Source organism: Eulemur rufifrons, chromosome 7 (assembly GCF_041146395.1).
Source record: "Eulemur rufifrons isolate Redbay chromosome 7, OSU_ERuf_1, whole genome shotgun sequence".
NCBI classification, from domain to species: domain Eukaryota; kingdom Metazoa; phylum Chordata; class Mammalia; order Primates; family Lemuridae; genus Eulemur; species Eulemur rufifrons.
The window spans coordinates 156,087,517-156,375,874 of record NC_090989.1 but is presented as its reverse complement, the minus strand read 5'-3'; the positions used below and the strand labels follow the sequence as shown (position 1 = coordinate 156,375,874).

Below are 288,358 nucleotides of genomic sequence, written 5' to 3'. Positions count from 1 at the left end.
TTACAAAGTTATCCAACCATCACTGCTATCTGATTCCAGAACATTTCATCACTCCCAAAATAATCCCCATCCTCATCAGCAGTCAATCCTCATTATTGCCTTCCTCAGTCTCTGGGGACCACCAATCTACTTTCTGTCTCTGCAGATTTGCCTATTGGAGTACCATAAGGCCGTGGAAAAAGATTTTTAAAGTGCTGAGTGGAAAAAAAAAAACTGTCAACCTAGAATTCTATATCTATTGAAAATATTCATCAAGAATGAAGGGAAAATAAAGACACTGTCAATGAAGGAAAATGAAAAGAATTCATCTCCAGTAGACCTACCTACACATGCTAATGTAAATTCTTCAGGCAGAAGGGAAATCTGGAACTTTAGACATGAAGGAAGAGCATCAGAAATGAGAAATATCTGGGTAAACATAATAATCAAATTCCTTAAAATATATATGACTGTTGAAAGCAAAAATTATAACGTTGTTTGGCAGGGCTTTCATTGTATGCTGAAAAACACAGATAGGGAGCTTTTGTGCTGAGCATTTTATGTGAATTATTTCATTTAATCTAGGCAAGAAAAGAATTCTACAGTGCAAGGAAGTTGATAAATGGAGTCATTGTACACATCCATCTGACAGTGGGTCTATTGGATATGTGGACCTAAGCCTGGGGTCATTTCTTCAGTCCCTGAGTTCATTGTCAGGACAGACATATTTAGCTGCTTGCAGAACTCTTATATGGATTCCTTAGCCCTTTGAGTTAGAGTCATCATGATAGGAAGCCCCTCAAGCCACCACTCCTTTATAGAAATAATAAATCAGAAACAATACCACCTCCTGGGAAGAAAGGGAGAAAAGTCTTAAATGGCGTGAGGGTGCTGCTAGTCCACTTCCTGTCCTCGTCTAGTTCACCAGTATGGCCCTGAAAAACACTAGAAGGATCATGGCAAGTATTTGTAGATTAGTGTAAACTTAAACAAGTTTTAGTTCCAATCAGAGCCACTATGCTAGATGTTATATTTTTAATTGAACTGAATTCTTTGAAATTCATATCAATAAGGAGAATCAAAATCAGTTCAAGTTCACCTGGCAAGGACAGTAGTATACATTCATGGTCCAGCACCGGGCCTCTTGCTCCAGGTCTACCTATCACAATATAATCCAAAGGGACTTTGATCATCTGGATATGCTGCAGAACATCACGCTAGTTCTCAATATGTTAATCAGAACTGGTGAGTAGTAAGTGGCGAGTCCTCTATCAAGTATACCAGATGGTGGGAAACTTCTACAAAGATTTAGAGCCTTGCCACATTAGTGAAGGTTTCAGGGATCCTGTAGCTTAGTGTATGTTGGAACATTCCTTCAAGGTAAAGAACAAATTGTTGCACCTTGTACTTCCTACAACTAGAGGCACAGTGCTGGTAGGTCTCTTTGATCTCTGGAGACAGAATACACCACACTTGGGAATACTCTCTGGCCTATTTTTTGCCTGACTTCGAAGCAGCCAGTTTTGAGTGCAGCCCTGAGCGAGAAAGAGGGAATCGCAGCAATTTCAGGCTATGGTATAAGCAGCCTGCAGCTTGGACCATATCAGCCAGTAGAACCCATGTGCTAGAGGGAATATGTGAGGATGCTGTGTGAAGTCTCTGGAAAACTCTCATTGAAGAGATGCAGTTCTAAAGTAACGCCAAGCCATATTCAGCAGAGGTCTATTTCCCATTCAGAAAGGAGCTCCTGGTGCTACTGAGCCCCATAAGAGGCTGAAAACCCTATCATGCACCATCAAGTGATTATGTGGTTGGCGATGTACATTGTGAGCTGGGTTTAGTCAGATCCACCAAGTCATAGGCTGAGCAAGTACAGTGGCAACCACTATTAAGACGAAAATGGTATAATCAGTACTAGATCAAGATAGTCTGCGGCATCGACTCCTTTCACTCAGCTCCCTACGTCCTCGTGAGGATGTATGTCCTTATAAACAGAAGATGAACAGGGGACACAATCTCAAGCTTGGTTCATGAATAGGTCAGTTTGGTCATTGACACAAGCCAAGAAGGGACACAGTCACACTCCAGCTCTACTCAGGAGTGGTCCTGAAAGACAGCGCTAAGGACTTCCCTAATGGCAGAGCGTCAGACAGTACACTGGGTCACCAATTTGCCCTGGACTGATGTGTCAGTCAGGATGCATTATAAGATAGAAATCACACAAGCTACTGTGAAAAGGAGAATTTAATGAAAGGGCTGTTAACTAGGGATGAAACTGTTAACTAGGTAACTGAAATGGCAAAAAGAGACACTAAAGGTGTCACAGAATTGGCAATTGCAGGAAGCAGCTATCACCCTGCTATGGTTTGGATATTTGATCCCTCCAAATTTCATGTTGAAAGGTGATCCCCAGTTTGGAGGTGGGGCATCACGGGAGGTGTTTGGGTCATGGAGGCAGATCCCTCATTCATAGCTTGGTGCTGACTGTCCTAGTGATTGTGAGTAAGTTCTTGCTCCGTTAGGCAACCCCCCAGAGCTGATTGTTAAAAAGAGCCTGTCACCTCCTTCCACTCTCTCTTGCTTCCACGCTCGCCATGTGGTCTCTGCGTGCAGGTGCCCCTTCACCTTCCACCAAGTGGGAGCAGCCCTCGCCACGAGCAGAGGCCATGCTTCATGCACAGCCTGCAGAACCATGAGCCAAATAAACCTCTTTTCTTTATAAATTAGCTAGCCTTAGGTATTCCTTTATAGCCACACAAATGGATGGCAAAGAGAAGGGGTAAGAGTTATTAAAACTTAGAAGCATGGAGGAGGGGACCCAAAGAGCTGCAACCCAGACCTGTGAGGTGGACGTTGCTTTCAGTGGGTGTGAGTAACAGCTCAGAAGAGGGGCCCTTTGGGACTAAGGTCCAGTCTTCCAAGGAGGGGATCCAGTCATCTGGTGCTGGTTTCTCTATGGGGGTCTAAAGAGGCTGGGTCTGAAAGTGTGGGAAAAACTGAAACCTGGAATCAACTGCTGCTCCTGGAAGGAACTGTCCCTGCTGGGTGAAGAAGCAGTACTTTGGATGCTCATGGGACTAGGAAGCAGAAAGGAAAGATCAAGTCCCTTCCTCTTGTTCTAGCCTTGCAGGCTCCCTCTCGCCCAGTTCTGTTCAACAGAATGGTAATGCAAGCCACATATGCACGTCACGTATGTCGTTTTAACTTTTCTAGTAGCCACATTAGCAAAGGAAAAAGAAACAAGTGAAATTAATTTTAATAGTGTATTTTATTTAGACCAATATATCCAAATTATTATCTTAACATCTATTCTGTACAAAAAAGAATTTAAATAGTTTAGATTTTTTTGTGCTAAGTCTTCAGAATCCATCATATATTTTAAACTTACAGAATACCTCAATTCCACCTGGCTACATTTCAATTACTCAGTAAGCCACATGTGGCTAGTGGCTAGCGTATTGGATGGTAGAGCTCCAGCCCCCTTATTGGCTAAGTCTATATGGCTGGCAAAGCAGAAATGTGGTTTGCAGAGTCCCAACCCCAGCATCACATAGCAGGGTGTGGATGAATGGGTTTGGAGCTGAGACATAACACCCAATAATTGACTGTTGCAGGTTGGGTTTCCCTGGCAGATGACGCTGGGATAGACACCAAATACAGGAAGTTTATTAGGAAAGATTCTCAGGATCAATCCTTATGTGGGAAGGAAGCCACTAGGTGTGTGTCATAGCACTGTCCAAGATTCTAAGAGTTATCTTAGTTGTGTTTCGGCACTATCTGAATTACATTGGACCCCTCCACCCTGGAGGGAGCAACAATGTGTTCTTTCTGGAATAGACAGATATTGTTGGAATGGGTTTATCTTTGCTGATTTTAGTATCTTGGCCAGCACTATTACCAAAAAGCACAGAGGGTCTGATTTACTGACATAGGATACATATAAAACAGCCTTGGATCAAAGGACCCATGTTCTAAGAAAAGAAATGTGACAATAGGCACAAGAGCACATTGGATCCACGTGGTCCTACCCATATATTATAATTAAAAAGCTCTGACCTAAAAGAATGTAGGAATGGCTTCTTGAAGGCATAGCTAAGTTACTAGCTGAGGGACGACACCCTGGGAACTTGAGATGTACTTCAATGTGAGGCATATACTTTGAACTAATAGACATTATATTGGTCTATGTCCTTGTATTATGCACTTGTATTCTATGTCCTAGGATACAAGGATCTGGGAAATAAGGGGTAGAAGTAGGAGTGGACTTACCTTTTTTCTCACTGACATACATGGGAATTTGTACTTCCCATAACCACAATTTTATGTTCTGTGGGATTAGAGGTCCTAATTCAGGCATAAGGATAGAGCAAGTGTCCTACCAAACTTAAAACTATGGTTACAGAGGTTCTCAGTCTAATAGGAGTTACTGTATTGGCCAGGGTAATTGATCCCGAGTATCGTGAGATAGGACTATTACTACTTAATGGAAGTAGGAAGGGATATACCTGTAATTCAGATTTGCCAATGAGCTTCCTGATACTTTATGCCCAGTGATGAGACAATGCCCAAACAGCAGATATGTCCTGGCATGACGAAGAGAGACGAAGGTCTGGATTAGTCTACCAGGCAAGCAACCTGGACAAGACAGACCACTTGGCTGAGAGTGAGAAGGATTTAGGAAGGTTGTTAGAGGAGGTTGATGATTAATATCAATTACAGCCTGTAGATCAAGAGAAGTGGGGGAAATAGCTTGTTCTAATAATTGTCCTGTAGTAAACTTTATTTATTGTGCTGGCCACTACCTGGCAGATAAGACAGAGTGGACTTACTAAGTGGACTTACTATGGGATCCATAGTGGAACTATGCATCTGGGTGGGGCGAAGTGTGCACTGTGGCAGAAGCTGTTGGCGTATTGCTCACTTCTACTCAGCATTCGTCTTTGGCTCTGAGGACTGCCTGCTGAGGAGGCCTGAGGGCCCTTTCCTGCCCATAAGAGAACAATCAACCCATTCATAAAGAAAAATGGAATTTCAGAGAAGGAGTCGGGAAATAAATATCCTAGTTTACTCTGCCCTCATATGCAATAACTCAGTGTGGGATACACTGTCCCAGAATTACCAGAAAGTTGAGCTCCATTTCCCACATCAGCACCTTGCTGTATAATGTACTTTTTGTTGGCTTCTTTCCCTTTTCTAGTTTTCTGCCCCATTGCCTCACCCCCCTGTTTTTCTTCCTCACTACTACAACGTTTGCTGTGATCATCTCTCAAATAAACTACTCCCACTGAGTTCTCATTTCATATTCTGCTTCTAGTGGAACCCAAAGTAAGGTAAGCATTTTAAAAAATAATTAATTATGTTAATGGCATTAGAAATTAAGATTTTTCAGCCGGGCGCGGTGGCTCATGCCTGTAATCCTAGCACTCTGGGAGGCCGAGGTGGGCGGATTGTTTGAGCTCAGGAGTTTGAGACCAGCCTGAGCAAGAGCGAGACCCCGTCTCTACTAAAAATAGAAAGAAATTATATGGACAGCTAAAAATATATATAGAAAAAAAATTAGCCGGGCATGGTGGCGCATGCCTGTAGTCCCAGCTACTCGGGAGGCTGAGGCAGTAGGATTGCTTGAGCTCAGGAGTTTGAGGTTGCTGTGAGCTAGGCTGACGCCATGGCACTCATTCTAGCTTGGGCAACAGAGTGAGACTCTGTCTCAAAAAAAAAGAAATTAAGATTTTTCAATGTAGAAGAAAGAAAAATATAAAATAAGGTAAGTAAAAAATCTGTAATCTTGAATTTGATTTGGAAATTTTAGTATAGACTCATTATGTGTATTTTATTTTATTTTATTTTTTTTGAGACAGAGTCTCACTTTGTTGCCCAGGCTACAGTGCCATGGCATCAGCCTAGCTCACAGCAACCTCAAACTCTTGGGCTCAAGCAATCCTCCTGCCTCAGCCTCCCAAGTAGCTGGGACTACAGGCATGCGCCACCAGGCCTGGCTAATCTTTTCTGTATATATTTTTAGTTGTCCATATAATTTCTTTCTATTTTTAGTAGAGATGGGGTCTCACTCTTGCCCAGGCTGGTCTCAAACTCCTGAGCTCAAACAATCCACCCGCCTTGGCTCCCAGAGTGCTAGGATTACAGGCGTGAGCCACCGTGCCCAGCCTGTATATTGTATTTTAAAAAACACATTTCCTAACTCTGTCTCCTGAAAAGGTCTAGAAATAATGACCAACTCTAGAATCACAAGAACAAGATACCCAGGTTGTAGTTTGTAAACATCATTTGCTACTAAAAGCAGTCAGAGGTCCTTGGAGAAGTGGCTGATTTCAGGTCTAGTGAAGAAACCGTATGAAATGAGCCTGGAACATCTCGTCATACCAGAAAGAAAACACGACCGACTACTTAGATTATGTCAAAAGCACACAGAAGCCAACTTGAAGGGGCTCTCATAGGCCCAAACTTGGATAATTTAAGATTCTAAAGGATAATATTATCAATGGAATAAAACTAATCAACCATGTTAGAATCCAGAATTTCATATAATACCAAAAAACAAACAATAAAAGAAACTTCATTAGCCACTTTGAATGCAAGAGAAACAGTTCAATGATCTGAAAACAGGTAAATAAAGGGCAAGAATTAAGATTTTGCCTTGCCTTTTCTGTACAAAGTATATTTGAGGGCAACAAAAGGTCTTCTAATAAATGAAGAAAAAAGTGAAAAAAATAGAATATCACCATTTAAATCTGGATGGAGCCAAATCATGGGGTAGCATATCTGAAAGGTAATTTGTGATGAATTTACAATTGTTGAAGCTGGCTGACAGATATTTATGGATTCATTATTCTTTTACATATATTTCTGTATAAGGGGAGATTTCCCACTATTATAAAAAAGGCTTTAAAAAGAATATCATGATTGTAGCTTCAATTAACGGAAGAATAGCTTGATGAGATCAACCCTCCCATAGATAGCAACATAAAATCTGGACAAAATGCTTTTATAAAAAAATAACTATTTAAAGGCTGGGCACAGTTGCTCATGCCTATAATCCCAACACTTTGAGAGGCTGAGGCAGGAGAATTGCTTAAGTCCAGTTCAAGACCAGCCTGGGCAGCAAAGCAAGACTCCATCTATACAAAAAATAGAAAAAATTAGCCAGGCATGGTGGTGCTTACCTGTGGTCCTAGCTACTTGGGAGGCTGAGGTGGGAGGATCATTCAAGCTCAGAAATTCAAGGCTGCAGTGAGTTATGATTGCGCCACTGCACTCCAGTCTGGGTGACAGAGGGAGACTCTATCTCTAAAAAATCCCAAACCAAATCAAAACAAAACTACTTGAAGGTACCAGAGAGTGACCTAAAGCAGGTAGAAACTGGAGGAAAGTTGAGGCTTGAAACATGTAAACTGCACCAGGTGAGATTTGAATATTTGTATCTTTTTTCTCTGGCAACACTCCAAAGGCACAGTCTTACTGGCTGGAGGTTTCAGAAGACAGAGAAGTCAGATATGGAAGAGTGGTTGACAAATGGGAGGGGGTGAGGGTAAATCCAGAAAGGAGGGAGCTTCAGAGAGGACAAGCCCCACACCTGCATGTAAGCTCTGCCCAACTACATGCTTGATCATTGAACCATAAGGGCGGGGCGGAGACTCCAGAGGACCCAGAAAAAAGATGAGATGGTTTTTCAAAGAACTTAGCAGAGATTTCAACTGGTGGCCACTGCATGAGAGACAGAAATTAGAGTCAGAATTCAGAATAATTAAAAACCTGATAGAAAATATATCAACATTCTTTGGCACAAAACCTAACAGAAACATAGCTAAATCTAGAGTCTCAAAAATGTATCACTTATAATGTTCACTACATAAATAAAAAATTACTAGACATATTAAAACCCAGGAAAATATGACCCATGGTCAAGAAAAAAAAAAGTAGTCATTAGAAACTAACCCCAAGATAACAAATATTTAGAATTAGTAGATGAGGACTTTAAAGCAGCCATTATAAATAGGCTTAAGGACATAAAGAAAATTTTGTCATAATGAAGGAACAAATGGGGAATCTCACTGGTGGAATTAAAACTATAAAAAATTATAGAATTAAAAAGTACAGTAACTGAAATGAAATGAAAACTTCACTGGATGGGCTTATCAATAGATGGAAGACAATAGAAAAACAATCAGTGTGTGTGAACATAGATCAATAAAAATTATCCAGTCTGAAAAATAGGGAGAAAAATAGCTGCAAAGAAATGAACAAAACATCAGTGCCCTTTGGAACAATATCAAGTGATCTAACATATATGTAATTAAACTCCAAGAAGAAAAGTAGAGAGAGAACAAAGTAGATAAAGTTTTGAAGAAATGACTAAAATAACCCTAAATTTAGCAAAAACCAAAGCAACACAAAACAAAAAACCCCAACCAGATTACAGAAGCAAGAATGTCCATGAAATACTATTTTATCTATCAATTAAGAAAAAGAATGTCCACAAATCACAAGATAAATACAAGAAGCCTACATCTAGGACATTGTATTAAAATTGTCAAATATCAAATAAAAAGAGAAAATCATCTGAAAAAGGAACACATTGCATACAGGGAAACTACGATACAAAGATGGCTGACTTTTAATGAGAAATAAATGGTAAAATACACCATGTTTGTGGATTGGGAAGCTCAACATAGTATTAATAAATATGTCACTTCTCTCCAAAGTGATGGATTTAATTTAGTATCAATCAAAATCTCAGGAGGATTTTTTTTGTAGATATAGACAAGACAATTCTAAGATTTATATGGATGAGCAAAGGAACTAAAGCAAGTTTGAAAAAGAAGAACAAAGTTGATGAAATCACACTACCCAATTTTAAGACTGTATTTATTTATTTATTTATATTTTTCTTTTAAACATCTTGGCTTCTTTGAAACACTGTATTTTAAAAGCATTGATGATATGGCAAGATGGAAAGGGGACAGACATGCAGACACAGAGAGTCACAACTTCCCGGAGCAGAGACCCATGAGCAGAAGCCTCTGCGGGAAGCAGTGCCCGCGTAGGAACACCTGTGCTGTAACTGACAAGTTGCTGGAGGCCCAGTGTGGACAAGCCTGATGGGTAAAAACTCCAGGGATACCCAGTCATGGGAACCTCACACTTTTGTGAGTTTTACTCTCAGGAGCTCTACCATGTCCTCACAGTGAAGATATCAGAGAAAACTCCCCTGTGTCAAAGATACAGACTAGCAAATCAGTGGAACAGAATAGATAGTACAGATATAGACCCACACAAATATAGCTGATGTTTGATAAAAATTCAAAACCATTAAATGATGAAAAGATAGCCCTTCAACAAACATTGTGTTGGAATGATGGTTATCGACATGCAAAAGACATATATATATATATATATATATAAAATGTAAAGGTAAAACTATAAAACTTTTAGGTTAAAATAGGAAAAAATCTTTGTGATTTAGTTAGATGAAGAGTTCTTAGAAATGACAACATAAGCACAATTCATAAAAGAAAAATCGATAAATTGGATTTCATCAAAATAAAAAATTTTGCCCTGCTAAAGACACTGTCAAGAGAATGAAGATACAAATTATAGACTAGGAGAAGATATTTGCAAACCACACACCTGAGAAAGGAGTTATATGGAGAATGTATAAAGAACTCTGAAAATTCAATAATATGAAAACAAACAATCCAATTAAAAATGGGCAGGGTACTGAGCATACATTTTACCAAGAATGACAAGTAAGCACATGAAAAGTTGTTAGACTTCACTAGCTTTCAGGAAAATGCAAATTAAAGCCACGATGAGATACCACTACGCAGGTGTTAGAATGACTAAAAGTACTGATTACACCGAGGGATGGAAAGGATGCAGACAAACTGGTTATCTCACACACTGCTTGTGGAAGTGCAATAGTATAGCCACTTTGGAAAACAGTTTGGCAGTTTCTTATAAAGTTACCCGTGCATTTACCATATGACCTATGTATATGTAATACACTCCTGTGTATTTACCCTAGATAAATAAAATCCTGTGTATGAACCCTTATTTTCACACAAGTACATGTACTTGAATTTTCATAGCAGCTTTTTGTGTGTGTGATAGCCAAATATTGGAAAAAACCCAAGTTATCTCGAACAAATGAATGATAAACAAAGTGTGGTACATTCATCCGTACAATGGAATACTACTTCATTTTTTTTACATTCCTATCATCAATAGATGAGACAGCCAGTTTGTCCACATCCTCACCAGAATTTGGTGTTGTCACTATTTTTTTTTTGAGACAGAGTCTCACTTTGTTGCCCAGGCTACAGTGCCATGGCATCAGCCTAGCTCACAGCAACCTCAAACTCCTGGGCTCAAGCAATCCTCCTGCCTCAGCCTCCCAAGTAGCTGGGGCTACAGGCATGCACCACCATGCCTGGCTAATTTTTTCTATATATTTTTAGCTTTCCAGATCATTTCTTTCTATTTTTTAGGAGAGACGAGGTCTCGCTCTTGCTCAGGCTGGTCTCAAACTCCTGACCTCGAGTGATCCTCCCGCCTCGGCCTCCCAGAGTGCTAGGATTACAGACCTGAGCCACCGTGCCTGGCCACTATTTTTTTTAATTTAGCCGTTCTGATTAGGTGTGTAGTGATATTTTATTGTGGTTTTAATTTGCATTTCTCTAATTGCTAATGATGTTGGACATCTTTCTATGTGCCTATCTGCCATCTGTACATTCTCTTCAATAAATGTTTCTTGGTGTCTTTTGCTAATTTAAAAAATTAGACTGCTTGGTTTTTATGGTTGAGTTTTGATGGTTCTTTGTATATTCTGGGTACTGGTCCTTTCTCAAATATGTGGTTCACAAATATCTCCTCCCATTCTTCAGCTTGTCTTTTCATCTCCTTAGCAAAGTCTTTCACAGGGCAAAAGTTTTTATAATTTTAATGGGGTCCAATTTATCAACCGTTCCTTCTACGGATCGTGCTTTTGATGCCAAGCCTAAGATTATTTACCTACTTCTAGATCCCCAAAATTTTCTCCTATGTTTTCTCTAGAAGTTTTATAGTTTTGTTTTACATTTAAGTCTGTGATCCATTTTGAGTTAAAGAGAAACATCTAGAGAAATTTGTCCACTAGAGATTTATGGTCCTGCATATAAATCAAAACCATACAAGATGATAATTTTTTTTAAGACAAGTTTAGAATTTAGGTGCAAGGATGAAGTAGGTCGAGGTTCATCCAAAGGTGGAGATGGTCTTTGGAGGTAAAATTGTAAGAGATTGCTCACTGGACAAAGGAATCTAAGCTGGGGACAAGGGATGAAAGTGTGATGGTGTGATTGGCAGTTAAATATGGGTAAGGTCAATCTCTGAGAAGTCCTAATGAGGACTGAAGAAACATTTGGATCAGTGTGGAAGAATCAGTAGCTCTACAGCAGGGGTCGACAAGCTTTTTCCGTTTAAGTAGGTATATCGGGCTTGATGTCCATACAGTCTCTGTTGTGTAACCACTTGGCTGCAGACTACAGCTTTCCGACCTTTGACCTAGAGGATAGAAGGCTACACACACACAAAATATCAGAGACCAGGGTGGTTAAAATGAACATTGTTACTTGTGGTCAGTGATGAGTGGTGACAACGACTAGGGCAATGCTACCCAAAGGGTGGTCTGTGGACCAGAACCAGTACATGAGCTGTTTGTTACCAGTGAGATAAACACGGAGACTGAGAATAAGCATGTAGAAACTTTTATAGCAAATAATAGTAATATTACGTGTGTTCTAGTAATTAAAAATAAGGCTTATATTCTGTATGACTTTTCCATATATTTTTCTCATAGTTCATTTTTATTGCTTTACATAAGAACTGGTGTGCGATGAATTAGACATGTTTAAAGGGTGGTCCTTCCCCACAGACAGCTTGGGAAGCAGTGGTCTCAGGTGCAATCCAAGGGGGTGACTGAGATGGGACGGAAGTCAAAATCGCTGGGGGTGAGAGCCAAGGGGTTCGGGAGCGTCGTCCAGCCAATGTTGAAGTCATTAGGGAGCAGGTGACAGCAAGTGGGAGCCCTACTTGTGTTCAGCACCCTGGGGAAGCAGCTGCTGATGAGGGAGGTGGGAGATGGAGCTGAAATGCCCATTTCTCAAAGGGGCATCACCTGCTGTTAAATAAAACCTTTGGTGGCCACTGGTTTGCACGGAGCTCCTGCACTAAGCCCCTCAGACCTACCCACAGTGGAGTCACTCACGATGAAGTTCCACATCACAAAGTGGAAACTAAGTTGTTTACCTGGCCTTCCGACATGGCAGGAGAGGGAGAGGTAACAGCCATGTTCCCAAAGAGGCCAGAATTCCCTAGCATCATAAGGAAGCCTCCTCTGCTCTAAGTTTTACATGAAAAGTAACTTTGAAACAACCAATCTGTTTTTTGTTCTGTTTCTGCTTTCCTCAGCCCTTTTCTGTGTATAAAACCGACCTCCTCTGCTCAGCCCATCACAACACTCGTGCTGTTTCATAGAACAAGGAGTGGCCCAATTCTAAAATCAGAGATAAAAGCCAATTAATATCTTTAAGCTAAACTTGTTACAATTTTGTCTTTTGGCACTGCCTATCAGCATCCAAGTTAGCATGAGTCTTGCGGAACCTTGTGCCCATCATCACTAGGGCCTCCTCTGCCTTCGTGCCTGACTTGTGTCTGGGGTTTTGCTGAAGAGAGACCCGATGTGTGCAAGCCCCAACTGCCCCCTGATGGCAGCCTGACAGCGCATGGCCTCAGATGCAACTCTCAGGTGAGGCGGTGCCCAGCGACTTCGGAAGTGTGAAGCCCAACCCCTCCCAATTCTAAGTTCAGGAGACAGGAATGATGTCAGGGCTGTGCAGTGGGACATCTGGCTCTGCATATAATGAGGACAGCCTTGGGCTGCAATTTCTGATTTGGATGTAAAGTCGGTAGCATATGGCCATTGGCAGTCCAAACAGGGGCCATAGGCACTGTGGGGCAGTGGGGGAGGTGCCTGCACTGAGGTCTTTCCCCAGGGAGAGAAGAAGGAGCAGGGCTTGAATCCCTGGGGTGCCTGTGGGCGTCGGATCATTGAGACTCACGAAACCTGGCGAGACATTTATTGGGGCAGCGGAGCCCGTTCTCCATGCTGCAGGCCTTTCAGACTGATAGGATTTCAATGTGAAACTCTGGCTGCTTGGAAATGACTCTATATTGTACCTCTAAAAAGTCATCGGTCTGGAAGGCAAGGGGGTTCTCTGGGCCCTGGAACAGGCAGAGAGTGTTGCAAATTTGGCAATAACATTGACGACACTGCCACATGCGCACCCAGGACTGGAGCTTGACCGCTGCCTCCTCCTGGACTGCATAGATCCTCAACAAGGCCTGGCGCCGCTTCTGTATCTGCCGCTGCATGACCGTCCTCCACCAGCACTGAATCATCCAGGCCCTGAGGGCAGCCACCAGCAGGGTCCTCCGCACCAGGTTTCCACGCCACCAGGCCTGGATCTTCCTAGCCGCCTGGACCCTTTTCTTGTGACGCAGTTTCTCAAGCAACTAATCAAGCAAAGCAGAAGGCTCCCAGTGAGTTTGTCACCATCAAACACACGTGGCTCTCTGAACAATCTGCGCTTCCCCTGGTGGTTCTGAGGACCCAGGAGACCTGGGTGGGGTTTGGCCTCTTCTTTAGTCTTGTCCATGGCTATGGGCACTTCTGCTCACCCTCAGACTCACAGTGTCCCCTGTCTATAAAATGGGGAAATGCCAGCCCTGCGGACTTCACGGGTTCATGGAACCAGGGGAAACACTTTCTGATCCAGAAGACCCAACATGGGCTTGAGGACCCAGGGGATGCCCATGAGGACGAAGCTGGCATCGATGGCCTGCGTCTTGGTCCAAATTCAAGCCCATGATGCCACCTCCTGCTGCCTCGGGAAATGCCACAGCCTTTGGGGTCTTCCCCTCCCCTCCCTCCTGTTGACTTCCCCTACCACCTCTCAGGCCCTCCACGTCCTTCTGCGCCTGGCTGACTGTGGCCGCTTTGTGTTTCCCACCTCGGGAGCCCCACCTCCCACGCGGCCTGTCACAGGCTGCGTCCTCCCGCTCCTGTCTATCTCCTGCTTAACGCAGTTCACCCAGGACACGAGGGGATTTGGGGCACAGGAGAGCAATGCTGCACCAACTCCTGTGGGACCATAGAAGGGGCCTCCACTTCCAGGGACCCAGGGATAGGAGAGTCACTGGTCTGTGGTTCTCTCACACTCCTGGCCCACCTACCTTCCGCCGCCTCTCTCTCTCCAGTGCATCTAAGTCTGGGCCAGACTTCTGCAATCAGAATGTGGGGTGGGGGATCATGAGTGAGGACCAGCCTCTGTGCAAAGTCCCCACCGCCCTGGCTCCCCATTTTTTGCCTGGGTCCTGTGAAGTCATCTGGTGCTTCCCTCTGCCACGGGACCCCTCCCCACCCCAGGGGGAGTGTGTCTGCTGAGTCTTACACAACATTTACAGCCCATGGTTTGGGGCAGTGGTTCAGGTGTTCACACCCCCTCTCGCTGCTCCTCTAGCCTTGGCAGGGGCAGGAGGGGTGGAGAAGGAGAGGGAGATAGCCATGATGTCACAAGGGCAACTGTGACCCAGGGATGAACCAGAGTCCACAGTGGAACCACAGCCCAATGAATCTGTCCTGCCACAAGGATGACCTCTGGTCTGGCCCAGAGCCACTGACAGAGCAGATGGCGCTGGGCAGAGGGGGGCACAAGGGTCTTTCCACCACACTGGCTCAGGCTGGCTCCAGGGCCGTCTTGCCTGCTCTGCCAGGAGCCCTTCCTCAGTGGGTGGCAGAGGCTTTCTTTCAGTGGGGCTCGGAGTGGGCAGGGAGGGTGAGCAGAAGGGCCGAGGAAGGGTCTGCATGGAGGCACCTCAGCCAGTGGCTGCTCCCTCCCTCCTGCAGCTGTGCCCCTTCCTCTTGTGGCTGCTGGGTGGTGCTTGGCTTACCACCCTCTGCTCCTTACAACAAGCCTGTCCATCCTTTGTCTGAAACCACAAGGGCTGGAGGGCATTTCCTGGCATAGCTGGTAGTGTAGAGATACAGCCCCCTCCCCAGTGCAGGCTCCTGGTGGCGGCAGTGGCCATGTGAGTCAGTCGGTCATTCAGGCTGGCTCCCAAACCCAGCAGTCTTGGCCGTCCCGCTGCCATTTCTCACCATACTTCACAGCCAGCACCCGACCTCTTCCTTTCAAGCATCATCTAGTAATATCAGCTGCCACCTGGAAGGACAGGGTGTAGCTTGCTGCCCGCTCCAGACGATCCCACCTTTCTCCCTCATCTTCCCATTGAGGTTGTTTGTAACACAGGTCAGACCATGATGCGGCGTTTGCATCATCCTGACTATGTGAGCGCTACTGTCGGGCCCATCACGGAGCACTCTGATCCCCTCTCCTTTCCCATACGACGTCATAAAAGCACTTTTCGTTATGAGAATGTTGAGGTATATGCACAATTGACAGAACAGATAATGACCCCATGGTACCCAGGGCCCAGCAAGTCCTGTGTTCTTCTGTCTTCTCCATCCGTGAATTAATCTCCTCCATGATTGTCTACAGCAAACGACACTGTGCCCAGCAGCTTCCTGCCATCTCTGTGCAGCTGTGGGAGGCATCCTCCAGGCCATATGTGCTGGGGTGGCCTTGCTGAGTCCTGGGACACGTGGCTACTCCATGTCACTAAACCCTGACAGCTTCCTCTTCACCGTGGCAGCACCATTCTAACCTCTGTCCCTCACTGGAAATGTTTGCTGAGCTTAAAGGTGAAAAGTGCTGCCTTCCTGTTTCAATTTGCATTTCTGTGATGAGGGACTTGGGCAGAGTGTGACCCTGCAGGGTGAGTACCTGGGCTCTGGTCCTGGCCCCGTTGCTTTCTGGCCGTGTGGACCTGGGCATGTCTTTAGCCTCTTTGTGCCTACTTCCTCCCAGGTAAAGTGGAGACAGCAACATCATCCCTCCTTCCTCTTTGTGGGAATTCATTTAGGTGAAGTCCTTTGAATGGCACCCGGTCCCAGGATCTGCTCAGTATCGCATACTGACCACTGGGTGCCTCTTTGTTAAATTGCCCGATTCTGCCTTTGGCCTAATTTCCGTTGCATCCCTATCATTCCCTTGCATGACTTCCTTGGATAACCCTCTGTCGGATAAAAATTTTGGAAATATCCTTTCCTGGACTGTCATCTACTTGTTATTTTCTCATGGTTGCCTTTCATTGCACAGATATTTTTAATTTTGGCATGATCAAATCCATCTCTCTCCCCTTTGCAGTTCTGGTTTTGTGATTTTGTACATAAGTGCTTTTCCATCCAGGATCATATGTTTTCTATTAGACTCTGGTTTACCTTTTACATGGAGGTGTTTTAATATTTATTTTTTATGTTTTTATAAGAGAACTTTAGGTACATCATTTAAAAAATGTATTCTACAAAGCTGATAATTAAAAAAGAAAAAATAACAACCAGCATCCTCCGGCCTTATTCCTCCTTGACAGATTCCCCCATCTCTGAGACAACCACTTTTAACTCTTTTATGTATTTCTCTACAACATGCTACATTGAAAATTCTTAACTTTCACTTTTAGGTATTATTTATTGACTTCTTTGCTTGAAGATGAAGACTTACCTTCTCCTATCCTTCTGCTCGCCTCTCAGTATGATTATAGCACTATTTATTTTGGTTGAATAGGTATTCAGTGCTTATGTCATTGTGATTGTATATACTGTCCATGGCTTAGCAGCATAATATTAATATATTGCTAGGACATATCTTTTCATGAACTTCCTCTTTGTTCTTTCTGGAGCTATTGATTGCCTTGTTTTCTCTTTCTTTTTGCCTCTTTTTTGTTTACTTTAATAGAGTTGGGGGTGCTAGCTGAATTCCATTACATGCATATGTTGTATAGTGGTGAAGTCTGGGCTTTTAGTGTACGCATCACTCGAATAGTGTATATTGTACCCAATAGATAATTTTTCATCCATCACCCCCTCCCAGCCTCTCCCATTTTAAGTTTCCAGGGTCCATTATATCATCCTGTGTGTACTTGCGTAGCCACAGCTTAGCTCCCACTTATAAGTGAGAACACTCAGCATTTATTTTTCTGTTCCTGAGTTATTTCACCCAGGAAAATGGCCTCCAGTTCCATCCATGTTGCTACAAAAGACATTATTTCATTCTTTCTTATGGCTGAGTAGTACCACATGGTGTGTGTGCATATTTATGTACACACACCACATTTCCTTTATCTCCTCATTGGTTGACAGGTACTTAGGTTGTTTCAGTAAGTTTACGATTGTGGATTGTGCTGTAATAGACATACGAGTGCAGGTATCTTTTTGATATGATGATCTTTTTTGCTTCAAGTAGATGTCCAGTAGTGGGATTGCAGGATCCAATAGTAGATGGTAGATCTACTTTTAGTTCTTTGAGAAATCTCCATACTGATTTCCATAGAGGTTGTACTAATTTACATTCCCACCAACAGTGTATGAGCATTCCCTTTTCACCACATCTGTGCCAACATCTGTTGTTTTTCGACTTTTTAATAATGGCCATTCTAATTGGAGTAAGATGATATCTCATTGTGGTTTTAATTTGCCTTTGTCTGGTGATTAGTGATGTTGAACATTTTTTTTCACATATTTGTTGGCCATTTGTTTTTCTTCTTTTGAAAAATGCCTGTTCATGTCATTTGCCCACTTTTTTTATTTCAGGAAATTATGGGGATACAAACATTTTGGTTTCATGTTATGACTTTGCCACATACCAACCATGATTTGAGACGTGCCCTTTCCTCCCTACAATGCTCACTGCGTCCATTAGTTGTAAGTTTGCCCACCCCCAAACCCCATTTGCCCACTTTTTAATGGGGTTGTTTGTTTTTTTCTTGCTGAATTGTCTGAGTTCCTTATAAATTCTGGATATTAGTCCTTTGTCAGTAACAAAGTTTGCAAATATTTTCTCCTATTCTGTAGGTTGTCTATTTACTCTTTTGATTATTTCTTTTGCTGTGTGGAAGATTTTTAGTTTAATTAAGTCCCATTTGTTTATTTTTGTTTTTATTGCATTTGCTTTTGGGGTCCTAGTCATAAATTCTTTGCTTAGGCCAATATCCAGAAGAGTTTTCCCCAGGTGTTCTTCTAGGATTGATTTTTATGGTTTTAGGTTTTACATTTAAGTCTTTAATCCATCTTGAGTTAATTTTTATATATGATGAGAGATTGGGATCCAGTTTCATTCTTCTGCATGAGGTTCTCCAATTTTCCCAGCACCATTTATTGAATAGGGTATCCTTTCCCAGTGTATGTTTTTGTCTGATTTGTCAAACATCAGTTGGTTGAAGGTATTTGGTCTTATTTCTGGGTTCTCTATTCTGTTCCATTGGTCATTGTGTCTACTTTTATACAGTACCATTCTGTTTGGGTTGCACTGTAGTGTAATTTGAAGTCTGGTAATATAATGCCTCCAGATGTATTCTTTTTGCTTAGGATTGCTTTGGCTATTTGCACTCTTTTTTGGTTCCTTATGAATTTTAGGATTTTTATTCTAATTCTATGAAAAATGACATTGGTATTTTGATTAAAATTGCATTGAATCTGTACATTACTTTGGACAGTATGGACATTTTAACAATATCGATTCTTCTAATCCATGAGCATGGGATGTTTTTCCATTTGTTTGTGTCATCTATGATTTCTTTCATCACTGTTTTGTCATTCTCCTTGTAGAAATCTTTCACCTCTTTGGTAAAGTTTATTCCGAGGTATTTTATGTATGTATGTATGTATGTATGTATATATTGCAGTTATTTTAAATGGGATAGAGTTGTTGATTTGATTCTCAGTTTGGTAATGTTATTAGTGTGTAGAAATGCTATTGATTTGTATATGTCGATTTCATAACCTGAGATTTTACTGAGTTCATTTATCAATTTGAGGAGTCTTTTGGAGGTGTCTTTAGGGTTTCCTAGGTATAAGATCATATCATCAGCAAAGAGGGATAATTTGACTTCTTCTTTTCCAATTTGGATGCCCATTATTTCTTTCTCTTGCCTGATTGCTCTGGCTAGGACTTCCAATACTAGCCAGACTTCCAATACTAGCCAGGACTTCCAATACTAGCCAGGACTTCCAATACTATATTGAATAGAAGTGGTGAAAGTGGGCATCCTTGTCTTATTCTAGTTCTCAGGGGGAATGCTTTCAACTTTTCCTCATTCAGTATAATGTTGGCTGTGGGTTTGTCATATATGGCTGCTATTATTTTGAGGCATGTTCCTTTTATGCTGAGTATTTTTAGGATTTTTATTGTGAACAGATGCTGAATTTTATTGAATGCTTTTTCTGCATCTATTGAGATGATCATATGGTTTTTGTTTTTAATTCTGTTTATGTGGTGAATCACATTTATTGACTTGCATATGTTGAACCATCCTTGCATCCCTGGGATGAAACCCACTACATCATGGTGAATTATTCTTTTGATGTGCTGTTGGATTCAGTTTGCTAGTATTTTGTTGAGGATTTTTGCATCTATGTTCATCAGAGATATTGGTCTATAGTTTTCTTTTTCTTTGTTGCACCCTATCCTGGCTTTGGTATCAGGGTGATACTGGCTTCATAGAATGAGTTAGGGAGGATTCCCTCCTTCACAATCTTTTGGAACAGTATCAGTAGTACTGGCACCTGTTCTTCTTTGTACATTTGGTAGAATTTGGCTATCAATCCACCTGGTGCTTGTCTTTGTTTTGTTGAAAGATTTTTTTTTCTTACTGATTCAATCTCACTACTCATTGGTCTGTTCAGGCTTTCTATTTCTTCTTGGGTTCAGACTTGGGAGGTTGTATGTTTCTAGGAATTTATCCATTTCCTGTGGGTTTTCTTCTTGTGGGTGTAAATATGTTCATAGTATTCTCAGATGATCTTTTGTATGTCCATAGGATCAGCAGTAATGTCTCCTTTTACATTCCTGATTGAGCTTATTTGAATTCTCTCCCTACTTTTCTTGATTAATATAACTAGTGGTGTATCAATTTTGTTGATCTTTTCAAATAACCAAGTTTTCATTTAATTGATCCTTTGTATTGGTGTTTTTTTAGTTTCAATTTCCTTTAGTTTGGCTTTGATCTTTGTTATTTCTTTTCTTCTACTAGCTTTGGGTTTGGTTTGTTCTTGTTTTTCTGGTTCCTTGAGGTGAGATATTAGGTTGCTAATTTGTAATCTTTCTCTCTTTTTGATGTAGTCATTTAGTGTTTTAAACTTTCCTCTTAGCACTGCCTTTACTGTATCCCAGAGATTTCTTTTTTTTTTTTTTTTTTTTTTTTTTTTGTTGAGACAGAGTCTCACTTTGTTGCCCAGGCTAGAGTGAGTGCCGTGGCGTCAGCTTAGCTCACAGCAACCTCAAACTCCTGGGCTCAAGCGATCCTACTGCCTCAGCCTCCCGAGTAGCTGGGACTACAGGCATGCGCCACTATGCCCGGCTAATTTTTTCTGTATAGATTTTTTAGGTGTCCATATAATGTCTTTCTATTTTTAGTAGAGACGGGGTCTCGCTCAGGCTGGTCTCGAACTCCTGACCTTGAGCAATCCACCCGCCTCGGCCTCCCAGAGTGCTAGGATTACAGGCGTGAGCCACCGCGCCCGGCCTAGAGATTTCTTTTAAATTTCAGAATATTACAGGGGTACAAATGTTTTGGTTACATGGATTACTTTTGTCAAAGTTAAAAGTCAAAGTTAAAAGTGTGTCCATCACCCAGATAGTGTAGGTTGTACCCGTTAGGTGTGATTTCACCCATCCCCTCTTCCCCCACCCTCTTGCTTGATTTCTGTGCATTCTCAATTGTGTTACTGTTTTATAAGTCCTGTGAGTTTTATACTTTCAAGTATTTTTATACTGGCATGTATTGACTTTTCATTTTAATGTTTAGAATTCCTTTTAGCATTTCTTGTAGGGCTGGTCCAGTGGTGACAAATTCCCTTAGCATTTGCTTGCCTGGGCAAGATTTTATTTTTCCTTCATTTATGAAACTTAGTTTTGTAGAATACATAATTCTTGAATGGCAGTTATTCTGTTTAAGAAGGCTAAAAGTAGGACCCAAATCCCTTCTAGCTTGTAATGTTTCCACTGAGAAGTCTGCTATTAGTTTGCTGGGATTTTCTTCATAAGTTATTTGAAGCTTTTGTCCCACTGCTCTTAGGATTTTTCCCTTCACATTGACTTTAGATAAACTGATAATGATATGCCTTGGTGAAGTCCTTTTTGCAATGAATCTCCCAGGAATTCATCAAGTTTGTATCTGGATGTCTAAATCACTAGCAATACCATGGAAGTTTTCCTCAATTATTCCCTGAAACAGGTTTTCTAAACTTTTTGCTTTTTCTTCTTTTCCTTCAGGAATACCTATGATTCATAGGTTTGTAAATTTTACATAATCCCATATTTCTTGAAGAATCTGTTCATGTCTTTTAATTCTTTTTTCTTTATTTGTGTGTGACTGGGTTAATTCAAAAGCCTTGTCTTTCTTAAAGCTCTAAAATTTTTTCTTCTGCTTGGTCTAGTCAGTGTATTGTTAACATTTTCTATTATATTTTGTAATTTTCTAAATGAGTCTTTCATTTCTAGAAGTTCTGTTATTTTTCTTTTAATCTCTTTCTTTTTAGTATATTTTTCATTCATGTCCTGAATTAGTTTTTTGGTTTCTTTGTGTTGGTTTTCAACTTTCTCTTGGATCTCATTGAGATTACTTATAATCCAAATTTTGAATTCTTTATCTGTCATTTCACAATTTTCCTTTTGGTAGGGATCCATTGCTGGAGAGCTAGTGTGATCCTTTGGGGGTGCTGAAGCAGTTCGTTTTTTCATACTGCCAGAGTTCTTATGCTGGTTCCTTCTCATCTGGAGAAACCGTCATTTCTTATTTTAGAATTTACTTTCCTTTAGATGGGACTTTTTTTGGTTTTTATTTTATTTTATTTTATTTCTCCCTTTACAGGGTGTGAGTATGTTGTGTATTGTGTTTGGTTGTTTGGCTTTAATTTTGGGTGCTTTCAGGGGATCAAGGCTCTGTATGAGTTCCCTGGTTATAGATAGCCTTTGTGTGGTGACTTTCTCAGAGGCTGATTGTAGAGATGTACTGGGTATATGGGTAGGCTCGCTACCTTCTGCAGTACTGGAATTTTGGAGGTTTCGGGAAGCTTGTCTCATTTTCCAGCACTATGCCTTTCTGACAGCACATATTGCATTGTGTTGTGCTTTTCAACCTCCGAGGCTAATAGGTAGTACTTACAGGCAAGAGCCAGTGGTAGCAGAAGCCAGTGGGTAGATGTTGGAACTTTGTTTACCATGAGGGGTTGGTTCTCTGTTGTGTCAGGCAATGGACTAGTCTGTGGTAGGAAAGTGATCCACTTCCCTGTCGTGCCCCTGTCCTGAGGCTTGTGGCTGTCAGTTCAGTCAAGCCCTGCCATCTATCTCCAGTCCACAGTGTTGCTGAGAACTGTGGAAAATGCCTTTCCTACAGCTCTCTGCATAAATGGTTTCAGAGCAGCACTACTTCTCTCAGACCCAAACAGTAGCTTTTGCAGCTAGCCCTGGCCTGTTTGCCTCCGTGGAGAACGCTGCAGTTCTGTGTAGAGAGGGAGAGGTGCCCTGCCTAGCAGCACGTGCAGGTGAGTACCTGCTGCGGTGCTGCTGGCAACTGGGGAAGGCCAGACCTCAGACCCCTAGGGAGTGTTCAGGTGCCAGCCACAGCAGACTAGGTTACTGATCCCCAGGCCCCAGGCCCCTAGATGGCATGCTTGAGTCCTGGGGGTACCAGACTGAGACCAGGCTGGTGAACTTGTCCTCAGGCCTCCCTGGGATCAGGTGCTGGCTGTGACAGGGAGTAGTGTGGTGATCTCCTGGTCAGCAGACTGCTCAGGCAGGGGAGGGGCAGGTGCACTGCAAGACCAGCACCAGGCAGAGTGGGCCCCTCTTGGCTGGATTAGCAGAGGCATGAGGCTGTGGGTGCGCAGGCCACTCATACCTCCCTCCCTCAGCAGTGGCAATTGTCTCTGTCCTTCAAAGGCACAAAAGTGCCCAGGTTCCTAGCTCCTCCCTGGCCCTGTGGCAATGACAGTGTCTGTGGAGGCAGCTCAAACAGTTGGGGGCTGGGCTCCCAGAATGTCTGTGGGCTGCATTGCTCAAACAGGGAAGGGGCAGATGTGCCACAGACTTGCCTCCAGGGAGGGTGGGTTCCTCTCAGTAGAGGCAGAAAATTGCCTGTCCTCCTCAGCTCCCTTGATGGCCCTGCAGCTGTGGCTTTGGCAGCAGTAGTGTGTAGGTGTTAGCCCCAGAGCAAGACAGAGACCTCTGGGGGCTGGGCTCTCTGAATGGCTCAGGGCTCAAAAGCTTGTGTGGCTTCACCAATTTTGAGCCATGCTCTTGCGTACTCTCTAGGTAGCTCCCTGCCTTTGCCTTAGTCTGAAGGCCCACGAGGGCCTAGAGGGTCCTCCTCTAGCTAGGATTTTAAAAATCCCTGGCAGGAGTGTGGAAACCCAGGAATCTCTCACTGATGCTTTCCCTGCATCAGGGAGCATCTCCCATCTTCCCGCTGATCCCTGCTGAGCAGGGTGTCTGGCTTTGCTCTTCTCTGCCTTCCTGGTGCCTGCTGCTTCCCTGTTGGAGCTCAGTATTCTCTCTTAGACTATCTATTCACAGCTTGAACATCTAGCTACTCACTGATTTCAATCCCTCTCCATGGGAGAGGAGGCACATGCTAATTGCATCTAGCCAGCCTTCTTGAACCCTGCCTTGTTTTCTACTAATTTATCCCCTAACTTTCCACCAAAACTCAGGTATTCAGTCAGTCCTGATTTTTTCATGGAGCACTCAGCCTTTCTCTCCAGTCTGGATTACCTCCTCTCCGGGCCTGCTCCCTGGTCACCCTCCTGGAGTATCCTCTCGACAAGATCCTGAGAATTTCCTTCCCCTCCCCGCTGTGAGAACCCCCTACTTACTGGATCTCACGTGTACCAGGCAAGGTTTAATCTGGGATGCAGAGCTAGTCTGGGGGCGATGGGATAGACACTCATTATAGGAATTAGACTTCACACAATTGTGCGAGCAGCTGGGAAAAAGAAAGTCTGGAAGAAAGTGATGAAGGAGCAGAGAAATCACGAAGCAACCCTCCTGGAGCCCTCTTGGGTGGATAAGGTGGCGTGTGTAGGGAACCTGAGAATCAGAGATGTTCAGCTGCCAATGTGCGACTATGACATGGAAGGTCATGGCAAGGTCTAGGAAAGCTGCTCCCTCTCTGGTTCATGGTCAAGCATCACGCAGTAGGCCAGGGACTGCTGTTGGTCAGCGAGGCAAGGAGAAGAGCTGGGTGCAGGGAGTGCAAGAAAAAGCAAGAAGCGTCTGGACATCTCTGTGTCTTTCTGACCCCATATCTGAATGCAGAAAGACCACCTGCTTCACTACTGCTCCCCTGTCTCATGCAAGCTCCCATGTGGCAACTTGAACCCAAAAGCATCAGAGAGGGGGATTCTGAGAAACGTTACATATTTTTCTCTTAAGATTCTGGTTTCCATTTTACATCTCGTCTTCACCAAGTGACGGGAACACAATCCTGCACACTGTGTCTCCATCTGTCTTGGATGTAGTCACTCATTTTCACAAAGCACACCTTTTCGAGTCCCAGTCACAGCTTCCAAAGAAAGGATGCATGAATATAAATTTGTAGAGATTCCCATGTCTGAAAATGACTTTATTCTATCCCCAATCCTGATTGGTAATTTTGCTGAGTATAGCATTCTAGAATTATGTACGTTTCCCTCAGAATTTTGAGGCCTTTTTACACTGTTAGAAGTCATTTTTAAAAAACTCCTGTACGATTATCTGTTAGAAGTCTTATGCCACTCTGATTCCTATGTTTGTAGGGAGTGACCTATTTCTTCCTCTCTGGGAGCTTTTAGAATCTTCACTTTATCCCTGATATTCCGAAATTATAGGATGATATACCTAGAGGTGAGTTTTGGTTTTCTAACCAGTCATTGTGTTGGATACTTGACTAGCTTTTAAAATAGTTTAAAAATTCATATCAATCAACTCTGGGAAACTTTGTTGTATTAGCTTTTTTTGATAATTTCTACCCCTTATTATTATTATTATTTAGTTTTCTAACTTTTAAAAATCCTATTAGTCAGATCACAGACTGATCCTCTAAGTTTCTAATATTTTCTACATTATCTTCCATTGCTTTTTTCTTTCTGTTCTACTTTTGGGAAAATTTGCTCTATATTTTAAAGAGTCTTTTGACCCTTTGAACATTCTTTTATAGCACACTATTTGTGTTTCATTCATTTATCCTCCCCTATGGGTGTAAGAATATTATAGCTGTAAGAATATATAGTGTTAGGCTGGGCGGGTGGCTCACACCTGTAATCCTAGCACTCTGGGAGGCTGAGGCGGGCAGATCGTTTGAGCTCAGGAGTTCGAGACCAGCAAGAGCAAGACCCCGTCTCTACTAAAAAAAATGAATGAAATTAGGTGGAAAACTAAAAATATATAGAAAAAATTAGCTGGGCATGGTGGCGCATGCCTGTAGTCTCAGCTACTCGGGAGGCTGAGGCAGGAGGATTGCTTGAGTCCAGGAGTTTGAGGTTGCTGTGAGCTAGGCTGATGCCACGGCACTCTAGCCTGGGCAACAGAGTGAGACTCTGTCTCAAAAAAAAAAAAATAAATAAAAAATAAAAAATATATATATATATATATATATATACATATAGTGTAAGAATATAGAGTTATAGCTGTTAGGCTGTTAGTAGGTTTTTTAAACCTTTCTCTTCTGTCCCCATATTTTTTCTTTTAAGCCTTTTTCTTCTGCTTTTGTTTTTAGCTCAATCTTTCATTTTAGAAGCTTTATATAAATATTAGTGATCCTTGGTTGTCTCTCAGTATGTAAGATTGGGACACTAAAAAGTCAAAGGCGGCCGGGCGCGGTGGCTCACGCCTGTAATCCTAGCACTCTGGGAGGCCAAGGCGGGAGGATTGCTTTAGCTCAGGAGTTCAAGACTAGCCTGAGCAAAAGCGAGACCCCGTCTCTACTATAAATAGAAATAAATTAGCCAAACAACTAAAAATAGAAAAAATTAGCCGGGCATGGTGGTGCATGCCTGTAGTCCCAGCTACCTGGGAGGCTGAGGCAGGAGGATTGCTTAAGCCCAGGAGTTTGAGGTTGCTGTGAGCTAGGCTGACGACACTGCACTCTAGCCCAGGCAACAGAGTGAGACTCTGTCTCAAAAAACAAACAAGCAAACAAAAAGTCAAAGGCAAACCCAGCATGCATGGGTGGGGCATATTGTCTGGTGCCATTCAGTACAGGGTCATAAGGCAGAGAGAACGCTGGGTATTGTTTCAGTGGGGGAATACAAACATCTGTATTCATTAGTTTTTTCCTTTGGAGCTTGTGGTAGATGGCATTATTGGCCTGATATGCCTAACTTTTGCTATGGAACCTTGCAATATCTCCTTCTAAGAGAGAAACTTCCTGTGCCTTGAGTGTGCCTATATGGCTTGCTGTGGTCAATACAATGAGATGCTATGATGGTATGCAAGCTCTGGGCTTGGCTTTGAGAGGTTTGCCCATTTATGTTTGCCCTATTGCACTTCTGCCACTACTAAGACTAGAACATGCCCAGGGAGCCTGCTGGTAGGAACAGAATGAGAGCCATGTGGAGCAGAGCTTGCCCGGCCAAGCCACCCGGCTGCATGCTTCCTGTTGCATGCCACTGAGGCTTGTAGTTGTTTGTTCTACGGCATTAGTGCGGCAATCATTGCCTAATGCCCCAGAGCCAGATGCCCCAGAGAAGAATCCCAGAACCTCGAGTCAGGGAAGAGAATGAAACCTTCAGGGAGCTGAGTGGGCACAGAGGGCTACAGGCCTCCCTATTCAGCCTGCACACTTTCGCCTGTTTCTCTGTTTTTAGTATGATGCTTCACCTCTGCCTTCAGCTGTGCCTGAATCCTCCGAGTCCAGATGCTCTCTGGTTCAACTTATCCTGGAAATAAACCTGTCTTCTGCCAGGGTCAGGGAGGGACTGTAGCCTGGTTGTATGCATGAAGGAGGAGAATGGGGTGAACCAATCAATTTTTAAATTAGTGTTTATTCCTCACCTTAGATTCTTACCAGTTGGTGTCTCCAGTCCACAGCATGTTATTATTATCATTTGGTGATGCATTTTAACGTGACTGAGCATGTGCCCAGTCTCAGTCTCTTCTTTTTTCAATATCAACTAATTTTGGACATTTATTCTGCAATATGATTTTTTGCATCAGGTTGTAAAGTTCCATATGTCTTGATGATATTTTGTTTGGAATTGATGTTAATTTTATTTTATTGGAATGTGACATTAACAAATTAATGTAGAGATAATTGACAACCTTACGATGTTAAGACATTCTATCAATGAATAGAGCATATCTCTCCTTTTTTTAGGGCTTCTTTTGTGTCTTTCTGAGATGAGGGCAAAGTGGCACATGGAACCTCGAGGAAATGCCCTCAAAGAGAAGCATGCCTTGCTCCTTCTCCTTCTTCCTTGCTGCTGCCTGGATTGTCAATGTCATTATTAAATTTGACACACATTTTTGCATCATTGAGTGACCTTGTGAATGGAGGCAATACCTAGCATAGTAATAAGTGAGGGGAGCCAGGATTCTCACTCTGTGGAGTGTCATGCCAGGCCTGGACCACCTATGTCTGAACTTACATGGGAAAGAGAAATGCACTTCCCCTTGGTTGAAACCACTGTTACTTTGGTTGTGCTACCATTCACAGACTCCTGAATCCTGATATAGGTATGCTCCTACCCCAGTGGTTCTTCAAGTGGGGAACCCCAGAAAAGAAGCCATAGCATCATCTGGAAACTTGCTGGAAACGCACATTCTGGGACCCTGATATACTGAATCAGAAGTGATTCAGTATACCCTGATATACTAAATCAATCTGCTTTAACAAGCCCTCCATGTGATTGTGGGTGTACTGAAATTTGAGAAGAGCTGCTCTTCCTGTTTCTCTCTTAGTTACCACACCCACAGTAGGGCCTCTCCATGGGGAGATCACCCACTTTCCTTAGGGGGCTGAGGCCAGAGGTTATCCTGGAAGTGAAGGCGGTATGTTTTGCATAAGGAGTGGAGGGCAAGAGTAGGCCCCAACCAGTTCGCCTGTTCCTAATGCAGCTGTTTCATGAATGTCCATCACTCCCTCCTGCTGACTTGTTCAACTGGGTCATTATAAAATTTCAGATTTGGCCAATAGGTGACCATGCACGTTCTAGTCACCCTCTGGACATTCTGATTCCAGATGATTAGCTAATTTATTCATTAAACCACAGTACTCTCTCTTTTTATTGCTCAGAATTACAGTAATGTTCTGGTTTTCTGTGCATATTCAATGAGAGAATTCTACATAGATTGTCAAGAATTCCTTAGGCACAACTTTTGCCAAGTTTCTGACTCAAAAACCAATTTTTGAAAAGCTCTTCTTCAAAACTTGTTCACAGATTATTAAACATTTTTTTAGTGTTTATTAATCAGTAGAGATATTGTACTCTTTTGTAATCTGTCTTGACAAACTGACTTGCATGAAAATGGGGGCTTTTTTGACTCACAGAACTAAGATTTCCCATAGGGGACCTAGACTAGCTTCAGGTATGGTGAGAACTTAGTCTCTCTCTTTCCCCCCTTGGCACTACCTCCCCCTGTTGGCTCCATTCTCAGCAAGGCTTGCTACTTGCTGTCCCCCAGCAGCTCTGGTTACAGCATCCCTAGAGTTAGCAAACCCAGGAGTTCCAACATACACTACCAGAGCTCAGTCTTATCGGCCTGGTTTGAGTCTGCGCTCACCCCGGAACCAAGCCTATGACCATGTGTACAAAGCGTTCTGATGCTCCCCTGTGCTCTCGCACGTCCCGGCCTGGGCCTCACTCGGTCGTGCCTGCGCCACCCAGGAGCAACCAGGTCGGTGCCTTCTCTGAGGCTTCTCCATTCCATCTTTGTGGGGCTACCGGGGAGAAGGGGTGATCAGAGTTCAGAAGAGCAAAGCGATATCTGAGGGTTGGCAGGTTAAATATCAATAATCTATAGCAGCAATTTACAGATCCAGAAAAATCCAGTGAGTCAGAGAAAGGTACAAGGAGACATGACATTAGAAGAGAAGTGGGGACAAAGAGGAACACATGGAGGGAGAAAGATCTGAGGAACAGAAAGATGATTGGAGTGAACGGCAACAGTGTGAGAGGTAAGCGGAGACAGAGACAGAGAGACAAAGGCCAACAGAGAAAGAGAGTAGCATGCACACGTGAGGTGGAGGGACAATAGACCCTGCTGCCGCCATGCCGTACACGCACACACACACACACACACACACACACAGACACATACAGAAACACTGCTCGAGGGAAAGAACTCAGAGAGGCTGAGAAAACATGTCTGTTGGGTTGGAGTGACCTGGGTGGTTGGTTGAGAGAATCGTTCAGGGACGGTGGGGCAGTGGTTTCTAGAGTAGAATTTAAGCCACTCTGAAGCCACAAATCTAAGTAAGACCTGGATAGAACTGTGTATTCATTCATTACACAAATATTTACTGAAACAACAGGAAGACAGCCATAGCCCAATTAAAATTATTTCAAGGGACTTGAATAGACATTTGTCCAAAGAAGACATTCAAATGGCCAAGAAGCATATCAAGATGCTCAACCATCATTAGTCATTAGGGAAATGCAAATCAAAACCACAATGAAATACCACTTGGCACTCACTAGGATGGCTATAATTTAGGAAAATCAGAAAATAACAAGTTGTTGGCAAGGATGTAGAAAAATTGGAACCCTGGTACATTGCTGGTGGAAATGTCAAGTGGTGGATCTGCTAAATATTCCTAGCAGCATGAAGCACAATAGTCAAAGGTGCAAACATCCAAATGTCCATCCATGGATGAATGGATAAACAAAGTGTGGTGTATCCATGCACTGGGATATTATTCAGCTATAAAAAGTAATGAAGTACTGATGCATGCTACAATGTGGATAAACGATGGAAACATCATGTTCAGTGAAAGAAGCCAGACACCAAATATTGCATGATTTCATTTACAGTCATAGAATGCATGGAGACAGAGGCAGATTAAGTGCTGCCAGGAGTTGGGCAAGGGGCTGATGGGGAAGTTTTGTTTAATGGGTACAGGATTTTCTTTTAGGGTGGTAGAAATGTTTTAGAACTTGATAGAAGTGGTGGTTCATGATTGGATTAGTAAACTGTGGTATATGTATACCATGAAATATTACTCAGCTATAAGGAATGATGAAGATACGACATCTCTATGGTTCTCCTGGAGAGAGTTGGAACCCATTATATTAAGTGAAGTATCCCAAGAATGGAAAAACAAGCATCACATGTACTCACCAGAAAATTGGTTTCCCTGATCATCACCTAAATACAAATCTGGGAATGACACCAATTGGACATCAGACTGAGGTGGGGGGTGGGGGAGGGGATGGGGGTATGCCTACACAATGAGTGCATTGCGCACCGTTTGGGGAGTGGTAACACTTGAAGGTGCTGACTCGGGAAAGGGGGGGTGGGGAAAAAATATGAAACTGTTGTTTTTAACTTGCACTGTTCACTTAATAATTTATCATGAATATTTCCCATATTATTTCATATCATTGTACAAGAAATAATGTATACATTATGAGGACATACTGTATCTAACAAGAAAAAAAAAAAGAAGTGGTGGTTGATTAACGTTGTGAATGTTACTCTATAGTTACTCTCAGTTAAATGATTAATCTTATGTGGTTAATCTAAAAATGGTTAGTCTCATGTTACGTGAATTTCTCTTCAATCTTACACACACACACACACACACACACACAACACGTTTTTTGTTCCTTTAGGTGGTGGTCAGTCAGGTGTGGCCTCAAGAGGAGACACAGGAGAACTCAAGAAAACAAAGTTTATTATACTCACAGGACCTGCAGAGGGGGTCACCATATGCCACACAGAGTCACAAGGAAAGCTCCCGGTACTGGTCAGATGGCAGAAGACAGGAGCAAGGGGAGAGCGTAGGTCACAGTGTTTATTGGAGTTTCCATGGGAAAGGCAAAGCAGGGCAGGGTGGACCATTTAGAATTGTCTAGTTTAATAATTCGGCGGGTTCCAAACTACAGAGGTGGGCCCTAGTTGTCTTCTGGGACCTGCCCAGGGATACTTGAGGCAAAAGAATACCACGTCCTGGGGTGTAAGGGCCAGATGAAGTAGGTCTCACTCCGGATTGGGTAGTTTGCATATCTGCACGTGTACAGGTTGAGTATCCCCAGTCCAAGAATTCCAAATCCAAAATGCTCCAAAATCCAAAGTGTTTTGAGCACTGACACAAAGCTAAAAGGAAATGCTCACTGGAGCATCTCAGATTTCAAATTTTCAGGTTAGGGATCCTGAACTGGTCAGTATGATGCAAATATTCCAAAATCCAAAAAAGTCTGAAATCTGAAAGATTTCTGCTCTCAAGCATCTTCGATAAGACACTTGACCTGTACATATTGAGAGAGAGAGACAGAGACCCAGTGTGTGCCAGGACCTAGAAGAGTCAGGAGCTGGAGGAGGAAGCATCTGCACAGAGACAAAGCCGCATGACGTGAGAGCTCCACCTGGAGGAAGACAAGCCCAGGAGAGCCGGCAGCAAGTGCGAAGTTCTGAGATGCGAACATGTCTGGGGTATTTGCTCAATAGCGGAGTGGCCAGGGAGGATGTTGAGAGGGCGAGATGGCCAGGACCAGGCCAGGCAGGGTTATGTGACCACAGGGAGGACTTTGACCTTGTTCTAAATTCAGTGGGAAGACATTGGAGCATTAAGAGCAAAGGAGGGCACAGCCCTCCATGGTGCACACCCCTAGGGGGCGCCATTTACATAGACCAGACCATCAATGAGTTTCCCTGGAGCTGGCCGCCTTGGCGACCCTGCAACCCCAGCCCTCCCACCTGTGGCAGATGTTGCTGATCAGTCACAGGTCCTGTCCTCCAGTGTGGGGCTGCCAGACCCTTCTCCCCACAAGACCCCAGACAACGCTGGCTGAGTCCCCAGAGCTGACTTGTGAGATGCCAGGTGTCTGCCATGGTTTTCCCTGACTCTGCTGAGACAAAGACCTCCTGAACTTGAGATCTAGTGACACATAGTTGGAGCAGACCTGGTCAATTCTTTATTGGGAAGGGGATGCAGTCTTTAATCTGACAAATCTGTGATCCCAGGAAGATGTTAAGCTCAAGGTTCAGCTTGCTTGTTGCGAGCTCATAGGTGCCATGCAAAAAGCCACGGGACTGGCATGTGTGCCAGCGCCAACAGAGCTGGATGAAGCGGACAGCACTGAGCAAGCGACGGTAACGCTGGCGAGTGCACCACATGCGGACCCAGGACTGAAGCTTGATGGCTGCCCTTATTTGCCATGTCTGGAAGTCATGCAATTCCTGCTTCTTCATCTCCAGCATCTTGGCCAGCACCTGCCGCCACCAGCACTGAATGATCCAAGCTCTGAAGGCCGCGTGCAGCAGCGTGCGGCGCACCAGCGTGCCCCGCCACCAGGCCTGGATCTTTATTGCTGTCTTTACTTTGTCAGCAGGCACCTTCATTAGGGGAGGAGGAAAGGTTGCAAGAAAAGAAAGAACACTAGGTACACATTCCCTGCACATCTCAGCCCCAGCGTGTGAGAGGAAGGGACCCTAATTCACTAACAACGGTGGCCCCTTCCTCTAAAGTTCAGTAGCCCTGGGCAGGGCAACAGCTGGACCCAGGAGAACTGGTAGTTTCTCACTCCTGCCACCTGTAGGTTAATAGACATGGACACCTCACCTTGACCTCTGAGTCTCACTGTCCCCATCTGCAAAATGGGGGTACACCTGCCCTAGCTCACTCACTTATTTTTTCATGGACCTGGTTGGCCAGTTTAGAGAAAGAACACTGTGATCTAGGGGTCAAAGGGTTACCGTGTTCCACTTGGGCCCAACCACCTACCTGGGATCCATGACCTGTCCCTTCAGACCCCTCCCACCTGTTGGAGATCAGTCACAGGTCCTGTCCTCCAGTGTGGGGCTGCCAGACCCTTCTCCCCACAGGACCGCAGACAACGCTGGCTGAGTCCCCAGAGCTGACTTGTGAGATGCCAGGTGTCTGCTACCATTTTCTCTGACCCTTTGCTGGCCCTGCCCTCTCCCCGCTGACTCCAGCTCAAATTGACAAGGTGCTTTCTCCCCTCCTGTCACATCATAGTATTCAACGTTTCCCTGCTCCACTCAGTTTGGGGTCTTTCTTATCTATTTCTCACTTTCACTTCTTTTGGTTCTCACAACTTAAACTATTGTTAACACATACATACGCGTGCACAGGTGCACATACACACATGATCCCACACAATTCGAGACTTGTGGTTCCCTTTACCTGGCCATGCCTTTTCCAAACACCCTCACCACGCTACTCTCCAACTTTGCATGGTCTGGATCCCCTATTCAAGGTTCTCTTCTACAACTAAAGTCTCTGTGTCTCGGCCACCCAGTTTTCTCGGCAGAAATGGGAAATGGGAAAAGATAGCCCAGGATGAGTCAATCTCTATTCACTGCAGCTATGAACAGGGCAACCACTTGTGTTTGCCCTATTCGCTTGGGTTTATGAAGGTTGTTCCTGAGTAGTAACTAATAGTACCACCTTTCACTCACCAGTGTGTCCTGTTCTGGGCAATAAATTGCACGATCATCCCATGGTGTGAGCAACAGAGCACATAATCATCACTGCTGGGTGACGTGGATCAGAGAGGTTGCAGGTCAGGGGTCTTTCCCAAGCTGAGGGCCTGTTCTAACTTACCTTTGATTTCAGTAGGAGAAGAGATTCTCGTACTTTTTTTTCCTCGTATTGTTTCACTTTGATTTTATCATCTATTACAACTTTTTTCAACTTCTGTAATCAGAGGTTAAAGGGGAGAGATATGGGTAGGTTGTTCTTTGTACAACTCTGCTATTTCTTGCTTTGGGTGGTGGTTACTGGGAAATATAGAATTGCAAAAACTCATCAAACCAAGCACTTAATGAAACCACAAAGAATGAGCTGGGTATGGTGGTACATGCCTGTGGTCCCAGGTCCCAGCTACTAGGGAGGCTGAGGCAGGAGGATCATTTGAGCCCAGGAGTTCTGGGCTACAGTGCGCTATGTTGATTGGGTGACCTCACTAAGTTCTGCATCAATACGGTGACCTGCCAGTAGCAGGGGACCACCAGGTTGCCTAAGAAGGGGTAAACTGACCCAGGTCAGACATGGAGTAGGTCACAAAGAATGAGTGTGTTCTCTCTGTACGTGGAAGAGTACAAGTGAAATAAATTGAAGAACACTGTGGCCTGTATCTGTATTTATATGCATGTGTTATGACTTTATGAAAGAGGGGATTAGGAAGATATGCACAATAAAAATTAAGCAATGATTATCTTTGATGAGGATAGTGGGATTGGGGGGACAGGGTAAACTGGTCACCGTGGCTGCATCCCCTGTGCCTGGCCTGTCTGCAGGTCACCCAGCTATAGGCCTCCTGGGAGAGCGGGACACATGTAGGCCAGGAAACCCTTAAGGTCTCACCTCAGCCTAATGTCTGTGACTGCTCTCCTGGCAGTCAGGAGATGGGTCGGGGTGGCCACTGCAGAAGCAGGGCCCCACCTGTGCCTGCTCCTGGCCGTGAAAACCCACCTAGTGCGACAAGGTCCATGCTGAGCAGAAGGGCCTCTGGCCAAGGCCCAAGGGGTCAGCGTGAGGCCCTGGGCCCCGCAGAGCTTCTCCCCAGGGCTCACTGGGGTGCACTGCCATGTGTAGGGGGAGTATGGGGCAGGTGGGGCGGGCTCTGGGGGACACAGGGAAGAGGAGGAGGCCATTTAGGGCTGGGGGTCTCAGTATGAAGTTAGTGGGACGAGGGGCAGTGGGGAGGCAGGAATGAGGTGGAGGACGGGGTATGGTGGGGACAACACGTGGGACGGGAGGGCGCAGGAAGCGTGTGTCTGAAGGGGAAGGTGTTGGACAATACCAAACGCCAGCCTCGCATCTCTGGAGGTCCTTCTCAGTTCGGATCATGGCCCAGTAAGTTTTACTGTAGTGTTACTTTTCAATTCCTTCAAGCAGAAACTTAAAAAATATTTGGATCAGCTTTTCCAGTTCTCTTCAGCAAAAAGGTCCCTTCCAATTACTTAGCACATTAGTACTAGAAGTCGGAGCCCCTCCATGCTGTGTCTTTCCCCATTGCTTTATTTGCGACTTTCTGTCTCCCATTGTTCACAAAATACAGGTGTTTCTCCTTTGATCCAGCAAGAAAGTCTCTGTACTGTAACAGGTACTGCTACAAACTCACATTTCTTTTGACTTCTGACATACCCGGACTTAACAGCCACATTGTTTCATGGTTTCCATCTGTCACCTTTTTGTTTTTTTCATTTTCCCTTTCGTTGACTTTGGTTGAATTGGTTGAGAACTGTTTGGAATTTTATTCCTTTTACTATTTTAGAAGTGGAGGCAGCCTGCTGGTTGCCTAGCCGCATCCACTTTCCTCATTTTCCTAACTAGTGAGACCGTGATTATTGGGGGAAGCAACACGCCCAGATTAGCGAGGGGGAAAAGCCGCCCTGTGTCAGCCTTCTTTGCAGCTAGGGGTGGTCATGTGACACTCCCTGGCCAGGGAGAGGGCAGCAGCAGTCTCGGGGTGGTCTTCTGGGAAAGCTTTGTGGGAGGCTGCCTCGGGCTAGGATGCCACCTTGCCCTTTGCCTTAAAAAGGGTGTGACATCTGGCACCCTGGTAGCCATCCTGACAACAGGGGGACAAGGGTCCAGTCACAAGCGTGGGAAAATGGGGTGATAGAAGAAGCCTGGACACCAGGCCCAGGTTGCCCACATCTAGGATAAAAATAATCCTCTGATTTGTTTGAGCCACTGTTGTCTAGGTTTCTATAATATCATAGCAACCAAATACAATTCCTAATTGCTATCAAAATTATACACCTTATTGTTCTCTTTCTAATGCACTTCAATGTCAATATATATTGTATTTTATAATTTGCTATTAGCACCTGCAGCAAATCATTACCTATTGCCTTGCCCTAAATCAAGCAAGAAGTTTACCCCAGTTCCTTTCCCTCCACCCACTCCTCCCACAATCTCACATATTGTTATCATCTTGAAGTGGATTTCTCCACTGATATTAAATTTTTTACAGCCAAATCGTTTTTAGACTTAAGAATAAACTTTTCTGGCTCTTCTGCTCGCTGCTGCTTCCCATGTGCTTCTCTCTTCGTCTCTCACCGTCATGTAGCTCATTGCCCAGTAAGTATCCTGGGCAGTGTAGTAAGCTTTCTGGTCTTTGCATGTAAGAACTGGTGTTTATTTGCCCTTACACTTGGATAACATTTGGGGTGACTTATAATTCTGTGCTTAAAAAGATTCCGTCAGACAGTTGGGGGTGTGGCTCCCTCTCTCTTTGCACCCCATGTTGCTGCTGAGAAAGCTGAAGTCAACCCAACTTACTCCTTGGTCAGTAAACAGTAGGTCTTATTTCCTCTTGAAAGGTGTCAGTATTTTATCTGTAGCAGCTGAGACTGTGCCACACGTTTTGGGTTCCATCTGTTTTCAATCATCTCGGTGCAATTGGTCGACTGCCTTAAACTGGGATTCTTTCTAAAGATTCTCCTAAAAACTGTCTCCTCAATGCTGAGAACCCTCTCATCAGTGCTCTGAACCTCCCTTCCCTCCACTCTCTGTACTCTCAGGAGCACACAGCCAACCAGCACTGGAACTTCTGGGTCTTCCTCCTCTGTGGGGTGGGCTCTCAGGGGTGGGATGTCAGTGGGTGGCTTTCTGGGCAGGGGCCTTGCTGTCCCTGGCACCAGGCCCTGCCTCGCCTCCCCAGGCCAGTCACGGATCCCCCTGGCCACAGGCCCTCCCTGGCCGGCTGCACGGCTCTGCTGGGGAGTCAGCGGCTGCTCCTCTGTGTGTTCCCACCCGCCCTCCTCTCCCAGGTCCAGCTACCGGCAAGGTGGAGGGGCCGCATGGCCACTCTTGCACCTGCCTAAGGCCTTGTTAGAGCTTTAATTTATTTTCTTCCAGTCTTTTCACCTATGCCTTCTGCTGTTAGGGATTCCACATGATTTCAGTCCACTGAAGGCCCCACCCCTATATTTTAGATACTACTAGAGATTTTTCAAATTAATGTATTTCTTTTCTGTTATTCCTGTGCATTGTCAGTGGGAGAGGGAGGCCTAAGCATGAGCCTGTGCTCCAACATTTTCATTGCTATTTTGAGTTTTCAGCGTGGTTATGTTTTCTTGATGTTTGAAGTGAAAACACAGAAGCAGATTTTAGCCAGTGTCTGAGAATTTCCTTCTGCAAATGGTTTGTTTCTATTTTTTAATTAGAAATTCAGTTTTCTCTTGTCCTTGCCTTCATTTTTCCCCCTTTGCTCCCTGAATCATTCAGCCTGAAAGGCATTAGGCTGGGCAGTGCAACGCAGGTACAGCCGGGGAAAGAGCCATCACGGCCCAGAGCCAGGTGAGGATCCCAAGGGGGAGGAAGCGTTGGCACAGGAGGGACGCCCAGCACGGGCCTGGCAGTGGGAGGAGGAGTCCACACAGGCACAAGGTCTTACTGGTAATGGCATCCAGCGGGACGAGGAGGGCAGCCTTGGTGGCAGAGGAAGTCAGAACCCGTGCACAATGAGGAGGATGTCCACACAGAGGATGTCCTGACAGTTTGTGTCAGCTCAGGTTGGATGAAGGGGGCCTTTCCAGGGATCAGCAGACCGATGAGGACACCAGAGTCCACGCGGCTGTGAGGAGTGAGTGCACACATACGGGCTGCCTGGCACGGAGTGTTAATCCCGAGAGGGGGAGAAAGGCATCCAAGTGGGACAGGGCCTGGCACGGTGATGACAGGGCCTGAGCAGGCGAGGCAGGGCACCTCCGTAGAGGGGCATGTGACGGGGTGTGGGAGCCGAGCAGGGTGAGGAGGGGGTGTGCGTGGCAGCGCTGATGGCAGACTGGTTACACAAAGGGGAGATTGATCAAGTAAGGAATTTCATTTTGCATGATGAGAGTCGGGTGTCTCACTCTCAGAAATAGAAATTGGAAATATGGAAAGGTTAAAACTGAAATGAACCCCTTGATTTGGTTTTGGCATCGACAGTATCAGTGTGAAATCATATATTTTAGTAGATACAGAAATAACTATAGGCATAAATGTGTGTGTTTGTGCCATATATATACATAAACATTTATTACACACATGTATTTCAGTGGCTCTGTCCACTGCAGGGGCCTGTAAGCCGCAGTATCTCAATACCAATGAGCACACCTGGTGTCAGAATTTGGCTTCTAAATACTGTTTCCCTCTAAAGGAAGGATGGAGAAATGGCTAATTGCTGGCCCGGGGCAGGAAAGTACAAGGTAAACCTGGAATACAATTTTGTGCCAGAAAATAAGCAAGTGTTCAAAGAATGAGGACAGCATGTCAGAAGAACACAGAAGCCAGGGTGAAGAGGCTCTTGCTGGTCAAATCTGGGACGATTGGAGCATCTAAAGAAATCAAGATATTAATGTTTTACAACCCACTGAATAAAGTGGGAAACAAAGAGTCCACACTGATATAAATAAATAAATGAATAAATTGAAAGTTTGATGAGGTTAAAGATATTTAAATAATTTCAAAGTATATGCTCACCAAAGACTTATTTACAAAAAGAAAACGGGTAATCCTATAGTGGAGAAGTCTGAAAAAAACCAACTTAATCAAGTGATCAAAGTGAACAGCACGACTGAGGTTACAAACTGAAATCATGCACCACCTGAAGGGATGCTGTCAGAACACAGTGTCACTTCCATGCTCTTCCTGCCACACGTGGGACCTAAATAACACATTTCTAATCCATGTATCAAGGAAGACGTCTCAAGTAGAAATGTTAAAAATACAAGGAACTGACTGATAACGAATACACAACATATTAAAATTTAGGGGAGGCTGCTAAAGCAGTGCTAAGAGTGCTAATATAGCCCTGAAAGCTTATATGAAAAAAGGAATATCCTCAAATCAATTATCTAAGCTCTCATGTTAAGAACCTAGAGCAAGAAGAGCAAAATAAACCCAGAGTAAGTGGAATGAATAATAAAAATAAGAACAGAAATCAATAAAATTGAAAACAGGAGAACAATAGAATCAATGAAACAAAGAGCTAGGAAAAGATCAATAAAATTGACCATCCTTTCAGGAAGAGTGATTGAGAAAAAAAGAATACACACAGTACCAATATTAGGAATAAAACACTACAGACCATGCAGACATCAAAAAGATAATAAGGGAATACCATAAATAGCTCTACACATATAAATTTGACAAACTAGATAAAATGGACCAATTCCTCAAAAAACACACACTACCACAATTCATCTAATCTGAAACAGATAATTTGAATAGTCCTATAACTATGAAGGAAATTAAGTTTATAATTTAAAAACTCCCTTTGAAAAGAAACCTCCATGTCCAATTGGTTTCACTAGAGAATTTTACCAGAGTTTAAAGAATAAAACGAATTTATGCAATCTCTTCTAGAAAATAGAAGTGTAGGTAACATTTCCCAATTCATTTAATGAAACCAGAATTATCCTGATATCAAAACCAGACAAATAACTACAAAAAAAGAAAACGACAGACCATTATTTCTCATGAATATAGATGCAAAAATCCCTAACAATGGATTAGTAAAATAATTTATCAATGTATAAGGAGAATTTTACATGATCAAATAAGGTTTATTCTAGGCTCGTTCAACATTCAAAAATCAATTGATATAATACACTGTATTAACAGGCTAAAGAAAAAAATTACATGATCATATCAATTGATGCAGAAAAAGTATTTGATCAAATTGAACACTCATTTATCATAAAAACTCTCAGTAAAATAGTAATAGAGGAGAACTTCCTCAACTTGATAAAGAACAGCTATAAAAACCCTACAGCTAACATTATACTTAACAGTGAAATGTTGAATGCTTTCACACTATTGAGGAACAATGCAAAGATGTCAATTCTCGGCAGTCTTATTTAACATAGTGCTGGAAGTTATAGCCAATGCACTAAGTCAGGAAAAGTAAATAAAAGGCATACAGATCATAAAGTAAGAAAGAAAACTGTCCCTTTTTTCAGAGGACATGTTTACGTAGAAAATCCTAAGGAGTATAAAAGAAGAAAACATCATCCTAGAACTAAAAAATGAGTTCATCAAATTGGCAGATACATGGCAAAAAGAAAAATCAGTTGTATTTCTATCCTGTTTATAAGGACTAATAAGCCAAAAAATTTAAAAATCAGTTATATTTCTATATACTAGCAAGGAACATGTCATCCCCAAAATTAAACACACACACACACTAGCTTTCATAAATGAAATACTTAGTTGTAAATCTAACAAAGCACACACAGAGCTTGTATAGTAAATACTATAAAACACTGCCTTAAAAAGCCAGAGATCTAAATAAATGGAGAGCCATATCATGCTCATGGATTGGAAAACCCAGCATAGTAAACATGTCACTTCCCCCCAAATGTTAAAACTTTCCATCTTTACAGCTGCCTACTCAACCTTCTTTGAAACCACCCCAGCAGGAGGGTTGGGGGCCCTCACTGTAGCCTGGGGATGGTGGAATTGTAGGCTCCCCACTCTGCCTTGGCTGGCGTGAGAGAGGGTAGCACCACAGATTTATCTGTGTTGACTGGCTGGAATGGAGCTCTTATTGTCCAGTAAATTTATCTTGTGAGTATGCCCTGTTTCTAGTGTTTGGCTACAGTGGGCTTATTTTGGTGTGTGTGTGGAGAGGGGCGTTGTCTTTGTCCATTGTTGTTTCCAGCTTGCCAGCTTCTTTAGCTCCAAGTTGGTTACCAGTTGCATAAGTACAAAGATTGAGAATAAGCATGTAGAAACCGGAAAATTGAAATAGTAATACTATGTGTGTTCAAATAATGAAGAATAAGGTTTATATTTTGTATAACTTTCCCTTATAGTTTTCTCATAATTCATTTTTTTTGTTTTACATAAGAACTGGTCTGTGATGGCTTAGGCATTTTTAAAGAGTTGTCCTTCCCCACAGAAAGCTTGGGAAGCAATGGTCTGGAGTGCAATGGTAGGAGTGGGTGACTGAGATGGGACGGAAGTCAAAATGACTGGGGATGAGAGCCAAGGGGTCTGGGAGCATCATCCGGTCAATGTTGAAGTCACTGAAATGGTGCCATACATAAGGAGGAGGTGACAGCAGTGGGGGACCTATTTGCGTTCGATACCCTGGAGAAGCAGGTGCTGAGGATGGGGCATGGAGGAAGAGCTGAAGATCCTTAGATCATGATATCAGGCATTTCCCAAAAGGGTATCACCTGCCCGTGAGCATCCAAGCTGGCAAGAGTCATGCAGAACCTTGTGCCCATCAGCACTAGGGCCTCCTGTGCTTTCTCTGGACTGCCCTGCTCCCAGGAGAGGGGGCCACGTGCCTGACTTCTGTCTGGGGTTTTGCTGAAGAGAAACCCGATGTGTGCAAGCCCCGACTGCCCCCTGATGGCAGCCTGACAGCGCATGGCCTCAGATGCAACTCTCAGGTGAGGCGGTGCCCAGCGACTTTGGAAGTGGGAAGCCCAACCCCTCCCAATTCTAAGTTCAGGAGACAGGAATGATGTCAGGGCTGTGCAGTGGGACATCTGGCTCTGCATATAATGAGGACAGCCTTGGGCTGCAATTTCTGATTTGGCTGTAAAGTCGGTAGCATATGGCCATTGGCAGTCCAAACAGGGGCCATAGGCACTGTGGGGCAGTGGGGGAGGTGCCTGCACTGAGGTCTTTCCCCAGGGAGAGAAGAAGGAGCAGGGCCTGACTCCTTGGGGTCCATGTGGTTGTTGGAATCACTGAGACTCACAAAACCCTCAACATTCATGGGGAGTGGAGCCCGTTCTCCATGCTGCAGGCCTTTCAGACTGACAGGATTTCACTTGTGGGACTCTGGCTGCTTTGAAGTGACTCCGTGTTGTACCTGTAAAAAGCCATCAGTCTGGAAGGCAAAGCTGCTCTCTGGGACCTGGAACATGCACAGAGCACTGTATATTTGGTCGTAACATTTACTGGTTCTCTGAGCAATCTGCACTTCCCCTGGTGGTTCTGAGGACCCAGGAGACCTGGGTGGGGTTTGGCCTCTTCTTTAGTCTTGTCCATGGCTATGGGCACTTCTGCTCACCCTCAGACTCACAGTGTCCCCTGTCTATAAAATGGGGAAATGCCAGCCCTGTGAACCTCATGGGTTCACGGAACCAGGGGAAACACTTTCTGATCCAGAAGACCCAACATGGGCTTGAGGAACTAGGGGATGCCTGTGAGGACGAAGCTAGCATTGATGGCCTGCGTCTTGGTCCAAATTCAAGCCCATGATGCCACCTCCTGCTGCCTCGGGAAATGCCACAGCCTTTGGGGTCTTCCCCTCCCCTCCCTCCTGTTGACTTCCCCTACTACCTCTCAGGCCCTCCAAGTCCTTCTGCGCCTGGCTGACCGTGGCCGCTTTGCGTTTCCCACCGCGGGAGCCCCACCTCCCACTCGGCCTGTCACAGGCTGCGTCCTCCCGCTCCTGTCTACCTCCTGCTTAACACAGTTCACCCAGGACACGAGGGGATTTAGGGCACAGGAGAGCAACGCTGCACCAACTCCAGTGGGACCATAGAAGGAGCCTCCACTTCCAGGGACCCAGGGATCGGAGGGTCAAAAGTCTGTGGTTCTCTCACACTCCTGGGCCACCTACCTTCTGCTTGTCTTTCTCCAGTGCGTCTGGGCCAGATTTCTGCAATCAGAATGTGGGGTGGGGGATCATAGGTGAGGACCAGCCTCTGTGCAAAGTCCCCACCGCTGGCTCCCCATTTTTTTCCTGGGTCCTGTGAAGTCATCTGGTGCTTCCCTCTGCCAGGGGACCCCTCCCTACCCGGGGGGAGTGTGTCTGCTGAGTCTTATACCACATAGACAGCCCATGGAGGAGGCTGAGGCAGGAGGATCATTTGAGCCCAGGAGTTCTGGGCTACAGTGCGCTATGTTGATTGGGTGTCCTCATTAAGTTCTGCATCAATATGGTGACCTGCCAGTAGCAGGGGACCACCAGGTTGCCTAAGAAGGGGTAAACCGACCCAGGTCAGACATGGAGTAGGTCACAAAGAATGAGTGTGTTCTCTCTGTACGTGGAAGAGTACAAGTGAAATAAATTGAAGAACACTGTGGCCTGTATCTGTATTTATATGCATGTGTTATAAAGGCTTTATGAAAGAGGGGATTAGGAAGATACGCACGATAAAAATTAAGCAATGATTATCTTTGATGAGGATAGTGGGATTGGGGGGACAGGGTAAACTGGTCACCGTGGCTGCATCCCCTGTGCCTGGCCTGTCTGCAGGTCACCCAGCTATAGGCCTCCTGGGAGAGCGGGACACATGTAGGCCAGGAAACCCTTAAGGTCTCACCTCAGCCTAATGTCTGTGACTGCTCTCCTGGCAGTCAGGAGATGGGTCGGGGTGGCCACTGCAGAAGCAGGGCCCCACCTGTGCCTGCTCCTGGCCGTGAAAACACACCTAGTGCGACAAGGTCCATGCTGAGCAGAAGGGCCTCTGGCCAAGGCCCAAGGGGTCAGCGTGAGGCCCTGGGCCCCGCAGAGCTTCTCCCCAGGGCTCACTGGGGTGCACTGCCATGTGTAGGGGGAGTATGGGGCAGGTGGGGCGGGCTCTGGGGGACACAGGGAAGAGGAGGAGGCCATTTAGGGCTGGGGGTCTCAGTATGAAGTTAGTGGGACGAGGGGCAGTGGGGAGGCAGGAATGAGGTGGAGGACGGGGTATGGTGGGGACAACACGTGGGACGGGAGGGCGCAGGAAGCGTGTGTCTGAAGGGGAAGGTGTTGGACAATACCAAACGCCAGCCTCGCATCTCTGGAGGTCCTTCTCAGTTCGGATCATGGCCCAGTAAGTTTTACTGTAGTGTTACTTTTCAATTCCTTCAAGCAGAAACTTAAAAAAATATTTGGATCAGCTTTTCCAGTTCTCTTCAGCAAAAAGGTCCCCTCCAATTACTTAGCACATTAGTACTAGAAGTGGGAGCCCCTCCATGCTGTGTCTTTCCCCATTGCTTTATTTGCAACTTCCTGTCTCCCTTTGTTCACAAAATGCAGGTGTTTCTCCTTTGATCCAGCAAGAAAGTCTCTGTACTGTAACAGGTACTGCTACAAACTCACATTTCTTTTGACTTCTGACATACCCGGACTTAACGGCCATATTGTTTCATGGTTTCCATCTGTCACCTTTTTTTGTTTTTTTCATTTTCCCTTTCGTTGACTTTGGTTGAATTGGTTGAGAATTGTTTGGCATTTTATTCCTTTTACTATTTTAGAAGTGGAGGCAGCCTGCTGGTTGCCTAGCCGCATCCACTTTCCTCATTTTCCTAACTAGTGAGACCGTGATTATTGGGGGAAGCAACACGCCCAGATTAGTGAGGGGGAAAAGCCGCCCTGTGTCAGCCTTCTTTGCAGCTAGGGGTCGTCATGTGATACTCCCTGGCCAGGGAGAGAGCAGCAGCAGTCACGGGGTGGTCTTCTGGGAAAGCTTTGTGGGAGGCTGCCTCGGGCTAGGATGCCTCCTTGCCCTTTGCCTTAAAAAGGGTGTGACATCTGGCACCCTGGTTGCCATCCTGACAACAGGGGGACAAGGGTCCAGTCACGAGCGTGGGAAAACGGGGTGATAGAAGAAGCCTGGACACCAGGCCCAGGTTGCCCACATCTAGGATAAAAATAATCCTCTGATTTGTTTGAGCCACTGTTGTCTAGGTTTCTATAATATCATAGCAACCAAATACAATTCCTAATTGCTATCAAAATTATACACCTTATTGTTCTCTTTCTAATGCACTTCAATGTCAATATATATTGTATTTTATAATTTGCTATTAACACCTGCAGCAAATCATTACCTATTGCCTTGCCCTAAATCAAGCAAGAAGTTTACCCCGGTTCCTTTCCCTCCACCCACTCCTCCCACAATCTCACATATTGTTATCATCTTGAAGTGGATTTCTCCACTGATATTAAATTTTTTACAGCCAAATCGTTTTTAGACTTAAGAATAAACTTTTCTGGCTCTTCTGCTCGCTGCTGCTTCCCATGTGCTTCTCTCTTCGTCTCTCACCGTCATGTAGCTCATTGCCCAGTAAGTATCCTGGGCAGTGTAGTAAGCTTTCTGGTCTTTGCATGTAAGAACTGGTGTTTATTTGCCCTTACACTTGGATAACATTTGGGGTGACTTATAATTCTGTGCTTAAAAAGATTCCGTCAGACAGTTGGGGGTGTGGCTCCCTCTCTCTTTGCACCCCATGTTGCTGCTGAGAAAGCTGAAGTCAACCCAACTTACTCCTTGGTCAGTAAACAGTAGGTCTTATTTCCTCTTGAAAGGTGTCGGTATTTTATCTGTAGCAGCTGAGACTGTGCCACACGTTTTGGGTTCCATCTGTTTTCAATCATCTCGGTGCAATTGGTCGACTGCCTTAAACTGGGATTCTTTCTAAAGATTCTCCTAAAAACTGTCTCCTCAATGCTGAGAACCCTCTCATCAGTGCTCTGAACCTCCCTTCCCTCCACTCTCTGTACTCTCAGGAGCACACAGCCAACCAGCACTGGAACTTCTGGGTCTTCCTCCTCTGTGGGGTGGGCTCTCAGGGGTGGGATGTCAGTGGGTGGCTTTCTGGGCAGGGGCCTTGCTGTCCCTGGCACCAGGCCCTGCCTCGCCTCCCCAGGCCAGTCACGGATCCCCCTGGCCACAGGCCCTCCCTGGCCGGCTGCACGGCTCTGCTGGGGAGTCAGCGGCTGCTCCTCTGTGTGTTCCCCCCCACCCTCCTCTCCCAGGTCCAGCTACAGGCAAGGTGGAGGGGCCGCATGGCCACTCTTGCACCTGCCTAAGGCCTTGTTAGAGCTTTAATTTATTTTCTTCCAGTCTTTTCACCTATGCTTTCTCCTGTTAGGGATTCCACATGATTTCAGTCAACTGAAGGCCCCGCCCCTATATTTTAGATGCTACTAGAGATTTTTCAAATTAATGTATTTCTTTTCTGTTATTCCTGTGCATTGTCAGTGGGAGAGGGAGGCCTAAGCATGAGCCTGGTGCTCCAACATTTTCATCGCTATTTTGAGTTTTCAGCGTGGTTATGTTTTCTTGATGTTTGAAGTGAAAACACAGAAGCAGATTTTAGCCAGCGTCTGAGAATTTCCTTCTACAAATGGTTTGTTTCTATTTTTTTTTATTTCATCTTATTGTTATGGGGGATACAGAATTGCAGGTTACATACGTTGCCCATGTACCGCCTTTCCCCCCAAGTCAGAGCTCCAGGCATGTCTGTTCCCCAGGTAGTGCGCGTTGCACCCTGTTTCTATTTTTTAATTAGAAATTCAGTTTTCTCTTGTCCTTGTCTTCATTTTTTCCCCTTTGCTCCCTGAATCATTCAGCCTGAAAGGCATTAGGCTGGGCAGTGCAACGCAGGTACAGCCGGGGAAAGAGCCATCACGGCCCAGAGCCAGGTGAGGATCCCAAGGGGGAGGAAGCGTTGGCATGGGAGGGACGCCCAGCACGGGCCTGGCAGTGGGAGGAGGAGTCCACACAGGCACAAGGTCTTACTGGTAATGGCATCCAGCGGGACGAGGAGGGCAGCCTTGGTGGCAGAGGAAGTCAGAACCCGTGCACAATGAGGAGGATGTCCACACAGAGGATGTCCTGACAGTTTGTGTCAGCTCAGGTTGGATGAAGGGGGCCTTTCCAGGGATCAGCAGACCGATGAGGACACCAGAGTCCACGCGGCTGTGAGGAGTGAGTGCACACATACGGGCTGCCTGGCACGGAGTGTTAATCCCGAGAGGGGGAGAAAGGCATCCAAGTGGGACAGGGCCTGGCACGGTGATGACAGGGCCTGAGCAGGCGAGGCAGGGCACCTCCGTAGAGGGGCATGTGACGGGGTGTGGGAGCCGAGCAGGGTGAGGAGGGGGTGTGCGTGGCAGCGCTGATGGCAGACTGGTTACACAAAGGGGAGATTGATCAAGTAAGGAATTTCATTTTGCATGATGAGAGTCGGGTGTCTCACTCTCAGAAATAGAAATTGGAAATATGGAAAGGTTAAAACTGAAATGAACCCCTTGATTTGGTTTTGGCATCGACAGTATCAGTGTGAAATCATATATTTTAGTAGATACAGAAATAACTATAGGCATAAATGTGTGTGTTTGTGCCGTATATATACATAAACATTTATTACACACATGTATTTCAGTGGCTCTGTCCACTGCAGGGGCCTGTAAGCCGCAGTATCTCAATACCAATGAGCACACCTGGTGTCAGAATTTGGCTTCTAAATACTGTTTCCCTCTAAAGGAAGGATGGAGAAATGGCTAATTGCTGGCCCGGGGCAGGAAAGTACAAGGTAAACCTGGAATACAATTTTGTGCCAGAAAATAAGCAAGTGTTCAAAGAATGAGGACAGCATGTCAGAAGAACACAGAAGCCAGGGTGAAGAGGCTCTTGCTGGTCAAATCTGGGACGATTGGAGCATCTAAAGAAATCAAGATATTAATGTTTTACAACCCACTGAATAAAGTGGGAAACAAAGAGTCCACACTGATATAAATAAATAAATGAATAAATTGAAAGTTTGATGAGGTTAAAGATATTTAAATAATTTCAAAGTATATGCTCACCAAAGACTTATTTACAAAAAGAAAACGGGTAATCCTATAGTGGAGAAGTCTGAAAAAAACCAACTTAATCAAGTGATCAAAGTGAACAGCACGACTGAGGTTACAAACTGAAATCATGCACCACCTGAAGGGATGCTGTCAGAACACAGTGTCACTTCCATGCTCTTCCTGCCACACGTGGGACCTAAATAACACATTTCTAATCCATGTATCAAGGAAGACGTCTCAAGTAGAAATGTTAAAAATACAAGGAACAGGCCGGGCGCGGTGGCTCACGCCTGTAATCCTAGCACTCTGGGAGGCCGAGGCGGGTGGATCGCTCGAGGTCAGGAGTTCGAGACCAGCCTGAGCAAGAGCGAGACCCCGTCTCTACTAAAAATAGAAAGACATTATATGGACAACTAAAAATCTATATAGAAAAAATTAGCCGGGCATAGTGGCGCATGCCTGTAGTCCCAGCTACTCGGGAGGCTGAGGCAGTAGGGTCGCTTAAGCCGAGGAGTCTGAGGTTGCTTTGAGCTAAGCTGACGCCACGGCACTCACTCTAGCCTGGGCAACAAAGTGAGACTCTGTCTCAACAAAAAAAAAAATTAAAAAAAAAAAAAAAAATACAAGGAACTGACTGATAACGAATACACAACATATTAAAATTTAGGGGAGGCTGCTAAAGCAGTGCTAAGAGTGCTAATATAGCCCTGAAAGCTTATATGAAAAAAGGAATATCCTCAAATCAATTATCTAAGCTCTCATGTTAAGAACCTAGAGCAAGAAGAGCAAAATAAACCCAGAGTAAGTGGAATGAATAATAAAAATAAGAACAGAAATCAATAAAATTGAAAACAGGAGAACAATAGAATCAATGAAACAAAGAGCTAGGAAAAGATCAATAAAATTGACCATCCTTTCAGGAAGAGTGATTGAGAAAAAAAGAATACACACAGTACCAATATTAGGAATAAAACACTACAGACCATGCAGACATCAAAAAGATAATAAGGGAATACCATAAATAGCTCTACACATATAAATTTGACAAACTAGATAAAATGGACCAATTCCTCAAAAAACACACACTACCACAATTCATCTAATCTGAAACAGATAATTTGAATAGTCCTATAACTATGAGGGAAATTAAGTTTATAATTTAAAAACTCCCTTTGAAAAGAAACCTCCATGTCCAATTGGTTTCACTAGAGAATTTTACCAGAGTTTAAAGAATAAAACGAATTTATGCAATCTCTTCTAGAAAATAGAAGTGTAGGTAACATTTCCCAATTCATTTAATGAAACCAGAATTATCCTGATATCAAAACCAGACAAATAACTACAAAAAAAGAAAACGACAGACCATTATTTCTCATGAATATAGATGCAAAAATCCCTAACAATGGATTAGTAAAATAATTTATCAATGTATAAAGAGAATTTTACATGATCAAATAAGGTTTATTCTAGGCTCGTTCAACATTCAAAAATCAATTGATATAATACACTGTATTAACAGGCTAAAGAAAAAAATTACATGATCATATCAATTGATGCAGAAAAAGTATTTGATCAAATTGAACACTCATTTATCATAAAAACTCTCAGTAAAATAGTAATAGAGGAGAACTTCCTCAACTTGATAAAGAACAGCTATAAAAACCCTACAGCTAACATTATACTTAACAGTGAAATGTTGAATGCTTTCACACTATTGAGGAACAATGCAAAGATGTCAATTCTCGGCAGTCTTATTTAACATAGTGCTGGAAGTTATAGCCAATGCACTAAGTCAAGAAAAGTAAATAAAAGGCATACAGATCATAAAGTAAGAAAGAAAACTGTCCCTTTTTTCAGATGACATGTTTACGTAGAAAATCCTAAGGAATATAAAAGAAGAAAACATCATCCTAGAACTAAAAAATGAGTTCATCAAATTGGCAGATACATGGCAAGAAGAAAAATCAGTTGTATTTCTATCCTGTTTATAAGGACTAATAAGCCAAAAAATTTAAAAATCAGTTATATTTCTATATACTAGCAAGGAACATGTCATCCCCAAAATTAAACACACACACACACTAGCTTTCATAAATGAAATACTTAGTTGTAAATCTAACAAAGCACACACAGAGCTTGTATAGTAAATACTATAAAACACTGCCTTAAAAAGCCAGAGATCTAAATAAATGGAGAGCCATATCATGCTCATGGATTGGAAAACCCAGCATAGTAAACATGTCACTTCCCCCCAAATGTTAAAACTTTCCATCTTTACAGCTGCCTACTCAACCTTCTTTGAAACCACCCCAGCAGGAGGGTTGGGGGCCCTCACTGTAGCCTGGGGATGGTGGAATTGTAGGCTCCCCACTCTGCCTTGGCTGGCGTGAGAGAGGGTAGCACCACAGATTTATCTATGTTGACTGGCTGGAATGGAGCTCTTATTGTCCAGTAAATTTATCTTGTGAGTATGCCCTGTTTCTAGTGTTTGGCTACAGTGGGCTTATTTTGGTGTGTGTGTGGAGAGGGGCGTTGTCTTTGTCCATTGTTGTTTCCAGCTTGCCAGCTTCTTTAGCTCCAAGTTGGTTACCAGTTGCATAAGTACAAAGATTGAGAATAAGCATGTAGAAACCGGAAAATTGAAATAGTAATACTATGTGTGTTCAAATAATGAAGAATAAGGTTTATATTTTGTATAACTTTCCCTTATAGTTTTCTCATAATTCATTTTTTTTGTTTTACATAAGAACTGGTCTGTGATGGCTTAGGCATTTTTAAAGAGTTGTCCTTCCCCACAGAAAGCTTGGGAAGCAATGGTCTGGAGTGCAATGGTAGGAGTGGGTGACTGAGATGGGACGGAAGTCAAAATGACTGGGGATGAGAGCCAAGGGGTCTGGGAGCATCATCCGGTCAATGTTGAAGTCACTGAAATGGTGCCATACATAAGGAGGAGGTGACAGCAGTGGGGGACCTATTTGCGTTCGATACCCTGGAGAAGCAGGTGCTGAGGATGGGGCATGGAGGAAGAGCTGAAGATCCTTAGATCATGATATCAGGCATTTCCCAAAAGGGTATCACCTGCCCGTGAGCATCCAAGCTGGCATGAGTCATGCAGAACCTTGTGCCCATCAGCACTAGGGCCTCCTGTGCTTTCTCTGGACTGCCCTGCTCCCAGGAGAGGGGGCCACGTGCCTGACTTCTGTCTGGGGTTTTGCTGAAGAGAAACCCGATGTGTGCAAGCCCCGACTGCCCCCTGATGGCAGCCTGACAGCGCATGGCCTCAGATGCAACTCTCAGGTGAGGCGGTGCCCAGCGACTTCGGAAGTGTGAAGCCCAACCCCTCCCAATTCTAAGTTCAGGAGACAGGAATGATGTCAGGGCTGTGCAGTGGGACATCTGGCTCTGCATATAATGAGGACAGCCTTGGGCTGCAATTTCTGATTTGGCTGTAAAGTCGGTAGCATATGGCCATTGGCAGTCCAAACAGGGGCCATAGGCACTGTGGGGCAGTGGGGGAGGTGCCTGCACTGAGGTCTTTCCCCAGGGAGAGAAGGAGGAGCAGGGCCTGACTCCTTGGGGTCCATGTGGTTGTTGGAATCACTGAGACTCACAAAACCCTCAACATTCATGGGGAGTGGAGCCCGTTCTCCATGCTGCAGGCCTTTCAGACTGACAGGATTTCACTTGTGGGACTCTGGCTGCTTTGAAGTGACTCCGTGTTGTACCTGTAAAAAGCCATCAGTCTGGAAGGCAAAGCTGCTCTCTGGGACCTGGAACATGCACGGAGCACTGTATATTTGGTCGTAACATTTACTGGTTCTCTGAGCAATCTGCACTTCCCCTGGTGGTTCTGAGGACCCAGGAGACCTGGGTGGGGTTTGGCCTCTTCTTTAGTCTTGTCCATGGCTATGGGCACTTCTGCTCACCCTCAGACTCACAGTGTCCCCTGTCTATAAAATGGGGAAATGCCAGCCCTGCGGACTTCTCGGGTTCATGGAACCAGGGGAAACACTTTCTGATCCAGAAGACCCAACATGGGCTTGAGGAACTAGGGGATGCCTGTGAGGACGAAGCTAGCATTGATGGCCTGCGTCTTGGTCCAAATTCAAGCCCATGATGCCACCTCCTGCTGCCTCGGGAAATGCCACAGCCTTTGGGGTCTTCCCCTCCCCTCCCTCCTGTTGACTTCCCCTACTACCTCTCAGGCCCTCCAAGTCCTTCTGCGCCTGGCTGACCGTGGCCGCTTTGCGTTTCCCACCGCGGGAGCCCCACCTCCCACTCGGCCTGTCACAGGCTGCGTCCTCCCGCTCCTGTCTACCTCCTGCTTAACACAGTTCACCCAGGACACGAGGGGATTTAGGGCACAGGAGAGCAACGCTGCACCAACTCCAGTGGGACCATAGAAGGAGCCTCCACTTCCAGGGACCCAGGGATCGGAGGGTCAAAAGTCTGTGGTTCTCTCACACTCCTGGGCCACCTACCTTCTGCTTGTCTTTCTCCAGTGCGTCTGGGCCAGATTTCTGCAATCAGAATGTGGGGTGGGGGATCATAGGTGAGGACCAGCCTCTGTGCAAAGTCCCCACTGCTGGCTCCCCATTTTTTTCCTGGGTCCTGTGAAGTCATCTGGTGCTTCCCTCTGCCAGGGGACCCCTCCCTACCCGGGGGGAGTGTGTCTGCTGAGTCTTATACCACATAGACAACCCATGGAGGAGGCTGAGGCAGGAGGATCATTTGAGCCCAGGAGTTCTGGGCTACAGTGCGCTATGTTGATTGGGTGTCCTCATTAAGTTCTGCATCAATATGGTGACCTGCCAGTAGCAGGGGACCACCAGGTTGCCTAAGAAGGGGTAAACCGACCCAGGTCAGACATGGAGTAGGTCACAAAGAATGAGTGTGTTCTCTCTGTACGTGGAAGAGTACAAGTGAAATAAATTGAAGAACACTGTGGCCTGTATCTGTATTTATATGCATGTGTTATAAAGGCTTTATGAAAGAGGGGATTAGGAAGATACGCACGATAAAAATTAAGCAATGATTATCTTTGATGAGGATAGTGGGATTGGGGGGACAGGGTAAACTGGTCACCGTGGCTGCATCCCCTGTGCCTGGCCTGTCTGCAGGTCACCCAGCTATAGGCCTCCTGGGAGAGCGGGACACATGTAGGCCAGGAAACCCTTAAGGTCTCACCTCAGCCTAATGTCTGTGACTGCTCTCCTGGCAGTCAGGAGATGGGTCGGGGTGGCCACTGCAGAAGCAGGGCCCCACCTGTGCCTGCTCCTGGCCGTGAAAACCCACCTAGTGCGACAAGGTCCATGCTGAGCAGAAGGGCCTCTGGCCAAGGCCCAAGGGGTCAGCGTGAGGCCCTGGGCCCCGCAGAGCTTCTCCCCAGGGCTCACTGGGGTGCACTGCCATGTGTAGGGGGAGTATGGGGCAGGTGGGGCGGGCTCTGGGGGACACAGGGAAGAGGAGGAGGCCATTTAGGGCTGGGGGTCTCAGTATGAAGTTAGTGGGACGAGGGGCAGTGGGGAGGCAGGAATGAGGTGGAGGACGGGGTATGGTGGGGACAACACGTGGGACGGGAGGGCGCAGGAAGCGTGTGTCTGAAGGGGAAGGTGTTGCACAATACCAAACGCCAGCCTCGCATCTCTGGAGGTCCTTCTCAGTTCGGATCATGGCCCAGTAAGTTTTACTGTAGTGTTACTTTTCAATTCCTTCAAGCAGAAACTTAAAAAAATATTTGGATCAGCTTTTCCAGTTCTCTTCAGCAAAAAGGTCCCCTCCAATTACTTAGCACATTAGTACTAGAAGTCGGAGCCCCTCCATGCTGTGTCTTTCCCCATTGCTTTATTTGCAACTTCCTGTCTCCCTTTGTTCACAAAATGCAGGTGTTTCTCCTTTGATCCAGCAAGAAAGTCTCTGTACTGTAACAGGTACTGCTACAAACTCACATTTCTTTTGACTTCTGACATACCCGGACTTAACGGCCATATTGTTTCATGGTTTCCATCTGTCACCTTTTTTTGTTTTTTTCATTTTCCCTTTCGTTGACTTTGGTTGAATTGGTTGAGAATTGTTTGGCATTTTATTCCTTTTACTATTTTAGAAGTGGAGGCAGCCTGCTGGTTGCCTAGCCGCATCCACTTTCCTCATTTTCCTAACTAGTGAGACCGTGATTATTGGGGGAAGCAACACGCCCAGATTAGTGAGGGGGAAAAGCCGCCCTGTGTCAGCCTTCTTTGCAGCTAGGGGTCGTCATGTGATACTCCCTGGCCAGGGAGAGAGCAGCAGCAGTCACGGGGTGGTCTTCTGGGAAAGCTTTGTGGGAGGCTGCCTCGGGCTAGGATGCCTCCTTGCCCTTTGCCTTAAAAAGGGTGTGACATCTGGCACCCTGGTTGCCATCCTGACAACAGGGGGACAAGGGTCCAGTCACGAGCGTGGGAAAATGGGGTGATAGAAGAAGCCTGGACACCAGGCCCAGGTTGCCCACATCTAGGATAAAAATAATCCTCTGATTTGTTTGAGCCACTGTTGTCTAGGTTTCTATAATATCATAGCAACCAAATACAATTCCTAATTGCTATCAAAATTATACACCTTATTGTTCTCCTTCTAATGCACTTCAATGTCAATATATATTGTATTTTATAATTTGCTATTAACACCTGCAGCAAATCATTACCTATTGCCTTGCCCTAAATCAAGCAAGAAGTTTACCCCGGTTCCTTTCCCTCCACCCACTCCTCCCACAATCTCACATATTGTTATCATCTTGACGTTGATTTCTCCACTGATATTAAATTTTTTACAGCCAAATCATTTTTAGACTTAAGAATAAACTTTTCTGGCTCTTCTGCTCGCTGCTGCTTCCCATGTGCTTCTCTCTTCGTCTCTCACCGTCATGTAGCTCATTGCCCAGTAAGTATCCTGGGCAGTGTAGTAAGCTTTCTGGTCTTTGCATGTAAGAACTGGTGTTTATTTGCCCTTACACTTGGATAACATTTGGGGTGACTTATAATTCTGTGCTTAAAAAGATTCCGTCAGACAGTTGGGGGTGTGGCTCCCTCTCTCTTTGCACCCCATGTTGCTGCTGAGAAAGCTGAAGTCAACCCAACTTACTCCTTGGTCAGTAAACAGTAGGTCTTATTTCCTCTTGAAAGGTGTCGGTATTTTATCTGTAGCAGCTGAGACTGTGCCACACGTTTTGGGTTCCATCTGTTTTCAATCATCTCGGTGCAATTGGTCGACTGCCTTAAACTGGGATTCTTTCTAAAGATTCTCCTAAAAACTGTCTCCTCGGTGCTGAGAACCCTCTCATCAGTGCTCTGAACCTCCCTTCCCTCCACTCTCTGTACTCTCAGGAGCACACAGCCAACCAGCACTGGAACTTCTGGGTCTTCCTCCTCTGTGGGGTGGGCTCTCAGGGGTGGGATGTCAGTGGGTGGCTTTCTGGGCAGGGGCCTTGCTGTCCCTGGCACCAGGCCCTGCCTCGCCTCCCCAGGCCAGTCACGGATCCCCCTGGCCACAGGCCCTCCCTGGCCGGCTGCACGGCTCTGCTGGGGAGTCAGCGGCTGCTCCTCTGTGTGTTCCCACCCGCCCTCCTCTCCCAGGTCCAGCTACAGGCAAGGTGGAGGGGCCGCATGGCCACTCTTGCACCTGCCTAAGGCCTTGTTAGAGCTTTAATTTATTTTCTTCCAGTCTTTTCACCTATGCTTTCTCCTGTTAGGGATTCCACATGATTTCAGTCAACTGAAGGCCCCGCCCCTATATTTTAGATGCTACTAGAGATTTTTCAAATTAATGTGTTTCTTTTCTGTTATTCCTGTGCATTGTCAGTGGGAGAGGGAGGCCTAAGCATGAGCCTGGTGCTCCAACATTTTCATCGCTATTTTGAGTTTTCAGCGTGGTTATGTTTTCTTGATGTTTGAAGTGAAAACACAGAAGCAGATTTTAGCCAGCGTCTGAGAATTTCCTTCTACAAATGGTTTGTTTCTATTTTTTTTTTATTTCATCTTATTGTTATGGGGGATACAGAATTGCAGGTTACATACGTTGCCCATGTACCGCCTTTCCCCCCAAGTCAGAGCTCCAGGCGTGTCTGTTCCCCAGGTAGTGCGCGTTGCACCCTGTTTCTATTTTTTAATTAGAAATTCAGTTTTCTCTTGTCCTTGTCTTCATTTTTTCCCCTTTGCTCCCTGAATCATTCAGCCTGAAAGGCATTAGGCTGGGCAGTGCAACGCAGGTACAGCCGGGGAAAGAGCCATCACGGCCCAGAGCCAGGTGAGGATCCCAAGGGGGAGGAAGCGTTGGCATGGGAGGGACGCCCAGCACGGGCCTGGCAGTGGGAGGAGGAGTCCACACAGGCACAAGGTCTTACTGGTAATGGCATCCAGCGGGACGAGGAGGGCAGCCTTGGTGGCAGAGGAAGTCAGAACCCGTGCACAATGAGGAGGATGTCCACACAGAGGATGTCCTGACAGTTTGTGTCAGCTCAGGTTGGATGAAGGGGGCCTTTCCAGGGATCAGCAGACCGATGAGGACACCAGAGTCCACGCGGCTGTGAGGAGTGAGTGCACACATACGGGCTGCCTGGCACGGAGTGTTAATCCTGAGAGGGGGAGAAAGGCATCCAAGTGGGACAGGGCCTGGCACGGTGATGACAGGGCCTGAGCAGGCGAGGCAGGGCACCTCCGTAGAGGGGCATGTGACGGGGTGTGGGAGCCGAGCAGGGTGAGGAGGGGGTGTGCGTGGCAGCGCTGATGGCAGACTGGTTACACAAAGGGGAGATTGATCAAGTAAGGAATTTCATTTTGCATGATGAGAGTCGGGTGTCTCACTCTCAGAAATAGAAATTGGAAATATGGAAAGGTTAAAACTGAAATGAACCCCTTGATTTGGTTTTGGCATCGACAGTATCAGTGTGAAATCATATATTTTAGTAGATACAGAAATAACTATAGGCATAAATGTGTGTGTTTGTGCCGTATATATACATAAACATTTATTACACACATGTATTTCAGTGGCTCTGTCCACTGCAGGGGCCTGTAAGCCGCAGTATCTCAATACCAATGAGCACACCTGGTGTCAGAATTTGGCTTCTAAATACTGTTTCCCTCTAAAGGAAGGATGGAGAAATGGCTAATTGCTGGCCCGGGGCAGGAAAGTACAAGGTAAACCTGGAATACAATTTTGTGCCAGAAAATAAGCAAGTGTTCAAAGAATGAGGACAGCATGTCAGAAGAACACAGAAGCCAGGGTGAAGAGGCTCTTGGTGGTCAAATCTGGGACGATTGGAGCATCTAAAGAAATCAAGATATTAATGTTTTACAACCCACTGAATAAAGTGGGAAACAAAGAGTCCACACTGATATAAATAAATAAATGAATAAATTGAAAGTTTGATGAGGTTAAAGATATTTAAATAATTTCAAAGTATATGCTCACCAAAGACTTATTTACAAAAAGAAAACGGGTAATCCTATAGTGGAGAAGTCTGAAAAAAACCAACTTAATCAAGTGATCAAAGTGAACAGCACGACTGAGGTTACAAACTGAAATCATGCACCACCTGAAGGGATGCTGTCAGAACACAGTGTCACTTCCATGCTCTTCCTGCCACACGTGGGACCTAAATAACACATTTCTAATACATGTATCAAGGAAGACGTCTCAAGTAGAAATGTTAAAAATACAAGGAACTGACTGATAACGAATACACAACATATTAAAATTTAGGGGAGGCTGCTAAAGCAGTGCTAAGAGTGCTAATATAGCCCTGAAAGCTTATATGAAAAAAGGAATGTCCTCAAATCAATTATCTAAGCTCTCATGTTAAGAACCTAGAGCAAGAAGAGCAAAATAAACCCAGAGTAAGTGGAATGAATAATAAAAATAAGAACAGAAATCAATAAAATTGAAAACAGGAGAACAATAGAATCAATGAAACAAAGAGCTAGGAAAAGATCAATAAAATTGACCATCCTTTCAGGAAGAGTGATTGAGAAAAAAAGAATACACACAGTACCAATATTAGGAATAAAACACTACAGACCATGCAGACATCAAAAAGATAATAAGGGATGGGCCGGGCGCGGTGGCTCACGCCTGTAATCCTAGCACTCTGGGAGGCCGAGGTGGGCGGATCGTTTGAGCTCAGGAGTTCGAGACCAGGCTGAGCAAGAGCGAGACCCCATCTCTACTAAAAATAGAAAGAAATTATATGGACAGCTAAAAATATATATAGAAAAAATTAGCCGGGCATGGTGGCGCATGCCTGTAGTCCCAGCTACTCGGGAGGCTGAGACAGGATCCCTTGAGCTCAGGAGTTTGAGGTTGCTGTGAGCTAGGCTGACGCCACGGCACTCACTCTAGCCTGGGCAACAGAGAGAGACTCTGTCTCAAAAAAAAAAAAAAAAAAAAAAAAAAAGATAATAAGGGAATACCATAAATAGCTCTACACATATAAATTTGACAAACTAGATAAAATGGACCAATTCCTCAAAAAACACACACTACCACAATTCATCTAATCTGAAACAGATAATTTGAATAGTCCTATAACTATGAAGGAAATTAAGTTTATAATTTAAAAACTCCCTTTGAAAAGAAACCTCCATGTCCAATTGGTTTCACTAGAGAATTTTACCAGAGTTTAAAGAATAAAACGAATTTATGCAATCTCTTCTAGAAAATAGAAGTGTAGGTAACATTTCCCAATTCATTTAATGAAACCAGAATTATCCTGATATCAAAACCAGACAAATAACTACAAAAAAAGAAAACGACAGACCATTATTTCTCATGAATATAGATGCAAAAATCCCTAACAATGGATTAGTAAAATAATTTATCAATGTATAAAGAGAATTTTACATGATCAAATAAGGTTTATTCTAGGCTCGTTCAACATTCAAAAATCAATTGATATAATACACTGTATTAACAGGCTAAAGAAAACATTACATGATCATATCAATTGGTGCAGAAAAAGTATTTGATCAAATTGAACACTCATTTATCATAAAAACTCTCAGTAAAATAGTAATAGAGGAGAACTTCCTCAACTTGATAAAGAACAGCTATAAAAACCCTACAGCTAACATTATACTTAACAGTGAAATGTTGAATGCTTTCACACTATTGAGGAACAATGCAAAGATGTCAATTCTCGGCAGTCTTATTTAACATAGTGCTGGAAGTTATAGCCAATGCACTAAGTCAGGAAAAGTAAATAAAAGGCATACAGATCATAAAGTAAGAAAGAAAACTGTCCCTTTTTTCAGAGGACATGTTTATGTAGAAAATCCTAAGGAATATAAAAGAAGAAAACATCATCCTAGAACTAAAAAATGAGTTCATCAAATTGGCAGATACATGGCAAAAAGAAAAATCAGTTGTATTTCTATCCTGTTTATAAAGACTAATAAGCCAAAAAATTTAAAAATCAGTTATATTTCTATATACTAGCAAGGAACATGTCATCCCCAAAATTAAAAACACACACACACTAGCTTTCATAAATGAAATACTTAGTTGTAAATCTAACAAAGCACACACAGAGCTTGTATAGTAAATACTATAAAACACTGCCTTAAAAAGCCAGAGATCTAAATAAATGGAGAGCCATATCATGCTCATGGATTGGAAAACCCAGCATAGTAAACATGTCACTTCCCCCCAAATGTTAAAACTTTCCATCTTTACAGCTGCCTACTCAACCTTCTTTGAAACCACCCCAGCAGGAGGGTTGGGGGCCCTCACTGTAGCCTGGGGATGGTGGAATTGTAGGCTCCCCACTCTGCCTTGGCTGGCGTGAGAGAGGGTAGCACCACAGATTTATCTGTGTTGACTGGCTGGAATGGAGCTCTTATTGTCCAGTAAATTTATCTTGTGAGTATGCCCTGTTTCTAGTGTTTGGCTACAGTGGGCTTATTTTGGTGTGTGTGTGGAGAGGGGCGTTGTCTTTGTCCATTGTTGTTTCCAGCTTGCCAGCTTCTTTAGCTCCAAGTTGGTTACCAGTTGCATAAGTACAAAGATTGAGAATAAGCATGTAGAAACCGGAAAATTGAAATAGTAATACTATGTGTGTTCAAATAATGAAGAATAAGGTTTATATTTTGTATAACTTTCCCTTATAGTTTTCTCATAATTCATTTTTTTTGTTTTACATAAGAACTGGTCTGTGATGGCTTAGGCATTTTTAAAGAGTTGTCCTTCCCCACAGAAAGCTTGGGAAGCAACGGTCTGGAGTGCAATGGTAGGAGTGGGTGACTGAGATGGGACGGAAGTCAAAGTCACTGGGGATGAGAGCCAAGGGGTCTGGGAGCATCATCCGGTCAATGTTGAAGTCACTGAAATGGTGCCATACATAAGGAGGAGGTGACAGCAGTGGGGGACCTATTTGCGTTCGATACCCTGGGGAAGCAGGTGCTGAGGATGGGGCATGGAGGAAGAGCTGAAGATCCTTAGATCATGATATCAGGCATTTCCCAAAAGGGTATCACCTGCCCGTGAGCATCCAAGCTGGCATGAGTCATGCAGAACCTTGTGCCCATCATCACTAGGGCCTCCTGTGCTTTCTCTGGGCTGCCCTGCTCCCAGGAGAGGGGGCCACGTGCCTGACTTCTGTCTGGGGTTTTGCTGAAGAGAAACCCGATGTGTGCAAGCCCCGACTGCCCCCTGATGGCAGCCTGACAGCGCATGGCCTCAGATGCAACTCTCAGGTGAGGCGGTGCCCAGCGACTTCGGAAGTGTGAAGCCCAACCCCTCCCAATTCTAAGTTCAAGAGACAGGAATGATGTCAGGGCTGTGCAGTGGGACATCTGGCTCTGCATATAATGAGGACAGCCTTGGGCTGCAATTTCTGATTTGGCTGTAAAGTCGGTAGCATATGGCCATTGGCAGTCCAAACAGGGGCCATAGGCACTGTGGGGCAGTGGGGGAGGTGCCTGCACTGAGGTCTTTCCCCAGGGAGAGAAGAAGGAGCAGGGCCTGACTCCTTGGGGTCCATGTGGTTGTTGGAATCACTGAGACTCACAAAACCCTCAACATTCATGGGGAGTGGAGCCCGTTCTCCATGCTGCAGGCCTTTCAGACTGACAGGATTTCACTTGTGGGACTCTGGCTGCTTTGAAGTGACTCCGTGTTGTACCTGTAAAAAGCCATCAGTCTGGAAGGCAAAGCTGCTCTCTGGGACCTGGAACATGCACGGAGCACTGTATATTTGGTCGTAACATTTACTGGTTCTCTGAGCAATCTGCACTTCCCCTGGTGGTTCTGAGGACCCAGGAGACCTGGGTGGGGTTTGGCCTCTTCTTTAGTCTTGTCCATGGCTATGGGCACTTCTGCTCACCCTCAGACTCACAGTGTCCCCTGTCTATAAAATGGGGAAATGCCAGCCCTGCGGACTTCACGGGTTCATGGAACCAGGGGAAACACTTTCTGATCCAGAAGACCCAACATGGGCTTGAGGAACTAGGGGATGCCTGTGAGGACGAAGCTAGCATTGATGGCCTGTGTCTTGGTCCAAATTCAAGCCCATGATGCCACCTCCTGCTGCCTCGGGAAATGCCACAGCCTTTGGGGTCTTCCCCTCCCCTCCCTCCTGTTGACTTCCCCTACTACCTCTCAGGCCCTCCAAGTCCTTCTGCGCCTGGCCGACCCTGGCCTGCCCTTGCGTTTCCCACCGCGGGAGCCCCACCTCCCACACGGCCTGTCACAGGCTGCGTCCTCCCGCTCCTGTCTATCTCCTGCTTAACACAGTTCACCCAGGACACGAGGGGATTTAGGGCACAGGAGAGCAACGCTGCACCAACTCCTGTGGGACCACAGAAGGGGCCTCCACTTCCAGGGACCCAGGGATCGGAGGGTCACTGGTCTGCGGTTCTCTCACACTCCTGGCCCACCTACCTTCTGCTTGTCTTTCTCCAGTGCGTCTGGGCCAGATTTCTGCAATCAGAATGTGGGGTGGGGGATCATAGGTGAGGACCAGCCTCTGTGCAAAGTCCCCACCGCTGGCTCCCCATTTTTTTCCTGGGTCCTGTGAAGTCATCTGGTGCTTCCCTCTGCCAGGGGACCCCTCCCCACCCTAGGGGGAGTGTGTCTGCTGAGTCTTACACCACATAGACAGCCCATGGTTTGGGGCAGTGGTTCAGGTGTTCACATCCCCTTCTTGTTGCTACTCTCCTGGCCTTGGCAGGGAGAAGGGGGTGCAGGAGAGGGAGATAGCCATGATGTCACAAGGGCAACTGTGACCCAGGGATCAGGATATCTTCTCCAGGCTCAAAGTTGCTGGATAAAGAGGAAACACCGGCCCATTTCCCTCCTGCCAGGGATGAACCAGAGTCCACAGTGGAACCACAGCCCGATGAATCTGTCCTGCCACAAGGATGACCTCTGGTCTGGCCCAGAGCCACTGACAGAGCAGATGGCGCTGGGCAGAGGGGGGCACAAGGGTCTTTCCACCACACTGGCTCAGGCTGGCTCCAGGGCTGTCTTGCCTGCTCTGCCAGGAGCCCTTCCTCAGTGGGTGGCAGAGGCTTTCTTTCAGTGGGGCTCGGAGTGGGTGGGGAGGGTGAGCAGAAGGGCCAAGGAAGGGTCTGCATGGAGGCACCTCAGCCAGTGGCTGCTCCCTCCCTCCTGCAGCTGTGCCCCTTCCTCTTGTGGCTGCTGGGTGGTGCTTGGCTTACCACCCTCTGCTCCTTACAACAAGCCTGTCCATCCTGTGTCTGAAACCACAAGGGCTGGAGGGCATTTCCTGGCATAGCTGGTAGTGTAGAGATACAGCCCCCTCCCCAGTGCAGGCTCCTGGTGGCGGCAGTGGCCATGTGAGTCAGTCGGTCATTCAGGCTGGCTCCCAAACCCAGCAGTCTTGGCCGTCCCGCTGCCATTTCTCACCATACTTCACAGCCAGCACCCGACCTCTTCCTTTCAAGCATCATCTAGTAATATCAGCTGCCACCTGGAAGGACAGGGTGTAGCTTGCTGCCCGCTCCAGACGATCCCACCTTTCTCCCTCATCTTCCCATTGAGGTTGTTTGTAACACAGGTCAGACCATGATGCGGCGTTTGCATTATCCCGACTATGTGAGCGCTACTGTCGGGCCCATCACGGAGCACTCTGATCCCCTCTCCTTTCCCATACGACGTCATAAAAGCACTTTTCGTTATGAGAATGTTGAGGTATATGCACAATTGACAGAACAGATAATGACCCCATGGTACCCAGGGCCCAGCAAGTCCTGTGTTCTTCTGTCTTCTCCATCCGCGAATTAATCTCCTCCAGTGATTGTCTACAGCAAACGACACTGTGCCCAGCAGCTTCCTGCCATCTCTGTGCAGCTGTGGGAGGCATCCTCCAGGCCATATGTGCTGGGGTGGCCTTGTTGAGTCCTGGGACACGTGGCTACTCCATGTCACTAAACCCTGACAGCCTCCTCTTCACCGTGGCAGCACCATTCTAACCTCTGTCAGTCACTGGAAATGTTTGCTGAGCTTAAAGGTGAAAAGTGCTGCCTTCCTGTTTCAATTTGCATTTCTGTGATGAGGGACTTGGGCAGAGTGTGACCCTGCAGGGTGAGTACCTGGGCTCTGGTCCTGGCCCCGTTGCTTTCTGGCCGTGTGGACCTGGGCATGTCTTTAGCCTTGTTAGGACTCAGAAAACAATGCTCTAAAAGGAAGGCCCCAGAAGCTGCCTCAGAAGCAAAAGTTTTTCTTTGACCTTCTCCTTTCCTCCTGACTCAGTCCCATTCTCCCCCGAGGCTACCAGAGAAACTAGAATTCTTCTTCCCCAAGGCAGGTCATAGAAACCAGAACCCCCTTTTCCCAAAGCCAGGTTTAGGTTTTAGCCATAAAACCTAAAAATATTGCTCTAACTTTCCCCCTACCTTTTTCTATAAAAACTGGCCATAAAAAAAATTATCTGACCTACCCTGTTTGACTGTAGGACATAAGATCCCCAATCCAGAGAGGGTCCTGCCCCACACCTAGAGGGAAGGAAGGCAGCTCGGAGAGGCTGGGTGTCCCCACTCAGTCTATTCGCATTAGATCATGTCTTTTTTGTCCAGCCATGTTTCTGTATGGCTGTCTATACTATGTTGAATCTAAGCTTAGAATTTCCCCTGTATCTTTGGGTCTTTATTCTGAAGGCTTCTGTGTACACATTAATAAGAAATCTGAATGCCTTTTCTCCAGTTAATCTGCCTGTTGTGAGTTAATTTTTCAGCTAACCTTGTGAGCTTCCCCTTTGCCTCTGTAGACTCTTCCTGTCTGTTTCCTTTCAGGCAAGGAAGAGACAACAACATCAACCCTCCTTCCTCCGACTTTGTGGGGATTCATGTAGGTGACGTCCTTGGAATAGTGCCTGGTCCCAGGACCTGCTCAGTGTCTTTTAGGTCTCTTTGTTATTGCATACTGGCCACTGGGGGACTTTCTGTGTAAACTGCCCAACTCTGCCCTTGGCCCAATTTCTATTGTATCCCTATTATTCTCTGTATGACTTCCTTGGATAACTCTTTGTTCAATAAAATATTTTGCAAATATCCTTTCCCAGACTGTAGTCTGCCTGTTAATTTGTTTCAAGGTTGTCTTTCATTGCACAGATATCTTTAGTTCGGTCATGGTCAAATCCATCTATTTCACCTTTGCAATTCTGCTTTTGTGATTTTGTAAACAAGTGCTTTCCCGTCCGAGGTCATATGTTTTCTGTTAGACTCTGGTTTACCTTTTCCACTGAGGTCTTCACCAAGTGACAGGAAAACAGGCCTGCACAATGTGTCCCTCTTTCTTAGATATGGTCCCTCATTTGCATAGAGCACATCCTATAATTTGTACCTAAGAAAGGGTGCATGAATGTCAATTTTAGAGAGTTGCTAGTCTGAAAATGACATTATTCTATCCGCAATTCTGATGAACAATTTTCTTAAGTATTACATTCTAGATTTAAATAGTTTTCCCTCAGAATTTTGAAATTTGGTTCCACTTTCTATTAGAAGTCTTATACCACTGATTTATTTGTTTGTGGGATGTGACCTATTTTTTTCTCTCTGGAAGCTTTTAGGATCTTTGCTTTGTCCCTGATGTTCTAAAATTACTAGATGATATACCTAGAGATGGGTTTTGGTTTTCTAACCATTCATTTTATTGGGCACTTGATTAGGCTTTTAGTTTGAAAATTTATATCAATCAACTCTGGGAAACTTTGTTGTATTCATTTTTTTTAATAATTTCTACCCTTTTGTTTTTTAGTTTAGTTTTCCACCTTTTAGAAATCCTATTAGTCAGATCATAGATTGATCCTCTAATTTTCTAGTATTTTCTACACTATTGTCCATTGCTTTATCTTTTTGTTCTATTTTTTAGAAAATTTTCTCTATTTTTTAAATTTCAAAATATTAAAGGGGTACAAATGTTTTTGTTACATAGGTACCTTGTATAATGCTTAAGTCAGGGCTTTTAGTGTGCCTGTCACCAGAATAGTGTTTATTGTACCCCATAAGGAAGTGTTTACCCCCGTCCCCCTTCCACCCTCCCTTCTTCTTTGTTTCCAATGTCCTTTTCATCTCTTTGTCCCCGTGTGTGCCCATTTGTTTAGCTCTCAATTATTAGTGAGTACAAGTAGTGTTTGTTTTTCCATTCCTGAAACACTTCACCTAGGATAATAGTCTCCAGTTCTATCCAAGTTGCTGAAAAAGAAATTATTTCATTCATTTTATGGAAGAGTAGTATTCCATGGTATATCTATATTACATTTTCTTTTTTTCATTTTTTGTTGAGACAGAGTGTCACTCGGTGTCGCTGGGTAGAGTGCAGTGATTGTAGTCACCACAAGCTCCAGGTCCTGGGCTGTGAGTGATCCTTCTGCCTCAGCCTCCTGGGCAGTTGGAACTACAGGCGCACACCACAACGCCCGGCTGGGTTTTGTGTATTTTTTTTTTTTCTTTTTTGGGTTTCTTGTCTCTAGAGATGGGGTCTCACTATGCTCAGGCTGGTGTCGAAGCCCTGAGCTACAGCAATCCTCCTGCCTTGGTCTTCCAGAAAGCTAGGATTACAGGCATGAGCCACCACACCCGGCCTATACCACGTTTTCTTTATCCGCTCATGTATTGATGGGCACTTAGGTTGATTCCACATCTTTGCAATTGTGAATTGTGCTGCAATAAACATTCAAGTGCAGGTGTCTTTTGATAAAATGACTTCATTTCCTTTGGGTAGATACCCAGTGGTGGGATTGCTGGATCAAATGGTAAGTCTATATTTATTTCTTTGGGGAATCTCCATACTGTTTTCCATAGAGGTTGTACTAATTTGCAGTCCCATAAACAGTGTATAAGTGTTCCTTTCTCTCTGCGTCCATGCCAGCATCTGTTGTTTTTTGACTTCTTAATAATAGCCATTCTTTCGAGACCAGCCTGAGCAAGAGCAAGACCCCATCTACTAAAAATAGAAAGAAATTATCTGGACAGCTAAAATTATAAATATAGAAAAAAATTAGCCTGGCATGGTGGCACATGCCTGTAGTCCCAGCTTCTCAGGAGGCTGAGGCAGAAGGATTGATTAAGCCCAGGAGTTTGAGGTTGCTGTGAGCTTGCCGCCACAGCACTCTAGCCCGGGCAACAGAGCAAGACTCTGTCTCAAAAAAATAATAAATAAATAAATAAATAATAGCCATTCTGACCAGGGTAAGATGGTATCTCACTGTGGTTGTAATTTGCATTTCCCTGAGGATTGGTGATGTTGAGCATTTTTTTCATATGTTTCTTGGTCATTTGTCTATCTTCTTTTGAAAAACTTCTGTCCATGTCGTTTGCCCACTTTTTAATGGGGTTGTTGGTTTTTCTCTTGGCGATTTGTTTGAGTTCTTTGTAGATTCTGGAAATTAGTCCATTCATTGTTGGATGTATATAGTTTGTGAATATTTGCTCCCATTTGGTAGGTTGTCTATTTGTTGATTATTTCCTTGTCTGTGCAGAAGGTTTTTAATTTAATCAAGTCCCTTTTATTCATTTTTGTTATTGCTGTATTTGCTCTTGGAGTCTAAGTGATAAATTCTTTGCCTAGGCTGATGTCTAGAAGAGTTTTTCCTACTTTTTATTCTACAATTTTATGGTTTTATGCCTTACATTTAAGTCTTTAATCCATCTTGAATTAATTTTTGTAAATGGCAAGAGATAGGGGTCCTGTTTCATTCTCCTGTGTGTGGCTATCCAGTTTTCTCTGCACCATTTATTGAATAGGGCTTCTTTTCCCCAGTGCATGTTTTTGTCTGCTTTGTCGAAGATCAGTTGGTTGTAGCTATATGGTTTTATTTCTGGTTTCTCTATTCTGTTCCATTGATCTGTCTCTATTTTTATACCATGCTGATTTGGTTACTATAGCTTTGTAGTATAATTTGAAGTCAGATAATGTGATACCTGTAGATTTGTTCTTTTTTCTTATAATTGCTTTGGCTATTTGGGCTTGTTTTTGGTTCCAAATGAAGCTTACAATTTTTTTTTTTCTAGATCTGTGAAGTAAGGTATTGGCATTTTGATGGGAATTATGTTGAATCTGTAAATCACTTTGGGCAGTATGGACATTTTAACGATGTTGATTCTACTAATCCATGAGCATGGGATGTTCTTCTATTTGTTTGTGTCATCTGCGATTTCTTTCATCAGTGTTTTGTAGTTCTCCTTGTAGAGACCTTCACCTTCCTGGTTAAATTATTCGTAAGTATTTTTCTTTGTAGCTATTGTAAATGGTATTGAGTACTTGATTTGACTCTCAGCTTGACTGTTATTAGTATATAGAAATGCTACTGATTTGTATACGTGATTTTGTTACTTGAGAATTTGCTGAATTTATCAATTCTAGGATTCGTTTGGTGGAGTCTTTAGGGTTTTCTAGATATAAGATCATATCAATGGCAAAGAGGGATAGTATAACCTCCTCTTTCTCAATTAGGATGCCCTTTATTTATTTCTCTTGTCTGATTGCTCTGGCTAGGAATTCCAGTACTATGTTGAATAGAAGTGGTGAAAATGGGCACCCTTGTCTTGTTCTAGATTTTAGGGGGAATGCTTTCAACCCTTCCTCATTCAGTATGATGTTCACTGTGGTTTGTTGCATATGGCTTCTATAATTTTGAGTTATGTTCCTTTTATGCCTAGTTTATTGAAGGTTTTCAACATTAAAGGGTGCTAGATTTTATTGAATGTTTTTTCTGCATCTATTGAAATGATCATATGGTCTTTGTTTTTGCTTCGGTTTATGTGATGAATCATGTTTATTAATTTGCATATGTTAATCAATCCTTGCATCCCTGGGATGAAATCACTTGATCACGATGAGTTATCTTTTTGATGTGCTGTTGAATTCAGTTTCCAAGTATTTTGTTCAGGATTTTTGCATCTATGTTTATAAAAGATATTAGTCTGTAGTTTACTTTTTTGTTGTTATGTTGTTTCCTGGCTTTGGTAACAAGGTGATACTGGCTTCTTAGAATGAGTTAGGGAGAATTTCCTCATTCTTGATGCTATGAAACAATTTCTGTAGGATAGGTTATTCTTTATAGGTCTGGTAGAATTTGGCTGTGAGTCCATCTGGTCCAGGGCTTTTGTTGTTGGAAGATATTTTATCACTGCTTCAATCTCTCTGCTTGTTATTGATCTATTCAGGGTTTCTATTTCTTCCTGATTCAGGCTTGGGAGTTTGTGTGTTTCCAGGAATTTATCCCTTTCCTTTACATTTTCTAGTTTGCGTGAGTAGAGATTTTCATAGTATTCATGGATGATATTTTGTTTATCTGTGGTATCAGTTGTAATGACTCCTTTTACATTTCTGATTGAGCTTATTTGAATCCTTTCTCTTCTATTTCTGGTTAATCTGGCTAGTGGTCTATCAATTTTGTTTATCATTTTAAGGAATCAACTTTTTGTTTTGCTGATCCTTCATTTTTTTTGGTTTACATTTCATTCAATTCTGCTCTGAGATTTGTTATTTCTTGTCTTCTGCTGGTTTGGGGTTTGGTTTGCTCTTCTTTTTCTAGTTCTTTGAGATGTGACCTTAGGCTGTTAATTTGTGATCTTTCTGTCTTTTTGATGTAGGGATTTCAGGCCATGAACTTTCCCCTTAGGACTGCCTTTTCTGTATCCCATAGATTTTGAAAGCTTGTGTCCCCTTTGTCATTCAGTTTAAGGAATCTTTTGATTTCCATCTTGATTTCATCATTGACTCAAGGATTGTTTAGCAGCAGGTTAATTTCCATGACTTTGTGTAGATGTGCATGTTTCTCTTGGAATTGATTTCTAATTTTATTTCACAGTGGTCTGAGAAGATACATGGTATGATTTCGATTTTTTTGAATTTGCTGAGACTTGTTTTGTGGCCTACAATACATCAATCTTGGAAAATGTCCCACGTGCTGATGAGAAGAATGTATATTCAGCAGTTTGGGGATAGAATGTTCTCTAAATGTCTGTTAGGGCCATTTGTTCTAGAGTCCCATTTAAGTTCAGTGTTTTCTTTATTGATTTTCTGCTTTGTTGATCTGTCCAGTTTTGTCAGTGGGATGTTGAAGTCCCCAGCAATTATGATGCTACTGTTTATTTCTTTGCTTATATCTAGCAGACTTTTCTTTATGAATCTGGGAGCTCCTGTGTTAGGTGCATATATATTGAGGATTGTTATGTCTTCTTGTTGAATTGCTCCCTTTACCATTATATAATGACCATATTTGTCTTTTTTTTTTTAAACCACTGTTGATTTAAAATCTATTTCATCTGAGAATGGCTATACCTGTTCACTTTTGGTTTCCATTTGCATGGAATTTTTTTCCTCCCCTTTACCTTGAGTCTGTGTGAGTCCTTGTGACTTAGATGTGTTTCTTGGAGAAAGCACATACTTGGCTTATGTTTTTTCATCCTTTCAGCCAGTCTATGTCATTTAAGTGGGGCATTAAGACTGTTTGCATTCAGTGTTAGTATTGATATGTAGGATACTGTTCTGTTCATCATGTGGCATGATATCTTCATGTTTTGTTTTCCCTCTTGTGCTATTGTTTTATAAGAGTGTGAGCTTTAACTTTTGCATGTTTTTACACTGGTGGGTACTTCTTGTGGTGTTCTGTGTATAATGCACTTAGGAGTATTACCTGTAGGGCAGGTCTAGTAGTGACAAATATCCTTGGTGTTTGCTTGTCTGGAAAAGTCTTTATTTCTCCATCATTTATGATACTTAGTTTTGCAGGGTAAAAAATTCTTGGCTGGCAATTGTTCTGTTTAAGAAGACTAAAAATGGGGCCCAGATCCCTTCTGGCTTGTAGAGTCTCTGCTGAGAAATCTGCTGTTAGCCTGATGGGTTTTCCTTTGTAGGTTAGTTGTTGCTTTCATCTTGCTGCTTGTAGAATTTTCTTTCGTTTTGATTTTCACCAGTTTGATGACTATGTGTCCCGGAGATGCCCTATTTGCTATGAAACTCCCTAGTGTTTGATGATCACCTTGTATCTGGGTATCTGAGTCTCTGGCAATACCAAGAATGTTTTCCTCAATAATTCCCTTGAACAGATAGATTTTCCATGCTTTTTGATTTTTCTTCTTCTCCCTCAGGGATACCTATAATTTGTATGTTGGCTTGTTTCACATAGTCCCATGTTTCTCTGAGTGATTACTCATTTTTCTTTATTCTTTTTTCTGCATCTTTGACTGACTAGATTAGTTTGAAAGCCTTATCTTCAAGCTCTGAGATTCTTCTGCTTGATCTAGCCTGTTGTTGAAGCTTTCTGATGTATTTTGATGTTGCCTAAGTGATGTTTTCATTTCTTTAAGTTTTGTTATATCATTTTTATATATTGTATAGCTCTTTGGTGACTTTTTCATTTTTTCATTGATGTCTTGAAACATTTTTTTGCTTCTTTGTGTTGGTTTTCAACTTTCTCTTCAATCCCATTCATCTTATTTGTCATCCATTTTCTGAATTCCATTTCTGACATTTTGACAATTTTCTTTTGGTTGAGGTACATTGCTGTAGATCTATTGTGATCCTTTGGGGATGATGAAGTAGCTTGTTTTTTCATGTTGCCAGAGTTCTTTTGCTGGTTTCTTCTCATCTGAAACCTCTTCTCTCAGCTCAGGGCAGATGGCTTTGCAGCACACCTGTTCTTCTTTGCTGGGAACTCTCCTACTTAGTAAGAAGGAGAGGTCCCTAGATGGTGCTTTTGTGACCTACTCTGGAAGATTGACTCAGCATGAGAGGGGCAGATGCACTGAGAACCTGTCATGCAGCTGTTCTCTGTTTTCCCATTCCCCTGTGATTGTCACATTCCAAGTAAGTGCTGGGTGATCTCCACATGAAGTGGTGGGTTGTTCTCCAGACTGTCGTGGGAAGCTTGGGTGAGGGGTTGGGCAATTCCCTCTCCATGAAGCTGGCATTGCAGGAGATTACTCTGCCTGGGTGTCCCTGCGTTGTGGCAGTGGCAGCTGTGCAAGGCTATCTAGACACTGGTAGTGTGTTTCAGGGCTTCCGGTGTTAGCTCCACCCAGGTCCAAGTGCGATGGTGGCTTGTAGTTAGTGGGTCCCTGGCAGAGCATTGGACCATGGGGGCAGTTCCTGCCAGGCAGTGGGTGGGAGCCTTGGGAGAGAAGCTGCAGAGCCAGGCCAGTGGCAGCATGGGAGTGGCAGGAGGGGAGCCACAGGCCTATCGGCCACAGGGGATCCTTAGGGATGGAGCTTCAGGCCTGACGACAGCACCAGACCCTCAAGAGCAGGACCATGGGACCCAATGGCAAGGCAGGGCCTTGGGGCCAGACTGCCAGGCTGTCAGGCTCTCCCCTTGCCCACGTCCCACTGAGGCAGTCACTGTGGGGCTTCTCAGGTGGCATCTGTGGTGCCTGTTCTGCTCAGATCCACTGTGATGGGGAGAGTTGCAAGGCTCCCAATCCCGGGTATGCAAGAGCGTCCACTCCCCCAACTCTCTCCCTGGCCTGATCAGGGTAATGTGGAGGTGGCTGCACCAAAGCCAAGCCCTGTGTGGACCAGGCACTATGAATCTGAGAGCTCAGAATGGCGTCATTTGCAGCAACCTGGGAATAGAAGCCACTAGGTCCCTGCTGTGCCTGCTCTTCGGTGCAATGTCTCTGGACAGACTCCACACAGCTCCCTGATCAGTCCAGAGGTTTGTGGGGTGGGGAGCCCTCACAGCTCAGGCCACAGTGCCTGCAGGGGGAGCATGGAGCCCCAGGGCTCTCTCCTGTCCTTCCCCACGTGTGGATGCCTCCTGCAGGTACCTTCTCATCTTGCCAGTGGATCAGCCTGTCACCTTCTCCTTCACTCTGGTTGTCCCCTATTCCTTCTCCAATGATTCACAATGCTTTTTCCAAGGAGGCCCATCCATAGGTAGGCATGCACCTGCAACTTTCCATCCTCTCCTTGAGAACGGTGTGTGCAGGCTGCTTCAAGTTTTCCATCTTGCCTTGTCCAAAAATATTCTCTATTTTTAAAGAGTTTTTCCCATCCTTTGAATATTTTTTTGTAGCACACACTGCAAGTTTCATTCATTTATCATCTCTTAAGGGTCTAAGAATATTAGCTGTAGTCGTTAGTATTTTTTTTAACCTTTTCTGTCTCCAATATTGTTTCCCTTATGCCTTTTTCTTCTACTTTTCTTTTTGTCTCAATCTTTCATTTTAGAAGCTTTATACAAATGTTAGCAATCCTTGGTTGTCTCTCCACATATAAGACTGGGACACTAAAAATTCAAAGGCAAACTCAGCATGCATGGGCGGGGCATATTGTCTAGTGCCATTCCATTCAGTATAGGATGATAAGGCAGAGAGAAGGTTGGGTTTTGTTTCAGTGGTGTTCCCCAAACATCTGTATTCATTAATTTGTTTTTTATTTTGGAGCTTGTGGTATATTGCATTATTGGCCCGATATTCATACCTTTTGCTACGAAACTTTGCAGTTTCTCCCTCTAAGTGGATGGAATATAGTCTTCTTGTGCCTTGGGTGTGGCTATGTGGCTTGCCGTGGTCAATACAATGAGATGCTATGATGGTATGCAAGCTCTGGGCTTGACTTTGAGAGGTTTGCCCATTTATATTTGCCCTATTGCACTTCTGCCACTACCAAGACTAGAACATGCCCAGGGAGCCTGCTGGTAGGAACAGAATGAGAGCCATGTGGAGCAGAGCTTGCCCGGCCAAGCCACCCGGCTGCATGCTTCCTGTTGCATGCCACTGAGGCTTGTAGTTGTTTGTTCTACGGCATTAGTGCGGCAATCATTGCCTAATGCCCCAGAGCCAGATGCCCCAGAGAAGAATCCCAGAACCTCGAGTCAGGGAAGAGAATGAAACCTTCAGGGAGCTGAGTGGGCACAGAGGGCTACAGACCTCCCTATTCAGCCTGCACACTTTCGCCTGTTTCTCTGTTTTTAGTATGATGCTTCACCTCTGCCTTCAGCTGTGCCTGAATCCCCCGGGTCCACATGCTTTTGTAACAGAGTCGTAACCCCTCCTCCCACAGATATGGAAGGGTAAAATTGACAGGAGGGAATATGTAACAGAGTAGTAATGCTTCCTCCCAGAGATGTGGAAGGGAAATATTGAGAGTGGGGAATATGTAACAGAGGGAATGTCCTGAAAAAAATGACAAAAACATTTTCTGTCTCTTTAAAACATCCTCCGCTCCTTTTTGAGAACCAAAACCTGCATCCCTACCTCAGGCCCGTGGTTGGGAGGAATAGGTTAAGTCTTTTGTTATTTGTGCAACAAGAGATGGCCCAGCCTGGACCTGGTAAAGGGAGGTCCTGGGTGGAGGTCACTGGATTGTTTTCAGCTGAGATGAATCATCAACTGTAGTTGAACAGTAATTGCCTGAAGCTGAGGACGCATCCTTTAAAAGCTCTGTATTTCTACTTATTATCAGGGTGATGGCATTGCAGACAGGAGTCCCCATCCTCCTCCTTCGCCAGAAAAGTAATAAAACTTCTCTTTCCTTCCCCTCAAACCATTTGTTTTTGTTCTTCTGATGTGGCCTCGAGGACAAGTGGCCAAGCATTTGGTAACACTCCCTGGTTCAACTTATCCCAGAAATAAACCTGTCTTCTGCCAGGGTGGGGAAGGGACTGTTGCCTGGTTGTATGCATGAAGGAGGAGAATGGAGTGAACAATCCCATTTTTAAATTAGTATTTATTCCTCACCTTAGATCCTTAGCAGCTGGTATCTCAGGTCCACAGCGTGTTATTATTATCATTTGGTAATGCATTTTAATGTGACTGAGCACGTGCTCAGTCTCAGTCTTTTCTTTTTTCAATGTTGACTTAACTGATTGTGCACATTTATTCTGCAATATGACTTTTTTTGCATCAGGTTCTAAAGTTCCATATGTCTTGATGATATTTTGTTTGGAATCAATATTGGTTTTAGTTTATTGGGATATGACATTAATAGATTAGTGTAGAGATAATTGACAACCTTACAATGTTAAAACATTCCATCAATGAATACAGCATATCTAAATGGGGGTCTATTGACTCACAAAACTAAGGTTTCCCATTTTTAGAACCAGCACTAGCTCAGGAATGGCTTTGTTAAAAGACAAAATTACAGCAACTTTAGTTTAAACATTTAATTGACTTTTATTTGTGATTCTAGAATTGGGTACCACCTCATTCTATAAAATAGAAGTGTTGAGATGAGCTCAGTCGAGGTTTTGGCTTTAGAGGCAGAAAAGGTCTGAAGAAAGCAGAAACAGGGAACAGAAAGGGAACTGATCATTTTGAAGTTACTTTCCTTGTAGCACTAAAACATCTTCATGTGTTTCCTGGAGTTTTCATTATTGCAGCTGTGGAGAGACCATTTAGCATTTGGCAAATGGCTGCATGTGGACATTTAAGACCTTTTGAGAGGATACAGTGCCAGGGAAACTACTATTATGATCGTCGGGAGGATAATACCAACAGTTTGGAGTATGCTCCTTATCCAGGATCCCCATGAGCCAAACCAAAGTTGAATAAAGAATGAGCCAGACCAAAAACCTACTCATTTTAATCAAACAGCCTGCTCTTTAATATTTTTTGTAACTGAGTTTACTTATCCATGTGCTATATGAAGCATTAGCAACTACATAGTCCCCTCCCTGTTCAGCTAGTAGGCAGCAATTCTGTACTCTAGTATCCCATGACTGGGCTATATTAAAATAGAGAGTGAGAACAGGTGAGTCTAGAAGTCTGACTCTGTGCCATGAGTGTGGTCTCAACAAACAAATACGTTAGAGAGTCTGTTAATGTTAGCCACTGGGTAGACTAAAAGATCTCTTAGGCCATGTAAAGATAAGATATGGGTTTGGCATGAGAGAGTCAACCCTCTGTCAAGTTACCTGCAGAAGCTACTGATTGTGAAATTCTAATTGCAGCATCACCCTGTCAAGTGAAAGAGGTAGGCATAAGCAAGGAAAACATTAAGAGGTATGAGGTTCTCATTTGGTGGGTAGTCTTGTTCTGATTTCTTGGGAAGAGCTGTCTACATCCTGAGTCATCAACTTCTCATCCTGGTTTTCAGTTTGAATGTTTCTAGTTAGGACATGAGCTGTTTCAGTGAACTCTCTGAATGGCCCACACACCAGGCATGAGGAATGTCCCTTGAAACTTACATCGAGTTTTCCAGCTTCAGCTGATAGGTCTTCATGAACAGAGCAGTTCTTGTCCTTAGTTAGAGAGTCATAGCCAGACACTGGAAGAAACTAGAATAATTTTGGTCCAGTCCAGTCTATAGGTAGATAATAAAAACTCAAAAACAATGAACAGAGCTTCAATCTAATAGCAGGTATACTATAGTTTTCTTCTGCAATATAATTTTTTTTCTGTATAGTCATCTTTATTTCTACCAAAGATAATCAAAGTAAGACTATTTTGTTTGCAAAATAAGTTTAGTCTCATCAAACTTGGCCTGATTAATTATGTAAGTGCATCAAGAATAGTGATTGACCATACAGGCTCTCTTTAAGTTTGCTTTGCTAGAACTTTTCATAAGGAATCTCAGACTGGACTTTTAAAAGCCTCTCAAGTCTGGGAAGCCACACCAAGGCAGACTTCACACTTCACCAGAAGTATCTATAGATTTGGGTGAATTCCTCCCTTCTTGAGGTCCCCAAATTATCTTGAGGTTCCTGGGCCTGAAAGGAATTGACATATTTACTCACTCACTGTAAGGCTAGGAACTCTTAAAGTCAGGCGTTCTAGGCACATTCTCAAACATAACATTCCAGTAAAAGCCTTGATAGTATAACCAATGTTTCCAATTGTATCCTGTTATAAAGAGAACAGACTCCCATTGAGCTTATGCAAATAACTATATTACCATAAATAAGAATATCCATAAGTAGCATTCCAAATTCTGGAGGGATCAGGTAGGGAGAAAAAGTAAATATTTCAATTCTGTTTACAAAAGTATACTTTACCAAATTGCTGTAAGCTATAGAAAACTTAAAAGAATAATATTTCCTTAAATCTGGAAAACAAAACATTAAAATAAAGAACCATCAAAATTTCAAATAAAAAGTCATAAAAACATTATCTTCATCAGTTCATTTAGTCCCATGTAATTAATTCTTATTGGGCTTGATCTTAGAATAGGAAATTTCATGTTAGTTTCAAACTAGTTTCATGAAGCTATCAGTTTCTTCATTGGAGTTCTTACCCAGTCCAATGGTATGATCTTAAAGTTATCAGAAACTTGTACTTGTCACGAATCTCCTTGAAGATGAAGCACTTTAGGATTATAGTTGCTTGCAAAAGCTTTCAGAAAAGTATCAGAATACTAATAAAACAATTAACTGTCTGTGGGTGACAAAAGGCCATGGTTAAAAATCTGATGAGAGTTCATTGTAATGCAATTGACAAGGATATTTTGTTATTTCCATGGCATGCAACATTGCAACATAATAACCAAAATTGTGACTGATAACATAAAAAGGCATTTCAGATTTCTAAGAATTTCATAAATTTCTAGACCACTCATATCAATAACTTATATCATCCAATATTACTTAAGGAAGGTTTACCATAACTTATTTGACAATGCTTCCCCTATAATGTAACATATCAAATAAGCCTAACTAGTTTAATATCTCTCTTTTAAAAATCCTTCGAGATATTTCAGGTGCCCTCTGAAACCTTTCAAAGTTAAAGGTCAAAAGACTTAATTTAGAACATGATTTTGGAAGGTTTGTCAAAAATGTCAAAAGATTTAAAGCACATGATTAAACAGGATCACTGGTCATTATGAAACAAAGGCAAATACAGAAAATTTACATAGTTGTAAAAAAAATACTTTAGTTCTTTTCTTTTTTTTTTTTCTTTTTTTTTGAGACAGAGTTTCACTCTTGCCCAGGCTAGAGTGCTGTGGCGTCAGCCTAGCGTAAGCTAGGCAACCTCAAAGTCCTGGGCTCAAGTGATCCTTCTGCCTCAGCCTCCTGAGTAGCTGGGACGACAGGCATGCGCCACCATGCCCAGCTAATTTTTTCTGTATATTTTTAGTTTTCCAGCTAATTTCTTTCTATTGTTAGTAGAGACGGGGGTCTCACTCTTGCTCAGGCTGGTCTCGAACTCCTGCGCTCAAACGATCCTCCTGCTTTGACCTCCCAGGGTGCTAGGATTACAGGCGTGAGCCACCACGCCTGGGCAACTTTAGTTCTTTTAATATTGAGAAGATTCAGTTTTCTTAAATAATCAAAAGATGTAATAAAAAATAACATAAAGCACAAGAAATTATCTTGATAAAACACACAATCTTTTCTTTCCATAGATCACTTAAAAAGGTAAAGAAAAACCTATACAATTTCATATGGATACTTGAAGAAAATTTTATCATTTTAACAGAGAGGATTAAATTCTAGTTTTGCATCAATGTACTATTGATACTAAAGCTAACTTTAGTTAAATCTTATAAACAAATCCATCCAATCTTAGCATGTTTGACCACACTTGAAATTCTTTTTATTAAATTTCTTTTCACAAACCTTCTATAGCTTTCTTATATCTGTTTAGTTTGTCTATGGTCTTGCTCTTTCCCATTGTGGAATAACCAGTCATTCTACTTTAGGACAAAAATTTTTGTCTTTTTTCTTAACCAAAACATATCCTCCTACCTTATAACTTCCTTTATAAAACATGTCTTAGTTTTTTCATGTACAGAGTTGTTTCTTTTATTATCTCTAGTTTTATCTCTAGTATTATCTCTAGTTAGCATATGTAATTAGAGTTTTTAATCCTTAGTAGTGTTAATTTTTGGTGAAAATGAATAAGCACTGTGCACTGTTTTATAGCAGCATTCTGTAAATAAACACAATTTCATTATTTCTGGAAACATATATTTCCTCATAATATAACTTTTCATGTTTATTAACAGACCCAAGTGTATTCAGCTTCTCTATACATATAAAAACAAAATGCCAAAGTATATAAACTTTAAACTTATGTTCAGCAATTGTTTCAGTATTTTAACTTGCTTAGAAATGACTCAGACATTTAATGAATATCTATTACTTAATTTAACATAACTTTAAGGTTTCAAGTTATCAAAAAATATTTTTGAAACTATAAAAAGTTTGTTTATATACTTTTATCCCACTTATTTTTAACTAATTCAGTTACTCTTAGCAATTATGTCTGAATTGCTCATTAAACAAAGCTAACTATTTAAGGAGTTCATGAAATGTTAGCCCAAAATATGCTGCTTTGGTATATTGATTACTTCAAGTTAAAGGCACTTGAAAAACAGCAAAATGTGGGGAGAGGCTTTCTTTGAAGTCCCCTGATCTACCTAAAGAGAGGTGCTCCAAAAGAAGCTCAATTATTTTTAATCCTCTCCCTAGAAGTTTCATCAACCAGGGAAGATTAACTCCTATCACAGGAGTAAAGACTAGAAGTCAACACCATACCCAGACAAACTTTGTCACAAACAATCATCTATTCTCTGAAGGACCCATTTATCTTTCCCCAAAATCATTTACTCTGAGGCTACTCCTTCTTCACACCCTGGCCATTTCGCCCACTCTAGCAGGGGGTTGAGTCAAAGAAGCTTGCCCTGTTGTCAATTCTCATCTTGATTTACCTGCCTTATCATTGCTCTAAGCAATTTCAGATCATATTTCTCATTGTAGTTATTGACTTCTGGTTTTTAAATTTCTCCAAACTGGAGTAAATAGAGCAGACTGGATTGGGGCCCTGTAATGGTGAGGGACCAGCAAGGGTCCCTCTGGCCTACCCAACCTTCGGTAGACTAAACCTTTGTTATAACTCTATCAATATTCATTTTATTTATCTCATTTCTAATAGCCATTTAGAAAGTTTTCTACCCTAAATTCACATTTCCAAAGGAATAACTCTTAGGTAAAACAAGGTATAAAATTTATATCTGAAAGGCACAAAACTTAGATTTCAGGCTTAAATACCATTATTTGCCAAATACAAAGAAGGGTATAAGCCCAGTTAAGACCAGATGGTCAGCAAAGTTGAGGCTTGCTGTGTAAATTAAAGCCAATGCCTTCTCCCATTATAAGAATTTTTAGTGATTTTCCTTTATAGATGTAAATTTTTACAAAAGAGTTTCAAAATAATCATCTGAAGGGAATATCTTGGAGACTAATTTAGATAGACAGCTTTTCAACTTCTGTTTTTAACTGGATCACTAAGTATAGGGCAAAGCACATTAACAAATAAGGCAGACAAAGCATTTTCTATTTCTGGACTCAGCATAGATAACTCTAAACTCAAGAATCTGACAAAGGCATAAAGGCAGTTAAAGCAGCAGATGTGATGACCTGAGGGTTTAACTTTTCTAAATTTTTTTCCAGCTTTCTTTTCATTTTTGAGGTGGGATGGTAACTAATTTAAAAGATTAGCAGAGTCAAATCAAATTTTCTTAATTAGTTGCTTAAGTTTTTCCTTTGCCTTTTGTAAGGAGTCTTTTAAAAGAGGCAATTTTTAAAAATCTTTTTAGAAGATTCTGTACATCAATTAAAATAGGCATCCCTGGATGGGCCTAATTTAAAAGCCCTTACTTTTAAACACACTTCTTAAACAAGCAGTCTTATTCATCTAGAACAGTCTACAAATGGCCATTGTAATTCTAAGTTATCTTTAAAAACATTTCACAATTTTTGTAAGTACAAACGTGCCGCTTAACGATGGGGATACATTCTGAGAAATGGGTCATGGGGTGACCTTGAAGTTATGTGACCATGATGGAGTGTGCTTACACAAACCTAGATGGTGTAGCCTGCTACACACCTAGCTGCATGGTATGGTCTATTGCTCCTAGGCTACAAACCCATATAGGATGTCTGAATACTGTAGGCAACTGTGACACATGGTAAGTATTTGTGTATCATTAAACATGTTACATCTAAACATAGAAAAATACAGTACAAGTACAGTATAAAAGATAAAAAACAGTATACCTCTATAGGGCACTTACCATGAATGGAGCTTGCAGGACTGGAAGTTGCCCTGAGTGAGTCAGTGAGTGAGTGGTGAGTGAATGTGAAGGCCTAGGACACCGCTGTACACCACTGTAGACTTTATAAACTCTGTATACTCAGGCTGCACAAATTTATTTCTTTCTGCAATTACAAATTAACCTTAGCTTACTGTAACTTTTTTACTTTATAAACTTTTTGACTCTTTATAATTATAACAACACATAGCTTAAAACAAAAACACATTACACAGCTGTACAAAAGTATGGTCTTATTTTATATCCTTATTCTATAAGCTTTTGTATATTAAAAAATTTGTACTTTTAAAACCTTTTTGTTAAAAATTGAGACACACACACATTAGCCCATGCCTACACAGAGTCATGATCATCAACGTCACTGTCTTCCACCTCCACATCTTGTCACACTGCAGGGTTGTCAAGGGCAGTAACACTGAGCTGTCATCTCCTATGATAACAATGCCTCCTTATGGAATACGTCCTGAAGCACCGGCCTGAGGCTGTTTTGTAGTTATTTTTTTATACTCTAAAATAATGATTAAAAGTATATAATAATAAATAGATAAACCAGTAGCACAGTCATTTATTATCATTATCAAGTATTAGGTACTGTACGTAATCATGTGTGTTAACTTTTATACAACTGGCTGTGCTGTAGGTTTGTTTACACAGCATCACCGCAAGGACATGAGTCATGTTTTGCACCATGACCTTACAATGGCTACATCGCTAGGCAACAGGAATCTTTCAGCTCCATTATAATCTTCTGGGACCACTCTCATAGATGCGATCTGTTGGTGACTAAAATGTTATGCGATGGGTGACTGCATTTGCAGCTTCTGGAGCCATAATACTTAGACATGTAAAAGACAGGCGTAGCTGAAAGGTGGAGTACTCAGTTCTTTAGAAATTGAGGATCTCATTTTTACACTGAGTCTTGGGTCTTTAAGAGGCCAAGATAAAAGCCTAAGAGGGAAATGCCACAGGGTTGGGTCACGTGACGTTTGTACATTGCACAGAAATTTTCTTGACACTGGTGGATGACCAAGTATCAGAATAACCCATTCCATGACCCAGCTTATTCTTTCTTGAAGACCAATTTGTAGGCATCGGGGCACTCTTAACAGTCTTTAGATGCCGGGCCCACAACCACCGGTCAAGCAGTGACTTGACTCTGAGGTCGCCTTCACCAACTTCCCTTACTTTAGCATACAAGAAAAAAAAGAAAAAGAAACAAAGAGGAGAGAACTCAAATCCCTGTGAATTCTGAAAGCCAGAGTTGTGTATCTCATGCACTAACAGCCACTTACTGCAACCACCTCGCCTTTAAAACCCCAGGAAAGTCATATTCCCTCTCATGGCACAAACTAACCTTGAATTCAAAGGTCAAAAGAAGCAGGGGTGGATGGAGCTCAATGGAAAGACAGTGGGGTCTGGACCCAAAGCAACTTTATCTACAACCCTTCAGGCTCTACAAGGAAGACAGGGGACCTTTGAGGGGACACAGCAGGACCTCAGCTGTGTTCCTCAGGGGATCAGGGGGCATCGGCAACACCCTTTAGATCCTTTCATAGGTCACCAGAACTGTCAACAGACAAAATTACAACAAATTTAAATATCTAATTGGCTTTTATTTGTGATTCTAAAATCAGGCAAGAATTCACTTTATAAAAAAGAATGAGTACTCCAATGAGCTGAGAAAAGGAGGTTGGCTTTACAGGCAGAAGAGGGAAAGAAAGCAGAAATGGAACAGAAAGCGGATTGGTTGATTTCCTTATAGGGGACTTCTTTATCATGCCAGCTAGGTAAATTGGGTCCCTGCTAATGCGTTGCTGTGATGTCCTATTTGCTTTTTGCAAACTGATGCATTTCAGAGTTCAGTCTGATTGTGTGGCACCCGGCATGAGGGATTCCATTCTGCTTTGGTCTATTGTGCTGAGACCTAGGGCAGGAGGCTAGACCGAACCAGTGGCCTCTCATAAACTTTGTATAACAGCTATACCCACAGACCAAAGGAATCCTTAGGACCCAGTCTCACTCTTCCCTCCCTTGGCACTACCTCCCTCTGTTGGCTCCATTCTCAGCAAGGCTTGCTACCTGCTGTCCCCCAGCAGCTCTGGTTACAGAATCCCTAGAGTCAGCAAACCCAGGAGTTCCAACATACACTACCAGAGCTCAGTCTTATCGGCCTGGTTTGAGTCTGCGCTCACCCCGGGACCAAGCCTATGACCATGTGTACAAAGCGTTCTGATGCTCCCCTGTGCTCTCGCACGTCCCGGCCTGGGCCTCACTCGGTCGTGCCTGCGCCACCCAGGAGCAACCAGGTCGGTGCCTTCTCTGAGGCTTCTCCATCCCATCTTTGTGGGGCTACCGGGGAGAAGGGGTGATCAGAGTTCAGAGGAGCAAAGCGATATCTGAGGGTTGGCAGGTTAAATATCAATAATCTATAGCAGCAATTTACAGATCCAGAAAAATCCCGTGAGTCAGAGAAAGGTACAAGGAGACATGACATTAGAAGAGAAGTGGGGACAAAGAGGAACACATGGAGGGAGAAAGATCTGAGGAACAGAAAGAGATGATTGGAGTGAACGGCAACAGTGTGAGAGGTAAGCGGAGACAGAGACAGAGAGACAAAGACCAACAGAGAAAGAGAGTAGCATGCACACGTGAGGTGGAGGGACAATAGACCCTGCTGCCGCCATGCCGTACACATACACACACACACACACACACACACACACACACACAGACACATACAGAAACACTGCTCGAGGGAAAGAACTCAGAGAGGCTGAGAAAACATGTCTGTTGGGTTGGAGTGACCTGGGTGGTTGGTTGAGAGAATCGTTCAGGGACGGTGGGGCAGTGGTTTCTAGAGTAGAATTTAAGCCACTCTGAAGCCACAAATCTAAGTAAGACCTGGATAGAACTGTGTATTCATTCATTACACAAATATTTACTGAAACAACAGGAAGACAGCCATAGCCCAATTAAAATTATTTCAAGGGACTTGAATAGACATTTGTCCAAAGAAGACATTCAAATGGCCAAGAAGCATATCAAGATGCTCAACCATCATTAGTCATTAGGGAAATGCAAATCAAAACCACAATGAAATACCACTTGGCACTCACTAGGATGGCTATAATTTAGAAAAACAGAAAATAACAAGTTGTTGGCAAGGATGTAGAAAAATTGGAACCCTGGTACATTGCTGGTGGAAATGTCAAGTGGTGGATCTGCTAAATATTCCTAGCAGCATGAAGCACAATAGTCAAAGGTGCAAACACCCAAATGTCCATCCATGGATGAATGGATAAACAAAGTGTGGTGTATCCATGCACTGGGATATTATTCAGCTATAAACAGTAATGAAGTACTGATGCATGCTACAATGTGGATAAACATTGGAAACATCATGTTCAGTGAAAGAAGCCAGATACAAAGTATTGTATCATTCCATTTACAATCATGCAACACAAGAAGACTAATTTGGCCAGGGCTGGGGGAGGGGGAAATGGGGAAGGATTGCTTAATGGGTAGGAGATTTTCTTCTCGAGTGATAAAAACGTTTTAGAATTTGTTAGAGGTGGTGGTTGCTTAACACTGTGAACACACTAAATGCCACTGAATTGTTACACTTAGTTTAGTTTGTGTGGTAATAAAAAATGGTAAGTCTCATGTTACGTGAATTTCTCTTCAATCTTACACACACACACACACACACACACACAACACGTTTTTTGTTCCTTTAGGTGGTGGTCAGTCAGGTGTGGCCTCAAGAGGAGACACAGGAGAACTCAAGAAAACAAAGTTTATTATACTCACAGGACCTGCAGAGGAGGTCACCACATGCCACACAGAGTCATAAGGAAAGCTCCTGGTACTGGTCAGACGGCAGAAGACAGGAGCAAGGCGAGAGTGTAGGTCACAGTGTTTATTGGAGTTTCCATGGGAAAGGCAAAGCAGGGCAGGGTGGACCATTTAGAATTGTCTAGTTTAATAATCCGGCGGGTTCCAAACTACAGAGGTGGGCCCTAGTTGTCTTCTGGGACCTGCCCAGGGATACTTGAGGCAAAAGAATACCACGTCCTGGGGTGTAAGGGCCAGATGAAGTAGGTCTCACTCCGGATTGGGTAGTTTGCGTATCTGCACGTGTACAGGTTGAGTATCCCCAGTCCAAGAATTCCAAATCCAAAATGCTCCAAAATCCAAAGTGTTTTGAGCACTGACACAAAGCTAAAAGGAAATGCTCACTGGAGCATCTCAGATTTCAAATTTTCAGGTTAGGGATCCTGAACTGGTCAGTATGATGCAAATATTCCAAAATCCAAAAAAGTCTGAAATCTGAAAGATTTCTGCTCTCAAGCATCTTCGATAAGGACACTTGACCTGTACATATTGAGAGAGAGAGAGAGAGAGAGACCCAGTGTGTGCCAGGACCTAGAAGAGTCAGGAGCTGGAGGAGGAAGCATCTGCACAGAGACAAAGCCGCATGACGTGAGAGCTCCACCTGGAGGAAGACAAGCCCAGGAGAGCCGGCAGCAAGTGCGAAGTTCTGAGATGCGAACATGTCTGGGGTATTTGCTCAATAGCGGAGTGGCCAGGGAGGATGTTGAGAGGGTGAGATGGCCAGGACCAGGCCAGGCAGGGTTATGTGACCACAGGGAGGACTTCGACCTTGTTCTAAATTCAGTGGGAAGACATTGGAGCATTAAGAGCAAAGGAGGGCACAGCCCTCCATATTGCACACCCACAGGGGGCGCCATTTACATAGACCAGACCATGAATGAGTTTCCCTGGAGTTGGCCGCCTTGGCGACCCTGCAACCCCAGCCCTCCCACCTGTGGCAGATGTTGCTGATCAGTCACAGGTCCTGTCCTCCAGTGTGGGGCTGCCAGACCCTTCTCCCCACAAGACCCCAGACAACGCTGGCTGAGTCCCCAGAGCTGACTTGTGAGATGCCAGGTGTCTGCCATCATTTTCCCTGACTCTTTGGTGAGACAAAGACCTCCTGAACTTGTCTAACAGAGATCTAGTGACACATAGTTGGAGCAGACCTGATCAATTCTTTATTGGGAAAGGGATGCAGTTTTTAATCTGACAAATCTGTGATCCCAGGAAGATGTTAAGCTCAAGGCTCAGCTGGCTGCTTGCGAGCTCATAGGTGCCGTGCAAAAAGCCGCGGGAATGGCAACTGTGCCAGCGCCAATAGAGCTGGATGATGCGGGCAGCGTTGAGCAAGCGACAGTAACGCAGGCGGACGAGCCACATGCGGATCCAGGACTGCAGCCTGACAACTGCCCATATTTGCCCTGCGAAGAACTCCAGCGACGCCCGCCGCCTCTGGTACAGCAGCCTCACCAGCACCTGCCGCCACCAGCACTGAATGATCCAAGCTCTGAGGGCCGCGTGCAGCAGCGTGCGGCGCACCAGCATGCCCCGCCACCAGGCCTGGATCTTTATTGCTGCCTTTACTTTGTTAGGGGGCTTCTTCCGGGGGCGGAGGAGAGTTTGCCAGAAAAGAAAGAACACTCAGTACACATTCCCTGCACATCTCAGCCCCAGAGTGTGAGAGGAAGGGACCCTGATTCTCTAACAACGATGGACTCTTACTCTAAAGTTCAGGAGCCCTGGGCAGGGCAACAGCTGGACCCTGGAGACCAGGTAGGTGTCCCACCCCTGCCACCTGCAGGTTAATAGACATGGACACCTCACCTTGACCTCTGAGTCTCAATGTCCCCATCTGCAAAATGGGGGTACACCTGCCCTAGCTCCCTCCTCTGGGTTTTCATGGACCTGATTGGCCAGTCTAGAGGAAGAACCTGTGATCTAGGGGTCAAACGGTTACCATGTTCCACCTGGGCCCGACCACCTACCTGTGAACCATGACCTGTCCCTTCAGACCCCTCCCACCTGCTGGAGATGTGGCATTTTGCTGGTCCTGCCCTCTCACCCCTGACTGCAGCTCAAGTGCACAACCTGTTCTCCCTCTCTCACGCTATAGTGTGCAAAGTTTCCCTCCTCCACGCAGTCTGGGATCTTTCTCATCTATTTCTCAGTGTCACTTATTTTAACACAGTTTTCCTTTTAACACTTCTTTAAAACTTCAATTAATGCACATGTACATGCACACGTGTGCACAGACATACACTCCCACACAATTCTAGACTTGGGTTTTTCTTTACTTGGACATATATTCTCCAAACACAGCCCTCGCCATGCCACTCCCCAGCTTTCCATGATATGGTTCCCACTTTTCAGGGTGTCTCTTCCTACAACCAAGTCTCCATGGCTCAGTCACCCACCTTTCTCAGGCTGACAAGGAAATGGGAAAAGATAGCCCAGAACAAATCTATCCCTATTCATTGCAGCTGGGAATAGCCCTGAGACGTTCTTGGTTTATGATAGTTGTTCCTGAATAATAATTAATGGCACCACTTTCACTCAGAATGTGTCCTGTTCTGGGCAATAAATTCCATGTCATCCCAGGCTATTAGCCACAGAGAAAACAACCATCATTGCTGGATGTCATGGGTCAGAGATGTTGCAGGTCAGGGGTCTTTCCCAAACTCGAGGGCCTGCACTGGCCTACCTTTGGTTTCGGTGCAGGAGGCTTTTGCTCTTTCTCCTCCTCCGCCAACTCTTTCAACAGTCTGGTTTCCTCAATATCTACGATTACGACTTCACAAATGTGACTATCCTTCTGTAATCAGAGGTTAAAGGGGAGAGGTGTGGGTAGGTTGTTCTTTGTATAACTCTGTGCCAAGTCCACTACATCCTCAACCTCCTGGCTTTCCCGGAGACCAGAGATGTAGGGCTGGCATTCTGATTAACTGTGAAAGTCCTCCTCTCCCTTCCTGCAACTTTGGGTGGCCTGTCTCTTACACAGCATCTAAGTCCCATGACTTGGAGATAGATGGTTCAACTCCTTAGGTCTGCAATCCCTTAAATTGCCCATAGTTAAGGGCTAGATGGCTCCATCATGATCAGGTCTGGACTCCTCCAGCCACAGCTCTGGCAGAAGAGTGGAGGAGAGGAGAGAGTGATGATGTCATAAGGGCACTTATGACTCAGGCACCAGGATGGCTTCCAACAGCTGAGTCCTTTTTAGTGAAAATAAGGAACATTTGTTCATTTTTTCCTGTAGCAATGGCCAAAATTTGGCTACAAAAGCAAGGCACTGGAAATACTGGCTCATTGGCACAAACGTACGTTAGTCTGGTTGATAAAAACATAAAATTGAGACCGTTTAAACCTCCATCAATAAGGAATTCAATTACATGGATTTCAGTTCAATCAAACAATGGAACCAAATAACAAAGAGAAAGAATGAGTTTGAAGCAAAATTCTTAAACAGGTGCTCCATAAAAGGAGATTTACGAATGGTTAAGCAGCACATGAAAAGATGCTCAACATTATTAGTCATGAGGGAAATAAAAGTAAGAAGCAAAATGAGATACCCCAGAACATCCTAGAGAATGGCTAAAATAAGAAATAATTTCAACACTAAACATTGGTGGGATACAGAATAGCTGGATCTCTATACACTGCTGGCAGAAAGGTATGAAGCAGTAGAACCACTTTGAAAAATGGTTTGGCAGTTTCTAATGACTTTTGACATGCATCCACACTATAAATCATCAGTTCTGTTGCTAAATATTTGCAGATGAAAATTTAAAACCCATGTCTACAAAACATATGTACGTGAATGTTCATAGCAGCTTTTTGCAAATAGATCAAAACTGAAAACAACCCAAATGTCCACTAACCAGCTGACCAGACAAAGAATTAGTGGCATATTTGTGTAATGGATGTTCAGTAATATAAATGTTGAATAATAAGTGTTGAGTAATAAAAATGAACACACTGATACACAGAATAATATAGATGAATCTCAAAAACACGCCAGATGAAAGAAGCCCGACATAAAACAGTATCTACAGGACGATCCCATTCATATGGAATTCTAAAACAGGCAAAACTAACATACAGGGGAGATAAATCAAACAGAGCTTACATCTAGGGTAGGGATATAAGGAATACTGCCTGCAAATAGCACAGAGAAACAAGGAGGAATGTTCTATATATTGTTTAGGGGATGCGGAATGGGAAATATAGAATTGTGAAAACTCATCAAACCAAGCACTTAAAGAAACCACAAAGAATGAGTGTGTTCTCTCTGTACGTGGAAGAGTACAAGTGAAATAAATTGAAGAACACTGTGGCCTGTATCTGTATTTATATGCATGTGTTATAAAGGCTTTATGAAAGAGGGGATTAGGAAGATACGCACGATAAAAATTAAGCAATGATTATCTTTGATGAGGATAGTGGGATTGGGGGGACAGGGTAAACTGGTCACCGTGGCTGCATCCCCTGTGCCTGGCCTGTCTGCAGGTCACCCAGCTATAGGCCTCCTGGGAGAGCGGGACACATGTAGGCCAGGAAACCCTTAAGGTCTCACCTCAGCCTAATGTCTGTGACTGCTCTCCTGGCAGTCAGGAGATGGGTCGGGGTGGCCACTGCAGAAGCAGGGCCCCACCTGTGCCTGCTCCTGGCCGTGAAAACCCACCTAGTGCGACAAGGTCCATGCTGAGCAGAAGGGCCTCTGGCCAAGGCCCAAGGGGTCAGCGTGAGGCCCTGGGCCCCGCAGAGCTTCTCCCCAGGGCTCACTGGGGTGCACTGCCATGTGTAGGGGGAGTATGGGGCAGGTGTGGCGGGCTCTGGGGGACACAGGGAAGAGGAGGAGGCCATTTAGGGCTGGGGGTCTCAGTATGAAGTTAGTGGGACAAGGGGCAGTGGGGAGGCAGGAATGAGGTGGAGGACGGGGTATGGTGGGGACAACACGTGGGACGGGAGGGCGCAGGAAGCGTGTGTCTGAAGGGGAAGGTGTTGGACAATACCAAACGCCAGCCTCGCATCTCTGGAGGTCCTTCTCAGTTTGGATCATGGCCCAGTAAGTTTTACTGTAGTGTTACTTTTCAATTCCTTCAAGCAGAAACTTAAAAATATATTTGGATCAGCTTTTCCAGTTCTCTTCAGCAAAAAGGTCCCCTCCAATTACTTAGCACATTAGTACTAGAAGTCGGAGCCCCTCCATGCTGTGTCTTTCCCCATTGCTTTATTTGCAACTTCCTGTCTCCCATTGTTCACAAAATACAGGTGTTTCTCCTTTGATCCAGCAAGAAAGTCTCTGTACTGTAACAGGTACTGCTACAAACTCACATTTCTTTTGACTTCTGACATACCCGGACTTAACGGCCATATTGTTTCATGGTTTCCATCTGTCACCTTTTTTTGTTTTTTTCATTTTCCCTTTCGTTGACTTTGGTTGAATTGGTTGAGAACTGTTTGGAATTTTATTCCTTTTACTATTTTAGAAGTGGAGGCAGACTGCTGGTTGCCTAGCCGCATCCACTTTCCTCATTTTCCTAACTAGTGAGACCGTGATTATTGGGGGAAGCAACATGCCCAGATTAGCGAGGGGGAAAAGCCGCCCTGCGTCAGCCTTCTTTGCAGCTAGGGGTGGTCATGTGACACTCCCTGGCCAGGGAGAGAGCAGCAGCAGTCACGGGGTGGTCTTCTGGGAAAGCTTTGTGGGAGGCTGCCTCGGGCTAGGATGCCTCCTTGCCCTTTGCCTTAAAAAGGGTGTGACATCTGGCACCCTGGTAGCCATCCTGACAACAGGGGGACAAGGGTCCAGTCACGAGCGTGGGAAAATGGGGTGATAGAAGAAGCCTGGACACCAGGCCCAGGTTGCCCACATCTAGGATAAAAATAATCCTCTGATTCGTTTGAGCCACTGTTGTCTAGGTTTCTATAATATCATAGCAACCAAATACAATTCCTAATTTCTATCAAAATTATATACCTTATTCTATTTCTTATGCACTTCAGTGTCAATATAGGCGGTCCCTGGGTTACAGGCGAGATACATTCCTGAGAATGTCTTTAGGTCAAATTGCTGTGTAACTTGTATCCCTGATGAACAGCACATATACAGTAATAATAATATAATAATAACAATCCTATAATGGCTCACATATGTTATTAATAATACAGTGTAATACTGTAATAATAATAATGCCACTGTACTGTAATAAGCTGCAGAAACTATTGTGCTCTTTCTTTTAATTTAAACAAACAGAATATAAAAACAAACTCACACAAAAAATTTAGATCGGAGACAGGAGAAATTTCACAAAAGAGTATTAGAAGTTAACACCTAATGTTGTATCAGCACTAGGCTAGGAGGAATGTTATGCTTATTTTGATCTTCTAACAATATCAATAATAACTTTTCCATTTCAATAATTAATCTACTATGCTGTTCAGTAACAACTAATGCTTTCGTTGGAGTCCTTCACGTGTTCCATTATTCTCACTGTGTCCTTTATAAGTGTTCTGATAGTTGAGTGACTGAAGCCTAATGCGTTCCCAATGAACACTCTCCCAAGGAGAAAAGCATCTGGCCTTTTTCCCATCACTTAAGTATGTCTACTTTTGTTTCCATTGTGATCACCTTTCTCTTCACTGCAGGCTCACCTGGACTTAGAGTGGAGCTTCCCTTTGGAGGCTTGGTCATAAGGGTAAACACAGACTCACAAAATCAAATAAAAAAGTTAAGACGAAAGTGATGCTGTGCACAAACAACTGTATGAACAAGGAGACTAGCTGTTAGTGTGAAGATGCCAAGCCAACAAACTGCTTACGCCATGCAGGTTTGCTTACATGGGCAGAAGAAACTAGAATAGTTCCTGAGTTATTAATTCAACTGCTTAATTATATTAACAAATTATCCTTATGGGGAGCCGCAGGAGCCCGTTCGTAAGTATGGAATGTCATAAGTTGGGTCATCTCTAACTCAGTGACTGCGTTTATGTGTTTTATTTTATAATTTGCTATTAACATCTGAAGCAAATCATCATCTATAGCCTTGCCCTAAATCAGGCAAGAAGTTTACCCCAGTTCCTTTCCCTCCACTGACTCCTCCAACAATGTCGAATATTGTTATCATCTTGAATTTTATTTCTCAACTGATATTAATTTTTTTTACAGCCAAATTGTGTTTAGACTTAAGAATAAATTTTCCTGGCTTCTCTGTTCACTGCTGCTTTTTGTGCGCTTCCTCCTAGTTTCTCACTGTCATGTGGCTGGCTCATTGCCCAGTAAATATTTTGGGCATGGCCGGGTGTGGTGGCTCATGCCTGTGATCCTAGCACTCTGGGAAGCTGAGGCAGGAGGATAGCTCAAGGTCAGGAGTTTGAGACCAGCCCGAGCAAGAGCGAGACCCATCTCTACTAAAAATAGAAAGAAATTAGCCAGACAACTAAAAATTTATATAGAAACAATTAGCCGGGCATGGTGGCGCATGCCTGTAGTCCCAGCTACTTGGGAGGCTGAGGCAGAAGGATTGCTTGAGCCCAGAAGTTTGAGGTTGCTGTGAGCTAGGCTGACTCTACAGCACTCTAGCCTGGGCAACAGAGTGAAAGTCTGTCTCAAAAAAAAAAATATATATATATATATATATTTTGGGCAGTGTAGGAAGCTTTCTCATCTTTGCCTATAAGAACTGGTGTTTTATTTGCCCTTACATTTGGATGACATTTTGGGTAAGTTTATAATTCTGTGCTTAAAAAGATATTTCTTCAGACAGTTGGGGGTGTGGCTCCACTCTCCCTTTGTATCCTCTGTTGCTGCTGAGAAAGCTAAAGTCAATCTGACTTAACTCCTATGTCAGTAAATCATTGCTTTTATTTCCTCTTTAAATGTTTCAATATTTTACCTTCAGCCGTTGAGATTGTGCCACAGTGTGTTTCGGGTTCCATCTGTTTTCAATCATCGTGGAGATGATTGGCAGTTGGAGAATGCCTTAAACTGTGATTCTTTCTAAAAAAAAATCTCTTTGAAAACTCCATCAATAGTGGGGAGGAGCAAGATGGTGGACCAAAGACACCACCAGCTAGAGTGTCTCTGTAAGAAGGAGAAGTTTTAGATGAAAGAGAAAAAACACACAGACAGACAAACATAGATAGGAAGAGGGTCTAAAGGAAGGATGCCTGAACCTACAGGAGACTCCATGGGAAGAGGTTGCAGAGCAGAACTGGAAGGAGAAAGGGAATTCATCACCAACAGACTGGCCCTACAAGAAATGATTAAGGGATTCCTACACCTGGAAAAGAAAGGATGATATCTACCACCCTGAAAGCATAAAAGTATAAAACTCACTCGTAGAGCAAAAACACAAATGAGGGAGAGAAAGGGCTAAAATATTACCACTACAGAAAACCACCAAACCACACTGATAAACAATAAAGGAGAAAGAAAGGAACAAAAAATACACAAAAGAATCAGAAAAAATCAGCAAAATGACAAGAATAAGTCCTTACATACTAATAATTTAAATGGATTGAATATAAATGTATTCAATTTTCTACTTAAAAAATATAGACTGGATGGATGGATAAAAAAAATTACCCAACTATATGCTGCCAAAAAGAAGCTCACTTCACCCATAAAAACACATATGGACTGAAAATAAAGGGATAGAGAAAGTTATTCCATGTAAATGGAAACCAAAAGCAACCAGGAGTAGCTATATTTACATCAGAAAAAAAATAGACTTAAAAACAGCAAAAAGAAGGTGATTATATAATGATAAAGGGATCAATTCAGCAAGAGAATATGACAATTCTAAACATATATGCACTCAACACCGGAATACCCAAATATATTATTAGATCTAAAGGGAGAGATAGACTCCAATACAATAATAGTTGGGCACTTTCAACACTTGACTCTCAACATTAGACAGATCACCTATACAGGAAATTAACAAAGAAACAATGGATTTAAACCTCACTTTAGACAAAACAGACCTAACAGACATCTACAGAACATTTCATACAGCTGCAGAATACATGTTCTTCTCATCAGTACATGGAATATTCTCCAGAATAGACTACATATTAGGACACAAAACAAGTCTAAACAAATTTTTTAAAAATCAAAATCATACCAAGTGTCTCATACCACAATGGAATAAAACTAGAAATTAATAGTAATAGGAACTTTGGAAACTGTACAAATACATGGAATTAAACAACATGCTCCTGAATGACCATTGAGTCAAGGAAGAAATTATGAAGAAAATAAAAAAAATTCTTGTAAAAAAGGAAAATGAAAACAGCATAGCAAAGGATATGAGATACAGGAAAAGCAGTACTAGAAGGGAAGTTTATAGCAATAAATGCCTACATCAAAAAGCTAGAAAGATTTCAAATAAGCAAATTAATGATGCACCTGAAAGAATTAGAAGAGTAAGAATAAACCAAACCCAAAACTAGTAGAAGGAAAGAAATAATAAAGATCAGAGCAGAACATAATGAAATAGGGACTAAAAACTAAATATTAAGAAAAACAAAATGAAGAGTTGTTTTTTTTTTTTTGAAAAGATAAATGAAATTAATACATTGGTAGCTAGATTAACCAAAAAATAAGAGAGAAGACTCAAATAAACAAAATCAGAAATGAAAAAGAAGACATTACACCTAATACCACAGAAATACAAAAGAACATCAGAGACTATTATGAACAGCTGTATGCTAACAAATTGGAAAATCTAGAGGAAATGGATACATTCCTGGACAAACATAAGCTACCAAGATTGAATTAGGAAGAAATAGAAAACCTGAACAGACCAATAACAAGTAAATAGATTGAATCAGTAATAAAAAGTGTCCCAACAACAACAAAAGCCCAGGGCCAGTTGGCTTCAATGCAAAATATATATATATTTTTTTCCAGAGACAGGGTCATCCTGGCTGGGTACAGTGGCACAATCATACCTCACTGCAGCCTTGAATTCTGGGGCTCATGGGATCCTCCTGCCTCAGCCTCGAAAGTAGCTGATACTACAGGTGTGTGCCACCATGCCTAGCAAATTTTTAAATTTTTTGTGGAGACAGGGTCTCACTGTGTTGCCCAGACTGGACTTGAGCTACTACTGGCCTCAAGCTATCCTCCCACCTCAGCTTCCCAAAGTGCTGGATTATAGCATGGGATGCCACTTCCAGCCCTTCACTGCCAAATTCTACTAAATTTATAAAGAAAAACTAATACAATTATTCTTAAACTACTCCAAAAAATTGAAGGGGAGGAAATTCTCCCTTTCTCATTCTACAAGACCAGCATCACCCTGACTCCAAAACCAGACAAGAAAAGAAAACTATAGGCCAATATCTCTGACAAACATAGGCACAAAAATGCTCAACAAAGTACTAACAAACCAAATATAACAGCACATCAAAAAGATAATATATCATGATCAAGTGAGAGTTATCCCAGGTATGAAAAATGGTTCCAAATATGCAAATTTGTATCATATATCACATCAACAGAATGATGTGACAAAACAAAACATCACAACAAAAACCATGTGATTATCTCAATAGATGCAGGAAAAAGCATTTGATGAAATCCAGTATCACTTCATGATAAAAATGCTCAATAAACCAGCCATAGAAGAAACATACCTCAGCATAATAAAGACCATATATGACAAACTCACAGCTAAAATCATACCGAAGGGGGAAAAGGTGAAAACCATTCCAATAAGAATTGAAACAAAATAAGGATGCGTATTTTCACTACTTCTACTTAAGATAGTACTGAAGTCCTAGCCAGGGGAATTGGCAAGAGAATGAAATAGAAGGCATCCAAACTGGAAAAGAGGGAGTCAAATTATCCCTCTTTGCAGATGATATAATTTTCTATTTAGAAAAACCTAATGACTCCACCAAAAATCTCTTAGATCTGATAAACAAATTCAGTAAAGTTGTGGGATACAAACTTGACATACAAAAACCAGTAACATTTCTATATACCAATAATGAAATAGCTAAAAACAAATCAAAAAGGTAATCTCAGTTACAATAGCTACAAAAAAATAAAATACCTAAGAATAAATTTAACCAAGGAAGTGAAAGGTCTCTATAAGGAAAACTATAAAACGCTGATGAAGAAATTGAAGAGGACACAAACATATTATGCTCACAGATCAGAAGAATTAATATGGTTAAAATGATCATACTACCCCAAACAATCTACAGATTCAATGTAATCCTTATGAAAATACCAATGACAATTTTCACAGAAATAGAAAAAAAAAATTCTAAAATTGTTAGGGAACCAGAAAAGAGCCCAAATAGCCAAAGCAATCCTGAGCAAAGAGAACAAAGCTGGAGGCGTCATACTACTTGACTTCAAAATAAGGCCTGGTGTGCTGGCTCACGCCTGTAATCCTGGCACTCTGGGAGGCCGAGCGCGGAGGATTGTTTGAGGTCAGGAGTTCGAGACCAGCCTGAGCAAGAGCGAGACCCCGTCTCTACTAAAAATAGAAAAATTAGCTGGGTGTGTCATGGTGCACGCCTGAAGTCCCAGCTACTCTGGAGGCTGAGGCAGGAGGATTGCTTGAGCCCAGGAGTTGGAGGTTGTAGTGAGCTAAATGATGCCACTGCACTGTACCGGGACCACAGAGGGAGACTTTGTCTCAAAAAAGAGAAAAAGAAAATAAAAAATAAAAATGAATTTTAAAAGGAGGGGTCTTGGGATTAGGGAAAGCCTAACCCAGCTGCAAGACATGAAGCCCCCTGACCCCTGCACAACTCCCCACTGGTCCTCCCACCCCTTGTGCAGGGCCCACCATGGAAGGACCCTGGGGAGGGTCACAGACCTCAGACTTCTGGGAGACAGGTGCAGACACCAACATCTGAGGGACACAGGGTGAGAGTGAGGGACCTTGGGCATGGATGACAAAGCAGAGACCGTGAGAGACCATGAGAGAGATGGTTGAGCCATAGATGCCAGAGACAGAGGGAGACTCAGCCCACCTGAGGCCCCGCAGTGCCCAGCTGAGGCAGGCCCAGCAGAGGGTGTGGCAGCCTGGGGGCTGGACAGGTGGACAGGGAAGGGGGAGGGGCAGGAGGGAGCAGCACAGCTGCTTCTGAGGATGTGGCTGGATTTAGAGGCTGGTGTGCCCAAACCAATGGGCTCCAATGGTGGAGGGACAGCCCTTCCCTGAATGCCCCTAGTCCTCCTCTGCTTGCTTACCCGCCCCCAACCACCTCTCCCCAACCCTGTGCCTGGTTCCTGCCCCAGAGGGGAGGGAAGCCTTGCTCAGCCCCAGGGGAGGAGGCGGCAGGCATAGCTGCTGCCCCTCAGGTCCTGCTCTGGCCTTCCCCAGGGACAGGCTCTGGCTGGCTCTCTTCCCCTCTCTCCCCCTCACTCCACCCCCTCACTTCCCCGGCTGCCTGGAGGCACAGTGCCTGTCCTGCTGTTGCACAGCTGAGGTGCCCTGTCTGCCTGGCTCCCTGCCAAGCACTGTGCTGCCCCAGAGGGCCCTGGCAAGCACAGGCCTGTGGAATCCTGGCTTTCCCAGCTGGCCCTGGCTGCAGCCAGACTCCCTGGTGCCCTACTGTGAATGGAGATGCCTGAGGGGGGTGGGGGGAGGTCAGAAAAATAAAGCCCAATTTCTACACTCCCTGAGGAAAGGAGTTGGAATAGGACCCTGCCTCTATTGGCATCCCAACCAACCTGAGCCATAGGGTCTCCTTTAGAGACGAGGTTCACCGGATCTTCCATCAGGAGCAGCAGTCTAGGGTGGCCTAGGCCAGGCCCTCATCTATGTGATAGAGCTCCCATAAGCGGCCAGGAGCTTGGCTGCGGCCAGGCTTTCCTACAGCCAGGACTCTACATCATGGCATTCTGTATTTCAAGCCCCATCTGTCTCGCCGTGACTTTGCAGATTGGACAGATGTGACAGGAAGTGAAGAGGGGCTTGGTAACATTGTCTGGGTTCCTAAATCTAACTGCAAAAAATGGGCTTTGCAGTAGGCTGAAAAATGGGCCTCCAAGAGTTATCCACATCAAATCCCTAGAACTTGTGACTGTTACCTTATATGGCCAAAAAATGTGATTAATGTAAGGGTCTTATGAGGAAGGCTTATCCTGGATTATCTGGGTGGGGTCTAAATGCAATCACGGATTTCCTCGTAAAAGAAAGGCAGAGGGAGTTTTAATAGAGAAACACAGAGGAGAAGGCGATGTGAAGACGGAAGCAGAGATTGAAGTGATACGACCTTAAGCCAAGGAATGCAACCACCAGGACCTGGAAGTGGTGAGGGGGGAAAATCTCCCCTAGGCCTTCTGGAGGGAGTGTGGCCCTGTGACACCTTGATTTCAGACTCTGGCCTCCAGAACTATAAGAGAACATATTTCTGCTGTTTTAAGCCACAAAGTTTGTAGTAGTAATAATTTGTTACAGTAGCCACATAAACTAATATATACCTCTTAACTTTTAAGTAAGCCAATAAATTCCCTTTTTGTCTTCCAACTCTCTTGTCTGTTATTTGCAACTAAAAGAGTCTTAATTTAGACAATAAACATTTAAGAGAAGGGAGAGAGGCAAGAGAAAAGAAACGAGTGTGATTAGGGATAGACGGGCAAGGGAAGAGGGAAACTTGAAGAGCAGAGGAAAAGAGAACAGCGGGTCTCTGCCAGAGTGATGATGTGGACACCTGTGGGAAGGAAGCCCAGTGGAGGCAGCACAGCAATGGAAATTTTATCCAGGCCACTATGGTGACAAGAGTAATTTATAGAGCTGCTACAGGCTGAATGTTCGTGTCCCTCCAAAATTCATATGTTGAAACTTAATCTCCAATGCAATAGTATTAACAGGTGGGGCCTTTGGGAGGAGATTAGGTCAGAGGGCTCTGCCTTATAAAAGTCTCAGGGGCGCCATTTTGCCCTTCCATCATGAGAGGACACAGCACTTGCCCCTTGCGAGGGCACAGCAACAAGGTGCCATCTATGAAGGACAGGATAAGCCTTCACCAGATACCAAATCTGCTGATGCACTGATCTTGAACTTCCCAGCCTCCAGAACTGTGAAAAATAAATTTCTGTTGTTTATATATTACTCAGTCTAAGGTATTTTTTTTTTGAGACAGGGTCTTGCTCTGACGCCCAGACTGGAATGCAGTGGCATGATCACAGATCACTATAGCCTTCAATTCTCAGGCTCAAGAGATGCTCCTGGGTCAGCCTCATGAGTATCTAGGGCTACAGGCATGCACCACCACACCTGACTAATTTTTTAAAATTTTTCTGTAGAAAGGAGGTCTCACTATGTTGCCCAGGCTTATCTCAAACACCTGGCCTCATGCAATCCTCCCACTTTGGCCTCCCAAAGTGCTGGAGTTACGAGGTGTGACCCACCCCGCCCAGCCTTAAGGTGCTTTCATAGAAGCATGAATGGACTAAGACAGGAGCCATTATAATGATAAATTATGGAATAGGAACATCCATGATATTCTCTAATTTGTGTGTGTGTGCGTACACGCATGCATGTGCGCAGGAGAGGGAGAGAGTCAGAGAAACAGAGAAAGAGAGATGAAGCTAATCTGAGACATGACCTAGGAATTGCCAGCCTAAGTTTGCCTTAAAGCCTAAATGATGGGGCACCAGCTTTTTGAGAGAAAAGATGAAGACAAATGGTGATAAGTCAAATTCCATTAACTTATAGAGCAAAACACGGAACCTGTTCATGTTATGCAAAGACATAGAGATCCTGGCTATACACTAAGAGGAGCTGGGGGCAGGAGGGCTAGAAAAGGTAGAATTTGCTTGAGTGAGGAAGCAGAAGGAAAAAGAAGAAAGAAGTGGTCCTTTCTCAAGTCCATGAAGTTGCCAAATGTGCAGACAAACCTTTTGTCAGTGCATGCAAGTGCATGTCCAGCCATGGGGGATGTTCAGCCATAAGGGGGGATGTTCAGTCGTGGATGGAATGTCCAGCCATGGGTGGGGACATCTGCCCATGAGTGTGGATATCCAACATGCATGGAAGGATATGCAGCCATAAGTGGGAATGTCCAGTCATGGAAGGGAGGTCTGGCCATGGGAGGATGTACAACCATAGGTGGAGATGTCTAGCCATTGGTAATTTGTGATGTCCTGACATGGATGGGGCTGTCCAGCCATAGGTACATGTCCAGCTATAGGTGGATGTTGACACATTGGCAGAATGTTAGTCATTGTGGAGGCGTGTCCAGCCCTTGGTGGGGATATCTATACATGGGTGGGGACACACAGCCATGGTGAAGATGTACAGCTAAGAGTGATGCCCAATAATGGAAGGAGGTCCAGCCATTAGGAAAAACCCCAACCATGATCAGGATGTCCAGCCATAAGTAAAGATGTCTGTCAGGAGCTCAGCTGAGCTAAAGAATGCTGAACTGAGAGGTGTCAGAGTAGGTGATTAAGACAACAAGCCAAAATGAAAGTAATAGTCAAGCATTTAATTACTGTGATGGTATAGGCAAGAGGCTAAACTGGAGAAAACACTGACTCTCCCACACTCCTTTTTCTCCCAGGGAACAGAAGACCAGTTGAGGTTCAGGTAGATCAGCACAGACACATGGGAGAAGTGGTTTCACTGCCACAGGAGCCCTGAATGAAATGTTCCTATAGTTTTATGAACCCAGGGGCTGGGAGGAAGAAGAGCGTGAAGGGCTAGGAATGGAAACACTGAGTACTGAGTCAGAGTGGAGAAAAAGGTCCCCCCAACTCACCCAATTAAGGAGGTTTTGGTAGAGGCACCTAGAAAAAGCTTCAGGGGTAGGACCGCAATAAAGAAGCCTCCAAATGAAGTTTCCTGGGCTAGGAATGAGATGTAAGTAACAGCATGGCAGGTCAGAGGGGTCTGAGTCCTTAACTGTAACTCTCTTCAAAGGTTGCAATGCATTGGCTGTGCATGAAGTCTGGTGTGGGGAAGGCAGGCTTCTCCCATGAGGCCTGGCATATAATGCCTTTATAGTTGCCAATGGTCAGGCCTGAAATATCACAGGAGTTGGACTCTTCAATGTCTATGCATGAGAAGGGATGTCCAGGAATGACTTGTGATGTCCAGCCATAGTGGGATGTCCAGCAATGAGTGAGGATGTTTAGCCTTAAATGGGACAGTCACCCAAGGGTAGGTATGTCGACCCATGCATGTATATAGATTTCCACCAATGCATCAGGATAGCCAAACACATGAATATATCCAATTATGTGTGGAGAAGTCTATTGAAGGTGATGAACAACCATGCATGAGGATGTCCCTCCCAGCAGAGGGAATGTCCAGCCATGTATGACAATTTGTCCAATAACGTGAGAGAATGTCTATCCTTGAATGGAAATATCTAAATGTGGTACCAAGGCTGGACACTTGGACTTTGGCTCTTCTGTACATCATGCCAGCCCTGGGCCTCTCAGTTTCTAATTTATGGAGTTTCAATGACATATGGACATTGTCAGCCTAAATTAGAAGTCCTTGGAGTCTGAAGACTTGAGTTTGTGAGACACAAAAAAACAGGCCAGATCTTTATTGGGGAAAGGAGCCAGTTTTCCTCGCAGGATTTCTTCACGACAGGATTTCAGTGTGGAACCCAGCTGGTTGGAAGTGATTTCATATTCTTCCTGGAAAAGGCTGTGGATCTGGAAGATGTAGTATCAACACTCGGCCTGGATCATTCACCACAGCACTTGGCAGAGGTGTGGATGGATGTACCACATGCAAAGCAGAACTGCAGCCTGACCACCTGGTTTGCATAGAACCCCCGCTTCCACCTCCAAGCTGCCAGCTATTTCTATCCCTGCAGCCTTGCCAATCTTGGCCTCAACCAGCACTAAATGATCAAAGTCACGAGCACAGCATACAGCAGTGCCCAGGACTTCAGTGAATCGCACCCAGGGAGAATATTCACCGTTGCTTTGTTCTGCTGTGCATTCTTCAGTTTTTAGGGAAATAAAACTACCTGCACCTCAGCCCCAGTATTTAGCAAGAAGGGGCCCTGGTTCTGTCTCTTAACAATCAACCCTACTTTGGATGGTTCCAAAGAAGTGGGCAGGTGCCAACATAAATCTAAAAGTCCTGAGTTTGTGTCCTACTTCTAGCAGATGGTGCCCATGAGTATCTACCTCCTCATCTGAAAATGCAGATACGCCTGTCCTGTTGTCACAGGTGCAGGATCTAGGCGAAAGCACATAATGACCTGGAGGATACTGTGTTAGTATGAGGAACCCTGTGTGTGATAACCAAGACCCTCTAGATTTCTCAGAAATTTGGGGCCTTGAATGTTATTTTTTGCCTAGATCTTTTACTCAGTTTTCATTATTTTCTGTCCTTATCTCTATTATTTTTCTTCTTCTACTTCTATTAGGTTTAAATTGCTTTTATGACTTCTTAGGATGGATAGTTAGCTCATTGGTTTTCGACCTTTCCTAATGCATACAATTGCAATAATATATTTCTCTGTAAGCTGGTTTTAGCAGCATCCTACCATTTTTGATACATAGTATTTTATTATCATTCAGTTTAGAATATCTTCTAATAACTATTTTGATTTCTTCTTTGACTTCTGAGTTATATAGAAGTGTATTGCTTCATTTCTAAACATTTGGAAATTTTCTGATTTTTTCTTTGTTATTGATTTCTGGCTTAATTCAACTGTGGTCATAGAATGTAATCTGTATGATTTAAATTCTTCTAAGCTTGTTGAGACTTGTCTTATGGCCCAGCATGTGGTCATTTTTGGTAAACATTCAATGTGTGCTTGAAAATAATGTGTATTTTACAGTCATTGGGTGCATTGTTCTATACATGCCAATCAGGTGAATGTTGTTAATTTTGTTGTTTAAATATTTCATATCCTTCTTACGAATTATTTTTCTTATTGTTCTATCTGACACTGAGAGAAGTGTCTTAGAAAGTCCCACTATATTATAAATGTGCATATTTCTCCTTGTGGTTCTGTCAATTCTTGATTTATAGTATATCATATTTTGAACCTATTCTATTAGGTGCATACAAATTTAGAATTACTATGTCTTATCGTTATGAAGTGAGCATCTTTATTTCTAGATACTTTTTACCTTAAAATATGCTTTGTCTGATGTTATTAATTTGACCAATTGTCTTTGGTTAGGGTTTGCATGGTTTATAATTTTCTTTTTACTTTCAATCTTTCTAAATCTTTGTATTTTAGAGGTATCTCTTTTTTTTTTTTTTTTTTTTTATTGAGACAGAGTCTCACTCTGTTGCCCGGGCTAGAGTGAGTGCCGTGGCGTCAGTCTAGCTCACAGCAACCTCAAACTCCTGGGCTTAAGCGATCCTACTGCCTCAGCCTCCCGAGTAGCTGGGACTACAGGCATGCGCCACTATGCCCGGCTAATTTTTTGTATATATATATTTTAGTTGTCCATATAATTTCTTTCTATTTTTTAGTAGAGACGGGGTCTCACTCTTGCTCAGGCTGGTCTCGAACTCCTGACCTCGAGCGATCCACCCGCCTCGGCCTCCCAGAGTGCTAGGATTACAGGCGTGAGCCACCACGCCCGGCCTAGAGGTATCTCTTATAAGCAACATGTTTTGTTTTAAAATGTTTATACCCACATAATATCCTGAATTTAAAAAATAAATTAATGGCTCACGCCTGTAATCCTAGCACTCTGGGAGGCCGAGGCGGGTGGATCGCTCAAGGTCAGGAGTTCGAGACCAGCCTGAGTGAGACCCCGTCTCTACTAAAAATAGAAAGACATTATATGGACAACTAAAAATCTATATAGAAAAAATTAGCCGGGCATAGTGGCGCATGCCTGTAGTCCCAGCTACTCGGGAGGCTAAGGCAGTAGGATCGCTTAAGCCGAGGAGTCTGAGGTTGCTGTGAGCTAAGCTGACGCCACGGCACTCACTCTAGCCTGGGCAACAAAGTGAGACTCTGTCTCAACAACAAAAAAAAAAAAATTAAAATAAATCCAGTCTGGCAATCTTTATCTTCTAATTGGAGGTCTTTGTCCATTTGCTTTTTTTTTTTTTTTTGAGACAGAGTCTAGTTCTGTTGCCCAGACTGGAATGCAGTGGCACCATCATAGCTCAATGTAACCTCAAATTCCTGGGCTCAAGTGATCCTCTTGCCTCAATCTCCTGTGTAGCTACTGGACTACAGTTACATGCCACCATGTTGGCTAATTTTTTAAATTTATCTGTAAAGACAGGGTCTTGAACTCCTGGCCTCTCAAGCAATCCTCCTACCTCGACCTCCCAAAATGTTTGGATGACAGTCGTGAGCTACAGCACCCGGCCCATTTTTGTTTAATGTAATTACTGGTATAATTATGTTTCAATCCACTGTCATACTATTTGCTTTCCATTCACTTCATCTATTCTATGGGATTTTTTCCCTCTCTGCCCTTTCTTTCCTTCTGTTAGCTTGATTGTTTTTTATTATTCCATTTCTCCCACAACCCTCAACCTTAATTAACTTGGGAGGTAAACACTTCTTTTTACTATTTGTTTAGTGATTACCTTAGACCAACACTGTCCAATAGAAACAATGTATATTGCAAATATAATCTGAGCCATACATGTAATTTTAAATTTTCTAGTAACTACAGTAAAAAAAAGGAAAAAGAGGCAGGTGAACTTAAGTTTAATAATATATCTTATTTAATTCAATATATCCAAAATATTATCATTTCAACATGTAACCAATATAAAATTAGTAACTAATGGCATTATTTTCTTTTCTTTTGCATTAAGTCTTTGAAATCTGGTGTATGTTTTATATTTATGGCAAATCTCAATTAGGACTAGCCACATTTCTAAGTGTCAATAGCCACATGTGGCCAGGGGCTACCATATTAAACAGAGCAGCCTTGTAGGAACACAATATGCGTCTTTAACTTATCAAAGTCTACTATAAATTTAGCACTTTCACCTTACCTCTTCCTTGACAATCCAAGGAGCTCAGGACACTTTAACTTTGTTTCCCTTCCCAACTTATATACTTATTTAATGTAGTCCATATTCATTTAGATTTTTCCACATATTTACTATTTTCATTGATCCTGCATCTCTGCCTGCCATCTAGGCTCATTTTTTTTTTCTGCCTGAAGAATACCATTTAGTATTGCTTTAAGTGTTGGTCTGTTGGTGATTAATTTCTCCACTTTTGTCTAAAAAGTTCTATATTTTCCCCTATTATTGAAGGATCATTTCAACAGGTAGATTAGTGGTTATTTCTTTTAATACTTTAACAACATAATTTCATTGTCTTCTTGCTTCCATTGCTTCTGGTGAGAAGTCAGCTGTTAGTTTAATTGTTGCTCCTTTGAAGTAATCTTCTTCTCTGTGTTTTTGAGAGTTTTCTCTTAGTCTTTGTTTTTCACACATGTGCCCATGTGTGGGTTGTTTTTCATTTTTTTTTTTTTTTTTAATTTTTCCTGCCTGGGATTTATATGACTTCTTGAATCTGTAGTTTTATATCTTTCCTCAGTCCTGGAAATTTCTCAGTTATTATCTCTTCACAAATGGCTTTTTTGCCTCATTCTCTCTTCTGGGATGAGGTTCTAATTATATGTATTTGACCTTTTCCTTGTATCCCTGGTGTCTCATATCCTATCTTTTGTATTTCCATCCTATTTCCCTCTGGGCTTCATTCTATATATTTTCTCTTCACCTATCTCCCAGTTCATTAATATTCTATCTCATCTGCTGTTAAATTCACCCAATGAATTTTTAATTGGGTTGTGTTTTTCTGTTCTAAAATTTCCATTTGACACTTCTTAAACATGTTTCCATTTGCTGCTGAATTCTCATTTTTTCTTCTATTTTCTTTAACACATTAAGCATGGTTATTTTAAAATTTGTATCTGTAACTTCATTATCTGGATTCTCAGTGAGTCTATTTCTGTTGTCAGTTATTTCACTTGTTTGCAAGGGTTTTTTTTGTCTTTAAGTCTGGTTAATTTTTTACTGAGTGCTAGACATTTTATAAGAAAAATTTTTGAAATAAATTGAGGTCTGAGATGATGTTGTCTTCCTTTAGAGGTGATTTACATTTGCTTCTGGTAGGTGGATGGAGCAGTAGTGATCCTGGATCACTTTAATCCAATTTCAGAGTGAGATGATGTGAAATAAGGCTTTCACCATGGGAAATGCTGGTCTGTTTTCAATTCACCTTTCTCCTACTATGGTGTAGCCCTCTTGGCTCCCACCACTAAACACTGGGTGTGTGCCGTCATCCTTAGCAGACTTGTTCTTCAACTTCTGTGCCTCCTCACAAAGAAGCTGTCAAAAATTCTGCCCAAAATCTCAGCTCCTTGGCTTTCCACATGCCTCCTCACCACCCCTCCCACCACCTCTACCAGTACTCAGGAAGGTGAGGAACAACATATAAATGATGAGTTTGATTTAGTTGACTGACTTTTTTTTTTAATTATTATTCTGGGTCCATACAGGAGGCACAATTCAGTACCCTCAGGACACTTAATGTTTCTGATATTAATAATCTGGGTTTTTCTTATTTCTATGGAACATCTACTTGCCTTCTGCTTTGCTAAAATGTTTCTTCAACTTTCTCAGTTTCAATGATAGTTGCCTATTTATTTTTGTAGAATTGATTTTATAGAGAAAGATGGATTTGTATAAGGTACTGTTCTTTCTCATTTTGGCTTAGAACAATGACATCCACAGTGCAAGCTTCCTAACCTAGTCTCAGAGTCTAAGACGTTCCAGGGTCTCTCCCATCCTGGATAGTCATAGGATACTTCTGCCAACTGGGTGGGTATGCTTATGTCTCCTATATGATGGTAAATGCCCATGCTTGTTTCTAGATGATTCAGTCACCTGGCACGAGTAAGAAGAGTGATGGAAAAATTATGACATCAAAAATAACTACAGCCCAGGGAGTAGAATGCCAGCCATACAGTTGAGTCTTCTTCAGTGAGAGGATCTATGGAAGAGGATATAACACTTGTTCATTTCCCTCATGTCAAAGACAGGTTAGAGGTATGTGTAGAAATATGTGAAACCTGAGTTCATCACTCACCATGTTCTCCTCCTGCTGGTCCATGCACAGTCCCTTCCTTACATAGTCTTTTAAGAAAACAAAAAGGACCAAGGCCACATTACCCTTTGAGGGCCCTCTCTGTGTCCTCTTCTTAGGCCCTACTTGGCCTGTACATGCCTCTTTTAGACATGATCCTTTGTTTTGGGGTCTGGTTTTCTTTCTTCTTATTCTGTGGGCACTTGAGGATGTCCCTTACAGTCAAATCTAGATGCTGCTCAGCATGCATCTTTCCAGCTCTCCTCAGCTCCCCAGGGAAGCACACTGTTCCTCTTTGTTTTCAAGATTTCTAACATGAGGAACAAAGAAAATAAAATAAAGTAGGCATTGTGACAAAGTTTATAGCATTCATAAAATACCTATTTCTAAACCCTTGCTCCTTACTGTACATGAGATGGTACAGGAAAGAGATACCCATATGCTTGTTTTACTATCTCAGGGCTGATGCCTCCATTGCCTTCCAGAGGAAGCCAGACACCACAAGACCAGCAGTAACAGCCAGTGCCAGGGGGAGGGACAAGTCCCACCAGGACTTCCTGGAAGACCATGTTCTCATGGACTTTACTCACCCCTCTGTGGGTCTACCATGATACTGTGTCATAGCTGCAGTGGGATAGTCAAAAGGAGACTTTATTTTATTTCTATTCATTACAAAAAGCATGGCTTTCCTTGGGCTAGCTCACATGATGGAGTGCCAATACAGGATCAATACAGGGAAGAGGGTGTTCTGGAGATGCAGGTAAGAAAGCAGTCATAAAATGGAGCATGCCAAAGACCTGAATGGAATGCAAGGTAGCTCTGGGACTCCCCAGGACTTTAGTGGCATTCACCCTAGGCTGATCTCTCCAATTTGGCTAACTTTTTTATGTTCCAATTTTTCTTGTCACTACCATTTCTTCATAATCTCTATACTCTTTGTTTTCTCTCTCATGCAACATTGACTGTTTCATAATTTTGACCGGCCGTGATCACTCATGAGCAGAAAGCTCCATGCCTTGTCTATGCATATATCTCGGCTCTGCTACTCTCTGCCCAACTGTCTCCCTTTTTCACAATTCAAGCTTCAGACATGAGAATGTTTTCTATTATTGTTTCATGTGTGTTGGAGAACAAAGCTCTCTCTCTCTCCCTCTCTCTCTCTCTATATATATATATCTGTATGTGTATATATATGATTTTTCAAAAATCCTATTATCATTATTCTGTTTGCTTGATCCATGTCTGAAATAGGTATAAATGTAGAATTGTCTACTTCTCTCAGTAATTCTATTAGTTTTTTATTTTTATATTTTGAAGTTATGTTGAGTACCTATACATTTCCAATTATTATAGCTTCTTAGAATAGGGTTCCTTTCATTGGTTTACAACAAGAGTTGGCAAAGTTTTTCTATAAAGAGCCAGATAGTAAATATTTTAGGCTTTGATGGCCATTCAGTCTCTGTCACTACTCAACCCTGCCATTGTAGCTCAAAAGACATAGATAATATGTAAACAAAGGGGAGTGATTCTGTTCCAATAAAATGTTATTTATGAAAACAAGTAGTGGGTTTGATTGGCTACTAGGCCATAGTTTTCTGACCACTAGTATAAAACATCTTCATCCATTTTAATGTTTAAATTCTAATCTGTTATAATAGTTTTCTTTTGTTGGAGATTTGCCTGATATATCTTTTTTCTATCCTTTCATTTTCAAATTTTGTGTTACTTTGTTTTAGATGCATCTCTTGCAAACATTATTTAGATCCATTTAATATATTCAATCCAATCTATCAACCTGCTTTTTACTTGTTTAACTCATAAATCTTACTGTGATTACTGCTCTATTTGGACTTATTTCTGTCCTCAGTCTGAAGAGTCAGGTCTCACTACCAGCAGGGTAGGTTAGCAATCAAACTCAAGACACAACAGACTTTAATCTAGCACTAAGTCTCCTTAACTCTACAAAAGATACAGGCCAGGGAATCAGCATGTGTAGCAGCTTCACTCACATCAGGAGTACCTGCAACTAATTCTTATTCCTCATCCTCTTCCACCCACAAGGGGCAAGGAGGGTGCAAACATTTGCCAGGCACAAGGTCAAGGTGTGAGCAGTTCATCTTGACACAAGGAAGCACTGCCTTAGTTTCCCACTGGTCTTTTATATCATTCCAGCCACACAGGCACACCATCAGCATTACAACTTGCAGCTCTCTTGGTCCAGAGGTTTTGTAGTAACTAGGACAGATAACCAGCCCCTGGTACGTGGCGGTCAAGCATACATGAGACACAAGACAAGAGAATACGAAGGCCAACGTCCGACTGATCCAATGAGTAAAGATACAATGAGCCACTGTAGATTGACAGTTTATTATTCACATAGAGAAAAGAAGATTAGTCCAAAGTGCCAGCTCTCCACAGTTCTTGTCTCACAAGAAAAGGAAGAATACAAAAGGGGCTTGATGACTGCAATGCAAGTTGTGAGATACCCTGTTGCTGTGAAGCCAATTCTAGACTGCAGCTAAGTGGTTTCATATTCTACAGCTCTATGCTGAGGGGTGCAGGGCAGAAAGCCCCACACCTCATGAACACTGGGCAGGAGATCGGGAACTGTCTCATGATAGGCTCCCAAGGAAGATAAGGAGCCTTAGAGCAGCTCCTCATAAGCCTCCTGTCCTCCCCTGTTCTGGAAGGATCACAAGGTGTTCTGCAAAGACTCAGATTAGCTGTGGCTCAAGACTTTGCCTTTGCAGCATATAGGGACATGTGCAAGATTGCCATGGCAAAGTCATTCCCCTACACCTCCACTCCCTGACTTTCACATAGCCAGGTAATAAGAATTCTCAGGAGCCTAGGCCACCCCATCAAACACCCTAATTCATTATACAGATTGGGGCATGAACAAATCCATTTTATTTGTCTTAGGCAACACCGGGTGAGAGTTACCATAACTATGGCTCCTAATAGGGTGATCAGGCCACTTAGAGTCCTGACTGCAGCCAGGCTTCCTGCCTGGAGCCAAGTCAGCTAAATATGTCATTGATTCAGATGCAGCAAGAGGTGTTGGCATCAGCACACACCCCACCTCAACAGCAGGAAGTCCAGGGCAATGCCATTGTCCACCATTCACACCAGAAAGTTTTGAACAATTAGTAGTCTGTGGAAAACATGCAGAAGAGTCTAATGATAACAGGAGGCTAAAGGAAATCACATCAGTGTCCAAAAAGATAATCTTGTTTTGTCATCTTGAGTGGAGGTTGTTTTTTTCTGGATATTGGGAGGTTTCAAGAGTTGTTGGATTAAGATTCTCCAGTAAGAGTGGTGGTCAGGCTGAGTTAAGTTGGCCAGGTGCCCTGCAGACAAGAGCCGAGAAAGATAAATGGTCCCTTCCTCCACTTCTGACCATCCAGGGTCTAAAGTGGTCTCTCCTTAGCTCAGCTTAGTTCAGCAAGAATCTGATCCAGCAGATTCTCCCTACGTGCCTAGAACTATCTAGGTGCTATCCTGGAACATCTCCCACCTCCTGACCTGGGGGCTGCATCAGAACCACCTTAGGAGTTGTTACCTCATCTCCACGATCACACTCTTTCCAAGGAAATGGTCCCTGAGAAGGCGACCTGGAAGGCACCTGCAGGAAAGGTCCAGACATGCTTTTGCCCTTGACTCACTAGGTCCTTCCTCATTGCTGGAAAATTGTTTTGGGAAAATCCCGGGATAGTACAGAAAAACCACCCTCAAACTGAGAGGGAGTTGAGAGACCAAAGAATGACTCAGACAAATACAGCTTGACGGGTTAGATGAGTTTATTAGAGGTGACTTACAAGAGCACTTGCTCCTGTGCGGCACAGGAATTTCTTCCACAGGCGCTTTCTTGGGTACAAAATCTGCATCTGCCCACCCTGTGGTGTTGCCTTAAATCTCTTCCCAACAAGTAATGCAGTTTTTACATTGTATCTTTGCTTATTTACAATGAAACAAATCATGTAGGCACAATAGCATCATTATACACTGTCATGCAACCCATGTTATGTTAATGATATTACAATTTTCCACCAGGTGGGGATTTTAGTATTACAACTAGCTAAAGGGCACTATAGCAGCTCTGAAGCATTCAGAACTGGTTTGAGCCAGATGTTTTAAGGCAAGGAAGTGCTGAGGTACCCAAGAAAGTGCTGGGTACTTTTCCTGGGCCCAGTAGTTACCATGGTGCCTGCCTAGTCTACTTTGTAACAATTTTGCTGAGCACTCCAGGCTAGCACAGTGTTTCTGTTATGTAGTGGAGAGCCTGCATTTTCCCTCAATTCTCAACCATTCCTTCAAGGAATTTCACATCTGTACACCACATCTTTCTGACTACAACCCCTATCCCTCTCCCCCTCTCTCTGCTTCTGCCACACCAGCCTCCTCAGTGTTCCTCAAACATGTGGGGCACATTCCTCCTTCAGTGCCTTGACACTTGACCATCCCCCAGATGGCCACTCAACTTCTCCCCTCCCTCCTTCACCTCTCAGTGAAGCCTCTCCAACCAACCAGATGAAATTGAGACCTCCTTTGCATCCCAGCACGCTCTATCTCCCTTCAGTGCTTGATTTTTCTCTGTAACAGGTATTACCATCTCAGCACATTCTACATAACTGGTGTATAAGTGCAGGAATCTTGCCTGCTTTTTTCACCACTGGAACCCTAGCACCTACAACAGGGTCTGGAACTTAGTAGGTGTTCAATAAGTATTAAGTGAATAAATTTGGTCTAGGCCAGGTAAATAAATCCACCCCGCCCTTAGCACAGGGCACTCAGCCTCAGGTCACAGACAAGTGCCCACCCTTGACCACAGAGCCTGGTCATGGATTCCAGGCAATGTTAAGCTCAGAACTTTTGTTCAAAAGTTTGTTCATTCATTCAAAAAGTATTGAATCCCTCTTATGTACCAGGTACTGTTACAGGCATTTTCTTAAGCAAAGAATAAGACAGGCAAAGCCTCACTCACATGGAGGTGAGACAGACGAATATATGTACTTTCCATGAATTGGGAAAGATGGCCATTTGACACTGCTGTGCACAGACAAAGGGGTTTATGGATCACACTGTCTACTTATAACAATGCTACACCTTACCAACATGGTCAAGCATATTTAAAGGATTCGTATTTAAAACAAACAAACAAAAAAACCTAGACTGAAATGTTTGTTGCTAACTAGCAATCAGAAGCAACCACACAAAACCCTGGCACTGATATTTTTCTCTCCCCTAGAGGGAGCTCCTCATCCTCCAAATTAAGATGCCATGGAAATGCTTTTAGAAAACAGATGTTTTTCAATTCCTGAGATGCTTCACTTAGAATAATGGTCTCCAATTCCATCCACATTTTCTTTATCCATTCATCAGTTGATGGGCACTTAACTTGACTCCTTACCTTTCCTATTGTGAATTATGCTGTGATAAACAGTTGGGTACAGGTGTCTTTTTGATAAAATGACTTCTTTTCCTTTGGGTAGATACCCAGTAGTAGGATTGCTGGATTGAATGACAGATCTACTTTTAGTTCTTTGAGGAATCTCCATGCTGATTTCCATAGTGTTATACAAGTTTACATTCCCACCAACAGTGTATAAGCATTCCCTTTTCACCAAAACCATGCCAACATCTATTATTTTTTGCCTTTTTAATAATGGTGATTCTGACAGGAATAAGGTGGTATCTCACTGTGGTTTTAATTTGCATCTCCCTGATAATTAGTGATGTTGAATGTTTTTTCATGTGTTTGTTGGCCATTTATCTATCTATGTTTGAGAAGTCTATTCATGTCTTTTGCCCACTTTTTGATCGAGTTATTTGTTTTTTTTCTAGCTGATTAGTTTGAGTTCTTTGTAGATTCTGGATATTAGCCTTATTCAGATGTACAGTTTGTGAATATTTTCTCCCATTCTGTAGGTTGTCTTTTTATTCTGTTGATTATTTCCTTTGCTGTGCAGAAACTCTCTAGTTTAATTAAGTTCCATTTATTTGTTTTTTGTTGTTGTTGTTGCCGTATCTGCTTTTGTGGTCTTACTCATGAATTCTTTGCATAGGTCAATGTCTAGAAGAGTTTCCTACATTTTCTTCTAGAATGTTTATGGTTTCAGGTCTTACATTTAAGTCTTTAATCCACCTTGAATTAATTTTTGTATATGGTGAGAAATAGAGATCCAAGTTCATCCTTCTACACGTGGTTATCCTAAGAAAAGTGTCTCAAAAATGGAAAAACAGATGCCACATGTTCTCACTTATAAGTGGGAGCTAAACAAAAGATATACATGGTCATAAAGATCAGTAATGGACTTTATGGAAACCAAGAATGGGGGAGGGATAAAAATCTACCTATCGTGTATAATGTACACTATTCTGGTGATAGGTACACTGACCTCAGCATGATACAATTTATCCACGTAGCAAAAAAATACTTGTACCCCTTAAATTTTTTTAAAAACAAAAAACCCCAAAGAACACAGATGTTTTGAAATGTTTCTTTCTTTATGTGATTGTGTGGCCAAAAGGAATGTGGTTCACTCATAAAAACTCTCATAGATGAACATTTAAAACTTTGGAAACATAATTTCTTTACCTACTTACCACTTACCTTCCACCAAAAAGTTGTGTTGGTTCTGGATCCATTTGTCAAAAATATTAAAATACAACACCTTCTGATTGGTTTATAGAAAAGCTGATCATCATTAGGGAATATGCAATTTTCTAAACAGATTTCAATAAAAAAAACCTTTGTATAATTGGTGGGTACAACTGGAAAGTAAATGTCTTGAATTAGAAGGCAGAGCCAACAATGCCATCTACCTCCCTTTGTGAGGATCTTTTCCAGTTTCAACCATTAAAATCAATATCAAAGGGAATCGAGTTTAAACTTCAGACTATCAGATCACTGTAGGACAAAGGGTTAAACCAGGACCCCTCAACACTGCCCCCCAAAAAAAGACATAAAAAGAAAAACCAACCACTTAGTCAAAGAATATGAACAAACAATTCTTAGAAAACTTGTCTACGGCCATACCACCCTGAACGTGCCCGACCTCGTCTGATCTCAGAAGCTAAGCAGGGTCAGGCCTGGTTAGTACTTGGATGGGAGAAAACTAAACAGCCAGGGGAAAGAAGGATTCTGAACATAGGCAAGGATGCTAGACTCATCCAGAAAAAATGAAAGAAACAGCTTGGTGACAGGTCCTCTGTGTTGGCAAGGGTGGAGGAAACAGTATTATATATTGCTGGTCAGGATGTAAACTGGTAACATTTCTTAGGATAGCAATTGGACAATATCCATCCAAACAAAATGCACAGACCCTTTGATGGAGCAATTCTACTGTGGGAATTTTCCTAACAAAAATATTTCCAAAAGTTTTCACCCACTTGACACTAAAATAAGATTAAGACAAATCTTATTTTAGAATGCAAGAAGAGAAAACTATCAGCCAATTTGACTTGCAAATGCAGGTACACATATTAACAAACTGAATCCAATGGTGATTTCAAGTAACACTTGAATGACTAGGATTCTTTACCCAACAAATGCAAATACATTGGTCATTGTTCTTGACTACAAACAACACAAACTGATTCATATTTATTTAAGCAGAATATAAATGTATTGAAACAATATTTAGTAGCTCACAAAATTGTCAGGAAGCCCAGGGACAAAGCTCAGAAAATAAGCAAATCAATGAGGAACAACTCACCCAGAACCACAGTAAACATCATGCCACAGAAACAGAATGCTGAGGACTCCACCACCAACACAGAGAACGCTATCCTCACCCTCTGGATCCCAAGGTGCAGACTGAAAATCCCTGGTGGATACATTTGATTGGACAAACCAGGTCATATGTCTGTCCCAGCAGCCAGGGGAGCTGCAAAAGTGAGACTCTGGTATTTTTGGCTCTGTAATTAGAGTCAGGCTGTTTCCCATCAAAACAGGTAAGAAGGGAAGTCCCCAAACATGTTGGAAGGGCCTAGGCATCATAGGGTAAGCCCTAATCTCTCACTTCTGGCTGGACTTTCAGGCTCTGAGCAGAAAGTGAAGGCTAATGCAGAGTTGTAAACTGCATTGTTGTAAACTGTTTTTCACAGCTGTAAACTGGCAGAGAGTTGAAGACATGCCCCCAAAGTTACACAGAGCCCTCCTGCAAATACTAGGAGTTTGGCACATGGGGGAGGTTTGGTTTCAGTCACTTAAGTAAATCTCTGTTGAGTCACAAACTGACCACTAAGCTAACAGAACAAAAACATCAGTAGCCATGTAGAACAAAGCATACAAACTTTACAAAATTAGTTTAGAAAGGTTACTAAACAAACAAACAAACAAACAGCAACAACTACAACAAGCAGCAATAACACATACTGGAGAAGGAAGATAATCTGATTTCCAAAGTTGCCAGATTATAATGCTTAAACCATCTGGTTTTCAACATAAAAAAATTATGAGGTATGAAAAGAAACAAGAATTTATGGCCTACACACAGGAAAAAGAAAAAAAAGCTAATAGAAATTACCCATGAGGAAGCCCAGACATTGGACTTACTACACTAAGACTTTAAATCAACTATTTTAAGTATGCTAAAAGAGCTAAGGTAAACTATGTACAAAGAACTAGAGGAAAACATGAGAATTATGTTTTACCAAATAGATACTGGAATTGAAAAGTATAATAACTGAATTGAAAAATTCATCAGAGGAGTTCAATAGCATATTTGAACAGGCAGAAGAAACAAACAGTGAACTTGAAGATAGGTTAATTGACATTACCCTGTTTCAGAAGCAGAAAAAAAAATATGAAGAAGAAATTAAGACATTCCTGGATAAACAAAAACTAAGAAAGTGCATTGCCCTATAAGAAAGGGTAAAAGCAGTCCTGGCCAAAATGAAAGGACACTAGGAAGTAACTCAAATCCACACCAAGAAATAAAAAAAAAACAGTAAATGTAAGTACATGAGTAAATATAAAAGTCAATATTATTGTATTTTTTATTTGTAACTCTTTCCCCCCGTTATTTAACAGACAAGCACAAAAACAATACCTAAAAATCTATTAATGGGCACACAATGTATAAGATGTCATTTGTGACATTAACAACATAGAGGGAGTAGAATTATATAGGACAAAATTTTTATATACTATTGCAACTAAGTTGTATTAATTTGAACTAGATCATTGTAATTTAAGATACTAGTTGTAATCCCCAGAGCAACACTAAGAAGATAATTAAAAAATATATAGGAAAAGAAACAAGAAAGGAATCAAAATGGCATACTAGAAAACATATATCTAACATGAGTCAGGAAGAATGGAGGAATTGAGGAATAGCAGGGTATGACATAGGAAAAACAAATAGCAAAATGGCAGAATAAGTCCTTTTGTATCAATAATTGTATTAAATTTAAACAGATTAAACTCTCCAATAAAAAGGCAGAGAATGGCAGAATGAAACAATAACAACAAAAACCCCATGACTCAACTATACGCTGTCTACGAGAGACTCTCTTTGGATTCAAAGACACAAATAGATTGAAAGTGAAAGGATAAAAAAAGATATTCCAGGCAAAGAATACCAGAAGAGAGCTGGAGTGGATATACTAACATCAGACAAAATAGACTTTAAGACAAGAAATTATTACAAGAGACAAAGACATTAAATAATGATGAGTCAATCCATCAAGATACAATAATTATAAACATAAGACAACTGAAGAGGAAAAAGAAAAAAAATAAAAAAGATGTAATAATTATAAACATATATGCACCTAACAAAAGTCCCAAAATATAAGAAGCAAAAACTGACAAACGAAGGGAGAAATAGACAGTTCAACAACAATAGTTGGAGACATCAACATCCCACTTTCAATAATGGAGAGATCAACTAGACAAAAGATAAACAAGGAAGTAGAGAATATTTGAATATTACTATACAGTAACTAGACCTAACAGACATATGTAAAGCACTTTACCCAACAACAGAATACCCATTCTCTTCAAGTATGCACAGAATGTTCTCCAAGATAGACTATATGTTAGGTCACAAAACAAGTCTCAATAAATTGAAAAAGATTGAAATCATAAAAGTATCTTCTCTGACTATAATGGAATAATAATAGAAATAAATAATAGAAGGAAATCTGGAAAATTCACCAATTTGTGGAAATCAACAACACACTTTTAAACAACCAATGGGTCAAAGAAGAAATCACAAAGAAAATTAGAAAATACCATGATAATGAATGAAAATAAAAATACAGCCGGGCGCGGTGGCTCACGCCTGTAATCCTAGCACTCTGGGAGGCCGAGGTGGGTGGATTGCTCAAGGTCAGGAGTTCGAGACCAGCCTGAGCGAGACCCCGTCTCTACTAAAAATAGAAAGACATTATATGGACACCTAAAAATCTATATAGAAAAAATTAGCCGGGCATAGTGGCGCATGCCTGTAGTCCCAGCTACTCGGGAGGCTGAGGCAGTAGGATCGCTTGAGCCCAGGAGTTTGAGGTTGCTGTGAGCTAAGCTGACGCCACGGCACTCACTCTAGCCTGGGCAACAAAGTGAGACTCTGTCTCAACAAAAAAAAAAAAAAAAAAAAATACAATGTGCCAAAACTTGTGGGATGCAGAAAAAACAGTGCTCAGAAGGAAATTTATAGCTGTAAGTGCCTCCATTACAAAAGAAAAAAGATCTCAAATTAATAATATAAACTTCTACCTCAAGAAACTGGAAGAAGAGCAAACTAAATGCAAAGCAAACAGGAGAACAATAAAGATTAGAGCAGAGATAAATTAATAGAAAAACAATAGATCAACAAAATCAAAAGTTGATTCTTTAAAAAGATCAACAAAATTCCATTTTCTTATATTTTCCTGGATAGAGCTTGAGCCCATCTTCCCAAGTGAGGTATCACAAGATCGGAAGAATAGGCTCCACATGTACTCACCATCAAATTGGAACTGACTGATCAACACTATGGTGCTCACACGGTAGTAATATTCTCCAGGGATTAGGGGGTTGGGGGAGTAAACTCACAACTAATGGACACAGTGAGCATTGTGAGGGGAAGGACATGCCTCTAAACCTCGCTTGGGTGAGACAAAGACATAAAATGTAACCAAAATGTTTGTACTCTCATAATATCCTGAAATAAGAATAAATATAAATATTTTAAAAAATCAACAAAATTGATAAATCTTTAGCTACATTGAACAAGTAAAAAGATAGAAGACTTAAATTTCTAAAATCAGGAATGAAAGTGGGGACATTACTACCAACTTTACAGAAATAAAAAGGATTATAAGAGCATACTATGAAAAATTGTATGCCAACAAATTAGATAACCTAGATGAAATGGGCAAATTCCTCAAAACATACAAACTACCAAAACTGACCGAGGAAGTAATGGGAAATCTGAATAGACCTATGTATAATAAGTAAAGAGATTGCATTAGTAATCAAATAACTTCCAACATAGAAAAGCCCAGGACCAGTTGTCTTCACTGGTGGCTTTTATTAAACATTAAAGAAAAACTGACACCAAACCTTCTAAAATTCTTCCAAAAAGCAGAGGAAGAGGGAGCACACCTGACTCTTTGAGGCCAGTATTACCCTGTTATCAAAGCCAGACTGACACTACAAGAAAACTAAAGAGCAGTATCCCTGTGAATATAGATGCAAAAATCCTCAACAGATCCTAGCAAATCTAACCCAATAGCATATTAGTAGGATCATACAAAATGACCTGTTGGAATTTAGCCCAGTAATGCAAAGGAGGTTCAACATACAAAAACAATGTAATACACCATATTGATAGCATAAAAGGGGAACAGTCACATGGTTATCTCAATTGATACAAAGAGAGAATTTGACAAAATCCAACACCCTTCCATAATAAAAAACATTCAATAAACTAGGAATAGAGGGGAATTTCCTCAACCTGTTAAACAGCATCTGTGAAAAACCCACAACTAACATCATACTTAATGGTAAAAGACTAAAAGCTTTTTCTCTAAGATCAGGGACAAGAAAAGGCTGTCTGCCTTCATCATTGCTATTTAACATTGTACTGGAAGTTCTAGCCAGGGGAATTAAACAAGAAGGGAAGCTAAAATACATCCAAATTGGAAGGGAAGTGATAAGACTATCTGTATTTGCAGATGACACAACCTTACACAAAGAAAATTCTAGGCGGGCATAGTGGTTCACACATAATCCCAACACTTTGGAAGGCTGAGATGGAAGGATCACTTGAGGCTAGGAGTTCAAGACCAGCCTGGGCAAAAAGTGAGACTGCCCTCCCCGCCCCCATCTCTCAAAAAAAATTTACAAATATTATCCAGGTATGGTGGCACACACCTGTAGTCCTAGCTACTCTGGAGGCTGAGGCAGGAGGATTGCTTGAGCCAAGTAGTTGGAGGTTCATGCCACTATACTTCAGCCTAGGTAACAGAGCAAGACAGTGTCTTTAAAGACAAACAAACAAACAAACAAACAACAATAAAAAAACCCACCAAAGAAAAGGAAAAAAAAATCCTAAAGAATACACACACACAAAAAGAATTAGAGCTAATAAAATAATTCAGCAAAGTTGCAAGATACAAGATCAACATGCAAAATTATTTGTATTTCTACACACTAGCAATGAACAATTAAAAAAAAAAGAACAAAATATAGCCTGAGACAAGTATGTATTATATGTTGGATTAGATTCAAATATGTAGGGTTTTATCTAGAAGGAAAAATCCTTTTAAGGTTAGTGAGGAAGTGTATCAGGCCCATGGACCTTGGCTAACTAAGCGATAGGCAAATACTGGTAGTTGTTGGTTGTTTTTCTACTTTTGGTTCTCTATTTTGAAGTCACCGTACAATATCCATATACCCAACTCCCTGGCACTTTAGCGGTTACACATTTGTTCTGGGACTATGAATGGAGAGTTCCTTTCCAACTAACAAGTGTTCCTTCCCCAGCCATAATCCTTCAGAAGAACTGAATCTGATCAGTTATGTCACAACTGAAGAAGACAACATTTGTTTTAACAGAGTTTATTTAGAACATCCTGCTGCTAATGTCACCACCCAGATTGGGCAAGTTCCACCAACATAACTTTCAGACTATTTGTACTCAATTAAATGTTTATTTAAAATCTTTTAAAAAAATGAAATTAAGAAAACAATTCTATTTATAATACCGTCAAAAAGAATACTAAGGAATAAACTTATAAAACTATAAAAAACATTGTTGAAAGAAATTAAATATCTAAGTAAATGGAAAGATATTCTGTGTTCATAGATGGGAAGAATAATACTCCTCAAATTGATAGACAGATCATACTGCTTTTCTTTGCAGAATGAACAAGCTAATCTTACAGTTCATATGGAATTGTATGGGACTCAGAATAGCCAAAACAATCTTGAAAAAGAGAAACAAAGTTTGAGGACTCACACTTCCCAATTTCAAAACTTACTACAAAGTTATGGTAATCAAGACAGTATGGTACTACCACCATAAGGACAGATAGGTAGATTGATAGAATAAAATTGAAATATCAGAAATAAACCCATACATCTAAGTTCAATTGATTTTCAACAAGAGTACCAAGACTTGAGGGAAAGAATAGTTTCTTCAACACAGGTGCTGGGACATCTGAATAACCCCATGAAAAAGAATAAAGTTGGATTTTTACCTCACAACATATACAAATATTAACTCAAAGTCAATCCAAGACCTAAAAGTAATAGATAAAGCTATAAAACCCTTAGGATAAAACACAGAGGAAAATCTTCATGACCTTGGGTTTGGCAATGGATTCTTAGCTATGACACCAAAGCACAAGCAACAAAGGAAAAATAGATAAATTGAACTTCATCAAAATTAAAACTTTCGTGGATCAAAGAACATTATGAAGAAAGTGAAAAGATGACCTACAAAATAGAGAAAATATTTTCAAAGCATATATCTGATAAAGGTCTGGTGTCCAGAATCTATAAAGAATTCTTACAACTCAACAACAAAAAAGACAAATAAGCCAGTTAAAAAGTGGGCAAAGGACTTGAATAGACATTTCTCCAAAAAAGATACACAAATGGCCAAGAAGCACATGAAAAGATGCTCATCATCATTAGTCTTAGGGAAATGAAAGTCATAATCACAATGAGATACCACTTTATACCCACTGGGATGACTATAATTTTTTTTTTTGAAAAAGGAAAATAACAAGTGATAGCAAGATTGCAGAATTGGTGGAAATATAAAATGGTTCAGCTGCATGGAAAACAGTTTTGTGGTTCCTCAAAGAATTAGACACAGAATTACCACACAACCAAGCAATTTCACTCCTAGGTATATACCCAAAAGAATTGAAATCAGGTGTCCAAACAAATACTCGTACATGAATATTCATAGCCGCACTCTTCACTATCACCGGAGTAGAAGCAACTCAAGTGCCCATCAACTGACGAATATATGGACAAAATGTGATGCGTCCATACAGTGGAATATTATTCAGCCAGAACAAGGAACGCTACAACCTGGATGAACCCTGAAAACATTATTATGCTAAGTAAAAGAAGCCAAACACAAAAGATCATATATTGTATGATTCCGCTTATGTGAAATGTCTGGAATAGGCAAATCCATAGAGGCTAAAAGGAGCTTAGTGATTTCCAGGGTCTGGTAGGGGAAAGGTAATGGGGAGTGACTGCTTAATGGATACAGAGTTTCTTTTTGAAATTAGATAAAATTCGAAATTAGAATTAGATAGTGGTGATAGTTGTAGAACATTGTAAATGTACTAAAAGCCACTGAATCGTACAGTGAATTGTACGCTGAATTTAAGATGGTTAAAATGGTCATTTTATGTTATGTGATTTACTTCAATTAATAAAAAATATACACAGAAACACACAAAACAGCATTATATAATTCTTTAGGTACAGGGAGGTACTGTGTCTATAAAGGCATACCTGATTGTCCGGGGTACCTTCCAAGCCAGGAGGAGTAACAATGCAGGGGAGGAAACATTGAGGGAAATTTTGGTTTGAAATGTATGAATTTTTATAAGGATATATTTATGTTTTATGTGTTTAAACATAAATTATTTTAATAGAAAAATTTAAGTCAATATGTGCAAATTTCACGGTAAATTCCCTTTCCACCTCATATATTTCTGCACATTGAAATTTTAGCAATGAACAGGTACTATATTTATAATCAGAAAAAAAAAAATCAAGCAAGAAGAAGAGAACAGGAATCTGCGGAGAGAGCAGTGAGGAAATAGAGACCGAGGATCGTGGTGTGTGAAAACTTAGTAAGAATCAGGGAGTTCGTCTTACCCCCAACCCCATCTGCTGCCACTTTGTGAATAACTGAAAAGCTGCGAACATAAAGGGGGTGGGCAGGTTTTTCCAGGGATATCCAAGAAGGAGACAAAGCCAGGAAATTATGGCAACTCCCAACCAAGCCAGAGCGGGGGAGGGGAGAGATCTCCAAGGAGGAACCGTGGCATGTGGCATCTTGACCCAGACAACTTGGCCTGGATGGGCTGAGCCCCTGAACAATGCCTGCCTGCAGCCCCCTTCTAAGTGATGCCTTCTGCAGCAGTGGACTTCTGATACCAGGACTGACAATTTAACACAGAGATGAAGGCCTTTGAGATGGCTGGTACCTCCTCTCCTCTCTTCTCCTCTCCTCTCCTCTCCCCTCCCCTCCCCTCCCCTCCCCTCCCCTCCTCTCCTCTCCTCTCTCAGATTAACGATCATTAAAGGAAGCATTAGAATCCACTCTTTTGAGGACTTTAAACATGATGCAAAGAAGTTGCTGGGTTGACAGCATGGCCAGAACCTGTAAGACACCCAGATGAACAGCACCATAGCAATGGTATGAGGCAGCAGGAGCCTCAAATACACGTGAACAGGAGCCATGGATGGTATTATACATGGTCCTACAAGCTGTGGCACCCAGGAAATCCTCATGCAGGAAAATGAACAATGAAACGCATGCTAAAGCCAGAGCCAGAGTGGCCTTCCAGATCCCAAAGGACTCCCAGCGTCTCTGCATCACCTGAGTCTGCAGTTCCGATGCTAATTCTGAATCCTGGAAACACAGCTCTTTGTGAGCTCCCAGGAGGTCTGGCTGCACAATCGCATTCTCACAGCCTGGCGGGGCAGCTCCAGGTTTCACGGGCCCTGAAGCTTATATCATTTGGAAAGACTGCTTTAAGAAAAAGCATCCAACATTACAGATGTAAAATTGAGTATTTATTCAAGATGAGAAAAGAAATCACAACAAATTACAAATTTTTTAAGTTGATAAATATCTCTGGGGGGGATCTTTAAAAATATCTCAAACATAACATAATGTTATATTAATTAACTGACCCACCTCTAAAATGTTTTTCCTACATTTTTTAGCTGCATTACCTTTGAGTGCTTTCTCATAGGACTTTACAACCTCATTTTCTATGGAAATTTGTTTATTACTGACACTGGTATGCATAAAGCTTGATTTGTCATGCCAACTTCCACACTGTTCGTAGTAGTTCTACTGGTTTGTGCCTTACAATCACAGAGATTCAGAAAAATTCTATTTCAAAAAATTCCCATTAAATCCTAGCACTCTGGGAGGCTGAGGCGGGAGGATCGCTCCAGGTCAGGAGTTCGAGACCACCCTGAGCAAGAGCGAGACCTCATCTCTACTATAAATAGAAAGAAATTAGCCAAACAACTAAAAATAAAAAAAAATTAGCCAGGCATGGTAGCGAGCGACTGTAGTCCCAGCTACCCGGGAGGCTGAGGCAGGAGAATCGCCTGAGCCCAGGAGTTTGAGGTTGCTGTGAGCTAGGCTGATGCCACGGCACTCTAGCCTGGGCAACAGAGTGAGACTCTGTCTCAAAAAATAAAAATAAATAAATAAATTCCCATTAAAAAAGAAGAAAAATATGCTACATTTATAATTGCATTATTGCATTGTCAAGTATATTCCTGACAAGAGAGAACTTCAGTTTTAGTCAGGCATCAACGAGAATAGAAATCTTCCACTTACAGTTTTACAAGTCTGATAACAGGAAGAATTTTCTACAGACAGTTTCTGGTTCCATACTTTTCAAACTTACTTTTTTCCCCTGCCCACATTAGTTCTGGTGCCGGGCACTGTAGGGCATGTTCTTGTCATGGTAGCACCACTTCTGTCCCTTCACCTTTGTGCTATGACACAGGTGGGAGAACACAGCAATGGCACAATGGCCAGCAAAAACTTGTCTCTTCCCAAAGGTGACTGTGAACCCCTAAATCTCTGCCGTTGAACTCAAACCGAGTCTATCCCCACTCAGCTCCCCCTTAGTCACATCCCGGAAGAGAATGCCATTCCACACCACCAATAGGAGGAGAGTGACAGAGAGAGTCAGAGGGAAAAGAGGCAAAGGTCCTCTCCAATTGCAGCTAAAGCATCTTGCTTTCACAAATTTTACTCAAAAACATACCGTTCTGTGAACACGTTGCTCGGGCCCCTGCCAGGAGCCCTAACACTTAAGCTTCAGGAAATCCACGTGGGTTATGAGTAGCCTTAAAGTAAAACCCCTTACTTGGAGGTAAGTTGTGTGACTCTCTTCACTGGCACCAGGAGGAACAGAAATGCCACTGGGTCTGAGAAATAGACCGCAGGCAAGAGATAACGGTAGGCCCCCAAAACGATGGAAATCAATACATGAAGTGACTGGTCTGTCCAGACGGAGATGCAAGCAAGGGAAGAGAGAGGGACGTGCTTAAAATGGGGGCAGACAGGACCTGAAGAGGTGGAGGCGTGTGTGCAGGTGGGCGGAGTCCAATGATGAGGTGTGACTCACAGTTGGGGGCGGGGCTAAAGACTAGGGTGGCCTAAATGACAGACGAGTGGACTCTATAGCCCAGGACCATGGCCACACAAAATGTGAGTAAGGTCCTTACAGGAGGGACCTGCTCAACGGATGATGGGCAGTGTCTAACGGTGACTGGGGGATTGGAACTAAGATAGACAGGGCCTGGACACAAGAGGGCAGGCCCGCCTGGGCTGGGCCGCCTTTCTCCCAAGACCACAGGTGGGGATAGGAATGTCAGGGTGCGCCACTGAGCATCTGCGTCTTCTTCCTTTCCCCCACTCAGTTAGAGAAGGCAGCCATAAAGATTCAGTCATGGTGGCGTGGCAACGTGGTGCGCCGGACGCTACTGCACGCAGCACTCAGGGCCTGGGTCATCCAGTGCTGGTGGAGGTCGATGCAGGCCAAGATGTTGGAGCAGAGACGGCGCCTGGCACTAAGACTCTACACCTGCCAGGAGTGGGCAGTGGTGAAGGTGCAGGCACAGGTTCGAATGTGGCAGGCCCGCAGACGGTTCCTCCAGGCACGCCAAGCGGCCTGCATCATCCAGTCTCACTGGCGCTGGCATGCCAGCCAAACCCGAGGCCTGATCCGGGGCCGCTATGAGGTCAGAGCCAGCCGGCTGGAGCTCGACATCGAAATCCTCATGGCCTAGGGCGCTGGCAGAGCCAAGGAGACTGGATCTCTCTCCCAATAAAGCACTTACTGACCACAAACTTGCCCTTTGGCAATTAGACCCAGAGAAGAGGGCTCAGCCCCTAACTCTCCTGCCTTCCACTGAGAAAGATTACCTGGTGTGGCCTGGAGCCCTTGTCCCCAGGGCACCCGCCCTAGACTCCTGCTCCTAACAGCATACCTGGCCAATCTTGCATCTAAAAGAGATCCCAGGGCCCAGGTCAAGCTCTAATGCCTCAGTCAGTCTGATTTCGGCCCCTTCCACAGTGGGGGTCAGCACTGGACTTTATTTTCCTGCAGCCCCTGCCTAGGCATCTCCATTCACAGTAGGGCACCAGGAAGTCGGGCTGCAGCCAGGGCCAGCTGGGAAAGCCAGGATTCCACAGGCCTGTGCTTGCCAGGGCCCTCTGGGTCAGCACAGTGCTTGGCAGGGAGTCAGGCAGACAGGGCACCTCAGCTGAGCAACAGCAGGACAGGCACCAAGAGGCAGCAGCTGTGCCTGCCGCCTCCCTCCACTGGGGCTGAGCAAGGCTTCCCTCCCCTCTGGGGCAGGAACCAGGCACAGGGTTGGGGAGAGGTGGTTGGGGGCGGGTAAGCAAGCAGAGGAGGACTAGGGGCATTCAGGGAAGGGCTGTCCCTCCACCATTGGAGCCCATTGGTTTGGGCACACCAGCCTCTAAATCCAGCCACATCCTCAGAAGCAGCTGTGCTGCTCCCTCCTGCCCCTCCCCCTTCCCTGTCCACCTGTCCAGCCCCCAGGCTGCCACACCCTCTGCTGGGCCTGCCTCAGCTGGGCACTGCGGGGCCTCAGGTGGGCTGAGTCTCCCTCTGTCTCTGGCATCTATGGCTCAACCATCTCTCTCATGGTCTCTCACAGTCTCTGCTTTGTCATCTATGCCCAAGGTCCCTCACTCTCACCCTGTGTCCCTCAGATGTTGGTGTCTGCTCCCGTCCCCCAGAAGTCTGAGGTCTGTGACCCTCCCCAGGGTCCTTCCATGGTGGGCCCTGCACAAGGGGTGGGAGGACCAGTGGGGAGTTGTGCAGGGGTCAGGGGTGAGACTTTCCCTAACCCCAAACCCCGTGTGTGTGTGTGTGTGTGTGTGTGTTTGGGGATGGGTCTCCATAACAGCTGTAGCAGATATGAGGGTTCAGGGTTCAGCAGGTCACCCAACACCTCTAGCAGCTGCAGGTGGCAGTGATGCAGGCAGATACCTGGACTCTCTGACTGAAGCCCTCACTTCCAAGGGACCTCTCTCTGGGAGCTTCGGACACAGCTGTCTCCTCCCCTTAAGTCACAGGAGTGAGTGGTGTGAGACTGGTGGGTCTGCAGCTGCTCATGACGGGAATTCTGCATGACTAACCCCGTAAGTGCTACCCCAGCAGTGAGGGGCATTGAAAATCTGACCTGGCAAGGGTTTAAGTCTCTGGTTCTCAACCTACATGTGATGTTGGAATCCCCTAGGACACTAAAAAACATGGCTGTCTGGACCCACCCAGAGATTCTGCTTTAATTGGGCTGATGTGAGGCCTGGGCATCAGGGTTCCGAAGTGTGGCTGTGGTTTGGAACTGCTGAGTTAAGCCCTTCCCACCTGGCCTGTGAGCCCCACTGGGGCTGGTCCTGCAGAATTCCAAGCTAAACACGGCAGACTCAAGGTCGTCAAGGCATCCTGCTCTCTGACAAGTTAAGAATGCAAAGTGAAACAGGGATCCAGAGGGAGCACAACTTTGGGTCAAAAACCTTTGGAAGCCGGGAGACACAACCCCTCCTGGTAGCAAAAGGATGGCTGGGAGGTGTTGGGTGGGAAAGTAGGCTGGACCCTTGTGCCAGGTAGACAGGAGCCCAGGAAGATGGCACCACACAGGTGTGAGCAATGGAGACTTAGAGGCCAGCCCAAGAATGTCAGGTGTGGCCTCTTGGCCGACTGTTGTCCTGGTTCTTTGGCTCCTTGCTTGGAAGACTCATAAGCAGGGCCAGTGCAATGGAGTGACCACAGACAGGAAGCAATTCCACACAAACAGCTTTTATTGCAGAAAAGAAGGGAGTTATACAAAGCAAAAATATGCTCCAGAGAGAGGAATGGGTCAGTCTCCACCAGTGGAGAAAGACACTAAGGACTCTCAGGTGGTTTCCCTTTATTGGTCTGGTCCGGGGAGGGCTTGTGGGGCAGTGTGAGATGTTACCAGATGATTGATGTACATGATTGTCAGGTGTTCTGTGCTTTCCTGCAGTCCCTTCCCCTAATTGGTTTCCCCCACCCACCCCGACCTGCTTCTCCATCCATAGGAACCGCCCTCCTGGCCTGTAGATTTGGTCCCTGCCTAACAAGAAGGCCAAACTTTAGCCAAGGCCTTAACTATCATTTGGGTGCCCTTTTGCTGGCCAGGGGTCTTAAGAAGCTAGGGATGGTCTGGACTTGTGGACAGTGAGCAGAGAGCCCTGAGGCAGAGAAAGTGAGTGCGGCATAGGATGGGAGTCAGGAGACAGGCTTCTTATTAACGGTGAGGTCTGTGATCAGTAAAGCCGCCCCTCCCTTGGCAGGGGCGAGGATGCAGCTGGGACTCTCAGAGGCAGATTTCACGGGCCCTCTCTGCTGCTCCCTGCCACTGAAAACTGGGCCACATAAGGAACACTTCCTGAGAACATGTATACTGCAATGCTAGAAGTGGAGAAGGGGAGAGTGTCCTTACAGCTTTGGGACAGGAGTGGGCCTTAGAGCACTCTGGGGGGACTGGATATCCCTACTCTTGCTCCTCCCTCAGACGATGGTGTCCCCAAGAGATATGTGCCCCAGGCCCTCCTATCAATAAAGAAATGTACTGACCCTTAGACTGGCCCAGCCCACTGGGCCCCTAAGAAGGTAGTTCAGTAATTGAGGACCCATCCCTGCAGTTCCCTTCCATCCCTAGGAAAGGATCACCAGATGGCATCTAGTCCCCTTGCCCCCAGGGTACCCACCCTCTGCTCTCAACACCCCTGACCAGATGCATTACCAACCTCCACTCTCATCACACAGCCCCAGGGCCTCCACCCTTCCTTATCTTCTGCCTCTCTCTGTCCCAGACACCAAACCCAAAATTAGATGGCCACAGCTCCTGCCATGCCATGCCAGGCAGCTTGAGTGAGCTGACCAGCATCTCGCTGACCACACATGCACACACACACACCCATGTTACTGGAAGGCACTGATTGTAACCACGCCTGGCCTCATAGTTTATTTATCCACTCACCTACTGAAGGACATCTTGGTTGCTTCCAAGTTTTGTCAATCATAAATAAAATGGTTATAAATACTTCTGTGCAGGTTTTCATGTGCATATAAGTTTTCAATTCATTTGGGTAAATACCCAAATGAATACTATTTTGCATTCCCACAAGCAATCAGTGAGAGTTCCTGTTGCTTCACCTCTTTGCCAGCATTTGGTGTTAGTGTTTTAGATTTTAGCCATTCTAATAGGTGTGTAGTGGTATCTTATTGTTGTTTTGACTTGCAATTTACTAACAACACATGATGTTGAGTGTCTTTTCATATGCTCCCTTTGCCATCTGTACATCTCCTTTGATGAGGTGTCTGTTCAGTTCTTTTGCCCATTTTTTGATCAGGTTGTTGGTTTTATTATTGTTGAGTTTTAAATGTTGTTTGTATATTTTGATAATAGTTCTTTATCAGACACGTCTTCTGAAAATAGTTTCTTTTAGTCTGTGACTTCTCTTCACAGAGCAGAAGTTTTTTATTTTAATGAAGTCTAGCTTATCAATAATTTCTTTCATTTATGTCTTTGGTGTTGTATCTAAAAACTTACCACCATACACAAAGTCATATAGGTTTTTTTTCCCATTATCTTCTAGGAGGTTTTATAGTTTTACATTTAGATTTAGGTCTATAATCCATTTAAGTTCATTTTTTGGAAGGGTGTAAGATCTATGTCTAGATTCATTTTTTGCATGTTGGTGTCCAGTTGTTCCAGCACCATTTGTTGCAAAGACAGCTAGTATAAACAAGCTACTGTTAAGATGGCAAAACTGTGTTGATAGTTTAGGCTCATACTTTGATTAATTGTACTGCTTCTTGTTTGAGATATAATAAACTAAACTTTTGATTAGAAATTGGACATTTCATATTTAATGACCTAATAATTGATTTTTTTATTTTTTTCTGTTGAGTCATTGGAACTCCTTATATATTCTAGCTACTAGTTTTTTGTCAGATGGGTAGTTTGCAAATATTTTCTTCCATTCTAGGTGTTGTTTCTTCACTTTGTGGATTGTTTCTTCTGCTGTGCAGTAGTAGCTTTTTAGCTTGATGTGACCCCGTTTGTCCAATTTTGCTTTGGTTGCCTATGCTTTGGGGATATTACTCAAGAAGTCCTTGCCCAGACTAATGTCCTGAAGCATTTCCCCAATGTTTTCTTTTAGTAGTTTCATAATTTCAGGTCTTATACTTAAGTCTTTAATCCATTTTGATTTGATTTTTGTATATAGCAAGAGATAAGGGTCAAATTTCATTCTCTGCATACGGATATCCAGTTTTCTCAGCACCATTTATTGAAGAGACTGTTCTTTCCCCACTGTATGTTCTTGGCACCTTTGTCAAAGAAGAGTTCAGTATATATTTATTTCTGGGTTCTCTATTCTGTTCCATTGGTCTATGTGTCTATTTTTATGCCAGTACCGTGCTGTTTGGGTTACTACAGCTCTATAGTATAATTTGAAGTCAGGTAATGTGATTCCTCCAGTTTTGTTGTTTTTGATCAGGATGGCTTTGGCTATTCTGGGTTTTTTGTGGTTCCATATAAATTTTAGGATTTTTTGTATTTCTGTGAAGAATGTCATTGGTATTTTGATGGGGATTGCATTGAATCTGTAGATTGCTTTGGGCAGTATGGACATTTTAACAGTATTGATTCTTCTAATCCCTGAGCATGGAATATCTTTCCATGGTAGTGTGTTTTAATTTCTTAAACATAACTTTTCATTTTTTGTGTATCTGCTGTAGGTTTTTTGATTTGAGGTTACCATGTGGCTTGCTAGAAACATTTTATGACCAATTGTTTTAAGCATATGAAAACTGAACACTGCTTACAAAAACCAAACAAGCAAAGAGAAATCTAAAAGAAATTCTACACTTTAACTCCATCCCCTCCTTGCTTTTTGCCTTTTTGTTATTTCCATTTATATCTTTTTTACTATCTGTCTCTTAAGAAGTTGTTGTATTAATAGTTATTATTTTTGATAGGTTTGTCTTTTAGTCTTCCTACTCAAGGTATAAGTGGTTTATATACCACAATTACAGTAATAAAGTAGTCTATATTTGTGTACTTTTTTTTTGTATTTGTGTACTTACTGTTACCAATGAGTTTTAAACTTTCAGACGATTCCTTATTGTTACTTGTCCTTTTCTTATAGATTGAAGAACTTTCAGCATTTCCTGTAGGATGAGGCTGGTATTGATGAAATCCTTAAGCTTTTGTGTGTCTGGGAAAGTCTGTATGTCTGCTTCATGTTTGAAGGATATTTTTGCAGGACATATTCTAGTGTTAAGGTTTTTTTCCTTCAGCACATTGATTATGTCATGCCACTCTCTCCTGGCTTGTAAGGTTTCCACTGAGAAGTCTGCTGCCAGACACACTGGAGCTCCTTTGTATGTTATTATTTCCTTCAAATCTATGTAGTAGAGAAATCCCATAGAAGATGAGAATACTAGTTAGTTGGCAGGAGAAAAATAACAAAAGCTCGAAACTCAGAGGAGCACAGGAAGCAGGTCCACAAAATCCTGAATTCCAGAGACGCATCCCATCTAGCTCAGATCTCTGGGATACTGGTCTTTCTGTGATTTCATTAATTTTATCCCCAGGACACATCCATGACAATTGATTCCTGCAATGGTCCCCCATCATGCATGCTAGCCTGTGTAACGCTCCTTGAAGCTAAGGGAAATGGTAAAACCCCCTCATGACAATATCATCACAAACATGACACAAACCATGGTGGAGTCATAGGTGGACACATGAAAGTTCAGAAGAACCTAGTCATCAGGTAAGTACTAGCAGAACGTGTTCCTTCACCCAAAGCTGACTGAGTTTGCAGATGTTCTAGGGGTGGGTCCACCTCCTCTGGAAGGCAATGAAAGCACCATCCATGAGGTGATAAAAAAGCAGGTAGAGACCCTAGGTCCTGCTGCCATATCAAGGGGGCTATTACTAGTCTTGGGATGCATACTATATGAACACTATAAGTTTGGCACTTCCCCTACGTTGTTATCTTTTTATTCCTAGTTGTGTAGAAAGGAGTTAATATAGCAGGCCTGAGAATACTGTCCATAGGAAGCCATACTTGCAAGGTCAGCCATTAGCTGGTGTCAGGAAACTTGGATTTTGGAAGTGTTTCCACTGTCCCTTACTGATAAGGTAGTTTATTTTGCCTAAGCTGTTTGTACAAGCAATGTGCTTTATGCTGAATTCCTGCTTTCCTCTGGAAGTCTGGAATTTTGGTACCTGATTATCCAGACAGTGCCTACATGACTGACTCCAGTAAAAACCCTACACCCCTAGACTCAAGTGAATTTCCCTTGTATACAACTCTTTACACATGTTGTCACAGTTGTTGAAGGAATTGAGCACATTGTGTGTGACACTATTGAGAGAGGACTCTTAGAAGCCTGTACCTGGTTTCCTCCAGACTTCACCTGATTTGTTTTTTCCCTTTGCTGGTTTTGCTTTGTATCATTTCACTGAAATGAATCTTAGCCATGAATACATCTATATGTTCAGTGCTGTGAGTCTTAGAGAATTATCAAAACTGAGGTGGACCTTGGAAACCCCCAACATACTAATTTACAAAATCCAGAAAATAAAAGGGTTGTTCATTCATTTATTGTACAAGTATAAGAACACAAGACTTAGAAGGTTCTGGTAGCTATAGAAGAAGGAGGACACAGAAGAGAGTCATGAAACCCAGAACAAGAGAAGACAGGAAGGGCCTAGGACTGATCTGAGAGAGGATATCTTGCAGCAGTAACTTCGCTCTCCTATGTGGCTGATAACAGGAAGGGACTGTAGATGGGCCACAGGGGAAGAAGAAACTAGGATGGGATGGGTCTTGGAGGCCCTATATTTCCATCCTGGGATCTGATATATCTCTGATGGAAAGAAAATGGACAGATGCTACATCCTGCTCCATGGCTCTTATTCTAGAAGACAGAACTGTGTGGTAGGTATAATAACCCCTATATGACAGTCATGGTTATGATCTTATAAATCACCTCTCTCTCACTTCCTACCAGAGCCAGAAATTTTGGCAACCACATGAGTGTTGGCTGTCATCCAGGGTCAGGTTTATGTTTTATAACATATCCCTGATATTAAAACCATACAATAGTATTTTAGATAAATATCTCTCATAAAAAATGCTTAACAAAATATTGGCAAATAAAATCTAGCAATATAATTCATTAAAGTAAAATTTAGGTCAGGCACGGTGGCTCACACCTGTAATCCTAGCACTCTGGGAGGCCGAGGCAGGTGGATCGCTTGAGGTCAGGAGTTCGAGACCAGCCTGAGCAAGAGCGAGACCCTGTCTCTACTAAAAATAGAAAGAAAGTATCTGGAAAACTAAAAATATATATAGAAAAAATTAGCCAGGCATGGTGGCACATGCTTGTAGTCCCAGCTACTCAGGAGGCTGAGGCAGGAGGACTGCTTGAGCCCAGGAGTTTGAGGTTGCTATGAGCTAGGCTGACACCACAGCACTCTAGTCTGGGCAACAGAGCGAGACTCTGTCTCAAATAAATAAATAAAGTAAAATTTATAAAGGTATAATTCATCATCAATATATAAAGAATATAATTCAGCATATAAAAGTATAAAACATCATTAACATTCATTCATTCATTAGAAATCATTATGTAAAAAGCACAATTCTTCAAATCGAAGTAGGATTTAACCTATGAATGAAATTATAACCACAGTCCCTATCCAGTAGCTGAACATGCCTACCTCCTAGAATTCCCTGCAAGCTCTTATTCACCCTCACCAGGGTGATGGTGCCACTGTGCACCCCAAGAACTGGGACCCTAACAGGCTCCCAGAACCAGCATCCCACATGTCCCCAGACCTGGCATCCTCACATGTCCTTGGACCTGGCTCAAACATGCTCCCCACCCAGATGATGCCCTCACACTAACCCACAGGTGAAGGGCTTTCCCAACTGAAGCCAATCTATTAATTCTGAAAGGGATGACTGCTTCTTTAAATGTAAAGACACCAATGCAATGCTACAATAAACACAAAAAATCAGGGAATATTTCACCACCAAAGAAACACATAAATTTCCAGTAACCAAATCCAAAGAAATGCAACTCTATGGATTGCCTGACAAAAAATTCAAATAATTGATTAAAGATGCTCAGTGAGCTACACTGAACACAGGCAACTCAACAAAATCAAGAAAATAATACATGAACAAAACAATAAGTTCAACAAAAAGATAAAAATCACAAAAACCAAACATAAATTCTGGAGCTGAATAATACAATGAGTGAAATGAAAAACATAGTAGAAAGCTTCAACAGCAGACTATATGAGGCAGAAGAAAGAATCAGCAGACTCAAAAACAGGTCATTTGAAATTATCCAGTCAGAGGAACAAAAAGAGAAAAAAATGAAAAAAGGTGAAGAAAGATTATAGGATTTATGGAACACCATCAAGATAACAACAACAAAAAAGCACACATTATGCGAGTCCTTGAAGGAGAAAGGAGAGAAAGCGACAGAAAGATTATTTAAAGAACTAATGACTGAAAGCTTCCCAAATCCTGGAAAGAAAATAGTTATCCAGATTCAAGAAATCCAAAGGACCCCAATAGGTTGAAAATAAAGAGGTCTACATCAAGATACAGTATAATTAAATTGTCAGGTCAAAGACAAACAGAGAATATTAAAAGCAGCAAGAGAAAAGCAACTTGTCACATGCAAGGAAACCCATGTAAGACTATCAGCATATTTCTCAGCAGAAATCTTATGTTAAAGCAAATTAAAATGAAGACCAGGCCTGAATTCCTGAGAAGACAAAGCCAGCTAGGCCTTATAAATGACCTTAACCTTGTTTGATTTACAAACATAAGCAAAACTTAACTTGACCTATTTCTTGTAAATGACTATACGAAAGAAAAGCAGAACTTAAGCCCAACCAATCAGATGTAGCCAACAAACTTATATAACTAGGGACTTTCCAACAAGACAGACCAAATAAAGCAACTATATAACTGTAACTAATCAAATATTTTCTTTGCTTTGTTTCTGTGTTCATCCTATAAAAGCCTTCCCCTTGTGTTCTCTTAATCAAGCTCTCAAATCATTTCTGGTTTGGAGATGCCCAATTCATAAGTCACTGTTTGCTCAAATAAACTCCTTAAAATACTATGTGTCTCAGTTTACCTTTTTATCACTTGCAAGCTCAGGAGAATGTGAAATACGATTCAAAGTACTGAAAGGAAAAAAAAAAAAAAAACTGCCAACCAAGAATATTATACCCAGAAAAATTATCTCTTAAAAATGAAGGAGCAATAAATTTTTCCCAGAAAGTAAAAAAACTGAGAGAGTTCATCATTACTAAACCTAGCTTACAGGAAATGCTTAAGGGTGTTCTTCAAATGGAAATGAAATCATGCTAAACAGTAGGGTGCATGCATATGAAAACATAAATCTCACTGGTATAGACAGAATAATGTAACATTATGAGGCATAAAATACTTTTAATGCTGATATAAAAGTCAAAAGACAAAAATCTGTTAATGGGTACACATATAATAAGAAGTAAATGCTGACCACAAGAATAACAAATGTGTAAGGAGCGTAAACATGTGGAGTGTTTGTATGGAATTGAAGCTAAGTTGTTATCAACTTAAATGGTTATAACTACAACATATTTTATGCAAATCTAGAAGTAACCACAAAGAAAAACCCTTAATACATATATAGAAGTTAAAGAAAAAAGAATCAAAGAAAAACATTACCAAAAAATCATCAAATAACAAAAGAAACCAGCAAGACAGGAAGACAAGAACAAAGCAACTGCAAAATAGACAGAAAATAACAAACTGGCAATAGTAATTCTTGACCTATCAATCATGACTTTAAATGTAAATGGATTAAACCCCAATCAAAAGGCATAGAATAGCTGAATGGATTTTTTTTAAAACATCCAGCAATATGCTGTCTACAAAAGACTAGCTTTAGATATAAGGACACAGATAAGCTTACGTTGATGGAATGGAAAAAGATACTCTATGCAAATGGTAGCCAAAAGAGAGAGCACAGAGTAGCAATAGTTACATCAACCAAAATAAATTTAACTCAAAAACTATCACAACAGACAAAGTCATCAGATAATGATAAAAGGGTCAACACAACAAGAAGATACAATAATTATAAAAATACATCACCCAAAATCAGAGCACCTAAACATATGGAGCAAATACTGACATATCTGAAGGTAGATATTAACAGTAATGCAATAATAGCAGGGGACTTTAATATATATCAACTATGTAGAAAACCCTAAAGACTCAACACATTCTACTCAAGTGTACACAGGACATTCTCCAGGATAGATCATATGTTAGGTCATAAAACAAGTCTTAAGAAATTTAAGAAGATTGAAATAATTTCATGTGTTTTATTTTTTTACCACAATGGAATGAAACTATAAATCAATAATAGTAAAAAAGAAAAGAAAAGAAAAACTTACAAATACATGAAAACTCAAAAACACAATCTTGAACAATCATTGGATCAAGGAAGAAATCAAAAGAGATTTTTAAAAATATTTTGAGACAAACATAAACACAACATACCAAAATTTATGGGAATCAGCAAAAGCAGTACTAAGAGGAATGTTTATAGTGACAAGCACTGTAATTTAGAGAGAAGTCCCCTTAATATTTTGAAATTAAAAAAAAAAAAAAAGATCTCAAATAACCTAAATTTACACCCCAAGCAACTAGAAAAAGAACATAGCCCAAAGTTAACAGAAGAAAGGAAATAATAAACCTTAGAGCAGAAATAAATCAAAAGAGAATTAAAAAATAGAAAAATATCTTTTTTTTATTATTTCAGCATATTATCAGGGTACAAATGTTTAGGTTACGTATATTGCCCTTGACCCCCCCCTTCCCACTCCAATTCTGAGCTTCAAGCGTGTCCATCCCCCAGACAGTGCGCATTGCACTCGTTATGTATGTATATACCCATCCCCTCCTCCCCGCTCCCATCTGCCCAAAGCCCGATAAATGTTATTCCTATATGTGCACTTAGGTGTTGATCAATGAAACCAATTTGATGGTGAGTACATGTGGTACTTATTTTTCCATTCCTGGGATACTTCACTTAGAAAATATCAACAGAACTAAGACTTGGTTTTTTGAAAAGATAAGCAAAATTGACAAAGCCTTAGCTATTAATAGACTAAGAAAAATGGTGAGAAGACTCAAGTAAATAAAAATGAGACATAAAAGCAGAGATATTACAATAGAAGCCTCAGAATAAAAGGCTCATAAGGGACTATATGAACAAGTATACTCCAAAAAAGTATATAACTTAGCAAAAATGGATAAATTCCTAGAAACATACAACATATCAAAACTGAATCAAGAAAAAATAGAAAGCCTGAACAGATCAATAACATGTAAAGAAATTGAATCAGTAAGCAAAAACCTCCCAATAAAAGAAAGCATAGGACCAGACATCTTCATGGATAAATTCTACCAAACATTCAAAGAATTAATGCTAAACCTTATTAAACTTTTTCAAAATTTATTTTATGAGACTAGCATCACCCTGATACACAGTCAGACAAAGACATCACAAGAAAAGAAAACTACAGGCCGATATCCCTGAAAAACATAGACGCAAAAATTCTCAATAAAATACTAACAAATTGACATCAACAGCAAATTAAAAGAATCATACACTATGACCAAGTTATAAACTGGAACAAAAGAAATAAAATTATCTTCTTTTACAGATGGTATTATTAAATATGTAGAAAACCCTAAAGATCCCACAACAACTAAAAAAATCCATAGAACTAATATACAAAGTCAGTAAAATTGCCTAGCACTCCGGGAGGCCAAGGCGGACGGATTGTTTGAGCTCAGGAGTTCAAGACCAGCCTGAGAAAGAGAGAGACCCCATCTCTACTAAAAATAGAAAGAAATTAGCCAGACAACTAAAAATATATAGAAAAAATTAGCCGGGCATGGTGGTGCATGCCTGCAGTCCCAGCTACTCAGGAGGCTGAGACAGAAGGATCACTTGAGCCAAGGAGTTTGAGGTTGCTGTGAGCTAGGCTGACTCCACGGCACTCTAGTCTGGGCAACAGAGTGAGACTCTGTCTGGAAAAAAAGAAAAGAAAAGAAAAGAAAAGAAACATTCAGTAAAATTGCACAATACAAAATCAACATACAAAAATCAGAAGCATTGCTATATACTATAATAACAACAAAGTGTCCAAGAAAAAGAAATCAAGAAAATAACCCCATTTACAATACCATTTAAGAACACACTTAGAAATAAACTTAAGAAGTGAAAGACTTGTACCCTGAAAATTATAAAACATTGCTGAATGATATTAAATAAGAAACAGGTAAGTAGAAAGACATCAGTGTTAATGAATTGGAAGAATTAATATTGTTAAAATGTCCATACTAACACAAAAATCTACAGATTAAATGTAATCCCAATGGCATTCTTTATAGAAATAGAAAAAAACAATCACAAAATTCACATGGAACCACAAAACCTCAAATAGCCACAGTAGTCTTGAGCAAGAAGAACAAAGTTAGAGGCATTTATCTGATTTCGAAATATATTACAAAGTTATAGTATCAAAACAGCATGATACAAACAAACAGACCAATGGAACAGAATAGAGAGCCCAGAAATAAATGTACACATTTATGGTCAATTGATTTTTGACAAAGCTGCTAAGAACACACAATGGAAAACCATAGTCTTTTCAATAAATGGTATTGGGAAAATACCATTATGTCATACCATATACAAAATGTATTAAAAACTTAAACATGAGACCTGAAACTGTAAAACTACTGGAAGAAAATTTAGGAAACATCTTCTTGACGTTGGTCTGAGCAAAGATTTTTTGAATATGACACCAAAAGCACAGGCACAAGAGCAAAAATAAACAAATAGATTACAAACTAAAAAGCTTCCGCACAGCAAACAATCAACAGGCTGAAGAGACAATCTACAGAATGGGAGAAAATATTTGCAAATCATATTTGATATGGAATTAAATATCCAAAATATGTAATGAACTCAAAGAACTCAATGACAAAAAAACAAACAAACTCATTGAAAAATGGGCAAAGGACATGAATAGATATTTCTCAAATGGAGACATACAAATGGCCAAAACTTATATGAGAAGGTGCTCAACATCACTAACATCAGGGGAATGCATATGAAAACATCACACCTGTTAGAATAGCTATTTTTTTTTTTTTTTTTTTTTTTGAGACAGAGTCTCCCTCTGTTGCCCGGGCTAAAGTGCCGTGGTGTCAGCCTAGCTCACAGCAACCTCAAACTCCTGGGCTCAAGCAATCCTTCTGCCTCAGCCTCCCGAGTAGCTAGGACTACAGGTATGTGCCACCATGCCTGGCTAATTTTTTTCTATATATTTTTAGTTGTCCAGCTAATTTCTTTCCATTTTTATTAGAGACAGGGTCTCGCTCTTGCTCAGGCTGGTCTCGAACTCCTGAGCTCAAACGATCCTCCCATCTTGGCCTCCCTGAGTGCTAGGATTACAGGCGTGAGCCACTGTACCCAGCCTATTCTAATAGCTATTATCAAAAAGATAAAAGACAACAAGTGTTGGCAAAGATGTGGAGAAAAGAGATCCCTTATACACTCTTGGTAGCAATCTGCTTCTTGGCATATATCCAAAGAGAAATTAAATCAGTATCTTGAAAAAATACCTGCACTCCCATGTTTATTGCAGCATCATTCACTATATATATCCCCTATATATCCTATATATACATATATATCCTATTTATATATATAATGGAATTATTATTATTCGGCCTTTAAAAAGAAATAAATCCTGCCATTTGCAACAGTATGAATGAACCTGGAGGACATTATACTAAGTGAAATAAGCCAAGCACAGAAAGACAAATACCATATGAGCTCATTTATATGAGAGATCTAAAAAAGTCAAAACTCATAGAAGGAGAGAGTAGAAAGGTGGTTTCCAGGGCCTGGAGGGGTGGGCAGGGAATGGGAAGATATTGGTCAAGGGTACAAAGTTTCAGTTAGACAGAATAAATAAGTTCTGGAGATCTACTATATATCATGGTGACTATAGTTAGCAATCATGCATTCTTGAATATTGCTAAGAAAGATCATAAATATTCTCACTACCAAGAAAAAAAAATTGTGTGAGGTGATGAAAACTGGCTAAAACGGTAAATTTTATGTTATGTATAATTTACTACAATTTAAAAAATCAGCTGTATATTTATATACTAGGAAGAAACAACTGGAAAATGAAATGATACTTCAATAATATGATTTGCAATAGCATCAAAAAAATCAAATGCCTAAGACACTGAAATCTACAAAACTTTGCTTAGAGAAATTAGAAAGACTGAAATAAATGAAAAGATATGCCAAATTCATGAATCAAATGACAATACTGTTAAGATTATAATTTTCCACAAATTAATCTATATATTTAATACAATCCCCCCAAAATTCCAGCGGATTTATTTTTTTAAACTTGAAAAGCTGAATCTAAAATTTATATTAAAATGCAAAGGACCGGCCGGGCGTGGTGGCTCACGCCTGTAATCCTAGCACTCTGGGAGGCCGAGGCGGGTGGATCGCTCGAGGTCAGGAGTTCAAGACCAGCCTGAGCAAGAGTGAGACCCCGTCTCTACTAAAAATAGAAAGAAATTATATGGACAACTAAAATATATATATACAAAAAAAAAAAAAAAAAAAAAATTAGCCGGGCATGGTGGTGCATGCCTGTAGTCCCAGCTACTCGGGAGGCTGAGGCAGTAGGATCGCTTAAGCCCAGGAGTTTGAGGTTGCTGTGAGCTAGGCTGACGCCACGGCACTCACTCTAGCCCGGGCAACAGAGTGAGACTCTGTCTCAAAAAAAAAAAAAAAAAAAAAAAAATGCAAAGGACCTAGAACAACCAAGACAATCTCGAAAAAAAAACCCACCATAAAGTTGGAGGGCTTACCTTTCCTGATCTCAAGATTTATTGTAAAGCTACAGTAATTAAGACAGTGTGGTGTTATTAGCATAAACAAAGAAATCAGTGAGACACAATAGAATCCAGTAGACCCACCCATTTATGGTCAACTGATTTAAGGAAGGGTACCAATATAAATCAGTGGGAGGAAAGAGAGTCTTTTTAACAAACAGTGCTGGAACAACTGAATATTCATATGGGTAAAAAAAATAATATGGACTCCTATCTCACACACAAAAATTAATGTTGTGTGCCCCTATAATCCTAACTACTTGAGAGGCTGAGGTGGGAGTGATGGATCACTTGAGCCAGCAGTTGGAGTCCAGTCCAGGCAACATAGCAAGACCCCATCTCTAAAAAAAAAAAAAAGAAAAAAAAATTGAGAAGGACCAGAGACCTAAATGTAAAACTATAAAGTTTCTAGAAAAAAATCAGGAGAGGAGTAATGTCCATGAAAATAGCAGAGTAGGTGGCTTCAAGGGCCCGTCCCTCCATAAGTGTGCTTAAACACTGCACCTGCCTCACTGCTGTGGTTGAGTGTGGCTGCCATGTGTAAGTGACAGGCCACACACTCCGCAGTCCAAGGCCAGGCACTGTGTGTGTCCGCACCGGCACCCCTTTTCTTAAACTTGGAGGGATCTCTCAGGGGGAAAATATCTTGTGGTGAATAAATGTATGTAAAGTTCAAGAATGTCTTCAGTTTTGCTTCTGATTCATTTTCTTCAATTAGAGTCAAGTATAATTAAATCTTCTCTAAAAAAATAGACATATGGTATGATCCCATTTTTATGAAAGTATTTCTATCTCTCGTTCTATCTGTAAAAATGCATAGAAATATGTTGAGGATGCTGCACCAGAAATGTTAATGACGGTTATATTTGAATGATGAAGCTTGAGGTAATACTTTTATTTTCTTTTTGTACTTTGCTGCAATGCTGAAACTGTTTGGGGGGGACCATATACTGTTTTCACAGAACGAATAATTTTTTCTTTTTAAAAAACTGACATCCTGGCAATAGCCCTCAGGCTGTAAAGCTTCCATGCTTTACTTTCCTCCTCCTGCCCCCATACCCTCCCCGCACTGTCTCCTCCACCTCCCTCTTCTCTCCCTGTTCACCCCCCACCTCGCACACACACCCCACTTTCCCCTCCCCCTGCTCTCCCCACATCTGGTCTCCATCCTCCAGCCTGAGAATGTCTCATCTCTCAGTGCTTAACGCCCCCAACCCCAGCCCCTGGGGGTAGGAGGGGTGGGCTCCTTTCTTTTCTCTGCTGGAACTCGGAGTGGGGACATCTTTAGAGGGCCTTGGGACCCTCGGTGATCCTTCCTTCCTCCTATCCCTCCCACAACCCCCCACATCGGGGGAGGAGGGCGAGCTGCCAGGCTGGGCTGGGGCAATGGCGGGAGAGCACCGTCTGCCCTCAGGATCTGGGTACAGCAGAGCGTGAATCTTATTCCCAGCTCCATGCCATCCATCAGCTCCACCTTTTGTTCTCAGCACCTCTGCCCAATACGTCATCGACTTCTTGGATTTCAATATTCTATCTCAAGGCTCTTCTGCTCCTGGACAGGGCCCAAATGTGGGAAGCCGTCCCTCTTCAGAGGTGCCTTTGTGACATGACTGTTCCTCTCCTCTCCCCAGGCCGTGCCAAGATGGGGAGAGCTGAGCAGAGTGGCCTGAACCACCCTCACCCAAGCTGCCAGGACTCGTGGTCGAGTAAGACAGAGCCAGGCCCACCCAGACAGGCTGAGGGCTGCCCAAGGCAAGGCACAGGTGAAAGGATGGGAGTGGGGCTCAGGGGGGTCTTTGAACAAAGCCACAGGAGAAACACCGTGCCCCGGTGTAAACTCTGGCTACCCAAGCAAAGCAACCCATTAGCAACAGTCATGGACAGTCAATTCACCATGATGGTGGCTCCCTAGGGCAGGAGAGAGCCCCACATGCTGGCATCTCTGGTCCTCAGTGTCCAGAATGGGCAGGGCTCTCCTTTGAAGACTCCAAGTCTAACATAAGCAGACCCAAAAAGGACCCTTGTGCCCCTATCGCTTTCCCAGGCAGAGGGGTCAGAGCTTTGTGAGACATGGATCGTGGTACTAGGGCGGAGGAGATCCAGAGACATAAGCCCAGGCACTCAGGACTGGGAGGAGGACTCGAGGTGGGAGGGCGCTGGTAGGGCCTGGTCTCAGTGACATGTGGTACGACTGAGAGTTGAGTGAAGGTCGAGACTCGCTGCCCACAGCACCCTAAGTGCGGGTGGGAGGGGTCATGGAATATGGGGATTGGGGCCTTGGATTGAGGGTTGGAGCTGCTGAGAGAACAGGACAAAAAATAAGGAGCCGCTCTCACAAATGCAGGGGAGAGAATTGGGGGGCAGGTGGAGGAAAGGGGCGTGGCAGGCAGACATGCCGGTGGTCCTTAGGAATTCCTCACCCACTTCCTGCTCTCCTCCCCTGACCCCCAGGCCTCTGGTTCTTCCTTCGGGATGGGTGGCAGGGATAGAAGGAGATTCTTCACCGAATACCCTTCGTACCTTTTTAGCTGTGAGCCATGTTCATTACTACTTGTTTTTGTCGCTGTTATTGCTTCACATTTTAAGGAAAATACCCCTGAGCCGTGTGAAGAAGTGCTGCTTTTTGGGTACAAGGGGACCACAGCACCATCGTGGCTTGTCCAGGTGCTGGGGAGGATGAGCAGATGTTCTCTGGGTGCAGTTTGGAGGGAGAAAAGGCTACAACGGGAAGCAGGGGCTGGTGCTGCAGGTCCCATGGGTGTAGTGCCCTGGTGCCCGGCCACTGGGGGCTGCACCAAGGCCTGTGTTATTCGGGGCCAGGGAGCTAGAATAGAGGTCACCCCAATAGGGTTGCCAAAATTAGCAGATAAAAATACAGGCTGTCCAGTTAAACTTGAATGTCAGGTAAACAACAAAAAATTTTAGTATAAGTATGTCCCAAATATTGTGTGGGACACAGTTATACTAAAAAAGCATTCATTGCTTATGATATTCAAATTTAACTGGGCTTTCTGTATTTTATTTGTCATCCCTCCATCCCAGATGTTGGCTGGAAAGGAGAAGCCATGCCTACAATTTTTTTTCATTTTTCTGTTTCTATTTTTCAAATTGTAAACCTAGATTTTCACAGCCTTGCCAGCCTGATGTAAATGAGCTCACTCAGAGAGAACAAGTGTCCCTGGCCTGCACGTCCCCTAATACAGGACCTTGTCCCTCAGAGCTCGGGCAGTCTCAGGGCTCCCCCGAGGCTGCCATGTTCTGCTGGTTGGGTTCCGGGTGCCCTTGGCCACGTGATGGCAGCTGTTGCCAGGCCTGAGCCGCGCACCTTGGCGCCCTCTGCTGGTGAGCCCCAACAGCAAATGCCGGAGGTGCCCAAGGGCACTGGGCTCCTCTACCCGTCCACCAGGCCAGAGCTCCACCGGGGACTGGAGAAAGGCCCCCTTCCCTGACTCCGTACCAGGCCTGACAGCAGGCGGCCTGTCCACCTGACCCTCCTTTGCCCTCCCTGCTTCACCCTCCCTTGCCACAGCTCTTTCCGGCTGCGTGTGTGCCAGGTCCCATGAACATGCCTCCTGTTCCCTCTGCACCAAATGCTCAGCCTGGCTCCATACGGCTGGCCAATGGCTCCTCCAAATGCCAGGCAGGCCAGCCATGGACAAGCCTACCATTCTCGGGCTCACAGCCAGCTGCCCCTCCTGCCCCACCACCCACACTGTCCTGGAGGCAGGATCCCCAGAGAAACCTCTCCCCTGGGCAGCCAGAGGACCTGTCCATTTAAACCTCCTGCCCTCACCCAGGAGTGCCTGGGCCAGTCTGCAGTGGCTCCTTTTAAGGGAACATGATTTATTCCTTTTCCATCTCCCCCTCCAGGCAGGGCTGGGTCTGCCTTGGTGGCTGGCAGGTCCTAGGATTGGGCACAAAGCAGAGTCAAACACTAGCAGGATGAAGGTTGAGAGGCTGAGGAGGGTGTGAGGGGCCTCCCTGGGTCCAGGGCAAAGAGTGATTTTTTTTTTTAAATAAAGACACTTTATTTACAGGTAATACAAAATAAACCACAGGACAAACTACTGTGCAGAGGGAGGGACGGCCCCCACGATAACCACCCTCCCTATCCCAGAGTAACTTATATAAAAAATAAAAAAGGCCCTAGAATTGGGGAGGGGCTGGGCTGGAAGCACCTTTGCTGGTCGGGATTGGGGCCTGCAGTCCTCAGCCACCCCGCTCCAGGGCAGAGTGGACCCTGGCTCGCTTCCCTCTGAGCCCGGGGGCTGGCAAGGAGGAGACACAGCTGCGAGGGCAGTTGGTGGTCACTGCAGAGGCTCCCTGGCCAAGGCCCCTGACTTCTGACTCTGAAGGGTTGGGGCAAGTAGGTGGGTAAGTGACTTTGGGGGCGAACATGGGATGGACATTATTGCAGTGCTCCAGCCACCTTCCTCCTGGCCCTGCACGCGGGTCTGCGCTGGGTTCCAGGGAGCAGCCATGTCAGGGCAGGAGTGTCGGGTCTTCAAAGCGATGATGTTGTTGAGTCCACCACCTCACGGCCGTTGCAAACAGTGGGGACAAATTGGGAGCCAGAGCCTAGGAAAAGGAAGCTGGAGGTTGGGGCTGACTCTGAGGCCCTCCATGAAGGACAGGCAGCAGGGGAAGCAGAGCTGGGGAGGGAAGCATCACCCCTTCTCTCCCCACCTCTTCTGTCACGTCATCTGGGGGGGTACCCCACCCCTAGACAAGAAATCTCAGCAAACTGAGGAGTGGCCCCCATGCCTGAGGAGCTAGGGTGGGAGAGGGTACAGGTGGAAAGGGGAGCTCAGGACGCTAACCTTGGCCAAGGCTGGAGCTGGCCCTGGCAGCAGCACTGCCAAAGCGGCTGGTGGGTGCCCGGTGGCTAACCACGTTCTTCTGAGGCTGGAAGAGGATGATGTGCAGCTTGGGCGCGAAGAGGCAGCCAAGCACCACAGAACCGCTGAGGCTGACTGACACGCACATGGTGGTGGTCTGCACCTGCAGGGGGTGAGTGGGTGAGCAGGCGCAGGTCAGGATGAGTCTGTCCCAAAGGCCTGGACCTGACCCCAGACTCCCTGCCTGGGCTGTGGGGAAAGGGTGGGGGACACCATAGCATCCAGCACTGGGCCGCGATCCATGTGCCAAGTCCCAAAGGATTTCTAGGAAGGTTGGGTACAGCCCTAGGGGCAGCCTCAGTGGACTATTTTCCCAGGGAGACCAGAGGTCCAGCTGAGGGGGTGGACATGCAGGGGTGAATGTACGCATGGGGGTGTGTGCATGTGTGGGGGAGATGCATGTATGGAGGGTGTGCATGTAGATGTGTGTATATCTGTGTGGGTGCATGTATGAGGTTAAGTGTATACATGTGTGTGAGTATAAGTGTGTAGGTGTGAGTATGTGATGCATGACGACAGATGCATGTATAGGCAGGGAAATGTGTGTGTACCACGTGTGCCAGGGAGCATGTGTGCATGCATGTGTGTGTGCATGTGGAGATATGGTATATGTGTGTATCTGCATGTGTGCAGGTATGTGTGTGTTGGTGCACAAGTGCATGCGTGAGCATGCATGTGTGGGTACTGTGTCCCGGGTGAGACTGTAGCTGCCTATGATTGGCATGCAAATGCAAATCATATGCAAATGCAGGCTGAGTCAGAGCAGATTCCCTCCCCAGCCCTGGTCTCCACCACTCAAGCAGGTGGCCCAGCAGGTGCAAGCAGAGCAGCCAAGCCCAGCAGTCCCTGGCCCCCGGCACTGTGCCACCACACCTCTGTCCTTGGGAAAGGGCCTTTTCCAGGGCTTTCACCTCAATTTTCCTGCAGTTCAGACCCTGCTCTGTGCTCTTAGGCTGAGACCTTGGGCAAGAGATTGAACCTCCCTGAGCCTTTGTTTCTTCATCTGTAAAATGGGAGAGCCATGGAGCTTACTCCAGAGTCATGAGTCATGAGGATTAACCAAGACGATCCTCTGATCATTCAGAGCTCAGCTTGTCTGTCACCTCCCCACAGGGGCCTTCCCTGACCATCCCATCTGAAGTATCCATTGCCCATTGGAGCTGGGGAGACCCACTCAGACACTCAGTGCCAGCTGGAACCAAGTGTGTTTGGAAGCCACCGACGGGTACATTTTCACCTGCTTTAACCTTTCTCAACTCTACACCTTGGACCTCCTTCCCCAACCCCCTTTGCTTCATCCACTTTTCCTGCCTTCCCAGGCTTCATCTCTCAACCCCTTCTGCAGCCAACCTGTCAGTGGCAGGTGACATCCGAGTCCTGAAATCTCTTCTCAGTTCTCTAACTCAGGTTCCCCACCTCCCTGGCCATTTCCCTAGGCCCCACTCTGCCCTCCCACCTTCCCCTAGGGTCCACACAAGCTGTGGGCCTCTGAGCGTGCATTTAACCTTTGGAGCCTCTGAGCTATCCAGTAGATTAAATAAGACACCAGGAAACAGGGTTTGGTGTCCTACCCTTCCCCCCTCTGTGGCAGGTGGCTCACCCGGTAGTCGCTGGAGGTGACGTAGAAGATGGGCAGGAATGCCAGCCAGATGATGCAGGTGGTGTACATGGTGAAGCCAATGAATTTGGCCTCATTGAAGTTCTCGGGGCACTTGCGGGTCTTGAAGGCATAGAGCGTGCAGAGCGCAATGAGGAGCACGTTGTAGGCCAGCGAGCCCAGCATGCTTGCATCACGGTGGTTGCAGCGCAATGTCACCACCTCCCGCCGCTCAGGGGCTGTCTCCTTGCCCGTGCCCGGTGCCTCCACCACCAGCCAGGCAGCCACGATGAGCAGCTGGCCTGAGATAAGTGCCAGGCAGATGGCCACCTGCGAGGCGGGGCTGATGAAGCGTGGCCGCTGGGCACCCTCCCGGGCCCCGCCGAAGATGCGCGCAATGCGGTTGGTCTTGGTGAGCAGGGCTGAGTAGCAGACAGAAAAGGCAGTGCCCAAACCGAGGCGCCGCAAGGTGCACACTGCTGTGGATGGCTTGGCAATGAAGATGAAGGTCATGCAGTAGCAGAGGAAGACACCACCCAGCAGGATGTAGCAGAGCTCCCGACCCGAGGCCTTGACCACCGGCGTGGCATTATGCCGCACAAAGACACCCAGCACAAAGAGGGTGGCCAGGGCACCCAGGCAGGCAATGGTGACAGGTCCTATGGCCCAGGCATCGCCCCAGCGAATGTACTCCTGGGGCAGCTCATAACAGCCAGTCAGGCTGGCATTGGGCCAGTAGCCCAGGCCGCAGTCGGCACAAGTGAACTCGTCCAGCCGGTACTCATAGGGCTGGCACGGGATGCAGAGCCAGCAGCAGACCTCGCCTGGCTGCACGCTCTTCACCTCGTTCTGGAGGCAGGGCTCACTGCAGCGAGACGCAGGCAGGGGCCCGGCCGAGGGTGAGGCCCATGGGATGAGGCTGGTGTCCAGGGTCAGGCCTTCTGCCCAGTAGCCCACCTTCTGGTAGAGGTAGCGCCCACTGCCTGCCCGCAGATAGGTGAAGATGTTGTAGCGTCCAATACCATCACCAAAGCGGTCAAAGCGGACCTCATTTTGGGTGTCTGCTGGGCGGAAGGGGGCTGGGACGGAGGAGGGAAAGAAGAGAAGGTGGCACCGGTGGGTTATCCTCATGTGATCTCAGCCCCCCACCCTAACATGGAACCCAAACCCCAGAGCGAAGGCCATCATTAGCCCTTCTAAACCTTACCTTACCCTAACACTAGAGCCTGTCTTGACCCCAGCCATTTTTCTAAATGAGAGATTGCAACAAATTCTTACCCTTAACTCCAACATCAACCCCCAACCCTAAATCCCCAAACGTAATCCCAGCCTTAAAGAACCATGCATCTCCACAAACCTAATGCCCACACCAACCCCCCGACCATGACTCCCCACACTCAACCTTAGATCTAGTATCTAACACTTTCCAACCCAGGCCCCAAATCCCGACTTTATCACAATGCTTACCACAGCCCTCTCCCTAGACTTAACACAGAGACTCCAAGGCTACATCCAGCTTTGGGTCCAATCCTAGTCCCACTAATCCTACCAACAACAACCCCAGCTCCAGTCCCCACCAGTCCTAACACTCATTCCAGTGCAAACTGAGCCCCAACCTCAGTGGTCACCTGCAACCACTGCCATTCACCAGAATATGCTCAGCAGCTGGAAAATCACCTCCACTCTCCATCCTCACTCTCCCTGACCTATGAACCTCGCACCTCCCAGCCAGGCTAGGAGCCTGGACTACAGCCATCCTTGGTCCCAGGGAGAACTCGGGGTTTGAGCATGCGGATGACATGCGCAAGGGCCCATCAGTGAATGGTGCAGCCTAGATTCAAATCCACATCCTCCAAGCCTCTGTTCTTTCTACCTAGCCTCAAAGTTCTCAAAATCTAACACTAGCCCTACCATACATTCCACTCAAGCCCAGCAGGCTGAACCCAACTGGACCCCAGACCCAACTCTGACTCAGCATAATTCTGAAGGCCAGTCCTGTTGGAGTCACTGTTCATCTTAACCCTGGGCCAGTGTCTGAGCTTGTCAGCTCTGGCGTCCTCTCCCACTGTTCCCATGGGGATTCTTCCTGAAGCATGGTGATGATTCTGAAGTACTCATGTTTTTTAAAAATGGTACTTTTATTAAAATAACTTTTGATTTCAGGAGACTTTGGCCACTTTGAGTAGAAAATTTAAGATCAGGAATAGAAATTTTCCTGAAGACGGGCACAATGGCACGCCTGCAGTCCCAGCCACTCAGGAGGCTGAGGCAGGAGGGTCGCTTGAGCCAGGACTTTGAGGCTGTAGTGTGCTATGATTGCGCCTGTAAATAGCCACTGCACTCCAGCCTGGGCAACATAGCGAGATCCTGTCTCTAAATTAAAAAAAAAAAAAGAAAGAAAGAAAGAAAAGAAAAGGCATTTTCCTTATATAGAGAGTGTCATCCTGATGCCCACCCTCAACCCACCCTGATTCTGACGATCACTGTTGCCTGAGAATGGGCTTGAGGCCCTCTGGTCTCCACCCCCGGCAAGATAAGGAAAGAGGAGATAGAGGGCAAGGCCCAAGCAGGAGCCAGAGACCCTTTAAGTGGCAGGACCAGGCCAGAGGTCTACTCTCTGGAAGGGTCTCTGAAAGTGGAACCTCAGTCCTGGCTCCAGTTGGAGTTCTCTCTGCCTAGCTGTCCTTGTCCTGGCTCTGACACCAGACCCCAGAGAGTCCTTTCCTTCCATTATGCTGTTTTCTTAGCCCAGCAGTGGAACCTGAAGGCCTGCTCCCCTCATCCTCTGAGAGCCAGCAGGCAGATGAACACTAGCCAGACCATTACCATCGAATTTGACGTTGAGCACAAAGTCCTTGTAGAGGCGGCGCCCGTTGACTGGCCGCATCGCGTCACAGAGGCGAGTGGTGTTGGGACAGAGGGCGCGGTGCATGTTGTGCAGTGCGTGGGCCATGGCATACACTGCATTGACCACAAACATGATCTTGGACTCCTGCTCAAAGGGCACAGCCCGCAGAGAGTGGGCCGCGCAGTCTCGCTGCCGGAAGCTGCAGCGGAACCTCTGCTCCCAGAACTCACGGAACCAGGGGTTCCGGGTGTTGTTCCAGGGGTCCAGGCTCTGGAAGTAGGAGGCAAAGTCTCCAATGGGGTAAGAGGCCAGCTCGATGGTGATGGCGCCCTCAGCGGCCCCCTCACTGCCTGCCACCACGCTCTCCAGGGCCCCCCAGCCGTCGCTGGCCACCCAGGTGAAGCTGGCGTTGAGGCGCTGGGTGGCAGCAAGCAGCTCACGGGCATCCTCAGAACGGGTGAACAGGACAGCCACGCGGGCACTGGGCTTCTGCAGCAGGGCTCGCACGACACCCTCAAAGGCCGCACGGCTCATGGCACGGCCCACTTTTTCCGAGGTGGCCACGCAGATGTTGCGGGCACGGGCCTCCAGCTCAAAGGCCTCAATGCCTGTCTCACCATAGTCACCCTCAGATGCCACCGTGGACACATAGGTCCAGTTGAAGAAGCGGAGAATCTCAGCCATGGCCTTGGCTTGGTAGAAGTCAGGGGGCACTGTGCGGGCAAAGTAGTCATAGCGGGACTTGTCACTCAGCTTGGCACTGGTGGAGGCGTAGCTGATCTGCGGGATCTGAAATAGCCGCAGGAGATTGGCCACCTGGGGGAGGGTTTGAGAGGGAAAGATCAGAGGCCAGGTCAAACACGAGAGACAGATGCATCCCCCAGAGCTAGCAGACTTTTATGTCAATTATCCACAAGGTCAGCAAAGGCCTGCATCCTGACTTGACAAGTCTTCCCCTGGGGGTAGAGAGTTTTCTACTCCTTCCCAAATGCTAGGAGAGAGAAGACGCTGGGCCCAGGCACCATGGTCCTGAGTCACACCTGATTGCCTCTGCTGTCCCTCTTCAGACACATGGCAGGGGAGCCAAGGGAAGGCCTGGGGTAGAGAGAGGTTGGCACTTTGCTACACCAGGGGCAGAGGGAGGCACTAGATGGCATCTGGATGGTCTTCAGCTCTCTACTTGTTTGGGGGCAGGTAACACTTCGCCAGAGTCAATCCTGATGGGATGATGGAGAAAGAAGTAAAAAGCTTCCCCGGGAAGAGAGACCCAGATCTGAGGGTCCGATGGCCCTGGTAGCCCGAGGCTTGGTCTTCACTGGATGCCTGAGCCTGAAATAAACAAGGTTCCCTGCTCTACCATCGGCTGCCTCAGCAACCCATCTCCCACCTTCAAGTCCCGGGGCTGCCCATAGGAGTGGAGCCTAGCCAAGGACCTGGTAGAGGGTGAGTAGGTGAAAGCAGAGCACGGCCCATGTTCCACACGAGAGGGCTAAGTCTTGTATTGCCAACTGGACACAGGCTGTGACTGTGACCATCTAGGGTGCAGTGCCCACTCCTACCCTTTCTACCTTTGTGTCCCTGGAGTTGGCAAACTGAGCCTCAGTTTCACATCTCTGCCTGCTGAGCAGATAAAAATGGCAATTCATGGGAAGCCACACTGCCTAGCATACGGAAGATGGTAGGGATATGGGCAAGAGAGAGGGCAAGGAATGAGGAGGAGTCATTAACAGGCAGGCACGGCCTAAGGAAGCCTGGCTGGGCCTTGTGTTGACCAGGACAAGGGAAAAGCAGACCAATGCTGAGGTGTGGGCCCTGCTCCAGGAGGCAGGCAGCTCAGGATGGCAAGGAGGTAACTGGGCTCCTAGACATAAATGCATGGGGCCCTGAAGGGAACAGTAGAAAAGCACACTGGGAAAGTACCCCAGAGGCTCCTGAGGACATCGGCAGGTAGGAGGCTGCCCACCCATCTCTGCCCCCAGCCAGGGCTGCAGATGTAGGTGCTGGCACAGCTACACCTGTCCAAGCTGCCACCTAGCTACCTCTAGTAGCAGGACAGAGAATCCACTCCCAGCAGTGGGGGCAGTGGCCAGGCCTCCCCCACCCCAGGCCAGAAGCTGATTCCATGGTTCAGATTCCTGTGTCTGCTTCATTTCTTCTGAACTAGCATTCCAGGTTGGGGTTCTGGCCCTATCCCTGATGGCAGTGCCCTCAGCCAGCCTCTTAAAGGAAGCTGGGGCCCTAACCGAGGCTCTCTTCTGTCCCCCAGCCCCAATCCTAGTTCTGGCCTCATCTTCCGCAGCATATGCAGGGCATTTGTCAAGCCCGGGATCTGGGTGAAAAGTGGGACCCAGTCAGAGAAGGGGAGGACCACGGCTGGGCACAACCAAAGGAGCAGATGAGGGACACCAGCGGGGCCAGCACCCTCTGCGGAAGCTGAGCAACAGAGCACCCTCTGCTGGTCCCTTGTGGAACAGCAGGAGGTGAGAGGGACACTGATTCCCCCACCTTCCCACCTCCTCAAATCCTGTAACCCCTGAAGACCCTAGGACACTCTCTCCCCTACCCCCTTCTCTTCCTCCTGTTTCTCTTCCTGGCCACTCCTAGCTTCTCTCCGTCCTCCCCTCTCCAATCCAGGGAGAGACGATCTGACAGATCAGGGGGCCGTTGGCTGACAGCCCTGATTTCATACCTCTCCTCCGCCACTGCCTTGACTTGTGGCATGCCTCTCTCTGAGCCTTGGCTTCCTCATCTGTAAACTGGGTTAATAATAAGAGCAGCTAATGTTGACTATGCCTTTATGACTTGCCAAACCCTTTAAAACATGCTTTGTATGTGTCACCTCAGTAATTTCCACTACAGACCTAAAAGTTGGAAAGGAGGGAACCGTGACACAGAAAGAGAAATAGCCTGCCCAGCGTCATGCAGTTGGTAAGCACGGGAACCAGGATTCAAATCCAGAGGGCTGACTCCAGAGGCCTGGCTAATTTAAGCCTTTCAGCATGGTTTAAAATCAGGGTTATATGTGGTGGGAGTGGGGTATTTCTCTTGCAATCTCTAAAAAGCAGCCCCATTAAGTGACAAGGGCACTTTCTTAGTCTTCTGTAACAAAACTACTGAAAGGAAGCTTCTAGTTCTTCTTCCAATGCATGTCAGCCCAGGAGCCCCTGATCAGTGGGAATTCTGGGTCACCACCTCTGGCCTCCCTCCCCACTCCCCATTTGGGCAGCCTCCACATACCTGGATGGAGACGTCACTGTAGGAGCCACCAATGACACCAGTGATAGCAGTGGGAGCATCACCGTGGGTGGCATAAGAACCGTCAGGGCAGATGTGACGTGAGCCATCGGCACCACGGCTGAGCGAGGCACGAACAAAGTCCAGTGCCTGCTCCAGGGCGTGTGTGTCCTTGGAGCAGCTGTCGAGGATGTGCGCACCCAAGCGCACGCCAGGCAGCAGGTGCGGGTCGCGGTTGATGCGGTCCAGTGCAAAAAGCATGGCCTCCAGGCGCTGGATGCCACGGTGCTCATTGACAGGACCGCAGTCCTCTGCTGGGCCACCCTTCTGGTGCACTGGGAACAGCCCACCCAGCACCAGGTCCCCCTCCACGGTCAGCACCTTCTTGGCCGGGCCCTCAGCCACAGCCCCCCACAGCAGCAGCAGTGCCAGGAGCCCAAGCAGCGATCCCATGGCCCCAAAGGGGATGGATGGCTCCAGCAGACCTGGGTCTCCAGGGGATGAGGATAGAAGCAGCAAAGGCAAAGAGAGGAGGAAACAGGGACCAAGAAAGGACAGACAGGAAGAGAGATGAGAAGGGACCCAGCTCCTGCAGAAAGATAGAGAGATGGACAAACAGACAGGGAGAAGTGGAACCTGGAAGCAGCTGCCCCTTTTGACTTTGCCTCCCCTTTCTCCCACACCCGTTTCCCAGGTACTCAGGAGCCAGGGAGGGGGTGGTGTCACTAACAAGGCTGAGAAGCTCCTGGGACACCCCTGGGCCTACCTCTCAGCCTTGTCCTGATCTGGGCTGGAGATGGGCCCTGTGCCCCTACCAAACTCAGCAGTGGGGGAGGGAGGCAAGGAGTGAAGGCACAGGCAGAAGACAGGAGACCCCAGCCAACATCTAGCCTTCTGTAAAACAGAAGGTGTCCAAGACCTGCACAAACCCACAGGACCCTGAGGTCAATACCTTTGCAACAGAGGCCATATCAGAGTTACAAACATAGAGGCCCAGTCCCCATCCTGAGCCTTGAATTTCCAGAGAGGGGGCACTGCTGTCTGAGGACCCACCAGGGAAAAGACAGGGAAGGGTCTCTAAGTGTTTGAACAGCCTCCACCTCCTGGGGAGACTGGAGCCCAGGTGAGCACCTAAGGGTCCCAGCCTCTAGTTCTTAAAAAGCCATTCCCAGAGTGTCCTGACTGAGGAAGGAATAGAGACCCTAAGCCCTGGGAGTGACAGCAAGGTGGAACGGCTGGCCCCAGAGAGGGTACCCAAGTGGCCACAGGTCCTAAGTCAATGAGGCAAGTAGATGTGAGGATGTGTGCGTGTCAGGGGTGGGGACAGAGTCTCCAAACAGTGCTGCGGGTGAGAGTTTTGGACTCCCTAGCTCTATGTAGCAGGCTGTTTGAGACTTTGTGCCTCCGTTTTCTCTTCACTCCAAACCCAGCAGAGAAAGTCACCATTTCCAATCTCTCCATCGTCAGCTTCGGGGCTCTGTCCACCCTGGCCCTGACCCTCAGAGACCCCTCCCTCCCTCTGCCACTCTGCATCCTGTCGTCTGTACCCCAGTTGCCTTCTCAAACACCCCCCCACAGGCTCTTACAATCACGCAGGCTTGGAAAGGCCGAGAGAGGGATACACATCTCTCCTCAGAACAGGAAAGGAAACTGAGGCTGAAGAAGGGCAGCAACTAGTTCAAGGACTCCACGTCCTGGCCACTGAGACTGGGGCTCCTCACTTTGCCTCCTCAGCTCCCCAGAGCTTATCCCCCACTGGTGCCAGGGCAGGGAGACTAAGCTCCTGTGGGGACCCAAAAAGCAGCAGCTCAACCGGGCAAACAGGAGAGAAACAGGGATAAAGACCAACACAGATGGGGACAGGAACCCAGATGGGGGCTGAGGCCAAAACTAGTCAAGACCACAAGCCTCCCACAGGGGAGGCCCGAACAGAAGCTCAGAGGCAGGGAAGGGGACAGAACCCAGGAGTCGGGTAGCTGGGGGCCTGGGCCACAAAATCTGGGCAGGGAGCAAGCAAGCCCAAAAGGCTGAGACAAAGACGGAGGCACAGACAGAAAGAAGGACCAGAGGACGCTGGAGCAGGAGGAACGGGGGAGCGCGATGCAGGGCGTGCGTTCTCTAGGGAAGAAAGGTGAGACGCCTGGGGCTGTCTTCCCGCTTCCCGGAGCTCCCAGAGAGCGCCGTCTGGATGCCCGGCCCGGGCTCCCCAGAACTCGAGGGCCCGCAGAGCACCGGGACGTGGGGTCAGGGCGGAAAAGGTTGGCAGTGGCCGCGGCACCACGGGCTCACCCTACCTGGCGCGCCCGGCTCTGGCGCGGAGAGAATCGGAGTGGAGCGCGGCGCCGGGCTCCGGCTCCCGCTCGCTCGCTCGCTGGCTCTGCGCTCTCCGCCCGCCAGCTCGCCCAGCCGCTTTCAATCGCTGCCCGCCCCGCCCCCGGCCCCGGCCCGCCCCCAGCCCCTCCTCCGTGCTTCCCCACTCCGGGTCTCCTGCTCCCAACCCGGCCTCCGCTTCCCTCCAGGCACCGTCACCGCTCCTTGCCCTCAGCCTCCAGCTACTCCTGTTTTCTCCGGACCACCGGGCCCAGAGCTGTCCGCTTCGTGGTGCTGAATCCCCGGGCGCTCTCCCTCTGCGCTGGGGCAGCTGCCTCGTGGCCCCTTTGGCCCCATAACCAGGCTGTGGTCCCAGAGAACAGGGAGCGGGGGCAGGGGGTAAGGTCATTGAGCCCGAGAGGTACGCATGGTGCTATGGCTTCCCGTCTGAGAGCGGCAGAGCTGGCCCCTAGAGTCTCAGAGGATGGGTAAAGGGGCAAGTGAGAGACAGGTGGAGTTCATCCTCCCCACCCAGCAACTTCAGCTTGGTGTCTTCAGCCCCACATGATAGCCTGGGCCTGAGTCACCAGGAGTAAGACTGGGGGAAGGGGAGGTCAGAGGAGGATGGAGTCTCCCTTCCCTAGATGACCTTTAAAGCTGCTACCCCCACCCACTAATCCCCACTCCTTTGTGCAAAGGGGATTTATGGCAAAGAGATATCAACCTATGGGAGGCAGGGGTTGCAGAACCAGGAACTAGGGTCAACCCTGAGGGACACACTGGGGCTGGCAGGGGGATCTGGGAGGGGAGGGGGCTAGAGAAAGGCTCCTGGAATTGGCTGCTGCGTAGGAGGAAGCGAGAGCTGGAGCCCGAACAGAGGGAGGACAGCTCTGAGAAGATGCTCTTGACTCTTCCCTCCCACAGCAGGATAGGGAAGGACACCCCTGGGTAGGGGGTGGTGAATAAGCTGTAGTGCCAGACTATGCTGAAGGATTTGGGGGGGATGTGAGGGCCTGTGCTATCTGCCCCCAACATGTACACGTACTGACAAGTGCTAAGGGGCACAGCATCCCTACACACGTTTCCCTGGCACTGCCCTTTCTTCCACAGGTGTCAGTGGAAGCAAGGCCAGCTAAGACACATGCTGAAAAATATGCCAGGCCCAGGCCCCTCAGGCACACACCCCCACATGTGTGTGTGGCAGTTGGGGAGGGGGCATCACCAAGGACAAGCTTTTCCCTGGACACAGAAACCCAGTGCCCCACTGCTTTGGAAAGAATGCAGCTTTGAAACAAAATAGACACATCAAGCCCAAACAAACACATACCCAATCACTAATGGAAGACAAGGTGGCAGCAGGATGAGGGTTCAGAGCTGTCAGACAAGGCTGGGGAGACAGACGTGCTATCTTCCAGCTCCAGCTCTGCCACCGGCTGCTCTCACCCTCTCTGGCTGGCTCAGAGCAACCGCTCCCTGGGGTAGGTGAACGATGGGCCCAGCCTCTGGAGCAGAGGGGTTGACAGCAGGAGGGTGCTGAGGTGAGAAGAGTCACACAGCTCTCCCAGCCCACTCACCAAGTCAGCCTCAGAAAAGACACAGGGCTTTATATATAAAGATATGGCCACACACAGCACCAGCTCGAGCAGCCTGCAGCAAGCACGCTGCACAGTCCCACTGCAGCACATGGACATGCAGGTGCACACATGGCCATGCAGCCACCAATCCCTTCTGTGCACACGGACAAGGACACAAACCCAACCTTACATACACAGTTGCACACGTGGACATGACCACACACACGGTACACATGAACATACCACGGACAGCTGTACATATGGACAGCCATATGGACAGTTGTACGTGTGGACACCTCCTCCAAGCACACGTGAACATGCCCACACACACAGCTGTACATGTGGACACAGCCACATGCATACAGCTGTATATATGAACATGGCCACAAATAGCTGTATACATGAACACATCCACACACACAGCTGTAATCGTGGACACAGCTGCACAGACCCATAGCTTTATATGTGAACATACATACAAACACACAGCAAAACACAGCTTTACACATGAATACATGACTATACACACACAGTTCTACAGAAACACACAGCCACACACAGCAGTCTATGGACAAAGCCCCCACAGAGATGCTCCCAGCTAGCTGGCTTCGCCTGTGTCTATAATACAACCATATACAGTTAGACACATGCGCATAGGCACACAGCCATCCACTCAAATACAACTATGCTTAGCCACAACCACAGCCTGATGTTCACTTGGGTACAGCCTCACCCAGCAACACCACCAGCAACCCCATCCATGGTTACAAAGAGTCAAACGTGAGTACACGTGTATACATGCACACGCACGCACACACACGTACAGGGGCACTGGCAAGCACAGCAGGGACGTCCTCACCTGCTGAGGAGGTCGCAGCGTGAGCACAGGCACTCTCAAGCCACAGACACAAAGGCATCCCTTGGAGGCAGACAAAGGCAGACTGTAAGCTCCCTATTCCCGAGCCCTGGAAGGCAGCACACGCTCAGCTCTCACACCCCTTGCCCTGCTCTGCCTGTACTCTGGCAGCTGCAATGGAGGGGAAGTTGCCCATTGGGGTCACAGAGCAGGGAGTGGAAGATCAACAACCCTCCTCCTCCCACCCCAGGGTACCTGGCCATTTCTTCCTCTCCTTGTGCTGGGGGGCACTCCTGCCCACTCTCAGCCTATCAGCACAGGGCTCCCCAAGGCAGAAATAACAAACAAATATACAGGCCAAATCCAGGTGAAACAAGAAAATCATTTGCTTTATTCTGGGTCCTGGAAGTTCCAACGTGAGTCTGAAAAAAACACACAACAGAGGCGGCAGCCCCAGGGGCTGGTACAGAAAACAGTCCCTGGCTCTTTTGGCCCTGAAAGCCGAAAGGGCAGTGAGGAGAAGACTTAGCAAGAAGCCTGGGATGGGGGAAGTCAGGTTCGCCAGGCACCTCCAGTCTCAGCCTGGGCCCGGCTGGTGAAGGAAGAAGAGGGCCGGAGAGTCTGCCCAGTTCCTTAGCAACTGCACCACAGGAAGGTGCGGGCCACAGGTTACTCCTTGCCCTTCTCAGGAGTACTGGGCTCCCAGGGCCACTTGGTGGCCCCCAAGGGTTCAGTCTCAGGATCCAGCTGTGGCTCCCCCAAAGGCCCCTCGCTCTCCAGGTCCAGCTCCTCAAAGGATGAGCCACTGGCGCCTGACTCGCTGTAGCTGTGCTCACTGCGAGTGTCACCATCATCCCAGCGGCGGCTGCTCGCCCCAGGGGACAACGTGGTGACTGAAGTCTCCCGGCTGCCAGGGCTCACCTCCAGGCTTACAGAACTCGTGTCACTCATCGTGTCAGCTCCTATGGCCAGGATAAAGGGAGCACAGGTTAGCCAGGACCACCCCCGCCCCCTCTCCTCCAGGGAGAGGAGAGAGGCTCTCTCCCACCAACTCAGCAACTCAGCACACACAGTCCACTCATGAATAATACAGCCACCCCTGGCTCAGGAGGCTCATTCCAGTTGCCCTCTGCCCTGGCTGGAGCTGCCCTGATGGGGGCTGCACTGACAGGAAGAGGGAAAGAGGGGGCACAGGCAGCTATGCACTCCTCTCCCTACCAAGAATTAGCCTCAGCTCCCTGCACTCCCACAAAGCCTGCTGCCCTCCCCACAACATCCATTAAGGGCCACTTAGCCCGGAGGTGAGGAGCTGAGGTAGAACAAAGAAACCCAAGTAGTGTCCCCTCCAAGCCCCATCTCAAGCTTGGAGAGAGGTTTGTCCAGGGCCAGCTATAAAACACTGCCCACAGGGCATGAAGACTGAAGAATGGATCAGGAGGCCTGCTAGCCAGCTCCCTCCCCCATGAAAGGCTCCCCAAGGAGCAGCATCCAGGCCTCTGGCCCACGTGGATGGAAAAGTCTTGAGAAACACTCAACCAGTTACAAGGAAGGAAGGTGCTGGGATGAAGCATTTTAAGGGCTGTCTCCCCCTATACCTAGGTTGACCCAGAGGAACCCTTACCCACCCCCACCCCTACCCACTGGTGCTTCCTGAGCCACAAGGCAGCAAAGGGGGACTATGAAAGCACTCTGCTGGTGGCTGGGGAGCCCCAAAATAGTGTTGAACTGAACTGATGGCCCACCTAACCTGCTCCTCCATTCCCAATACATCCTCCAAGCAATCAGACTCTTCACCTGCCTTGTCCAGGGACGACCCCTTGATTCATCTCCCCAGATCAGAGGCACTGAATGCAGTTGGGGTTGGCAAGGAGAAACAAAGAGCTCAGGTCCACTACGTGCAGGAATGCAGACTGAGAGAAGGCCTATATGCCGCCCTTCCTGTGTGAGGGGAAAAGGGGCAGCTGTCGAACATCACAAAAGGTGAAGGGTGGACCAGCTTCCCCAGCTGCTGTCTCCATGGTGAATGGAACCCAAGCCAGGCACAGCTGGGGACTGCTTGGCATCTAGATTCAGCCTAAAGCTTTCCTTGAGCCTCAGCTGAGGCCTAGAGTGGGGATGGGGGGATTTGGGGCCTGTTCTCCCAGTCCACTTTGCCCCTAGAAGATGCCCTGTGGGCCCTCCTACTGGCAGAGGTGAGGTAAGCCCTGGAAATGCCATGCTGCTGGCCCATAGTTCTTGCTGGAGCCCCAGGCTTGGCTCCCAGGGTGGAGGCATGTGAGGAGGGTAGGGGGAGCCCAAGCTAGGCTGAGCTTTGAATTATGGGTAGTCCCTTCTGACCTGAGGTCAGGACTCCAGGCCCTCACTCACTCCCTAAATGATGATCAATGCCCCAGAGGCTGCAGGCCTGAAAGGAGCAAAGGAGGGGGATAATTTCTCCCCAGCCCCATTACATTGTCATATCTTACCTGCCCACCCACCCAATGGCTCTCTTGAGACCCCAGATACAGTAAAGTGCCTGCTTCCCAGTCAGCCTCCTCCTCTCTCCCAGCTCCTGGGCTAGGAGTGGTCAGAGGAAGGAGCCTAAGGGTCCTTCCCTGCTTCAGGCCGGGGCTCAGCATGATGGGATGAAGACAGCCCCTGGGGACCTATGGATACTTCAAGCAAAGAAGTCTGACGCAGAGAAGTGGTATCCCTACAGCCCCACCAAAGTCCTATGCCTGTGTCCCTGGGGAGAAGATGCCAGGCAAGGCAAGGCAATACCTAAATCCCCAGAGCTGCTGGAGCAAGGGATGTTCACTCCAGTCCCACTCTCTCTCTCTGCCCAGAGCCAGTGCAAAGAGATCAAATATTCATCACCTCTCCAGAGCTAAATAATACATCAATGTAATAACAGGCACAAGGCAGCTAATTACCCCTTTCACCTCCCAGCCCAAGCTGGGGCCACAGCAGGGAGGCAGGCAGGGACAGGCCAAGCCTTGAGCAGCCATGCACCCACCATATACTGCTGTGTAAGTGGCATGCACCTGGCAGCCGACACCCAGAGTCCACCCCGCATGTCAGGACAGGCCCCGTTGGAGGTAGGCAGCCTCCTCAGCCCCCACACCAGGGAGTAGGCAGGCAGACTGGTGGGGAGGAGGACAGGCCGAGAAGCTAGGGGGTATGGGAGCTATAGCTGCAGCCAGCTGTAGCAGGTGCTGGGCAGTCCTTCAACACCCCTGAAAAGCAGTGTATGGGAGGAAAGGAAGCTGGGTGGGTGGGCCAAAGAGCAGAACGGCAGGCAACAGAGGGAGGTCACAGAAAGGTCAAGGCACTCTCCCTTCCTGTCCTGGGGGCTGCTTGGGCCTGCTGACCTTGTGCCATGTCCTGTGCCCACAGTAGGGACACTGAAGATTGTCTGCCGGGCATTACCAGGCAGAAGGGAGCAGTACCCCATGGAGGTAATTAAGTGGCAGATGAAGTTAACTGTGTTAGACATAGGCCCCTAGGGAAAAGAGACTGCCTCCCAGTACCCCTCTGTCCAGCCCCTGCTGACACATGTCTCTCTAGGGTGACCTTGGCTATTAAAGACTGGATGGGCACAGAGTCTGCTAAAGAAGAAGGGGAAGAGGAACATTCCCTTACCCCACAGCCCCGAACCACTCCGAGAAGTCACACACTTCCAGAGTCATACAAGGATCCACCGGGACAGACAAGAATTAGGCCCCCTGGGATCACCTGGGATATTACCAGCAGGCCCCCTTGCCTCTCGACAGCCAGCGGTCACAAGTCATGGCAGCGGGACGGGCTGAGAGCAGCAAACAGCCTACTGGCCTGGACCTGGGGCATTAAGGCTGCCGGCAGGTGCGTGGCTGGCTCTGGTGGAAGGTGCCAGGGATTGATCTCCTGGCTCCCCTCTGCATGCTCCCTGGTTGTTCTATGGCAGGGAGAAAGCAGCTGGCTTGGGGGTGGAGGGGCAATACTGGGGGATAGGAGAACATCTTATTCCTCTCCTTACCTTCCAGATCCAGTGCCAATCATACTTCCTCATGAGCCCCACCCAAGTGTCTCCTTTCCTGAGCAGCCTCAGCCCCCTCCCATGGGCATCCAGCTGTCTGTGATCTGTGTTTCCAAGGGCACTCCTGTTGCATCTGAAGGGAATCCAGGCAGGGTCTTTGTATCTGTGTTGCCAGGAGGTAACGTGTGAATCCACATCTATGTAGATCCATGTTTCTGGAAACAGGCAACTCTGCATGTGGGGCCTGGGGTAAACGGGTCTCCTTCCTCCCTCTGCCAAACATTGCCTGACATGCACAGTGCCAGCCCAGACAGGGAGGAGCCTCCTCAACCATATCCCTGGATGTCCAGAAGGGAAGGGCTCCAGGCAAGGCCCCACCCTCATACCCCCACCTTCTGTACCTGTGCCGTCCGTCTGGGCATCATTGGCCTCCAGGAGCCCCCGGCATTTCCGCTCCGTTTCCTTCACCTCAGGCACATAGAAGTCTCCCTGCCGTGCCAGCGGGCACATGAAATGGATATGGTCTTGCTGGTAGATCTCCAGCCGAGGGTGGGCACACAGCTTCCGCTCCTAGCCAGAGAGTGTTAAAAAGTGGAATGAGCTCTAACAGGTTTCCTGACTCACTTGTCCCTAGGTGGCCCCAGGAACTATCTATTGTCTATTCCCTCCCAGGAGCTGGCTCTGCCTCCCACCCCAATCTCTTCCAAGTTCAAACCCCTGCTGAGGGAGGCACACCTACATCAGCAAGGCCCCACGCTCTAGGGTGCAGTGGTCTGAGGAGGCAGAAGTCCTTAGGACAGTACCCTAGGGCAGGTGCTAAAAGAACCCAGGAACCTGATCCTGCTAATCCTATGTGTATGTCTGAGACCAAGAGGCTACTCCAGAAAGCACAGGTCTCACAGAGCCATGAAGCTTAGCACCCCTGGACCACCCTAGGTCAGGGACCCCATGTGCCCAAGCCAAGGTCTCACCTGTCAGACTTTTCATCCCAGGACCCTGCAACCCTGACCTCTTCTCCACTCTGGAAAATGCTGACCCACAGACATCAGGAGGCCAGTACCCCTTAGGCTTCCAGCCCCTGCCCTTGCGACATGTTACCACAGACTCTAGACAGGGGCTCTAGGCCAGCTAAATCCCACTTTAACTCCCATTCATTCTCCTGCTAGTTCAAGTCTATTGTCAACCTCTGAGCCCATCAGGTGTGGTTCCCACATCTCCGCAATCCTGGGCCCAGGGTTTCAGCCGATGGGGAGGAGGCAGATTCTGGGCTGGAGGGGCAGGCAGGACAAGTGGGTCTAGCACTGAACATTACCCAATGGGCTGAGTACCAGCGTCTAGGGCTCCAAGTTCTGACAGGCAGTCCACTTCCCTCTGCCTGGACAATGAACCTAATGCTCCCCATCCCCCAGTATGTATGCAAGGGGGCAGAGACACATGCCAGAGCTGCCCCGAGGTGGGCAGGAACAATCAGAACAGGGGTCAAGTGCCTCTTGCTCCAGAGCCCGCCTCTCCCTTCCTGAGATGGAGCACAATTACCCACTAAGATGACTGCGAGGCCCCTGCCCTGTCACTGCTCACCCGCCAACCTTCACAACACAGCTATTTATAGCACCCGCCTGGCTCTCACCACGGTCTCTGAAATGAGCCTTCCACTTAACAATAATGAGAGACTTATCGCCTGGTGGGGAGAAGCCACTCCAGGACTCCACTTGTCCACCTGCCTGGCCAACCCAGGCAGGATTGAGGAACCTCCCCCAACTAAAACAAGCAAAGAGGGGTAAAAACAAACCCACGGAGGACAAAGGGAAGGAGAAGTAACCCTGAAAGGTTTATCCAGCTAGGACCCCTCAGCAGCTAGGTGGGGGGGGGGGGGTGCATCTAGGAGGCCACATGGGGGTGAGAGGCCTGGCCCAGGTCTGGCTGCAGCTCAGCCTCTAACTCCGTGAGTGATCCAGACAAAGCCTTGCATCCTAAGTTTCCGTGTGCTCACCCCAGAGTGAAACACCCTAACCCTGATGCTTCCAAGGTCAGTAAAGTCATTATTTTTAATAGTTGGAGTCCAGTCTTTTTTGCCAACCTGAGTGCTCTCCATACCCCCAACTTCTCCCATCTCTAAACACACAGATAGTTGCCTTTATTTCTCCACCCACCCACATGCCCATCCCAGCCCTGGTCCTCAGGAAGAGGATGAACAAGATCACAATGTCAGGAAGAAGGAGCTATCAGGCTCTGGGGCCCCTCCAATGCCAGCACTTGGAGGTAGGCATCTGTCAAACCTGAGCCACACTCAGCAAACTAGGCCAGGTGACTGAGGCTCCCTGAAGAAAGTCCAGGTCCTTCCCTGGTAGCCAGAGGGAAGAAAAGGATCCCTGAATCCAGTCAGGGCACGGTCTTTTTATTAGCATCCTCATGCTCTGGGCATTCAAAGGGTCCAATGGGCAGCAGCTGAATGTCCATTGGTCATCTCAAGAGCAGCAGACAGTTAGCTTTTGGGGATGCTCCCAAAGACTAGTGCTTGGGTCCGCGCAGAGATTCCAGGGACAATGGGGACCCTACCCCAACTCCTGCTGACACTCAAGCCACCTCCCTAGCTTCCCTTCTGGAGGAGCTTGGCAATAACAGGGATGATGAGAGGGAGGAGTGCTCTTTCCAGCCTCTCTTCTAGGCTGGGCAGCACCAGGCAACCACCCTGTGCCACCTGCTCTGCCAGCCCCCTTGTTGGCAGGCGGGAGGCAGCTCTGCGGCTGTCTGCGCATCTGCCTCCTCCAGAGAGCCCAGCTCTGAAGTTGCCTGGCTGTGGACAGCCCCGTTGCCATGGAAACTGCATCCTCCATCCTTGCCGTCGCCTTCATCTCAAAGCCATCAGGGAGAACAGAGGAACAGGGGAGACAGAGGATGGAGAGAAAACTGCGGCCTGGCTACACAGCGCTTCCTTCCCTGCCCAGCCCTCCCTCCCCACAGCATCCCACACAGGGAGCACCAGCTGTCTAAGCCTGCCCCCAGACCCCAAGAGGGGCATCCTCAGGCCCAAACCCAGCCTAGTCTTACCCCCTGCCACCTGGGGACTCCTGGTCCTCCCTACTGGAGGGCGATATGGAGCTAATTAAAATTCCATTGACTTCTCAGCCCCAAATCATTATAACATATGTTGGGTCCTGTCAAAATTCAGACTCAGGAGCAGGAAGAAGGCAAAGTGGTGAACTTCCAACCCAGGCCCACAGGCAGGGAAAGGGCTTATAGTTGCCCCTGTAGCCCTTCCTGGAAGACTCCTGTCCTTTCCATGCTCTGCACACTGAGCAAGAATGAGTCCAGTGGGGGCTGGAGATGGGTGACGAAGGGACAGGACTAGCCATATGCCCTGTCCCTCAGAGATCAGGCAGAGAGGACAAGCCCTTTCCCTCCCAGCCAGGTGCAGCCTCTGAGAAAGAAGGTGACCATGGAGTGGCTTTCAGGTCCTCATTGCACAGCAGGAGCTATGGCCTGGGCAGTATGTCAATGAGCCAGTAAATATTGGAAAATCATTGGAGGAAGGTGAGGCCAGCTGCCTCTCCCTCAGCTAGCCTCAGGGAGCCCTTGGAGAGCAGACTGCCAATGGCCAAGGACAACATTCAATGCCACACTGGGCTGGTACTGCTGGGTATAGGAGCCTCAATGGGCCTGGAGTCATCCTGGCCCTGGGCATACCCCCTTCCATGGCCCAGACAGCCAGAGGCGCATGGAAGCATTGCCAGGACAGGGCAATGTGATCTGTCCACTGAAGCCACTGGCCATCAGACAAGCCCACAACCCAGAGCAGCTCACTCCCTCACAAAGACTCAGGGGACCATAAGGCCCCTCTCCAAGATGGGAGAAATGTAGATGTCCACAGTCCTCTTCACCTAATAGGAAAAAGTCAGCAAATCATGCCAAGGTGCCACTAGGCACTCCCAGAAACTGGATTCAGAGTACCAGTCGCTCAGAAACACCTCCAGGCCTTCCCTCTCACCTGGAACTTCCACATGCAAAAGCAAGAGGGGGACACCACCCATGACGCAGGACTTTCTAGGAGACTTCAGTCACTAGCACTTCCCCACCACCACCCCATCCTGCACCAACACTAGCTCACCCACCCAGGAATGCTGGCAGACAAGGGAAAGAGCAGGTCACCCACCTCACATAAGGCTGCTACAGTGCCACTGCCTCGGCTACCTTGAGAACACACCACACACTCACTCCTTACCTCAGGCTGAGCTCATCTCCTGGGTAGGGGTGCAAGAATTCAGCCCACTCAGCTCAGGGCTCCCACAACAGGGCCAGACTAATATGTTGGGCTGAAGCTTCTCCACAGGACCTACAGTGCCTCCCCTGGCAGGTCTTTCTGAATTAGGGGAGAGGAAGGAGGGAGGTAAGACAGAGGACCTGAACTATCCTCATTTAGTGTTTTGCGCTCTGAATATTAGCCTGTGCCTGGCTTCAGCTAGAGGTGGGGAGGGGATGGAACACAGAAGAGGTCAGCCCCAGGCTGGAAGCTGAGGCTGGATCCCACATCCAGGCTTCCCAGAGGCAAGGTTTGCTCAGAGCGAGGTGGCTGCAAATTTCCAAAAGAAGGAAGCAACGGGCACAGGCCAAGGACTGGGTCACACCTCTTACACAAACTCTAGGCCCAGAAAGGGAAGAAGTCTGCCCAAGCATCCCCACTCCATCATAGCCCCTTACCTCCTGCCTCACTGGGATGAGAGACCCTGGGCCTTGTCCCCCTGATTCACCCTGACCTGCCCAGTCCACCAACTCATCCCTCTATGCTAGGCTGGACACCCAGGCAGCTGCACAGCCAGCAAGCAGCTGTTGCATCCCACCCGAGGTGGTGGCATCTTCTTGCTGGGTGAAGTGATGCATGCTCATTTTTAATTACACAGACACCAACGTGCACCCGCCTGCACACAGCGGTCCCTGCAAGTGGGGGCTCAGACCCTGGAGGACCCTCAGCCAGCCAGTCTTCATCACATGTGCAAAGTGCTTGGGGGAGGCGCAGCAGGAGGCTGCAGCTAGAAGGTAGCACGTTGTTATTATTCTGCCCAGGAACTTCCATCAGCTTCCTTCTCCCTGGCTCCCTCTCATCCCCACCAGGCCTCCCCAAAGCCTTTGGCCCAGAACCCAAACCTGTCCATAGGACACTCTGGGGGCCTTGCAGTGCCAGCATGGAGAGCCTGTACAAGGGCCATGAGCACCCTCTCCCTCTGTACTCCCCTCTCATAGCAGGAGGGCCCAAAGCTCTGAAAATGACAGGCAAAATGACAGAGAGTGAGACAGCGCTGCCAGGGAGAGGACAGAGGAAGCAGGAAGTGGCAGAGAAAGCCCAGGCAGGAACCCAGAGCCTCGGCCTGGCTATTGGAAAATGGGTAGCTTCCCTCTGGGCTTCAATTTCCCCAACTATGAAATAAAGGGATTAGAATAGATCATCTCAAAAAACTGAAGACCTGGAAAGGATAAGAACACCATTATATGAAAATAAGACAACTGTATACTTAGAAACCACCCCCCTCCCCAAACACACGAAAATCAACAGAGGGACTACCACAGACATTAAGTCACAAAGGTAACTAAAGCACAGCCCATTTTTCTGTGTGCCAATCAGCCAATTAGAAAATATAATGCAGACAAAACATAAAGGCCCTCTTGGGGTCAGATCTAGCCCAGGGCCAGTCTGGGAGCCCCCCTGAACGGCAGGGAATGGCAGAGGAGCCAGGCAGGCAGGGCCAGGCCTGGGCAGGAGCCTGGGGAAGACTGCAGAAGGGGGAAGGTGTGAGGGAGAGTGGGGCGGGGAGGCAGGGCGTTGTGCCTGGCACCCCAGCCTGCTGTGCCTGCTGCTGCCGCTGCCTGAAGACTTTTCATTTTCACCTCAGAGCCGGCAGCTCGCCACACAATTTACACCTCTGTTCATCTCCCTGGCGCTACCCAGGCCCTGGTTCCTGGGCAACCCATGGAGGGGGGCCTAGGTAGCAGTCAAGAACAAGAGTGGCCTGGGGCATTGAAGAGCAGGGAAATAATGTTTCCCCCTAAGCAGGCGCATGGGACACAGGCCCTCAAGCACCCTAGTGCCCAGACTGGGAAGCCCTTAGTCCTACAGCCATGCCCAGCCTTTCCTTTCCCCAGGGCCCAGATAGCCAATATACAACCCCAGCTCAGCCCTGTGCTGGCCTTCTTGGGCCCTTGTGAGCAGGACCAGAGGGCTGGGCAGTATGGGAGTGAGTACCCCAAGGGAAGCTCAGCTAGAGCACTGGGTGGGTCAGCCCCACGATCCCACCACTCTCCCTTGCAAATCTGGGAGGGGAACCAGGGCCCCTACCATCACAGGCGCTGTCACAGCCCTCCCCCTCTCCAAGATCCAGCAGCTCTTCTGCAGCTTGTCTGTGCAGTCAAGGACCTTGAGTCCTGTCCTGCTCACAAGCTGATGAAACCGCTGCTGACTGATTATCCAGCAGCAGGAATCAGCAGCAGGAAGGCTACTCAGTGCAGATGGAGCCAAGAAGCCAAGCACTTGGGAGCCAGAGGAGTCAGGAATTGCCAGAGGGGAAGGACAAGTGAGTGGGCAAATGGGGATGGAGAGGAAACAGAGGACAGAGGGAGGGAAGTTGGAGAAGGCCCTGAATTTCTCATCTCCAACTGGTACCTTGGACCTCTCCACCCCTCAGGGAAGCATTTCTCCTCTTGGAGCCTTAGGCTTCCTTCCTGCTTAACTAGACAGCTAGCCTCTCTTTATCTAAGGGCTCTGGTAAAGGGCAGAGTTGTTCTGCTCAGGGGAACAAGTTCCCTCCTCCGAATCTCTTCCCCCTGCCTAGTCCCGAATCCCAAGCTTTCTGGAGAAGAGCAACAGAATTCTTCCCTGGTAAGTAAATCCCATCTGCCTAGAGAAAAAGGCTCTTGCTGGATTGCTGATGCCCCAACCCCACAGCACCATCCAGACAAGCCTCCAGCCCCCAGGGTCCTGCAGGGCTGCCAAGCTACCATATCCAAGCTGGTATTCTGAGAGTGGTGGCTCCTACGCCACCCCAGCAAAGGCTGGCTTTATGATTTCAATCCTGGGGGAGGGGAAGAAGAAGGGGTGAAGCCAGAGAGGCTAAGGAACAGGTTCTAGTGCTTAGGTCAGTACAGGGGAGAGGCCTGGCCTCCTGTGGGTCCCCCTATACCTCAACCCCCAGGGACAGCTCCCTGAGGGAAACCAGGGAAGGCAAGCCCTGGCATGGTGGGAGGATCTCCTCTTGGCTTGGGGGTATCTGGGAGTGAAAAGTCACTGCAACTCTCAGCTAACTTGTTACCCTCATGCAGAGTTTGGCTATGGCCTCCAGCTCTTCCTGCCCACACTCAGGTACTCAAGAGTCTTGTTCTGAAGCCCAGCCTGGATACTGTCACTGGTCTATTCAGACACCATCAGCGTCTCCCTCCCTAGTGCCTGCAGGACCCAGTCTAATCTCCTGGGCCCAAACCGTTGCTCCTTCCCTGTACTCTAGCCTCACTGGATACACAGGCCATGCCTGCCACCAAGCTAGTACCTCTGTCTGATCTGCCTTCCCACTGGAGAACACTGCCCGTCCTGCAGGCTCAGCCCCAACTCCACCACTCCACAAGGGTTGTTTTGCCTTTCCCAGTGAATCCACCCCTGCCCTTCCCCATTCTCCCCCTTAGGCATGGCTAAGCTGTGGCTGGGGTAGATAAGGGAAGGTAAGAGTTCTGGGGGCCTGTCATTCAGCCTCAGGCCTTAGTGCTGCTGAGAATACCCTCCTCCCTGTGCCAGAGCAGGTGGCAGCACTGGCAGGTGGGCCAGCCCTGGAGACCCAGTGAGGGAAGCCTAGGATGGAGCCCCCTCTACCTCATTAAAGGTAAGGACATGAGGCCCAATAAGGTGCCTGCAGCAGCTGCTTCCTGTGCCAGGAGCAGTTGCCAAGGCCTCCCTTAATGAGTGCCTGCTGGGAAAGCGGGCAGATGGGCTCTTGCTGTCCTTTGACCCTGGCTTCCCCAGCAGTCTTGGCCCCCAACTCTGACCACCAGGGCTGGAGAGGGAGGGTGTTGGACCACGATGCTGCCACCCAAGCCCACTCTGGGGCACCATCCCAAGTGTATCCCAAATTCATGACAAGTCCTCAGCCTCTTGGTCCCATCCCCACTCATGTACCAGACAGAAGGCAAAAAGCATGTAGCCATCGGAATGATCTTCAGCCTAGGGGACCCAGTCTGGACTCAGCCACTGCATCATTCCTTGACCTTGGGTAACCTCTCTTCCCTAGGCCTCAGTTTCCCTGTCTGTAGAACAACGGGGTTGCTGGCTTTGGTTAGAACACTGTGACTGCCTTCTAGCTGCTTCTCCCATGCACAGAACAATGCCACATAAAAGAGTTCAGTAAATAATTGCTGAATAAGTGACTGATCTGAGGTGCCAAGAGGGCCTCCCTTGCTAAAAATAAAGTTCTTAACTTGGAACCCTCCCACATTAGCTTGACAAAGGTGACAGGCAGGGAGAGGGAAATGACCACAAACTTCACATTCCTTTTGGGGCCTTCTCACCTGGATTCCCCCGGCCACGGCCCTGTTGCTCCCCACTGATGTTCTGGCCCCAGTGTGGACTCAGACCTAACCACTCACTCCCACAGGTCGCTGAAGCAGGCTAAGAAGAAATACACACAGGGGGTTCTAAGCCCATTGGACAGAACCCAGGCTCTGACCAAGCTGCTGTGAGCTTTCTCCCAGCCAACAGCTCAACAGGCTGATCCACTTCTACAGGCACCCTACTGGAGCCCCTAGTCCTTAGTTCTGACCTGGCTGCCCCACAGCACTGCCATGCTATCACCCACCACTCAGGAGTTCAGTCACCGCTCCCCCAAGAGATCTCCAACATGCAGCTCTCCAGGGCTCCCCTCCAGGTCCAGCTTCCAATCAGAGTCATGCTTCCTCAGACACAACTGCCTTTTCTGGGAGCCCCCACCCCACCTGCCCAGGGCTGGGTCCTGGTACCTCCTAGTTCTACTCACACTGCAGCTGCCACAGCATCTTCAGGATCTGAAACAGACACAGAGTTGGCCAGGGCTGGAGAAGGCATCTGTCCAGTGGTGTATCTCTCTTAAGAGAGATTTTCTAACTAATTGAAACTCAGAAGCCCCCTTCCAAAAGCTCAGGATGTCACCTGGTTTGTAAAATTCATAAACAAAACTACTCTAGTTGAAGCAGGTAAGGGTCTGAGTGCAGCCCCTACCTCGGGCTGTCAGCCATGGGACACCTTAGCACAGCCCCTAGGCTCCCACCCCAGAGCAGCTGGAGAACTATGATCTGGAGTCCCTGCCTCCTTTAAACCCCTGGTAGAACAACCCCAGTCAACCCAGCCGTCCCAGAACTCTACCACAAAGGTTCCCCCTCACTAGGCTCACTACATCCCCTTGGCAACCCTTCCCCCCGACCTTTTTCTCCAATTCAATGGAGGAAGGGACAATATCTGACCTGCAGGGCCTGCTTGCACTCCCCAGCCAGTCAGCCATCACGTGGATGGCTGGTGGGACAATGTGGACAATGCTGTCTCCCTACACTTGGGAGAAGATGCTGAAACCATTTTACAAGGACTCTCCCCTAAAATATCCTAGAAATCAGAGACCCTGGGGAAGGGGGCTTTATGGAGATTCTAGACTGTGCAGAGAGGGAAGCCAGGCATGGGGGCTTGGCTAGACCAGTCTAAGACTCGATGACCTCTCCCACCAACTGCTACAGAGAGACATGAGCCAAGTACTGCACCCGGGACCTTTTCACATGCAACCCCCCAAGTGGGATCCCCAGGCCCATCATTCAGTCCTGGTCTGTTCCATGAGCCCAAAGCCTTCCCTAGACAGTCATTAAGACTGCTGTGAAATTTGGGGCTCATTGCTCTGGGTTCATATCTGGGCCCTATCTGCAGGCTTGCAATTTCAAGGAAGCTCAGTTCCCTCCTGCACCTGCCAGAAGACATCCCCATGCTGGGACTCAGGGAATGGTCTCCTCCTGCCCTGGAGGCCACCTTCTTGGACTCCAGTGGAGCAGCCTGACAGAGCTGGGGCATCTTCCATATAGAGTAATGGTCACATAGTACCAGGGGACCCCTCACATATACACTGTCTTAGAGGGCTCAGCCTGGGGGCACCTAATAGTTTATGTGGAGAATGGTAGAGTTCCAGCCCCTATAGCTCAGTTTGACAGGCTGCCAAGCTAGGGAAGGCTGGCCAGAGAGCCAGAGGCTGCTATGCAGACCACAAAGCTGAGATCCAGCCATCCCTTATAAAATCCCCAGAAAGGCCTGACAGAAAGGTTCTCTTTGGACCCCCCCACAGTAACCCTCAGGTCCCTCAGTCCCATAAGACCAATACTGCCCCAGGCTCAGGCTCATCTGCAACTGCCAGGACAGCAGCTGCTCTGCACCTCCCCTACCCAAAGCTGAGACCCATTCACCCCAACCCTTACCCCTGCCTCTGGGGAGGCAGGTGAGCCTGCCAAGCCTTCCTCCCTCCCTTCCTCCTGACAGCAGGACTCCTGGCCTCCCTCATCCCTCATGAAACAGAAAGCTGATGGCTGCTGTCATTCGTTTGAAGAACCTTCACAGCAGTCCTAGATCCAGAGGGAAAAGGAAAGGTATGCGCACGCGCATGCACACAAACACACACACACACACACACACACTTAAAGGCAGCCAGCTGTCGGGGCTGGGAGAGTCAGAAGCACACAGAGTCTCATTAGTAGCCTCCTTTCTCTGACCCCCAGGGCAGTAGGGAAGAAAGCAAGGGTAGGAGGGAGCCTTATACGCTCTTCTTGCTGTCTGCTGTGCTGAGAGAGGCACAGGGCCACCCCGTGTCTGCTACAGGCTGTGACCAGCAAACAGAGCCAGCCCGTTCCTCATCTCTCCCCCAGCTTTGTTCCCCAGGATGCAAGGTCAGGCTAAACACGGACAGAGGCGATCCCACCCCCTGCTGCCAAAACAAGCCAAGGACCCGGGGCTGTGCCTCCTCTGTGGGCAGCCTGGTTTCTCTCTCACTCTCTCAGCTGGTGGCCAAGCCCACGCAAATATACCTCACAGACATCTCTAAGAGAAGCCCCTTGCTCTCCCCCGTACCCCTGGCTTCTTTATCCCAGCCCCTACCCCAAGAGGATTGAGCCCAGCGCACAGCTGACAGGCTCCCATGAGAGGGGGAGGAAGGAGGAAGGGCTTTCATCAAAGAGGTGACGTCAAAACCAGGCAACTTGTGAAGCTGTCAGGGGCCGGGAAATTTGGACAAAGGTGTCTAAAAATAAACCCCTGAAGCCAGGAAAAGGCTGTGGTGGCTGAGTTGCTCACCACCACACCACATGCCATGCTCTCTGTTCTGAGGTTTGGAACCCAAGAAGTCTCTTCCCGGGGGGGTGCTTCTCCAGATTAGCTCTTGAGGTTGAGAGTGACAGACAGGACCGGAGACACCACACACCAGCCCTTCCTTGAATGAAACAGGGGAGGACCCCCCTGAGGTGGCACACTGAGCAGGAGTAGGGCACTGGTGTCTCCTTTCCTCCCCTCACCGCCAGCCAGCTCCCCCATCTCCAGCCCAACCCCAGCCCTGGCAAGCACATCCTTCCCAGCATCCCTTCTGGCCTCCACCTTCCAGATCACAAAGGAAACTTGCCTCTATGCTCCCTGTGCCTCTATCCGCACCTGTAGTCCCAGCTCAGGAGGCTGAGGCAGGAAGATCGCTTGAGCCCAGGAGTTTGAGGTTGCTGTGAGCTAGGCTGATGCCACCGCACTCTAGCCTGGGCAACAAAGTGAGACTCTGTCTGTAAAGGATTCATTAATTCATTCTACAAATAGTTATTAAGCACCTTCTGAGTGCTCGGCCTGTTGCGGGATGCAGGGTTTGAACTACGTGCACTTCTGAGAGAGGCGCCGCACATTTTAAAGCATCTCTGTGGGTCTCGCCAGCAAAGCCGTGAACCTGCACTTCAAATTCCATTGGCTTATCTGAATATTTGTCATAGTTCTGGCTTCTGAGAGCAGGCATGCCCTGGCCCTAACACTGTGACAGCCCTCCTGTTTCCAGGTCTTCTCACCTGTTTCTTCAATCCTGTCCTTGACCACCAAGGCCACAGCTGGTGACCCAGGGCCTTATTTATTCATTCCTCAGCCCTGACACCACACTCCTGCACCCCCTTATGCAGGACTTGTCTGAGCTCCCATTTCCATCACCAACGCCCTGTCCCTTTCCCCAAGCTGCCCTGGAGAACAAAGTGGCAAGGTTCTTCCAAGTCCACCAAGGTCCCACCCTCACTGACTCTCTTGTCCTGTTCACTGACCCCGCCACACTGGCCACATCTCCTGAATGGCTCTTGCTGCCACAAGCTGTCCACTGCCTGCCTGGCCCCACAGAGAGTAGGCGGCCCAGGGCAGACTCCCAGGTCAAATACTGCCAACAGGCCAATGTTCCCAAACATATCCACCAGCCCAGCCCTCTCTGAACTCCAGAGTCTACATACGCCACTGCTAATTCCACACCCCCTCACTGGGATGTCTCTTAGGCAGCTCCACTGACACAGCCCATAGAGCTGGTTTCCCCCCTCCCAAAATCAGGGCCTCCCTCAGTTCCCCCACATCTCAGTGAAAGCATCACTACATGCTTGTCCACCTGCCCAGGCCACAGGGAAGCAGAGCCCTCTGTGATTCCCCCTACATCCTCCCTTCCCCCAACAGCAAATCCACCTAAAAAGTCCATTGATTCTACCCCAAAATATTTGTAACTCTCTGGCTTGTCTGCATCCCTATAGACACTGTCCCAGCCGAAACTGCCACCACTCACACTGGGATTCATGACAGCCTCCTAAGCACCTCCACCCAGCCCCTGATCTGTGATCCAGTTCTACCCTACCCAGGGAGAGGACAGCCCATCTTCTACAGACGTGGCTCCAACCATGTAACTTTTGTGGTTGGAACAATACAGTGACTTCCCATTGCATTTAGATCAAACGTGTGTTCCTCACCCTACTCTACCTATAACATTCTTACTCCTCCCCAAAGGCTCTTCTAGAACTCTATCTTGAGGTTACCTCCTTCCAACAGGCTGTCCCTAACCACTCTGTCCAAGTTGGTCCCCTGACTTTTCTCACCCTGTTCTTTCCTGTGTCCCATTTCTGTCTGACATTCATTACCTATCTTCATCACCTCACTGTAAATGCCCGTTTCATGTACCAAGATTTCACTTCATGCCCATCAAGGCAACTGGTGCACAGACGCTTAATAAATGTAAGTTAGATGAATGAATAAACAATCACTTCCAAGCTCAAACTGAGGTCATTTCCCTCGTATCCAAGTTTACAAAATGTTTAGAGGAGAAGGGAGGTGCGATAGGGCAAGTTTTAAAAATCTCTATAGATACAGACCCCCGTGAGACCTCCTGGTGGCTAGCTCTTTTCCATCCTCCTGAAAGGCTGGGCCAGCATTGCTAGTAATCACATCAGGAAGAAGACAGGGCCTGCTGTTGCTACCGCAGTCCTAGGCTCAGAGAGCAGGTGCATAAACCCATGCAGAGGCAGGGCAAGGGGCAACATATGGGTACCTGGGGTCTGCCCAGCCACTTGGAGCCTCAGGGCCTTGCTTTGCAGGCCTCCAACAGGACAGGAAGAGGGTAGGCCTGTCCATCCATCTGAGCCAGGAGCGCAGGATGAGCAATGAGGATGTCTTTGGTCAAAGCTCGAGCCAAACTGAGCAGGCCAGGCTTCTAAACAAGCTCTCCATGCTCTTGGGAGATGCTCTGGCCCCTACAAGGTCTCAGGCATCTGAAAGAGATGTCAACAGCCTCTGCCCATCTTCCTAGCTCCACAGACACCATGATGGCCCCAGGGTGCTTCTCTCCCAAAACCACCTCTTCCGACCTTGGCAATCCTTCCTAGCTCCCACCCAAGGGATCTGGCACACACACGTGCACACACATGCACAACCCAAGCCTGTGCCTTACCTTGATATAGGTGTCCAAGGCAGGATGCACACGGCGGGTAGCCAGCCAGATGGACAGGGTGGTGGTATACGGGAAGGTAGCTGTCACTACATGGCTGGGTGCCGGAAATGAGAATACTTTGAAGCCAAATTTCTCGTACAGATGGATGAGCTCAGGAGAGGCTGATTCCTCACCTTCACTCAGGATGCTGCCCACTGCACAACGGCACTTCTCAGGGGGCACCTGGGGAAGCAAAGAGGTATCAGAGTTGGGCAGAGGAAGGAAGCCCTCAGGCCAGGCGCAGTGGCTCATGCCTGTAATCCGAGCACTCTAGGAGACTGAGGTGGGAGGCTCGCTTGACGTCAGGAGTTTGAGACCAGACTGAGCAAGAGCAAGACTCCATTTCTACTAAAAATAGAAAAAATTAGCCAGGCATTGCTACTGTAGTCCCAGCTACTGGGAAGGCTGAGGCAGGAGCATCACTTGAGGACTGGGAAGGCTGAGGCAGGAGCATCACTTTAGCCCAGGAGTTTGAGTTTGCAGTGAGCTAAGATGACACCACTGCACTCTAGCCTGGGTAGCAGAGCAAGACTCTGTCTCCAAAAAAAAAAAAAAAAAAAAAAAAGAAGGAGGCCCTCTGCCTCTGGGTCTATGCCCGCTCAGGTCAGGCCTGGTAGAACTACCAGCTCCAACAGGCCATGTAGCCCCACATACCAGGATAGAACTGGCTATTTTCCTGCTGGAACCCATCTGTGGCTCCTGCCTATGGCATCCTGCTGCAGGACTCTCATCCATCCCTTCATTTATTTTTTCCACAAACATTCCATGCCCTGTGCTAGAGACCCTGGGGTCATGGTGAGGGACCAGACTTAGTCTCTGCTCTCCAAAAGACCTGGAGAGGGAAGAACAGGGAGGACCTCTAAACCATCCCCATCCACATAGCCCATCAACAGCACCACTTAGGGGGCCTTTCAACCTCCTGATGGGACCCTCTGTTCAGCCCCCACTTCCCCAAGGCCACCAGCAGGACTGCAGGCTGGCTGATCCTGGGGCCTGGATCCTCCTATCTCCTGGAGGAGAGCAGGCTTCCCTGGCGGAGAACTTATGGCAGGCAAGGAAGCAAACTGAAGAGTGGGAGCAAGGAAGAGTCCAGAGCCCTCAGGGGTCGTGCCCTGGGAAAGCAAGAGTGTGTGTGTTTACATGCTCACAGGATAAAGAGGCCAGGTTGGGGACCTGGCATCTGGCTACTGAGGGGATGGAGGTAGCACTGGTCAGGACATGGGATCATTGACTTCTGGGGTGCTAATGAAATTCTGTGAGGGGATCCTCCTAGTCCCTCAAGTAGGGCCGGCCACCAGTACCCTAGATGACTTATTCAACCCATGCCCCACTCCAGGACCTGCCCCACTTCCCAAGTCTCTTCCTAGCCAAACCCAAAACTACTGGTTCTCCTCCAAGTCTCTCTGGGGCCCTACTGCCTGCACATCCCACTCTGTTCCCCTCCCTCCCTAAATTCCCTCTCTTCCTTGGCTCCCAGAAAGCCCAGTCAGCCATGTGGGGCTCTTGTGTGAGCCTCTAACACTTCCCCAGGACTGACCCCCAAGGCCTACAAGGCTGAGCACTCATTTCTCCTCCTGGCATCAGGGGGCCCTACTTTGTCCACCTTCTGCTACCTGTGTCCCATGTCAGCTTTCAAGGTGACTAAGTCTGTACCAGCCCTTAGGCTGGGCCCCCAACACCATGTATGTGTTCCTGGATCCAGGAGACTTAGCACAGATCTTGTGCTCTCAATGCTAGGTTTTGCATGATTTGAAGGCTCCTTTCTCCCCCTACCAAGGGCCTGCTGACCCCTAAGTTTAAACAGGCCACTCTCTCTACCTCCACTTACTCTTCTCCCCTGCCTACCTTCTCAGCACTGTGAAGTCATTATTACCTGTTCTCACCTCTGCCCTTCCACTCCAGCCCTTTCCAAGACCTGTCAGCAATCCTCTAGCGGTTTCTCAGCCCTGCTCTGCCTCTTCCAGTCTGGCCAGCCCAGCCCTGTCTTGGAGTCATACTTTGCCTGGGACTTGGGCACATATTACAGGCTCTCACCTCTAAGCAGACCCCAGGGATCATCCCCAGCTCTCCATGGCTCTGGTACCCTTCCTGCCCCCTTGAATCCTACGACATCAAGCTTGGCTCAGAGGTTTAGTGGCAAATAATATGATGCAGTTGTCAGAACCACAGCTGGAGGCAGGCCAAGGTGTATATCCTGAGTCATGTGATCCTAGACAAGTCCCTTAGCTTCTTAGAGCCCTAGTTCCTTGATATTTACTCATAAGACTGTTATATTAACGAGACACTTCACAAGGACTTAGCCCGGGTCTAGCATTCAGCAAGTGCTCCACAACTGTTCTGGTTATTAGTTGCTATAACACAGTCCAAACTATCCCTTGGCCTGGAATGCCCATCCAGCCAAACTTCTGAATATCTAGCTCCTCCGTGCCCAGTCAAGTTCAAATGTCCTCTTGGGGAGCCTTTCATGGTGGTTCAGTGACACTCTCCCCCCACACCTCCCTCCCAATATTTTGCTGTAAACTCTCTTGCCCGTATCAAGTCTACCTTGCAGCACAGTCATTTCTCTTGGCCTGAAGCTCCTCCCACCTAACCCAGGCAGAGACATAAATTGCTGCAGCACCACCTCTTGTCTCTAGATGGTGCAAGTGCCCTACTCATGCCAAGACAAGACCGGCCAGACAGGCAGGAAGTTCTGGCAGGCCTCCTGCTGACAGACCAAGGGACAGTGCCTGCCACAAAGCCTATCTTCATGTCCCTGACCCTAGCAACCTATGCTGTGCAAAAGAAACATCTAGTATAGGTAAGATGGAGAAATGGGTAGAAGGTCACTTGATCTCTCCCCTCCATCCCTGGCCTGCCAGAATTTGGGTCCCAGGGTCTTCCCTGGGATCACTTCAGCAGCTCTCACAGGGCTCTGAGCTTAGTACCCCAAAAGACACCAGAACACACATGATCATCCTGCTCAGAACCTCTCAATGTCCACAAAAGACACTAGAACACACGTGATCATCCTGCTTAGAACCTCTCAATGGCTCCCAATTCACCTTTAGGATGAAACTAAACTCCCAAGCCCAGCATACAAGGCTGTCTTTTAGAATGGCCCACACAACACGGCCCGGATTTGTCATCTTGCACTTCCATTCAGCAGCTCCAGGCCCCATCGGGGCCAGAGCCCAGATGGGCAGGCACCCACTGAGTATCTGTGTGACAGAGGGAGGGACAGATCTAGGCTCTGGCCCAGGCCGCCTTGACAGCCTCCTCACCCGCCACACCCCCACACACACCCACATGGAACTATTTGCAGCTCCCCAAACATGCCACGTCCTCCCATGCTTCCTGCCTTTGCGTAAGCTACTTCCTCTGCATGAAATGTCCTTCTTCACCCCTATTCCATCGTCCCTTCTGCCTGGGAAACTCCTGCCCATCCTGCAAGACTCAGCTCAATCCTCCCCCTCAAAACCTTCTGTTGCTCCCCGCCAAGCAGGCCCTCCTCTCTGATCCCAAGTTCCCACTGAGGAGGCAGGTCTTCTGCTGCACTGAAATTGATGGTTTCCCTGTCTCTCCACCACTCCAGGCCTCTAGGCAAAAAAGTCCAGGATCTTGCACACACAGAAAGTTCTTCGGGAATACTCAGTGACAGTATATGCATGTACACACCTGTACACACAAGCCCTGCATCATGAGCAAACTTCCTCTCGCTCCACCCAGAGAAAGGGATGAACTCTTGTCACAGTGGAGGGAGGAAGCTATCAAGGAAACAGGGCTGCTGGGATCCTGGAGGCACGTGGGGCACAGTGGTTCCTTTCCCACCCCTTCCCTGCCCTGGCCAGTAGCTAAGGGGCAGCCTAGGAAGACCATCAGCAAGCCTACCACCTGCTAAGCCACCCCATGCAAAGCTGGAGCCAGGAAGCAGGTCAATTCAGCGCCGGCAAGGAGATGGGACAAGCCCTAAGATAACGCAACTAGTGGCAAGGCTGGTCCGGTAGGAGGGCAGGGGGATTGGGGGGGGGGGGGGACTCCCAGAAAATCCTGGCCTACCTCCAGGGGAATGGCCTACTAAGGTTGTTAAGAGCCCAGAAGGTGGGGTTGTCCTGATGGCAAGAGACCAACCCCAGCCACCTTGGTTATTGAACAACATCTTTATTTGGGGCTAATCCTAGGATGTAGGCCTGCTGGCCTTTCCAACTCTACTTGCCTGCTCCTTTTCCTCCCCATATCAGCCACTTCTCTGGATACCTATCCCCAGAACAAGAGCTGGACCAAAACTAGCCCCAGCAAGGAACTACACCAGGGAGACAGGACAGTGGCCAGACTCACCACCACTTTGGGTAAAGGCAAGCCCACCCACTATCTGTCCTCAAAACAAGAGTACCAGGAAAAAGACAGGCATGCTAGACCCCTAAGCTCTCCTTTGGGCTGTGAAGCCTCCTGAGTCCCAGCATTGTGAGAAGAGGGCAGCCTGCTTGGAGGCTAAAGCTTCCAGGTATGAGCTGGTCCCAAGGCTGGCCCCACTGCCCCTTTCAGAGAGGTCTCACAGTGCTCTGCTGACCCTCTTGTGTGAGGCCATAGTAAAGAGAGCCACATCAGGGGTCCTGCCAAGACCTCACTGAGTCTGGGAACTGGACAAGATTGATATCTTCCAGGATCTAGGAAAAAGAAATGGTGTCAGATGGCCCACACCAAACCTAGTCATTCAGTTCAGTAGAAATGGCCAACCCCAGGCCCATAAGCTGCATAACCTGACAAGAACAGCTGCACCATCTGCTAATGTCAGACCCAGAGGGCTGCCCTTTTCCCTCCCATGCCAGCCCACTCAACCCAGAGCTGCCCAAAATAAGGGAGAAAGTAGAGGCAGTGCCCTTCATGTGCACTGGTACTCCCAGGGGAACAGAGCAGTTGCACCTGCCCATTACTAGAGGTTGGGCACTGGGCCTTGTTCACTGTCCTGGGTGCTGCAGGTGTCGACACACCCCATGTGTCCAAATTTGAGCAGCCAGTGCCCAAAGCACATTGGGGCGGGCACCAGTCAGGACATGGGCTGATGCAGGCAGCCAAGCTAGAGGACAGGACCTACATTTCAGGAGTCAGCAAGATGCTAACCTTCAAAGGTAGGTTTGGGACTGAGAGTTCCCACTTAGAAGTCTTTCAGGAATCTTCCCTCCACCCCACTCCCAAGCATAATCATATCAGCCGGCATCTGACAAGGCACTCACCACTTGCCCCCGTCATCGCTGCCTTTCATGCATAAGCTCATAAAATCCAACCAGCCTTGTGCAGTAGGTACTGTTATCAACCCTGTTCCTGAGGCCCAGAGAACCAAGCCACTCAGCAAAGGTCACAGCAAGGCAGTGCTGCAGTCAGAATTTGAACCCAAGCAGACCAGCTCCAGAGTTGCACCACACAACCCAGGGCCACTTGGGAGCCCCAGAAGTAGGCCCTAGCTAGGAATGGGTGCACAATGGCTTTCCCCTGCACTGCATCTCCTCACATGGCCCAGGCAACCTGCAGGAGGCTGGGACCAGGCCAGAGGCAGGCAGGGTTCTTAGCCATACAAAGTCCCAGTGGCACAAGGCCCTCAGGCAGGCATGGATGTCAAGTGTGCTACGCAGCTATTAGTGAGTGGGTACTGGGCTTCATCCTTATCATTTAGTCCCTACAAGAACAAAAACCCTGAGGTAAGGATTCTTTTATCCCCATTTGACAGATGAGGAGACAGACTCAAAGAGACCAAGTGACTCACCCAGAGTCATGCTGGTAAGCAGTGGAGCCTCGATTCAAACCCAGAAGGGCAAATCCAAAGCCCTCAGCCTCACCTCACCTCCCTTCCAAAGGCAGTTCTAGAGGTGCTCACCCTTCTAGACCTATCCCACACAGTTAACCTGCTGCAGAGCAAAAGCCTGGACTCCACCTGGCAGAAAATAATCATGGGGTAACTGGAGCAGGGGAGAGCCTGGGCCCTCAGAAAACATCAGCCCAGTCTATATTCCCATTGTTCTTGTGGAGGAACTTGGGAAATCCTATTCCCTCACCCCTTCCCGGACCTCCGGGAAGTGCCTTCAGGGAGGGCTGAAGGGCCCCATCCCACACACACTGAGGGGGAAGGTGGAGAATGGCAGAGGCCTACCCCAGAACTCTCACCAGCCTCAGCCCCTACGGACTTGCTGGCCCCAGGTCTTGATTCTCAGTGGACTAAGGGGAAAAGGGGGCTTCAATGGCAGTCTAGCTTACTAAAGGCAGAACCTAAAGTGCCACCAGTTGCCCCTCCCACTCCATGCCTGGGGCAAGCACCCACTACTAGGTGGTGGATATAAGCAGCAAATACAGGTCCACCTCAGCCAGGTAAACTGAACTGGCTGCCATGCCCCTCTTCCGTCAGCCAGGCTCCCCACAAGGGCAAGCAGGCAGGCTGCTTAAGCCCCAAACACAACAGTAGAGGTGGGGGTGGCAGCAAAGAGTGAGGCCAGAGGCAGAGGGCCAGGTTGGCAGGCAGGGTGGATCCACTGGCCTGGTGACAGCAGCCCAGTCACTAGGTTCCCTGTTCACAGGCTAGAGCTGGCTAGGATCAGGCAAGGCACTCAGGGTCTTCCCAGCTCCTTCCTTCCCTTCCAACACTGAAGGTTCCCAGAGGGACCAGGCCCAGAAGGGGAGGCTAAAGTTACTTTCCAAACCCCCAGCACCCACCTCAAAGGCAGGCACGAGGGCAGAACAGTTTTTCTAACCAGGACCTTTCCTCAGCTACACAAGGGCAGTGCAGATAGAGTATATGTGTGAATTAGGGGTGGGGGCACAGATCTGTGACTGACATCCACCTACACCTGACCCGTCTCTGAACTCACCTCCCTCCCTCAGGTATCTTGAAGAGGAAACAGCCTGCACTCCATGAATGCTGAGCCCTGGGGCACAGGGCACCTGTGAGCCACTGCCAGCGTCTGTCCACTTCCCAACACATGCTCCCTCCTTCTACCCTCCCTACTCCCAATCATGCCAAGGCCTTCAGGGATGAGGAATGAAATGCTTCCTCCTGCCTCACAGGAAGCACTTTCCCAGATCTTGTCGCCTCTTCCCAGACAGGACTCCAGGACACAGGGCTAATAGCTCAAGCAGCATCTAATATGAAAGGGTCCACAGCAACTGCCACTATTCTGCATTGGTGGTACCCTTTCTTGTGCCACTTCCTGGACCCACACTGAGCCTAGGTGTGGCTTCTCCAGGCCTTTCCAAGGCCTCTCCTATGCCCAGCTGAGGTCAAGAAGGGGTATGGCTAGGGAGCTGTCAGTCCACACCTCATGGAGGTGGGCAGCATCCAGAGCCAGGTGGCACTTCTAACCTGGTTATTCACTGCCCCACTCACAGCCTGAAACAGCCTCACTTCCTCCCCACTCACAGAGAAGCAGATTCTGACTCCTCTTGTGCCAGGAGCAGTGGGGATGGGACACACAACAGGTCAGCCTATATCCTATCTTTCTGAGGGCCAGAACATGCAGGGCTCCAGCCTGCACACTGCTGGTGAAGGCAGCCTAGGCAGCAGAAAACTTGAGTTCTCAGCCTACTCCAGGACTAGGATGAGGCCTCTCCTCTAGGCTCCCATCTGACAGGTCCTCAGGGTTGGGCCCCTTGGTCCCCACGATACCCAGGCCCAGCACAGAGCCTGGCACAGATCAGGTGCTCAAGTATTTGCTGAATGAAAACAGAAAGTGTGAGATCAGTACCTCACTCCTGCTATCCAAACCTTAGTTCCCCGCTCCATAATATCAGGAGTGTGGACCAGGAGGCCTCAGGTCTTTATAGACCAGTCTGTGATAACCATAAGCATCTACAGCCTGGGGGTCATGGTCCTCCGAACCTGTTACAATCTCTGCCAGACAGAGAATGTACCACCCAACTCCCAGAGTAGGTGGGGACCCAAGTGTCCCTGAGCCATCCCAAGTGCCAGTGTGACCTATCTCTCAATGGGGATACAGGTGTCTTTTGGAATGACCCAGGTCTGGGAGGTGCAGGATCAGAGGGGCCACCCGGACCTGTTCAATCATCCTCTGTGCCAGCCAGACGTCTACAGCCAGGCCAAGGGTCTAGGCTTGCTCAGCCTGACCCCTCAGTACATGCTAGTATAGTATGAGTGTTTTTCCCACCCTTTTCTTTGTTGTTGCTAAGTATCTGTTGAGGGCTAGGTGCTGGTGTGAATTGCCTCACTATATCACTTAATGCTTACCAGCCTATCTACGAAGCAGTTTATCACTACTCTGCAGATAAGGAAATAGAGCCTTAAAAAGGTTATGTGACATGCCAAGGATCACACAGCAGGACAATGATGGGACAGAATCAGAACCCAGGACTGCCAGCATCATGGCTGTGTTCTCTGACCATGGTTCTCCCAGACCAGCACCCAATACAGACTAGATCCAGCCAACCCTGGACACCCAGGGCCCACCACACGGGTTCCACCACATCTCTTAGAAAGCTACATGGTGGGCTGCCTGGAGGCAGTGGCTAGGCCAGGCCATGGGGAGAGTACCCCATGCTAGGGTTCTTCTATCTCACTCTTCCCTGGACCTGCCTCCAGCACCGTCCCCAGGGTACCCTGCTGTCTTGGCCCTTTCCCACCCTGCACCTTCGACCCAAGAGGCAATGTGCTGATTCCAGAACAGGCAGACATACTGATGAGGAAAGAGGCAGCCACAATGACTCTCCTCCCTCCCACTGGGGCTTTGCACAGGGCTCCACCTGGGCAAGGTGTGGAAGGAGGGACAGCGATCAGGGGAGGGCACAGGAGGAGGAGGGGCTTACACAACAGACCCTTGCAGGGGTGGGAGTCAGGTATCTGGTCTAGGCGCTTCCCAAAGCCCACTACCTGCCTCATCCCACTCAGGCCCCAGTGCTCCTAACTTCAGTTAGTGCCATCTGCCAGTCATGTGACTACAAAACCTTAGACAATGTCTACTAATGCCTCAACCAGCTGATATCACCGCTCACCTGGCTGGACCCAGCCCAATCTCTTCAATGGTCGTCCTTCCTCATCTCCTTCCCTCCTCCACCTGCCCTTCAGTTAGCTTCCTAAAACAAAGAGGGGAAGCCCACGCAGTGGCTCACGCCTATAATCCTAGCACTCTAGGAGGCCAAGGCGGGAGGATTCCTTGAGCTCAGGTGTTCTAAACCAGCCTGAGCAAGAGCGAGACCCCATCTCTACTAAAAACAGAAAAAAATTAGCTAGGTAACTAAAAATAGAAAAGACTAGCCAGGCCTGGTGGCACACGCCAGTAGTCCTAGCTACTTAGGAGACGCAGGCAGGAGGATCGCTTGAGCCCAGGAGTTTGAGGTTGCCGTGAGCTAGGCTGACACCACAGCACTCTAGCCTGGGCAACAAAGAGAGGCTCTGTCTTAAAAACACACACACACACACACACACACACACACACACAGAGGGCAAATTGTGCCGCACCCTTCTTCCCATCCTCCCAACCTGCTATATCTCCCTACCACCTGGCTCAGCAAACTCTTCCTCCTTTCTCAACCCACCATATGTCCACTGGCCATACTTCTGTCACCCCATGTTTCCAGGCCCTGCTCTTGCAGGCCTTACTGATGGAGCAAAGTTCTAATCACACAAGAAAGCCCAGGTGAAATCCATCTCCTCTCTGAGCCTCCCCAGCAGACTTGTGGCACCCTCCCTGAACCCACAGCTCAAAGTTCTATGGACACTGAGGACGGTGCCTTGTTGGAAAATCATCTGTGTGGGGCTGATGTCTGATGTGCCAACCACACAGAGTTTCCTGAGGGCAAAGCCAGGTCTGATTCATCTCCAGAGTGCAGGAGTGGAGCAGAACCTGGCACAGAGAGGGAATCAGCACACCCTTGTTTCATTTAGTTGAACAAGTGAGGTATGGTCAGCAGACAATGGGTAGGCTGTAAGGCTTATACACTTGAGCTCTCCAGGCAAAGAAATCAGAGCCGGGGATTCCAAATGCCTGTTTTGGCATGGCTCGGTATAAGAGGCTGAAGAACCCTTGACAAAGCTGTCAGCCTATCCAGCTGTGGGCAGCACCACCCCATAGCATGGCAGGAGACTACATTGGCAAGCCTTGACTCATCAGATGTCGTAACTACAGCCAGACACCCACAGGGTGTTAGCAATGCGGAGTTAGTCTCTGACACCAGCACCCTGGACATTCTGAGCAGCTCATCCAGCTCTATGTGCCCCCCGCCTGGCCCTCTACCCACCAGGCAGCTTGAGGTCTAAGGAAACACCGTGTCACTGGGTCAGAGGGCACCAGAATGGCTGAACACGTCGGATTCCAAACCCTAGTCCCATGAGCTGCCCTCTTAGCCTTTGAAGGCCTACATCCACAGCAGGAGAGCTGAGGGGGGAAAAGCACAGAAACAAGATGTAAGCCCAGAGTGGGCAGAATCTCAATGGTCTGGCCTTAGAGTGCTGGCCTCAAATGGAGATGGAAGAGGGAGGGATGGCAAGAAGAGACAGGAGACCAAAGAACTGGCAGAAGCTAAGGACTCAGTGGTGTGGTCCACTGCATTCAGAAATCCATGAGTAGCCAAGAGCAAGAGGCAACAGGCCTGGCCGAGTGGAAAGCCAGCAAATCGATGCCTGGAACAAAAGCCCAGGCTAAACATGGAAGGGGCTTCAAGCTCACAGAGAAGGGGTCTGCAGGGCCAGCCCAAAGATTTTCCTACCCTTTCCTCAGAAACCAAATCTCCCCTCCCCCAACAAGCCCTGGCCCAGGTCCATCCATGGGGTGGAACTCCATGGAGGCTCCTTACCATGTGGGGGTTGTCATAGTAGACAGCGATGGAGCGGAGTTTTGGGGAGATGCTGCAGCTCTCAGTGAAAAGCCGTCCAGTCTCGCCATAGGGGCCCAGGTGGAACTTGTAGGCCACAGTGATGTTGCGGATGGGGGGTGAGCCGGCACTCACTGCCACCCCAGCCAGCAGCCCTGAGTACCCGGCAAAGGCCAGCAGAGTCAGCAGCAGTAACAGAGCGAGGCCCCCAATCAGGCCCAGTAGTAGCAGGTCCGACATGGCTCTGGGGCCCCCACACCCCCAAGGAGCTGCAAAGGAGAGAGAAGGGAGAGGAGGCTGGTAGCCTGCTCTGACCAATGTGCCCACCTGCCCGCCAACCAGCTCTGGCCCAACCTCAGCCCTGCCTTGGGTACTCTGACCCAGGAGGGGGAGGGGCCAGAGGTGTTTACACACAGGGTGACCTAGAAGGGAGCTACAAAGGATGACTGAAGCCACAAGCCTCTTTATTTCTTAATCACAGTTGTAGAAGCTCTCAGAGCAGCTCTGTCAACTGGCAGCCCTGGTCACACCTGGGGAAACTGAGTCATAGAGGGGCAGAGGAGTGAATCAACCAGCACATACTCCTGGCTTGGCCAGTCTCCCCCAAGATGGGCCAGACATCAGCCAGCCTACTCTTCCTCCACTTTGCCTCTTCCTTCTCACAGCTGAGCCAGACTGCCATTCCAGCCTCTCCAAGCCCCATGGACCACTGCCAGAGGGAGAACGGGCAAACACCAACATTCAAACACTTACTAACAAAGAGGAAAACCATGAGAAACAAAACCCCAGAGGAAAATGTGCCTCAGGAAGAGAATTTCACAGAAACCTCTCCTTTGCTAAGTACATCTGGCCTGCAGGGACCTTGCTATCCAGCAAGCTCACCCACCCAGAACCAGAAGAGACCAAAACAAAACAGCCTGAGTAGCCAGAACAAAGTCCAGCACTAAGCTTCCCAGACTTGAACCAACAATGTTAACAAGCTTCATCCTACTTTTCTACCCCATAGAAGACTAGAAACAGCAAGGAGTAGGAGGAAAAGGCTGCTAGACGTGGAAACACACAATAGGGAGAACTAACAGTTACCATAAGAGGCAGAGAAGCTACATAACAGCCAGCCCAGAAACATGACACAGCGGCCAGTATGTGAGCCATTCGAGGCAGACGATCTAGGCCTCTGGGCAGCTTGGGGTGGAGGGAGGCCTAACTCTCTTACATAGAGGGCTTGATCTGAGTTGCCCATGGAAAAAACAATCACAGCCTAGAGAAGACTGTTTAAAGAGGAACGGAAGCATGCGACCCATTAGGGTAACATTCCCACTCCAATTATTTAAAATTGATATTTAAAATTGAAAAGGTGTTGAAGCTGAAAAGGCAACGCTGCAGCCCTTGGAAAACTTAGCTCTATGGAATTATTTGTTCCTTATGAGTTCTGGGTATTTTTATACAGAAAAATTGTCACTAGAGTCAATGAGCACACAGCATTTGCCTCACAAAGAAGTAAATTTTTAAACTTTTGGTGTTGGGACAATGAGGTGCCTCCTACTGGTCTTCTCACCCATCTGTGCTCCTACCCGTCAGTATCACTGTCTTTTCTGCATGTGTTCCCTATCCTACTGATCTTGTCTCACTAGTTTCATTCTTGTTTTCTTTGATAATAATGAAGATGATAAATCTTCCACGGAGCACTTACTATATGCCAGGCAGTGTCTAAATGCTGAAACATGACTACTTCGTTAATCCTCAAAACAACCCAACAAGGTAGGTATGGATTAGTATACATGTGTTTGGAGGTTAAGGGACTCATCCAAAGTCACTCAGGTATTAAACAGAGCCACCTGGACAACACAGGCAATGGGAACCCAGGTGGTCTGACTCCAAGCTCCCATTTCCACTTTCTCTCTCCTCCCTGGTATCTGGCTTCCAGAAAGGACCAAGCATTTAATCCATATTGGACACTTCTGAACGCCTGGCTGGAAAACTCTCACCATCTAGGCCAGGACTTGCCTTGGGAGTGACCTACCCTCTCAGCTGCACACTTCCTGTTCCTTCAAGGGAATTTAGTCCCCACTTTTCTTTCTCTCACCTTCCAAAATGCTCAGAAAGGGGGAAAAAATGCGCCTGCAGGCCTTAGAGCTTTGGTCAGCAGGGGAAGGGGGAGGAGCAATGTGAATTTCCCCCATATACCAGAGAACAGGAAGGAGAAGGAGGGGGAGGCTCACCTGAAAAGCCAGGCTCACTTTTAGCAACTCATGGCATCCAGTGTGGCAGGGGCCAAGCGCTCCAATGGTGAGAGCTGAAAGGAACAGTCACCCCAGCCCAAAATAACCACTAAGACAGGTACCATGTCTCTTGACTATCCCCTTTTCAGGGAATGCCCTCCAGGGTTTCTACAAGCACTCCCACCCCATCTCAAACCCCTTGGGGAAATAAGAAGCCAAACCCTGCCTCACAGTGTCAGGGCTCTTCACTAGGGCTCTGCTCATGCCCCTCTTCCTGGAGGGCTCCAGCCACCACACATGACGCTGACAGTCCCTGCTGCGACCATGGGCAGGCTGTGCCATCTCTCAGGCCTCGGTTTCCCCTCCAATCAGAGGCCCGGTAAGGACGCCTCCGGCCGGGTGCGGCTTCCTGGCGCCGCTCACGTGCGTGGCGGCGGAGGGCTGGGTCCTTAAAGGGCCCCGCCGCGGGCAAGACTTGGGCGCTAGCGGGGAGCGGGAAGACGGGGACTGTGAGGGGCCCGCACGGGGAGGAGGGCCCTACTCACACTGAGCCTCGCCTACTTACTCAGCCCCTCTCCCTTTGCCCACAACCTCACGGAACTTCACGGATCTCTGTAACTTAGGGACGCTAAAGTTTGCAGCCTGGGCTGCGAGGCGCGGCCTTGGGGAACGGAGGCGGAGTTAACACGCGACTCCAGCCTCTGTTTTGCCCCCTAACTCCACTGCCCTGGGGCGTGCCCTGCACCGGCGGCCTAGGATGTGGGCCGCCCAGGTAGTAGGGGCTGACCCAAGGTCGCGTCTCGGCCCGGGCCAACTGTGGGAGAAACAAGATGCAAAGAGCGGCTCAAGGAGGGGGAAGCAGGGAGCCCTGAGGTCGCGCCAGGACGGACAGGAGGGAGGGTCTCAGGCCCACGCCCCGGCGGAGACGCCTCCCCTCTAGCCCAGCCCTCACCTCAGCAGCCGCCCGCCGCGGACGCCGACCCGCGCAGGCGGCTCGGACCGGGTCGTGGAGCCTGCGCGCGCCAAACGCGCACGCTCGCCCCGCCCCCTCTAGCGGCGGGACGTGGCCGTGGCCGTGGGCGCGTGCGCGCGGGACTCGCAAGGCGGAGGCCTGCCCCGCCCCATCTCCATGGCAACGGGAGTGCGCGGATCCCCTGGAACTGGCTGGGACTGGACCCACCGTGTATCTTCCGCCTTCAACAAACTACCCGGTTTCCGGTGATTTAGCAACAGCCCAGGGCATCTGGGTTAGCCAGAGCCCCCCAGTAACAGCCCGGCTCCAGGCGCTGGGGCGAAGTTAGCCCAGTGGCCTGCAGTAGAGGGCCAAAGGGAGCGTTTGCACAGGTTAGGGAGGCACAGCACAGTAGTATCAGCCTCTGGCATTCGTGCCACCTTTAGTCCTGCCATTTCCTCTCATTGAGGCTTGGCAACAAACCTGAGAACCAAGCAAGACAAGGCCACTTGCTCCCGTTTTACAGCTGAGGAAGTTGAAGCCCCATCTAGATTCAGGGAAGGGGATGGTGGATTTTACCTGTGGACGGTGCTTCCTGCCTCCACCCACCACCCCCCTTCCGTGAACAAAGGGGTGATCATCCAACATTTACTGAGTGAGTACCACTCCCTGCCAAGACTGTTGTAGGAGCTGGGGATACTAAGTGAACAAAAAAATCAAGGCCCCGTCCTCCTGGAGCTGAGTTCCCCAGGAATGTTCCCTTCCCAGGCTCCTCCCTCAGTGCCCTGGCTGTGGCTGGGGAAAGCTGGTCTACCCTTCCGGTTTAGCAATAATCAGGTAACTCCCAGGTCAAGAGTAAGATCCTTGATGATTGGTCCCATCTTCAGCTCATATTTCTGAGGACCTGCAAACTGTAAAGCACTCTGCTAGGGGTTCAAAGATAAAACTCTGCCCTTCTGAGAGTCCCAGACTCTGGTGGAGGAGGCGGGAAAGGTGACAACTATGCTCATAAACTCAGCTACAAGACAGGCCGGTCAGAGAGCTATCTTGGTGCTCCTGACAAGGATTGGTGTTTGAGAGGGGGACCATTCTGACGGGGACACCAGGAAGGTGGTGGTGAAAAAAGTCAGCAGCCACGGTTGGTACATCTTGTGGATCCAACTACTGCAAAGAGACAAAGGGCAGGCTGGGCACACAGAGGCCATGGTAATCGTGGCTTCCTTTCCCTCTGCCTCACATTCTTCCTTCCACAGGCAGGGAAGATTGAACCTTATCCACAAGGCCAGGCCTGTCCCAGCCCTCCAGGCAGATTGGCAGAGTAGGGAGCAGGCTCCACAGGCATTCAGGGATGGGCCAGCGCAGCAGGTCGCATATCGTGGCAGTTGTTTTACCTATGAATGTCAGGCACATAACCAAGCCCTCAGGTGCCCCAGGCAGGTGGGCTACACAGTTGGAAGCATTTCCTATGACACAAGGAGGGGCTGTGGCACCGGCTCAGAGACAGACAACCTCCGCCTGCAGCGTTTGAACAGTCAATTCTGCTTTTCAGAAGCTAATGAGCTTCTCCCAGGAAACCGTTGTCTAGAGTTGCCCATTCCTCATCTTGTCCTCTTGGCTCACTTCCTTTAGTCTGGTTGGGGAACTCCAGCGCCCCACGTCAGAGTTCAGAGTGTGCCTTAGGACCTTCCACACCTCTATTGTGGAAGGAGAGACTGCTGGAGACTGGGACTGGGGCTGCAAGACCATCAGCCTGCCAGGCTTCACCTCAGGCTGCTTCCAACATTGCAAGCACCACCCTTGGCAGGATCCCTGCAAGGCCTCAGCTGGCCACCAGAAGGCAGCAGCCTCCTTTGCAAGGAACTTTCTTCACCCTCCCCCCATCCCCATTGTAACAGATCTGAGATCTGCTCATCCAGCAGTCATCTGCCCCACCCACAGTCCACCCAGTTCTCTCAATAGCACCTATTCTCCTACCAGGAGCCCAGACTCGGCCTTTGTCTCCTCCTGCCTTCCTCTGTCCAAGGAATCCCCATAGAGGCTTTTTAATTCTCTCTTTGTAAATTTCCAGAGAATGTTTCCCCAGGGCTCCTCCCATTAAAGAAATTAAACTTGGGGAGCCCAATTGGACTGTCCCCTCCTTCCCCCATCCCTTCACACTCCAAAGCCCTGGTTAGCTCTCTGTGAGCCAGTGGCTAGATCCCCTAACTCAGATGACAATGAGAGGACACAAATACAGTGTAAGAATACTCTGCAAGCACTGCCACCGGCCACTCACAGACACATCATTTCCCACCCTCTGAAGGTACTGGTGCTATATCCAATCCCAGCCACTCACAGTCTAGTCAGGGCTGCCTCTGCAGGACTTGCCATGGCTAAGGACCAACTAGCTTCAACCCACTCTAAGTTAGCTTTGCTGTTTCCCCTAGAGCCTAGAAATGCAGCCCTCTTCAGGTGAGCAAAAGCAGAAAAAGCCTGGTGAACCCCACTGCAACAAAAAGCCTGTCACCAGTCTTCCTTCTGTTGCCGCTTGTCTCACCCCACAAGTGCTATCCCAGTGCCCACTAGGCTGTAAGTTATAGTCCTTTCACCACTCCCCAGCCACACAGCTATCCAGACCATTCCTTGATCAAACAACATTGCCTTCTTGAGTTTAAATTTTATTTTACAAAAAGAAATAAAGAAAACTGATAGGCAGTTATACTGACTTACAATTGTTCTGTTTGCTTTTTTAAAAAAGTGACATGAAACACAAGTAAAAATAAATACGTCATAGAAACGGCCAGTTGCCCAGTCTCTGGGGCAGGAGTGCCTGCCCTGCTGAGAGAGGAGGGAAGCCCATGGTCACACCAGCAGTGGGATCACCCAGCTACAGATGCTCCTCAAAGCCAGGCGCAGGTCCCAGGCCTCAGGGCGTCCTGAGGAAAGAAGACGGAAAACCAAAGCCAAATGCCCACCTCATCTCCCCCTACTCTTTCTGGCAGCAGTGTGGCCTTAGTGGTTATCCATTGCGACCCCCTCAACCCACCTGGACCCTCTTCCCCTGACCTCTCTGAAGAGGGTACAAGGAAAAAACCAGTCTTAGGCAGGCTGGGGGGGATTCTTCTGGTGAGTCCCCAGCCCACCCTGAGTAACACAACCAGATAACAGTCATTTTTACACACAGGTACTCTCTCTCTCTCTCTCTCTCACACACACACACACACACACACACACACACACACAGTTGGGCTGAGCTCTCTTCCAGGGAGGGTCCTGGGTCAGGTCACAGTATGAGGTCCCCTCTCTTCTGAATATCATCCCAGTAGTGGTAGCAGAGAGTACCCAAACCTCCCCCAGCCCTCTGTAGTACAGACTTTGCAGCCTGCCTGGCTAACCCTCCCCAATGCACTAGATTACGATATCAAATAGACCTGGAAGAGGGGAAAGGTGCAGACTTAGGTCCCTGAAGAGCAAAGTTGAACAATGCCTGCTCAGGAAGTTCATCGTTATAAGACTTGGGTTTCATGAAAGGCCAGCTAGTAGCACAGAATAGACATTAAGGGGTCACAGCAGAATACACAAGGCAAAAGAGTCAGTAGGAGGGGAACGGAGTTTGAAGGTGATCAGTGGAGAGTGCAGCATTCTCAGGCCTTGAGGTGCTGATTTCCTGGGAACAGTCAGCAGAAGGACAGAAAGCCTCCTGGGGGTCCTATGGGGGAAAGGACAACTTCTCTCAGGAGTTTTGGTGGGGGAAGAGTCACTTAGCTCTTACCTGGGTAGACAGAAGGCAATGACTCAGAAGAGAGACTGGTCTTCTGAGAAATCAAAAGGAAGTGGGAAGTGAAAGAGGTCCAGGAACACTAGTAACAAGGAATGTAAAGCCCCCAGAAGACCTTCCCCATGGGATGAGGGATGAGGACTCAATTCCAGAGCAATGCCAGTTTTGAATAGACTGATACAGAGGGCCTTTCTCTGCTGACAGCTTTGGGAGTGACGGTCCTACCCAGACTGTTGAAGTTTGGTCAAGTGTTTCAACCAATCAGCAAACTATCCCAGCTCTTTGCTTCATACTCCTGGAGTGGGAAATTTCATATTTAGTTGTGAATCAGAAGTATAAAGAGACTCCACACACTAATTCCTAGGGAAGAGAGTTCCTAAGAATCAGATAGAGTTATCCTAGTCAGGAGATGATGAAACACATGCTTAAGAAGCACAACTCAAAGAAGTGAGGACCCTGCAGGTAATCCAATCTGAAGAAAATGATCGGACCCAACATGGTTCACTTATTTCCTTTCTTAAATAGCTACTTTGTCTCTGTTCAATTTTTATCTACAAAGAAATTAAGTAAAGGAAATCAAGACTCACTACAAATGGTAATCCTGAATCACTAAGTAGTACTGTGTTTCCCAGGCTGAGAACTTAGGCTAAACCAGATGGATGGGGCTTGCGAAGCCCTTGAAAACACTCTGTGGAAGACAATAGTGAGAGAAAACGCCTAGGCCTGATCTGCCCAGCCTCTTATCATCAGCCCTCCCCTACTTGGACCTGGTTCACCAAGTGTTCCTGATCAAAGAAACTGTAAAACATGGTTCCTATGCTCTGAGACATTTCCTGCTTCCCTCACACACATGCTCTTGTTTGGTGTGCATGCACATTTGCCTACCAGCACACAAAGAGACAGCAGAAAAGTCACAAAGTGTTTTCAGGTTCACTTAAAAAAAAAAAAAAAAAAAAGCAAAAACCATGAAACTGGTAGCATTCCAATTTCCCATGTTCCCACCCCCACCCCTCTACACAATAGAAGCTGCACACATCAGGGAAAGCCTTCTCTACTCAGGTTGGCCTCCCAGAATTATGGCCTGTGCTGAGTTGAAGCAAGACCCAGCCCTGGAACCACTAAGGGTACAGAGTAGGCATGTGCTGCCTCTCAGAATACCCATTTACTTCAAAAGCCCATCTCTCCAGTGACTGGTTTCAGTTCCCTGCTGGGATGGTTTCTGGATTCTCAGGGCCTGCTACAGTGATTTCCTAGAAGTGAACACAGAAATATCTCTGTTTCCTCCAACACACGCACATACACACATCCACACACACACACACACACACACACGCGTGCACACACCTCTCTGGGATCCCAGCTCCAGGGCCTGAGAGGCATCAGTAAAACCCAGGTTCTGAGTGTGTTCTGCAGATTGGAGATCCAGACTAGCTCCCTCCTACTGCACCAGCCTCAGCCTAAGGGCCCACTCCAACTGAGTCCCTCCACCATCCATTCTTGGGATGCATCTGAAAGAGAAAGTACTGGTTGGAAATGCTATTTTTAAATTACTAAAATAATTTGCATAGCTAAATTGTAGATCTAAGGCTTCTATGAGTAGAAGAGTTAAGTGTCTGGCAGGGTGCTTACGAAAACAGAGAAAGAAAGCTCCTTAAGTTCCACTTTTGGTGTTACTGGACAACACAGAAACACACAAGTACACACACACACCCCATCAGACAGCTCCTTGTCTCTTCTCTGGGGATGATACCCCAGAGTCTACAAAAGCCCTCCAACAGTGGAAATGGGATAGTCAGAAGAGCTATAGGAGCTACTACTGGGATGACCTGACTAAGCTGCCTCCTGGGCTGGGAAGAGACAGATGCAGCAGCTGCCCAGCCCAGGAGGGAGCCATGAGTAGGTGGTAAAGCTCTAAAGCCAGACAAGATTTGTTCATCATAAAGAACCGCCTGGCAAAGTCTCAGGGGGAGGGGGCAGGACATGCCAATAGGAAGACTGCCAATGTTTATGCTTAAGGACTAGATGCCCTTTCTCTGGCACTGGCAACAAGAAAGGGGAGACCCAGAATGACTGATGTGTTCTTTTAAGACAAAAGCCAGACTTAAGGCTCCTACAGAGGAATAGCTCCTCCACGCTCCTTTGAAAAAGATGGAGGCAGCGGACACAGGCCCACGCTGATCACCTGATAGGCTGGGGAAGCCAAGACATTTCCTAACAAAAAATCAAGAGTCCTTTCCCTCAACCCAGCAGCCGCCTATCCATAGCTTCACTAATCAGCATAGAGAGTCAGCTTCTATGGTCATCCCAGGAGGACACAGCTCTAAATTTGGGGCCTCTTACTTCCCAATAGCAAACTCCATGATCCCAAGTTTCAATCTCTGTGGAATGAATCTCACTCCCCGTGGAATGAATCTCACTCCCCACTAACTACCCTGATCTTCCTGAGAGGCCGTCTCTCAAAAACTTAGTTGTTTAAACCTCAGTCAAGCCTAACTCTCTTTCCCTGGTCAATGTACAATCTACGCAGGATTTTTTTTTTTTTTTTTACCAGTAACTATGGGGACTAGGATATCTTAAAATGTCCCTTTCTATCTCCTACCCTCCTTACCCCTAATATCCCCTCCCCCTCAAAACAAAACAAGACACATGGAAAGTCCAGATAATAAATAATTGCCCATAGAAATAAATTAACATGGAGCTCTCCAACAGGGAAGAAAAGGAACAGGAAAGACTACCAGGATGGGCGGCCGGGGGCTCAGTTCCATCCTGGTGAAATGTCTTTTCCAGCCACAACTCCATGAGCTCCCACTCACACACTGCAGTACTTCTCCCTCCCAGCCTCTGCACACAGACAACTCCCACCCTGGAAAGGGAGATCTGCTCAGAGACAGCCATTGGGGTAAGAGACAGAGGTTGGTAATGCCCATTTTCTCTCATGATTTCCCCCAAATTCTAAAAACAAATGTGCCTCTGAAAACCAGGGACTTGAGTTAGCTGGGCCTTCTCTTCACCCAACTAGAAGGAAACTTGTGATTTCCATGGCTCTCCTCCTGGGCTCACCCTGATGTTCACATTAATAGTTGCCATGAACCACTACACTCTGATTTCCATTTTTAAAAAGGTAAATTCATTTTTCAATTTCCCCCTTAGTTCTTCCCTCCCTCCCCTCCCCTCCCCCCTTCACCCCTGCTCTGTTACATACATATACATACACACATAAACATACACACACACACACACACACTCACAAACACACATACCTGGTCTGTTTCCTTCCCACCCCCTAAAAAGACCCCACTTCACATGGAATCTCAGTCTGCTCCCCCTGCCCACCCTCCATCTCTCACTCACCCTACCTCCCTTCCCTCCCCTCCCCAGGCCAAGCTAAGTCACCCAGTAAGGCAGCTCTCTTGGGAGAGAATGTTCCCAAAGACAGAAATGGGATGTGAATTTCTACACTCGGATGGGCAAGCAAGCAAGCAGACAGCATAAGCAAGGCAGGAAGGAAGAGAGGCAGGCTGCCCTGCCCCTCCATCCGATTTGGGTCCCTGATTTCCCACTATTGCTGCTCTGTTGGACTCTTTTTTTTTTTTTTTTTGCCTTTTTGTTCAACAGCAACAGAGCCCTGCCACCATGGCCAACCACTCTTCTTTGTACTCTTCCTTTTCCCTCCTGCCAAGTGCCCTATTCTCAGAAAGCCCAAATCACTGCCTTCCAGCTTGGCGGACAACCTGCTGGGCCCCCCACGTGAGGTGGAGGGGGCTCCCCAGCTATTTCCCAGTGACCTCTATCACATCATCGTCCTTATCTTCATCCTCATTGGAGCTGAACCCCACCTCGGCAACCTCATGAGAGTCAAATGGAGGCACCTGGGACCGCAGGAGGCCACCAGCTTGGTAGCCTGCATGTGGGGACATGTAGCCTGGGTAGATAGACATGCCCCGAGAAAGATTGCTGGACAAGACAGGGGAAGGAAAAGGCGCAAACATCCTCGGCTCGGACAGAAGTGGCTGTGAGAATGGGAGTGAATAGCTGGGTAGTATCCCTGGCACAGAGGGGTTGAGCATGAAGGAGGGATTGCTGGCAGTGACTGAGGTAGCCGTGGAAGAGGAACTGACGGGGCCTGCTGGCACCAGAGGGTCAGTAGTCACTGGAAACACCAGGCGGGCATCTGCCAGCAAATTGGACAGCTGGTAGTAGGAGGGGGTACTGCCCATAAACAGGGAGTTCTCCCCAGCCTGGGAGGTGAAGGGGGGGGTGAGGTTATGATTTAAGGAGACGGGTGGCATGGCAAACCCGCCAGAGACTGGATACCCGTGTTCATACGGCTGCACGGGGACTGGCAGATGGCCCTTCCTTGACCGCCGGCGGGCTGACTCCTGGGCAGCAGGCGGTGTGGCCAACTTTCGCTTGTGGCCCCTTAAGTCCAGCACTGGGTGTCTATCCCCACAGGGCGGGCCAGTCACCAAGAGGGAACTATTGAGGCAATGACCCCCAAGTCGAGGCTCAGTCCCAAGAGCTGTCCCAGGAACAGCGCTGCTGTCCACAAGTTGGGCCGGGGGGCCAGGCAGAGCAGCATTGGTGCTTGGGGAGCTCTGACGGGATTCCCGGGCAGCAGCCACATCTGCATACTGCTGGAGCTCACTGATGATCTCTGGGCTGTCAGGAGAGACGGGCCTGGCCAGCCCCTCAGGGTCAGGGGCTTTGGGTGATGAGGCACTGTGTCTGCCGTTGCTTGTGGACTCACGAGAAGGCCCCTGGGAACCTGGGGACAAAATGTAGGTAACTGAGAACCAGAATGGCCAGGGAGAGAATAAGGGTAGAGGGGAAAATTCCATTTAAAAAAAATCCTGTCCTGTAGTCCCCAAAAGTCTAATAGTTCAATGTCTAAACAACATCACCCAGTCAACCTTTCCCAGTCACAAAGAAATTCTTTCATCCCCCAAACAAATCTATCCATGACAAGGCATGTGACTCTTCTATACCCCAGCTGATTCTACTCTACCAAGGTGAATTCTGTCTGGGCAAGGTGGCTCACGCCTGTAATCCTAGCACTCTGGAAGGCCGAGGCGGGAGGATTACTCGAGGTCAGGAGTTTGAGACCAGCCTGAGCAAGAGCGAGACCCTGTCTCTACTAAAAAAAGAAAGAAATGATTTGGACAGCTAAAAATATATATAGAAAAAAAATGAGCCAGGCATGGTAGCACATGCCTGTAGTCCTAGCTACTCGGGAGGCTGAGGCAGAAGGATTGCTTTAAGCCCAGGAGTTTGAGGTTGCTGTGAGCTAGGCTGACGCCATGACACTCTAGCCCAGGCAACGGAGCAAGACTCTGTCTCAAAACAAACAAACAACAAAAAAAAAACACAAGGTGAATTCTATGAGATAATGGATATGACACACTAAGAGATCAATCTTAAAACAAGTCAGACTTTGTCTGAGGGTAAGAGACAGTGATCAGGGTGGAAAAAGAGGAAAATGAAGGTAAAAAGCAGTTCATCCTAGTTTAAAAACAAAACAGGCTGAACACAGTGGCTCACGCCTGTAATCCCTCAACACTTTGGGAGGCAAAGGCAGGAGGTTCGCTTGAGGCCAGGAGTTCGAGATCAGCCTGGGCAACACAGCCAGACCCTGTCTCCACAAAAAAAAAAAAAATTAACTGGGCATAGCAGCATAAGCCTGTAGTCTCAACTATTTGGAAGGCTGAGGCAGGAGGAACAGTTGAGCCCAGGAGTTCGAGGTTACAGTGAGCTTTGATCATGCCACTGCACTACATCCAGCCTGGGTGACAGAATGAGACCCTGTTGCAAAATAATATAACATAACATAAAACATAACATAACATAACTAAAATAAATAAAATAAAATAGTAAAGTAAATAAAACTAAATAAAATAAAATAAAGTAAAATAAAAGTAAATAAAATAAAATAAAAATAAATAAAAGTAAATAAAATAAAAGTAAAATAAAAGTAAATAAAAACAAAATTCATAGTTATAAAAGACAATTGGAACAACTGGGAAATCTGAATATGGCCTGAATACCAGGTAATATTATGAAATTGTTAACTTTTTTTTTAGCATAATAATAATGGTGAGAATAAGGAAGAGAATGTCCTTATTCTTAAAATGCATGTTCAAGTATTTAGGGATAAAATAACATGATGTCTTCAACTTACAAATGACTCAAGTAATAGAAAGAGAAGGGGAGACAGAAGGTTTATGAAAAATAACAATCATTGGATCTAGGTACATGGTATAAGAGTACTGTTCTTCCAATTTGTATGTATGAAAATTTAAAATTTCCACAATACATAGCCGGGAACAAGAGCAGTCTAGCTCTCATATCTCAGTGGTGGGAGCAGAAATGAGAACCACTCCCACTGAGGAGAAGAACTTGGCAAAAGTTCCTAACATTGTTAATGTGCCACATATATAGCCTTTGACCTGGCAATCTCATATCTAGGAATGTATCCTATAGATATACTCACACAACTATGAAAAAGCAGTGTCAGCACTGGTAGAGTGAAATCATCTAAATGTATATTGACAGGAAACTAGGTAATACATTGTGTTATGCCCTGTCCTATGCAAACCTTCAATGAGGCATATCTGGAAGGTGTGATAAGGAATGAGCTAATACTGGTAAGTGAAAAAAGGAGTAAATAGTATATTATAGTATATTAGCATTTGTTTTAAAAATACAAAGAAAATTTATATACATATATTATTTATATACATATATTTTTATACATATACTCACACAACCCTGTAACATGTATAGAATTATCTCTGAAAAAACACACGAGAGTAGTATCTCCAGGAAGGAACAGTGGATGGCTGGGGGCATGGTGAGAGAAAAACATATTTTTCACTTTACCCCTTTTTTTTACCTTTTGAATTGTGAAACATGTACATATTATCTATTCAAAAAATAAATTAATTACAAACCAAACCAAACCAATGTTGTGTAGGTCAATGGAAAGTATAAACCACCACACCTGAGGCAGCCATCCGACCATCTTCAGGGGCTTTTGGTTTGCCAGTCGCCCGGACAGCAAAGATCCGCCCATCACTGGTACGAATGTACGTCCCTAAGAACAGGTATGAGGAAGACTGTTAGAAGCAGTCAGCAGCAGTATAGCCAACCCTGGGAAACTTCGGACCTAGGCACCATGGGCTTGGAAATAGCCATAAAATTAGGTCTCATACAGTCTCTCAAGACCCCTGAAATTAGGAATAGGGTGACTGAGCTATGGACCCATAATTATTTATTTACTCCACAAACAATGATTACATGACTACCAGGTACCAGGCACTGTTCTAGGCACTGTTCTAAACAATGGTGTACACAAGACAGAAAAAGACCCTGTCTAATGGAGCTTAACCTGTCTATAGAAGGGGAGAGATAATTACACCAGAAAATATCAGGAAGGTTTAAATGCAAAGAAGAAAACAAATAGGGTCTGTCAAAGAGAATAAGCTGGCACCCTATGTATTCAGGTACTCTGGCCCAGGTCCTCCTCTTGATCTGAGAGGAAGGAGCCTTATTGGCTCAATATCCTCTCTCTCCTGGCAGGAATAATTCAAGAAAGACCTGCTTTCTGTTTCTACAAGGCACTAATCTATCTTTTCTTTGATCAATCTCCTGCAATATCAGGGCTGCCTCTAGGCAGGAGTTGGCAATTTTTTTTTTTTTAAGGAGCCAGATAGAAAATATTTTTGTCTTTATAAGCCATAAGGTCTCTGCTGCAACTCCTCAACTCTGCTGCTATAACATGAAAAATAACTAGGCATGGCGGTGTTCCAATAAATCTTTATGGACACTGAAACAGCTAGGCATGGCTGTACTCCAATAAATCTTTATTATGGACATACAATTTTCACATGTTACAAAATATTACTCTTTTTTTTCTTTTTCGACCAACCGAGAATGTAAAACCCATTCTTAACTTGCAGCTACTGTAACAGGCAGCAGGGTAGATCTGGCTCATGGGTCGTAGTTTGCTGACCCCTGCTCTAGGATAGGAAGAGCCAATAAAAGGGGCTAGATTCTAGGCAAGGAAGAAGCCAGCAAGGGAGCTGGGTACAGTCTTTTTTATGTGTCCATGTATTTCATAGCACTTTCTCCCTGACCCTAAAGGTACTCTAACCCAACAGAGGCTAAGGCAAAATCTCCTCACTGAGATTTTGTGGGGCCTCAAAGGAGCCTCACACAGTGATGGGGCTTAGTTAAAAGTTAATATGAAAAACAGTATCTCAACACTATTTAGCCCCAATTTTTTATTCCAGCAATTCATCTCTCTCTGTAAGGGGGTTAGAGGCAGATGTGGACTTTTTAAATTACCACACTGAAAAATTTTATCATGTAACCCTTGTGTACTAATTTACCCACACAATACATTTCCTAGCCAGGGATCCTCACCCTGTTCCAAGCAAGTAGGTAAAGATGACACAATAACATATATGCTGGCTTTTAACTCATTCCATAGCTCTTTCCCTCCAATTTTGGTCTCCCTTTATCTACTATCCCTATCTCAAAATTCTCCATAAAAATGATGGCAAGATACAGAAATACAGGAATCCTAATTCCCTCCTTTTAAGCCATTGACTGATATCTTTTGGGCTCAATTCAACTCTGCTAAGCTCCTAGAAATGCCATTTTCTCATTCTTCCCCCAAATGTGACATTCTTATGGGATCATTCCTGTGCCCCCTCTAGCTCAAGCCACATGTATTTATTCTGCTTCCCAGCCCAGCACTCTCAACCAAAGGCAGGGGATGGGTTCCTTGGTCAGGCTCTCACCTTTTGTCCCACGGATGATATGGATGCTCTCACCAGCATTAATTCTTGCCTGTACATCTGTGGAGCTGTTGAGTCCAGGGATAACAATATCTAGGGAAAATATAGATCTCAAATTTAGATTATACAGGACCTGACTGAAGTAGGGAAAGAAAATGCAAAGTCCCGTGTCCACCCCAATTCCTCACTGGCTTCTCTGAAGCCTCTCAGTGGAATAGAGATCTAGAACCAAGGAAAGTGAAGCAAGCAGGACCTTTCACAATTGTCTAAAGAAAGAATACTATGAACACCAGAACCTTTTTAGAAATCAGATCATCTTTCAATTTCCTTTGATTTAATTAGAAATACATAGTTTTGGGTTTGGAAAAAGTTTCAGTCCAAATGGTTATTTCTATGTTTTTTCCTCCTCTTCCCTGAACTATTTGCACATATCTGGTCCACATCACTATGGGCCCCAAAAGTGGCCTCAAGTTTTTCCTTGCTGGTATTACCCCACAGCCGGAGAAGAGTATTTTCTTTTTCCTTTTTTTCTTAAGAGACACCCAGACTGATATGCACTGGCACAATCATAGCACACTGTAGCCTAAAACTCCTCAGGGCTCAAGTGATCCTCCTATCTCAGCCTCCTGAATAGCTAAGACTACAGGCACATGCCATTATGCCCAGCTAATTTTTTAAATTTTGGGTAGAGATGGGGTCTTGCTATGTTGCCCAGGCTGGTCTTGAACTCCTGGCCTCAAGTGATCCTCCCACCTCAGGATTACAGGTGTAAGCCACCGTGCCCAGCCAAGAACAGCATTTTCAAGAATCAAGAAGAGTATTTTCATAGATTACAAAGGGCTCTCTTTTTCTTTTCATTCATTTCAAATTTTTAAAAATAGACATGTATTGTTTTCATTCTTAGAAAAATCAATTAAGACATTTTCATTAAAATTTATATATCATGAATATTTCTAAATAACAAGATAAAAAAAAAGCAGAATCATGAAATGCTTTCCTTCCTAATCACCCTGAATCACAGAACCAACCCCAGGGGTAGATGGGCTGCCCACCAGTGGTCACTGGCCCACCATGCTCAACCCATATCAAACTCACAAAGAAGCAAGCAGCAATTCAGGTCTAATTATGTAGGAAGGTTGATGGCTGTCCTTTACACCCAGCTGACTCTATAATCAGGCAAGGCTGAGCACATTCATACCTCTGTAAGAACTTATGAGATCAAACCTAAGTTCCAGTGACATTTCCACAATCCCTGCAGTGCTCAGAGTCTATCCCCACCTACAACACTTGAAAAAACCCAGTTCTGTGTTGTTGTTCTTAAGATATTTCACTAGAATGCAAATTTCTCAAGATCAAGAACCACTGTGTTCTCTATTTTTACCTACAGCGCCAAATGTAGTAAGGCCTAGAATACAAAGGTTTTGAATGAACAAAGTAACTTTAAAAGTGATAGTTCCCCTGGAATGAACCCAGGAGTCCCACCTGTCGTGGTGACCACCTTCTGCACGAGGACTCCCGCTCGCTGCAAGTAGTTAATCGGGAAGTTCATGGATGGATTTGTGCTGGAGGCAGAGCTTACACTGCCTCCCAGTGGGACATGCCGGGGCATCATGGGGATGGGGGTGGACTGTACAGGACGAACACTGGCCACAGGCTTTTCATCACCCTTCAGAGTTGGCTGCCTGTGAGAGAAAGACAAGCGCACAAAGAGAGTTCAGCAGAACAGCTCTTACTTACCTTTCTCCAAAGGCTGCAGAGCCTCTCTGCCCCATTCTACACCCTCACTGGCTGCTCAGAGAAGGATCAGAAGAAACTGCAGGGTCTGGTTAGTTCAAAAGGAGACTAGAGACAGACTGACACAGAGTGGCAGAGAAAGAAGCAGAGGGATAAAGCCTATCAGCATCTAATAAGAATCAGAGGTCGATGGAATAGTAACTTTCTAGAGATGTAAGGAAACATCTCCTCCTCTAGAATTTGAACTATCTACATTAGGAGTCGGTCCTTGAAGGGAAGTTAGGAAGTTGTCAAGACGCAATAAGAAAAGGAAACATTCACCAGACCACAGTGTATGCTAAGTTGAAGACCAATGGGTAGAATTTTCCCCACTCACCCTAGAGCCATGTGATGCCACATGTTTAGGTGATCTTGAGTGAGAGTTTATCCCAAATTTAACCATCTTTACTCTCTCTCTCTCTGAAACCTCAAGTCTCAATAAGTAAGACGGATACCTTTCTTTCCTCCGTATTACTTTTTTTTTTTTTTTTGAGACAAAGTCTCACTCTGTTGCATGGGCTAGAGTGCTGTGGTGTCAGCCTAGCTCACAGCAATCTCAAACTCCTGGGCTCAAGCAATCTTTCTGCCTTCAGCCTCCCGAGTAGCTGGGACTACGGGCATGCACCACCATGCCCAGCTAATTTCTTTCCATTTTTAGTAGAGATGGTGTCTCGCTCTTGCTCAGGCTGGTATCGAACTCCTGACCTCGAGTGATCCACCCACCTCGGCCTCCTCTGTATTACTTTTCACTGGGCTCCTCCTGGCTCCTGCTTACGCCAGTCTCCAAAATGCCCCTTTTGTCATGACTACCACAAAAACAGCAGCAGCCAAAGCACTGTACACAAAAGCCAAGCTCCTAAATGGCGCAGTACCACAGCCAGCCTGAGCTCTGGCTGTGCATCCCTACCAAAATGCCAAAATGTTACCCCATGGTCGATGATGCATTCTTTACTGTTCACCTTTCAAATGGACATTAGTACTTTAAGAAAGCTACCCCTGATTTAAGATTTTTTTAAAAAAGTCCCTGTCTATAAGCTGTCTGAAGTCTGCATCTTTGGTCTTTGGGCTTGGGAAAGAAACCTCATTGGACTGGCATGTTCTTCCTTGTTTGACTGAAGACTGGTGTTAAAGTGTTCTTTAACACCACTCTGCTGTTGGAGCCAGTCTGCACAACTCCTCAATCACACTGCTCTCGGGTTGCTATAAGCCCCTTTGAGAAGCTCCCTGGTCCCTGCAGACCCCTAAGTCCCTAGATAGGCCAGACAGCACATGCTGGGGCCCATTTCCTCAATGTATTCCCAGGGTGGCCCTGGTCAAACATCAGTGAGATTCCTTCCTGGATCAAAAGTCAGAAGAGTTCCAGCCTGATACTCTATAGAAACTAAGACTAGGAGTTTGGGTGGGAAGTCCTCCTCACATGAACCCAGACAGGATTAGTAATCAGCAGGATCATGGTATGGCTCATCAAATGCTATGAGAAGCTGGTGCCTCCACAGGGCTGGAGCTAAGCCAGAGACAGAGCTGACATCTCCTCACAGTCCAACCTGGACCATTTGTTATGTCTTCTGCCCACATGGCTTTTCTCCCACTGGGCTCCAGCTTAGTCCACTCCTGCTGTTACACAGAAAAAGCCCCAAAACAAGAAAGAAGGGGTGGGGAACAAGAGAGGAGAACCTTCCCAAGCAATAGTATCTTGGAAAATGACAGAAATTAAAAGTCTGAAGGCTTTGAAAGAGAGTGACTTTCTACTTGGAAGTATCTTTAATTTGCTACACAAAAAGTAACAAATTTACTCATTAAAAAAACCAAAGTTTTATATAAAATCTTACATGGTTTTGGTTCCTTTAGAGCTTCATTTGGCAAGTTTTTTTTTTTTACATGAGAATCTTAATAAGAAAAAAGTTTTAAATCTATTCCCCTCAAATAAAATAATTATTAATTCAAGAGAATCAAACAATATGCAAACCAAATATAAGATATGCAAACCACTCAATCAGGCAGTTGATCTGGTTAATAAGTGAGAGGGTGAGGGTTGTGAGGCACTGTCATGAAATGAAAAAAAAAATAAACAGATAACTGTTCTGTAACATCTTACAAAGAGCCTCTCTCTCTCTGCTTAGCAGCTGGCTTCTACCCTGCTTATAATCTGAACAGTTCTAGAAGTTGTACTCAGGAAAGGGATTCTTTGCTCAAGATCACGGCACAGTCACAAAATGAAATCCCATTAGGAGTAGCAGAATTCCCTGACTACAATCCAAGACCCAGAGAGAACATGGCCTTTACCCTTGAACATCATTGCTAAGTAAGGTATAGGACCAAGGTGCTAGGGGTAGGATGCACCTGTGAGGAAGGACTGGGCCTCTCTGTTTTGGGAAGTTGTAACCTCCATCCCCACCCAGGGGCCCAGAAGGACCTTCCTGAGTCACAAGACCAGCAGGTCACTTTTTCAGCCTGGGCAGTCAAAACTAGAGCCACTTAAAACACCAGGGCTGAACTGCTTTGGCACCTCATCCTAGAGCAGAACCTGTCAGTTCATAGCAGCCAAGGAGCAAGTTGTAGGCTCTTTCTTCATCTAAAACAGGAACCAGTTGAAAGGCACTTAGGCCTAGTCCAGCAGCAGAACCTTCCCTTTCAGCAACTCACCAGTTTCTCTGACTGAAGGCAGGGATGCTGGTCAGACTCTGGTCACTGGCGGGGTAATACTGCGCATATGACGGGCGGGTATAGGGGACTGATGTGCGTTTGTCTTCCTCATAGCTTTTCTTTGCTGCTTTTTTCTCAGCCTTGGTCAGCTTGTGATCCTTTCGGTTGAGGAGCAATGACTCATGCTCAAAAGGCTCCTGGGGACATAGAAGGATGTTGATTTAATTATTAGTCTTTATGCTAAAATGACTGAAATACAATGAGCCTTACTTTGAAATCAAGAAAAGGCTGGCTGTCTCTAGCATTAGTGAAGAGTCTGCTTACAGACACATAAGCAGGTTTTACTATCTTTCTGTCAAGAGTAAAATTAATGAGTGGGCATGGTGGCACATGCCTGTAGTCCCACCTACTTGGGAGGCTGAGGCAGGAGGACCACTTTGAGCCTATGAATTGGAGGTTATAGTGAGCTATGATGACGCCACAGCACTCCAGCCTGGGCGACAAAGCTCAAAAAAAAAAAAAAAAGTATAATTCACAACTCTAACCTACCACTAGCTTTAGATGCCTAAGCCTGCCTTCCATGTCAAAAGATTGGGGGAGTTCAGAGAATTAACAAATTACATTTTCAGAACTTCTCCCATCTCTTTCTGCTAGGAAAACTCATACTGGCCAAATTATTTCACATGGCAGAGTTCAGCACTCCTAGGACTAGACTAGCAATGTGAATAGGTGTTTGGGGGTAGGATGGGGTAATGAGTGGGGCAAGAAAAGAACCACTTCAGTCCACCTCAGATGAAGAAAACAAGCTTGCCAGACAAACCTCCCTTGACAGAGACTGCCACTCCGGGGACTGCATGCATACCGGGTTCTTACCTTGGTGATGAGGTGAGGGTACTTCAGACAGGCAAGCTGCAGGACAGATTCCTTGATCCCCTTTACATTCAAGGATACTTGGGGAGCTGGCTCCTTCTCAACAAAGTGCAGTAGGTTTTCTACCTCCTTCCGGGTAAAGTTCAGCATTGGATTTAGATCATCTACCACCCGATCTAGAAGGGTAAAAACATGGAGAAAGTTAGCACATGGCAAAGACTATAAAAACACTACTACAAAAGTCAGTAGAGAGAAGGGAAGTTGTGAGTGGCGTAACTCTCATTAATAATAAAAAGTCATCCCATATATGAACATCAAAGACCAGGTCTGAGGCCCTGGTGAAATAGAAACATTATATAAGAAAAACTTGCATAAATAGCTTGGCTGTTACCATTAAACCCACCTTCAACAAGTTGAGGTCAATCATCTTTAGCAATGATTTAAATCAGAATGAGATGAGAGGAAATGCTGGTTTTTTATGATTCAAAGCCTGCCTGTGTTCCCACATCCTGTTCCTTTCTCCTCTCCCACCCTTGACACTCTAAGGATGTTATGCCTGTGTAGATGTGCCTCTCCTGAGCCTGGAAGGTGGCCCACCTGACATGCCCTGCTTGGAAATCTGACGGTCATAGATCTTCTTTTCGAGGGTGTAATCAGCCACAAGGCGATAGATGTGACAGGGTTTTTTCTGGCCATAACGGTATACCCGACATACTGCCTGGGCATCATGGCAAGGGTTCCAGGAAGCATCAAACACCACTACTCGATTGGCACCAATCAAATTCACACCCAAGCATCCGGCCCTTTAAAACACAAGCCAACAATCATAGAGCCTTTAGTCTTACAGATAGTTTTCAAATCTGTTTGCCCTCTGTGACTCCTACCCCAATATTACTCTTTGTCCTAAGCACAACATACTCGAGGATTTTGCTGTCCTGCTGATAAACAGTGTGTTCCTCAAGCACTGAAAAGTGTGGTCTGAAATCCAACATGAAAGTGCTTACCAGCTCAGAAAGAAAACCCACTCTCCATCCCTCTGTAACAAGTAGGACCGCCACACCCTGACTCCAGAGTGATGTTCCTTGGTGAGGGGAAACTTCTGTACACAGATGTTTCTGGTGTTTTTATTTAGACTAACAGCTTAGGAGAATGACCAGCTTATACTCTGCCAAGGGCATTCTGATGGCAGAAGGCAGCACAGCTTTCAAAACTGCTTGGCATGAGACAATGCCATCAGCCTTTTACAGTTACATTGCACTTTCTACTTTTTTTTAAAGCACTTTCACATCATCACATCATCTAAGCTTCAGACCACTCCTGAGAGAAAGGCTAATTATTTATTACACAGCAGTTGTTAATGAAGGTCAAAGAACTTTGGCACTATCATGACTGCCTTGCTAACACAACTTCCTTTTGGGGTCCCCTCTCTGATATCATAAACAAGTTGCAAATCTGAGCAGATTTCATCTGATGGAACTTGGATGAGCCTTTGGGGTACCTGCCCATGTGGACGATTGCCTGAACACCCACCCCTTTGATCTCCCCTCTCAGGATCAACTCACCTTGTGGAGAGAAGGAACAGCCAGGTGGTGAGGTTGCTGGGATCATTGAACTGATTAATGAGCCGCTCCCTCTCAAAGGCAGGGGTGCTACCATCTAGCCCTAGGAAGGGAGGAAAACCACAAAAAGTGGATAGATGAGAGCAAGGGTACACAGCAAAATCACTGGGCAAAAGTGTTTAAAAACAAAATAAAACAAACAGAAATACTATAGTGCTCAGTTCCCACGCCCTAGACATATCATGGGTCTACAGTGAGGTCCAGGCATCTGTAATTTGAAAATACCCCCAGGCGATTCTCACGTGCAACACAGATTATAAACTACATTTCTCAGGTCGATTCTAAGGCCAAGGTTCTTAAACTTTAGAATGCACAAGAATCACCTAGAGAACCTGAAAAACACTGGCTCAAGGTGACCTCTCTGATTCAGCCCTGTGAGTCCTGGTGGGTGCAGAAAGACTAAAGGTTTTGTGTTTTGATATGGGTGATGTTCCCCCACCAGGAATCTACATTTTAAACAAGTTTCTGAGGCTAAGCACTTGCTGTAAGGAAACATAAAAGAAATACATCTGGAGCAGTGGCATGGGACTCGAATGAAAGCAGGGGAGCTCAAAGGAGAAAAAAACTTTAGTTGAGAGGCGGGGCAATATTTTGTCACCTTGGGTAAAGGGCAAAGCTAACGGTAGGAAATACCACATGGAGAACTGAATTACTACAGCTCGGGGAAGCGACAGTTTAATTGGCGGGTATTGGGGTTCTCACTTAGGACCCTAGCTTACCTTTTCAATCTGAGTTCCCAGTTTCCAAGCACAGCTCACCACTGACTCATCAGGCAAGCCTACATACTAAACACAAGCTCTGGGCCAGACCTTATGCTAGGGGTCTCCTCTATACCCCCTGAACCTTCATTTCTCTAAATACTTCCTTTAGACCAATGGTTCTCAATAACGGTGATTTCTCCACTCTCATATTCCCCAGGGGACATCTGGCAATGTCAGGAGATATTTTGGGTTGTCAAAACTAGGGGATGCTATTGCCATCTAGTGAGTAGAGACCAGAGATGCTGCTAAACATCCTACAATACACAGGACAGCCCCCTACAATGAAGAATTATCTGGCCCAAATGTCAACAGTGCTGAGGCCAGTATTTCTCAATTTTTTTTCATTACCAACCCCCTAAAGGAGCCTTTTTAGACATTTTTCCCAATCCTATCATGTCTTCCATAAAATTTTAATACCACAGATATACCATATATCTGTTTATGTACTATATGTATATCTCTGACTTATATATTTAAAAAGTTAAGTTTTTTTTTCACAGCCCTCCCCCCAAAAAGCAATTTTCATCCCCTTAGGGTATTATCTCCCACATACAGGATGCATGATCTATGCTTGTATCCACTGTGTTCCTTCTGCCTAGAGTGATTTTCAGCTATACTAGCTCTGTATATTCAAATTCTCCCCATATTTTCAAGAAGCCTTCTCCCTCCATCATCTCCACAGTGATTCTATCCTCCTTAGAACCCCAGTCAGGGCACTCACTCAGTGTTACTTTGTATTTGTCCTTGAGTTGTCACATCTCAGATGAAGACAAGGCCTACATCTTCTACTTCTCTATGCTCCCTCTATTTCTCCCAAGCCCCCCAGCCCCTAGGACAGTGCCTCATACATAACAGCTGGCTCTTAGTATCCCTCTGCTCTTTGGCTAACACAGACATTGCTACACATTTGATGGAGAGTGGAGTAGGAGAAAAGAAAAAGGAAGAGAAGGAAAGGAAACCCTTGAGCAGACTTCGTCAAGTCTCCAGAAACAAAGCAGCAATAAACTCACGGAAGTAGCTGACGTTTCGAACCCACTTCTGTACTCCTTGCCCTTCGGCACCAGGCAGACAGGGCATTTCTCGTTTTTCTAGGAACTCCTCAATGAGAGCCAAGGTAGAAAGGCTTTGGCTGAAAGGGAAAACATTTGGTTCAGATGGCTCCCAGACCCAAGGGAACCTTGTTCCCAATAGGTCCACACTCTTGTGCAACCTTCTGACAGTGGGAACTCCCACAACCTACCCCCTATAAGAGCAAGAAAAACCAAGGGTATTCTCCCTAGTGCATAAGGGGAGCAGAGTCATCCACATACTTAGTGCCACCACCACACTGAAAAAATACTCTACTGTCTCCATTCTTTATTTCCTCAATTGAAAATTTCTGGGGTTTAGCTCAATGCAGTGTAACAAACAGCATTAAAAACCAACACCATATGAATATACATTAGATCTGATTTTGGACCAATCTTTATGGGTCTTACTAGAGAGACAGAATCACTCGGCTGCTTCCAAAATATGCAGAGAGCCAGTCTCCTCAGAAGTGATCCATAACATTAGAAGAGCGCTAGGCTCTCCCCAAGTTAAAATCACTGATGTCCTCTCAAAGTATGTCACTGTGGAGGCTCCCAAGCTAGGCTCCCTGCTACTTGGCTCTCCTTGGAGCATAAACTGGTCAGAAGAGAAAAGAAGTAATCTACTTTGTGTGTTTTCCTGGGGAGTCAGACTTTGATGAGACTCAAAAGCTCCAGCCAGAATGAGAATGTGACTCTGGAACAAATCACATCATTTATTTGGTCTTATATACAAAATTAAAAAAAAATAAATAAAAAGTTGGGGTGGACAGAAACAGATTAGACCAAGAATCAGCAGACATTTTCTGTAAAGGCCCAGATAGCAAATATTTTAGGCTTTGTAAACCACATACATAAACTCTGCATATTCTTTGCATTTTTTTTTTACAACCATTTAAAGATGTAAAAACTATTCTTAGCTCTCAGGGTGAACAAAAACAGGCCATGATTTGAAGGATTAGACTATTATCTCCAATGTTAGCCTAGAGTTTTCAATTGTTCTCTGTGGAGAAATCACATTGGGCAAAGAAAGAAACTCCAAGAGAGAAAGAAAATGTAAGAAGGTCCTCAAGATAAGCACTGGTTGCAGAGGCATGGAGAGGGGGCTGGTGTGGCCCTCGTTGGTCTTGCTCTGCAGGGGCAGTGTCACCCCTTACCATAAACACACAGCCTCACCTGGGAATGCTCTTCCTACCTAAATACGAGGATCTTGTCCCCAAGCTTCACACTTTCCTCAATCAGGTGGAAAAGCAGTACCATCTTGGGAGAGTTCTCTAAGACTCCAGTCTGGTAATTAGTCAGAAGGTCCTTGGCCTGCAAGAGAGAAATGAGGCAGCTTGGAGCAGGTCCAAGGCCAGATCATTAGAAATAAAATTCTCTCCCTCCAAGGCAGCAGCTTACTGGCCTTGTTCATAATCCCCTGCAGAGACTTTGGCAGTGCAGTACACTCTTACTCTCTCCACAGGTAGGCCTTGCACCATCCCTTCTCAGCAGTTTATGGCTATTGAATGATCTGCTTGACTCACCCATTCATATGTGACGATGTTGTTGCCTCGCTCCTGGAAAGGGTTGAAGCCAACCCCCTGTAAGAACTTGCTATTGGTTGCCTCTCCCATTGAAGAAGCCAAGGTGCTATCCTCCCCCTTGCCTTTTGTTCCCTGTGGCGGGCAGCGGGCACTGGTCCCCGCTGAGCCAAGCTCTTCCACGTCTAGGTCCTGTTCATTGGCCAGGCTCTCCTTCTGAAGGGCTTCATACAGCACATCAGGGTGATTCCAGATCTGAGGTTCAAAGGAGAGGGGGCACAGGCAAGAATACTCCAAGAGTGTCCCAGGGAGTCTGGAAACATGCACTTACTCAAACACACACCTCCCGAAGCATACACTGTTCACAATACAAGGAGCCCTTCACAGTAAAAGAGCCTGCACATTAGCTTTCACTGACCAGCTCTGATCACCATGAGACAAGAATAGAAGAGTTCATACCAGGAGTCATGCATATGTATTTGGTACATAACCAAAAAGGCTGTGTCACAAGCCTTGTGTTCTTATTCAAAAAAGAGTGAGAATGTTCCATTTTTCACTGTTTGGCTATAGTCAGCTACTGTATGAAACTATGAAACAAAATTAATCTCTTCCTATAGACAAAATGTATCTGACTTATAGATAACCAATCATGTATTATTTCAGGGACTATTCCCAGCAAGAGTTGAGAACTCCCAGGAAAAGGGAGGGAAGGAGGAGAGAAGGATGAACTGCCACTGAAGCATCATCACAGACCACAATGTCTGCTTTAGTTTCCTGGCCCTGGTCTAGGACTGTGGCTACAAAAGAAATATTTTGAAATCTCACTTGTCCCCAGGCACATGCCTTCAGCTGATTTATTAAAGCAGTGGTCAATCAAGAATAATACCTAACAGGTCTGCTGAGAGCATAGCTGGAGATACTAAGTCAAAGAAATAGGTCCCTCAATAACAGGAAGAGAGAGATTGCAACCTGATCAAATACAGAATCCAATAGAAGGTACCCCTTGTAACTTTTCTAAGCTATCTATATACTATCTATCAAAAACTTGCCCCACAATATGCCTCCATCTTCCCCCTTTTCCAAGTGAAACAAAGCAGTAAGAAAGAAAGTGATTTCTCAAGTTTGGTATAACAAGTTGTACACCTGAGGTATACAACTACAAGGGGCACCAATTACATTATGCACTATGAGTGTCACCCCTAGGAGTTGTGTAGTATACAATCAGCACATCTCTCCTTGGAGCCCCCAATCCTCCAGGGCAGTGAACTGAGGTGGCCCCCTCTCACATTTTTCTTCCTTTATCAAGGACTCCCTGTAGGAGTAACTCCCTCAAGACCACATGCATCTTTATCCCCATCTCAATCTTCCCTGGGGCCCCAATGCACCTTGCAGCACACACAGAAAGCCTTAAGAGGGTTCAGTCCCAGCCAGCCACTGCTACCACAGTCCCGAAAGCGATCCATGAACTGTGTGTACAAATCTCGCTGGATCTTGGAGAGCCGCACAAGGATCACATTTTCTTCCTTGGCAGGGAGATGAATCTTCAGCACAGTGTGGCCTCTCCTACAGAGGCAAACAGATTAGAAGTGGCAAGGTAGTATGGCCAGAAGGGGTCAGTGCAGGATAAAAACAGAACCTTGTTTTCCTGTCACACTTCCTTCATGAGTATCTCAACATGTACTGTGGCCTTGCAATAATCCAGAGTGGTTTCAACAACAACCAAGAAGAAACTCATCTCAAGGATGAAAATTAAAGCAAAGAGGCAGAGTAACCTGTCCCAGGTCACAACTGCCTGGGTGACAGAGATCATGGGAACTCCAGGTTCTTATCCCAATTCAGGACTGCCTCTCTGAGCTTTCTCCATACATGCCATCTTAACAAGGAAAATGAGGGGACTGCTTTAGACTAGCCTATGCTGTATCTACTGAGATACTTGATACTGATAAGGCCATACCCCTAAAACCACTTCTATTCTTTCATCGAAGTCTGCAGAATGGTAGCTCTTCTTGCTTCTCTCACCAAGAAAGATAGGCATCTCTAATAACGATAACTTTGAGAGAAGCACTTCTAGGCCAAACTTTCAGAGAACTGAAACAGTGGCTATCCATCAACTGCTAGTTATTCACACAAAGGAAGTTTTACTACTGCCCCACTAAGAAGGGGCTCCCCTACGTAACATCCCTTCCCCCGCCCCCCGCATAATAGTCTTGGCACACCATTGCACAAGGACCCTCTCAGGATTCAGAAAACAGGGCCCTGAGGATGGCTCACCTCTGCACAAAGCCTTCCAGGAGACTATGTAGGACATGGCTCCGGTACCGCATGAGGCGGACATCCTGAGGTGTGCTGTCAATACACTGCCCATTCAGGATAGGGCGTTCAAACATGTTGCTGAACTCCTGCCGGGTGCCAAGGAAGTCTGGGCGCACAAAGTCCACCATGCACCAGTACTCAATAAGGTTGTTCTGCAGGGGGTACCCAGTCAGCACCACGCGGCGGCGAGAGCGAATGTTCTTCAGAGCCTGTGAAGTGCTGGCCTGGCAGTTTTTGATGCGGTGTCCCTCGTCACAGATCACCACATCAGGACCAGGGCGGCATAAGGCCTTCTCAAACTCTAGGGAGGGAAGAGGATCCGGAGTCAGAGGGTGAGAGGGCCTGTTCTTAGTCAATAATATGAGAAGTAGGGGTGCACCCTGGAGGAGACAGAAGAAATGAAGGAAGCAGGAAAGCAAGAGTCAGCCCCCATTGGTAAGAGGGAGCCAGCCATTCAAGCTCCTGCACATTTGGTGTGATGCTAACCTGGCTCTTGACTCTTGCAATAAAAATCCCTTTTCCCCCATTCCTTTCCTTATTTTATTTTATTTTTCTTTAGGCTAAGAGTAAAACTGACTTGCATTCCTAGGGCTTACATCAACTGGGCAGCAGAGAAAGGGACCTTACAGAGTGCCAGCCTAGGATTAAAAATGCATCTGGATGAAACAATGGGAATAATCCAGACACTTCAGCGGGCTCTCACCATTGCCAGCATCTTGGCTCCATCTGAGGGCTGGCTGGTAGGAGCTAGCTAAAGGACAGGGTCTTCCCGCAGTTATTCTCCAGTCATTGCTAAATGGCAAATTCATCCCAGTTCTACCATAAAAGCAAACCTAGAACAAGCATAATCTCATAGATGAAGAGACCTATAAAAGAGGCCTCTGAACCCTTAAAAACTTTCTTCCCCAAGTGAACAAAGGTCCCTTAAAAAAGGGAGAAGAACTAGAACTACGAGAGGAGTGGTTTTCACTAAAAGCAGCTGGGATAAATTCCTTTTTATAAATTCACAAGCAACATTATAGTTACTCTGTCTTTATACTGGTGATTTAAGCACTTTATATTTTCTTAATGCTTTCTCAGAACATCTCTAGGAATTGGTAAAGGGACTAGTTACTCTTCTGACTGTTCTGTGAGAGAAACAGGGACAGATGGACAAGGGAGCCTCCCCCCAAGCCAATGTGTGGCCTGGCCTAACCAAACTGTATCTTCTGAGAGCCATTGGAAGTTGTCCCGCCCATCTTGGGGACCACAATTTCTGGTTCATGACAACAACTGACATCAATAATGCACTTCATAGACCTAGGAAAATCTCAAAAAAAAAAAAAGAAAAGAAAAAGAAAAAGAAAAAAATAATAATGTACTTCACACCTGACTAGGTGTTACCAGCAGACACTATCTCTTTTTTCCTGAAACACCACCAAATATATTCCCAGGATAGGCTGCCTACCTCTCCGAAACTCCTGCTGTCGATCTTCCTCATCGAGATCAATGATGACCGGGTGAGAGCGTTTTTTAGTTTTCTTCGGTCTACCTGTAGCGAAGGATTTCTTGAGAGTGAGGAGTCTGTACATTTCGTACCCCATCAGCAGCACCCCACCCTCTGACACCCAATCAGCCATCACTTTAGCACGAGATGCCATTGTCCTGCAAAAGAGAAAATTTTGTGAGAAGTGAATTATATTTCAACAAAGTTGTTTTAAAAAATGGTAAATAGAAGTAAAGCATTATTGCTCTGCTGCCCCCCATGAAGAATTCCTCACAATCAAAGCTGTGCTGATTGGGTGTCAGAACTTCTTACTGCCAAAGATTCCATGTGGCAGCAAGCACAGGGCTGGCCAGCTGCCCAGGGACTTTCCCATCATCCCAGACACAAATTGCACTGAGGATTGGACTGGATCATCAGTGATGGTTAAACAGCAAGAAACACAGTAACTCAATGGTACAAGGCAAGAGGAAATGACAACCCCCTTGAATATATATGCATGACTACAATTCAACATTTGAGGAAGCATTTCAAGTTATTCCCATGAAAAATACAAGGTCACAGAAGGAAGGGCAACGTTCTATTGTTCACCTGCCTGGGCTCCAGTGAATAAAGAGCCATAGACAAACAATAAAGGGGCAAGAGCACAGGGAACAGATGACCCTCAGTACAATCACTCCACTTCCAAATGCCTAGGCCCTCCCTGTATTTCATTAGCTGCATGTGGACTAGCAGTCCTAAAATCTAAGAAAGCAGAGCAGGTGGTCAACCACCTGTGGGGTCACTCATTGTCTCCTCATTTTGATATGTGTAACCAAACATCACAAAAGGCAGTCTCTGCAAAAAATACAGTAAAGCCTATCTTCTCAATTATCCATGCCAATGAGGGAAAAGGGTAGCATGTAAAGCTAGCTTGGATCAAAAAATCGCTTTACATTTTTGGAAATCAGGTTGACTTGATGGCATGGAAATATAAATCATTTTATTTAAATGTAGAACCAAAACAAGGCTGGGACCTTTCAAAGCTCTGTATCATTAAAGGTCAACTGTAAGCCACACATGATGGCTCACACCTATAATCCTTGCGCTTTGGAAAGCTGAGACGGGAGGATTACTTGAGGCAAGGAGTTCAAGTCAGCCTGAGCAAGAACAAGACCCTGTCTCTACGAAAAATAGAAAAATTAGCCAGGCATGGCGGTGCACATTCCTAGTCCCAGCTACTCAGGAGGCTGAGGCACGAAAATCACTTGAGCCCAGGAATTTAAGGTTGCAGCAAGCTATGATGATGCCATTGCATTCTAGCCCAGGCGACAGAGAGAGACCCTGTTTCAAAAAAAAAAAAAAAAAAGTCCACCATAGAGCAGTGCTTCAAAGAAGAGACTGATGATTAGGTTTCTAAGAAAAGTGAAATGTAAAAGTTAGAAGATGGAAAGTTCCATTTTATCATGTTGAATTTTATTGCTATCTGTATGGGAAAATGTGACCATGCCTGCAAATTTTTCAAGATATAAAAGCATCCTAAAGCTAAACACCAGAAACTTTCCTAACTACTTAACTCTGGCTTTCCTGAAAAGCTAGGTAAAGCAAAAAAATAAGTAGCAAGAACAGAGAGAGAAGCATATAAAGAAACAGAAAGGAATCTGGGAGGACAGGCTATATACTCAGACAGACTGCCTTGACATCTGGATCCTGGGCAGAAGTCTAAAAGGAAAGGGGCAGAGAGTAAAGAGCAGGCCACCTACTTGTGTTCATCATTCAAGATGTGAACTTTAAAGAACCGAGGCTGGACTTCTTCAGGATTGTTGTCACCTGGAAGGGCTTCAGGAGCTGGAAGCCACATGTTGAACTCTGCCAGCCAATTCTGAAGAGTATTAACCTACCAGAAAACCAAGTACAAAAAGAGAGTTTTAAGGAGCAAGCTTAGAGATGAGCTCATCAAGCTTTTTAGTGCCCAGGTATAAGCTTGAAGCCTTCAGAGGGGTGACTAAGTGGAGCCTTCCCCAAAACTCTTACCGGTACGATAGCAAGGACTGTTTTGGCTGGCGTGTGGCGGAAGAGGACATCAATGAAGGAGATCACTTGCAAAGTTTTTCCCAGACCCATGCTGTGGGCCAGGATACAGCCAAAACCACTACTGGTCTTAAACCTCTCCAGGGACTCCACTAGGTTATCATACAGGAACCGGATTCCACCAATCTAACAAGGGACAAACAAAGGCAAATGTCAGAGGGGCTGGCAAGGAACAGGGCTCTAGTTTTATTTACTTTAGAATTAGTCAGAATTAAGTAAATGAGCAAGCATTATAACAGACAGCTGGTGTGAATGGCCGTTGAAGTTTCCCTGTATCCTGACTGGTCTACTGGCTGGTCTAGTCTTCGTGGAGAAAACAGAAAAGCATTCACCTGGTACAGTGCAATGTCTCATCTGATGCAAGATTCTATAGTACTAAATTCCTGACAGGGTCTTTCATTCAGCTTGGCTGCCCTTGGCCTTGGGGAGCTCACCCCCTCAAGGCAGCCCATTCCATAAGGAGAAGCTCTTGTTGTTAACAGCTCTTAAGCTGAGCTATTTGCCATAGCCACGGTATGGAATCAACCCAAGTGTCTATCAGTGGATGAATGGATAATGAAAATGTGGCATATATACATAATGGAATATTATTCAGCCATAAAAAAGAATGAAATCCTGTCATTTGCAATAACTGGAGGTCATTACATTAAGTGAAATAAGCCAGGCACAGAAAGACAAATATCACAAGTTTTCACTCATATGTGAGAGCTAAAAAAGCAGATCTTGTGGAGATAGAGAGTAGAATGGTAGTTACCAGAGGCGGGATGGGGAATGAAAAGAAGATAGTTAATGGGTACAAAAATACAGTTAGATAGAAGAAATAAGTTCTAGTATTCAGATAGTATAGTAGGGAAATTATGGTTAACAATTTATTGTATATTTCAAAATAGCTAGAAGAGAAGAACTGTAACATTCCCAAAACAAAGATAAATGTTTGAGGTGATGGGTATCCCAATTATCCTGATTTGATCATTATACACTATATACATGTATCAAAATATCACATGTTCCCCCAAAATATGTATAACTATGATATATCAATTTAAAAAAAAAGAATCTGTAAGCTGAGTCAACCTTTGTCTTCACAGAACTTTCACTCACTGGTCCTGGTTCCAGGTACTCTGGATCAATACAAACTACTCTACTCCCTCCTGTTAGAAAGTCCCTCTGACTTCTAACTTCCACATCTCTCCTGGTACCACTAACAAATAACAACACCTTCCTAATCAAAACACTGCTCTCCAGAGAGTATCTCTATTAGTCTTGCTGATCCTACAGAAGACTCAAAATTATTACGCCAAGAGATCCAGTGCTTCCCACATGGTAGGGCAATCTGAGGCCTGTCTCTTCCCGTTCCCTGTCTCTGCTGATTCATCCAGAATCCTGCTCAAAGGATCAAGCCTTTCCAAGCTGATCTTGATACCAAACAAGTACTTTCACAGGTTGTGATGCTAATAACCACCAGCAGGCAATGTCCACAGCAAGGAAACAGAAGGAAAAAGGAGAGGAGAGTCCAGATTTGCTGCACCTGATGAGGTTTCACAGCCCGCGCCAACTGCGGGGCCAGGAAGACGTTCTCCTCCTCTGGAGGGTGGTTCAGGTTAACAAGGACTCGCCCAAGAGCATCACGCTGGTTTAAGACATCATTTACATGGGTGCCACCCTTCTCCTCTTCCTCTTCCTCCTCACTGACAGACTCACTGCTGTCCACAATGTGCAGAGTGTCCTCCTCTCCAGAGCTCAGTTCAATCACCTCTGAGATAGCAAACAAAACAAAACAAAAACAAAAACCCAGGGAGTGGAGATAATTTATTGCCCATTGTCAGAGCAGAAAAGCACAAAAACTTAAAAGTTACAACTTGTCATCACTTTAAAAAAATTTGATTTTTCTTATTTTCTGTCTTTCAACGTCCAGTTAAGACAAGGTAAAACTTATATTTACCAAGGATACCCAGGGAAATTTGTCAAAGCCAAGCCCCAAACTGAATAAGAAAGAACTGAATTCTTTTCAAAGGTACAGCCAATCTCTTAAGAAAAATACTGGGTCAGGAGAAAGGGGAGGTACCTCTGGCTCGATCTTACCATCTTGACTGCTTTTTTCATCCTCACTGCCACTGCTACTATCCAAACAAATGACTTCCTGGGTCAAGACCCGAGGAGGCAGTTGGGGACCATCACTTGCTCTTAAGACAATTTCCTCTAGGAAAAGAAAGATGGAAGGGAATGTTAAGACCACATTTAGCTCTAACATATTTCCCAAAATGATTCACCATCCTTTTTCCTTTACTGTTCTCATGGGGAGTATCCACTGAGAAGAGAATTAGAGAACATCTCAAAAATTCAGCCCCCTTGCCAAATTCCCTTTCTCTACTGGTTTTTACTTCCTGCTATCCACCTGATCACTAGAAAAGGTCCTAATCCCTCAGAATGTTAAGGTTCAAAAGTCATCAGAGAACGTCTAAATCAATTTGAAGAGTACATTTTTATCCATCTTAACTTTTTAAATGAGTTTCTTCTGCTAGTGTGCTCTCAAGAAGCTAAATGACTTTAAAGAATTCCTGAGAGGTCACATTCTTACTTCAGATCTGTCTTTGACCACTGTGCATGCCTAGGGCCTCTTCTCCCTGAAGCACTGGGCCTTCCCTAACACCTTTACTGCTTACCTGGGAGAAACTCCAGCGGAAGGGTGGGGATGGGGGCTGCATAATCTTTCCTCTGCTGCTCCAGGCGCTTCCTTCTTTCCAACTCTTCCTGCTGTGCTGCTTTGGTAACCGGCTCCAATTGATCTTCCCGGAGTAGCTTTCTAAACATTAAAACAAGAGAAAGCATTTGGGTTCACTTAAGTTTGGGCAATGTAATGGCAAGCTAAAGAGGGAAGTCACCATTGCCGATCTCAGAGAACTGAGGTGAGATGAGGAAAAGGCACATCAGCCCCACTACACCTATGTGGTGCTTAAAAAAAAAAAAAATAGTATATCAAACTCGGATTGTTCTGGGCTAACGTACTTTCCATATTATTTAACTTCCTGACAGACACCCCTGCCAGTTCAGCTTTGCATATAACAGATCATGAGTAAAACAGAATAATACTCACAAAGCTGAAAAGCAGTATCCAAAACAGAGTTGTCATGTGGAAAAAAAACTAGGAGTATAGGGATTCTACATCCTTATTCCCAAACTTAAAGCAACACTTTCAAGTTGTCATGTTAAGAAAAAGATATCATTTATCTCCTCTCAAAGGTACAAGTTGTTATTCAATAGAAGGAATGACTGGATAGTTTTGGATAGATTTGGATAGTTAAGGAAGTTCACATTTGCTCATCTTTTAGCTCAAGGAAAAAGCCCTATTTTGGGCCAGACTGTCCCCCACCATCTGAAGTTGAGTTCTAAGAAGATGAGAACTCAACTTTTCAAAATCTCCTCATTTTGAGACCCAAGCAAAAATAAAAGAAGAAACATAAAGTCCAATTCAGAGCACCCTATCATCCAGGACCTCCAGAGAGTGGGATACTCTCCAGAGGTAGTCAAGGCCCTTCTGCATCCTCTGACAGCCCAGGCCTAGGAGTCCTGAGCTGCAGCTTCACTATTAATAGGAACACACAGCTGGCACTTTTCTCCTTTGGAGAGAGACTCTCCTTGCCCAAACCAGTCCTGCTACTAACAGCCTCAAGACGAAGATAACACCTCTATTCCTTCCCCTCTCCTCTCATTCAGAACACAGCTCACCGTATGTTTCTCCTCATGTGGGAGGGCTTCTGAGCTCTCTTCTTTTTGGGGTCTTCGGAGGCTAGGCTCTTGCCTTGGTGGCGCCTAAGCTGTTCTGATGGCTCAGACTGAGATGAGGTAGTTGAAGTGCACCGTGGTGGCCGCTGCCCATCTTCCCCCAGCTGGGCATGCTCTGTGCCACCCATGCTTTCCAGGGATGGATCTGAAAAAACAAGGAGAAAGAGGATAATTTCAGGGCGGAGGCGGGGGATGGGGGGATGGGTTTTGATGCCAGGCATACCTGCGTTCAAATCTCAACTCAGCAACTTATTAGCTGATAACCTAAGGCAAATTACTTATATCTCTCTGAACTTCAGTGGATGTATCTATATAATGAGAGTAGTAATGCCCACACTTCAGAGCTGTTGTGAGGACTAAATAGTGCATATGCCTGGAACTAAGCCTGGCCCACAATAGGCCCAGTACAAATGACAGCCATCAGTCTTACTATAGGTCAGCACTATAATCAGAGCGAGGAAGCTTCATAGCCTTAGAATGCTCAGAAAGGGACAAAGTCTGAGTGTAAGGCTGGTGGCGGGCACTCCTCCCCTCCCTAATGGAAAAAGAAGAAGCCCCTCCTACTCCTCCATACCTGCCCTAAAGCTGAAACAAAGAAATTCCTCACTCTTCCCGCCAAAACCTTCCCTCCAGAGAAACTCCCATCCCCCACCCCTAAAAACATATATAAGCCCACCCAGACTTCTGGGCGGGGCGGCTTCTCTGGTTCCACTCGTGGGACCATGAGGCTCGCCCGGGTCCCTCTCTTGGGACCCGTTACCCCCACCCAGGAATGCCCCAATAAAGCCTCTTTACTTATCCCTTTCAACTCTGCTTGTCTTTCTTTCTCTGGCACCAGCCAATCCAAAAAACCTTACACTGAGCAGCTAGGTTCCAAATACAGCTCACACTCAGCTGTGTGACTCTAAGCAAGTCCCTTCACCTCTTTGTTTGCCAACAGGGAGAATACTTCTCTTTTCAATGTCTTAAAGCACTCACATGGCTGTCTGAAGGTAGGGAGTTATCTCAACTGATTGTTCACAGTCAGTTACAGACCGAACTCCTTGTTCTATTCTTTCACCCCTTCTCACTACGACACTTGACTAGTCTTTACAAAAAGAAAAAAAAATGCATCCACATTCAACTTGCCAACCATTTAATGAGGGTTTACAATATGACAAGCACTGTCCTAGATGCTTCAAGAGATGTTTGTAAGACTCCTTCCCTTCAAGGAGTTTGTGTTCTATTTAGGGAGATAGAGTATGTACAAACAATAGACAAAACATGGTGAGGTGTGCTAAATATCACAGAAGGGGCAGGTCAACAGACCTAAACAACTTAAAGGTTTAAGACATCATTTTTTCAGCCAGAAGTAATTAACTAAACCAAGAATAACTGCAGTAGGGTCACAGGAATACAAAAGACACTACTATGTGTGATGACCACACAGGAATTATATGGGAGGTTAAATGCAAGCGAAGCCTTCAAAGACAAGCAGAATGTCTAAAGGTAAATCTTTAGAGATGGGAGGCGGGGGACAGGGAAGAGATTCCTAGCAAAGGGAATGTCATTTGTGGCATCAAACAGCAGCAAGGACTGGGGTTTGAGTGGGAGGGTCCATATGCACATCCCTCTCCTGAGCCTGCTGAGTAGCATTCTGTTCACTGGGTAGGCAGGCCTTGAGAGCCACACAGCCTGTAAGCTTGTCCCCAATGCGTCAGGTCTCCCAGATACAGGCACTACACAACCAAAAGGTCTCTGCCAAACGTAAGAGGAATTCAAAACTAGAAAATAAATGTTGGAACTGAGGTGCTCTAGGCAATGCCATTTGGCTCTCAGGCAGGAAAGACTCATTTGGGCTTTTTTGGTGGCTTTTTGTTTACTTGCTTTTAACTAAACCATAGACTTTATTTGGAGTTCATCAATTTTCCACTAATATTCTTTTTCTATTAGAGGATCCCATCCAGGATACCACGTTGCATTTAACTGTTATGCCTCCTTAGTCTCCCCTAAACTATGGCAGTTTCTCAGGCTATTCTTGTCTCTCAGGACTTTGACACTTTTTTCAAAAGTCAAAAAACATCCCATCCAGGTCAAGCGTGTTATAGACTGTCTCCCATTTGGGTTTGTGTGATGTTTTCTCATGATTAGATTGAGATTATGGTTTTGGGGGAACAATATCAGAGAGGTGAAGTATCCTTTCACATCACATCGTATCAGGAGTATACGATATCAACATGACTTACACATCCTGATCACTTGGTTAAAGTGGTATCTAACAAGTTTCTCCACTGTAAAATTACTATTTTTCCCTTTCCATATTTTATTCATTAGAAGCAAATCACTAAGCCCAGCCCATATTCAAGGGGAAGAGAATTAAGCTCCATTTCCTGGAAGGCAGAGTATCAAAGAATTTCTGGACATACGTTAAAACCACAAAAAAACAAATATTTGCAGGGAGAAACTTTGAGGCTATACAAATATCCTTTTTTCTTTTTGGTAAAACCATCCATTTTTCTGGGAGAAATATTCTTTCTTAAAAGTTTCACCCACTAATTTTAATGTTCAACAGTGGGTCTTACGTGGAGCAATTATTACCGTGGCATTTTAATGGTAGTTTTCTATTTCCATCTTTCCTTCTACATCTATTATTTGAAATTTTTCTGTAAGGGATATTTGTCCCATTTATTTATTCAATAATTTTTTAATATCAATATGGACTCATGTGTCTATATTGATATTAAATTCAACCCTAGAGGGCTCAGGTGCAGTGGCTCATTCTTGTCATACCAGCACTTTGAGAGGCTGAGGTGAGAGGATTGCTTGCGGCCAGGAGTTCAAGATCAGCCTGAGCGAGAACAAGACCCTGTCTCTACAAAAAATAGAAAAATTAGCTGGGCATGGTGGTGTGCACCTGTGGTGCCAGCTACTCTAGAGACTGAGGCAGGAGGATCAATTGAGCCCAGGAGTTTGAGGATGCAGTGAGCTATGATGGTACCACCTGCACTCTGGCCCAGGCAACAGAGCCAGACCTTGTCTCCAAAAAAAAAAAAAAACTCTACAAAACCCCAGAGGCTTTGATAAAGATAGGTAGGGTTATCATTAAGTCTTTTTTTTTTTTTTTAGACAGAGTCTCACTCTGTTGCCCAGGCTAGAGTGCCATGGCGTCAGCCTAGCTCACAGCAACCTCAAACTCCTGGGCTCAAGCAATCCTCCTGCTTCAGCCTCCCGAGTAGCTGGGGCTACAGGCATGTGCCACCATGCCTGGCTAATTTTTTCTGTATATATTTTTAGTTGTCCATATAATTTCTTTCTATTTTTAGTAGAGAGGGGGTCTTGCTCTTGCTCAGGCTCGTCTTGAACTCCTGAGCTCAAACGATCCACCCACCTCGGCCTCCCAGAGTGCTAGGATTACAGGCATGAGCCACCACGCCTGGCCATCATTAAGTCTTGATGAGTGAGCAAGTAAGCTGATGTCCCTAAGCTGAAAGAAAGATGTACCAAAGATCATCATTCTACGCACTGAGCCACCACTAACACATAACAAATGGGCTGTCTCACCAGTCAGTGGCTGAATCAGAGAATCAGGAGTATCTGAGACATTCTGTTACTGCTCACCTTCTGTAGCTCAGTGTAGCCTCTTCCTCACCATATTACCATTCCAGGTTCCTTATGATCCCTTTCATATTGATGCCACATTCTAAAACAGCATAGAATTCTACTATTCACTTCTATTTGAGGTACAAAGTATGGTTTTAGTTTTTTGTATCATCTCTTTTCTCTCTTCTAATAACTCTACTAGGTAAGTTTTGCTCCCTTCCTTCTAAATATGAGACATTTAATCCCTAAAAATTTAAAAGAACTGCCTAGGAGCATGAGCTTTGCAGTCAAACAGTCCTGGCTCTGAATCCTGTAGTCTATGTTGATCGACCCAACTTCTCTGAGCCATAGTTCTCACATCTGTAAAATAGGGATTCAATAGCTCTCTCATGGAAGATATTATTCCTCAAACACTGGTCTGCCTAATTCTATGGAACTCCATACTCCCAACCACAATGAATGGTCTAGGAGAACACAAAGCTCTGGGGCCTTGGTCAGCCATGCTGGGTGGCAATATTTCTTTGGGTGCAGAACTCAAACCTCAATTATATATCCTCATCAAAGATCAGAAATTACAAAGCAGAGAAGGAAGCAGAAATGACATGTGCAAACTTCATTTTGCTGTCAGAAAATGACTGTTTCTTACATACATACACACACACGCACGCACACACACACACAGCCCATGAGGTTATAGACTACACTTTCATTTTAAACCTCTCCACATGAGACTACCACAAACTAGCCACTGTTGCCTCTCCTGCTCCCTGCTTTCAGTTTAGCCTAACACTCATTCGAGCATCCACTACATATCAGGCCCTGTGCCAAGGCACAGTGGAATGGACCACATGGGAAACACATATGCAGTAGGGTGCATGCCTAAGAACACTACCGCTTAGGGAAAAGACACCTAAACTGGCCTTACCTTGGGCTGGGCATAGAGGTGCTTCCTTGGGAAAAATGAGACCTAGGTTTGGTCTAACAGAATGGGGAGGCACCAGCTAATAAAGGAGGAAAGAAAGAATATTCTAGGTGGATACAGGAGCATAGCCAAAAGCCACAGAGCCTTAAACAAGATAGAATGGTTGGGAAAGTATACGTAGTTCAATATTGGCTAAAATGAAGTAAGCAAAGCAGCAGCAGCTTACCAACTCAACAACCACTTCCCTCTTTCCAGGAGCTCCTTGTCCAAGCAGACTTAGGTGAGAATCTAAGATCCTTCTCTGGATGCTGGTATAGAAGTCAACCCCTGTCCTGAGGAAGACTATCCCAAGGCCTCTTCTTCCTAGCATTCTACTTTCTACTGCCCTAGTGTTTGGGTGGAGAGGGGGGGCTATGCGGTTATTGTAAAAGTGGGGGGATGGATGCATATACATAACCATTCACATGTGGATGGCCCAGGGTGGTTCACTCTCCTACAGCAGCACTGGTAGCACCTTCCTTGGTCCTCGCACTGAAGGGCCACTGAAGGTTTCAGGCAGATAGCCTTTGCTTGAAAAGCAAAGGGTAAATGGCCAAGGAAGGTATCAGACAAGAAATGCTCATCATGGGATACTGCAATACCACTGACACGAGTGAGAGGTTAAAACACCACACTCTCTTCTCCATTGCCACTGTATCCGCAGTAGGCCTTTTACAAAGGCCTCCCAAAGAAAGCAGAGCCCAAGGTAGCAAGAAGCATTAGGAATGCACTTGGAGCCTGGGCTCATGAACATGTTCTATCCACTGAGGAAACAAGGTACCATTGCTTGTGCGTCCAGCCAGATATGAGAGCTAAAACAGAAGCTTCAAAGTAGAGCTCCAAATCTAACTAGCTGTGGCCATCCACATCCCCCAACCCCTCCAAAGAGCTAATACTTCCAAAGCATTTTCTTCATGTTTGTGTGTGGGGGGGGAGGGGGGTGGAGCTGAATGATTTCTCAGTTGTCTTACTGTTTTCTTCATTTCATAGCATTTTCATATAATACTGCTGTCACCTTCCACCTAACTCACAGCCCTGAATTCTTCCCTCCTAAAAGGAGAGGCCATCAAATTCCTCCTCCCAAACCAAACACCTGGCTGGACAGCAAACTCCCCGAAAGGGGATATCCAATGCTAAATGACCACTTCTACCAACATTGCACCTTGGCCTACATACCAACTACACTTGGGAGCTGGGATGGCACACTTCAACTTAGTGTTTTGCTGGGCCCTCTGGCCTGGTTCTAATAATGACCTTTGATGCTCTCCTGGTCTGTTTTGTTTTGTTTTGTTGTGTTTCTATTTCACAAGCAAATTTATTGAGCAACCACTTGGAGGAACAGTTGGAGGCAAGGTTAGAGAGTAGGCAGATACGACAGAATTAGAGTATAGAGGGCATGTCTTGAATATCAGGCCAAGGGGCTTGAAATTGATTTGTTGGGGAGTGGGAATTTTTTGGCCAACTTTTGTATTTCCTTGTTGTGGCTTCTGCCTCACAGAGTGGGTTGTTCCTGGGAGTAGAAAGAACACAATCTGCTGACCTTTCAATATCACAGACCAGATTCACTATCAAACATTCATTCCAAGTTATGAGTCCTGGCTGTGAACTCCTATCTGGCATGGGTTGAATGTGGACAAGTGCAGTAGCAAGTTAAAAACAATCAGACACAGTATACATAATTCTCATACACATTTACTTCAGACACAGGTTTCCCCATGTCCTTTATACAGATGATACAGGTCTAAGCCAGCTCTTTCAACACCCAGCATTCTTTGAATGAATCCTCAGCTTCCAGGTTCAACAATTACCTTTTGCATGTTAAAGGGCTTTAGTTTATAGATGTGCTAATATTTAAGTTCATTGTCATGTAAATCGGTGTTTTTCTAGTGCTTCTTTGCTACTTCATGAAGATTATGAATTTTCTGGTTTTTATATAATGTTACAATATATGTTGTATCTTTAATAAACTATTCTTAATAAAACTGTTATTTCAGAAATACTATAATGAAATTTTCCCTAAGTTAAAATTTAACTTTTCACTATATGCTCTTTTATACCTTCTGAATATTGAATATTACAAATTCACAGCCCAGGTAAAATAATTTAACTTTCAAAAAATAGTCCTGCCTAAAATTCTAGAATATAACCCAACAACAGCTACTGAGAAAAAATTCAACAAGGAGGCAGAAAGACATGTGCTTTTGACAGACAACAAACGTAGGCCAAATGCTGTGGCTCACGCCCATAATCCTAAGCACTCTGGGAAGCCAAGGCAGGAAGATCACTTGAGGTCAGGAGTTTAAGACCAACCTAAGCAAAAGACCCCCGTCTCTACTAAAAATAGAAAATATTAGCAGGGTGCAGTAGCACACGCCTGTAGTCTCAGCTGCTCGGGTGGCTGAGGCAGGAGAAGCCCTTGAGCCTAGGAATTTGAGGTTGCAGTGAGCTACGACGACGCTACTACACTCTAGCTGGGGCAACAGACCAAGACTGTCTCAAAAAAAAAAAAAATGCAAATAAGTATCTGCATGGATTAAAAGTCAATGACAATATTGCCCTAATTCAGATCACACAATCAGACCCAGGTACAAATACCTCTGAACTTTCTCCTTCACATGAGCCAGCTGTGAGCAGTAATTGCCAGAGCTATATAAACACTATGGAACACTTACATAAGCTTCTCGGGAATGAGTTATAAACACCACCACCACAAATTTGACTAGGCAAACAAGTAGTTTTGAAAGAAAAACTCCTACATTTTACTCAATGAGGGCATAAGGTACAAACACTTCCAGGGCCTTTTCTTCAGCTGTTCCATCTCTTCTTCCTCCTGTGTAAAAAAGATCAGTGGACTCCAAGTCTCACCATGTTTCTGCTGATGTGATGCAATAAGATATATACGCCACAACCTACAATGTATGTGTGCCCAAAACTCTGCACTGGAAGCTGAATACACCTTAAGATTTCACTCCCAGTTTACAGAAATACAGAGGCCAAGAACTATGTTAACTAAGATCACAGGGATGCAATCAGCAAAATCTAGAGTGCAAAACTACACAAGTGAATCCTTTTCTTCTAGAAGTAAATTGCAAGGAAAAAAACAAAATGAAGAAGAGGGAGGGAAAGCTTATATATTTAAAGAGATTTAAAAGACATACCAACTAAAAGTGGGCCTTATGGGGATTTAAATAAATTAATGGTAGAAATAATTTTTAAGATAATTGAGGATTATATGAATAGTTGATATAACTACAGTTCTTTAAGAATTAAAGTGTGATAATGGTATTGCATTTTGTTGATATTGTTTTTAAGAGACAGTATCTTGCTATGTTGCCCAGGCTGGACTCAAACCCCTGGTCTCAAGCCAGCTTCCAGCCCCTGCCTCCCGGGTAGCTAGAACTACAGGTATGTCACCACACCTGGCCTGTTGCCTTCTTTTTTAAGGCTTTATATTTTAGAGAATATAGTAAATACACTCTGAAGTATTTATAGATAAAATGTTACAATGATAAGGATCAGCTTCCAAATAATACAATGTTTGGCAGAACAGATGAAACCAGACTGGCTCTGTATTCACAACTATTGAACAGAGTAATGGGAACACAGTTCATTTTACCATTGTTTCTATTTTGATCATGTTTGAAATTTTCCATAGTAAAAAATTCACATTTTTTTCATTTAAAAGTTTTAGCAGAGCGGGGAGGGGGAGCAAGGGCAATATACATAACCTAAACTTTTGTACCCCCATAATATGCTGAAATAAAAAAGGAAATTTTTAAATTAAAAAAAAAGTTTTAGCAGAAAATAAAATTAAACGAGCACTTAGATTTCAATTTTTCCACATTTGTTAATATATATTTGCATATTTTATACTGGTAATCAGTGCATGCATACCATTTTGTGTTCTTTTTTTGGCTACTTGTTACATATAAATATTTCTTTGAGGCCAGATGCAGCAGCTCATACCCATAATCCCAGCACTTTGAGAGACTGAGGCAGGAGAATCACCTGAGACCAGCTTGGGTGACATAGCGAGACTCTGTCTCTACAAAATAATAAAAAAATTAGCCAGGTGTGGTGGCACATGCTTCTAGTCCAGCTACTCAGGAGGCTGAGGCAGGAGGATCACTTGAGCCCAGGAGTTGCACTGAGCTAATGCTTGTGCCACTGCACTCTAGCCTGGGCAACAGAGCAAGATCCTGTTTTTTGTTTAAAAAACAAAAAACAACAACAACAAAAAAAAACGGTTAAAATGTTAATTTTATGTTATGTATATTTTACTACACACAAAAAAGAAGTTGGCTCGGTCATTACGCTAAGAGAAAGACGTCAGGCACAAAAGGCAACACATTGTATGACTCTATGTATACCAAATGCCCAGAACAGTAGACTAGTGGTTGTCAGGGGCTGGGGGAAGGGAGTAATAGGAGGGATTGCTTATGGGTAATAGAGTTTCTTTTGGGGGTGATGAAAATGTTCTGGAATTAGACAGTGGTGATAGATGTACAATCTTGCGAATATACTAAAATCACTGAATTGGACATCTTGAAATGGTGGATTTTATGGTATATGAATTACATCTCAATAAAAACACATTTTTTAAAAGCTGGGTAAGTGCTTCTGCTTCAAACTAAAACGGTATACCTTAAAACAAAACGATGCTTGTACCAAGAACTAAAAATTCATTTTCAAATTTAAAAAGAAAAACACCTTTTGAAGGCACTGAAAAGACGCTGGGACAATAAGAGTTGAAGGGACAAGATTCCAGAGAAGGGGAAATCAAGAAGAGTTGTGCCAACATTCTATAGTCACTTCTTTCCCCTTTTGCCAAGTCTGGGTGCTGGGGCAAGAAGGTAAGAATCTAAACCACCCAAACAGAGAAATCTTACTAAGAGGCAAAGAAACTAGAAGAGGTTTTGACAGTTTCATGGGGCTAAAAAGACAAAAATTAGAGACAAGAGGAAATAAGATCCTGCTGAGAAAGGAAAGATAGAACTGAGCCAAAAACTCAGTACATTTTCTGTTCAAGTCATTTGCTTCATCCTAAACCTGAGTGAGATGGGAAGCTAAGGAGCCAAACAGAAAGCCACTGAAAAGGAGAGCAGGTATTTCTACAATCTCAAGCTGCAGAGGAGACAAGAACTAGAATTCAGGACCCAGTAGAGCAGATGGGATCACTGAACACCTAGGAGGTCAGTCAGAACCTCTTGGTGGCTACACCCTAGGAGCAGGGGTGTATCAGAAGTAGACAAAGACTTATAAACTAAAATCCAACCTCTATTCAGCTCTGTCCACTGGATTAGTCCCACTCTATTTGTCTAGAAGAGGAAAGAGAAACCCTCTCTAATGATATCATCCACTAAAGATACAGTCCATAGTCTCTGTAATTTTTTATATATAATATAAAGCATTCAATGAGACATTACCAGGTGTGCCAAGAGACAACATCAAGTGATCAAAAACCAAGAGGGAAAAACAGACAACAGAACCACAAGCACAAGTGATCCAGATACTCAAAACAAAAACAAAACTCTGATAAAATGTGCAAGAAACAAGAAAGAAATGGAGAAAAAAGATATTACTAAATTAGAATATGGAAATTCTAGAAACAAAATATATAATATCTGGAATTAACAAAATCTGTGAATACCAGGGATGGTAAATAAAAAGAAAACTATCACTAGGGAGACTATAGCAAAACTGTTGAAAACCAATAACAAAGAGAAAAATCTTAAAAGTAGTCATGGGTTGGGGAGAGCACATTACCTTCATATAGCAACGATAAGAACGACAATGGACTTTTGAGACATGAAGGATGGCAGAAGATAGTGGATATTTTCTAGCATTGAAAGAAAATAGGCCGGGTGCAGTGGCTCATGCCTGTAATCATAACACTCTGGGAGGCCCAGGCGGGAGGAGTTGGAGACCAGCCCTGAAGAAGAGTGAGACCCTGTCTCTACTAAAAACAGAAAAAATTAGCCAGGTGTGATGGCGTGCACCTGTAGTCCCAACTACTTGTGCTCAGACAGGAGGACTGCTTGAGCCCAGGAGTTGGAGGTTGCTGTGAGCTAGGCTAACGCCTAGCCCAGGCAATACAGCAAGACTCTGTCTCAAAAAAAAAAAAAAGAAAGAAAGAAAATAAAATTGGCAACCTAGAATTTTGTACCAGCTAATATATCCTTCAAAAATCAAGTAAAAATAAAGACAGTTTCAGACAAACAAAAACACAGAATTGAATTTGTTGCCAGGAAATTTACAGTAATACTAATTATTAAAGTAATACTGAAGGCAGTCCCTTAGACAGATTGATAACAGAAATGAGGAAAAGGAATGAAGAACAAAAAAACTAGCACTCTGGGAGGCCGAGGCAGGTGGATCACTCGAGGTCAAGAGTTCAAGACCAGCCTGAGCAAGAGCAAGACCTCATCTCTACTAAAAAAAATAGAAAGAAATTATCTGGCCAACTAAAAATATATATAGAAAAATTAGCTGGGCGTGGTGGCACATGCCTGTAGTCCCAGCTACAGCTAATCAGGAGGCTGAGGCAGTAGGATTGCTTGAGTCTAGGAGTTTGAGGTTGCTGTGAGCTAGGCTGACGCCATGGCACTCTAGCCTTTGCAACAGAGCGAGACTCTGTCTCAAAAAAAAAAAAAAAAAAAAAGCAAAAAGAGTTTATGTGTGGAAAACACAAATGAATACTGGCTATATGAAAATAACGTTTTGTAGCATTTAAAATATATGTAGAATTAAAATGCATAAGATAACAAAAGGTAGAAAAAAGGTAAATGGCATTAAAGTGTTCTATGGTCCCAATACAGTTGGAGAAATAAAAACAATAACTTATATTAGACAAGGATACATACTACAATCCAGGATAACAACTAAACATATATAAATAACAAGCCAGTAGGGAGAAAACTGAATCATTTTTTTCAAAAAAATCAACTTGATTAATCCAAAAAAGGGCAAGAAAAGTAACAAGGATTAGATGGAAAACAGAGTAAGATGGACAAATTTTAACACAACTATATATCAATAATTATATTAAATATAGATAATTAAATATTCCAATTAAAAGACTACAATGGTTAACTGAATTAAAAAGCCCAAAACCCAACTATGATGCTAGCAAGCAACACAACTTAATACAAAAAGTTAGAAGTAAAAGTATAAGCACTAAGAACTAACTACTAACCAAAAGCTGGTGTATCCATACTATTAATAATTTCAGATAAAGTGGACTTTAGGGTAAAAAGCTTTACTAGTAATAAAAGGGATGTTTCACAATGATGAAGAGATCAATATACAAGGAAGATACAGCAATACTATATGCAAAAGGACATGCAGTGTATAATTTCATTTATGAAATTCTAGAACAGGCAAAAGTAATCTATAATGACAGACATCAGTTCAGTGGTTGCCTGAAAAAATGACTTTAAAGGGACTACAAAGTTCCCAGAAACTTTTGGGATATTTTCTTTATCTTGATTAGGATAGCAAATATGTGGTGTACCAGCCATCCCCAACCTTTTTGGCACCAGGGACCACTTTTCCCCCCAGAGGGGTGAGGGAGGAGCTCTGTGGCCCAGTCCCTAATAGGCTACTGACCGGTACTGGTCCATGGCCAGGGGCTGGGGACCGCAGGACAACAGTCAAGTGACATATCCATGTAAAATATGTGAATTTTACTGTATTTAAATTATACAACAAAGCTGAGTTTTTACAAACTTGTGATATTGCTAAATTTATACTTAGAGAGAAATTCATAGCCTTAAATGAACATGTTAAAAAAAGTAAAGGGTGAAAATCAATGATATAAATCTCCTTCTCGAGAGATTAGAGATACCAGAAGCTGGGAAGGGTAGGGAAGAGGGAAAGATGAAGAGAGGTTGATTAATGGGTACAAATATCCAGTATGATAGAATAATTAAGATCTAGTGTTTGATAGATCAGTAGAGTGACAACAGTTTAAAATAATCTATTGTATATTTCAAAATATATAGAAGAGAATAATTTGAATGTTTCTATCATAAAGAAAAAAACAAATACTTAAGGTGATGGATATCCCAATTATACCGATTTGATATTTACAAATTATATGAATATATTAATTATCCCATGCACCTCAAAAATGTGTCTATTATGTATCAATAAAAAAATTTTAAAGAAAAAAGGAAATTAGAGAAAAACAGGAAATAAACCTAATGAAAGTAGTAGGAAGGAAACAAGATAAGGACATATTAATGAAATAGAGAAAAGAAACAACTTTAAGAGCAAAAACAAAACTAAGTGCGGATTCTTTGAGCAGACAAATACCATTGCTTCCTCTTCAGAGGCCCTCCTGACTACTCTGAATAAAATAGGCCCTTCATCCCTAGTACTGTTACTTTACTGCCTAATTAATTCTTTTTTTTTTTTTTTTAGGACAGTCTCTTTCTGTCACCCTGGCCAGAGTGCAGTGGCGTCATCATAGCTCACTGCAACCTCAAACTCCTGGGCTCAAGTGATTCTCCTGCTCCAGCCTCCTGAGTAGCTGGGACTACAGGCATGTGCCACTGTGCCTGGCTAACTGTTTTCTATTTTTGTAGAGTCAGGGTCTTGGTCTTGCTCAGATCAGTATTGAACTCCTGACCTCAAGCAATCCTCCCACCTTGCCTCAGCCTGCCAAAGTGCTAGGATTACAGGCATGAGCCATGGTGCCCAGCCATTGTCTACATAGTTCTTATCGAGATCTGAAGTTATTTTAACTTGACTGAACACTCATCATCTGTTTCCCCTTCTAGAATACAGCTCCTTTCAGCAGGGATTCTATTTCATTCACCACTGTATCTCTAATGCTAACAAAAATGCCTGCCACATAACACATACTCAATAAATAATAATTTTTTAAATGAGGTTGGTTTTTTAAAAAAATTTCCACTAGAGTAAAATATGTATGACTATCAGCCTAGCCAACATAGCAAGACCCCATATCTACAAAAAAATTTTAAAAATTAGGCCGGGCGCGGTGGCTCACGCCTGTAATCCTAGCACTCTGGGAGGCCGAGGTGGGTGGATCGTTTGAGCTCAGGAGTTCGAGACCAGCCTGAGCAAGAGCGAGACCCCATCTCTACTAAAAATAGAAAGAAATTATATGGACAGCTAAAAATATATATAGAAAAAATTAGCCGGGCATGGTGGTGCATGCCTGTAGTCCCAACCACTTGGGAGGCTGAGACAGGAGGATTGCTTGAGCTCAGGAGTTTGAGGTTGCTGTGAGCTAGGCTGACGCCACGGCACTCACTCTAGCCTGGGCAACAGAGTGAGACTCTGTCTCAAAAAAAAAAAAAAAAAAAAAAAAATTAGCCAGGCATGGTCATGCATATATATATATATATACATGCGCATATGTATATGAATAAAAAATCCATTGACATATATTAGATCATGTTCAATATGTTTGTTTAACACCTGCAATCACACATTGTTGTTCTCTGTGGATCAAGCTTTCCTTAACTCTTTATGTCATAGAACATAAATATATTTGCCAATAGGTCAAAATAAGTTAAAAATTTATGCAAACCAAAATGTGATTCACCTTCAAAATAGTCATGGAAGCCAGTTTGAGGAAAAAACAAAAGTCCTCATCATAGTTACTCCCTAGGAAGAGAAAAAGAAACAAAAATCTTCATAGCATTAATACTAAAGAGCATTGGGGGATTCTAAATTAAATTTATCTTTAAAAATGAGATCAGCTGGACGTAGTGGCTCACGCCTGTAATCCTAGCACTCTGGGAGGCCGAGGTGGGCGGATCATTTGAGCTAAGGAGTTCGAGACCAGCCTGAGCAAGAGCGAGACCCCATCTCTACTAAAAATAGAAAGAAACTAGCTGGACAACTAAAAACATATAGAAAAAATTAGCTGGGCATGGTGGTGCATGCCCGTAGTCCCAGCTACTTGAGAGGCTGAGGCAGAAGGATTGCTTGAGCCTCGGAGTTGGAGGTGGCTGTGAGCTAGGCTGATGCCATGGCACTCTAGCCTGGGCAACAGAGTGAGACTCTGTCTCAAAAAAAAATAAATAAATAAAAATGACATCTATGAGCAAGGGGACAAATACCATTCTGACTATTCAAGAAACAACCTAAGATACGAAGAAAAGAAATAGTGAGGCTTCCCACTTAGCTCTCACAAGGGAGGAGAACAACTTCAAATCACTTTTAAAAGATACCAAAGCTATACAAGGTTTCCCAACCTCAGCACTACTACTTTGGTCTGGATAATGCTTTGATGTGAGAGGCTATCCTGTGCACTGTAGGATTTTTAGTAGCATCCCTGGCCTCTATCCACTAGATTCCAGTAGCCCCTTCCCATTATTAAATTCCAGGCACACCTTGCTGATGATGACAACCAAAAATGTCTCCAGACACTCTCAAAAATGTTCCCTTACGGGCAAAATCACTCCCAGTTGAGAGTCACTGCTTTAGTAAAATCAAGGCTAAAAACTATAAATAAATAATCATTCATAAATACAACCACACACCTTTTCAACCCATCTGAAATTCTAGGCCTATGCTGCAGATAGATTTAATTTTGACTCTGCTCAGCATCATGATGAAGATTCTTGGCCACCTCTGCAACCACAGGCAAGAATGACGGTGTTCTCAGCAATCAGCCACAATGTGGGAACTTCTGAGGAGGTAGAAAGAGGAGACTAAGTCTGATAAGTTGAAGGATTCTAGTTTAATTTCTGAATAATATATAAGGAGTTATAAAACATGTAAAGTACGTGGCTGCACTAAAATCTTACAGGGTAGTCAGTATCTAGAAGAATTTCACAAAGTCAAAATTTGTAAAATCCAAATTATATCTGAAAAACTGATGAAAACCACATTCTCATCTTTAAAGTATGTCTTTCCTATGTCCTCTTACTCTTCCACTCATTAAATAAATAATCATTAAATAACAGAAAAGACTGCTTAAACTGACTGCAATAAAATTACAGGTTTCTTTTTTATGACAAAGAATATCATGATCAAAATTAAAAGATAAGCCACAGACTAAATGTTACTTACAATAACAAAGGATTACTATATCCAGAATATATTATTATAAAGAACACTTACAAATATGAAAAACATTATCTCAAATATCCAAAACTGACATCGCTGCTTCAGAAATCTGAGCTCATTCTTGAAGTATTCCCCCACTTTCTTCAATCATCCAACTTCATTATTCCATCAGCTATGAGAAAAGATCCACTAATTTTATCTTTCCTTAACTGAAGTCCTATGCCAAACATGAATGCTGAATCACATTTAGTTTGATTTCTCCCATTCCTTCCATCCCCCAGAATTCCAGAAGCAACATCACACTTAGCCATCACCACACATTCCTGGAAATGCCACTGCCCAGGAATCAGAATACAAAGAGATCTGCCTTCCATCTGGAAATGGCTGCAGCTCATTCAAGAACAACAGATGATCCGTGGCCCCTGCTGACCCACCCAAGGCTAGCTTGGCAGGGTAGGGGGGTACAGAGCCCTTCCTCCAGGCTCTGCCAAAGGACTCAAGTGGCAATAATTTGGCCACTCAAGAGCTTCCTTTACAATTTAACCTCCAAAGGTCTCTCATCTCTCCAGTAAAGATTTTTTTAAAAGCAATGGGCTATTTCCAAATTTGATGTTCTGTTAAAAAGAAAAAAAGAAAGGAATGGGCTAGGAATCTGAATAGAAACACAGAGATGATACAATGTTTTCTTGCTTACTTCCTGAAGTATGAGTGATCCAAACATGGGAGAAACAAAAATAGAATTAAAGACTTAAGCATATTATTCCTGGAAACTTCAGAATCACAAAGGGCCAGAACTTCTTCCACCTGCCATTAAGCACTACAGGAACAAAATGGTTCCGGATGCTGCAGTTACTCCATGTTACATAACCAGAAAGAAGTGTCAGGGCTGGAGCTGGTACAAGGGCCATGTCAATCCACACTGGGTTTCCTGACCTTCTTGAGGGCACCCATTAGCAGCCTCTCTTAAGGTGGCCCAGAAGGCAATCTCCTAGCGTCTCCACTGAGCCTGGGAGCTGAGACTTAGAGGGAGAAAAGGAACCTGTGTCCCCAAAGTGGAGATTTTTAAAGAATAACGAGAACAAGCTTGTTCGCTGCCTCAGGGAATTGTGGCCCTTCATCAGGGCTAAGGCTCCACATTATTGTTCATAGTCATACCCATTCTTCCTCCCAGAAATCCATTTTGAATGGTGGCAGAGGTACAGAATAGTATACAAATCTTCCCAACACACGCCTCTTTTCTAGGGCCCCATGTGTGGTTGGCTATGACCAGAAAGGAAACAAGGGCCGGCTAGGTGGCCCACATCTGTAATCCTAGCACTCTGGGAGGCTGAGGTGGGTGGATTGCTTGAGCTCAGGAGTTCGAGATCAGCCTGAGTAAGAGTGAGACCCCCTCTCTACAAAAAATAGAAAAATTAGCCGGGCATGGTGGCACATGTCTGTAGTGGCACACGCCTGTAGTCCCAGCTACTTGGGAGACTGAGGCAGGAGGGTCACTTGAGCCCCAGGAGTTTAAGGTTTCAGTGTACTCTAGCCAGGGCAACAGAGTAAGACTCTGTCTCCAAAAAAAAAGAGACAGAGGAAATCAGAAGGGCATAAGTATTGCACATTTTAAGAAGGAATGGGCAGCTGGGTGGGCCCACTGCGCTTTTTTTTTTTTTTTTTTTTTTTTTTTGAGACAGAGTCTCTCTCTATTGCCCAGGCTAGAGTGAGTGCTGTGGCGTCAGCCTAGCTCACAGCAACCTCAAACTCCTGAGCTCAAGGGATCCTCCTGTCTCAGCCTCCCGAGTAGCTGGGACTACAGGCATGCGCCACCATGCCCGGCTAATTTTTTCTATATATATATTTTTAGCTGTCCATATATAATTTCTTTCTATTTTTAGTAGAGATGGGGTCTCGCTCTTGCTCAGGCTGGTCTCGAACTCCTGAGCTCAAACGATCCGCCCACCTCGGCCTCCCAGAGTGCTAGGATTACAGGCGTGAGCCACCGCGCCCGGCCACTGTGCTTTTAATCCCAATGACTTGGAGGCTGAGGCAGGAAAATCATTTGAGCCATGGAGTTTGAGGTTACAGTAAGCTATGGTCATGCCACTGCAAAGAGAAACATCAACAGCTCATTCTGATTCTTTATTTGAGAGAGGACTTGGACACACCCACTAAAGTTATAAACCTCTGTGAACTAAAATATAATTTTAAGGCTCACCCCCCACCAGCTGACTAAATGGACCCCCTCACGGCCAAAGGAATATCCTAAAACTAAATTGCCTGCCAGGAGGAAAGAGGTCAGACATGCCTTATCATGCCCCTCTCCCTTCTTGGGGACATCCTTTGTAACCCATTAACAGGCCTAAGGGTATGCAAGACAAAACTACAGGTCCTCAATTTATACAACAAATATATGTCGGGTGGCTTATCTCTGATAAACAGCTCCTATGTTAAAACATTCCAAGCCTTAAGACAAAGCTTCATGTCTTTAACCAATTACAAGCCAAAGAAATCTTTTTTTTTTTTTTTTGAGACAGAGTCTCACTCTGTTGCCCAGGCTAGAGTGCCGTGGCGTCAGCCTAGCTCACAGCAACCTCAAACTCCTGAGCTCAAGGGATCCTCCTGTCTCAGCCTCCCGAGTAGCTGGGACTACAGGCATGTGCCACCATGCCCGGCTAATTTTTTCTATGTATATTTTTAGCTGTCCATATAATTTCTTTCTATTTTTAGTAGAGATGGGGTCTCGCATCTTGCTCAGGCTGGTCTCGAACTCCTGAGCTCAAACGATCCGCCCACCTCGGCCTCTCAGAGTGCTAGGATTACAGGCGTGAGCCACCGCGCCCGGCCCAAAGAAATCTTTAAACCCACCTATAACCTGTAAGCCCCCCTGCTTCGAGATGGCCCACCTTTTGGGGCCAAACCAATGTATGCCTCCCATGTACTGATTTATGACTTTACCTGTAACCCCTGTCTCCCTGAAATGTATAAAACCAAACTGTAACCCAACCATAGCTTGCTTAAGGCTTCTTGGGCGTGGCTCTGAGTCATGGTCCTCAAATTTGGCTCAGAGTAAATCTCTTTAAAATTATTTTACAGAGTTTGGCTTTTTTTTCCATTGACACCTCCAAAAAAAAATTTTGGGGGTGGGGACAGAGTTTCACTCTGTTGCCCTGGCCAGAGTGCAGTGGCATCATCATTGCTCCCTACAACCTCAAACTCCTGGGCTCAAGTGACCTTCCAGCCTCAGCCTCCTGAGTAGCTGGGACTATGGGCGTGGACCACCATGCTCAGCTAATGTTTCTATTTTTAGTAGAGATGGGGTCTCGATTTTGCCCAGGCTGGTCTCAAATTCCTGGGCTCAAATAATTCTACCGCCTTAGCCTCCAAAAGTGCTAGGATTTCGGGCGTGAGCTACCCACCCCCAGCCAATCCTCCAAAATTTATCACTGTTGTGTCTGTTACCCTGAAAGAGAAGACAGTAAAACTGGTCCCATGAACAAACCAAAGCATGCTAGTAATCTGTAGGAAGGGAAAAGGAAAAAAAAAAAAAATCAACATCACTCAGTTTATTTTCCCATTTTACTGGTTAATACTTTGAAGCACTGAGGCTATAATTCACCAAAAACAAAAAAAAACAGTGGTTGAGAAACGGCTGTGAATAAAGACTGGCTTTTCAGAAACAGAGCATCAGACTTTGCAGTAGATACCATGCTGGGAAAGCACAGGAAGCAAGTAAGAAGTCTGAAACCTTTGCAAACTCCCCAAATTAGAGAATACTGCTATAACTATAGCACATAATTTCCTCCAAAAAAATGCATTCAAGTATAACTGAAAATTTTAAATGATCCCTTCTGATTCTTAAGAATTTCTGATTTAGGAGATGAGAATAGAGCAAGGTTGAAAAGTAGATGCTGTGTAGGGCAGAGCTAAATTACGAGTCCCCATACCCCAGCCTAAAACAAACATCATTTACACTTGATCTTAGCCAAAAAGCTGAGCAGTAAAGCATCATTTAAAGCCATATCTTGGCAAAATAATAAACTAATGTATGTCATGAGCCTTCTGAACTATCTCATTAGTTGAAACCTTAATTGTTAACTTTGAGAATGCAAAAGCATGGAGAGTAAACTCTGGTCAGGGAAAAAAAAAATAGGTAAAGCCCTTTCTGACTGGCCATTTAAGAAATACAACAAACCTTTTCCTTGGGGCTATAGAAAATTCAAAGAAAATATGTATCTATCTGGGAGGCCACAGTAGCTTTGCCTCCTAGTGGGTGAAAAGAAAGGAATAAAATAAGGATAGCTAAAACATTAAGTACAAAGTCTCTAAGCTAGAAGAGCATTCAGCAGTGGCTCTCCCACAACCTTACACTTCACAATGTCACCATCAAAGAAAAAAAAATCTCATCCTTGCCTCCTCTCCTCTCCTCATGCCCAATCATGGATTCTGTACCTAAAGGGTACTCCTAAATAACCTAGTGTACTGTTCTCCATACCACTGCTACCATCTGGTCTGGATTCCTACACCAGCCTCTGCACAGTCCCCCTGCCTCCTGATTTGCTCCCCTCCGATCCACCCAGCAGAGAAGTGAGCTTTCTGAATCTGATCATGTAAGTCTTCACCCACCCAGGATCTTCCACAACACTTCAACACTATCTCTCTGCACTGAGGATAAAATTAAAATGCTTAAGTACTCTTCTGATTGCTCACTTCGAGCCTTTTCTCTGATCACCACATACCTCCCTCCAACCACCTCCACCCACACTCCTCGGCTCCATGCTCTCCAGCCTCAAAAGCACAGTGCTCTCACGGGTCTCTGGGTCTTTGCTGATGCTGTGTCCCTCTTTCCCCACCTCTTCATCTAACAGTTAGATGTTAGATTCTAATGACTTAAATATAACTCATGCTCTCTTTCAGGTCTTAGTTTAATGGTTAGCCCTCCAGAAAGCCATCTCCAGGTTCCTTCCTTTGTATTCCACTGTGTGCCCAACGTTGCTAAGCTGTAATGCCTGCAATAAAGCTGCAGAGAGAAAGTCATTACACTGTTTGACAAACTACATTCAAAACTAGATGTATTCACCAGACATCAAATTCAAAGCAAATACAAATTCAAAACAAATACTTCCTGCTTCTGTATTCCCAGTAGGGCCAAAGACCACTTGAAAACTTCAGAAAACAACAATTCAGAAATACTTAAAACATCTTCCCTTCAGGAGACCTATAGTCCCAGCCCCAAATTTGTGGTGAAGCCTGCTAGAGATGGAACCCACCTACCCCTAGTCGTGTCAAAGGCCATCCAACAACTTCTCCAGTCACTGGCTCTGTTCCCAGGAGCACTGGGCCTAGCCGACCAGCAATGCTCATTACCCTTCTTCAGATATTTACTCATGTTACAAACATTGATTCATTCAGTCATCATAACAGCCCTGTCAAGGAGATCATGCTCTAATGGTTCACATTTTACAGACGAAGACACTTGCCTCACAAAGCCATAAGTAATAAAGATAAGATTTGAAATCAGGTGGTTGATCTGGCTCCAAAGTCCACGCTCTAAGCCACCACACAGCATTATCTCCCTTCTACTCCTATTTCCCTGAAAGCTATTATATGTGGGAACAAAATAGAGAGTTCAGAGACAGATCCATACATGTAATGTGCCTTGGTTTACAATAAAGAGTTCAACAAAAATGCAATGCAGAGTACTGATCAATTAGATAACCATACTGGGGGGAAAGGGGATGAACCCTGACCCCTACCCCACATGACACAAAAATCAATTCAGATGGATCACAGACTTAAATGTTAAAGTAAAACATTAAAGCTTCTAGAAGATAACAGGAGTATATCTTCATGACCTTAGGGTAGACAAAGATTTCTTGAACAAGACACAAAAAGCACTAAACATAAAGGGGAAAAAAAAAATGATCAATTTTATTTCATTAAAGTTAAAACACCTATTATCAGAAACATAATTATGAGAGTGAAAAATCAAGCAATATAGAGGGAGAAGGCATTTACAATATATATGTCCATCAAAAGACTCATATCTACATATAAAGATTTCCTACAAATCAGTTAGAAATAGGTAGAAGAAAAATGGTCAAAAGATGTGTTTATAAAAGTGAAAATGGTCACAGCATATGGAAAAGGGCACAGCATCTTAAGTAATCAGAGAAATGCAAATTAAACCCAGAATCAGAAGCTCCCACTCTGGATTATTGGGAAAGGGTGTTAAAGGTCCTACAAAGTCACTCTGAAAACCAGGTCAATGTCTGGCATGCTTTTCTGACATAGGTTTGCAAAACAATCTTCTTTCTGCCCCCAGCATGCCCAAACACTCTGCTCTTTCATGTCTCTAACCCTGGCACACAGATAGGGAAGACAGAAACTGGCATCAAAATTGGCACTACATCATCTGTAAAATGGGAATAATAATTTTTAAAAATTGGCACTACTTCATTTCTAACAGGGAGATCACTATAAACTCTGACTCACGCTCTTTTGAAAAAATCTTCCCAACAATAGATATTCAAGTTGCCTCAGGAAAGGTGATAAAAACTTTCTGGTGAATGGGAGAAGAAAGATAGAACAAATACAGAATAAAAAGATCTGGCTTAAGTACGTAATTTAAGGAATGGTACTGGTCATCTAAATTGAGAACAAAATGCTAAAATCTGACTAGCTGAAACGCAATGGAGAGCCCATAATGCCCTCCATTTGTCCGTCCAAGTGCCTTCAGTCACAGGGTCTGACTGCTCCCCAAGGCTCATTCACAGTCCCTTTCTCTGGTGATTCCTTTTGTTCAGGAAAATGTGCCCAGCCTTAATTGTCTTCATCCAGAACAAGAGAACAGCAGACCTAAAGCTCAGGTTCCAGGGTTTCATTTTGTGGAAGGGAACCTAAAGGCTCAAAGACTGCAAAGTCTTACCACAGGGACTCTGCCACTGACTGGGCAAGTGTGCTCCCCTCTCAAATCTCTGGACCTGAGTCCACACATCTGTCAAAGTAGAGCTAAGGGTTCTTCCAGCACTAAAATAAGGCTTATATGGAAGAACAACAATCCATTTCCTGGGAATGAGCATATGAGTTCACTGTTGCTCAGTTCCCAGTCTCTGTCTTCTTGCTGTGGATGACCTAAGAAACCCACCTGGAAACACCACACTCTCCCAGCAGAAATTCCATTAGAAGGAAAAATAAGGCAACCTCTGTCACTCACTAGAGCCACTCACCATCCAGCATGTCTTCCTCGTCATCCCTGTCGTGCTCCTCCACTGCCACCTCCTCCTCCTCCTCCTCCTCTTCCGCATCCTCCAGCTCCACGTCCGGGTCCAGGTCTGGATCGCTCCCTGAGGCGGATTCGTCTGACATGGCTCCCAGAGGTCCTCAGTGGGCATTACCGACTCATGGTCCACTGCAGGGGTCCTAAGAGGAAGACAAGAGGCATCAGAATCACCAAGGATTTCACTTAGAAGCACAAATCTTTCAAAGAAAAAAATGCTGAAAATGAATTCCCTGGGTCTTTTCCAAGCAAGGCAAACTAACCATACCCAAATCTCAACATTGCCTATGAGTGTACTGGTCCTGAGACATGTTTGGTGACTCTGCCCAACTCAAGCTTCTCTTGGCTGCTTCCACATGAAAATATTTTAAAGTAACAACAACAAAAAGCATACACCTCACAATCCCATTTATTTATTCCTTCCTGCATCAACTGTTTCCTAATACCAATTCTCTATACCTATTTACACATATATGTATACAGACAGCACCTGACTTATGGTGGTTCAACTTACTGATTTTTCAACTTTATGATGGTGCTGAAGTGACATGCATTCAGTAGAAACTGTACTTCAGATTTTGAATTTTGATCTTTTCCCAGGGTAGTAATATGCAGTACTATACTCTCTGGCAATGCTGGGCAGCTGCAGGGACCTAAAGCTCCCACTCAGCCAAGTGATCACGGTACTCTATAGTTTACTATGTTGCCCAACTGTAGACAATGTAAGTGTTCTGAGCACATTTAAGGTAGACTAGGCTAAGCTATGATGTTCAGTAGGTTAAGTGAATTAAATGCATTTTCAACTTATAATATTTTCAACTTACAATAGGTTTACTGGGATGTAACACCATTGTACATAGAGGAGGATCTATATATAATCACAGGTGCTATTTTAGGGTTTGGGGACACAGCAAGAAACAGCAAAACATCTAGGGAGTACTAAGGCCTTATGTGGGCCAGGAGGAGATGCTATTTTATATAGGAGTGTCAGGAAAGTTCTCACTGAGCAGAGGCCAGCAGAAAGCAAAGAAGCCATATAGACATCTGGAGAGAATGTGTTCTGGGCAGAATGAGCACCAAGGGCAGAGCTATGGAATGAGAGTTACTGGGAGTAGTCAGGAAATAAGGAATGGATCCTGCCTAAAGCAAGGCAGGGTCCAGCCTTGGAGCACAGAAGGAGGATAGTTCACTCTCTAAGCACCTGAATGAAGGACTTCCAGTGGGCACTTACTCTGTATCATGCTGTCACTCTTCCCAAGTACGTGGGGAACTTCAGATTCCCCATAGCTCAGAATGCCCCTGTGGCCATGTCTGCTTTCAGGCTCTTCCCTATCTCTTAGCTCAGTTCCAGCTCCATTTCTTCCAAGAAGCCTTTGCCAACTTCCCCAGGCTTCTGGAATCATATTCCTTCTTCTGAACTCCAATAGCCATGCTGATCGCACTATCAATCTTCACCGAAGGCTGCATATGAGCTACCTAGGAAAGTGGTTTTTCTTCTTTGGCCTCATGTCCTGATCCGACAGTAAACCCCTAAGAGCAAGCATTTAGCTGGGAATTTTATTTTTGTACCCTAGCGCCAGAAGCATGTCCTACCCAGATTATTCATTCATTCACCTGTACTCCCTCATTTGCCAACTTGCTATACCAGTCACTGTGCATGTCGGCCTGTTTATCTCTCTCTCATTGACTATTAGCTATAAATTTACCCTCATTTCTTCTTGAGGGTAAAAAAAACACAAAACCACACAACATGGTAAAGAGATGGCTAGATTAGTAGCTCTGTGATAAAGTAAATAACAGCAAAATGTTTACTTGCAGATTCACTGACCAATTCTTTCCATTTTTCTGTGTATCAAATTTTTCATAATGAAAATGGGAGGAGAGAATGTTTATAGCAGCACAATTCACAATAGCAAAGATGTGGAAACAACCCAAGTGCCCATCAATACATGATTGGATTAGTAGGCTGTGGTATATGTATGCCATGGAATATTACTCAGCTATAAGGAATGATGAAGATACGACATCTCTATGGTTCTCCTGGAGAGAGCTGGAACCCATTATATTAAGTGAAGTATCCCAAGAATGGAAAAACAAGCATCACATGTACTCACCAGAAAACTGGTTTCCCTGATCATCACCTAAATACAAATCTGGGAACGACACCCATTGGATATCAGACTGAGGTGGGGGGTGGGGGAGGGGATGGGGGTATGCCTACACAATGAGTGCATTGCGCACCATTTGGGGAGTGGTAACACTTGAAGGTGCTGACTCGGGAAGGGGGGGTGGGGAAGGGAGGGATATATACCTACATGATGGGTGCAAGGCGCACGACCTGGGGAACAGACACGCCTGGAGCTCTGACTTGGGGGGAAAGGCAGTACAGGAGCAACGTATGTAACCTGCAATTCTGTATCCCCCATAACAAGATGAAATAAAAAAAAAAAAAAAAGAAAATGGGAGGAGAGAACAAGGTAAATAATCTTTTATAAGACAAACTTGCTACAGACAACTACATCAACAATCAGGTCATCCTCAAATTCCTCCCATCTCCCAAAATAAAAACTAAAGTATAAGTCTCTAATTATTCAATACAAAAACTATTCAAGAACTGAAATCTCTTATTAAGGTTCGGACACAATTTGAAACAGAACTTCTATCTTCTCCTGAACAGGAAACAGAAAAGAAAACGAGGTGGGGGTAGGGAAAGCAAACTGGATCATTTAGAGCTTTGGAAAACTAGAACTTCAGTTTAGCACCGCCTTGAGTTAAAAATAATAGGAATTAAGAGTATGTTGCCAGTTGCAGTAGCTCATGCCTGCAATATTAGCATTTTGGGAGGCCGAGGTGGGAGGATTGCTTGAGGCCAAGAATTCAAGAACAGCCTGAGCAAGAGCAAGACCCTATCTCTACAAAAAAATAGAAAAATTGGCCAGATGTGGTGGCACGTGCCTGTAGTCCCACCTACTTAGGAGGCTGAGGCAGAGAGATCGCTTCAGCCCAGGAGTTTGAGTTTGCAGTGAGCTACGATGATGTCACTGTATACTAGCCTGGGCAACAGAGTGACATCTTGTCTCAAAAAAAAAAAAGAGTGTGTGTGTCTAAATGGTTCATGCACCTAGCCTCTCAAGATAACTAGAACAAAGAACAGCTGTGAAATGATTTAGTAATAAACATTTAAGTTTTTGCATTAATAGCTCACTTCCAGAAACAACGGCAAAGGGCATTAAGGGACAGAGAAGAAAGGTAACCCACAAATACAAATTAATATAACTAATGCTGAGCTACTATTCATTTAATGACCAGGCAGATTCCAAATCTCTGTAGGAATAACCCCTTTGTCTCTAGTTCATTTAGTAGGTTTTAGTAGTAAATCAATTAGATATCAACAACTCTGAAAGTGAAATTTACTTCTCAACATTTGTAGTGTAATTAATTTTTGAATATTAGTATTAATATATAATAATTCATCAGTAACTACTCTGTGGAAGTCAATGTTGATAATCAGCATAACCCCTATTTCATCCTGAACTCCTTGAGATTAAGAGTGTTTTCTTTGCAGTGTGCTTAGCTGATTATGGAGTGGCTTTTAGAGAACAATTTTTAATTAGCAGGTATCTTTACGTAATCTGAATGCCTGTCATTCTAGAGAAGAAACTGTGTAGTAGTGGAATGACAATCACTTAGAAGTAAATAGTAATAAGGAAAACTCTTCTATATGCTCCCAGCTAACATCTTCAAAACAACCTCAGCCCCAAGCTCCTAACAGAGAGAAGCAAACATCAATTAAACAACCAATAACCACACATACTATTAGAATATAAGAGATATTTATCCAGCCCCCTGCTCAAAATGTTCTAAAAACAGAGGATACTTTAAAATAGTACCCAGACGCCTGTAATCCTAGTACTCCGGGAGGCCGAGGAGGATGGATCATTTGAGCTCAGGAGTTCGAAACCAGCGTGAGCAAGAGCAAGACCCCGTCTCTACTAAAAATAGAAAGAAATTAGCTGAACAACTAAAAATATATACAGAAAAAATTAGCCAGGCATGGTGGTGCACGCCTGTAATCCCAGCTGCTCGGGAGGCTGAGGGAGAAGGATTGCTTGAGCCCAGGAGTTTGAGGTTGCTGTGAGCTAGGCTGACGCATGGCACTCTAGCCTGGGCAACAGAGTAAGACTCTGACTCAAAAAAATTAAATTAAATTAAATTAAAAAAATAAAATAGTGCCCAGGCCATCAGATATCCACAACAGAGAAGAGACTGGAAAGTGGTGGAGTTCCTAAGTCCCAACAAATTTAGTTTTTCTCTTTCCCTCCCTGCTACCAGCCACTAAATTTCTTTACAAAGGTGTGACCCAGCTCTCTTCTCAGCTCTTTAGAACAATAGTAACTACTTAAGGCGTAGGTTTTGCTGTTACTGATCTCCTTCAAAGAGGTAACAAAGAGAAAATGGCTGAGGAAAAGCTGGTCTTCAGGGGCAGCAGCACAATTACCTTCTGTTTCTAAGGGGTTTTATTCACACATACAGATATCTCCATGTGGACACAGGCTTTCAGAATACAGGGAAGGTAGCACTGAGCCAAGCTCTTAGAATTGTTAGACAGACATGAGGGGGAAAGGTGATAAGGAAAAAATGCATCTCCCTGATTTGTTCCTCATTCCATGTAAAATACTGCTTTAATCTCCAGTGAAGAGGTGCTCTATCTCCAATCCTCAGAGAAACTAGGAGAGGGATTATGAATGTGCTGCACCTTAATGAAGACTTATGTTCCTACAAAGCAAATTCTGGGAACCAAATTCTGTTTTAATGAAACTAGAGAACCAGCTATTTAAAGGAACTCTAAAGAGAACACTCTGAAAAGCAAATATTCAACCCCTAAGTATGTTAGTAAATCTACAGTTTAATATATTGAGGTTGCTAAAACGATGCTATAATTATGAAGAAACCCACAGCTAATTCCAGTCCAGCCCCTCATAGCAATCTTGAGAGTGAAAGAAAAGGTTGTTCTGACCTGCTAAGGTCAAAGACAATGACACCTGTCTATATAGTGGTGCCTGGCCAAGAAACAGTGGAATTAAGCATTTGGGCACAGCCCTTAGAGATCTGGGGGTTGGGAGTGGAGGTGTAATAAACAGGAAGAAACACACACCACACAAGCAAAGACTTTGTTCATAAAGCAGACCATGTTTAGAGAGTCCACACTGAAATCATAGGACTGCAGGCGCACATACACTGCCTTATCACTGTGGGGCTGCCCAGGGAATTTCAAAGATGTCCTTATGGTCTTCGGCAGCATCATGATCTTATCTTTTAAATAAAAGAATCCTTCCCAAACCACCATGTCCTCATTAGTTTTCGTGACTTTGAGTAGTACTCAATTTCCTCAAATGGTCTCAAGGCAATTCCATAGCAAGTGCAACTTTTTTTCATGAAGAATATAAACAAAACCAGAGATTTAAGCTAATTTACAAGGGTGGGGGGGAAGTCTTTTAAATGCAGGAAAACATTCAATCCAAAGCTTTGGGCAACATCCCTCCAAAGAAACCCATTAGTCAAAGAATTTATAACATATAATTAAAAGACAAAACAAAGAGTACAGTCCACATATAGGACTCATTGAGTACCCACAGGATTCTTCCAGTCTGCTAAGAGATCCTCTGTAGACTGTTAAAGTTATTTCAAAACACTTTTCCTGTGCAAGACAATGAATGCACTGCTCCAATCACACCCAATGTGTACTTCAAATCTCCACGTAGCCCAGATGCCTTTTGAGTATATCAGTTACTTAAAAACACATTTAAATATACCCCAAGCAGCCACAGAGTTAAAGTGACATGGCTCAACATATTTTACTTGGAAATATGAGACTTTTGGTGATTTGGACCTTAAGACAAAATAAGAAAGGAAAAGCGAACAAACACATTAAGACTCCAAGGAGCAGGGCCACAGGAGATAACTATCTACAAAAGGCCATGGAGCCTGGCCCACGGAATCAGCACCAAGCACAGTAGAGGCACTAGAGACATGTCTACAGAATCAGTTAAGAAATCTAAATTCCAGCCTCAGCTCTATAGGTAATCAGCTGCATGACTTTGGGCAAGTCAGTTCTCCCTCAGCTTCAAGCATTCCTCTTATTCCAGCCCAGGAGAGAGATGGGCCTGAGTTAATCTTCAAGATCTCTTCCAGATTCTAAGACAGCAGTTCTCAAAGGGTGGTCCACAGATCTGGGGGTCCTTGAGACCCTTTCGATGGAGTCACAAAGTCAAAACCATACATGGTTTAAAGAGCGATTCAAAGTGCAAGACAGACCAATGGATTTTTATGTAACAGAGTACAAAAAGTTCCTTGATACGGTTCAAATTCCATATTACCATTAACCTTTAAGAAACTATGACTTGTCAGAGTTTTGGCACAGTATCAAAGAATACACACAATTATCTGAAAAGACTATTAAAACTCCCTTTTCCAGCTACATTTCTGTGTGAGGTTGGTTTTTCTTTATGTACTTCAACAATGCAGTAAGTCAACAACAAAACAATAAGTCACAACAGACTAGATATACATCTGAGAATCCAGCTGTCTCTATTTAGCCAGACATTTTCAAATTTTCAAATGTGTAAAACAATTCTACTCTTCTAATTTTTTTGTTTTAGAAAAGTTATTTTTCTTTAAAAATGCTATTTATGTTAACGTGAGTTTATTATTTTTAAATACATTAACATTTTTAAAATTCTGTTTTAATTTCTAATAGAGCAGATATTGTTAGATATAACTCACATGAACAAAACCTCCTTGGGGTCCTCAATAACTTTTTTTTTTTTTTTTATTTTTATTTTTATGGAACGCTTCACGAATTTGTGTGTCATCCTTGCGCAGAGGCCATGCTAATCTTCTCTGTATCGTTCCAATTTTAGTATATGTGCTGCCGAAGCGAGCACCTCAATAACTTTTAAAAGTATAAAAGGGTCCTAAGACTCAAAAATTTGAGAACTGCTATTCTAATACTACAAGACTCTAAGATCTATGGTCTCCTCCCTCAAATTTTCGGATATCACAAAGAAAGAAAAACTGGCATTTTTAAAATGTAATAATCAGAGGACTAAATTACATGAACAACATAAAACATTTGAACTATTTCATACTGTATTCAAATAAAAAAGCCATAAGATTAATCTGATGTATAAATGATACACGCAGTTTATTTTATGAACGTAATTAGCCACCAAAGGCAAACTTTCTCAATGAGTGAAGTTAATGCTACATTTGCAAAGCTGAATTTTTACTTTCACCACTGAATCTCTTCCATCTGCATCGGTTTAAAATGGCCAAGGTGGTCAGGCAATGTCTTACGGCTGTAAACCCACCACTTTGGGAAGCTAAAGCAGGATGATTGCTTGAGGCCTGGAGTTTGAGACTAGCCTGTGCAAAACAGTGAGACTCTGTCTCTACAAAAAAAAATAATTAGCTGGGCACAGTGGCGTGTGCCTGTAGTCCCAGCTACTCAGGGGGCTGAAGAAGGAGGATCGCTTGAGCCCAGGAGTTCAAGGTTACAGTGAACTATGATGGGGCCACTGCCCTCTAGCCTGGGAGATAGAGATTCTGTCTCAAAACAAAATGAAATTAAATTAAAAATAAAAGTAAGTGAAATAATACAATAGATTCTAAAATTGAAAATAAATAAATTAATTTAATTAAATAGCCAAGGGCTGAGGTTCCCTGTGTTCCCCTGCAAAACCTTTAGGCCCTTCATCCAAGAGGTCACTGAGCAGCATATACCTGCAGGGTCAGTCCCAGGTGTTTTGAGTAAATAGGAGTAAAGTTCTGGAAGGCCACTGTGAGGAAAGCAAATAAAAGACTCATTTCATTCTCCATGGAATCATGGCCAGCAGCAGGGGAAAAGGCAGGGTGGCTGGGAGAACAACTGGGTTGGAAGAAAGAGACGAGCTAAAGCAGGGATAACAGTTGGGGCAATGAGAAGCCTGTGTGACACAGATACTGCGCCACCCTCTAGAATCCTAAGCTCTGAAATATTCACACACACACATATTAAAACATCAGACCAGTGTAATATGAAGATGGTAAAAAGGGCAAAAAGAAAAAAAAAATACTCTGAATACAGAGGATGACGCAAGAATGAAAGCAATTCTGGCTAAATACGTTACCATCCAACTTGTGAGCACGGCATCTCTTCCCACATGGCTCTAACTTCTTCCCATGGAGATTACAGACGTAAAGGCCCACATGGCAGGAACATAGAGGGCCCCTTTCCTCAGGTTTCCTTAAGCCTAAGCCAACCCTAAGTTCAGATCAGCCTAAAAGCAAATCAGGTTTATCTGCTAGATGATGAGACTGAACAGGCTTGGAGAGAAGCCAAATCATGTTCAATGTCTCATCCTTCCAACTCCCTGATCAGCACTACCTCCACTCCCCCTCACCAGTGTCTTCCAAAGCACAAGCCCTCTGAGGCTCCTCCTTCTTCTGAGAGCTCTAACTATCACAGAGCCCTGGAGCTCAGTCTAGGTGCTTTCAAGCCCAGAACAATACAAGCCATGCACAGAGAAGGTGTTTCTCCCTTCATATCTCCTCAAACATTCAGCATGAACTGTGAAAAAGACTGTATCGAGTCAAACTACCCACCAGACGTGATCCTGAAAAGCTCTGTGCAAGTAGCACTTCAACAAATCAAAGCTCTCTTAAGACTATGGCAGAGACCATATATGAATCATTTCATAACACAAATAATCACTGATAGATTTTCTGAGTCAATGCTGATCACTTTGGATTTTCTTTTCTTTTCTTTTTTTTTGAGACAACAGTCTCGCTCTGTTGCCTGGGCTAGAGTGCCGTGGCGTCAGCCTAGCTCACAGCAACCTCAAACTCCCAGGCTCAAGCGATCCTCCTGCCTCAGCCTCCCCAATAGCTGGGACTACAGGCATGGGCCACCATGCCTGGCTAATTTTTTTCTATATGTTTTTAGTTGCCCAGATAATTTCTTTCTATTTTTAGTAGAGATGGGGGGGGGGGGTCTCACTGTTGCTCAGGCTGGTCTCGAACTCCTGACCTTCAGTGATCCTCCCGCCTCGCCTCGGCCTCCCAGAGTGCTAGGATTACAAGCGTGGCCACCACACCCGGCCCACTTTGGATTTTCGATTACCAATTCTTTTAAAATAGCTACACCTGGCCGGGTGCGGTGGCTCACGCCTATAATCCTAGCACTCTGGGAGGCCGAGGCGAGGCGGGAGGATCACTGAAGGTCAGGAGTTTGAGACCAGCCTAAGCAAGAGCAAGACCCCGTCTCTACTAAAAAATAGAAAGAAATTAACTGGACAACTAAAAATATATATAGAAAAAAATCAGCCAGGCATGGTGGCCCATGCCTGTAGTCCCAGCTACTCGGGAGGCTGAAGCAGTAGGATCGCTTGAGCCCAGGAGTCTGAGGTTGCTGTGAGCTAGGCTGACGCCATGGCACTCTAGCCCGGGCAACAGAGTGAGACTCTGTCTCAAAAAAAAAAAAAAAAAAAAGAGATAAAATAGCTACACCCACCTGGTATACAAGTTGTTTGTATACTGCAGTTTTTCCTCAGTTTTCCCTTAGGTTTTCCTAGTTTATCTGCTACAAACAAAAGTTTTAATGAACGACAACTATTTTGTGATATGTACTCCTATATTTTCAAAATTTTCTACAGAAAATAATACAAATACTATTATTGTATTTACATATTCAAGTTTTTCACTTTGACTTCTCCAGTAACTTGGGCACTCTGTGTATTTAGCTTCTCAAAGACTGAAGTAAACTCTTCTGGCTCTGCTTCTCACAGTTCTAAAATGAATGGTAATGTTAGTAAGCTGCAGACCTTTTATGGTCCCAGTGGTATAATACAAAATATATTCGGTCCTTGTCCCTGGTTCCTGGCACAGAATTCCTAAAAGCCTTGGGATTTCCTGAGTGATAGGAGTAACTTTTGTTATTCATAATGAGCCCACTCAGATCACACCAGAGTTAATGCTAATGAAGTAACTTAGGGTGGGGCCCCTAGAGAGCCTCAGGATGGAACTGGTCACCAGAAAAGCCAAGTGACTAGAGGGTGTAACTGTCAGCCCCATCCACTGAACTCTGGGAAGTGGAGTTAGGGGACTAGAGATTGAGCTCTATAAAAATTCTTGAACAATGAGATTCAGAAAGCTTTCAGGTTGGTGAACACATCAAAGCGCTGGAAGGACTGCATACCAGAAGAGGGCATAAAGATCTGTACTCCTCTCCCTCAAGACCTTGCCCTACGCATCTCTTCCATTTGGCTGTTCCTGAGTTGTTTCCTTTATAATAAACAGGTAAACCTAAGTAAAGTGTGTTCTTGAGTTCTGTGAGCCATTCTAGTAAATTATCAAACCTGAGAAGGAGGTCATGAGACTGCCCTATTTACAGCCAGTTGGTCAGAAGTTACAGGTGGCCTGGGACTTGAGACTGGCATCTGAAGTGGTGACAGCGTTGTGAGACTAGGCCTTTACCCTGTGGAATCTGCTCTAACCCCAGGTAGTGTCAGAATTGAATTGAATTGTTAAACATCCAGTTGGTGTCCAAAGAATCAGAGAATTAGTCTTTGGTGTTGGAAAACACCACCAGTTGGTATTTGTAGAAGTGGTTGTCAGTGTTGGAAATCCAGTGCCACATGGGTTTAAGTGGCAAATCATGGTCAAAAGTTTATATCTACACAGTCCAACAGAAAATGTGAAGATCCATTTTTTGACTTCCTATGTATAAAAATAAATTGTGGAATTTACTTGAATAGAACTGGTAAACTATACCTTTAAATTACTAAATGTCACATTTCCAGTTAACTTAGTAATTAAATGGTTCAGGGGTTTGTAAAGGGAACTATATAGTGGGTTTTACTCCCTCAATTCACAAAAGAAAACAATCCCACATGAACCAAATCTGTTTCAGATGTACTGTTTTCCATATTTGAATGGATAATAAAAACTAATTATGAGAATTAGGAGAAAAAGGTCAGATTCAGTGGCTCATGCCTATAATCCTAACACTTTAGGAGGCTGAGGTGGGAGGATCATTTGAGGCCAGGAGTTCAAGACCAGCCTAGGCAACATAGCGAGACTCTGTCTCTATAAAAATTTAAAAATTAGCTGGTCAGGCAGAATAGAGAGTCTATAAAATAGAAAAATAAAATAAAATAAAATAAAAAAATAAAAAATAAATAAAAATTAGCTGGGCATGGTGGCACTCACCTGTAGTCCTAGCTACTCAGGAGGCTGAGGCAGGAGGATCACTTGAGCCCAGGAATTCAAAGTTGCAGTGAGCTATGATAAAGCCACTGCACTACAGCCTGGACAACACAGTGAGACCCTGTCTCTTTTTTTTTTTTTTGAGACAGAGTCTCGCTCTGTTGCCCGGGCTAGAGTGCCATGGCGTCAGCCTAGCTCACAGCAACCCCAAACTCCTGGGCTTAAGCGATCCTCCTGCCTCAGCCTCCCAAGTAGCTGGGACTACAGGCATGCACCACCATGCCCAGCTAATTTTTCTACATGTATTTTTAGTTATCTAGATAATTTCTTTCTATTTTTAGTAGAGACGGGGTCTCACTGTTGCTCAGGCTGGTCTCGAACTCCTGACCTTGAGCGATCCACCCGCCTCGGCCTCCCAGAGTGCCATGATTATAGGCGTGAGCCACAGCACCTGGCCAAGACCCTGTCTGTTAAAAAAAAAAAAAAGTGAGAATTAGAAGGAGCCTGGCACTAACTGTGTATACCTCACCATAAATGTAAAATAATCTTCCAAGAACTATTTCAGATTAGAGGAGACTAAATACAATGTGGGATTCTGGGTTAGATTCTGGACCGGGGGGGAAAATAGGTATAAAGGCCAGCACTGGGGACAACTGATGTAATTGAGTATAGACTATAAACTAGATAATAGTATTATGTCAATACTACATTTCCTGATTTTGAGAATTGGTCTGTGGTTATGTAATAAAATGTCCTTAGGAAATACTTAATGAAGCATTTAGTGGTTAAAAAAATAATAACTTTTCTTTTTTTTGGAGGTACAGTCTCCCTGTAACCTATCTATAGCCTGGAATTCCTGGGATTAAGCAATCCTCCCACCTCAGGCTCCAGAGTAGTTGGGACTGCAGGTGCACTCAACCACATCTGGTTAATTTTTGTTTTCAGGTTTTTTTTTAGAGACATGGTCTCAGCTATGATGCCCAGGCTGGTCTCGAACTCCTGGCCTCAAGTGATCCTCCTGCCTCAGCCTCCCCAGTAGCTAGGATTACAGGTACAAGCCACCATGTCCAGCAAATAATTTTCTAAAAGACTGTTACAAGGAAAAGAACAAATGTTTCTGTTCCTAGTTCTCCAAAGATTTTATACTTAACAATAACTAAAATATCTTATTTCAAAGTACAGTTTTGAAGTATTACCTGATTATTTGCTATAGTTAATTAGTAACAAATTAGTAACAAACTTCCTTTCCTTTAAGACACAATGACTTAAGGTTAAAAAGGCTAATTAAGCCTCTTAGTATCCCCGTGCACAGATACAGTATCCTCTTCCTAAGGAATAGGTCTTCTTTCTTCTTCCCCTGAGCCCAGCAGAAAATGGCACCATCTCTGAGGCAAAAGTCTCACTTGGACTACTCTGGAAGGTTCTAGGCATGACGAATGTCATAAACAAATAGCACTCCACAAGCAGGTAGAAATTAGTCTCAGCAGCTTACCCTCCCTCTTTGTGTGGATGCGGCCCAATTCTGAAGATTCTTCTAAGGAGACTTATGTATTTATCTAGATTACATGCTTCACTATTACTTTACAGCCAAGGTTACTCTAACCTATGCCCACCTCTATCTTAAGCTCTTATACACACACACTCTCTATCTCTTTGCCATTGTAGAAATAAGATAGTTTAAGACTTATACCACTTTAAACCAATCAGAATTACTTTTATAAACTTGCCCCATTAGTCTCTCTCTAGTCTAAAACTGGACACGAATACTGAAGAAAACAGTAACATCTGAATATTAGCAAATATAAGTGGGAAAGAAAGTGTACACTTGCCATAAAGTCAAAATAGCAAAGTTGAAAAGAGGCAGCTTCTTTCAAGTTAATACTCCTATAACTTCTCTGGGGAACAGCATGTGGAGTCTGGACAAAACCCAGGCTATAGATTTTGGAAGTAAGAGGATCTGCAGGAAAACTTTATTTCTGTCTAAGTGGAAAATAATGGATGTTAACCCTTGGGAAGAAGAGCCATCTGTCAAAGACAAAAACATGGCCTCTGTGTGTGTGTGTGTGTGTGTGTGTGTGCGCGCGCGCCTATACCCAGCTGTGCAAGCCACACCACTCTTCAGATAAAGAGGCTATTCCATGGAGACAAAGGCAAACTTCATTATACCAAATGGGAGGTACGAAGACCAAGATAATTCATACAAGGATCTTATGGTCAGGAGATATTGTCACAGTATAGGGGGCAAAAGGCAAAGTTTGGGATGAACTAAAAGCTTGAGAAAATATTTTAAAGAAAAACGTGGCTGATATTTATCTTGGAGAAAAAAAATTATCAAAGGAAAAGGCAGAAAGGCTAGTGATGTAGTTCAAAGCCTAGGCACTTTCTGTAAAAAGACACTGTGCCAGGCACTGTGGGAGTGGTACAAATACATGCTTCAAAGAAGAGAATTCAGAGGTAGAACAAAAAACAGTAAGACTATTTGACTCAAAAATAGAAAGAATCAACAAAAATGTCATTTTTGGCCACCGAAGACATAATTTTATGAAATTAAATAATTCAAACTTAAAGCTGTTAAAACTTTAAATTATTCTGAGCATTGAGAGGAATGTGGCTATGCAACCTGAGTCGTGTGGCATGCAGCTACAACTTCTTCCCTTTTTTTTCTATAAATAATTAGGAAAACCAAGCATCACCAGAGATAAGACCCCCTCTGATCATTGCCCCTCCTCATAAAGTGGTCTTCCTTGGAATACAGCAATACGTAACCAAACAAATCACTGTGACATATGCACCAGTTTTGTATGGAAAATGTTGTAATCCTGCTGGAACTTCTGTTTCTCCCTATATAAGTGAAACCTTAACTTCTCTACTTTGGAACACTGACACCATTCATTTTGAGTTGGTGTTTCTGGGTGGCCATCTTCAGGCTCTGTGCTCAAATAAACTCCATACTTAATCATATTCTCTGAATCTCATTACATAAGGTTGACAATTTGAATAAATACCAAATCAAATTTAATCATAATATAAAATATCCCCAATACAAAAATGAAAAATAGCACTATTGTCATTCCACTGGGAAATTTATAATGCCTTTTCTTCCCTAATTACACTAACCATCTGCCCTGAACACACCCATACTCTCTTACCTGGTCCCCTGCTGCCCAAGGATACGCATTCATCTAGTGCAGTTAAGAGTGCCATCTAGGGCTACATGGTTTCTCTCTAGCCATGAGGCTGTACCCTGGAATTAAACCCCAAACCTCTGCCTCATCAGCATTCTCTATGCCAACCTTTAACAGTCAGCAACCACCGTCTAAGACAATCTAGTTGACTGAAAGTGAAGAATAAAAGTAAAACACCAAGGCCAAGTGCAGTCGCTGGCTCAGGCCTGTAATCCCAGCACTCTGGGAGGCTGAGGAAGGAGGATCTTTGAGCTTAGAGGTTTGAGACCAGCCTGAGCAAGAGCAAGACTCTGTCTCTAAAAAGAAAAAACAAAGTAAAACACCTAGAGACAACTGTCAAATCTCAAGGACAGAAACTCTAGGCCTGCATTTGAGCACAAGAGTTAATGAAGTCCCAATCTTCTGGTCAGTCAACAAGTAGTTATTAAACATACTTGTGACCTAGTCTCAAGTGGACATTTCCCTACCACTACAGCCAAAATAAAAATGTCCAAAACGGGGAATGTGAGTGACTGATAGAAAAAGGACAGGATGAGGAGCTAATCCTTCCTCCTGCTCACCACAGCATACAAGAATGAGGAGTGCAGCTCACTGTCACATAACAGTGAAGCTCAACAAAAGGCCCAGCTAAGTGAATGGTGACACCTGCAGAACACTATAAACTCAGGGCTAGAGGCTGCCCCTCAGCCATAGTAAGTGATACTCCACAGCACAGCCATTTCCAGAATCTCATCACTTCTCCCATTAACTAAAGATAAAAATATGGGCTTCAAAAACAATTCTGGCAGGAGAGCACCTTCACATTCAAATGTCCCCATTTTAAGATATTCCTGCTCTTAATGAAGATCATATCACTAAATTGTTTTTGCACTAGCTTAGATATAACATACTGGGCAGGCCTCTACTTAGATTTTTGACTTGATATTAGTATTATACCAACTGGACTTTTTACAATAAATAAAATATAAAAATTATAAGAATAATTAGATATTTGGGGCTTGATAGGCTTCTAAAGAACATCACTCACATAAAAGGATGAAAAGGACCCATGCAGTTTTACAAATTCCTTTAGCGCTACTGTTATCTTACCAATAACTATGAAATACACCCCATTTCAAATTTCAGAATAACACAAACCAAGATTAAGTATATCATTTTATGGCTTCCCTACAGATTCAGTTTTTTACAGCAAAAGCCTGTAAAATTATTATCTGCAAAAAAAATCTTTTGCAAAATTAAAAAAAAAACATAGAGGGAGTACTTGAATAACTGGTGAAACCAACATGATAGCAATACAATGAAAAAGGTACATCTAACAAGTTGGACAAGAACTTCCTACTTGGCATCTTGGCAGACATCTTGGCAAAACATCTAGAAACGTGCATAAAATTATAATAAGCAGCATTTTCAAATGCACAGCTGTGCTCACAACAAGGTAATAGAAATCCCCAAGGACCAAGAATGAAAAGCAAACACAGAACAATAGTCTTAAGAGCTGACACCACAGCAGTTCTAGGGGAAGAGGAAGGTGCCAATCTTAGGGGGAAAAAATAAAAGAAACAATGCCTTGGGCCCAAAGAAGCTAAAAAGGAGAGACTGTGATCTCTACACAAAGCCAAGACCTTGAAGAGCTATACTATCATGAAAGAGTAGACTAGAAAAAATCTGCCAACCAACACAGAAGATAACATAAAAGTTTGTGTCAACCTAAGTAGTAGGGGGGAAAAATGGGAGTTTGTAACTATCTGCCCTCAAACCAGTTTGAGGTTGAAATATATACTTACCTACAGGATCTAAGAAATTAACCAAAATCAAATTGGTCCCAGGCAAGCAATACACCTTGGTTGCCTAGAAGGTATGTATTAATGTATTGATACCCTCTAGGCATGTAGAGGATATAGAGGTACATCTCTGGTACATACCTCAACCCCAGGCCACATAAGATTCCCATAGATAAAGCCTTGCTGACAGTGAGCTCACAATCCAAAAGTACAAATACATGAGGGACTAATCAAATAGAAGCAAGAGCCAATAGGTTCAGACTCCTAAAATCTTCTGATAATAGAACTACCAGATTAAAGAAGATAAACTACATAACTATCTCAAAAGATGCAGAAAAGGCTTTGATAAAATTCAAAACCCATTCATGATTACAATATCAAACAAACTCTTAGTAAAGTAGAAGAAAACAACTTTCACTGGATAAAGGGAATCTCCAAGAAACAACCACCACACTTCTAGTAAGAAACACTGTGAGCACAGCCTTGAAATTCAGGAACAAGACAAGGTTGCATGGTAACAGTGTTTCTATCAATATAAAATTAGAGATTCTAACCAACAAATAAGATGCAAAAAAAAGCATAAGGACTGAAACAAACAAAACTACCAAAAGTCAAGGAATATTTCTAATATTTCTATTATTTCAACATAGAAAATCTATAGGCAAACTATTAGAAATACAGGTGAGCTCAGAAAGATGGTTGGATGAAAGATCAATACAGAAAAATAAAGTTTATTTTTATATACAATCAATACCCACTTAGTATAATTTTTTAAAATATTATTTACAGTAGCTATGGTATGTTCCTGATGCTCAATTCTGGCACCTCATGCAGGCTTCCCAAAGCATCTGAGGACTAGCAATTAGACTGAGTAGTATACAGGAATGAAAAGGCCTCTTTGTTCTAATCTCAGCTCTAAACATTGATTTCAGGAGTCACATATTCTCCACTGTCATCAACAAAATGAGAAGAAATGGGCTCCCCTCATTTGAACTTGTAGAAAGGACTCAAACATAAGTTCTTCAATGAAAAGCTGTTTCTTAACAGCATCCTATTATAAACATATAAATAACATGCACTACATGCTCCTGCAAAGCTGTGACTGTTCTCTCTTAATTCTTTTTTTCCCCTCTATTATATTACATTTGAGCCAGTTTCTTTCTTTTTTTTTTTTTTTGGAGACAGAGTCTCACTCTGTTGCCCAGGCTAGAGTGAATGCCGTGGCGTCAGCCTAGCTCACAGCAACCTCAAACTCCTGGGCTTAAGCGATCCTACTGTCTCAGCCTCCCGAGTAGCTGGGACTACAGGCATGAGCCACCATGCCCGGCTAATTTTTTTGTATATATATATTTTAGTTGTCCATATAATTTCTTTCTATTTTTAGTAGAGACGGGGTCTCACTCTTGCTCAGGCTTGTCTCGAACTCCTGACCTCGAGCGATCCACCCGCCTCGGCCTCCCAGAGTGCTAGGATTACAGGCGTGAGCCACCACGCCCGGCCTGAGCCAGTTTCTTCAGCAGGCTATATCTAGTTTAGCCAAGAAGCCAATGTCTATGCTTTGCTGAATCATAATAATTCTAATTAGCCTTCTCTGGAAGGCTAAAGGGCAGACTCCAACAGCCCCTCCATTCCTAACTCCTTATTCTATGTTTACATACTGTTAGATATCCTAGATAACAAACCTCATATCTTCAGTTACGTTCAATATAGGACTCCAAACCTAATGCATTCTGTGGCCCAGAGTGAAGCACCCCTTGTTTTCTGGTGTCAGTCAGTGTCTAACTGTTTCATTGCAATTTGGGAAAAGAGTAGAAAATGTGCCTGGCCTGTAGATTTCTTGGCCCTAGCAGCAGCCTCAAACACTTCAGAAGGCTTATATCTGTACAAGCCATCAACACCAGGATAAAGATGCTATAGCCAACAGACTCAAAACCCTGAAAAGGCCACTGCTGAAACAATTATTTAATTTTGCTTTCCAAAAGTTGTCCCACTTTGGGCTGCCTCTAAACTTGACAGGAAGTAGCAGATTTTTAAGGAAGATTTAGAAATAACCACAGTATGTTTAGGTAATTATTTGAGAGGAGCTCCAGTGAAAGAAAAGAGGTCATGATCTGTGGAGGACAAGCTGATAATTCTATCACCTAATAACTAATCCTTCCATACTTGGGCATTTTCCAGTGTCAGGGATAGTCAATACTTTCATTATTTGCAGATTTAACAATCAGTTAAAACTTACTAAATGGCCAGGGGTGCAGTGGCTCACACCTTGAATCCTAGCACTTTGGGAGGCTGAGGCAGGGGGATCGATTGAGGCCAGGAGTTCAAGACCAGACTGGGCAACACAGTAAGACCTCATCTTGACAAAAAATAGAAAAATTAGCTGGGTGTGGTCTCAGCTATTTGGGAGGCTGAGGCAAGAGGATCACTTGAGCCCAGGAGTATGAAGTTGCAGTGAACTACTAGGATCATACCACTGCACTCCAGCCTGGGCAACAGAGTGAGACCTTGACTCAAAAAAATAAAAACAAAAACAAACATTGACTAAATGTACTACCAAATGCCTAAACACAGAAAAAAGAGTTAAAAAACAAAATGATTTCTCAGCAAAATAATAAAGCAAATGCTATGGTATTATTACATTTTAACTGCTGACCTTGATGATTTTTGATAAACACACTGGGAGGAAACCATAGCATACAAACCAGGAGGTTCTTTTACTAAAATGCACATTCTCTATACCCCGACATAAAGAGACTGAGGTTTTAGATCCCGCTGTTCTATAAATCTTCAGAGAAAGAATAGAATAGAAGGGATGAATGAGTATCAATACTTGGAAGTTTTTGCACCACAGGAAACCAAAGCCATTACTTAAGGATACAGCCTCCTAGGGTATTAATCTAACAAAGAATACTAATTAGCAATAGAGACCCAATTTAAAAAAGGAGGAAGAAAATGGTTCTACAAAGATAGCTTGAACACATCCAGATACCAAAATCTGAAAAACTTCAGGTCTTCTAATTAATAATAAGTTTACATCCTTCAGGTCAGAAACTGACCGTTACCTACTTCAAATTGGTTTAAATTAACAAAACAGCTCACCATTGTATAAGCTTTGGTACTCTGTGGAATGTATGCTTCTAGAGAGTCACATCTCCAGAAATTCCGTTCAGCTCAATAAAGACTTATTAAACAACTACCATCTAACTGGGGACACAAACATATACAGGTCAGGTCAGGAAAGGCAAAAAGCATTATGAAGAGTGAGGCCTAAAGTGAGTTTTAAAGAAAAAATTGGACAATAGGAATGTCCAGGGAGTGGGGAAGAAGGCAGAGGTAATGGACTGAGGGAAACTGGCGAAGAGGTCAAAGATAGGGCATTTCATGAACAATGATTCAGAGACTAGCAAGGGCAGACTGTGTTTAAAGAAATCCAAGAAGTTTGAATTAATGAAGCACAAAGTAGGAAGTATGGGGGAATAGTAAAAAATGAGCCTAGAGAAGTAACAGGGCCAAGATCATAGAGCACCTTGGATACCTGCTAAGGAGATTGGATTTTATCCTCTAAGCAAGAGCAGAAGGACACGATCAGATCTGTCTTTTATAAAGGTCACTATAGGGCATTGCACGTTAATGTTAAGCACACATGCATGCAGTTTCAAACTGAAAACAAGTCCCACCTCATTTTGCTGTGTGACCCTGAGCAAGTTACTTAATCTCTCTGGGCCACAGTATCCTTACTTCTAAATGGAAGTATTCCCATCCTTCAAGGTTTCTTAAGAGGATCAAGTGGTGAACAAATACAAATTGTACTATGAAGATACACAGCTCAGTATGTAGCACATTGTGAATATTCAAAACATGGGTCTGGAAGAAAAATCTGCTGGAAGAAATGTGCAAGATGGAATAAGAGGGGATAAAAAACAGAAGGCCAGTTAAAAAGCCAGAGGAAAGACCAGATTTGAAAACTATTTGAGAGGTAAAACAAACTAGGTGAGTATTGTTCTTCAAGCCTCAATGAAAGTGTAAAAGACACATGAAGTTTCTTTTCTAGGTTTCCCTTACCAGGGCCCACAGTGCCTCCTCAGACACCAGCCCAGGCTGGAGAGCAGATGCCACACATATTTCAGCTTTTGTTATCAGCACTGCTGAGGAGGTAGTAGGTATATCATAGGGTGGGAGCTCTTTGGTGTCAGAGAGACCTGATTTAATGGCACCACTTAACTGGAGCAAATTACATAGTTTCTGGTGATCTGTACAACTGGGGTAATGACACCTACACCTTAGGTGCTGTGAGGGTTCACATAATATATGACCTAGCAATATAATAAGCACTCAATAATTTAGCACGACACAAACAAATCATACACAGATGTGAAACACACTTTACAGTGTCTCTCATGAGAATACTGTATGGCCTTACAGTGGCTCCGGCCCACTTAGAAGCCCCTGTAGCTGGGACTGCCGAGTACACATCAGTATACTGGTTCTCATATAGGCAACCAATGTTCCATTTAGGGAGAGGTTGCTTTTATTTCCAATACATGTATAACATCTTCTACCGTAATATGTGCTATCTGGTTCCTAAACAAATAAAACTGGTTTCAGAGAGTTCATCTCTGGAGCAGCAGCTGGGGGACAGTTTTACCCGAAAGTTAAGTAAAAAACTGGCCCCAAGTCCAGGAAACAGGCATTCCTCTAAGACAAAATTGGATAAACCAATTCTACAAACAATGAATGGATAAAACAGTAGGGAAGGAAAGAACTCATAGACAGTTAGAATAACCCACATGGAAAGGCCCACCGATAGTCAAGGGAACCAGAGCTGGGTATAGTGGCTCACACCTATTAATCCTAGCAAGCTGGGAGGCCAAGATAGGAGGACTGCTTGCGCTCAGGAGTTCGAGACCAGCCTTAGCAAGAGTGAGACCCTGTCTCTACTAAAAATAGAAAAATTAGCCAGACATTGTGGCGTGCATCTGTAGTCCACTCAGGAGACTGAGGCAGGAGGATAGCTCGAGCCCAGGAGTTTGAGGTTGCAGTGAGCCTTGATGATACCATTGCACTCTAGCCAGGGCAACAGAATGAGATTCTGTCTCAAAAAAAAAAAAAAAGAAGGGAACCAAGTGGGGTTCTGGAATGTATCAGTTTGGATCTGAAGCAGTCATGGGAGACAAAGATTTACCAAGTGTAAGACAACAAAGTTACTAAATTTAAGATATCTGAGACATAATTATTCTCCCTGTTAAGCCAAGGGAAAGATTTATAGAAGCAGCAAGAACCAAATGTTCTACCCTAAGATTCAAGACTCTGGCGCAGAAAGTCAGGCCCAAGGCTGCCATCATCACCTTGGTGGCTGCTACTGCCATCGTCTCGTTCCCCCACCCCCTACCACAGCTGTGGAGCTCTCCACAGCCACGTCCTGCACTGAAGATGATTTCTACTGCCCTGTATGTCAGGAGGTGCTCAAGATACCCATGCAGACTATGGCCTATCAGCACATTTTCTATAGAAAATGTTTCCTGACTGCAATGAGAGAAAGTGGAATACATTGCCCCCTGTATCATGGAAATGTGACTAGAAGAGAAAGAGCATGTCTTGAATGGACCTTAGACCTTAAAATTACCATGAGGAAGGTTTCTGGTAGCTGCAGACACTGTGCAAAACATTAAATTCTATCGCATGAGACATCATTACAAATCTTATAAGGAGTATCAGGATGAGGCCAGGTGCAGTGGCTCATGCCTGTAATCCCAGCACTTTGGTAGGCTGAGATGAGAGGATCGATTGCTTGAGGCCAGGAGTTCAAGACCAGCCTGAGCAAGAGCAAGACACCATCTCTACAAAAAATAGAAAAATTAGCTGGGTGTGGTAGCATGACCCTGCACTCCCAGCTACTTGGGAGGCTGAGGCAGGAGGATCACTTGAGCCCAGGAGTTTGAGGTTGCAGTAAGCTATGCGGATGTAACTGCACTCTAGCCCAAGTGACAGAGCAAAAGCCTGTCTCAAAAGAAGAAAAACGAATTATCAGGATGAATATGGTGTTTCTTCTATCATTCCAAACTTTCAGATCTCTCAAGATTCAATAGGGAACAGTAATAGGAGTGAAACATCCACAACTGATGACACAAAACCTTACCAAGAGAATACAAGTTCTTCTCGGCATCCCACCTTTAAGTGTTACCTATGTCAAAAATCAGATTTTATCAGACAGTATTTACTCAATCACTGTAACAGTAATCACCTATTTCAGGGAGTTCCTGTGACAGGTCCTATTTGTGTGTCTCTTCCTTGGAGAGATCCTAGCTAGATTACTATAAATTGTGTTAGTCATCTAAATTAATCAGTTTGTGGAGAATTTGTGAATCTTCAGCTAGATGAGGAAACTCAATACCAAACTGCTATTGAAGAATTTTTTCAAGTAAACATCTAAAGACTGTAGACGTCTCTGCATCTTTGTATTTGTAAGTGCCATCTTTAATAGGAAAATTACAAGAAATCACTGTTTCAATAACTTGATATGTATATTAATAAAAGTAATTCAGTCTAAAAAATAAAAATCAAATTAAAATATAAAGATTCAAGATTCCTTATGAGAGGTTAGGAAGCTGGAGAGATATAACCTGGGGAAGAGTATCAGTGGAGACAAAATTTAGACACGTTAAATGTGAAAGAGTAATAGTTTCTATTTCGATAGGCTATTTGCTGTTACTACTATTACACAGTTGATTTCTCTTAAGGAATGTGTTGACTGTATACTTCACAAGTCATTCTTTGCTATTTCATTTATGGAATACTAAGAGGAGTGAATTTTCAAGGGAGAAAAACTTGCCAAAATGCCTTTGACATGGAATTGATCTTTAAAATGCTGCCATGGCTGATGATTTTGATTAAAAAAATAAATGAAGTCTTCCTCTAAACATCTAAGGAATTTTTAAAAAACATTTGATCGGCAGAGTCAGTAGATGAAGAGCAAGGGTAACAGTGACCAGCTGACAGATGAGACCAGGTCACAGGTCTTTGGTGGAGGAATTTGGGCTGAGAGCACAAGTTAGGTCAATCAGTGAATTCTACTTTGCCCTAACCAGAGCTTGCAAGACAGACCTGGTAAGGTTCATGACCAAATCTACCAATATATGAAACAGACAGTTCTGCTAACGAGGCTTCTGACCTATTGAGAAACAGCATTTCTGACAACATAAAATAGATATGGTACAGCAAATTTCAGAAATATTTTCAATGCCATTTTTATAAGATATTATATAAGAAGCACAAAATACTTATTAATATTTATACCTTAATTTATAAAATAAAATGTATAAGCATTTATATATGAACAGAAAAAAAACAAGAAGGAAATGAATCAAATGGTTAACTGTTTTATTTCCAGGTGGTAGTTTTATCCAAAAAGTTACTAATTTCTTATTTATTCTTTTTGTTTTATAATAAATAGATATGACTTTATAACTATAAAATCAACATTTTATCTTTATACACATATTCTATGTAAAGTCAAGCCATCAGTGAGCAAATTCTTCCTGGCTGAAATCTAGCTTAGCCTCATCCCCATCCTTACTAGCATCATATTTTTCAGGCTGTGGTTACACCTACCTGTATCCACACCCAGTAACCAACCAGGGCAAGTGCTTATACTGCAGGCAAAGGTTCACTGGGTGTCTACTATAGGAAGCCCATCTTAGCCAGTGTTCACATGGGGGCTTAAAGTCAGCATATGAAAAAAGATCATACACAGATGAAGTCACCCTTGAAAAGTCTCTTGAATTCCCCATATAAATACAGTTGTTTTATGTATGTATTCTTACAGATAGATATGTACAGAAAATAATTCCAAAAGGGTACAACATTCAGAAATTAAGCTCCTCAAGTGTTTTGCAACTTGGACCAGTCCAGCAATTTTATGAAGATTCTAGCTTGCAGGCTGTCCCTTGCAGGCCTTGGAGGTTCACCCTCCTTACCATTTCCAACAAGTCTTTGAGAATCAATAACTCTCTATAGCCCTCCATTCTTTTTTTTCCCTATAGAATGCTAACCACCACATCACCACCCAGTCACCTAGCCATCTAAGCAATTTCTCCTCTGTCAATGGTCAAGAATTCTTTAAATTTATAGATTCTGTCAGTCATACTAACTGTAATGAAATTAACGGCATCCTCTTCCTGTGTGTGCTCACTCACCAGTATATGGCTGAATTTAAGTATACTATTAGATGTAATTCCACTACATAACAGAGCATCTTTGAATTACGTGTACAAAAAGGGAGTCTTAGTATTGATGGGTTTACTATCAATCCAGTTGACGAGATAGTGTAAGGCTACATTTATTAAGTGCCTAATGAATGACAGAGACCCCAAATACACCAGAGTTCAGAAAAGGAAGCAACAGAATCTGAGGTTTGAATGTGGTTGGAAGTCTTCCTGGAGGAGGTAGATTTTGAGATAACCCCTGAAGCAGGACAGAATTAGACAAGTGAGGAGGGGAGAAGAAGACATTCCACACAACTATCATGGCTTAGATCTGAGGAGCAATGAAAAGGCAGAAAGTATTGGGTTTTCTGGAAAGGGAAATAAAATGACTCATCAATAAATACTGATTAAACATCTGTGATAAACCAGTACTGGTGGGTACTGAATATACATAGAAGAGTCATAGACTCACAGATGGTCACAGTATTGACTGAAGCCCTCCAGGGATCATCCAGTCAATTGACACAGATATGTAAACATATACAATAAGCAATCTGGTAAGTACAATAATATAAATAAGGTTCTTCTAGCAACTGATGAATGGATAAGCAAAATGCAGTACATCTATGGAATAAAATATTATTCAGCAATAAAAAAGAATGAAGTACTGATACATGCTACAATGTGGATGAACCTTGAAAACATTATGGTAAGTGAAACAAATCAGTTGCAAAATGATTCCATTTATATGACTCCATTTATATGAAATGTTTGGAATAGGCAAATCCATAGAAACAGAAAATAGATTAGTGCTTAACGGGTGAAGGCGGAGAGCAGGGAGTGACTGTTTAATGGGTACCAGTTTCTTTTTGTAGTAGTGATGATTGCATACCTTGTGAATATACTAAAAACCACTGAATTGAACACTTTAAAATGGTGATTTGTGGTATGTAAATCATATTTCAAGAAAGAAGGCAGCGTGAGGCCAGGCGCAGTGGCTCACGCCTGTAATCTTAGCACTCTGGGAGGCCGAGGCGGGCCGATTGTTTGAGCTCAGGAGTTCGAGACCTGCCTGAGCAAGAGCGAGACCCTGTCTCTACTAAAAATAGAAAGAAATTATATGGACAACTAAAAATATATATAGAAAAAATTAGCCGGGCATGGTGGTGCATCCCTGTAGTCCCAGCTACTCGGGAGGCTGTGGCAAGAGGATCGCTTGAGCCCAGGAGTTTGAGGTTGCTGTGAGCTAGGCTGACACTACAGCACTCTAGTCCGGGCAACAGAGTGAGACTTTGTCTCAAAGAAAAAAAAAACAAAAACAAAGAAAAAAAACAAAGGAAAAAAAAAGAAAAAAAAAGAGAAAAAAAACAAAGCAAAAAAAAAGAGTGAAATGCCAAAGGCAGCTAGAAAATGGGCGAGGGTCAGAGATATAGATTTGGGTTTAAGTAGCTGAACCCTCAAATATGGACAATGCTCAGGGAATAGGTGTGGCTGGGGAACTATAGCCAGGAATGGGCCAACCCACGTGGGAGTGAAGAAAAGGAATCTGCACAGAGAAGCAGGGAAAGAATCAGACAGGAGAGTATGCTGTCAGGAAAGACATCGGCAAGGTAGGTATCATCAACAGGGTCAGGTCTATTGGATGGGGTAGTCACTGAACTACAGAGAAAGATAGCATTTAGGGGAGGGATTCTTTTTTTTTTTTTTTTTTTTTCCTTTTTTAAATTCAATTATTTTCCTTTGTAAGAAGCAGGTTTTCTTTTTTTTTTTTTATTTCATCTTATTGTTATGGGGGATACAGAATTGCAAGTTAAATACGTTGCCCATGTACCGCCTTTCCCCCCAAGTCAGAGCTCCAGGCGTGTCTGTTCCCCAGGTAGTGCGCGTTGCACCCATCATGTAGGTATATATCCCTCCCTTCCCCACCCTCCCTTCCCGAGTCAGCACCTTCAAGCGTTACCATTCCCCAATCGGTGGGCAATGCACTCATTGTGTAGGCATACCCCCATCCCCTCCCCCACCCCCCACCTCAGTCTGATATCCGATTGGTGTCGTATAGGGGAGGGATTCTTTTTTTTTTTTTTTTTTTTTTACATTTTAAATATATTAAATTTTAAATACAATTTAACATTTAAATTTATAATTTTTAAAAATTTAAAAGTTAAATTTTAGCAAGGTACTGCTGAGTGTGAAGAGACTGTAGGGGAGGGATTCTTGAATGACCTTTTCTAACTCTCTCAGGGCTCCAGAATCTGGGGAACTTATTAAAAATACAGATCCTCAGTTCTCACCAATAATAACCACTATGGATTGAAAGTGTGTCTCCCCACTCCCCAAATTTTTATGTTGAACCCCTAATCTCCGGTGTGACGGTTTTTGGAGGTAGGGCCTTTGGAAGATAATTAAGTCATGAGGTAGAGCCTTCATAGATAGAGGGTGAGACTTCATGGGATGGGATAAGTGCTCTTAAAAGAGACACAAGAGAGATGATCTCTCCATCTGCCATGTAAAGATACAGCAAAAAGGCATCTGTCTGCAAACCAAGAGAGTGCCCTTACCAGAAACTGAATCAGCTGGCGCCTTGATCTTAGACTTCCCAGCCTCCGTAACTATGAGAAATAAATTTGTTATTTAAGCCACCTAGTCTATGATTTATTTTTATTTTTATCTTTAGAGACAGAGTCTTGCTCTGTCACCCAGGTTGGAGTACAGTAGATCATAGCTTACCTGCAGCCTTGAACTCCCAAGCTCAGTGATCCTCCAGCCTCAGCTTTCCAAGTAGCTAGGACTTGTGCCACTGTACCCAGCTAATTTTTTAAATTTTTTTATAGAGATGGGGTCTCACTATGTTGCCGAGGCTGGTCTTGAACTCCTAGCCTCAAGCAATCCTCCGGCTTTGACCTCCCAAAGTGCTGGGGTTATACATGTAAGCCATTGCATCTGGCCTGATATTTTGTTACAGCAGCCTAAACTTAGACAATGACCTTGTAGAAGTGACTCAGTCTCTTTAAGCCTCTGTTTTCCCATCACCCTTGTAGCATTATTGTGAGGACTTTATGTATACTTTAAAAACATTCCGCAAGTGACTGTGATACCATTTGAAAACTAGCTTTTAGGAACCCCAGCTATAGGAGCCAAGGAAGGATTTTTAACTGGAGAAAGATGGGTAAAAGGCAATCCCTTCAGAAGTACTACAGAGATGAGAGAATGGAGGAAGGAAAATCAGTTGTCATAATCCAAGGCTAGACTTGGAGTGCCTGATTAAGGGGAAGGCAAAGAAACCAAAGAATGGAGCAAGTATAAGACATTACCAAGGAAAATTCAGTAGAGGCTTCTGCACGGGAAGAAAAGAGAGGAATTAAACGTGACTCTGAGGCTTGAAACCTGGGTGACTGTAAAATGATGGCTTGCCCTTCACCAAAATCAGGAAGAACACCAGAGAGAGAGCTAGTTTTGGAGGGGAAAATAAAGAATCCCATGCAAGATATCTGAAGAGGAATAAGTGCTAGAAAATCAACATATAAATGAGCTAATCAGCAGTAGATGCATTTTGGACAGGAAGGCAGTATAATATAGTTAAGAATATAAGCTCTGGGATGAGATGGCCTGGGTCAGAATCCCAACACTGACATTTTCTATGTATGGAACACTAAACAAGTTAATTTCTCTAAACCTTGGTTCCTTCATTTAAAAAGTAAGAATGATAATAGTATATATCTCCTAAGATTATTTTTTAAATTAAGTGAAAAAATAAAGCATTTAGCACAGTGCCTAGCACATGGCAAATTAGCTTTCAATAAATGTTGGATATTACCTTTAGTTATCTCATTATAATACCTTTGCCACCTATGCTTTGTAGAAACTAAATCATGTTATCCAAAAGAGTCAGACAATTTTCCTTATTCTGAAACAGACCAGGAAAGCAGAGGATTTATTGAATTTTGAGAGTAAGGCATTAGTACCTGAATTAGTACCACTGGTACCATTTCATAAACTAGGCCTTCTTCACTCTTACCTATGGAACCATTACATCCTTAGGACAACTGGGTTTAAAAACATTTGCATAAATATTCTTACTTAAAGCAAAATCTACTATAGTTCACTCACTGATTTAACCTGTATTTATTGTAAAATTATTAATATAAAAATTGTGCTAGGCCAGGCATAGCTGGCCCACATCTGTCTATAATCCTTGCACTCTGGGAGGCTGAGCTGGGAGGATCACCTGAGCTCAGGAATTTGAGACCAGCCTGAGCAAGAGCAAGACCCTATCTCTATTAAAAACAGAAAAATTAGCCAAGCGCAGTGGTGCACAACTGAAGTTCCAGCTACTCAGGAGGCTGAGGCAGGAGGATTGCTTGAGCCCAGGAGTTTGAGGTTGCGGTGAGCTATGATGATGCCACTGAACTCTAGCCTTGACAACAGAGCAAGACTCTGTCTCAAAAAAAAAAAAAAAAAAGAACTAGTCATGAAGTAACTAGCCCTAAATTGAGGACAAAAAAGAAGGAAAGGCTGGGCGCAATGCCTCACACCTGTAATCCCAGCCCTGAGGCGGGAGGATCGCTTGAGACCAGGACTTGGAGACCAGCCTAGGCAACATAGCAAGACCCCATCTCCACATTAAAAAAAAAAATTAGCCAGACACAGTGGCACGCACCTGTAGTCCTAGCTATTCAGGAGGCTGAGGCAGCAGGATCGATTGAGCCCAGGAGTTCAAGGCTGCAGTTGAGCTGTGATCAGGCTACTTCACTCCAGCCTGGGTAACAGAGCAAGATCCTGTCTCGAAATTTTAAAAAAAAAAGAGAGAGAGAGAAAGAGAGGGAGGAAGACAGAGAGAGAGAGCAAGTGAGAAGGAGAGAAAGAGAAAGGAGCCATAAGGGTGAACACTGGATTTCCTAGGAGAGGACAGCCAGGCTGGGGAAGTTAGAAACTGTTTTGTGAGTCAGGATAATATTAATAGATGTGATTCCAGATACACCGAATAGGACATTTCCAAAACTATCTTCTCACAGCTGACAGGCTTTTAAAGCTGGATAGGACTTCAGACTCTAGTGCAGCCCTTCCATCCTTCTGGCTGAGGACACTGAGACCAAGAAAGGTGATTGATTTACCCAAGCCAAACAGTTAATGTTGAGACTAAGCTGCAGCCCTGGTCTGCAAACTCAGTTCAGTGTACTTTACGCTTGTCCTGATGGCCACATAGAAATGTCCAAAAGCCAGGGGGAGAGTGGGTTTATTGCTTAGTCAAAAAGAAAAAAAGAACCAAAACAGGGTTAGAGTTATAGAACTGAGTCATTTGGATAACTTGAAGTGGTGGGAGTGGAACAGCTAGATCTCTAAAGGCCAGACTTACAGAGGAAATAGAAGAGTAAAACAACAAATGAGTGTTATATCCACATCTAGGACAGAATGTGGGAGTTTAAAAAAGGCACATTTTCCCCTGCCTGCTGGTTTAAAAAATAAATAGATAAATACAATAAAATAAATAAAAATTTTTCAAAGGGCATATCTAAGAGGCAGGCAGAGAATTAAGACAGTGCAGGATCCTAGGAGCCTTCTCTTCAGCTGACACACAGATGTTCAATAAATATCTACTGAGTAAACTGATAAATGAAGACAGAATAAAGAAAAAATGTTCGAGCCTCCATATAGGTTAACGCATTGTGCTTTAAAGCACTAGGCACTTTATGCAGGAATAAATGAGATAACCTCACGACAATCCTACCAGATAGGATTGTCATCATTATCCTCACTACATTTCAAAATGAGAAAATGAGCTTGTAAATTGCCCAAGTTAAACAGCAGGTATCAGAACCAGTATTAAAAATCAAGTTTTCTGACAGTTGAACTTGAAAGAAAAAAAAAAAATCAAGTTTTCTATATTAAGAAAATATTGTTGGCTGGCTACATGGCTCACACCTGTAATCCCAGTGCTGTGGGAGGATTGCATGAGGCCAGGAGTTTGGCTATAAACTCCTAGTTTGACCAGGCAATCCAGTGTTCACCCTTATGACCTGGCTTGCTATATTGGGCAATATAGCAAGACCCCATCTCTACAAAAAATTTAAACAATTAGTGGGCATGGTGGCGTGTACCTGTAGTCCTAGCTAACCAGTAGGCTGAAGTGGAAGGATCACTTGCTTGAGCCCAGGAGTTCAAGATTACAGTGAGCTATGATCATGCCACTGCACTCCAGTCTGGGCAACAGAGAAAGACCCACCCTGTCTCTAAAAAAGAAAAAAAAAAAGAAAATATTAATTTTTATTAGGGGAGAAAATAGAATGGTAGAATGATGTTAGAGACACTCAGTGACAACGTCTGGGACTTAGTTTTAGCTTTAAAATACACCACCACCACCAACAAAAAAAGTGGGGAGCACATTGAAAGAAAATTGGGAAAGTGTTCATAATTGCTGAAATCGGATGATAGGCATATGTGGGCTCATTACATGAGGGTTCTATTCACTACTGTTGTACATGTTTGAAATTTTCCATAATAAAAAGTCCACTCATATGGAGCTTTCCTCCCAGCAAGGATGGTGGGGAGGAAGAAGTTGTCTAAACAAGGGAGAATAAACATAAAGGAAAAAAAATCTTTTGTCCAGGAAACTAGGAACTTGCCTCAGAGATATTGTTCAGGAGAAACGTAGGACCAGAAGCCAAACAACAAAGGATTAAGAGACATACAAATAAAGCAGTTGGTGAGGAAATGGCAATAAAATTGCACTTTAGATAAAAGAGTTAGGGATAGGAAGGAGTGGGCTAGGGCGGCATGAGAGGAACAGAGCTGAGCAAAGTCACTGTGATTCTACCTTTTATGCAGGCAAAAACAAAAGATGAAGACAGTGGGGATAGGAAGGAGTATAGAAGAGATAACTGGTAAATCAAGGTTAAAGAAGAAACAAGAATAGATAGAATCCAATTGCAAGGGGTTAGCTTGGGAAAAAAAATGAAGGCCATCTCTTCTGGGAGGATTAAAAAAAAGTAAAATACTGAAACTGGAATGCATGAGGGGCTGTGTAATGTAACACTTAAGGGGGCAGACTGTGACATTCAACTGTCTGACTTTAATCCCAACTTATCACCACTCTCAGAATTGACAGAAGTGAAGTGCTTGTGTCTGGGGTAAGTACAGGCATACCCTGTTTGCAGATATTGCAATATTTACAAATTGAAAGTTTGTGGCAACCCTGCATGGAGCAAGTCTATTGCCACCATTTTTCTACCTTTTGCCACCTTTTGTCTCTGTGTCAAATTTTGGTTAATTTTCACAATATTTCAAATTTTTTCATTATTATTATTGTTAATATATCTGTTATGGTGATCTATGATAAGTGATCTTTGATGTTACTATTGTAATTGTTTTGGGGTACCACAAACTATATTCATATAGGACAGTGAACTTAACCAATAAATGTGGCATGTGTCTGACTGCTCCACCAACTGGCCATTCCCCTGTCTCTCTCTCTCTTCTCCTCCAGCCTCCCTATTCCCTGAAACACAACAATATTGAAATTAGGCAACTGCCGAGCATGGTGGTTCACACCTGTAATTCTAGCACTTTGGGAGGCTGTGGCAGGAGGATTGCTTGAGGCCAAGAGATCAAGACCAGGTTGGACAACATAGCAAGACCCCATCTCTACAAACAAATTTTAAAAATTAGCCAGATGTGGTGATATGTACCTGTAGTCCCAGCTACTTGAGAGGCTGAGGCAGGAGGATCACTTGAATCCAGGAGTTTGAGGTTGCAGTGAGCTGTGATTGTGCCACTGCACTCCAGCCTAGGCAATAAAGCAAGACGCTGTCTCTTAAAAAAAAAAAAAAAGTGAAAGAAAATAAATTAGGCCAATTAATAACCCTACAATGGTCTCTAAATGCTGAAGTGAAATGAAGAGCCACAGATCTCTCACTTTAAATCAAAAGCTAGAAATGATTAAGCTTAGTGAGGAAGGCATATTGAAAGCTAGGACAGGCCAAAAGCTGGGCTTCTTGCACCAAACAGTTAGCCAAGTTGTAAACACAAAGGAAAAGTTCTTGAAGGAAATTAAAAGTGCTATTCCAGTAAACACATGAATGATAAAAAAGCTAAACAGTTTTATTGCTAATGTGGAGGAAGTTTTAGTGGTCTGGACCGAAGATCAAACTACCCACAACATTCTCTTAAACCAAAGCCTAAGCCAGAGAAAGGCCTAACTCTCTTCAATTCTATGAAGACTGAGAGCGGCAAGAGAAGCGGCAGAAGAAAAGCTGGAAGCTAGCAGAAGTTGGTTCAGAATGAGGTTTAAAGAAGTCATCTCCATAACATAAAAGAGAAAGGTGAAGCAGCAAGTGCAGATAGCTAAGATAAATGATTAAGATGGGTACACTAAATAACAGATTTTCAATATAGATGAAACAGCCCTCTATTGGAAGATGATGAAATCTAGGACTTTCATAGCTAGTGAGAAGTCAATGCCTGGCTTCAAAGATTCAAAGGACAGGCCGACTCTCTTGTTAGGGGCAAATGCAGCTGGTGACTTTAAGTTGAAGCCAATGCTAATTTACCATTCTGAAAATCCTAGGACCCTTAAGAATTATGCTAAATCTACTCTGCCTGTGCTCTATAAGTGAAACAATACAGCCTGGATGACAATACATCTGTTTACAGCATGGTTTACTGACTATTTTAAGCACACTATTGAGAACTACTGCTCAGAAAAAAAAGATTCCTTTCAAAATAGTACTGCTCACTGACAATGCATTTGGTCACCCAAGAGCTCTGATGAAGATTTACAAGATTAATGCTGTTTTCATGTCTCCTAACACATTCATTCTGTGGATCAAGAATGAATCAAGGGGCCGGGCGCGGTGGCTCACGCCTGTAATCCTAGCACTCTGGGAGGCCGAGGCGGGTGGATCGCTCGAGGTCAGGAGTTCAAGACCAGCCTGAGCAAGAGTGAGACCCCGTCTCTACTAAAAATAGAAAGAAATTATATGGACAACTAAAATATATATATACAAAAAAATTAGCTGGGCATGGTGGCGCATGCCTGTAGTCCCAGCTACTAGGGAGGCTGAGGCAGTAGGATCGCCTGAGCCCAGGAGTCTGAGGTTGCTGTGAGCTAGACTGACGCCACGGCACTCACTCTAGTCCGGGCAACAGAGTGAGACTCTGTCTCAAAAAAAAAAAAAAAAAAAAAAGAATGAATCAAGGAGTAATTACAACTTTCAAGTCTGAATACTTAAGAAATACATTTCATAAGGCTATAGCTGCCATATATAGTGACTCCTAATCTGGGCACAATAAATTGCAAGCCTTCTGGAAAGAATTCACCATTCTGGATGCCATTAAAAACATTCATGATTTCTGGGAGGTCAGAATATCAACAATAACAGGAGTTTGGAAGAAGCTGATTCCAACCCTCATGGATGACTTTGAGGGGTTCAAGACTTCAGTGGAGGAGGTAACTACACATGTGGTGGAAATAGTAACAGAACTAGAAGTGGAGCCTGAGGATGTGACTGAATTGCTGCCATCATGATAAATGGAATGGAAGAGGAGTTGCTTCTTATGGCTGAGTAAGGAAAGTGGTTTCTTCATATAGAATCTACTCTTGATGAAGATGCTGTGAACATTGTTGAAATGACAAATAAGGATTTAGAATATTACATAAACTTAGTTGATAAAGCAGTGGCAGAGTTTGAAAGGACTGACTCCAATTTTGAAAGTCAGTTTAGCTAGGGACAGTGGCTCATGCCTTAATCCCAGCTACTTGGGATGCTGAGGTGGAAAGGTCTCTTCAAGCCAGGAGTTTGAGACCAGCCTGAGCAACATAGTGAGACCCCGTTGCTAAAAAAAAAAATCTTTTTTTAACTAGCTAGGCATGGTGGCATAGTAGTCCCAGCTACTTAGGAGGCTGAGGTGGGAGAATTGCTTGAATCTAGGAGTTCGAAGTTGTAGTGAGCTATGATTGTGCCACTGTACTTCAGTAGCCTGGGCAATAGAGCATGACCCTATCTCTAAAAAAGAAAGAAAGAAGTGGGTAAAAATGCTATCAAATGGCATCTCATGCTACAAAGATATCTTCCACGAAAGGAAGGGTCAATAGATGCAGCAAACTTCATTGTTCTCTTATTTTCAGAAATTGCCACAGCCACCCCATAGACTATAGTATTGTGTAAACATAACTTTTATATGTACTGAGAATCCAAAAAATTTGTGTAACTTGCTTTATTGTGATTTTTGCTTTATTGCAGTGGTCTGGAACTGAACCTGCAATATCTCCAAGGTATGCCGGTATATAATGTGTGAGCTGCTATAATTATTATAGGCAAAACTAATCTCTTTAGTAGTCAAAGAAGTCTCACAAATCAATAAAAATATATTAATCAGCAGAAACGTTGACAAAGGACATACAACGAATAAATATATGTGAAATAAACATTTGAAAAGATGTCCATCTTCCTTAATAAGAAAATATAAATAAAAATTAGTTATCTAGGCTTCAAATTGGCAGATTTAAATAATGTTTAGTGATAGAGAAGAAATATAAATTGATACAACCTTTTGAAAGTAATTTGATAACATCTAACAAAATTTTAAACATGCATAACCTTTGACACAGAAATTCCACATATAGTAATTAATCTTAAAAAGTATACAAAGTATAGAAAGATGTACACAAAAAAAGTATATAAAGATATATGCAGAAGTTACAAGATGCTTGTAACTGCAAAGAAATAGAAACAAATGCCTATTACCAGTGCATTAGAAAAACAGATACAAATATACAATGAAATATTATCTAACTATTAAAAGATACCACAGATAGGTATATCCTAAACATGGAAAAATACCCAAGATAAAAGCATTAAATGAAAAAAAAAGCAAATTACAGAAAAATAGACATATCATGATATCAATTCTGTAAAAAGGAATTACTTTATCTTACACATATATACACACATCTGTTAGCATGCACAGTGGAAAAAAATCTGGATAAATATAGACCAAATTCTTAATGGTGGTTAACACCAAGATGCAGAATTATGCATTCCTTTCTCTATTTAAAAATGCCTGAATTTTACTGTACTCATATATTACTAGTGTAACAAGGGAAAAAAAGTCAAGGACTTTCCAAAAGCAAGAGACTGAATGATGAACGTATGGTGATAGAAAGGAAGGGGAAAATATGAGACAGCACAAGCCCTAAAATGAGGTCATAGGTCCAGAGCCTGAGGCAAAGACAAGCTTTGGAAATGAGTGAGCAGCTGCTGTGGGAAATGGGACCATTAGGAGGCAGCACAGGAGTACCCTGAGGGGCACAGAGAACTCAAGTGAGGCAGTGGGAACTGCCAGCAACCAATACAGCGCATTTTCCCGACTCCCCAGAAACACAGAGCATGGGCAGGCTAGGAGCAGTGAAAGCAGCCAGGGAAGAGAATTCACGGATGGCAACTGGCATAGCAGGCAGAGCACAAAGTCAGGGAGGCAAAGGATCCTAAGACCTGGGGAAGGTAGCCCTGAAACTGTGGACCAGGGCCAACCACCAACCCAGCTAAGGGACAGGTGGGTGAAATACAGGGAGAGAAAGATGGAGAGATGGGGTGTGGGAGACAGTGGTACTGGAAGGCACAAGGAGAGCAGAGTGTAAGCTCAAGCCAGAATCACACTCAGAGGATTCTTTCCCAAACTTCCATTTTTCTTCCAATTTCTATACAACATCACCTTAGGAGGAAGCTCCCTACTTGTGTCATAGGCCTCAATTACAAGACCATCTCCACCTAGTTCTGGGTTTTTCTCTTGACTACTAAGTGATCTGTGAGGAAGGTGGAGTAACAGAGCAGAGATTCTGCCCTGTGTGTGATATTATCTTTTTTGTGTGTATCCTCTATTGGCCAGAAGCCTGGAATAAGGGGTGACTTTCACTCTAAACTGAAGCCCTAATAGTATTCTATGAGGACACAAAAAGGGCCCTAAATATAGAATCAGAAAACACTCACTAAGTCCCAGCTTTTCTTCTTATTGGCTCTATGCACTTGAAAGCAAGCCACTTCACCTCTTTGGGTTTGCTTCCTCATCTGTACAATGGGGATGTCTGCTTCACAGGATTGTTAGGAGGATGAAGTAAATATATATGAAAGTGTTTTATAAAATATAACATCATACACATACAAAGTATACTTGTAGTAAAGCAAACATTTTTAATTTCTGCCTAATATAACTCTTCATCGATGGCGCTAAGAAACCATTAAGCAAGTGCTAGCACCTCCAATGTGCCTATGCTGCCTGAAATTTTCCACGTTTTTATTGCTTCCAACCTATATTATAACAACTTCCTTCTAATACTTCAACACTACTCACAAAAATGTCTTCAATTTAACAGCTGCTGCCAAATTTAAAGTGCCTTATGTTTTGCCTCAGTTTTTCCTTTTTATCTCATATCAATTTTTATCTTTAACCTAACTACAGTTACTTTTCATGCTTTCCTTTTCTGCAGTCTGCTATGTTTATCATTTGCATGAAAGAATAACTGCATTATGTAGGCTTTGATAAGCTTCCTAACACCCGACCTTCAGTAGGATTTCTATGTGGTCAGATCAACCATAAAAACTAAATCAAAGTAATTTAGATAATACACTCTCAAGTTATTTTACCACTAACAACCAAGAAGGTGACTGAGTAAAGTGGCATAATTCTATGATTTCTAGGTAAATAAGTCAGAACACACAGCCTCCTGACTAACAATTAATGTATCAGTTTTAATATTAGTACAGTATTAGGCTGAGCAGAGAACTGATACAGATATACAGTCATTGAATTCAAATTCCTGAATAAAGTTTGGTCCAATAATCTTATTTCCTGAATATGGTGACACTGAGCTCAGCTAAGTCTTCAAAAGGCCCACCAGCCAGCAAAAGTCACAACACCCTCATGTTCAATCCATTACCATTCCCAGCAGGTGGCAGCTTACCAATAGTTGTCAGGATACCTTGTGGCCCAAACTGACTAGTCACTTCTTCACAGGAGGACAAAATGCTCAGAGCAGTAAATGGCCAACAGAAGATCTAGACAATACCAATGAAGAACTGTCACATTCTCTCCCACAGGAAATTTTTGTAAGACCCAAAAAAAGCAAACAATAGCCCCCAGCCTAAAAATTATGAACATATGAATAAGTAACACATTTTCACAGCAAAGTAAAGTGTTGCCTTTAGCACCCTGGAAATATAGAGGCAGAGGCACTGCTTCAGCCAGCATCAGATACAGCCATGAAGTCAGAACTCTCATCACATCACCAGCTCTACAAGGAATGATTTCCTGTCATTTATAAGCAGAGGTCATTCACTTGTTCACTCAACAAACATTTGCCAAGTAGCTACTCTATACCAGAAATGGTTAGGTGCTGGGATACAAAGATAAACAAGACAAGGTCCTGCCCTCAAGTAGGTCACAAGCTAAGCATGGAAAACACCCAAAAATACCAAAACTTAACAGTACAGCATGATTATGAAAGAAGCTTGCACAAACTGCATGCCATACTAAGGACAGGCATTCAGCTAAACCTGGAAGGAATCAAGGAAGGCTTTATTAAGAGAAGACGGTGGTATGTACTCATCATCAAATTGGTATTAACTGATCAACACTTAAGTGCACATATAGTAATAACATTCATGGGGTGTCGGGCAGATGGGAGGAGAGAGGAGGGGAGGGGTATAAACATACCTAATGGGTGTGCACCATCTAGGGGATGGACACACTTGAAGCTCTGACTCAGGTGGGGCAAAGGCAATATATGTAACCTATACATTTTCACCCCCATAATATGCTGAAATAAAAAAAAATAAAATAAAAGAAGAGAAGAAGGTGATGCCTGAACTGCTGGTTCAAGCCTTATAGAGTCAGCCAAGCACTAGAATGGAGAGCAAAATTAGCAAAACAAATAGCCTGAGCATGCTGGGATCTTTAAGGCACTCACTATGACTAAGCCACATGTGCCAGAGGAATTGTAGCAGAGGAGAAACTAGAAAGGAAAATACAGAAGGAGCAGGTCATAAAGCCTCTTATGAGATGCTGAAGCAGAGACATGCCAGGTTCTAGACTCTAGAAGTTCATGTTATTTTGAGGCCAGAGGAATATTATTTACTCTTAACTGGAATTAAAGACCACTCTGAATGGAGGGGGGGATTTGACTAGGGCAAGACTGGAATGGATTTAGGGTCCAGTTATTTCAAATTACTTCTGGCCTCTACTTATTTTTCTCTTGAATATTAATGGCACTTTCTCTCTCACAGGCGGAAAAATCTGAACAATTCTATAACAAAGCCTGTGAACCTTCTGTTCATTAAAAACATGTCTGAGCAGAGTGCTAGATTCTATCAAAGTAGCCCCAATTAGAGAAGGATAACAAATCTCTCCAGCATCTGAAGCCTTCCTGGCAAAAACACCAAAGTCAAGTCTCTGATACCACCAGAAGAAAGCTAGAGAAATATCTTGATCAGGAACCATACAGAGGCTGGGTGCAGTGACTCAGGCCTGTAATGCTAGCACTCTGGGAGCCTGAGGCTTGAGGTCAGGAGTTCAAGACCAGCCTGAGCAAGAGCAAGGCTCCATCTCTACTAAAAATAGAAAAAAAAATTAGCCAGGCAACTAAAAATATAAAAAATTAGCCAAGTGTGCCACATGCCTATAATCCCAGCTACTTGGGAGGCTGAGGGAGGAGGATAGCTTGAGCCCAGGAGTTTGAGGTTACTGTGAGCTAGACTGTTGCCACGGTACTCTAGCCAGGGCAACAGAGTGAGACTCTGTCTCAAAAAAAAAAAAAAAGGAACCATACAGAACACCATGCTGCCTGGTATAGTCCAGTGTTCTGCCGATGGGAATGCCCACTGTTCCCAAACAAGGACATGTCAAACAGTTTCCTCCTGGCTTCTCCATACAAACTGCCAGGAATAAAACCTACCAGTGCCAGCAATGACCTTGGACTTTATAGTGCAGACTCCTGCCTACCAGTACTGAATAAAAACTACCTCAACAATTCCCTCACCTGTACAGAGTGCCACCAGGTGCAGACAAACAGCTGACTTCTTCACCAGACAAGGAAACCAAGCCCCTCATCCTGCGTAGCACCCAGCAACATTCCTACTACAAATACTACTAAGACTAGTGGCTGCTATATAAAAATACACACTAAATACTACTAACAGGCAGCACTGACCAGCCCCAAAGCAGTAGGCCCCCATCTCCAATCCTCACTACAATCCGCAAAGAAGATTGTATCAGACCCATTTTACAGATAGAAGAAACAAAACAAAAATCAAAGCTCAGAGAGGTTAACAGCTTACCTGCTCAAAGAGTGAGCAGGAAGCAAAGGTGGGATAACTCCAAAGACCATGCTCTTCCCATTGTACTAGGCAGCTTTCAGAATTTTTCTAAAGAAATCAAAAACTCTAAGCCTTATTTCTAAGAGTTTCTGAAGTTGATCCATTTGACTAAGAGTTAACCAAAAACATTTCTTTAAGCAATCACCTGGCCTTCAAAGCAATAAATGAAGCAGTTTTTATTTTCTTTGATCAAGTAAATAGCCCAGATGGAAAATGAGAGATATTTCAAGGAATTTATTTATTATCTAAGTGCCTTGATTTTAAATTTCTTCACTTATTTTTGGCTAAGATATATTTACAAAGAAAGAAGTGAGCAAAGGGCAGAATCTCATTTTACTAAATCAGAATGAAGATTAACAATTAAAGAAAAAAACATTCAGGTTTACATTATAATTTTAAGCAGTAAAAATTAAGAGGCAAGTGACTTCAAATAGACTCACCCTTACCTCAATCTTAGGCCTCCTGTTCCAAAGGACAGCACTCCAAGCGATCAGCAGACACTCCCAGCCTACATACAGTGAACCAGACATAGGAGGTAAGCAACGCCTTCATGCTCCCAAAACCACAGTAGGAAGGAGGGTGTGATGGCTTCCTGGGGAACCTGAACACATATATAGTATTTGTAAATCACTGCTCATTGAGATACACAACGAAACAGAAGTACTTAAATTTAACAGGTGTATTTAAATAAAATAATGCAAAAACAATCCCATACCGATGTGAACACACAGTTATAGCTAAACTTTTTCCATAGAAATATGTAAAGATAATCAATTGTCACTAGACAAAATTAATACATTATAAAAACTTTATTCAATGGCTTTACTGATTAAAAGTTTGATATACCTGAATCACTTCTAATTTTTTTAAATTTTTAATTCTTTTTTCTTTCCACAGGCTCACCTACGGAAACCTTGTAAGAACTTTTACTTCCTCTAGGTAGTCAACTTCTTTCCTCATAGACCTACAGCGACCTCTGAATTAGGAACTACCACTACCAAAATGTCAAAAATAGCATCCGCCATTGTGGAGGTGCCCAACACAGTGCCTGGCATAATGCAAAAGATTCTCATCTATGAAAGAAGAGATGTGAAACAAAAGAGAGAGAGAGAGAATATACTATTGAAAGAAAATAACTTTTTAAAGCTTAAAGGAAAAAAATAATCCCTAGAATAACTAGAACCATCAGCACAACTACAAATAGTCACAATTACCTCACATCTCACCCAAAAATTTATATTAGACTCCAATTAGGCTGTACCTCCTACCGTTCTAAACTCAGAAGGTACAATGATTTTGATACTGTTTTTGTGCATGCAGGGTCCCCTTTAATATCTTATCTACAAACAAAACACCAACTTTTGCCTGAATAATACATATAGAGCTCTGGCCCACAGCTGCAAGCCTCAGAGTGGAGTCTGCACACTGTCTTTCAATAATACAGATTGTCACAGGGAGACACAGTGTACAGAAATTCATCTAAGACGGATAACACTTCTAGTGAAGACAATGTCCTGTGAGAGCAAACAAGGGTGCTGAAACTGAAATGACAGTCACTAAGATTTAACAGATTGAACATAATCACTTTATGGCAGTAAGAAAAAAATGAAATTTCATGGATTTAGGGATGAAAAGAGCTTTTAACAACATTAGAATGCTAGGGTTTTCACATCCCTCCCTAGAGTTGCAAACATTAGACAATGGCACACAACTTAGTGAAAAAAGGCTTTTAAATTAATTTAGATTTATAAGAATTGGACTGAAAAACCCCTAGAATTTACATATATTATAGTCTTACGTTTGTCTGTCATTACAAACAATAGCCACAGCACTGAAAAGAAAGTATGAGTCACAATTCAAAAAAAAAAAAAGGAGGAAAAAAAAAATGAACAGAGAAAAGCTATGGATCCAAATGCCACAAGGAAATTCCTTACTTAAAATATTGTCAATGACAGCTACCACTCTGACTTGGAGTAAGAAGGAAAGGTCTACAACTGTCCTCTACTCAGGAACAAACTCATCTGGCCCCCTAACGCCCCCTCCGGTCTCATCCACCTCAATGTCCAGCCACCAATATAGTCAGCCACATCTGCTAGCAAGAGACAGAAATCCTAACAGATCTGAGTCACCCACTCCCCCGCAGTAAGAGGTCATTCTCCATCAGGAAGCCCACTCTGCAAAATTCCCTTGTTCATCTCCCAGGCTGCCACCACCATGACCCACATAAAGCTGATTCTCCAATCTCAGCAGCCTACAAATCCTCCTCTACACTTCCCAAATCACAACTCCCACCGGCCTCACCCTAAAGCCAAGGCAGCCAGCACTATTCACCGTGTGTCACTACTCACTTCTGTGGTAAGTTCCTTACCTAAGAACCACTCCTAGCCAGGGTGCATGTGGGCCCCGGAAGATCCAGCTCTTTGCTCTACTCTCTTGTGCCCAGCTGAGCTCTTGCCTTTCCAGGAACTAATCACCAGTTACTCAGAGAAGCTAAACTCTCAATGCCTCTCTTCTTCCCCAATCCGACCCCAGTCTGCCAATTCCCAGACCTCGGGAGAGGAGGTGGGGAAGACACATCCAGACGTGCCTTAGGAACCAGACACACAGAGGCCCCTAAAATTCCAAACACTTCTCCCTCCCCCCAACACACACACACCCCGTTATGGTCTGCCTCCCAGGCGCCAGCATCAAGCGCTAAAAGCCCACAGCCACTACTGTTAAGTCTCCTCTCAGTGCCCCTATGACTCCCTTCCTTGTCTACAAAATCCCCAAATATCAAACCACAGAGCCCCCGGGTCGAGACCAAGAACCCCACCAAGCCTCTGACCACTGGAGTTTCCCAGGTTGGACCCAGTGCCCCCAGTACCCGTCTTGCTGCCCCAGGCCGCTGCACGCCAGGGGCCCGGGCCGCGTCCCCACTCGGTCCCCATTGTTGCGGGTCCCGGCGGCCCCGGCGGGGAGCGGGGGACCGGCACCAGCTCTCACCTCCCGCGCCGGGGCTCCGGGCCGCACCGGACCGGGCAGGGCCGAAGGACCTCAGGTTCCGCTGCGCCCGGCTCGGCGGCGTCGGCGGCGGTGGGGGGGTAGCTGAGGCGGGAAGCCGCCGGCCAGGCCCGGGCGCCGCGGGCTGGCTCTGGCCGAGCGTCGGTCTTCTCCGGCGGCGGCGCTCGCAGCCTCCCTTACGGTCCGCGCCAGAAAGCGTCCCCCTCCCGGCCCGCACTCTGGACCTCCGGGTTGGGAACACACGCCGCCGACAGGAAAGTTCCGCTAAGAGCCAACCAGAGGCTGTTCTTCCCCAGCGCCAGGCTTACGGCAATTCCTGCTTGGATAGAGCCGTTTATCTACTACAGAGGACCGTTTCAGGAATGAACGCAGCACGGAAATCCCAGGCCAGAATCTGCCTAGGAATGGTTCCAGGGGTAGGTCCAATGGAATGGGTTTGCACTCCCCAGCCATCAGCGAGACACGCTGGCCACTTGTCGTGCTTCAGTTGAGCCTTGATTCCTCTTCATTTCTTACTTGAGGATAATCCAGGAGGCTTGTTAGGATTAAATGAGATGATACAAATACCTGGGGCAGAGATATGGAGCTCTACATTGGGGCATGGTCATTGTCGATGTTGCCAGTTATGATTTCTCCTACTGCCATAGCTTGTGTTCAGCCCTCAAGAGCCCCTGAAATTATGGGCACCATGTAACTCTCATCTTTCCCCCCACCCTCCATCCCCGTTTCCTTTTGACTAAAGCTGTCTTCAGAATTTTCTAGAAGAGAAGCAGAGGGGAAAAAGGGGCTCTCTTGATCTTTGACACTCAAGCGAAGGTTAAGGATGCAGGTTCTTTCCCCTCAAGTTGGGAATTATTGCCATGTTAGTGATGAGAATGTATTAGCTCTCTCCAATACAGCCTCAGGTTCTCTTTCTCCTCCTCCTCCCAAGAA

General features: G+C 44.6%; 5 protein-coding genes, 1 non-coding gene and 1 pseudogene across 14 annotated transcripts; 2 read left to right on the top strand and 5 right to left on the bottom strand.

The window, feature by feature from the left end:
• Positions 1–13,152: 13,152 nt before the first annotated feature.
• Positions 13,153–14,504, bottom strand: IQCF3 (IQ motif containing F3). Its single transcript, XM_069473681.1, has 4 exons — positions 14,487–14,504; positions 14,269–14,316; positions 14,171–14,173; positions 13,153–13,548 (listed from the first exon to the last, which is right to left on the bottom strand). The coding sequence occupies exons 1-4, from the start codon at positions 14,502–14,504 to the stop codon at positions 13,153–13,155; spliced, it is 465 nt and encodes a 154-aa protein (XP_069329782.1).
• A 109,652-nt stretch (positions 14,505–124,156) lies between these two features.
• On the top strand, positions 124,157–124,813 carry IQCF6 (IQ motif containing F6). 2 transcript variants are annotated; one of them, XM_069473679.1, is made up of 2 exons: positions 124,157–124,232; positions 124,388–124,813. In XM_069473679.1, the coding sequence occupies exons 1-2, from the start codon at positions 124,161–124,163 to the stop codon at positions 124,754–124,756; spliced, it is 441 nt and encodes a 146-aa protein (XP_069329780.1). In that variant the 5' UTR covers positions 124,157–124,160; the 3' UTR covers positions 124,757–124,813. The 2 variants fall into 2 exon arrangements, with proteins under 2 accessions (XP_069329780.1, XP_069329781.1); XM_069473680.1 differs by having other exon boundaries at positions 124,161–124,175.
• A 19,270-nt stretch (positions 124,814–144,083) lies between these two features.
• GRM2 (glutamate metabotropic receptor 2) lies at positions 144,084–155,024 on the bottom strand. Of its 3 annotated transcripts, XM_069473678.1 has the most exons (7): positions 154,941–155,024; positions 152,650–153,235; positions 149,385–150,228; positions 148,573–148,740; positions 146,568–147,643; positions 144,890–145,070; positions 144,084–144,647 (listed from the first exon to the last, which is right to left on the bottom strand). In XM_069473678.1, exons 4-7 carry the CDS (start codon positions 148,637–148,639, stop codon positions 144,574–144,576), a joined length of 1,398 nt encoding a protein of 465 aa, XP_069329779.1. In that variant the 5' UTR covers positions 148,640–148,740; positions 149,385–150,228; positions 152,650–153,235; positions 154,941–155,024; the 3' UTR covers positions 144,084–144,573. The 3 variants fall into 3 exon arrangements, with proteins under 3 accessions (XP_069329779.1, XP_069329777.1, XP_069329778.1); XM_069473676.1 differs by lacking the exon at positions 148,573–148,740 and having other exon boundaries at positions 149,391–150,228; XM_069473677.1 differs by lacking the exons at positions 148,573–148,740; positions 152,650–153,235 and having other exon boundaries at positions 149,391–149,682.
• Positions 155,025–157,748: 2,724 nt separating this feature from the next.
• TEX264 (testis expressed 264, ER-phagy receptor) lies at positions 157,749–189,404 on the bottom strand. 5 transcript variants are annotated; one of them, XM_069473670.1, is made up of 6 exons: positions 189,340–189,404; positions 188,388–188,461; positions 186,151–186,437; positions 175,342–175,563; positions 161,782–161,950; positions 157,764–158,348 (listed from the first exon to the last, which is right to left on the bottom strand). In XM_069473670.1, the coding sequence occupies exons 3-6, from the start codon at positions 186,406–186,408 to the stop codon at positions 158,056–158,058; spliced, it is 942 nt and encodes a 313-aa protein (XP_069329771.1). In that variant the 5' UTR covers positions 186,409–186,437; positions 188,388–188,461; positions 189,340–189,404; the 3' UTR covers positions 157,764–158,055. The 5 variants fall into 5 exon arrangements, with proteins under 5 accessions (XP_069329775.1, XP_069329774.1, XP_069329776.1 ...); XM_069473672.1 differs by lacking the exon at positions 189,340–189,404 and adding an exon at positions 188,619–188,791; XM_069473674.1 differs by lacking the exon at positions 188,388–188,461 and having other exon boundaries at positions 157,749–158,348; positions 189,297–189,404.
• Positions 189,405–196,306: 6,902 nt separating this feature from the next.
• RAD54L2 (RAD54 like 2) lies at positions 196,307–287,577 on the bottom strand. 2 transcript variants are annotated; one of them, XM_069475782.1, is made up of 24 exons: positions 287,408–287,577; positions 284,869–285,023; positions 282,013–282,106; positions 244,600–244,792; positions 221,743–221,944; positions 220,680–220,819; positions 220,099–220,215; positions 219,545–219,771; positions 217,960–218,142; positions 217,689–217,822; positions 215,911–216,107; positions 214,422–214,764; positions 213,536–213,713; positions 212,154–212,405; positions 211,823–211,941; positions 210,571–210,689; positions 208,743–208,842; positions 207,778–207,983; positions 207,184–207,356; positions 206,311–206,507; positions 203,377–203,576; positions 201,898–201,987; positions 200,094–200,186; positions 196,307–197,861 (listed from the first exon to the last, which is right to left on the bottom strand). In XM_069475782.1, exons 4-24 carry the CDS (start codon positions 244,736–244,738, stop codon positions 196,867–196,869), a joined length of 4,404 nt encoding a protein of 1,467 aa, XP_069331883.1. In that variant the 5' UTR covers positions 244,739–244,792; positions 282,013–282,106; positions 284,869–285,023; positions 287,408–287,577; the 3' UTR covers positions 196,307–196,866. The 2 variants fall into 2 exon arrangements, with proteins under 2 accessions (XP_069331883.1, XP_069331884.1); XM_069475783.1 differs by lacking the exon at positions 282,013–282,106.
• On the bottom strand, positions 251,487–251,593 carry LOC138388765 (U6 spliceosomal RNA). Its single transcript, XR_011234255.1, has one exon. It is a non-coding gene; the product is annotated as a U6 spliceosomal RNA (small nuclear RNA).
• Positions 264,113–267,289, top strand: LOC138385839 (E3 ubiquitin-protein ligase RNF138-like; annotated as a pseudogene).
• Positions 287,578–288,358: the final 781 nt, after the last annotated feature.

Coding starts and splice junctions, on each gene's coding strand:
- TEX264 (XM_069473674.1), bottom strand. CDS start 186,408: ATGTCGGACCTGCTACTACTGGGCCTGATTGGGGGCCTCGCTCTGTTA. Junction 175,564..186,150: donor ACTATGACAACCCCCACATG/GTAAGGAGCCTC, acceptor TTGCTTCCCCAG/GTGCCCCCTGAGAAGTGCCG. Junction 158,349..161,781: donor TGCCCAGACGGACGGCACAG/GTACAGAAGGTG, acceptor TCCTGGCCATAG/GAGCTGACACGATGAGTGAC.
- GRM2 (XM_069473676.1), bottom strand. CDS start 153,099: ATGGGATCGCTGCTTGGGCTCCTGGCACTGCTGCTGCTGTGGGGGGCT. Junction 150,229..152,649: donor ACAGTGACGTCTCCATCCAG/GTATGTGGAGGC, acceptor ACCCTCCCCCAG/GTGGCCAATCTCCTGCGGCT. Junction 144,648..144,889: donor CAGCTCCAGCCTTGGCCAAG/GTTAGCGTCCTG, acceptor TCCTTTTCCTAG/GCTCTGGCTCCCAATTTGTC.
- RAD54L2 (XM_069475782.1), bottom strand. CDS start 244,738: ATGTCAGACGAATCCGCCTCAGGGAGCGATCCAGACCTGGACCCGGAC. Junction 214,765..215,910: donor ACAGCAGGAGTTTCGGAGAG/GTAGGCAGCCTA, acceptor TTCCCTCCCTAG/AGTTTGAGAAGGCCTTATGC. Junction 210,690..211,822: donor GACAAGATCCTCGTATTTAG/GTAGGAAGAGCA, acceptor TTTCCCTTTCAG/CCAAAGCCTTTCTACCTTGG.
- IQCF6 (XM_069473679.1), top strand. CDS start 124,161: ATGGCCACACAAAATGTGAGTAAGGTCCTTACAGGAGGGACCTGCTCA. Junction 124,233..124,387: donor ATGATGGGCAGTGTCTAACG/GTGACTGGGGGA, acceptor TCCCCCACTCAG/TTAGAGAAGGCAGCCATAAA.